The sequence below is a fragment of the Channa argus genome, chromosome 23 (assembly GCF_033026475.1).
Source record: "Channa argus isolate prfri chromosome 23, Channa argus male v1.0, whole genome shotgun sequence".
Taxonomy (NCBI): domain Eukaryota; kingdom Metazoa; phylum Chordata; class Actinopteri; order Anabantiformes; family Channidae; genus Channa; species Channa argus.
In genome coordinates this window covers 6,907,964-7,196,321 of record NC_090219.1, presented here as the reverse complement: position 1 = coordinate 7,196,321, position 288,358 = coordinate 6,907,964, and the positions used below count along the sequence as shown (strand labels likewise).

The 288,358-nt window shown below is 38.0% G+C and overlaps 8 protein-coding genes across 21 annotated transcripts; 3 read left to right on the top strand and 5 right to left on the bottom strand.

Annotated features, from left to right (window-relative positions):
- Nucleotides 1-76,665: 76,665 nt before the first annotated feature.
- On the bottom strand, nt 76,666-82,349 carry LOC137108797 (homeobox protein engrailed-1-B-like). Its single transcript, XM_067493840.1, has 2 exons — nt 81,501-82,349; nt 76,666-78,646 (listed from the first exon to the last, which is right to left on the bottom strand). The coding sequence occupies exons 1-2, from the start codon at nt 82,033-82,035 to the stop codon at nt 78,336-78,338; spliced, it is 846 nt and encodes a 281-aa protein (XP_067349941.1). The 5' UTR covers nt 82,036-82,349; the 3' UTR covers nt 76,666-78,335.
- Nucleotides 82,350-93,098: 10,749 nt separating this feature from the next.
- Nucleotides 93,099-96,294, bottom strand: LOC137108851 (complement C1q-like protein 2). Its single transcript, XM_067493936.1, has 2 exons — nt 95,432-96,294; nt 93,099-94,549 (listed from the first exon to the last, which is right to left on the bottom strand). Exons 1-2 carry the CDS (start codon nt 96,023-96,025, stop codon nt 94,370-94,372), a joined length of 774 nt encoding a protein of 257 aa, XP_067350037.1. The 5' UTR covers nt 96,026-96,294; the 3' UTR covers nt 93,099-94,369.
- A 6,038-nt stretch (nt 96,295-102,332) lies between these two features.
- steap3 (STEAP family member 3, metalloreductase) lies at nt 102,333-108,999 on the top strand. Of its 6 annotated transcripts, none has more exons than XM_067493506.1 (7): nt 102,387-102,476; nt 103,280-103,342; nt 103,516-103,749; nt 104,096-104,362; nt 104,507-105,034; nt 105,204-105,368; nt 107,172-108,999. In XM_067493506.1, exons 3-7 carry the CDS (start codon nt 103,522-103,524, stop codon nt 107,457-107,459), a joined length of 1,476 nt encoding a protein of 491 aa, XP_067349607.1. In that variant the 5' UTR covers nt 102,387-102,476; nt 103,280-103,342; nt 103,516-103,521; the 3' UTR covers nt 107,460-108,999. The 6 variants fall into 6 exon arrangements, with proteins under 6 accessions (XP_067349606.1, XP_067349607.1, XP_067349611.1 ...); XM_067493510.1 differs by lacking the exon at nt 102,387-102,476 and adding an exon at nt 102,486-102,631; XM_067493509.1 differs by lacking the exon at nt 102,387-102,476 and adding an exon at nt 102,612-102,670.
- Nucleotides 109,000-109,233: 234 nt separating this feature from the next.
- Nucleotides 109,234-111,222, top strand: LOC137108655 (acyl-CoA-binding protein-like). The gene is made up of 4 exons (XM_067493512.1): nt 109,234-109,390; nt 109,525-109,642; nt 110,479-110,541; nt 110,718-111,222. Exons 1-4 carry the CDS (start codon nt 109,385-109,387, stop codon nt 110,789-110,791), a joined length of 261 nt encoding a protein of 86 aa, XP_067349613.1. The 5' UTR covers nt 109,234-109,384; the 3' UTR covers nt 110,792-111,222.
- A 759-nt stretch (nt 111,223-111,981) lies between these two features.
- On the bottom strand, nt 111,982-116,864 carry sctr (secretin receptor). The gene is made up of 13 exons (XM_067493513.1): nt 116,656-116,864; nt 116,478-116,577; nt 115,986-116,099; nt 115,495-115,601; nt 114,070-114,179; nt 113,820-113,952; nt 113,572-113,725; nt 113,428-113,488; nt 113,274-113,343; nt 112,956-113,047; nt 112,516-112,654; nt 112,331-112,372; nt 111,982-112,242 (listed from the first exon to the last, which is right to left on the bottom strand). The coding sequence occupies exons 1-13, from the start codon at nt 116,728-116,730 to the stop codon at nt 112,057-112,059; spliced, it is 1,383 nt and encodes a 460-aa protein (XP_067349614.1). The 5' UTR covers nt 116,731-116,864; the 3' UTR covers nt 111,982-112,056.
- Nucleotides 116,865-117,261: 397 nt separating this feature from the next.
- cfap221 (cilia and flagella associated protein 221) lies at nt 117,262-196,193 on the top strand. 5 transcript variants are annotated; one of them, XM_067493539.1, is made up of 26 exons: nt 117,262-117,370; nt 117,676-117,830; nt 118,126-118,226; nt 119,716-119,802; nt 119,892-119,987; nt 120,195-120,295; nt 120,475-120,578; nt 122,070-122,229; nt 123,846-123,975; nt 124,272-124,386; nt 124,610-124,721; nt 124,826-124,913; nt 127,997-128,086; nt 128,654-128,749; nt 129,174-129,261; nt 129,472-129,563; nt 129,974-130,054; nt 130,245-130,352; nt 130,535-130,714; nt 130,835-130,920; nt 131,084-131,162; nt 133,222-133,322; nt 137,473-137,565; nt 137,672-137,779; nt 138,566-138,683; nt 192,248-196,193. In XM_067493539.1, exons 2-25 carry the CDS (start codon nt 117,701-117,703, stop codon nt 138,633-138,635), a joined length of 2,496 nt encoding a protein of 831 aa, XP_067349640.1. In that variant the 5' UTR covers nt 117,262-117,370; nt 117,676-117,700; the 3' UTR covers nt 138,636-138,683; nt 192,248-196,193. The 5 variants fall into 5 exon arrangements, with proteins under 5 accessions (XP_067349640.1, XP_067349639.1, XP_067349638.1 ...); XM_067493538.1 differs by lacking the exon at nt 192,248-196,193 and adding an exon at nt 140,270-141,432; XM_067493537.1 differs by lacking the exon at nt 192,248-196,193 and adding an exon at nt 140,267-141,432.
- Nucleotides 169,620-255,725, bottom strand: LOC137108671 (gamma-aminobutyric acid receptor subunit gamma-3-like). Of its 4 annotated transcripts, XM_067493541.1 has the most exons (11): nt 255,469-255,725; nt 254,919-255,073; nt 227,829-227,896; nt 207,266-207,357; nt 206,695-206,826; nt 203,743-203,825; nt 197,881-198,018; nt 196,202-196,267; nt 189,248-189,400; nt 179,504-179,700; nt 169,620-176,255 (listed from the first exon to the last, which is right to left on the bottom strand). In XM_067493541.1, exons 1-11 carry the CDS (start codon nt 255,522-255,524, stop codon nt 175,974-175,976), a joined length of 1,422 nt encoding a protein of 473 aa, XP_067349642.1. In that variant the 5' UTR covers nt 255,525-255,725; the 3' UTR covers nt 169,620-175,973. The 4 variants fall into 4 exon arrangements, with proteins under 4 accessions (XP_067349642.1, XP_067349643.1, XP_067349645.1 ...); XM_067493542.1 differs by lacking the exon at nt 196,202-196,267 and having other exon boundaries at nt 255,469-255,723; XM_067493544.1 differs by lacking the exons at nt 254,919-255,073; nt 255,469-255,725 and adding an exon at nt 250,894-250,971.
- Nucleotides 255,726-259,421: 3,696 nt separating this feature from the next.
- LOC137108608 (gamma-aminobutyric acid receptor subunit alpha-5-like) lies at nt 259,422-286,523 on the bottom strand. Of its 2 annotated transcripts, XM_067493394.1 has the most exons (10): nt 286,026-286,523; nt 285,407-285,488; nt 284,511-284,635; nt 282,856-282,923; nt 281,272-281,492; nt 274,793-274,875; nt 270,233-270,376; nt 264,859-265,011; nt 264,405-264,616; nt 259,422-262,760 (listed from the first exon to the last, which is right to left on the bottom strand). In XM_067493394.1, the coding sequence occupies exons 2-10, from the start codon at nt 285,454-285,456 to the stop codon at nt 262,461-262,463; spliced, it is 1,356 nt and encodes a 451-aa protein (XP_067349495.1). In that variant the 5' UTR covers nt 285,457-285,488; nt 286,026-286,523; the 3' UTR covers nt 259,422-262,460. The 2 variants fall into 2 exon arrangements, with proteins under 2 accessions (XP_067349495.1, XP_067349497.1); XM_067493396.1 differs by lacking the exon at nt 270,233-270,376.
- Nucleotides 286,524-288,358: the final 1,835 nt, after the last annotated feature.

Here is a 288,358-nt window from a genome sequence, read left to right as displayed (position 1 = left end):
CATGTCACATTGTGCAAGATGTGATTAAATCTTGGTAGACTGAACTAGAATCAGCTGTAAAACAGCTTCCTGTGTGAAATGGCCTTTGAAAATAGCTTGTGTATAATATCTAAACACTTCACTTTTTTGGTTGCTGCAACGTACAGTAAATGTTTGTAGATAATTGTTATCTATTGAATTGTTTGCAGGTATGTGCTGCTGCACAAGACAACAAAATAACCAAAACTGATGGTATTTCGGTGAGTCTTTCTATTTCTAAGCTTATCTTACAGTATGTGGATGGTCCTGTCACCCTCTTGAGAGCCCAGAATTGTTTGTAAATCCCGTACAAAGTTTGTCCTTTATATAACTTTTTTGTGGGGAAACTGGAACTGGAGCCAGAACAGGATCTGAAAGGCCCTTGAGCTAAAGAGGAGCCACTTTACCAGCAATTTATCACCTTGCTCTGGCCTGTCTCTCTTCTTTCTTGTTGTGTCTTCTTCTCCTGGCCCTCTCTCTCCACTACGCTGTTTTTTTTTAACTTGCTCACACTGTAGTTGTTCTCCTCTCTTCCTCTTAGCTCCTAAAAAAAACCTCCTCCCCTCCCCTCCTGTCCAGACCCCGGACCCCACCTCTCCACCATCATCTCTTGGTCTCTGCCTAATCCTGGAGGAGAAAGCTTCGGTTGTGTTATGGCGTATGAGTATCTGACCTCAGCATCGCCTCTAATCCGGCTTAGTTCACTTAATGATGCCACTTGTGGTGCCACGAACGCCACCGAGAAGTCTATAAAAGCCTTCCATTAAAATGCAAATCCGACCTGGCGGAGAGAAGCTGAGTGACACAAAAGTGGGAGAATTTGACCACAGACCCCTTCTTTTACGTTGCTCAGCTATGCTGCCAGTGCAGTAAATGCTCCCTCCAATAATAACTGATTCTGTGATTAGAACCACTGCTGCATGTTGGCAATGAAATAGGCTCTCGTACTCAGAACAAAACGAGAAAGAGAGGGAAAACTCAACCTATTCCATTTCAGAGTAGACTCATGCTTTTTTCTGTTGTTGTCAGGAAATGAATAAATGGTTATCAATGTTCGGAGGGGAGATCTCCCATCTCTCAGCCAGGTTTTCCAAGCTGATACCATTTTCTCCGTACAATGCAGGAAATGAAATTTCTCTGCACGCTGTATCACCTCGCGTCCGCCGCCCCTCTCATCTGCTCTACCTTTTTTATCAGGATATCCTTTAGTGGGAGAGGGAGTAAGAGAGTAAGGAGCCTCTTCTCCGTCTCCAAACGGAGAAGTTGTCTGGAGCAATAACATACCGTACACATCAGGGCTGATACACACAGCAATAGAGTAGTCTCAATTTACAGAATTATTTGGTGGAAGATAGATTTATTTTTTTTTCTGGGGTTTTTATTTTTTTCTAAGGAGGGATTATACCATATCGTGTCCTTCACACTATGTGTGTGTGGGGATTTGTATTACCTGTGTTGTGGGGACATATGTTTACATAGTCATTGCGGAGAGACAAGTTCACATAATGTAAATTTATAAATTGTTAAGGCTAAGATTAGCGTAACGCTTAAGGTTAAGTAAGTAATGGTCATGGTTAAGGTTTGGTTAAGTCTCCATTAGTTTAATGTAACTCAACATAAATTCCCCTAAAGTAATGAAAGCATGTCTGATGATGAATTAGTAAACTATTTGTGTACTTTAAACCCGGTGTCTTTTAAGACTATTAAGACGAACACTAGATTTAATGGGAACTGGAAAAAAGGTGCTTTAGGAGTACAAATTATGATATTCATTATTGCAAAAGAGAAGAATAAGTCAAGGTTAGATCTTGGACCCTTTGTCCCAAAGCAAAGGCATTTTATTTCCTATTATATAAAGCAGAGAAAAGCATCAATCATTATGATTTTTTTTTTAAAACTACAAGCACTAGCAGCTAATGGGTACCTCTGGGGTCTATATTTTTTCATATAAAAATATGCATAATGCCAGTAATTGAGTAGTCAGTCGAGACAAAATGAATTGCTAACTGTTTAGATAATGGATTAGCAGTTCTTGACCTATTGTTTTAAGGAAACTATTAGTGCTACTAATTGTGTTTTAATTTAACTTTTTGATTGTTATTTTAGAAAACTTAAAACAAATGTTTCACAAATGAATAGATTTTGCTTGGAGATTAGGATTATAGCCATTAGGCTTATATTCTCATACCATACATGACATGTTTTTTTGGCATACAAGTGTAAGTTCAGTTGTTTTTCAGTTCTGTGCTGACTAGAATGGGAGAAAATCCAAACTGAAATGTAATTGTACTTTAGAGTTCCTAAGAACAAAAATGGAGAAAAATCTAAGGAAACACAGACTAATCCAATATGAAACAAGTGGGAAAATGTGCTATTGGTAGTAGTAGTTTAACATACATTTTGTGGTTTTATTGTAAGTTAATACAGAGTAATTTTACTCCTTGATCATTTTTGGCCAAAAAGCCCAAAAAAACATTTTTATCAGCCCAGATTGTGCTTCTTATTCCAAACAGCAACTTGGAATGAAAATCTTCAGACACACAAACATTGTTTTTGGCAAAACTGGCTGATGAGACAGTGTTGCTGGCTCTGCAGTGAAAACAAGCCTATTGAGAGTCAGGAGAGTGAATTTTGGGTCGCTTCACTGCCCTGTCGCTTGCCAATGAGTAGCCTGATTCCCCGCTTTGAGGAATGTGCTGATGGTCAAAGCACACAAGCACAAATCCATTAATACTGTAGAACCTCCTGTAAAAGAGTATCATACTGCTGTGTGTGTCTGCCTGTGTTTGAAAAATCGCACCTTTGCCATATAATGCCATAAAAAGTTAGAATCAAATTAAAATAAAGACTCCTTTACAGTTTTAGCTGAAAAGCTGAAATTGTCCTTGGCCTTCAGCTACTTGTATAACATTTACAAAAAGACAGAATATACAGTTCAAAGGTCAGATATTTAATAAAAGTGCTACCACCTCTGCTTCAAATGGGAACAGTGTGATGTGAGTGTAAAGCAAGGTCTGGTTTTTGAGTCACAAAGTAGAACCTTGGTAGCAATTGAATACAAACTTTTCACACTATAATAGGAAATGTATTACAAATATCACAAAAAAATACATTTGGTTGCTTAAAACATTACTAGTGTTAGAGTTGTTAACCATGGCTTGTCAATTGTTTCAGTTATAGAATTATCAAGTTCATGAAAAAGATATGTTTGCATTAAAGCATCAAATGTTCGCAATTGTAATTAACATGTATATACAATTTTATCTGGGTGACATTTAAATAATTTTTTTTATGCAGAATGGAGCTGTAGCAACAGTACACAAATACACGCGTCTTATTGTTGTTAATTTTGATGGTGTTTACTGAATTTTATGACTATCCTATTTCAAAAAAATTGCAGATGTGTTTGTACAATCAAGATGTTTCCAGCGACTTTTCTTCATGATGCTCTACGTTGAGACACAGTGTGGTATGTAGAGTGTGAAACAATATTTTGAATTCAAATTAGTCAAATGAACTGTTCCAAACTACTGAAAATGTCCCATCTGTGCTCATTTGGCCTTTAAGTGCCCAGAGGGAATTCAGTGAATTAACAAATGGCATTTACTCAAAGTGGCACTGTAACAAAATCTTAAACGGTCACCTAAATGACAATGTAGCGAAATATTAAAGGGTTTTAAAAAGTATATCTTGATTACATGTATGTCGAATTCAATTTGTGAACAGACAAAACATACAGATCTTTTACCTTGAATGTCTTGAATTTAAATCCACTTCAAATGTTATTTATCTACAATGACTTTAAGTAAAAAAAACAGTGTACATGTACCATGTGCCTCGTTTGAACAGCAGTGTTAAATTAGTTGTGGGAAGTGGAGGGTGTAAAGTGGGAAGGGCAAGATGAGAGAGAGAGAGAGAAAGAGAGAGAGAGATGTGGGTAGCATCTGCCTCTGGTCATGGTTCATTCACTTTCGCTATGGCTTCTCAGCTCTTTGAAAATTCAAGATGGTAAAAGAAAGAGAGAAGGAAAGAGGTGGTGGGGTGGTGGGCTAGTAAAGAGGGCATAGTCTAACATACCTTAATTTTCATCATATCCTCAGTGAGTCAGTCGCTCATTTCCCTTTTTATCCACCCTTATCAATAGCGAAGAAAATAAAAGACAGGAGGTACAGCTAACTCAGGACAGCACAACCCAAGAGAGTAGTGTTGTCTTTGCTTTCCATTTGACCTGACATAGCTTGTTTTCCTAGAATACATGTAGTGTAAAAATGGGGACAATGGTTAGAGCAATTCTGAGGGTTAGCACTGGGTGTTTTTGTGGTTGAGACAGAAGAGGAGAGGAAGCACAAAAATCATACAGGGTTATTTCTTCTATTTCTCTCAAGCTTAACAAAATAATTCTAAATTTTAAAGGTTCCTATATCAGTTCTTTTCATTCAAAAGTGTACTTATTAAAGATGTTCATGCCTCCTTGTTAGAGACAACCCTTGCCAGATGAGAAAGCAGAAGTGTTGGGATGAATGCTACAAAATTCAGTTGCAATCAAAAGAGACTCCATCATGGCTTGTCTGAGGCTTCCCTCTGCTTCTGGGATAAGCCTAGGGGTGGGGAATTGATTTGTGTGTACAGGCTGACAAAAGCAGTGTATTTGCATGTTAAAGAAGACTTTTTGGGGAAAGAAAAAGATGTGAGGTCATAGTTTCAGTGTTTTAACGGCCCTTGGTGCAACACTGATAAGGCAGCCGAAGCCAGAGTGTTAGACAGGGGAAGATGTATCTGCTTGTGATATAGCGTCACACGCTGCTCCGTCCTGCCCTGGCCCCACCCTAACCCACACTTACCCATCCCTCACCAGTCTCAAATCTATACCGTCAGGGAGCATACTGTCACAAACGCACCTCCATATCAATCACATGTTGACCCCAGGGTGCCAGTGTTCAAAATCACAGTGCAAGTGACAATTCAAAAGTTCAATTATGAAATGACGTTTGTCCGATGTTCTGGATACTTTACATTTTGCATTTAGTCATTTGGCACATGCCTTTTTCCAAAGCGACTTAAAGTACAAGTAAGGAAGACTTAAATGCTTTTATACTTTTTAAGGAAGCGTTAGGTATTTGAAAGTGAGGTGTTTGTCAACACCTCTTATGTTGCCAGGTATGGCTGGGTGATTTAGCCAAAAATATTACTGATCAATATATTATAATTAATGAGGAAGGAATCCCATTAAACATGTTTGTTACACTTCAGGGAAGCCACAAAATATGTATTGTTGGCTTTGACTAATCAGCGATGTCCCAATCAAGCCATGATCAGTCTTTATTTTAATATAAAGGCTCTAATTCAACTATTATATTTAACTAATATCCATTAAATTTGAAAACAATGAAATAACAGCCGTATGTTTCTCTTTTGTGACACACCTTATTTTTTAAGAGATGCAGTCCTATTGCAAATGGTCAGTGGAGTAATAATCTGCTCACATTAACTTATTTCTCCTATCCAACAGCTTGTGTGAGTTTTCCTTGTTTTGATCCCACATGTCAGCAGTTACTGTGGTCTAACTGGATAATTGATAAAAGTCCAGTTGCAACATTTATCGATCGAAAACTAATTGTTATTGATGGAATTTCTATTGAGGTAATTATCGAGATTGTTTTTATTGCTCAGCCCTATTGTAAGGTGTTGGTTTGTTTTTAGTTGTGGTGGTAATACACTGTAACACAATGGCAAAATGAGTTCATAGGTAGAATGAGCAAGTGATAATTTCACTGTCACAGATTAGGAATGTATCAAAAAGTTTGCCATTTATTACACACATTTAGTATCATTTATAGTATTGTAGATCTTAGGTTTTTAGCATGTATTTTACGTGTAAGTACATGTGCAATTCTTGACCTCCATTGAACCAGATAGACACACATAAATCAACTCATGAATGCTTCACAAACTAATACCATTTAGGATTATGTTCCAGGACTTTCTGTACAAAAGAACAATGGCTGACATTTTCTTACTTTTGACTTTTTGGCCAAGATGTCTTGAAGCTTGTCTTTTCTTCTCTCTCTGTTGGCTACACTCTTTCATTTGTGAGTCCTTTGTCCTCTTGCACGTCGCCGTTTTGTCCCATTAACTCAGAAGTGTCAAGGCATGCCCATTGCTAGCTGTGCCCAAGCCTAAGCATGGCAAAGCAGGACAGATGGTTGCTAGGGAGGTTGCCAGGGTGGATCAGTGAGCCTGGGTGTCTGTTTTCACTATCTCAAAGCCACGCTTCACCGTCGGACAATGGCATCGCCAGCCCACACCAGGGTTGAGTTGTGGCACCAAGCCGCGACCCAATAATGCCAGTGCCGCTGAGGGTTGCGACCTGGAAACGGGGGCCGACTGTGATAACAGCTTGGCCGAGTGGCAGGGAGGACACCTTGTCAGTGTCGCCACGTCGTAACGCGTGAATGTCACTGTCCTGCTTGCCTCCCTGCACCTCTCTTTTTCTCCAATCAGCACCCCCCCTCATTTCTTCTTTGCAAGTATGTGCCTCCATCTTGAGGAAAAACAACATGCCCCATAACATATGAAACCCAGAACCAGGAGAAAAATGTTTGTTGATCTACTGTGTCATCTATTCTCTGCTCAGCTTTGAAGCCACACCTTGGCATTCACTTTGATGACCCTTTTATGGTTTTATGGCACACTGTGTTTTTTTGTGCATCTTCATCGAGAATGGTATATCTTGTGTGTAGCCATAGTACAGACACCAGTTAATTATAACATTAGTGACCAGTGTTTAGGGGCTTGTGGCATGTCTCTGAAATCTGAACTAACTCGAAATGCTGACTGGTCTTACAAGAAAATGATCACTTTCTTGTGTCAGTGGATCAGTATAAGAAGTCTTGCTTGGGTTTAGAGAGTCACTAAACCAGAATTTCATATACACTACTTAATTGTGTCATGTGTGAAGAACACACTTGGATGTGTATGTCTAGTCTTAAATTGTCACTTTAAAATTACAACTTTCTGTAGAAACTGTGAAGTACGTGTAAATTTGAACTTGGCTTAATCTTAACAGGACAGATTATACTCAGCAGGTGAGTCTATGGGTAACAGGGACAGGCTGCTGTCATTGGAACACCGCCTTACCAGCAATAACTCTAATGGAGCACTTTCAGAGCTCCTGGGAAGGGAAATCAAATGATGTCAAGCATGTCATAATCTAGATCTGGCTCCATGTAAGCTACTACAATTTTAAGAAAGAGAGGAGAATTGCGAATTGGTGGATGGAGGGGTTGTCTGGGGTGCAGAGCTCATGTCATGGCTTCTCTAATCTGACATTTGTGATGTCTCATGTACCATTATGACTTTAGGGCTCATTCATATTTCTTTTTTATGAGTTTAATTTAAAATCGAAATGAGAATTTTAGAGCTACTTGCCCTCGCAAACCAAATTACGGCCAACATTTACTTCAATTACACATCAAAATACAAAGGAAGTACTTATGTTCGGCTTTAAATTGCTGGCAGCCCTTGTTGCAAAAGCTAAGCAGATAAATTGAACACCAAAAAGATATCTTCAATCACACAAAACTTCGTGTAAACAAAACCAGCAGTGGGTGACAGTGTTTCAACAAGATGCTTTGTTCTTCAATTACGGACCTCAAGCCTTTAAAATTGTTATCGCTGACTACCCGTTGCAATCCATGTCTGATGTCTTGCTCTCATAATCAGCTCCCTCAGGTCTTTCTCTAATGGATTTTAAAGCCACAATGTTGTATTTTTGAAGTTATAACCACAACATTTTGCTCGACTCAGGATAAATTGCCTTGTGGTTATGAGGTCTCGCTTGGTTTAGGTCATATAAATTGATGAATCGATGAATTGGAGGATTAGAGGAGTGTTTTTCTGATGGTGTTTTACAGTAAGAGATCACTTTGTCTCTTGTCCAGGAGTGAAATCGAACTCAACAGTAGTTTAAATGAAAAATAAGATGGTTTCATTTTTAATACTGTAGGTGTGTGAGCAAAACATTTTAAAAAAACCTGATATACTATTCAAAAAACCAAAAAAACAAAAATGTTTCCACAATTAATTTGAAGATTGTAGTGCGAGATTTAGCTTATGCTTATGTGAATTATTAGCTTTTAAGTCAGAGCAGAAATCGGATAAACCCTGCTAGAAAGTGACAGTCAAGAACCTGTCGATGAACAGCCATCCACACATTGGCACCCTCTCATACTTAAGAGGAGCAGGAAGAGCTGCCTATTGAAGCCACACAGGGGGCCGTCTGACCCTCACTCTGATAGGGCTACAAACCTCCAACCTGTGTGTGATCGCTCCTCTGACTCGAATCTTTCAGCCATTGACTGATGACGTTCCCCACCAGTGCTAGGCAACATTACAGCACAAAGGGCCATTCCGGGTGAAACAAAGACACTCTAATTGTGCCTGTGAGCAAGGCTTGGTTGGTCAGCTGGTGGTTGGTGGATCCCTTGGGTCCGGCTGTCCTGTAGATTGGCTGAGGCCTGAGCTCCTGCACCGTGAGCGAACTGGGAAAGTAGAGGCTTTGTGTCTTCTTTTAGATCAATTCTCAGCCAATAACATGATGGATATTTTTCAAGAAATCTATTTACAAAAGAGTTTTTTTATATATCTTTTTTTAAATCTTTTGTGAAACTCAACATGCACACTAGTGGTGTAATAGCTAACTAATGTCCCTTAGATGGTGCAAATCCAGCAAAGATGTATTTAATACTGATTAAGATGCTCATACCCGATTATACACTAATAAGTATGGTAAAATAAATACATTTTTTAAAATTATTGTCAAATTTGCTGTAAAACAGTGTAGTATCTTAGTATTTTGCACATTTGTAAAAACAATCCCATTTATCAATTTATCAGTAAGTATTGACTTGGGGTCCCAGTTAATCCGTTAAAGTGCCCTGCGTACTCTAGTTATGGCAGTAATAAAAGTGTTTTAAAGTCGGCATTTATGTATCAAATTGACAAAACAGGCATGTATAGCTACACATTGCAACAAAAAACAGACAATCATGGCAAATCAAAGCAGTGCAGCAACAGCAATCTTGCTGTGCTCCATGACTGACTATAAAATATACAGCAGCTAAATGTGGAGCTCTAAATAGTGAGTCATGCCCAAATCTTCTGGGACACCGGGAGCGTCCTGACTGTGATGGATGGTGGATGCTGGTGGTCTGTTGTTGTGGTGGCAAACAGTCAGACCATTTGGTCCTATTGTTAGTCATTGTTAAGGGGGGGGTATTGACTAACCCTGCCTCTGTGCCTGAGGTCAATGAGGTTTGATGTTGTTGTAATGGATCCTAAATGACTCTTTAAAGAGGTGAAATGAGAACATCCTAGCAATGTTTTCACATCTAATAAACTCCAATTTTATGAAGAGCATAACTTGCAAATAATAGTAATTGAAACATAATGAGATTTGATCTGCCATATAAAGAAAAGGATGTTTAAAGCTCAAGTCAACTTTGGTTATTCTTATAACAGAGTCTAACAGGATCCACACCACTGCCGTGACAACGTATCCACTTCAAAACATGTTTTCTTCAAATCCAGCTGGCTATTTGTGGCATCTCCCATGTAGCGGCATGTCACAAGGAGAGTGTTTGTTGTTCCTGTGAAAAGACAGCCTGCTCTCAGAGACATGTTTATGTGTGTGTGTGTGTGTATGAGAGAGAGAGAGAGAGAGAGAGAGAGAGAGAGAGAGAGGGGAAAGGCCGGCTGGTAGGGTGAAGCAGTGACAGACAACAGACTGTGAGGCAGTCTGCTCCCGTAGAGTGTGCACTGCTGTGCTCTGAACACACCACTAGAACGTGCTCTTCTGCAGATTATACATTACTCACCCACTTACAATCACTACGCCTATCACACACACACACACACATACATTCCCATGAATCCAGCAGACTGCGGGAAAGACATGTCTTACTCTGTCTCTGAGCATTTTGCTTAAGACTCTAAATTTTTAGGGGTGAATGGATTTAAAGAATTATAGTAACACCATACTTCTGTCGGTCCAACTGCTTACAAACCACACTGAATCATCTGCAATGACATGAGGATTGAAAAATATGTCAAACTACGATTATGCTAAATGCAGAACATTAGTGCAGGATCTGTTAATGGCACACTGATTTTTTTCTGTCAGGGTCAGAAAGATTTGTTTGAATCTGCAACTGAAAGGCAAAAGGGTTGAGTCAAGTGTCTGCGGAACAAGATGGATGGAGAGAGGGCGTTCATCTACTCCATTCTCATAAAATCAATCACTGTTTTTTTGTTCATAGTTGACCACTAACCTGACAAAATCCGGCCTGGAAAAGAACCCATAGCAATAACTCTAATGAATTTCATATCACTCTATCCAAACTCATCCATTCCCATGTTTTGGGACTTGGTTGCAGACCTGTGTTCTGTGTGTGTTTTATGCACTGTTCCTCCTCAGCAGGGTAATAAATGTAAATAACAGTCTGCACAGAAATTAGTGTGTCCATGCTAGGCTGCGCTGCCAATTGAAATTTGCTGATGAGGACAGTCGGAGCACCAACTGTTCCTCAGACAGCACCACAGAGCCACCAATCCATCCCCATTTGTTATCGGCACGCACACACACGACCAGCCTGTCGGGTTTATGGTCCAGGTCCCCCAGAGCTACAATGCAGTCTGTTTGTCTGTTGTGAGTATGAAGACCAAGTTGAAGTTTGTGGTTAGACGGCACATTTAAGTGCAGGTGTGGGTATTTGTTGAGCTTAGAGCGACGTTAAAATCTGTACATAAATGAATACATGTGAATTAAATGTGGGTGCATTTGTGTCACTCCCACTGGGTGCTGACTGGATGACAATAGACAAATTCCCAGAGGTACCATTGGCTCACTTTGAGATTTCTCTGTCCCAATGGAGTCCCCAAGGTCTCCTCCATCACTCTTAAGACAGTAATTATTTCTTTGTTTTCAATTAGCAGCCGTCATCCAGCGTGGACACATAGCCCACAGAGAATGGCTATTTCCTACAAGCCGAATTTGTCTGAGCTTCTGCCTCAAAAAGCTAATATACACACGACTGAAAGTGTTGGCACCCTACCATCTAAACGAAAAATGAGAATTTGATTGCAAAAGTGACAAACGTAAATGGCATTATTCTTTGTTTCACATCTAACAGAAAAGATGTGGCTTTTTTGAAAATAATACAACAAAATAAATATGGCAATATGGTATACTTCAAACCTCTTAATAATATGAGCAGCTTTGGTCACAGTTGTTTGTAGCCTTTATCTCGACTTTGCTTGATGGCAAAGTTCTTTTTTTTTTTTTCAGACAGTGTCGTTGGCCTAATTTAAATAGATACTAATTTAGGACAATAGTTTGCCCACACTATCACTAGAATTTGGGGTAAAGTGGTTTCACTTTGCTGCAAGTTATCAGCTTAAAGTTGACACAGAGTTGAGATACACTCCAATCCAAAAATGCCGTACAACATCTGTTATGGAAATGCCCACATGGTTCACACTCCAGCTGCAGTCCATGCAGTAGAGACCACATGGCTCACATCTGAATAAACACTTTACTACATGGACCATAATAGGGATAGTGGATTGAGTTTTTGAATTTGTCCAATTTCTGATTGGACACAGTATTTCTTTGCTGGTGTTGAGACGGAATTCCTTTTAAAACTTATTAAATAAACATCAAGTTCCTTCTAAGCATATTGTTATGCCACAACCATGTTTCACATTTACACTTTAAAGTAACTTCCAAGCAAATGTTAAGCACATGTAAGGAGTAGTTTATTAACACATTGAAAAAGTAAAGACAGACAAGCAAACTGAATGACTGCAGCCTTATGTACATCAGAAGAGCCCAGACGTACACTCCATTTCAATTCGGGCAGCTGAGTTTGTATGTGGAAGATCTCGGGCTTGAACCCCTTATAGGAAACCACTCTTTCCACTATTACTAATTTCTGTCAAGGTTGAAGCAACAATGCACTTAACCCCCTGTTGTTGCAGGAGCTGCAGCAGTGGAGTGGGGAATGTGTGTAACTGTGTGAATGATAAGGTTGTGGAGTGGAGCATGAGTCAGCCTTTCCCTGGACTAGTAAACATAAATTATGAAAAAAGCCACTAAAAACTGTGTTTAAACTAAAGGTAGGCGCTCTTAAAAAAAAAAAAGCAATCATGATCTGAAATTTGAAAGAACATTTTCAACTGAAAATTATTTGAAATCAAATCATTTAAATTAATTTTACACATATTTGCACATTATGAGTAACTTTCTCAGTTTCCAGTATAAATTATAAATTGAGTTTGTTCAGGAGTTCTGAGTTTGAGTTGTATGAAACTTTGATGCATGATGGAGCATAACTCAGATGCTGTCCCACTGTGAATAAACCAGTGTCGGTGCTCTTACGGGAAATGTTGCAGGCATTGTATTTAATTAGCTTTCCTTAGCACATCTAATAAAGAAGACAATTAGTCTTAATTAAAATTGCTGCATGCTGTCATGTGGTTTCAAAATATTAAACCAGCAGCTTTTGTGCACACATACATGGGCATAAACAAATAATTTCCAGTAATTTCACTGAGTAGTAAGCATACAAGGAGGCATGCATACCTTACACGAATAATTAATTGTTCCTTACTTAATTTTCAGTATTCCTACTCATCTACAAATGTAAAGATTGAGAATAAAGCTGAATAATTTAATATTGCAGTAAAATAAAAAAATATTGCAATATTAATTATTGCATTCATTATAAATTAATATATAGCTTTTTGGCTTATAGCTAATGTACTGGAATAGCTGAGACGAAATGTGTCAATAATTTATTTTTAATAGCAGAGTATTTATTTATTTATTTATTTTTACAGTGTGAGAGATTCAGGCTACAATAACACAATAACGGCAAAGGCCTGTGACGAATGAGAAGGGTAAATATTGTGTAAGTTTGAGAGCTGCTGAGGCGAGGCAGTAGCCTAAAGATGTGTTGAAGATCATAGGGGAATACATACACGCGCACACACACACACACACGAAATACATGAATTTGGTTTAATATGTAGTTTCTCCACATGGGAAGTGAAGCAGAACCCTTGCTGTTCTCTCACCAGAAGGCTGGGAGAATACTGTGTGTACGTGTGTGAGTGTGTGTGCATGTGTGTGTGCACACATAGAGTTGAGTCTATTATTCAGTCTCTTCATATTCCTCAAATTGCTCTAGGAGGGGAAAATACGCAAACAGCCCTGAAGCACTTGAAAGCTGCTGTTAAGAATGTTATTATTGTTATTAAACATTAGAGAAGGTTGAAGTGACATGGAAATCATTTGCACATTATAACTTTATTTGATTCAGCGTAAGTTCTTGATAACACCAAAACTCTTCCAAATCCTTTCTGGTATGAAGGAAATTGTTGCCAACTGTCAGTGGTATGTATTCTAAAATTTTCAACCTTATCATAGTTGTTACGGGTTATGTGGGTCTGTTTGGCAACCCCTTGTATGTGAAACAGAATTGGAAGCATTCATTTATTTAAATTGAGGTATTGTTACCACAGTGCATCAGTACTCTATTGAAAGTGAAAGTCCTGCATTCAAAAATTACTTAAAGTACTTAAAGAATGAAATTAACTAAACAACTAAAGCATTCTGCTAAAGAATTCTTTATTATGTCACGTGAATGAATGTGATATTGTTGGATTATAGTAACTGATGCATTCATGTCAATCTTTTTTTTAAACATCTTCTACACTGTTTTGAAACTAGTATCAGTTATTTTACTTGCTCCTGAGTGTTAATATGAAGATGATGATGATGATGATGATGATTATTATTATTATTATTATTGTACTGTGTTTTGTGTTTTTTATATTATTCTGAAATGTAGTACCTGTAGTTAAATTTAATAAAATTAATTAAATACTAAATGAATAATGATTATTATATTTAAGGACAGAACTTAAGAACATGTATTTAGTTACTGTCCTCCACTTCCTGGTGACTCCATAGTTTTAGCTAGATTGTGAAGAGTGATGACCACAATAATCAGTGTGGGACAGTAAAATTGTCACTGAATTGTCACTGTCAAAATCATTTTGACCTTGATGTTAAAAAGCAACTCAGCAGATCAGATAGTCAGACATTGACAGCCATCATGGTGTGTTTGGAGATGGCTGCCCACTTCCTCTGCTCTTATTCCACGTCCATTTCGAATAAAGTATCAAACTTCAGGTGCAGTTGAAACTTTCACCACTTCAGGAAGTGGGTGCTTTACAAAGAGCTTAATTAAACTAATTATCTATCCAGAGCTGTGTTAGATAGTCAGTGATTAAAGTTTTAGCCCTTAAGATGGGGTATTATCAACCCCTCTAATTTTCTCAGTAATACAAAATTAATTGGAAATAATATGTACGGTGCACTGGGCACATAGTGTGGCCCCCTAATCTATGGCCATTGTAAGTGGTTGAGATAAAGCTAACCTTTTCCCCTTTCATACAGGTTGAAGTTAATTAAATCTCATTTTAATTGTATTATAATATTAACAAAACGCACATTAACTCCATTAGCTCGAGTCTGAGCAGAAAAAATGCTAATAGAGGGATTGAATTTTTAAAAAAAGAAGTAGATGGGAAAAAGCAGTCATTTTCCCCCTACTTCATTTTCTGAGAAGTGAAGTGTCAGCGAATTCTGGGTGGTGAGGGCAAAATTAATTATTTCAGCTTGATAAAGCTTTTCATCTCCCTGACTCCTTGCACTGAAAAAGCCAATTAATGATGTCAAACATGCTCTCCTCTTTAGGGACAGCCTCCATTCTGATGAGTGTGTTTACTGCATCGGGACACACTGGGCAAGATGTGTGTGTGCACACCCACTACAGGACCTTCCTTCCTAATCAGGGCCCACCTGTCAGGCCCCTGCCTCATTATCTATGTACAGAGAGGCCATTTTGTCAGGGCAGTTTCTTCAACAGCCGGCAGCTTTCTGCCTGCCAGTGGAAATGTATGGCACTGTCCTCTGTGAGATAATTCACTTAATTATGGGGTAGAAGTGGCCTGAAGCAGGAATAGGTCAACACAAAATGACATGTAGCTCAGTGCAAACATCATATGCCTTCCAACTTTGTGCTGGCCCTGAGACAAGAGCACACAAATGTCTCCTATCTGAGGAAAGGTTAGCTTACTAATTAACTGAGTGGGGAAATGCTCTTACCCTGTTCTGCTCTAACTGCAAGGTTAGAGGTCAGAGCCCCCTTACAGCAATAGCAGCCGTGGAGGAGGAGGTTTTTAGAAACTTGCTCAAGCACACTAAAACATTATCATAGTTAAATACATAATTAAACCTTGAAGTTGAACTGGAGGTGACTAACATCAGAGAGGGAAAACTACAGTATTTAACACTCTTTTTAATGGGAAGTAGCAAATATAGGGGAACAAAATTCTTCTTAGAACATTTTGAGGGATGGTCCCCATAGCTAGGAACCGCTGTCTTAAACCTGTAGAATCAAAAACTGAAAAAAGGCTCCACATATTCTATCCAAGACTAACAGTGTCAGAGAATCCCCAGAGTCAGCATGTATGGGCATTAGAATATGAATATTTGTGCAAAACTCCTGGCAGTCTAATTGGTGGGCACGCTCATGCCTCCAAGTACATATGTTGTTTCTTCAGCCATGCTATCAAATGCTGCTAATGCTAACAAATTAATTTTTTTGTGTGTTAGACAGTGCAGCATGGTGTTGGAGTGGTTGGGGCTGTGGCCTCACAGCTTGGAGGTTCATGTTTCGAATCTACCTGCTTGTTCTATTCTTTCTGTGTGGAGTTCGCATGTTCTCCCCGTGCTTGTGTGGGTTTCCTCTTGGTACTCTTCCTCCCACAGTCCAAAAACATGTATGTTGGGTTGATTTGTAAATCTAACTTACCCTGAGTGTAACTGTGTATGTCTCTCTGTGTTGGCCCTAAGATAGACTGTAGACCTGTCCAGGGTGTACCCTGCCTTTTATATAATAGCAGCTGTGATAGGCTCCAGCCCCTTGAAACCCTGAACAGGACAAGTGGTTAAAGATAATAGATGTATAGTGAGATGTTTTTATCACAGTTTTTCGTATCAAACAAGAAGCAGTAGATGTAATGGACATACTGGTCTCACTGGTTGAGCATCACAATACGAAGCTGTATTGCTCTTGTTTCTGTTTATCTACATGTTAATATGTGTGTGTTTACTATGAGCCTCCATGTGTTCAGTCAGATCAGAGCTGTTTGACAAGAAATGATGTGTGTGGATACACGTGTGTGTGTGTGTGTGTGTGTTTGGACAGGGTGAGAGTGAAATATGGCCTTCGATGGAGAGATGAGGGTGCTGGCGCAGATCGCTGACAGTGCAATCAAGATGTACTTGACTGCTGTGTGAGTGTGTGTGCGTGTCTTTTTGCGGGATGTGGAAGTGTGTGTGTGTTTGTTGGCGTCAAAATATCCATTGCACCGGTATCCCCCACCGTCACTTCTTCCCTCCAACCCCCCAGACTTCATCCATTCTGAAAGATGATGATGATTTAAAGTCACATCTTGCTAATGCAACACACACGGCAACATACACAAATAGACTGAGATACACACACATTCACACACTTATGGGAACCATGTGGGACAGACTGTCTCTGACATTACAACCATCATCTCACTCACTCTCTCAACCATGTCTCCCTTGTTAAACCTTGAATATGTGGGGCTGTGTGTGTGTTTGTGAGAGGGAGTTAAGTCATTTTTTGGCTCTTCTAAGCATATTGATAAAATGAACGTCTGCTTGTTTATGGGAATGAATTCTTCTCTCTTTACATTTCTCCCACTTCGTGATATAGTCATCAATCAGCTGTTTGTAGTTTACTTACACTACACATGAGTAAGCATGTGTCTGTTTGCATTTGAGACATGTACGCTGCTTCCCTCTGAGATGGTATATCTTTTTTTTTTCTAACTAAAGTGGAACCAGGTAAAAATATCTTTTTGACATATTTAAAGGTGAGTTTGGTTGCCTTTTTTTGTCAAGCCCTAAAAGGATCTACTCTCTTTCTTGTTGATCATTTTCCACTATAGCAAAAATATTAATAACCCCTAAATTGCAGTGTCATGTCCATTAATTCAGACAATGCAGAATCAAGCTTGATGGAGATTAAAATGCATGTTTTGCTAACCAAATAATGCAGTGCTTGTAAATATTTAAAATATTTTCTGTATGGTCTATTATAAGGGTTATAACTAATGAATTTAAACATAATGATATACTTTTTATTGTGGCCATTTTTCAACAATAACCATTCACTGTATTCACATTAAATGAATACCGCCCTTTATAGGTATTTTTATTGTAAATGTCCACCATTCACACACTGGATTCATACATGAAGGATTCATAGATGGGCTATGCAGCATATAGTTATATCTTTGATTACAGCCTAAGAGTTTCATAATAATTTTCTTTACAACATATCAGAGCTGTGTGAAGTTGCTGCTGCCTTTGCAGTGCAAATAAAAAGTTGTCCTAATAGCAATGTATACTGCTACATTACTCATACACTCAGTGTTAGCTAGCCTTTGACAGATTCTGTTTTAATATGTTTGCTTGCTGACTTTAAGACTAATTACAATACATTTACCCCTACAATTCCAAAAGCTTAGCTGCTAAATGTTAACCAGTAGTTAAGCATTTACAATTGTCCCCTTGTAAGCATTTGCAATCGCAGTGGCTGTTACTTACCTAAAATTACAGTTGTCCACATCAAACCAATTAATACAAATTTTTCTTGGCATGTGAACAACCAACGTACAGCTCATACACCATTGTACCCCATGGTTTCATCTGTATTTATTGAGCAATATAATGTTTTTTATGAAGACATTTCTGAGCATCACAGTGCAGAATGGCTAGTGACATTTGGAAGTACACCTTTCTGGCTGTGTGTGTGTGTGTGTGTGTGTGTATGTATGTGTATATGTGTGTGTGTGTGTGTGTGTGTGTGTGTGTGTCATCAGTCAACATCATGCTGATTCCTACAGTTACCCCAATAAATGTCTGCCTGCATGCTAAAATTTCCACTTTAACAAGTCATTTAATTTAAGCAACTACCAGAGGAATTTGATACTTGATGAGTTTGATAAGTTCTGCGACCCTCTGAATCCCTCAGCGCCAATATTTTACACATGCTGTCTTAAAGCTTTTCAACAGATGCTCCACTAAGCCTTCAAAACTAATTTGAGAATGATGAGGTTAAATATTCTACACAGTGGGATTTCATATACTGTGTGGACAATAGTATCTCTTCACTCTTTAATACATCCTGAATACGAATGCATCTAAGCTGAAAATGTTGTGGCCCAGAAATAGTTTCCTAATAGTTTGTTACACAAATTACATATTAGTGTTTGTATTTTCTCATTAGTTGTTACTTAACAAATTTGGTAACTAAATGCTCAAGTCAATGCAACACAACATGAGGAAGGACTGCACAAAAAACTAAACAGTTGTTTATCTGTGCTTTTGGACAGATTCTTCTAAAGTTTTGCTGCTGATGTTGCTTCATTCAATTAATTCTTTGAACTCTCTGTTCTGCATGTACTCACACCTTATAAAGTACCCGGCTATTCAGTCTTTTGTTACAAAAAGTCTTTGTACAAACCTGTTTGTTGCCACACACCAAATGAGAAATGCTGCCCTATAATTCCACACTGATCCTCTGGTAATAGACATTACTCTCTCCACTCTTTGTGTCTTGCTTCCTCCTGGTTTCAATTGAGTATTTGATCTTTTGGCATGAGAAGAAAATTCCACATATTGCCAGAGCAGAATTTGACAAAAATCAAATTATGTTCACTATAAGAATAGATAGTTAATATTCATTTAACATAATATTTTTTCTTCTTTGTAATCCTTGCATTGCTACTTATGTAGCATAACAATAGTATAACAATTTTAGGACATGAGCAATTTAGTAATAAACTTAATCAAGTCAGTGCTGTTTTACGTTTTCCACGATGGGTTTTCCCCTCTCTGTCTCTCATTCACTGTCCCCTTCTTCATCTTTTCATCACTTCTTTTTTTCTCCCTTCTCTTGCTGCCTCGCAAAGCCACATATCGTGAAAGTGCTCAGCGCGCCACACTGATCGCTGACGTGTTTGACATAAATTGTCAAAACTGGCCACATTGTCTTATGTCAGCCTATGATATTTTCTTTCTCTTTTTCATCTCGACCTTTTGCAGCATCTTTTTCTGTGTAATTCTGCCGTGCCAAATTCCTCCATGAATGTCCAGAGGCGTTTTCTTTTTTATTTTTTTTTTACGAATGACAGATGTAAACAGCCCTTCTGAGATGGGTGGCTCATCTCCCTTGACAGACTTCTCAGTCTTATCCTCATTTGAACCTCTGATTTGACAGTGTTTTGGGATCCACAGTTGTTTTTCAAGCTAGGGCTTTATCAGGCCGCCCACATTAATTCATTAAATTACAGAATGGACCCCCCCAAAGTGACTAAATGTAATAAAAGGATATGAGAGGAGTCAAAACCCATAGCCTAATGCATCAGTAGAATTATTTTTAATCAAAAATCTAAAATTAAGTGAACATGAAGTTGAAAATCTCCAATATAACACCAAGCCTCCAATATAACACCATTAATTTTAGATTCATGTCCTTCTAGCTACGTTGCTACTAGTGTAAAACATCTAAATACACCCGGGAAAAAAAGTAAAAAATTTGAAAACATTTGTGTCAAGACAAAGTCTTCAGATATAGCAATGAAAAAGTTAAAAAGTATCAACAAAAACCCATTAACAGCATATAGAAAACTTTTTGTTTGTTTGGGGGAGCTGAAACCTCAGCACTGTCAGAACTGCCAATTTGTGGCCAGTTTGAAATGTTGACATCTGCATTCTTTCACGTTCGCTATAACTCTCTGTACCGAGCCCAGAAAACCAGCTTTAGATTGCTTTATTTATCTCATTGCTGCATCCTAAAGAGGCTGTGAAATATGCAGGCACTTCAGAAAATATTCGGACCCCTTCACTGTGTGTTGGTGAACTTTAAACTGCTAAAAATGGCCATCGATCTATACTTACTATAGATCGATGGATTATACTATGACAACAGGTGTTTTCAGAAAAAAAACAAACCATAAAAACACCACTTTGCCTATACTGAAGGAAAGGGGGAAAATGGTAAATGGTCTGCACATATATAGCGCTTTTCTACCTATTGGCACTCAAAGCGCTTTATACTGCTTCTTATTCACCCATTCACACTAACAATTACACACCGGTGGGGGAGCTGCTATGCAGCTGGCCAACGCTCACCAGGAGCAACTAAGTTGGGGTTCAGTGTCTTGCTCAAGGACACTTTGAGATGTGACCGGAGGAGCCGGGGATTTAACTAACAACTGTGAGATTGGTGGACAATCTCACAGTCCCACACTCGCCCTGGAATAGTAGCGGAATGGGTTGTGCTTGAATGAACTGCATGTCCATTATCAGATTTATTTTTGTTTACTAAAACCAAAGCTAAAATGGAAACCAATAGTTTTAAAACATTTTTGCAAACTGAAATAAAGCTGTTTACCCACTGAAAAGGAAAAACAAAATACTGAAGCCTGTTCATATTGTGGGTTATATGGTTCAAATAATAACTCAGTGTCTTAGATTTTACAGTATATTTATTAATACACTGAAGACTATGTTAATAGAGTTTAATATTGAAATATTAGTTTTAGGATGCATAGATTTTTCTTCAATTCTAACTAAAAAGAGCTCAAAATTCAGATTGAATCCATCACTTATCAAAGTAAAAATGAGCTTGAAACTGAAAACATAACTTGATGCAAATTTGATTTTTTTTTTGGAAGGAAAGCCTAATATGAAGTATATGTGTAATTTTAATTTCAACATGGAAACAATGAAATAAAATCCAGTGTACACACATTATAAAACCATTTACTAGGCCATTTACTGTATGCTAACCACTAACATTTAACATTTTATGGAAAGAAAATCTGGTCATATTTTTATGAATCTTTCCTGCATTTCTCTGTATTAATCTTCAATTGTCCTTATAAATACCTGGATGGAAATCAGTGAGACAATACAATATCTTCATGCATGAGCAGCAAGTTTCACTAAGACATCAGGGGGATCCATTTTCATAACTTTAGAGGAAATGTCTGATTTGATTTGTGTTGGTCATGGATCGAAGTCTGTTATTGCCTTCCTTTTTATTAGAGTAAAAACTACATTGCAGCACAGTCTGTATACAGTATACATTTTATGGTCTGCAAAGGCCATAAAGCCTGATTTTGGCATTGCTCAAAAGTTCCCTTACTGCTCTCAGGTTTCCTGAAATGCTTCTTTAAAATTCCTGTCCCTCTTCCAGAGGGCCACTGTCTTCTCCCAGCTACTGTCTGGTTCCCATGAGCCATAAAACCAGATCATAACCAGGCTACAGCTTAAACAATCATTTCCGATATGACATTACCCTGTCCATTTAAGGACTTGAACTGCAAAAATTACTTCTTAGCATTTAATTAAAAACGTAGATCACCAATATTAGACAACACTTTACAGCGAATGACATTTCATTCATTTCACTTACGATGAGTTTATTACACAGACAGAAATCAGACAAGCTAGACTCGTGTTGCCAACACCGAACTAAGAGAACGTTCCTCTTGTTCATATGTCAAAGAGTCCTTGGGCAAGACTTCAAACCCCAACTTGTTCCTGGTGGTTCTAGCCAGAATCTTGTATGGCAGCTCTGTCACCGTCGGTGTGTGAATGTTTGTGTGAAGGGGTGAATAAAAAGCAACTTTGTAAAGAGCTTTGGGTGCTGGTTCGTAAAGAGTTATATAATTGCAGACAATTTACCAATCATACTGTCAAAGGTATATGCCAGTAGAATTCGCATATACTGTTGAGGCCACATAGCCTTTGGTGGGAGCTTTAAATCTCTGGTATTATCTGACAGGATTTCCTCGAAGGGAATAGTGAAGGATACATGATATGGTGCCAGTACTGTCCTCAAATGGTTCTCTTATTGTCTAATCATTGGTGAAACCTCACCATGAAATAAAATATGACTTGTTATGGACAACATGGAGTATTTTTCTTCTGTTTTTTTTCTTAAATTTTGTTCATAAATATGCAGAAAATAGCCAAGTCTACTCTTGACCATCATCTGGCACTTGCATCAAACCTCATGTAGTCATTTTTGATTAACCCACCAGAGTAAAACAGAAATGTGCCAAGCAGCCATTTGGACTACACAACACACATCTTCATTAAGGCATAAGAAAATAAAAAACAAGGATAATTAAATGTTTACAGACTAAGCTGTGTTGTGAGCTTACGTTTTGGGCCCCCAAGCAGCTGTTAACGGATGGCTTCACTTATTTTGAACTTGCTTCTTTTGGTTCTAGTTTGGGTAGCACATGTAAATAAATGCCATTAAATGTCTCTTTAACTTCTGTATATTAATATGTGTGTCTGCCTTTTGCTGAAAAATGCCTCCAGATGACATAACTTGGATCAACCTTCATTTCATATTATGTTATCTTGTTGCTCACGCTATGGAGTTTGTAATCATGGTCAACCTGCTTTTCCGAAGCGCCACCAGCTTACATTAATTCACTCCTCTGGGTGATGTCATCTGGAGGACTTTTTTAGAAATATTTTAATATAGTGAAGTCAGAGGGAAGTTTAAAAGTATTCATGTACATTTACACCCTAAACTAAAGCCACATAGAGCAAGTTGAAAATTAGTGTCGCTCTTTAAAACCACACAAACCAGTAACCCTACAAAACTGTGTTCGTATTTATATCCTAAACTTTCATAACCAAGCGTTTAGGTTACTCAACCACTATGCTGAAGTTGGCACTGTATTATAGAAATAAGTAACCAAACATTTTGACAATGGTGGTGAATATTTATTCATAATTTAATTTTTTTTAATTTAATCAGGCATTTTGAAAAATCAAAATTCTGACATAGTGATGGGGTTTACTGCTCAAGGGCACAAAAACAGGATTTATCACTTCAGACAACGAATGCTGCATGGATGTGTTTGCTAGTTCCCTGATATAATCTGTTAGTAACCAATGTTAGTGATATTGCATAGTTGTTGCATTTGATCCACAAGGTGTACAGCAGTGCAAACAGGTACCTTAAATAATATCACAACCAGATTTATGAGAAGATTTGAAGAGTACATTTGCATTCAATAAATGTCTTGTCTTTTGCTGTTAGTATGTGTGTCAGTGATTAGTTACTTTTGTGTCTGTGTCTCTTTCTAAAGTATGAGAGTGATTACAAGAAGCTGACAATCAGGTCCAGGCCTGTATCTTCAGCCTTTGTCTTCTCAGAAAAGTCTCTGTGTTTGCATCTTGCTGTGTCAACTCCAATTATTGCGACTTCCTTTTATTTGGCCTTGTAATCAGTCCACCATACACACAGACTGAGACTAATACATATGAATATACATAGACATACAGAGATGTACACTCATCCACCCACACCATTCCAGGCACTTCCAAATGAAAGAGACAGTAGTGATGCCACAGGCCACAGGCCACCCAACTCTGCAAATGAATACCCTGCAGTTGTACTAATCTGTCCATCATCTCCAACTGCAAGAAGGTCCTTGTGTGTGTGTGTGTGTGTGTGTGTGTGTGTGTGTGTGTGTGTGTGTGTGTGTGTGTGTGTGTGTGTGTGTGTGTGTGTGTGTAGAGTGTGAGTATTGCACTTATTATTTTGTTGAATGTGACAAAGTGTTTGGATAATTTTGTTTGGACAGCACCAAAGTGGTGGGTTTAGCACATGTATATTAATATGTGGCAATAGGAACATACATGTGTACAGGTTAGGTTTGCACAATATTGAAAAAAACTTACAGTGTGACATATTCTCTTTCATATATAAACATAAACATATAAAACAAACAGGAAAATTCATTGAAGGACTCGAATAGCTCAAATTGTAAAAAACTGATGTTTGTAGTTGAAACACAGCTGCTCTGCTCTGCATTGTCTTTGAACATCTCAGTGTGGAAGACCCTATGGACAACCCCAATTCCGAAAAAGGTGTTAAGATGTGAAAATGTGAATGAAAACACAATGCAATAATTTGCAAATCTTATCAACCCATATTTTATTCATATTATTTTCTTAGAACATTATGAACATGTTTTACCATTTTATGGAAAATGAATGAATTTGATGGCAGCAACACATCTTAAAAGTGTTGGAACAGTGGCAACAAATGGCTGGATAGTAATTGCCACAAATCAGAAACAAATGGAGGAGCATTTGACAACTAATTAGGTTAATTGGCAACAGGTCAGTGCAAGGAGCATTTCACAGAGCCAGAGCCTCTTGAATGTACAGATGGGCAGAGGTCTTCACCAACCTGCGACAAACTTTGTCTAAAAATTGTGGTACAATTTCAGAAAATGGAAAAATCCCACCATCTACAGTATATTATTTCATCAAAAGATTCAGAGAATCAGGAGGGAGCTCTGTGTGGAAGGAATAAGGGTCTACTGGACATCACAGCATGGGCTCAGGAACAGACAGAGATCACTGTCTGTGAACACATTTCGCTGTGCAATCCACAAATGTAAGTTAAAGCTATATCATACAAAGAAGAAGCCAGATATGAACACAATCCAGAAACACAGCCTTGTTCTCTGCTTCCAACTTATTTAAAATGGTCTGAGGCAAAATGGAAAACTCATCAGTATCTGTAATTCTTTTTGGAAACCATGTTGCCTTGTTGTCAGCGGACAGTTCAAAAGCCTGCATCTCTGATGATATGGAGGTGCATTAGTGCTTATGGTGTGGGCAGCTTACACATCTGGAAAACACATAGATGGGCCCTGCACATTTCAGAAAGACAATGCTAAACCACATACTGCATCCATCACAACAGCATGGCTTCACAGGAGAAGAGACCTGTTGCTGAACTGGCCTGCCTGCAGTCCAGACTTTTCACAAATATAAAACATTTGGCACGTCATAAAAATTAAAAAATCCGGCAACAAAGGAGCAGCTAGAATCCTACATCGGACAAGAATGGGACAACAAACATCTCCTAAAACTCCAGCAACTTTTCTCCTCACTTCCCACAGGTTTACAGACAGTTGTTAAACGAAGAGGGGATGCTACACAATGGTAAACATCACCCTCTTTCAACTTTTTTAAGATGTATTGCTGCCATCAAATTCAAAATGAGCCAATTTCCATAAAATGTTAAAATGTCTGAGTTTCAGCATCTGATATGTTTTTTATGTTGTATTGTGAATAAAATATGGGTTGATGAGATTTGCAAATAATTGCATTCTGTTTTTATTTATGTTTTACACATCATCCCCACTTTTTTGGAATTAGAATGAGTGAGACCTGGTGGCTGACCAGAGAGTTTAGGGACACACATCGAGTAAACAAAGTATTTGCTGCTAACGGTAATGTTTTAAAGACATTTTTGTTCTTTTTTTTTTTTTGGTGTAAATGGCCATGTTCAATTGACTGTTCACATAAAAAGTGTACATGTTTCAGTAACAGTGCTTCTATAGCGCATCATTGGCATAGCACACTGAACACTGGATTTTATTAAAAACATAGCTGCATTTGGAAAGATTGCCAGTGAGAAGATTAACAGTCAACCAAAATGTCAAATTCACCATTTGTTAAAGCAAAACAGTCGGCTACAAGATGCTGAAAGGGTAGACCTCATTAAATCTGATAACTGTCTACAGGTTTGTCACTACGAGCAACAATAAATATAATTGTTTGATCCAAAATTGAAATTAAAAAAATATATTAACGAAATGTTTTAAACAGAATCTCACAAGCCATTCTACCTTATGCAGTGATTGGTTAGAGATGAGTTTTTTAAGTATTTGATGTGAAATGTGTCTGTAGTGTAGTTGAAGTTATGTGACACAGCTCATACAATTTATTGAGTTCTTCTGGTATTTTTACCAGCCTAAGTGACTTTGCTACTTGACAGCACTGCTCAGTACAACTGCTGTAAACAAACTGGTCCTTGGTTATGACAACTGGCAGCTTTTATCTCATACCAGTGCTGCTGCTAGTGGTAGTGCTTCTTAAAATTAAGACCACATTTAACATAATCACCCTTCTTGTCCTGTTGCAAAAAGGATGCTACTAATTGTTCTGGCTCCCTTATGTTTGCTACATGTGTTTGTTTTCTGTTTTATTAAAGACGACTACAATGTTGGAAGTAATTTGTTTCTAGTGGCATCTTTAGCTTCATGTGCAGTCAAAGACGTGGCCGTCTTCCTGTTATTCTTCAGTATGTGGCGCTAGTTTTTCATTTACGACAAAAACAGGTGCTAAATATTGGTGTCAGTTATAGTTATTTTTTTACACTTTGCTAGTCTTTCTGAGTCACTTCATGTACTCACTTTAGCTTTCATTGTTCTGATTCTTTTCATCCCCTCTTAAATATCTGCTGTGTGTTTGCTCTAAGAGCTAAAGGCTGGATGTCGAGGCACAAAAAGAAAAGGGGGGGAAGGGGGAGCAGCAGAAACAACTCAGGAATGTCATCCAGCCAGCCAGTCAGTGAGGCCAGGGCAGGCTAACTGCAGAAAGGCCACAAGCCTTTGAAGTCCGCCTTGACAGTTGTGGACCCTGGACGCTCCCTGGCACAGTGCAGCAAAACCTGATCACGTTTCATTAGCTTGATGGGAAAATCAGACAAACAGTTCACTTGAGGTTTATTTTAGTGCTGCTATCCTCTTGTCAAAGCAGAGAGAACTTAACAAAAGTGCACAGGCCCACGTGCACAGACACACACATGCACACACACTCTCCGGAATAGCATGTAGAGTTCACTTTAGATTAAGCCACAAAGAACACATTCATCTTTTTAGCTCCGGCCAGTAGTTTGATGTGTTTCAGTCTGTTTTTTGTTTTGTTTTATTGTTCTGCACACACACACACACACACACACATATGTAGCTTGATTACATTACTTTGTATTTTGACTTAAATCAGAAACTTGTGCACTTAAATCTTGGCATGTTTTACATATATGACCTTTGCTGGCTAAATTAATTCCCTTGGTCTGTAGCTGAAGTTTATAATTCCACAAAATATTATTTAAACTGTATTTTTTTCTCCCACTGAGGAAAGATTCCTGGAAAACCTTTTATATCTAGAGGCTCGTTAAGCATTGCATTGCATCTCATGAACCATATATGAAAATACAGGCAAAGTTGCAAAATGTTTGAAAAACATACCTACATAGGTTAAAATACAGACATTAGTGTTTTATCTTCACCTTACATGAAATTCAGACTGATTTGTAATAAAATCATTTACCTTTATTGGTACGATTACAGCACATTAGTTTTGTAACTTACTAAAGTCACTTGTTAAGTCACACTTTTTTATCCATGAAATCCCCATAAAATTTTTAGTATGTAGTCATCAGTCTCACTTTCCAAATGGGAACTGTACTTTCACTTTTTATTTTTCCAGATTATTTTAAACCTTACTTCGCCTCTGCGAGCGACACATAGTCTGCAACTTAACACCTTTAAATTCACTTGTTTGGCCCTGTTATTAGTTATATCTTGGTCATATTTATCAAATTATATTTTACAAACCCTTTTATGATTTTACCATCATTCATGTATCTGGTAATGTGTTTTGTGCCTTAAGATCCCAAAATAGATCATAATTCCTGTGCTCAGGTCATGTACTGAGGTATGTCATCAGTGTCTGACTTTCACTAATGTATATCCTAACCAATCAGTATCCTAGTAAATTATGTAAAGTATTATATAGTGGTGTAGTATAGTATAGTCATAAAAATACACCTACTTATGCTTTTTGGTAGGTGGCTAATTCACATTACACATGGATGAATGAATGTACTGGCCTGATATTGATGCTGTTGTTCCAAAATCTTAGTGTAACAAAATAATGCTTAGCCTTTTTACACTAGTTTGGTTGTGCAGGATTGATTATAAAACCTCTTTACTTGCATTTTGGCACCCCGTCATTTGGTAAAAACTTAGCTGAGGAAATGCCTCTAGGGTGAGACAATAGTGTGTTCTGTGTGGCCCTGTAACTTTCACAATGATGAAATATGATTAAGACAAAAAAAATCACATTAAAGAATTACAAAGTTAATACCATTAAGGAAATTTCCTACTGAGCCAAACATTGTAATTATCTGTGTGTCTGGGTGGAAGTGCACTTCTTCATTGTTTTAGGAATTTATAATACATTTTAGGAGCTTCTGTGCTATAAGCCTGAATTATTTTTGCACTGTGCTGTAGAGACATGCTGAACGAGTGCTGTGTCACGGTGTGTTTGCGTGTGTTTGTGATAAGAAGGCAGTAAAGCTGCAGAGACAGACTCTGCTCCTGTGACTGACAGACTACAAGGCCCTATTAGATGTTATATTTAAAGTGCCTTGTCCAATCAAAGTGTCACTCACAGTGTGAGGGGAGGGTCATGATGCAATTTCTTCCATTGATTGACAGGTAACAAGCTTCTATTAGCTTTTCTGTCAGTCACAGGGCTTCTGTTTGCTGCTCTCAGGTTGTGTTTTATTTGTCTGCTGCCATGTAGTACTCCTCAAAAGTCTCACACAGCATCAAATGCATTTTTATTTCATGCTTCATGACAGAAACAGAGGAGAAAACAAAACTATGTGACTGTTTCTTTTCTGTCAAAGGGGAAATGGTGCAAAACAGCTGGTAAAGCCCACTTGAATGGCTTGCTTTAGGATGTAATGAGATGCTGAGAGTGAGGCTAATCTCTATTCTTCGGCTTAAGTCCACTGTTTAACCAGGGACATGAATATATGCTTAGTAAATGGCTTTTCCCTCTGCCCTGGAAGCAGTTTGTTCACTTCAAAGGTTAAGGGGTGGGGGGGGGGGGGGGGGGGGTGTAGTGTTGGCACTCCTCCTTCCCTACTAAATCCCTGTCTTCATGTCATTTCCTCATTTTGTCTCTTTTTTCATTTGGGCTTCTTTTTGGCGGCTTTTCTTATTTACATCAGAAGCTTTTATTTTTTTTTTTGCCTTGACTTTAGCTTTCTCCTTTTACCCCCTTCCTTTTACAACAACAAATACTAAATTTAGGAAAGTTGAAATCATGTTTTCCCACAAAACAGGTGTTTAAAATTGATTTATGCAAATTGTTTTCGCTGCCTTTCACAATTGAAAACATATTTTTGTCTCTGTATCTCCTTTTGCCTCATCGTACCTTGCATCATCTCATTTCCCCCTCCTCACTCCCTCTCTTCCAACCACCTCTGTATTTGTAGGACTTATAAAGAAAAAAGCGGTGTTGGTTACAAATCCTGGGAATCCAGGTAAAGCCTGGAGAGGCTTTAGTTGCTTTAGCCTTTAGAGAGGCTAAAGCAACAAGGAAAGGAGAAAGTTGAGGGGCATCTTTTTAATGTGAATGCAGAGGCAAGAGAAAGGCAATGCTTGGACAAAAAAGGGATAATCTGTGAAATCTGTCGAGGTCAAGGGTCAACTTCCAGCCAGCCATGTGCGTCTAGGCGTGTGGGTGTGTGTGTGTGTGTGTGTGTGTGTGTGTGTGTGTGTGTGTAAGTGAGTGTGTGTGCGTGTATGTGTTGAGATTAACTTAAAGAGGCTGTGAAGGAAATGAGTGGAAAGTAAAAGGGGGTGTTTATCCTTTTAAAACTCACTTCACAACCAACACACTTGGGAGATCCAAAAGAGAGCCTGTCTGGCTTGGCAACACAAACACACACATACACACACAATATGTATGCTAATCATGCGAATTTTAATTAAGTTTTGGCTATTTTGCAATGAAACGGAAAACACATACAGTAATTGTTCCTCCTTACATACAGCTGCGTGATATAGACATTTTCATTAAAATGTCCCACTCTGTTTGAGTGTGCTCTCTACTTTTTAGTTGAGAAATTACTACAAGGTTAAAGTGATCCTTTCTAATTGGAAATGTACATCCTGCTTTAAATTTATATTGGCTCCTTTTTAGGATTGTGATTTAATTTTAATTACTTTGTGGAATTAATATGGAGACCCACAGTGTACAAAACTGACTGAATAAGATATTGTGAAATAATCATACTATAGGATAATGTCTGGCATGGTGTCAGTATTCAGTAGTGAAAATTGTCTTAAATTGTAATGTCACTTGATATTTAAAAAAATTTTACTTTAGAGTTAGAAACAATGTTTTAACGGGTACACTGTACATATGGATATGAACATTGTATTTAAATGCAGAAACTCACAATTTTAAAATTTACATAAATAAGACATTATGAAATAAATACCTACACAAGAAAAGACTTAGGTTACATTTTAAAATCTGCCTGAGAATGTTATCATCAAAAACTCAATCTAAAATTATGTTGGAATTATGTGTCCTAATTTATACAAATTATATGATCAATATGGAGACCTGACTAAATACTGACAAAATATTAAATTTAAAACATGAAATTGTGAAATAATTGAAATGTTGTAAGGCAGATAATATAAATGTTATTTCATTCTGCTTATTCTTCCAATAAAAAATCATGTCATTTGTTTCTGTAATTCTGCAGTTTATCCTCAGCCATGTCTTGTGTTGGTTTGATCAGAAATTCCTTTTTAAGCTTGAACACTGAGAGTTTCCATAGACTAAAGGTACAGTATGCAATGTGATTTGCAAAAGTTCCTTATTGTAGCTTTAAAGTGCAAGATTAACCTTTGGCTTGGCTAACAATCCAGAAACTTCCTGATTTCAGATCTGAAGTAGAAACTGTTTCATAAATGATTAATTGTCTTTACTTCATGCTTTAACTGTGTCAAAACGACAGGTTCCACTTCAGTCTGTGAGAGGATCTCTGGCCACTGCAGGTGCGTCAGGGGTGAAGGAGTAAAGAAGGTCAAGGGTCAAATGTCAAGGGTTTAGGGGCAGTAAATGCTCCCACTGGGCCTGACACCTGTCACACATGTGAGGAAGATAAACTGACAGTCTGTATGTATGTGTGTTGGTTTGTGTGTGAAGATGGACACCAGTAGTACGTAAGTAGGAAAGGGAGTTAAAAAATAATGTAAAGCATGTTCAGAATGTGAGGGGTTTAGAATCACTTTAGACCGTGTCAAGTAAGTGCACGTGTGTGTGTGTCTGTGTTTGGAAAGAGTCACAAAGCACCTTGCATGCTGCACCTGTACCCAGAGCTCAAGTTACATCTTATAGACATTTGGGGAGAGGAAAGGAATGTGTGTATTTCTGTCACCTGTGGCCCACACACACATTTCACAGTAGAAATCAGTGGGGCCCACACATGTGAAAGGGAGCAATCTGCAACTGAGCTGTGTAATTATTAAAATGTAATTTACACCAGTCCACTGCCAGTCCACTCCAAACACACAACAGAATATACAACAGAAAACAACTAACACAGTAAGAAATGTATATAGTTTAAAATATTTAGCAAATGAGCATAGCTGCACAATACGTACAAAATGTTTTATATTAATGAAATGGGGTAGATGTATAGATGTAGGAGTCCTCAGGCAAATATTTTGTCTTCTAAATAAAAATAATGGAAATTTTTTTAAGATCAAATAGGATTAAGACAAAATGTACAAAAACAGGGTGGATGATGCATTGAGGGCTGACATACATATACAAAGTAAAAAAAAAAAATACAGAAAATAGCAGTACTGCTTTTTTGAAGTTTGTTTGTCTGCCAAATGAACAAATGTAAAGTCTTTCCAACCAGATCTTAAGATCTTTCCGACCAAGAGCTTTTCCCCACAGTTTGGTACACAACAAATTAGACTCGACAAGACATGAAATTGGTGTTTTGACTGGGGAGTTCTTAACGTCAGGCTGCTACAATATGTGTTTGTCCCTGCACTCGTTTTTGACATTAGAGCTCTGAGCCTACCCTCAGTTAGTTTGCTAACAGCTTCTATTTTCTGCTTTGTAGGTTTGTTTACTGTGTGGGGCAGTTTTTTCCAGCGCCCCACATCCAAAATGACTTGGAATTGGAGCTTTGCATGGGGGAGGATGCAGGCTCTGTTTTACAGATAGGACGGACAGATTTGATGTAGGAGAGAGGCTCTGGGTTTTTGCTTTTTCTAAAAGGAATTAAAATTATTATGATAAGATTTTTTATAGTGTTTTACTGGTGACTGTGCTAATTGTTTTTAAATGGGACACCACCTATTACTACCCAGGCTATTAAAACATTGTTATGGGTCTTCTGCGGTTCTGGATGGCTGGTGTTGTGGGATGTGGGTATTTCAGGCAGGGTGGGGTTTAACATAAGATGCTGTTATGTTGCATCGTGGGAAATGTAGTAGTCAGCTTTTTTTTAAAAATCACCATTTTAAATTTTTTTATTGCATATATTTACATATTGGGAGTGAGTTTTGCAAAATGTCCTGCATCTTAGAGCAAGGGGTGTAGCTTTGACAATTTAATCCCTTTGCACTTATTATGTTGAAAGCATTTTTGATTGATTGGTGACATCACAGAATATTTGGTTTATATTTTACCTGGCCCCTACTTGCAACAAATGCTAACTCTATCTCAGTAAAGGTACTTGGTACTGCAGGAAACTTCATTACATTTTTAAAATGTCCCCATATATTTTGGCAGCCATTCATCAGTTTATTAGTTTATCAGTTAATCAGTTAATTATCTATCAAAACAACACTGAAAGCTGTGCCTTTTCTCTAAATCATACTGTTTGTGTGTTTTGTGTGTATGTATGCATTGTCTCTCAAGTGCATGTGTGCTGCTGCATCTGTGAGTGTGTAAACTCCTGAAAAACGCCCAAAGCCTTGTAAAACAACATTAATGGTAATTAATAAATCAGTAAAATGGCAGAAAACACCTCTCTACACATCACTTAGTGTTTGGAATGATGCCATTTTCTTTCTATGTATGGTGTGTATGTGTGTGTGTGTGTATGTGTGTGTGTGTACGTGTACAAGCCATGCACTAAGTGGAATAATAAAACTGTGACCCCAGGAGGCAAAGTGATTAAATTATAATCAGCGCAGATTAATTAATCTATAATATTTATTCCTATTATGGCGAGAGGAGAGGAGGCGCGAAGCTTAGAAAAGGTTATGTGCGCACGCTCCTTGCTCTTTGTCTCTGTGAAAAGCGATGCTCGGGGGTGGGAGAGGCGACAAGGCCCCCTTGACAACGCAGGCAGAAGGTTATTGCTGATATCAAACGCCCTGCATGCAATTATCTGTCACAACAAATAATTAAGAGGGCTGATAATGAGGAAATTAACATTTCCATTGTGAAGCTGCTTTATTGTCTGCTTGGGTCACTGCAGAGGAGGCTTCGAGAGCTACTGAATGAATTATCTTTCCTGTGTGTGTGCTGTAGTCTTTAGAGAATCATAACCAGACAAGCACAGGGATGCATTAGAGAGTTTGTGTGTATTTGTGTGTGTGTGTGTGTGTCCTTATGTGTGCAGGCATTTTGTGCAGATATACTGTGCAGCACTGAGGCCTCTTGGTTAGAGAAAATTAAGAAAAACAATCAGTGTTACCAGATTTGTGTGACATAAAATATACTATTGAGAAGTCTTGAAAATGCATTCATCCCTAACGCAGCTAGTAATAATTATGTCTATAAAGGGATTTTTATTTGGCTGAACTTGCATGTCATTATGTTTTTTTCAGAAGTCTCTGATTAGTTAGTCACCATTCAATACACCTGATCCAGGTAATTATCAGTGGGTAGGGCAGAAATAGTTGGAAAACCAGAGGGATACTTGAGAACCAGGATTGAGAACCTTTGGTCTATGGAATATTATCATGGGATTTTTCAGTGTTTCCTTACATTTAGTAGACATAACCATTAGTTGAGTAATTAATAAGTAGGCAATTGATTTAACTGTCGCTAGACCGAGAAATACATTTAAAAGTGCCTTATATTTTCCTATTTTCACAATTAACAAATTATTTGTAAAATGTAAAAGAAACTTTGCCTACAAAGACATGAACTGAAAAGCATTGGATGGATAACTTTGACAATTAACCTGAATTACAGCATGAAGCCCTGTTCACCATGGCAATGATGTGTTTAGTCCAATCAGAGGATGAAGTGAGGATAGATGTGAGAGAAAGAGAGAGAGAGAGAGACTTGTCTCTGTGGGTGAGCTGGTAGTGGTTTTGTGGGGGGTGGGTGGCCAAGTTGGAGATCTCTAGGTGGGGAGTTTTCACAGGAACTTGACCCCCAGACTCACACACAAACACACACATCCACACACACCCACAGACTAAGAAGACCTAAACTTGGCCTCACATAGAACGTCAAAAATGTGTCAGTCAAAACACATCCACAACCACGGCCTTTATAGGATGTGTGTGTGTGTGTGTCTGTGTGTGTGAGAGAGAGAGAAGGAATATTTCCTGGATTTTGAACTCCCACTGATTTACACAAATAGGTTCAGGACAGTCCCCCCAGCAGGTCTAAGTGTGTGTATGTACATTTGTGTGTGTGAGAGAGTGTGTGGTGTGTGTGTGTGTGTGCGCGTCTGTATTGGCATGACAGCTCTCGCACTGCCCCCCAACCCCTGCAGCTTATATTGAGGGTCATTCTAATACCCCAACATGTTTAGGAAGAGGCAATGACACCGCATTGTTCGCCCACAATGGTGGGCAGACGAAGGGCGCTGGAGGTCAGAGGAGGGGCCACCGGACAAAAGGAAGCGCGGACGCTCACTGCTCGTCTCTTTTCACCCGCCGTGTCTAGACGGCAATGTTCCACGCAGGGCCTCGGAAGAAAAGAAAAAGACAGAGAGAGAAGGGAAAGGAAGAAAGAATGGATATGGTGGAGGAGGGGTGGGAGGTGGTTGGCCTTGTCTGGTGGTCTGAAGACGGTCTTGACAGAAGAGGAAAGGGCCGATAAAGGTCACAGCTAGCCTTATATGTGATGTGAAGGTAGGGGGTTGATTAAGGGAAATACAAAAACTGTAATAATGCTGCCTTCCAGGACTGTTGGAAATCCCCAGTTATGACTGTGAATGTTTCAGTCATCTTCAGGAGCAGCTTCCGAGCAAGCTTTCTTTTTTGGATTGTCACAAGAGACTTTTTATTTACAGCCTTAAAACTGAAAATTACAAGGACGATTTCAACGCGAATCTGCAAAGTCATTAACATAAATGTTCCACAATAAAACATTTTTATGGCACAATTCTCCAGTCTACAGTACTCTGCAATCATAAATAGGCTCAGTTTTTATTGTCTCAATTGCAGTTTTACTTATGAATATAATGACACTGTGTTGACCACAAACCAGGCATTGTGAAAGTCTAGACTTAAGTTAAAACCGACACAGAAAATAAAAGAGACAGAAGACAGGGCAGTAAGAAAGAGACAGACTTATGACATGTGACTTTGAATGTACAGACCACAGTTGTGATCAGGGTCTATGTGTACAGTAGTGTGTGTGTGTTTTAGTAGGTTCTCAATGCAAGTGGCAGCAGCATTGCATTGGTGCAGGGACCCCCCAGCCTTCACCAAATCCTTATTTTAACACTGTACTAACTTGTCCGGTCCAATAAACCTTTCACCCTGGGGGTCGTAAATCGCCAAACAACTGGTGTGGTTGGCCCTGCCACCCACTGTGACATGCCAGCAGGCGGGCGTAAAACGGGCATGTCAAATGCCATCAGAGAGGAAACTCTAGAGGCCCGCTGGCTGCTTTTCCCACTCCTTCAGAAGCAGAGATGGTGAAACGAGCATGAGGCCACAGAGGCCTCCCACTTTATCAGATTTAGCCATTTGCCTGCACTCCTGTTAAATGGCAAAGACAAATTGAAAATAATCACCATAAAAACTATTACTGGATATTCAGCAACTGTAGAAAAAGAAGAGGGCAAATGTAAATCAGTATATAGTCCAAGGTAAAATACAGCAAAATAAAGATGCCCAGATCCTAAATCCCATTTGTGCGTATGTTGATTTGGCTGAGCTTTTAGGCCGGATGCCCTTACTGACAACCCTCCCCAATTTCTATTGGGCTTGGGACCGTCACTGCACGGCTGGGGATGGGGATGGGCTGTTTGGAGGTTCAGTGTCTTGCCCAGGGACACTTCAGCATGTATTCAGGAAGAGCGGGGCGTAAACCTCAGATCCTATGGTGGGTAGGCAGCCACTCAACTAACTGAACCACTGCCGCCCCTTATGCCCAGATCCTAAATATTGTTTGAAAAACAAACAATAGTAAACTGTAACTGACTGTGATCTCATATTAAATAGCTGAATAAAAAAACATTATTATGTAAGTATAAAAAAGTTTTGACAGAGAAAATAATTATTTAGTTAAGCTTATTTCGGTTTAGGGCCTACAGTGTATAATCATTTACATTCCACACTCTAATATTCCTAAAAATATTTTTTTAAATCTAATTTTATCTGTATTAAAAATCTTTCCGTATATGTCTGTCACTGTTTAAAAAGTAACAAATTTTGGATCACCAAACTAGTGGCAGTTTCATTTGTTAACAGCTCTAATTGGATTTCAGATTTCAGAATTCAGCATATTGCTCAATAATGGTATTAAACCTCATAACACAGTTTTATTGGACAATGAAAATAAGAGTGTAAATAAAGCCCCAAAATGAAAACAGAAAAGGTTGTAAGGTTGTAAACTACAAAATGCTAAAAGGATATGAAGTGTGTTTTTCAAGTGAGTCGTTTGAGGTTTTTGCTTCTTTCAAATTTCCCACCGCAGTATTTTTTTCTATTGCTGTTCTCTTAGCAGTATCCCCTCCTCCTGTCTGTTTTTCTGCTGTCATGCCTGCTGATGAGCTGGATCTTCTCCCTCCCATTTCACCCTCTCCTCACACACACTTTCCTGCTCTCTCTCTGTCTCTCTCTCTCTCTCTCTCTCTCTCTCTCTCTCTCTCTCTCTCGCTCTCTCTGTATTAGTGTGGCCCCTCATTTCCATATGAAAGTGCAGACGGGGCCCCGGTGGTCCCGAGAGTGCACCGACAGACCGTGCGCATCCCCATTCAGCTCTCACTTCCTCTCAAACAGCTTGCTGAATCAGTCACATTTTTGCTTTGGTGCCATTATTCTATTCTATTCTATTCCATTCTATTCTATTCTATTCCATTCGATTCTATTCTATTCTACTCTATCCAGTACCATCGGATCACACGGGTCTTGATATCAGCCCAGATTTACATTAAATAAAAAATAACCACACCCCTAAACTCACCTTCAAGCATTTTCAGATTTTTCTGCATAAACACACATATATTCACCATCTATCAATAAATGGGACAGCACTTAGAGAACTGATTCACCTAATTAGCAATCAATTAGCTTGTTACCACCAGCTGTAATTACCTTTTATAGAGCCAGAGAGGAGTGCAGCTGCTGCCACTAATAAAACGTGGAGCCTCCTCCCCAGCCCTCCACACCTAACAAGCCCTGTCTCAGAGAGAGTTATGGGCCAAGGGGAGCAGCTAGTGTGTAAGTGTGTATGTGAGGAAAGTGTATGTCGCAGGCAGGGGGGCTCAGCAGAGCAAATACAGTCCCCAAGGGGCCTCTCTCTTCTCCATTTCTAACGGGCTTAAATCCTGTTTTAATGAATATAGGGTCAAGCTAAATGGGAAATCCATCATGGCAATAAAAGGAGGAGGCTTCAGCCAGGGAGGCTTTTAGATGTGAATGGGCTGACTTTTGACGGTAACGGACGTTTATGGATCTAACTTCTCCCCTTTTTTTAGTCAAAACTAGCATTGTGTTTTCTGGAAATGGTTCAGTACTCTGATCCAGACAACATCTCAATGCAATGAAATGTTATGATGATCACTAGTAATCTCCAGCCTTCTTCTTAACTCCCCTATGAGGTTGACATTCGTGGTTTTAGGTGAATTGCTTTCACAGCTATTAATTGGCTCGTCGTAACATTTTGTACACACATTCCTATACCTATCATGATAAATTGCGACACATTTGGTGACCCTCTCGTGTTGTGTTTATATCTAGTGACATTCTCATGTGTGTAAGGTGTTACAGTACATGGAACATAGAAAAGTTGCACTTAAACTGAGATGTTAAAATTGTCCCCAGTATATCTGTAAATGTCAGCATCTTTCAGAGTATGTTAGGATACTGATGTACTGTATTTGTAAACTAAATAGTGCAAAAGCTGCTATCTGATTCTCTGCAATCATTTTTTCTTATAGGTAAAAATTAAAAGGTAAAAATTTAAATTGACATGCAAAAACAATAAATACTGTTGTTGACTGACTACTTCTTACAAAATAATGTATTTTGTTTGTACAAAAGTATAACTTTATAAGACTGTTGATATGTAGGGCTGCATAGCATTTATCTCTTAAGGTGAAACCTTTTGTAAAAAGTTTTGTTTCTTTATGGACATACCTCTTCTCCTCTACTCTCCTCGTGCCCTTAAGCATCCAGGAAACCTTCCTTTAGAAATTCATCTCCTATAATCCACGATGCTTTGCTTTCTACTCCCTGAGACTATCCAAGCTTTGACTATTTATTAAAGGCAAACTCTGAATCCTTTAATCCTAAATGCAGCGTTTTATCCCCTGAAGCAGTGAGAAAATAAATCAGCAGTTTTTTTTTTCCCAGCAGCACAGGGGCTCACAAATACCTATTTGGATCTGTGGTCCCCTGTTTACTTGCAGCAGCATGTGGGCTAACAAAGGCCCCAAGTGACAACCAAGGTTAATCCTATATGTCGCCATTATGCGGGGTCAAGCTTCCACACCAATTATTTAGTGTGTCATTAATTTCCAACCTGCTAGTGTTGCGGCAAGAGCAAGCTGCCGCTGCTCAAGTCCCCCAGTACTCACACACACACACACACACGCGCGCGAACATACGTATGAAGATGGATACACACACTCACACGCACATACAGACACAGACACAATGACTCGCTACATTAGCTAAATGGCCAGATCTCTGTCTCTCTCTTTTCCTCTCTCTAATGAGACGGGTCTCTGGATCATGTAGTCTATTCATCATTCTGCTTGTTCCAATCTGGCTTTTCTTTTATCAGGGTTTGGTTGGAGGGTCGAAGTCATCACAGGCAACATAAATCACCTGTCAGCATTGGTCCCTATGCTCCCATAATGCTCTTTTAGTGGATCCAAAGCTATTATTGACAAAGGTACAATGGCCAAAGTGGATCTGACCATTCTTGTTCATAAGAGCTAGGTTAATGTCCATTATTTTGTTGTAGTTATTTACTATTTTGGTTCTTTTGTGGCAAATACTTTATTACAGAACCGCTAAATAAACATCAAACAAACTATTTAAGCAGGTTTTAGCCAAATCCCTGCTTAAAGCTTTAGAGGTCAGGTGTGCGTACAAATTTCACCACTGTAGTATGTTAGCATGTCTGTATTAATCTCTGGCTCATCCGTCAAAGTTAACTACAGTAGAGCTGCTAAGTAGGATGAGCTCCTTTTGAGCACCTCGGGTTTAAGAAGTCTCTTTCATTTTTTCCCATAGACAATGTTACATGACTCATAGTTGGAGCACTTTCATGGCTTGGATCATGTCTTCCAGCTGAAATATCAATACAAAAGATTAACATCTGTATTGGAAGGTAAGTGGTTCTTTGATATATTACTGCTAGCAACTTACAGCCCCATTTTCTTTATTTTTAAGCTCAACAGCCTGATTTTGAAATCTCATGACTGCATCAAAGATCACCTGAAGGTGAGTTTAGGGTGTTGACTGAAAAAATGAAAAATAATTCAAAATTGCTGATAAAAACAAACTTTTAATTCTATTCTTGATGTTACACCCCATCGTGGTGGTCTGTTTACTTTGTTCTTTTCACTGTGATAGCCGTGGATGAGAGAAATGAACAACTTAATTAGTCTCCCACTTTGCATTATGAGATATTGCTTAGGTTGAAATTAACTTTCTAATTCTTGCTCAATGTTGGGTGAATTTTGCAGCTATGGTGCCTTTGTTTTGTTAACAACAACAAAGCATTTTGACATTTTTTAATGTTGAAAAAGATTTAATGTCCTATCTAAATAAATAATTACTTTACGCAACAAGGAAACTTGCAACATTTGTGGAAACCAGGACAAATGAAAATGATATATGCCACCATGTGTTGGCAGTGTTCATAGTTGAAAAATATGAATACAAAACACCCTCAGTGCACTTGTGTACATGGCTTTGGTCATTCCATGGTTCAGATATAGTGGGCCCCTCAGTGTATTTCGGTCATTTCACTCATGGCATGCCATGAGAAAAAATAGCAGCATGAAGAAGCATTTAACCTCTTTCAAAATCCTGAGAAACACTTAAAAAAACAAAGTAAAAAGAAGATGCCTCTGCTATCTCTTTTCATGAGAAACTTGACTTCTCAGCCCCCACAACTGCAGCTAGTCCCTCAGGTCTGATCAGAAAAGACAGGATATGACCTCATGTGTAACTCCGTGACCCAAGGAAGTGCTACAAAAGAAAATGTGAGTTCATCTAGGGAAGACTTGCACGAAGGATGAGGTTACAGTTTGACCTCTGTTGGAATCTCTGGTTTTGTTTTACAATAAACACTGTAATGTAAATGCTGTCTGTACAACTGTGAAGGGACTTGGTGTGTTTGGCTTTTTGTGCTCCCACTTTGAAGTTCATGTGGATTCCTTAGGTGGTGCATCACAGGGTACAGGTCTATCCTTCACATGTTGGTGAAGTTGTTTTTGCCTGTTCGAACAATAAATTTGATTCTGTATATTTCTGAGAAGAATCTTTTGAAAAGCAAACAAGGAACTCATTTTCTCTCTTTTTTTTTTTACAGTTTTAGAGGCTGTGTGGGTGCGTGCGTGTGTATGTGTATTTTCTTGGACAAAAACAAATATCAAGGTTCACCTGAAACCACTTCTTGGTTGTCTTCATGCATAGTTACACTCCCATCACCCTCATGCACTGCTCACTGTTTGTCAGGTCATGTTTGACTCTGTTTACCGTGTTTGTGTGTGTGTTTGTATCGGCTTGTGCTGCTGGTGCTGACCACCTCAGACAAAGAAGAACCCACAAGGGAGGGTACTAAGGTTTGCTTGAAAATGTGAACATCTTAAGGCTGACTGAGAGAGAGAGAGAGAAATGAATGGGAGGAGGGTGAAAACATAAAAAAAAAGGGAATTGAAAAGGGAGGAAGTGTGAGACAGGCTTTACCCATCATTCTCTGGTCAGCAGCCAAGTGTACAGATCAGTGTGATGGGAGCACAGTCTGTACACCTGTTCAAACCAGCTGGCCACCAGTACCTGTCTCAGTGGCAGCCTCACCCTCAGACACACCCACACACTGGCCAAGGAGGGGGGTAGTCATGGATGAAAGAGTTTAGTTTTTGAGTGAGTGCAGGCAAGAATCGAATAATATATGGGTACATCTGTGAGTGTATTGGGGTATTTTTATCGAACTTAATTATTATTATTAACAGTGAGCTCATGTGAGTGGTAGTTGTTGAGTTGAATTTTCAAATGACATAGTACCAGGAGTACCTCTATAGATATATCTCAGCATTAGCTGTTTTATTGCAATGTAACCACTGAGTTTTAACACTGAAATACATGCATGAGGCACTGTCAGGAATGACACAAAGGTTCTAGCAGTAGTTTGTATTTTGATTAAAAAGTGGCTGCTTTTCCTAGAAAGACACAAACAAGTGGTCAAAAAAGGAGAAAGCTGCAAGAAGTGGAACTTGAACAGGAATGTCTCCAGGTCTGGGAAAGGACGAATCAAAAGAGGAAAGGAAAAAGAAATATTTCTTCTCAGTAGATTTTATATAGAAAAAGCAAATGCAGGAATAAGGGAGGGGGAAAAAAGAAGGAAATATCCACATGAATGAATAAACAAATGACCCCTGGGCCCTTCTCTCTTCTGGGCACCACAGATGTGTGTGTGCACCGGGTGATAAACGCCAAACCAATAGAAGCAATACGACAGCAGCCATAATAAAAGGCCTAAATAGCATTTGGCTGGTGTAATTACTGCTGGCTGGTCTGCTCTTTGTGTTGGCGGACACCAGGGTCCTGTTGAGAAATTATCCCTCAATGGGTGCTGACGAAATGAGGTGGGAGAGGTGCAGTGAGGTCAGAGACGAAGCATGTACGCAGCTGACTGGTGCTCCAAAAGCTAACACTTAATGGCACGCTGTGTGTGTGTGTGTGTGCATGTGTGCATGTGCGTTGGCTGGTGTGTGTGTGCCATCCTTTTCGTTAAAGCTGCAAGACCAGCTTCTCTGTATTTCTAACCAGGCTGTTGAAGATGGCACTTGGCTGCCCCCTTATTAAATTCCTCACAGGGATAATAATGTTCTCGACATGGAAGATCACATTCAGCAGACCTGACACGCTGACACCAGCCGCCAACGCCTGCAAATGTAAATTTCAGCAGATTAGACATCTGTAAGCAGCTTTTGTGTGTGTGTGTGTGTGTCTGTCTGTGCATTGGTGAGTAGTTGTGAGTGGGTGTTAGAGATTGGTAGAGGGGTCGAGACAGAGGAAGAGGGTGTTTATATGTGTGTGCCTCTGTCTCAGATCTCGTCCCCTAAAATAGACTCTAAATAAACCTCAGTACTTTCCCTCTAGCAGTGTTCTCGATCATTCACTGTACACTGGAACCAAAACCCCTCAGCTTGACGTTTTTATGGATGTTACCTATTTAGCAACCTTGTCGAATTTTAGACAGGATACTTATATATAAACTGATCCAGGTACAAGGCTAGAGAGTATTTCTACAGCTGATTTCAAATTGACTCCTGTATTAAAGTCTGTTTTGTATCTCTTAGTTTAATAAAGTGTTTGAGGCATTTACAAAGCTTTAACATTTTCTTTTTCCAAGAGCCTCGTTTTTATGGAAGATTTAAGACATCATAATCAAAACAAAAGAACGCTTTTCCTTTTTATGTATCTGTGTTTTTGGTGGAAAATTGCTTTCAAAACAACATAAAAAATAAAATTACATAAAAAAATGTTTATTTCGTTAAATAATTTTTCATCTAACATGTTTTTCATTTGAATACAAAGAAGAAATCATATGACAAAGAAATACATTTTTTAATTAGAAAGGAGCCAAAAAGTTACATTTGAAATAAATATAAACCATAAAAACGTCACATTTGAAAACAGTCGTAATGGTCATGGTCTCGTTTGTTGTATTTTCACAGTAGCTAGCAGGGCCCGGTTACAGTTAGGAAGCCCTCCACACTATGCACATTGTTTACATTCCCTGTCACCCACATGTCCCCCACATTGCAGCTTTATTATTTGCCCACGTGAAGACCTCCAAAACCCCATGCTTCTATAAGCTTGATTTTAACTGACTGGCCTAAGATTGTGGTTTAAATTAAAACTATGCTTTGATAAAGGATCCCCTCAATAAAATGGGGCCGTAATTAGCTAGATGCAACTTATACTGTGCTACAATTTACCCCACACTCACATAGCTAGCAGTTTTTGTCTTTGCTTTAGCTGCCGCTATTAATAGTTTATATGAACAACTTCGCATACTGTTCACTAATGAAATGTGAATTCTTTGAATCAAAGAATGCCTATTGAATATTGTTTCTTCTTTCAGTGTCTGATACGTCATTCTGAAATGTAAAAATGGCTCAATGACCTTTTTTTTAACTCCTTGACATTGCAAACGAATCTAGTTTTCAAAGCTCAGTGTAAACACATTCCTCTTCCCCAGATCACACCTGACATCAACCAGCTATCATATTACGTCGAAATGTGTTTTAGAGGATTAGGCCGAGCTGGTGACAGTATTGATCAGTGATGCATGATATCTTATTTCCTCTCTTGCTCACTGTCTACAGTATGTACTGTATGTCTTTCACGAGAAAGTCTGTCAGGGCTGCTTGTATTATCTTTTACCAGTTTTCTTTGTCTAATGTCTTAGTGTACACAGGCATATGTGCAGTTGTTCTACTGGAAGCACAGATCTGAAACCGTGCCTCATGCTTCTATGGCTTCAAAATGGCATTTTAAGCACATTTTATTTTTAGATTGGGCTCAGATACAGGAACGTGTTTTGAGGTGAATATTGTGCACTTTCCTGTGATTTACAAGTGATTTTCCTGCAGTGTAACCTTGCCACCTCGTACTCCAAGCTGGGTTAAACAAACAACAATTCTGCTTCTAATTGCTGAGTTATTTTCACTTAACAAGCCTGAAAAATTTTGTGTCTGTCAGTGCTGTTGATTGTGTATACAGGAAATCATAGCACATGTGCAGAAATGGGTACTTTGGGTGTGTTTCTGCTTGCACAAGTGTGTGCCTGCTGTGTGTTTAGCTACAGTATGTGCACGTGTCAGCATCACCGCTCCATCTCCCACGGCGTCTCCTAGAAGCTGACAACTGGATAATAGCTTTTTACTTTTCCAGAGCAGGGCTCCGGAGAGAAATAATATGATTATAAATCATTATTCAAATAGAAAGGTAAGGCACGGCGCTCAGGATAGTAAGAGAGCATGATAATAGCATCATTACCTTTTTTATTTATAATTCAGTATCTTTTTTTTTTTTTTGCAAACGTGGCAACTCAACCTAATGCGGGACTAGAGGGGATTTCTGCCTGTCCTATGAGGAGGTGTACATGAATCAAATCATTGTGGTGGGCAGCAGGGAGGGCAAGATGAAGTGATGTTAGAGAGGGAACATTTGTTATAGGGGTGGGTATTTGAAGGGATTTAGCTTCTTACTACAAAAAAAAAATCTTTTACATGTGAAGTTTTGGTTTTGGTGTTCAAGTAAAACCATCCCATCAGATACAGATGAAGTGCATTGCATAAAAGCATACACATTAGATGTAGTGTTGAGGAACTTGCTAGTGGCCAGGCAGGATAAAAAGTATGCATTCAACCCTAACCCTAGTGGTGATACATCCCTTCCCAAGTCAACACAGTCGCAGTGAAAATAAATCAGACATGTTTTTGTCATACAGCATCTTGTTCAGTACTAAACAAAAAATGGACTGTAACCAACACACATCAGACTAACATTGTAAATATTTACATAAAATATAAAAATAGAATTAAAATCAAAGTAGCTTATGGGAAACAAGCAAAGAGAGCAAAAATAGCATGATGAATTATAATAACAAAATACCAAATTGTAAATGTATAATTCTCTGCAACATGTTGTCATTGTTAAGTTTAAAATATTAAACTGTGATACTCTCAGCATGTTTAGGAAAGGCTTTAAAAAAAGTTACAGACTGCTGTAAACACAAATGGTAGTTGCAAAATATGTTTACATATTTTTTAGAGAAACTCAGCAGGATAATTGTCAGTACAGGATTGTTGTTGTTGATAAATGTCAGGATATTGTCACATTTGAGGGTTTATATTTATTATTTCAATTTAAATGCCTTTAAAAACTGTATAATTATCATCTATTTTGCTTTTATTAATGCTTTTTATTCTTTAGCATGTATAAAGGTTTTGAATTGCATTGCTTGTGTTGTTGAAGTCTTAATCTGATTTGGATGCTCAAAAAACTTTTAAGCATCATTTAAAGCTCCAATTCCTGACTACTCACAGGTCTAGATCTGGTAAGAAGAGGAGCACTACTGCGCCGCAAGGTGGCTGACCTAATGTCCTGGTTATGATAGCCTTGAGAAGTGGGACTATTACAATTGGACTGTCACCTCAGATGTCTCCTGGTGCTGTGTGATTTTTAACCATCGCTCTGGTCAACAGTGCGTCCCGTCACACAGCTGACGTATCAAATGGCCTCACTATTATACACCGTAGCAACATACAAATATCCCCTCTGTCTATCCCCAACTTCTGCACTCTTGAAAAATTATTAAATGTAAATATCCACTTTCCATAACAATAACACTTATTTATCGCCCTCCAAAACCACAACCATCTTTCATTTTGGAAATGCATGACTTCCTGAAATCACTTTGCACAACATCTACAAATGTTGTGGACATGGTCTCTTGTTGCCTTGCGGCGGATTTCAGACAGGTCCCCACACACAACAGAGGACACACACTGGTCCTGGTAATTACTGTCTCCACCTCAGTTACAGACCGCGTTCATGACATGTTCATGACATGACACTTTCTAATGCTAGATCAGACTACTGTCTTGGCCCACCCAGGACAAAAATCAAAACAATGGGAACAGGGCATTGGAGGCCGCTGCTCCCCGTTTGTGATACACCCTGTCAGTCCACCTTAGGGCTCCACAGATGGTGGATGCTTTTAAGAAAGAACTGAAAACCTTCCTTTATAGGAAGCATATTTCAGCTAGATTGTTTTTAGATCATACTATTGTATTATACTATAGTATTGCTGTCACTGTAGATATTTTGTAGCAATTTGAGGTTTGCTTCAAATGTAAAGTGCATTACAATTAAAATGTATTATTACTATTATATTTGCTGCCTTGTACCTCACTTGTAAGTCGCTTTGGATAAAAGCGTCTGCTAAATGACTAAATGTAAATGTAAATGTACTATTAAGTCTAGCTGGTACAGGATTGTAGCTATTGCGCTAGCTGCTAACATGCTAGACTGAGCTAACAATTAAAAGTTTTAAGGGAGAAGGGGAAAATAGTTTTAGGATAAAGATAAGATTTCTGTAAACTCGTTAGGTCAATGGTTAAGTGGACAACAAACATACAGGTTATTCAAGTAATATTGATTTCAGTCTCATAACTTTCTCCTCTTTTGTGGAACAGTTTATTCTTACAAAAGAGGTTTAATCAAACTGCATGGGGCAACACTAATAGGCTCGAATAGTTTCCTCCCTGTCCCCCTTATGCACTCTCAATTCCGTCTTGTCAGCACTATCAGGACAGTTTGATATGGCTCAGCTCAGATTTTGTAAACAACGTTTCTTCCAGATCCAACTGTTTTTGTTTGTCTTGTAAAACAGTTGTGTTGGGAAGACAGAAAGTTCCTTGGCAAGAAGTTTTTTGAAAAAAGAACACTTTCAAATGCCTGGTAAAATGTCTTTTGTTCTTGGAGAGCAAATCCCTTTGGTTCCTCCTAGATTCATCTGTAGTTGCTTAAACTTGGCTGACCTCAACAGCTGATTTGTGTATAATGAAATCAGACTTTGATTCAACTTTGAGTCCTCAACCATGTCAGAGTCAGTTTTTGTTCCGACTGTAGTTTAAGGGATTTATCTGATGCTCTTTCCCCAGCATCATTTTGGCAGGGGGACCATTCTGGGACTTAACTAACTGCTTTGTTATTCTGCTGCTGTTCAGGTATGAGCTCCTGATGAGCAGGCAGCATATCAGATGTCACTAAAATTCAGATGATTTAGCAGCCGATTAGTCACCAAGCTGGGGCTGCGTGTGGAGTATGATAGGGAGAGAGAATAGAGCAAATCCATCTTTGTCAAAGCAGAAAGATGCTGCAGCAGTTCCCTGGCTGACAATTCAAAACGATGTAAATCTGGAAAAATGTGAAGTGACTGAAACAATGTCATCTACACTGTAAGATAAGGTTGCCATTGAGCATTCCAAGGGTAAAGAGATTCAGACTTAAGAGCTGATGGAGGATCAGTTTTTCCTTTGAGGTTATGTCAGGTTATGTCTGTCTGAAGATAAAAATCAATGCCTTGATGTTTGCTCCAACAAACTGTTTCTGTTTTATCCAGCCATGTAATGTGGCTTACTGTGTAGCATGCTTGTCAGTGGTTGCACATACCGAAGAGGTGTGTCTCTACATCCTTGTGTGTATGGTTGTATGTGTGTAGGGTTTTTCATGGGGCCTCACTGAGTAGGAATCTCACCATTTGTCCTCCAGCTGATTTCTGTAAATGCAGCAAAGGGGCCCAACCTAGTAACTTTATTTTTGGCCTCCCAGCACTAAGGCTTAACAGATGTCACTTTCACCTCCTCTGCATCTAACTGCAGAGCAACAAAGGTTAAGAAAATCTTTTAAAAAAACGATTTCAAAAAGTATGGGTATGCAACAATTTATACCAACAGAAAATTAGGGTGACTTAGTAAGTGGTAGTAAGTGGACGTCACGGTGGAGGGTGATCGTGTGATGTATCAGACAGAAATTCATGTCTTGCCATAAATCTGCAATTTATATAAGCCTTTCTTTTTACTGTTACTATATTTTTTTCTTCCAGCTTAACAACGTCCAATAATGACATTTCCTTCTGGCAACATGGCCGTTATAGTCCATCCATGCAGGTCATCTGTGTGTTCATATTAGTTTAACCAGAAAAATGAAGAAAAAGCAAAGCTAGAAAAAACAAGCACCATTGGTGCCAAACACATACTGACAGATGATCAAAGTCGATCTGTAGCAGACTGCTCTAACTAGTAGTAATGGTGTTTGCTGCTTATCAGTTCAGCCGGTTCCAACTATTATCAGCATCCTCTAGTAAAAATGCTGTTACCTATAGCAATTATTTGTGAGTTGCCCTTAAGCAAGGCCCCTAACCTCTAATTAGCTAAGCTGAGCTCCTCTGTGGAGAACAAAAGCAGAGGCTTTTAATCAATGTAAAAATTGAGAATCGTTGACAAAAGAATATGCAGATTCAGCAAAAATACGCAATCTGAGCTAAAAGTACTTTTCTGTGTTTTCTCAGGTTGACGAGGTAGCTTAAGAATTCAAATTGAACCTGGGCCATTGCAACAAAATCCTTTTAAAAAATTGTGAAAACTGTCAGAGCGGCAGGGTTCTGCTGAAAGATGATAAAGCAGTGTGGGGTGGGAGATTTGACCTTGTAGCCCAGAGGAAGGAGGGGACCATCATTAGTGTGGCACCAGGAAGGTTTTACACTTGACCTGACAGCCCTCAGTGTTCAGATAAGAGTGAAGGATGAGCTTCAGATCCTCCTTGCTTCCTCCTTTTCTTTCCTCATCCTCCAAATAATTCTTTTTTGGTTAATTCAGTCAAAAGCCAACAGAATTTGTTTTAAATAAAAAGTAACATGCTCAAATCTTTACTAGGCTCTAATGGTTCTCTCCCGTAGCAACGCTTCTTCATCCCGTTCTCCTCGTCCTCCCTCCCTATCCCCGGCTACAGCACAGAGACTTGTTAAAGACTGATGTCTGCCCTAGTTTAACTAATTAATCTTTCTTGGCTGTAGAGCTTTTCCTGAAACCCAGCAGAATCCATCAGGCTACTGAGTGATCACACCTTGGTTTTTGTGGTGGTGATACATCACTTTACATCAGGTGACTAGAAAACAATACAGAGATCTGTTGGGGCTCCAGCAGTGCTGGTCTTCTCCCCACATCAGGAAGCCAATATCAGCCATTGTTTGTTGGCAGTATAGAAAGCGGTCTACATATTAGGGTGTGGAGGTCACAGTGGTGTGTATATGTAGCACTTTCTAACAATGACACTAGAGTGAGCATCTTTTCACAGTTTAATTTATTGCCTTACTTTTTATTATCTTTGACCACAATCTTTTCTTAACCATGAAGTGTTTTAGTTTCCTAACACTAACCATACCAATAATACATTTGATATTGTAGAAAGTGAGAAATATGCAAACACTGTAATTTTATTTACTTGTCTTGAGTTAGGGTTGGACCATATGTGAGGGTTGTAATGAACACTAAGCTTTTCTGTAATACCTAAGCTCTTGGTACACCAGTATGGTCTAATACAAGAGCCCATATTACTGGAGCCAACAGTACTTAGCCAGCCATAAATCTAGCTTGGTCAGGTCCCCCCAGAGAGATTCATCCTCTGACAACTAAGGAAAAAACTAAATTAAAGGTAATAATGTATGTCCAGCATTTAAATAACAGCAAATAAATCAATGTGGTTCACAGATTAGATCTTTTGATTTGTCTTGTGATGAACTAAAGGATACACATCTGTCTCCAGAGGAACCATAAGAAAAACAACAAAAGCTCATCAAAAGCTACTTTTACATAGGGATTATTTATATTGTGCATCAAAAGTGAATCCAGGACCAATAAAGCCTCCTTCCAAGGAATTGGCAGCTCATTGTTGCATGTTATGACGTGTGCTGCATGGCTGGACTTTTTTAAAAGCGATCTACTTGATTATTTCTAAATGTTTTAGTGTCTCTGGCAGTAGAAAACGAATTCCTTCTATGGACAAGTTGTGACACTCTACTGCACAGGAAATAACAAGGGTATTTATGGGAAATGTGGTCTCACTGGTGACAAATAACTAGTACTAACAAAATCTCCCACATAGATCATCTAGACGATGATATCATGTGTTTTTCACAAAACCAAAATGTTACAGGTATTTTGACAATGATTTACTGATCTTAATAATTACTATACATTGCTGGTTTCAAATCTGACCTTTTGAACATGCAGCATTTTTATCAGACAGTAACAAATTATGTTTTGTTAATCATAAAGCCAGAATAAATGGTATTGTTTCAACGTCTGAGCCAGGTACGATTGTCTGTCTGCTGGACGGCAAAGCACGGGCTCTTATGTCAAAGCTTCATTAAGTCCTGGTCCATGCTGATTGTTACCAGCTGTATATCAAGATTCTGTGTGTGTGTGTGTGTGTGCGTGTGCGTGTGTACATGTATATTTATTGGTTCATAGTGGAGGTTGGCTAGTGAAGGACAGTAAGTTATACCTTGCACTGATCTAATACATGTCCTGGCAAGGAGAAAGACAAGATTTTCTTGATATACACTGGAAATACAATGCCAAATTATAATTGTTAATATTTTTCTTTGACATGATATAATGTAAGTGAGGGAGCAGTGGCACAGTGGGGACCTAGACATTGCCAGATATATTACGGTTTCACACCACAAGCCATTAAGTCACTAATATGAACATAAAAGAACTGGTGTATAATAAATGGTAGGTGTTTGATAAAGTGAAATTCTTTAGAAGCTATGTAAATGGATAATATTAGTGTTCATGTGAAAACAGAAATACAAATAGTACAGAACTGAGGGATGGAATGTGCAGTTAATGCAAGCTGCCATGTCACAGTTTGGCTTTAATAACATAGGCAGCTAATAATGCACTTATTTATATAGAACCTATTTAAATCAGTTATTTATTTCAGCTTTGCAGGAAGCAACAATTAAACAAACTTTGTAAGTCTGCTTTCCTGTGGCAGGTAACATTATGGTTGGCCATATGAATTTATCTTCTGTTAAGAGCCTTTGGGGCTTGGAATCTGTGAATTTTTTTATTATTTATGCCAGTTAAATGACAGTTGTAATAGTCAAGTCCAGGGGAAATAAAAACATGGAAGTTGCATTGATTTTATTGTGAAACTAAATAAAGCAGGTGTTCGAATAAGCATGACAACCCAGATTTATGACAGAATGCTATGGTCGGCCAGAAGATTGCGAAATCAGTGAGTGCAGATAATTTGAAATAATTAGACTTCTTTTTTGCCAGATTTTAAATTAAATTAATGTCAAATTTTATGTCTAACAACCTGTTCAAATGCAAAGCTTTATTAATGTATACATTTTAAGTGTAACATGCACGTGCGTGTAAATCATGTGATCAAGTGGGTGGATTCAAAATTAGAACAGACTCCTCCTACATATTGGTTCCTTGGCTCACTCCAGAGTTTACAAAGGCAGAACGTATGAAACAAACAAAACCAGTTTGAACTGCAACTTTCTATATAGCCACATTCTTTTCCAACAACTGTCTTTTAAAAATCATTTTTAAGTAAACTTTTAGACTTTTCCTTAATCCTTACTACGATTTTTAGTAAAGGTCCTCATTCTTTAAACATTTTATCTTGTGTGGAATAAAAAAAAACTAGCTTGATGAATTGATAGGCCCTGGCTGATCAGTTGCAGAGCTCACTTCCACGTTTATTTGCACCTCATTCCCTGTGGGTCTCCTGCTCTCTCACGGTGTATTGAACCTGACCCTCACTTGACTTCCAAAGCCAATAAACAGCTATCACATGCTGATCAAGGAGAAGTGAAACTGTTACTTTTGGCTCCCTGTTCTCTGCTTTGATGTGAAATCATAGCAGGACCTTGGCTGATAGACTAAATATATACAGACATCTGCACCTCACTTCATTCGTGTTTGATGTGCTTTGCAAACATGTTATTTTTTTACTTTTTACCCGGCAACTGTGCAGAGAGTCACAGTGGGCTAATGAAAATCGGCTGTCGCCCAGTGATTGATTGCACGAACAGCCAATTGGAACCCTGCTACCCCCAAAATTGATTTCATGTAAACCAACAGTGGCACTGCTGCTTCTTCATTTCATTAAATGTGCCAGGACTTCAATCCTTTTTATCCATGACTTGTATTGAATTAAAGAGAGCCAGACGGGATAGCTATAGAGCCAAAATCCATATGTGCAACAGTGCAAATAATTCCACGTTTCATCAAGCTGAGAATAGAAGCATAAGAATGTGGTTGAAAAGGCAGAAAAATAAAGCATGTGCCTGATGAATTAGTCAAGTATATATCATGGAAAATGACTTCTTTACAAAGCGGGGGTCATGTACCTGAGCAGGATTTAAGAAGCTTCTATGAGTTATCATGCTATCATTCCACACTGTCAGTGCCTTATTATTTGGAGGATCGGGGATGCATGTATCATATTTCACTCCTTCTTTCGGGAACCTTCCACTGAAGCCCTGCTGGGCCTACTCATAACTGGGAGAGTTTTGGACTTCATAAGTTTTCCCAGAGAAAAGCCACAAGACTGATTTAGCTGTAATCTTATCCTATGTCTTTATAGAAGCCAGATCTGGGGCATTGTTAGCTGTGCACTGAGAGCCAGAGATATAAGAGGAGCTGTGGAAATGACTGAGTCGACTTCTAAGTTATAGGACTACAGCTGAAGAGATGAGCGATTGTGTGCTGTATGCAATGGTCTTAAAATGTTAAATATGACAGTTAAAGGACCCATGGATATTATTGCTAAAATATCAAAATTTTAACTTATTCTTGTTTCAGAGTAGACATCCATGTAATTATAATGATTACTGCCATAAGGGTTTAAAACATCAGTGCAGTTTTTTGTACTAATGTATTCCTCACTAAAGAAACTTTTAATAGGCCATTTAAAAGAGACTTTATTTTATCTCAGTATTTATAACGAGTGTTGACTTTCAGTGCTTTTGCAGATAGTACTGATTGTATGAAGTGAGGTGAGTATGAAGTTCCCAGCAGCACTTCATACTTATTGTATCTGCTGTCTTGGAAGCAAATGTCATAGCCAAATAAAATCACGGAGTCTGAAAGAGGATCTATTTCTTCAGAGAGATACTTTTTACTGCAGATGAAGAGAAACTTGTCTCTCCAGAATTTTGCCATAATAATATCCTACTGGAAAAAGCAGTTGGTTTATGGGAAATGTGGTCTTGGTTTCAACCCAAATGCACATTGTACCTTTTTTCAAAAATGAGAAAAATGAAAAAGAGGCTGAGGAATTGTCAGCTGGTATCATGACCTAGTATAATTTAATATAAAGAGAATGATATTGAAGTAAAAAGAGAACCATATGGAGACTTTGAGAGGGGAAAAGAGCAAGCAAGACTGCTGTATGGAGGGAAAGAGGTTAGGTAGTTGATGCAGTCAGGAGTGAAGGTGTGTGCTGAAAGCTGGTGGGGGGCCAGGCGGCATGCTTGTTTATACCGCTGATGAGAGATAATTTCACATTCTCCCTGCTCTGTTGCGGGCGTCACCTAATAGTCACTCATACCATCGTATGAAATATTGGGGCCATGATCACCGCGATACTCTAATGACATATCAGTCTCCAGCAGTAGGAAGGCTACTTGTATACCTTGCGGCTGGATGGGTCAATTTAGATCATGGCGAGTGTATAAATTAATCAGGGAGCTGGGGGAGAGAGTTTCAATTAAGGAAACCTGGATTGAATTGTGCTCGTCTTTTCAGTTAAGTGGATTTTCATGAACTTGTATGTACCTTTACTGTGTCAAGAGAATGTATTTATATCTAATCTTTTATTATTAGTCTTTAAATGAGTAAAAAATGACTTAAACCCCTTTTTTGAGCTTGTCTTTAAGAAATAATTTCTCCATTCCTGCACATGGTACACCGGATTCTTTAATTTTTAGGAATGCATGCATCTGAACACAATAAATCGAGCATCTTAAGCTTAAACTCATGCATGCTGTTTTGTACCAGTGCATGAGGAGCAGTGCACAGACTTATCCCAACTGCAGATGTCAGAGCAGGCTTTCTGGTTATCTGATCTGACACATAACATGGCAGATCTATTTGAGCAATATATGGCAGGAGGCAGGAAATGAAAATGATTTTACTTTCTTCTTTTTCATTTAAATAGTATTGGTTTGCTCAATGATGCGTGTTTCACATATGTGAAACGGCAAGATTTTTGCTTTTGGTAAACGAGACTTTTTAAGATGTGATAAACCCAGCCAGATGTTTGCATGTATGTTCATAGGTCATCATATACATGGCTAAATGTGGCCTTGGACTAGCTTTTAAAAACAGGCGTGCTGTACTCTAAGCTCTGGGTGACATGTCAACAGAGCGTTGTGTCAGCAGACTGTGGTTAAGTCTGAAAGCTCAAGTGAGAAAAACTATTTAGTTCATGGCTTTTGAATTTTAGTTGGTTTGTGACGGCATGTAAACTTGGCAGGCATCGGGTTACACTGTGTATAGGGTTGTTTCACCGGAACAAAGTAAATGAAGAAATCAGGGAGGGACTCAGAGTCTTAGGAGAGAAACTTCAGACTCTATTGACCACAGCATGGTTGCTGTGACTAATAATTAACTCAGATGATTTGATGAGGATTTCCTGACTGGATGTATGGATTTATACTTGCCTTTTCAGGTTTACTTTCCTTAAAACTAAAGTGTAGATTTTTTGTTTTTGTTTTTTTTAACCAAAAGAAGCACAATTTACAACTGTTATTTGTCAAGAATAATTTGTTATTAGGCTTATGATATTAGGCTTACCATCTCTGATTCAACCCATTATAGCGTTTCTTGAAGTAGCGCCCCTGTTAAAAACATGATATATTTAATGCGGCTTTCTAACTTATTTTTGCATTAATGTAAATTTAAAATGGATAATTGCCACCAGTTCTAATATTTCCATCCCATAAAATGGCTGTTATCAGCTTGTCACTAGGATGGAGTATAGATGTAGGTTAGTAGGGCTGTAATCCCCCCCTTCTTGAGACGCCTAGCTATCATCATGTACTGAGTCTTTGTTGTTATGGTTGCAGTAATATATGTGTTGTGTTCCACTGTCCCTGGGAGAAAGATTTGGGATCTGGGACAATTTGGGGACAGTAAAAAATAATTACTTCACAGTGCATGCAGTTAGTTGGTTAACTAGAGTACGAAAATATAAATATTTGTGTTCACAAATCACGGGATGTAAATTCTTCAAGACCCCACTGAGATTAGCCAAAAAGAAAAAAAAACTTGTGGAACAGCTTCTTCTCTCTGTGTCTGGGCGAGGGTGGAGCTCAGCCAAGTGTCCCTGTCTGCAGCAGATAGGGAGCAGACAGCTCAGGCATAAAAGCGCTCGGTAACTTAATGATCTACAAGAGGAAATGATCAAAACAGTCATTAGATGACCAGAAACCTGCAGAAAAGAGATCATTTCAGCTGTGCCCACAGTTCTCCATCCATGGTCAAAAATGTTTCGTAACATGCAGTCACCAGTTAATTAATCAATCTTAATATTAGATTCTACTCCAGCTGGTATAACAATCTGCAGATGTAGATGCAGAAACAGGGTAACGTTGGAAGTGGTTTATTTCTCATAAAGCAAAGCACAAAGTCAGCTTTTAACTGCTGTGCTCTAACAGAGCCAAATAGACCAAAGATTAAGAAATAATTGTGTCTATGAAGTAATCTAGAAATCTACTGATTATATGAATATGAATTTTAAAAAAGTCAAACTGTTATTATAGGGTTAAATATGGTTTGCAGCACTTTTCTCAGTTTGGTTTTGTTGTGGCTTTTTGCTACAGCTGTGTTGTCACATTGGTGAAGTAGTTTTTGTCTTTTTTGTGTGTTTTGTGTATGTCAATCAGAAGATTTGAATTATGCTCTGCACCGCATACTTTGTCATATTTGTTAGTTTAAAGTGAAGATGATTGAATAAAATATTGAAATATAAATCATTGATGAATTAAAATTTTTAGTTTGAGTTAATAAATTATTATAATTATTGAAAAATAAAAAAGAGCTTAATTGGTAACTACTTTATAAATTAATTGATTAATCAAAAAATATTAATAGGTTAATTTTAAAAAATCATCTATAGATTAATCAAAAAAATCATCGATAAATGAATCGAAAAAATAATCGATAGGACCAGCCCTAGTCTTGTTACCTCAGTGATATGGATATGCCAAACATCTCCACTCTTTACACCTTCACTGACCTTTGTGCATGAACTAAACAGTGTTTTACTTCAGCAAGTAAAACACTGTCTCCATCAAAGCTGCTGCATTAGCCAACTGCCAGCAACTGTGTGATGGTGGTGTTGCATTCAGGGACAGTATGAAGTGTAGGCCAGCTGTGTTTTGGAAGCTTTTGTAGCCAAGTATCCAAGTACTGCGGGTGGACATTACTTTTTTGTTTTTATTGCACTGCTTCGCCTAATATTAATCGTGGTAAGGGTTGTGGGGGGTGGGGCTTATCCCAACTGCCGTTGGGCGAGAGATGGGGTACACCCTGGACAGATCGCCAGTCTATGTCAGGGCCAACAGAGGAAGACATACACAGTTTGCGCTCAAACTGTCTTGAGATCAGGGAAATAAAAAAATGTATTTAAAATTGTGAATTGTCCAGAACATTGGAAAAAAATAAATTTAATTTTCTGGCTATATCCCTTAGCCCCATGTTGGAGGGATGTCAATTGAGCAATTAAAAACAGTCCTCTAGAGCCACAGAAGTCATTTATCCGGCACAATTGTTTTCACAGGCTGAGTATTCCTAATGACACATAAACCCATTCTGACATGTAAAATTGGTGGAACCCTCCTTTAATTTAATTTTCCACTCAATTACAAGGAAAAAATAAATAGCCTGTTCAAAGCTGTAAACACAGACCACTACATACTGTAGATGTAATCAGGCCATCTCAGTAGAACTGGTTTACAGACCATTCTTACATGGTTTTATTTCAACCATTTTTCCCAAAGCAGAAAATGCCAACAGCCGAAGTCAACCGCAGTACACACACACAGTTCATTTCCTTTTTTGTATGTGAAAGGGTGTTTTAACATGGTTGGCTGCGTCTCCTTCTGGAAAAACCTCATTGTAAAGTTTGTCCTGCCTTCTCTGTTGATTACTCTTGACCAGCAAAATGTGGATTGAACCACATGTTCCTGATCACAGATTTGAGTGCATTGACAGCAATTTGATGAAGATGCAAACAAAGTGTCTAACTGAAGATCTAAGGGACACTGGGACTGGGCGAGGCCATCCCACGAGTTTGGCTTGGCTCTGCTGAGGAGCATAGACTAAAGGAGACATCGCTCAGCACTGAGAGCACAGTTACACAACTTGATGAGAAGTCAGCGAAGACAAACAGAGAGCGCGGAGGGGGGGAGGGAGAAAAATAAGAGGTAAATAGAGAGGCAGAGCTGATGAAGTGAGGGATGTGAGAGCTGGTTAGTCGCTGTAGACGTGAACTCTGGCTGAACCCCCTCACTCTGGCGGTCTCCGCTGCAGCCTCGATGGGATGAGGCATTCGGGTACAACTCAGAGAGTCTGACATCAAACCGACAGCAAGACATGATATCTTATTTTCCTGAGCTGTGCTGACACAAATTCAGCTCTCCACTTATTATTTTCTCATGCCTGTACAGAGAGAAGTTGCTCTCGAAACAAAAACTCACAGGCAGTCAGCTCCCAGATGTTCGTGCAGTTCCTTCACTTGTAATTCAAATAATTTGCAGATTCTTTTCTTGACAGAGGATAAAGACGTTCCCCTTGTCAGAAGTCTTAGTTTTTGATTGAAAGAAATCCTTGACCTTCGAGTGCCTTTAAATTGAGCTGAAGAAACACGATTGCATGTGCATGCAATTGTATCTGTCAATCTCTGGATGAATATAAGACATGTGGACAAGCCTTCACCATATAGATGATTCAGTGTGTTTGTGTGTGTGTGTGTGTGTGTGTGCTTGTGTGTGTGTTTGTCCATGTGCACAAGTGAGAAGGTGAGAGAAAAGTGTTGTAGTTTCACATTATTGCTGTCAAGGTCCACAGATAAAATTCGTGTTCAAAATATACATCACACTGTAATGGCTGAGAGGGGAAGATTGCTTTTATCAGACAGTCGCACATATTGGTGGAGGAATTTTTATTTTATTTATTTTTTGTTTCATGCTAATTTGAAATCAGGCGTAGCCCTGATCCTGTGCCAATGTGTCTGCAGCTGTGCTCCGTACCTCGCTGACAGGAGCTTCAACAATTAAAGCTGAACAAATAAATGGCTATCACATCACACATGGAGTTGAAATTGGCCCACTTCAAGCATATCAATCAGAGCAGATGTGTGTTTAGATAATAGAAAGACTACAGAGCACGTTTCTATCTAAGTGCTAAAGGGCTGGATTCACACAGACGTTTGCCCGGCCTTAAAACAACGTAGTGGTCTGCATTGGTGCGAGTGAGTTCTTTATGTACTGTCAAGACATAAAAAATGATCCAGGATGTCCAGTTTAAAGTATTTGGTATAGGATTTGTGATTAATATTTATTAAATTTCTAACATAGTGGTTGATAGGATTTTACAACTTCAGTTATCTTAGGTTGTGATAAGCTCAAGTACAGTACCGGTTCCTGTGGAGTTTTAACAAATTTAAATACTGCATCAATAAATGATGATTACCTTCAGTATTTGTAATGCTTTACTGTCATTCAGCTCAGTTTTTGAAAGCTTGCACCTTTTAATGTTTTGGTTCACTCCCACAGTCTCACTATTGTGACGTTGCTCAGCACTGAACAGCAGATAGACACACGTACTCTGGCAATTATATGGCGAATACCTCATTTTTTGGCAAATGAAACTAAGCTACATGTGTAGTGAATATTTAACTTAAAGCAGTCAGTCAGGCATAGAAATGTCTATTTAGAAGCTTACAGCTTATTGTATAGGTTTAATACTGCATAATCCGTAACATCTCTGGCTGTAGAATCACCCAGATACATTCCCATTTGATTATTTAACCTGTTATTTGGGATTTAATTTTACTATATTAACATACACTGATCAGGAAACACATTATGACCACCTGTGCAATTCAATCCAGTCCAATGCAGTGGCTCTGCCTTGAATTCTACTTTTACAAGGTTAACATTTCTTTTGGTCAACTCATATATTTTAATAAGGGTGGCCAAAACATTAGAACCACCTCTTCCTGTAATGCACTCCAGTATGACTCCACTACCCACTTTGCAGGTGGCAATAATGTTATGTGTATTTGGTGTGTACATACAATATGAAGCCTGCATTTGAAAGAAGCTACTGAATGAAGTGTAGAGCATATTTTGATAGTAGATTATGACCAAATGTTTCTACATTGAACATTACACCAAAGAAATATTAATTATTGTGAAGTCTCTTGGGCTTGGAAGGGCTCTCGTGCTGTAGCTTCAGTCATTATCGTGTTATAGCCCAACTACTTACCTTTGGCTGTTCTATGGCTCTCCATTGTGGCCACTTCGCCATCCAGCTAACACACAATATAGAAACAGTTTAGTCTTTAGCAGCAGCATCTTCAAGTACTTTACTTTACAGCCACAACTGCACATTCCAAATGGAGTCTCGGCTGGGTAAGAATGCACGTGGTACTGGCCAAAAAATGAGACAAATTAGCATAAGTGCCATGTTCGATCCATCAGAGGGGGACTCAAATGGCTCCTGGTCCTCATCCCATCCTACTTTTGGCCTTGTTTGCAGAGGAAGTCATGAACTTGGGGAGAGGGAGTAGGGAAAGGCAGCCTGTTTAAGTTGATTTTTGCTCTCAAAGTAATTTGGAACAGATTTTTTGGAATCAGTGAAAGGGCTTTGCTGTAATTCCCTTTCATGCTCATCTTCTATCTCTGAAGTCACCACGGGGCCTAAACAGCAGCATAAGGATGCCAGATGGATTAGAGGGTTTCTCTCTTTCTCTCCCTCCCTTCATCTCTTTTAATCGCAACATGTTTTGTGTACAGGGATCCAGAAGGCAGATGACAGAAGACCAAATCACACTGGCTCTTTCTCACTGTCACTCTTTTCTTTCCTCACAGTAACTTACTCTGACATGTTTGTTTTTTTTTCTCCTCGAACTTGCTAACTGATTTCCTCTTTTATATACTGACCTACTTGAGCAAATGGTGGGAAAAGTTGGCAAATATGTCTATTGCTATTTTAAGTGTCAATGAAGATTTTACTTTTTGTCCAATTTCTGAACCAACGATGTCTCATGCTTTTATGGTAGAATCCATGGTTGATTTCTAATGGTAGAGCTCTTCTAAACTCCTCTATGTGGTTTTGCTGCGCAGTTAAAATCAAATCATGTTTTCAGCTTTAACTTTTAAATAATGAATGACATGCATGCAACAGCAGGAGTCAACACTATATGATTCAGACATAACAAAATGCATAAGTTTATTCATCTTTACCCTCAAATCCCATCACAGACAATGGATGCCAAGCATCAGCTGCTTCATTGTTGCATTGCATTTGTGCTGTTTGAATAAAGCGTAATATTAGCACAATATTGTTGATACTGGCTTACTGCTTTAAGTAATAAGTAAGTAGTAAGGTGTTTTAAATTTTCTGTATGTGATGCCCTTTTTTCCTAACTTTGTTTTAGAGAAACCTGAAGATCTCGAAAGGGGTGGTAGCTGCAGAGAAATGCTCCATTGAAATGTTTATTTAAGCTCATAGTTATGGTACTTGTTTCAGAAAGGAGCGGTTTATTACTGATGAGCTGTGTGGTGCTTCACATTGCTCCACAGAGTGAAACCCAGTCGCCCCTGAATGACAGCTGAAGGTGACATGTTAAGTGCTATCATGGAAAAAGTGGAGTGCCCCGGGTCGGACTCATCTGTTTGACTTGTTACGAGGATCCTCATAAATATCTCTCACCAGCTCATCAGCTGCATTGCACACACTGTTTTCCAACCCAAGGCTTGAACTGTGGGCTGCCGGAGATGAGCTGTGATGGATGCAGTGTGGCACGGTCACTCTCAGCACTGAGGACCACACTGATAACACAAGAGACTGATTGTGTGTTTGTGTGTGCAGAGCCAACACAATTCTAGCTTAAGTGGCCAAAAAAGTTATGTTCCACTCTAGTTTTACCATCAGACCTGCAATAGCACATGATCAACTTTTAAGATTCAATTCAATTCAACTTTATTTATATTGCCCCAATTCACAACAAAGTCATCTCAAGGCACTTTACAGAATAAAGTCAAGACTTTTCCTTTCCATTAAAAAAAAAAAAAAAACTCCCTTTAACGGAAGAAACCTCCATGTCTACAGAACCAGGCTCAGTGTGGGCGGCCATCTGCCTTGACCGGTTAGGGTGAGTGGAAAGTGAAGAGAGAAAAGAAAAGCGAAACAAAAGCAACAATAAAACATCGGGCAGGTTGGTAGGACCAGTAGCTGCACACTGGAAACACCTTCAGAAAGGGACAGAGAGAGGGAGACAGAGAAGGAAAAAGAAAACTACGAGAGAAAGAAGATACAAAGTTAATGTCATACAGTGGTGACAATTGTGGTGTGAAAGGAGAGAAAAGAGGGACAAGAGGAGGAAAGGAGCTCAGTGCATTGGGGGGTGGTCCCCCATTGTCTAAGCCTATAGCAACATAACTATAACTAAGTATAAGCTTTATCAGAGAGGAAGGTTTTAAGCCTAGACTTAAAAGTAGAGAGGGTGTCTGCTTCCCGAATCTGAACTGGGAGCTGGTTCCAGAGGAGAGTAGCTTGATAGCTTAAGGCTCTGCCTCCCATTCTACCTTCGGAAATTCTGGGAACCACAAGTAGGCCTGCATTCTGAGATCGAAGTGGTCTATTGGATGATATGGTGCTATGATGTCTTCTATGTATGATGGAGCCTGACCATTCTGCTTCTACATATAAAGCAGGGTTTTAAATGCTATTCTTGTTACGATGAACTTGTTAGCAAGCAGTGTTTTCTGATGAGAAGATTAAGATTAGCTTTATATTTACTGGATTAATTTAATGTCCAGTAAATATAAAGCTAAGACAAAATTACCATTGCATTGGAAACAGCTAGCCTGGCTCATCTGAACTAGCAGCACCTCTAAAGCTCACTGTTTAAATGTTAAGTCTGGCTATGTTGGCATTTTTTTAATCTTTGTGCTAAGCTAAGATAACTGCACAGATCGTAAAGTGGCAGTGATAAAGGTTAAATGATTTCAGCACATTGCAAAACATGAACTTTTAAAATGACTTCAGCAGTAACATAATGGACTGGGAGGTTCCCAGTTTGAATAAGTGCTTGGGATTTTAGTGTGGGGCAATTGAATGAGACATGTTTGACCCTCCCAGTTAATATGCCAAGTTTTTGAGCAAGAGATCCACCCAGAAAAAGTCCTAAGTTGCTCAGTGCCGTGCAGGTTTTTAATATGTTTTAAGTTGACTTTCGTGTTTAAATGCAGGTTAAAAAGTCAGAATGTGACAAGCACTACATGCTTGTGCCAGAGTGTATTTGCTGCTGAGGCATCTCTTGGGACAAATGTACAATCCTAGAGTTGCTTGCCATCTCTCGTATCATGCTCCTTGTAAAAGAATTATTTCCTCTATCAGGCCAATGAAATTACAGCTGTTGTTAGGCAGAGAGGTCATGCAGTAAAAAAGAGAGGATTTCATGTCTCGCCTTGTGTTGAAACAGATCAGGGTCAAACGGTGCAGCATCGAAAAAGAGCTGATTAGGTCTAGAATGTAGCTTATGTGCATTATGGCAATAATAAGTGCTTTTGACAGGCAGGTGGTGGCAATGCAGACAACTTTGCTGCAAGGATGTGAATGAAATGCTTTTTATACATGCACATTAAAAAAAAGAGTAAAAAAGTGCAGTTTCTTTAAAGCACAAGACAAAATGGTGTTGTGTTTTGTTTTGCCAAGGCCTCCTTCGCAAATTTGGAGATGGTTTGTTTCGTCCACCACCACCTCTCACCTCCCCGGCAGCTTAGCCTCACCAGGTGGTTTGACTTTGCAGCCACTTTTCCACTTGAGGACTTAATGCAGACACACAAGCCCATCTGAAACCAATTATGTCCAAGCTCAGCCATCTAGGCCATAAACATAACACTAGCTTAATCAGCTGATACAGAAGGCCTCCAACAGACAGGAAGCCATTGAGAGTATTAATGTTGCTGCTAGATGTAGGACCTGATTTAATCCTAACTGAACCTTCTGTGAGTTTGTAAAAATAGCAAACTCCCTTAATATTGGACAGTAGTTTGATCCTTTGCTTGTTTATACTCAAGTATCCAATTGCCCAGTCTGCCTTTCTGACTGACTATTGGATGCTACTAACCTGGCTGGTGCTGTAACATCACTAACTGTCAAGCACGCAAGTCCGATATTGACTTGAACTCCATCACTATGGGCTGCTCATCTTCTGATGAGTGAATGATTAAGGTCAGATGGTCTGCAGGTCTTAAGGTGTCACGCCCACAAACACAGGCTGGTTTAGCCTCTGTCTGACCTGGTCTTGGGATGAAAGAACTTGGCCATCATCACAGGAAAGAACAAAAATGTGGCTGAGTCTTAGGGTTCGGTTTTCAAGAATAATGTGAACTTTTTGTCATTGCTTTGTGCTGACATTTATCATAGACGACTGGATAGTTATGATGTGAAAAATTTCTAAAAGACCGTGGGATTTCATTTAGGGTGTAGGGTGGTTGAGTAAAATAGTCTGGTCTGCGTTTTGGGAACTCCAATCTGCTCTGAGGGTCCTTAAAGGTCTGTGAGGTCACTGAAGGCTGAGCCGGGCTGAACAGAAAGACATCTGTCCAGGCCTGCAAGGATTTCACGCTTCTGGCCATCCAGATGATTTAGGCCCTTCAGGACTACCTGCTGGGAGAGGCTCCCAGCGGGTTAACCTGACACAGATGGATCCCTACGCCAGCACCGAACACACACCTAGAAATGCACACAAACACACGTGCATCCACACGTGTGAGGGTAGAGACAGATGCAAGTGTGGACATATAGGAGCACAACCACACTTACATACAGAACTGTCATGCACAAGCACACATGTACAAAACTGGATTTCACACTCATATATTGTAGACACAGAAGGATAACACAGCTGCTTATTTTCCACTGACACGCACATTGATGTATGTCATGACACACAGACATTACTGAGCTGCCACAAGTAGATGGGGAGAAGATTATAAGAGAAGCAGTTAACTGCAGTATGCACTTAACTTCTTAATTTCTTTCTTAATGATCAAATCTGGACAGTTCAGCTTGATTACAGTCTTTAAATAGATTCTGAATACAAGCAGATAGCTGGCAAACATATCTAATTTGTTTACTATACAGGTAGAGTAGCTTATTTCAGTTATAATTCTATGCTAAGCTAAACTAATCAGCTGGTGGTGCAAGCACAATATTCACTGTATAGATATGAGTATCAGGCTTGTCATCCATCTTTTGGCAAGAAAGCAAAAGCACATATTTCCCAGTTTGTCAAAATAATTGTGTCAAGTGTGAGACTAATGTGAAATGAATCTTAAGAAAAATCAAATTTTAACAAGATTTATTCTTACCATCTCATCTTGACAAAAATAAATTATTCTCCTTCACGGACTAACTTTGAGTGCTAACAGCAGATTAAAAATGGTTTAAGAAAATCAAACAACAAACAAGGGCCAAGCTCAAAAACACTGGACCCCACATTTCCCATAATGCATCTTGTTGACATCTTTACCTAGACTTAGGCCCTGCCTGGTAAATAGAGAGAACTTTGTATTAAATCCCCACTCTGTACCATAAAATGTCCACTGTATAGATTTGTACTTTTTGCGCAGAGATAATGTGATGATGACACACTCTCAGCCACAGAGAACATTGTACATGCTAAAAATAGTTTAGCAACTGAAATGTTAACATTATCAAAAATTGTTATTATCCAGTTATAACTTTTCAGAACACATGTCACCTGTTATTGACACATTTAACTATATTGTATATTGCATCACAGGCTAAAAGTATAGGTTTGTCTTCTTTTTTAATCAACAGCCATTTTAATGATATGTTATAATGTATGGAAATTTACTCAGAGAACTTTTAAATGACTTTATGTTTGGATAAATTGAAAGCCGTACTTCTTTTGTTTTATTATCTAAGCATATTTTTTTGTCCCATTTATCTTTCCTTTTTCTGTAAAACTGGTTATAAACTTCTGTCCGTGGAAAAATGCACTAATCCACACTTTTTCAGACAGGCACTCCATTCCTCCTACACTATTAAAAAGAACTGATTTCATAATTTATGAAAGTATTAAATCCTCTCTTTCTTAACATCCATATTTTGTTGTTTCTACAGTATGTGTGATATTACTTCCACATCAATAAGTGTTATAAGTTGCAACATTCTTAATCATTAATCCTTTTTATTCTTTTTTAGGCCAATTAAAATGTTTTTTAAAAAGGACAGTTTGACCTCTGACCTTTTGGAAAACTGCTGCTGTCATCGGAACCAACACTTATTTATGAAACTCTTTTTATGAGTTTTACATTACGTACTTAATTCATTACTTATTAATAGGGTTTACTAACTATTGTAATTTCTGATAGCTCGTTAAAAGATTTGAAACAATACACATAAATGCAGACTTGACAGCTTATAATAAACTGAGTCTGTAAGACTTATTAATGGTTTAACTTTCATTGACTAAATGACAAGAGATACTTTTCTCTTTGAGCCAAATTTGAGCCATGAAAGTTGTTAGTGTATTAAATTTAAAGCCTTAGCATAATTTTTTAACTTAATGATAACACCTATAAATACTTTATAAGTGATGTATAGGTAATTGATTGTTGCAACTGTTACTTGGAACTCTAACAGCACTCAAGCTAAATGTCTAAAAATGTAAATTCACAATTGACAAAAGCTCACAGCAAATCTCTCAGTACCACAGATGCATACCCCCCCATTGTACCCCTGCTTTATTCATCTGTTTAATCCCATTTGGAGTCTGTCGGGCCTGCTTTGGTTTCTTTGTGAAGTAACTGAGCCAAATAAACAGTTGAAGCGAGCTGCTGTGTTCGTTTCCTCAGGGAGCCCCCTGCTTCACCATCAGGGGCCTGATTCTACACACATTAGTGGTTAATTATTATCAGCCTAAAGCCATAATAACCGCATCGACCTGTGGCTATATGTGTAGCTCTAATATTACCTAATAGAAAAGCGATCAGTCAGCTTCTTCCATTGAGCAGTTTAGGGAGTTTGCATAGATAACAATCTACTGATTAATGAGAAAACATGCAAATCATTTTTTTTTATTTGTTTATGTGAAAGGCCTCAAGTATTTTTGTTTTTTATTTTTGCATTATTTTTATATTATATTTCAGAACTGCATAATGGTTTGATTTTATTTAAGTGAAAATCTGATCATACCTAAAAAATATCACTGCATGCATGAGAATTTTTTTTTCCTGCTTCCTTACTATTCATCGTAATCCCCTAATGTTACACAACATTTTAAGCACCAGTGCTGCCCTATATTCCTCTTTAAGCTGATATGTTACTCGGCTGAGTCAGAAGTCAGTGAAACTCCAAAGAGGACAAAATGTGGCTTGACTTAACACTATAATGAAAAACTGTGGCTTTTCACATCTGTCTTCACATAAAGATTTGACCAAGAAAAAAATCTACTCTGAAAAGGAAAACAAATGCAAAATATGACTTCAAATGTAGCCTTGCATGCTATTGTTCTTTAGTCATTTGGGGAAAAAGGACATGGTTTTCAGGACATAAGTTAAGACATTTGGCCGACTGGCTGTGAACGTGACTTGTCTGCTGTTCACATGTCAGTGATCAATTACTGCTGATCCATCAACACCTATGGAAAACTAGAATTTTAACTACAAGTCAAACTACAATAAAAGCATGTTAAAGCACTTTCTGAATACAGAAAAATGAATGGCTACTGCTGACACTATTATTTTATGGTTGTACCCATTATAAGACTAGTCCACTAGGATGTTAATTTTACTTACGTAAAGAATATGCATACTTCTTCCACCAATAAACTTGAATGCACTTGACTTGGATGCACTGGAAATACCCACACAAATGTTTACCGGTATCATATGTCTCAGTTTAGCTGACTATGTTCAGTTTTTTTCCCTTTTGACATACACAGAGAGCATAACCAGAATGCTATTCTTACATACTGTACGGCCTGATAGAGCAGTATCACGCTGTTCTGAGGTCTGTATTTGTGAATTCCTGTGGACAGATGGGAAAAATACACACACGTACACACGTATACAACCCCTGAATCCTGTCCACTAACCAAAAATGGCTGGCAGTTTTTGAAACGTTGACATGTAAACTTCGGTCTTTGGTGGTTCTTTACCACACACTTGTCATAACGCTGGGGTGAAGTTTCTCTGCTGGCACTGCACTTAGCCATTAAAAAGCCTTTGAGTGTTGTTTTCATTCCTTACAGAGACCACTGGCTAATGCTAACAGCAGCCAGCTTCTGACTTAGCCACTGGCGACAATGAGCTATTTAACAATCCGTTCCTAATATAAACTATGATAATAGCTTTTTTTGTGACATTCAGTGAGACTTTTATAAGCTATAAAAACTACAAAGAAGCTATTCCTTATTGATCTCTTTGTCTGGACCAAAAAGCAAACTCTTTCACTGTTTAAAAATGTACTTTTCCCTCTACCAGCCTGTCATTTTTGTCCTGTTTCTAGCACATTATAGCCCTGCAGGAGGTCGTACACACACTGACACAAATCTGATCCCCAACCAGCTGGTGGAGACGGCTCATCTTCTGTCGACAAACATCTGCTGTTCATCTCCACAGTTTGACGGGAAATGCAGGACTTCAGCTCCCTTCTGCTCCTCTCTTTTCTTCCTTTTTTCCATTCCACGGTTTTTCTCTGATGTTTGTTTTTTGTCTCGCGGCCATCTGTTCTCGATGATTTCTTGAATATTGAGTTTAATGCACAGAAGCAGGCAGAGGTGAAAAGAAAACAAATTCGGGTGACATTCAAAGAATAGCTGCATTTTCTTTGTAATTTGTGCTGAGTGGCAAGATTATCTTTTTGTTTTGTTTTGTGTTGTTTTTTCAAATACTATAAGTCGAGGAGAGTTAAATTTGTATTGTGTCTGTCAACTCTTGGACATTGTCTGTGTTATGAACATGTCTTCCACGTTGCATTTTTCACCTTTCACCTCTTAGATTTGTCACAGCCAACATGCAGGTGTTCAGCCTCACACCTGTTAGCAAGTGGTAAAAAAGCAGAGAACTCCAAGCTGCAAAACAGTACAAAATTATTTTTGATAAATTTGGTCAAACCACAGCAGAATGTTCATTTTGATCATCTTGTCATTGTGAATGTAGAAATAATTTATTACCACCACAGCAGAAGCACAATCATTTGGCTTAGTTATTTGAGCAGAGGTTGTAATTTTAGTTCACATTACATTACAACATTGTGACCCTTTTAGAAAAGATGATAAATCAACAACCACTAGAATACAATTGTGTAAACTGTTCTATTCTCGCAGATTGGAACTTAATGAAGGACATGTCATGTTAATGTCATACGGTTTATAATCCAAAACCAGACTTTTCTGCTTGGTTTAGAGCTTAATTTTGCAGACAGCCCTCAACTGTGACACAATGACACACACATGTTGATACCTTGTGTTTTTACTTGGCATTTCAGGTACAAAAACACCTGCACTTCCTCCTGGTGTCACAGCGATTACCAATTCAATGCTGTATCCCACATTTATGAAATCATAACTGGACAAGCCCTTGTTGCAAAGACAATGAACACGCTTCAAAGTACATGACAGAGAAACAGAATAAAACACATGAGCACTGTGACATTGACGTCAAACACATGCACACACACATACACACATCCAGATGGACAGAAAGACAAAGAGTTATGCTTTAGATGGTATGTCACAGACCACACATTGTGCCGGCTGTGTCTTAAAACAGTTATTCACGGTCTCGCATTCTGCTGCCCAGATCCAGAAATGAGCTGCTCTAGTAACCTGAACTTCTGGCCTCCGTGTGTGTGTGTGTGCATGTGTGTGTATGTGTGTGCGAGTGTTTGCGTGCATATGTTAAAGTGGGTACATGTGCATTTACAAATGTCTGCATTTATTAAAGATATAGGGATGTTAATGATTGGATGTCAAATGCACTTGAAAGCATTGTGCTTACTGTGCTTGAACTTACCCAATTGTGCACCGATTAATTGCCTGTAACTAAAGCAAATTGGAGTCATCATCGCAGAGCAACCGTACTTGCTGAATATGGGAAGCTTTACTGTCTTTTGTCCAGCGAGGATTCATAAATAACTTAGACTTCCTCCTCTGGACACCTGCCAGTGGCTCTTCCCTATAAACTGCACAAGCACCAAGGCTTTTTTCCGAGCAGTCGACTGCAGAATGGACTGCTGGCTCTTGACCCCTTAAAGAGTTCAAAACCATATTTGAGCTTATATTTCTGTAAGGAGGATCCAAAGCGATTGACCACCCTCTTTCCCTCTCCATTAGTGTGTGCGTGAATGTGAATACCTGTAAGACAAGGCCTGTTAAACCAAAACTCTTTATTTTCAATGTCAAAATATATTCTAAATAAACTATATGTTTAAATTTAATATTTTCATTCCATGTATCGAAACGTTATGGTGGAGGATGATGAGGTCAAATTTGAATTCTTCTCTCTTTTTGCATATTGAGATAAACTATCCTGCAGCTATTGTAGATATTCTGCCACTTTTCAGATGAGGATAGATACTGGGACTATACTGACTGTAATATGTCACAACTTGGTATAGATTATGGCACTTTTCCTCTTTTACAACAATCCTACTCAGAGTTGACTATGAACTAATTGGTGATTCAACACTGAGCTTGTAGTAGGAACCATCATGCTGTTAAGTTTGTATTCTCTTTAAGGCCTAGCCTTAAGGAGACTGCAAACTTAATTATGCAGACTTAACGCTTCCTTGTCACTTGTTATTTTCTCAAACTCTTTCTTAGCTGCTTTTTAGGAAAGGTGGTAATTTCGGTTCTTATTAACATTTAGGTTCTTTTAAGTTTGAGTGCATATACTATAAATTGCTATGGACAAACTCATCCCAGAGAATGTAGTTACAGACAAAGTTTGTTGGGCAACTGAATCAACAGGAAGTAGTTGATGTTAATCAGAAGTTATCATTCTTAGGTTAGGGAAAACCCCTGGTCAATGCTTTTTTGGGGGGAATAACTGTTTAAAAAATGAACCATCTTGTTTGCAGTATATGATCTGAAACAACCAGTTGCCTCTCAAAACATCTGCCAAATTTACATAATGTTAAGAGCTTTCTACTAAGAAAATGCCAGGAAGTTGTTTGGAAAGAAGAAGCTGCTGCTGTTATCCTGTCCGATTTATCTCTTATCAATTTTAATAAAGTTAACAAAAGTTATTAAATAAAGCAATAGTTTCAACTTTTTAAGTTAATTTAACAGTTAATGACACAAGTTAAAGCGTGATAAGGATCTCTTGGCAAAATCAAAGTTTATTTTTAGGAGTACTTGCCTGCTGCCATTCAAAATAGTGCTAATATACCATGCGTGAAACACACACAGTCAAATACACCATGTAAGCACGTGAACCAACTTCATAGCCTATGCAAACACACATGCACACGAAAGTGCCGCACCGCATTTATCATACCACTTGAACAGTGATAGGTTTTCTCCCCCACTTTTGACAGGGAGAGGTCTTCCCATACACCGGGTGGTCACAGAGGGCCTCATGCACAGATGACATCAGCGCCCAGCCTGGAGGAGGCCGTGACAGCCATATGTAAATTGAATATGACTAATCGCTTCCCTGCATCACCTCTCGCCATCGCTGGGCTGCCGCGATGAAAGACGGAAGAGAGGGAGATTTCCACAAGTGCGTCCGCTTTTGAAGTGTGAGAAGAAGGTGAAAGGGTAACCAGACAGACAGACAACACGTAAGTCAGCCATTGTTTTTTTCTTTAAATTGTATAGAAAATAAACCCCCAAATGATAAAAACACACTATAAAAGCTAAGAGGTCTGCTGTCATTCAGCACAACCATCCCATGCTAGAGGGGATGGTTGTGGTGTCTGTGTTCTCATCACTTAACAACTGAGTTGACCAACATGACAGTCTCCCCAAAAAATATTGGGCGTGGAATTCACAGCAGAGCCCTTGTCTGAAGTGTAAGGGCTCTCAGTGGGGCAGCAGTCAAGGGAAAGTCGAATTGATATTCTCATCGATGACTTCTTCTCACAGCTTTGGTTTCAGCAAGGGAACATATAGGGAGAGTGTGAGAGGAGTGGGAAGATAAAGTGAAGCCACATGTGGAAGGCATGAACAAGAGGCAGAGGTGCATGTGACCACCCAGACAACAAGGGAATCCCAGGTGTCCATGCCTTTGTTCTCATTGCGTTTGTGTGTGCACATGCCTTTATGAAAGACTCACCATGAGCCTAAGAGTATAAAATGTGCAGCCCACATAGCACTGTGGTGTGGTTTTATCATATGATCCTTGGACAGCGTTCAGTTTCACAATATAGAGTCCACATATGAAAAAAAGACATGGCAGTAGGTGTTGAAGTTTCTCTGTGTATAAGAAACTTTGGATTGCATTTTTTAAAATATATTTTTTTAATTGAATAAAGCACAGTTCCAATGAAAACATTTCAGTTTCTGAGATCCTTTGTATTTCTGCACGTCCATGTTTTTCAACCAATGTTTTCACAGTCATTAATGTGCTGCATGATGTAGCAGATTAAAAACTCTTTGAATTGATGTGTTGTCTGCCACATAGCTGTGGCTGGAGAGGCACTGTCATTTCCTGACGCTTGCTTTTTAATTACAGAGGAATAACTGTCCCTAAGTTCGCCGCCTTCTCAGTACCACGCTATATATTGGAAAATTACATCCTTACGTTCTGGATCATCCTAAAAAAAAATGCAGACTTGGTTGAGGAAGATTTAGTTCACATGAACCAGAAAACAAAATTCTATTCAACATTTGATTTTTAACATTTGATTTATGTCGTTCCAGTGCAATTTTACCCCAAAAACATACACTAAAACACATACTTCATACAAGACTCCCATAGAAAAATCACACATTTTAGAAAAGGGGGTTTGTGTGATTGGAGCTTGTTTTTAATTGCACAAAGACGTTCCCTCTCACTTTAGGTCCGAACAGGGCAGTTTGCATTCTGTACAGTGTGTTAGTGATGCTCTCCCTCACTGTCTCCACACACAGCCCCTCTCAAATCACCCCCTGACGTGCAGGGTAAACAAGTGGCACTGTGTATATCCTCCATGTAATCTGGATTTAGCTCGGTGAGATCACGGCTGTTGGAATTGAGAGCCCCCTGGTCGCTTAGTTGCATTGTGGGAGGTTTCTTCTCAATACTACCTTTGTCTGATTGTGTGTATTTGTGTTTGTGTGTGTGTGTGTGTGTGTGTGTTTGTGTGTATGTGTGCGTGAGTTTGAGTCCAGTTGAAAGGCCACAGTAAGTCCTGAGGAAAGTTCCTTATGGTGAGACCTGATTTTGGTATTTGTATTCCTGAAATTAAAACAATCTGGCTTTAAAGCTTTGAAAATTATAATTAGTTTCTTTGTGAGCTGATTGGTGTGATTGGTCTAGCACACAAGGCCACACAAAAACTGTGCGTTATTTTCTGTGCAAGAAAGAGTTCCCCCCTTAAAAGTTCAAATCCAAAACAAATAGAAGGCAAGGACCAATGCTTCTTCTTCATCCCCAAGTTTGAACTGTAATTTATGCTTTTTCACCCAAGTACTTAATGAACTTAGCCTTCTTATAAATCCAGCCTATTCACATTTTTTGTTTTTATTTAAAATGTTGGCACTTGTCTCTTTATGATATTACGAAATTTTTAGAAATGAAACATATAACTTTTGTTGTAATTTATGAGCTAAAAGCTGCCTGTACACTAGATGCAGTCTTAAAATCATAAGCCATGTTAAAATGTATGGAATGATAAATTATATTTATATTTATGCACTGATAACAGTAAATTACTTACATTTCAGCACAAAAACCAAAGCAGATATACACTATATTTCATGTCCTTTGAGCTAGAACTGAGGAAGATTATCCAAAAGAAGATTTTCTAGAATCTTCTCCAAAGAAGCATTTATGTACATTATATCAAAAATATTATTGTTTAAAATTATTATTTTAAATGCTCTTAATAAACAGAATTTAAACATGCGCCATGATTATAGACTTTTTTTATTGAATATTTAATCAAAACTGCAGCTTATACTTTTCTTTTTTGGTCTTTAATGCAACTCAAATAAAATAACAATTGCTATAGCTGCTTGCAGTTTATGTGCATTGATTTTGAATACAGTTAAAATCAAAGGACTATATGATGTTGGGCATCTACAATAATTCATTTAAAAAAAACAGAAGAAGGGCCCCTCTCTTTGTCTGGCTTCCCTCCTGTGGAGGCGGCAGCTGGGAAGAAATTACTTTACACTCCTCTACTTAGCACCAGCACAGTCACAGAGTTGTGATCTAAGAAGCTCTTTTAAAGCTGTGTGTGTGTATGTGTGTGTGTATACCCAGATTCTCTTTTACTGCCTTCTTGCACATTCTTGTATGTCTCCGCATGGGTGCATTTCATTGTGTGCTTCTTCATCTTTTTAGCTATAATTGTTTATCCTTTAAAAGCTTTTCTACTTCTGTGTTAACATGTATTTTCCAGCAGTATGTATCACACTAAATAAACAACACTCTGAGCACTTAATTTTCATGGCCTGATGAGGTCACCCCCCTTTGTTTGAATGACAGGTGGTTAGCCTGCATGTTTCTGAAGGGAACCCAAATTTGTGTAATGGGTGCTCCTATATACAGTGTCTTATAATGTTAAAGCTGTAAAAAAAGGAAAATCAATTGTAGATGGTATTCATTGACATGCGTGTATTTTATAAAAACTTGTTTAACTGGAAATGATTAGCATAGATGGATATATAAAACTGTATTTTACATAATTTATAATGCAATTATGAGGGAAAGTAGAAATGTGACCATTTAAAATATACTATGTGCTTTAAAATTGGATCTAGTAACAATACAGTTTGGATGTTTAGGAGTGTCACAACACAGAATGATCCCTATAATTATAATTTTATGATTGTTATTAGTGCCTTAAAATCATTGTTATAATATTTTTCAAGATGGACTAATGTTTGTTGGTTTATCTAAAAGTGTAAAATGAAAATGCTCAAGTGAATTACAAGTACCTTAGAGTTATACTTCAGTACAGCAGTGCACACAAAACACAATGTCAGTGCAGTGCATGAAGTCCAAAAGGTCGTCATGCATTGACAACTTTCTGAGCCAATGCAAATAGGCTGCGTTTTTGGTAGAAAGCATGAGAGAGTGGGTACAGTGTGTGTGTGTGTGTGTGTACGCGTGTGTGATAGAGAGAAAGAGAGAGATGGGTCTCAGCACGTCAACACTCTTTGATCTTGTTTGCTGCTGCTGCCTTACTGTTGGCTGATCAGTGTAACTTTCCTTATAATAAAAATCTTATTTAATTCCACGTATCTATGGGGGGTTTGCTGTGGTGCATGGTTCACCAGTGCACTTTGTGCAGCAGTTGGATATTATATAACATTATTGTTCTTGGTTGAGACTAATGCTCCATTTTGTTCATGTGTGCTACCTGCTCTGAATCCAACTCTCCCCACTTTCTACAGCAGAGATTTCCAGTGTGTATTCTCCTTTTATTACTTTCATTTGCATATAAATTAAATCCATATTGTGCCTGCGAGGCACACTATGCTAACTATGCAAACGATCCCTGGCTTTTCTTTGTTTTACAGATAACCCTCGGCTTCCTCAATGACAAGGTGGGAGGGGGAGAGAGAAATCCTCTCGCTGTTTCATAATTGTATGAATTTTAAATACACTGTCATAAGACCCTCTTCCGCATTCACAGCAGGGAAGGAAACTATCATTATAATAATAGAGCTACAGGGTTGGCTGACCGTGAAGAGCCAGGGAACCTCTTCACCTCTTTTCACACATGCAGGCCAGATGGCCAAAGAGTCTAGATTTAGAAGGACATTAGGACCTTGTGTGTTTTCCTAAACACATCAACAACTGTCATTTAATTCCTAATGATACAAAGTGTTATTAGAGTATTTCAAAGTGTGCAAACTCACTTTTTAGGTATTGGTAACATAAACAGCGTTTAAGCATAAACAAATGAACAAATTAGATCCACCAACAATTTTTGAAAATGTTTGGATTAAATTCAGTTGGGTCCAGTTATTTATGGACCCAACTGAGCAAATATTTTGCTCTGGTTGTAGCCTGCAGGTTTTCATCAGCATTGTGTCATGTCGGTCTGGACATACAAGAATCCATTCATGACTCTTCAATATTTAAAATAATAATAATAATAGGACAATTTTTTTTAAAAACTTTGTCTACATACTTTTTAATTTGGAGCCTTTCATTTACACTCAATTAATTACAATTTACTGTTGCACTTAAGAGGCAAAGTCTGCTGCTGGATGCATATGTGAGGTGTGAGTTGTCTTCACAAACAGACCACAGAAATAAATAAATGATGGCAGAGTTTAAGGATGCGATGTTAATTAAAATCGGAAACCTGCGGGATAACCTGCCTATTGACTACCACAGAGTCCCTGCTCTTCATTGTTGAAATCAGTTATTAACACACAATGTGCAGGGCGCTTATTAAATCTCTGAACACAAACGCAGCAGCAGCACGTGAAATAATTAAAAAGTCTGAAACTCGGAGGCCGTGAACTCCTCCGCCACAGACCTCTGCAGGCTTGTTAGCTCTTAATTAAATAATCCGATTCGAGATCAGTTGCATATAAGCCACGTAGCAAACAGAAAGAAAATAAATCACGACATGTCAGCGTTGGTTGTTTGGAGCACAGTCGTGCGTGTCGAGTGTTTGCCCGAGGTGGATCACACAACAGGCTGCCACTTCTAAGAGTCGTTCACTTTTACATGGAATAAATGATAGAATCAAGATGAGAAGCTGGTCGTCTATGGATTTATGAGTTAGAAAGTATAATCTGGATTATATTGTGTTTGGAAATAAATCGGCAACGATATTAGACGTCTAGAAAATAAATCCTGACCTCACGGGCCCATTTTTGATGCAAAATTTAAGCACTTTTTAAACACAATGACTTCTCATGAAAAGTGTTTTGTTGTTGTTTCTATGTCTCTATATTTTAAATGACCTATAAGAATGACACGGAGCGTTTTTGGCTGACATGGAAACATGGAAATATAAGGGCAAACACAAGCTGCGGAGAAATAAAGACAATAAAAGATAAAATAATAAAAAGATGCTAAAGAAGCCTAACATGTGCGTCACTAATGTGAACATGCTGTTGATGATATTTTCATAAATACCAACAGTCATCCAGAGCCCACTTTCAGGGAATTAACATAAATATGAGACGTAAAAAAAAAAATATGTACGATTCCTGTTTGACCGCATCCCCGGAGATTAAAGTGGTTGGTAAAGAAGGCATTGTTTCACACCAATAAAAACTTTGACTCACCAGTAAAATTAAAGTTATAGTAGTGTTTGTATCTGGGCCTTCCCCCTCCAACAATCCCTTCAAAAGCAGCCTGAAAACACTTGTGCTATGTGATTAAAAACAAGTTTCCCATAATCAGAAAAAGACACCTATTTATGCAAAACCCCTTAGGTTTAAACGTCTGCTCTCGTTGACCTTGGAGCGCGCGCGTACACTCTCACACCCACACACATGCACACACAAACACACGCCAAGTCACACAGTTCACAGCCAGGCTCTATCAAACCTGAACCTGAGGTCACATCAGGCCACTCAGGCCAGATCAAACCCATGTCTGGTTATTTTATTCAATCACTTGCCCCTAGACGCTCCGGCATGTGGTCGGGAGAGGGGGGGCGCGAACCCTAAGGTCGGTAGGGACAACTGAGCCACTGCCGCAGTTCTGGTCCCAAGGCCGTTGGAAATTGGGGATTCTTGGGTCAGGAAGGGCATCCGGCGTAAAAACTCTGCCAAATCAACATGCGGACAAATGATTCGCTGTGGCGACACTGAACTCACAGGACAAACCGAAAGGACAAAAAAAAAATAAATAAATAAAACAACAGACTAGCAAGAAAGTGTAGCAGGGACGCGGAGTCTTGTAAATGCCCAGAATACATTAATAAGTGAAATGTTATCCATTATGGAGAAACTTGCAGTGTCGGATTCTAGTGAAAGATGAGCTGCGAAACAGGAAACTGTGGGAGACGTTTGAAGTCTGCGTGTGTCTGTCTGTCTCTGTCCCACCGTTTCTCTCACTGTTGAAACACTAGTAAAAATGTAAAGGATTCAAAGGTATAAGTCCATGATCAGATTTACGGAATGCTCCTTTAACGTGAATGCATTTTATGTCGTCAGCCTAAATTTTAATCAACGTTTTTATATTCATATAGGCACTTTATAGGGATGTCTTAGTATATTAACAATTAAACTATGCTCTTCATGCTGTCGATTTAACAGCTTTCTTTTTTGTTTTGTGTATGAAATCTGTATAACACATTAGATTGAACACATTAAGAATTTCTAAATATTGAATATTATCTGGGGAAACGAATGAAAGAATTATTTAGTCCATCTACCGTTCTCCTTTTCTTTTATTTCAGACTACATGTGAACATATGAAAATCTTTGGCTTGTCTGAGTTTGCGGACTGATGTGTTGAAGGAAAATATGGCGCAAAGATAGAGAACAGGAGACCACAGAGAGCCTACAGAGCCAATAAGACATCCTTAAAAAAAAACAACCAGGACAGAAAAGATGAGATGATGCTGAAATGAAATGTACTGTATACAACATAACTGTGTGGCTATATAAACTTTAATAACGATCGTCCATTTATATAATTATGTCCATATACTGTTACCATAAACAGAAATCTGTGGTTTTAAATAACGTTGCCCCCACTTCCAGTTCACTTTTCAATATGTCCCAAAGCCAGAGAGTCAGGTAGCGGCCTCTTATTCACTCTCGTCCTGCACGGTGGTCGTTGAATGGTTGTAAAGTCCTTGAGCCATGAGCTGCATGGCCAGGCCGTTCTTGTAGCCGGTGGCCTTTTTTATCTTGGCCCTCTTATTCTGGAACCAGATTTTAATTTGAGACTCGTTCAGGTTGAGTTCCTGGGCCAGAGACTGTCTCCGCTGCTCCGTTATGTACCGATTGGCCTGGAACTCGGTTTTGAGTCTCTGCAGCTGCTCGGCCGTGAACGCTGTCCTGGGCCGCTTGTCCTCCTTGCTGCTCTTCTTCTTTTTCAGTTTCCGTGTCCTTGGGCCTGGCGTGGAAACAACAATGGAAATAAAAATATTTATTCTACGGCTGGACCACAAACACAGTGTTACACAGTCGGTGCACAAAGTTATTTTAATAAGGAACCAGGCTGAATATTATGATCAAATAAGTCTCCAAACTGTCCTGACATTAATATATCAGTGAGCTTTATTTTACCTTTTAAACATGGCTAATTTCATTATTACATGCTACTGTTTTCTGTTTGAAGCTTCACTATGATGACGCCAAAATAAAACCCTGTGAAGGAAAGTCATACATTGTTAATTGGCCCTCGTCCCAAACTATTTCATATTCTTTAAAACGCAGTACCCAAATTGGACTCCTGTTTGGCTATTAAGACACAGTTGTGGTTTATTGTGTAACAATAATGGGTGAATTGCTGTCACTTTACAGTGTCTTTTACCAATTTAAAACGGTGATAAATAAAAGCATTTTCCCTCCGCCACTCAGTACAGTGGTCGTTGTGTCAAAGCCTTACATTAACGCATGATTATTAATTCATGCTCAGCTAATATGAACTATTATTCAATCTGATCTGTGACTTTCTTGAATGTGGAAAATGTGGAACAGCCAATCAGAGGTGGGAAAAAACTAGGCAGAGCCTTTTCATGCAGTATCCAACTGTAGCAGCACTGGAGATTTTCCCAAGTAAGCATAACGACCGCCCCAGCTTACAAGCTTAAAACAATAGATTAGTATATTGAGAAATGGTCGAGAAGACATTGTTAGGAAAAAACAGACACATCAAAGAAAAAAATTGCGGAGCAGTTAAAAAGTGTCCATGATCTCGAGTCCTCCGAGGCGCTCGTTGCCCCATCTTTGTGTTCTCTTGTTGTCATGCAGGTTTGGAGGTTTTGGAGTCTGGTACATTAGATCCAGTCAAGCTTGTTAAGGCACCAAAACAAGCACCAACCCACTGCCACGGCTCAAATTAAATAAGTTGCTTTTGACAGAAGTCCCAGTGTAGATTTCACAGGTTCACAACGTCACAATTTTCTCTCAAAGGACATTTTCTACACGCCGCTATACAATTAAAGGGATCTATCCGGGATTGGGAATTCTTTATCCTATGAACCTGGCTGCAGCGCAGTGTTGTAGGGACGAATTTGCTCTAAATGCGCACAGCAAAACAAGCTCAAGGGGCAAAAATGTAAAACTTCACACTATGAATGTAGAATATGCGTTAGAGCGCAAACTAAGTATACTGCGTGTGGGCTTATAATGGTCGATTTTTGCTTTGCACAGTAAATGCATTTTGCAGCCAAGCCTGAACCACACAAGATGACTGTTAATCCAGTCACCGGCACAAAGAGGAAGAAAGCTTGCTAGACCTGAATGGAATGCCAGTTGTGTTGCAACGGAGGCCAAGAGAAAGGAAGCATTAAACAAAATATGAAATAAAAAGTAACGATTGAGCCTTAGGTGTTAACATTTGATCACTTTAACACATTATCATGATCATAAAAGCAGAAACACTATTAAAGGTATCATCGCCTCGCTATCAAGGTGTGGACTGCTGTAATAAACACAACACGGATGCAACGAAATAAGTTCGTTTTTAAACCACATAAATCCGTGTTTTTCGTCATTATTCTGTTAACTGTTTATAAACAAGCATACATATATTATCACCCTAAACGTAGACCTCCAAATGTATTGTCTTTTTATTACTATAATTATTATTGTTCAGAACTAAGTAACGTCCTCTCCCAGCTGCAAATAAGTAGCATGTGCATCCCGGTGTCCCAAACACTGACAGCATGCTGAGAATCAGCTGACAAAGTCATCAGGTTAAAAGTCAGCAGTATTTGGACTAAATGCAAAAGGACCAAAAAAAGTAGCGTGTTGGTTTTTTCCTTTAATATTCACACACATACACACACATACACCATACACGCGCGCGCGCAAAAGCGCAGATTCAGACCCTGCACAACTTATTTGTTTGTTTGTTTTTAAAAGCGCCAAACGTCAGAACAGTGAGCTGCAACCCAAACCCAGCGGTGGTCTTCTGGCGGCTTAGCGATGGTATTTAACCCATAAATCATCAGCTTTTACTATATTTTTGTAAACCTATCCTGACGCACAGAACCGAGGCCCAACGATCTTGTATTGTTCTCACTCAGCGAATATAAACCTAAGCTACTTTTGCACAAGACACCAACAAAGCCTGCTCTTAGGCCCCACACGAAAAAAAGTGATGCAAACTGACTTGCAGTGAAAATTATAACGATTTTTGAGCTGACATTTTACAGGCCAGCGTAACAAATAATGAGTTACTAAGTAATTTCTCCTGGCATTAATAAAGTTGAATTTTGAATATCCTATAGTGCACTTTTATGTTTATATCTTTGGACAGCTTTGTTGTGTGTGTGATTAGCGTGTGTGTGTGTGTGTGTGTGTGTGGGGGGGGGGGGTTGTGAGTAAGAGAGAGGAATAAGCAATACAAATTCCCCATTTGGTTCATATTGATGACATATATGCTTCCCTTGTATTTAAAATTGAATCCCTGTTTACCATTACCATTTGGTAATGGCTCTTTCATATATTTTTTCATATATCTTTCATATATTTTTTAATATTGTTAAAACAAATTTTATTGGGTGAGTTAAATCAATTTTGGAGCATCCTTATAGAAGTATGTAATATTAAATGTGCCAACCTTAAACCATAACTCATATGAGTAACTTTGGGACTAACATGGATTTCTGGAGCAGATATGTTAGAGACAACATGGGCGTTTACATAATGTTATGGAGAAAAACAGGAGTCAACCCAACAAAGTTCCCCAGCATACGAGCACCCCAGGCGGCATAATTCGGGGACTATTAGCGCCTTACCAGATGAGGGCCGGTCCGAGTACCGTGTACAGTAAACCCAAGCGGGCCACAACAGCGGCTGGCTTTCTTTCGTTGTGGGCGGGGAGCCTCCATTGCTGCCACTCATAACCATAATTGACGAAGGGCTGTCTGCGTATCTGCCAGTCCCGTTGCTCGCCGGCTCGCTTTGTTTCGACGAGTTCTGCTTGGATGAAGGCGAAGAAGACGTGGACGACGACGGGGAGGGCGACGACGAGGTGCTGTCGTTGCTGCAGTTGGAGTCCAGGCAGAGGCTGCCGGCGTGCGGCGGCCTCGCTCCCAGCGGGTTGACGTTTTCTCTGCCCGGCGTCTGGCTCCGTTCGCGGTAGTTCGGCTCCTTCCTGCAGCCGAAGTCCGGCCGCAGGATGTTGTCAATGAAAAAGTTCGTGGTTCTGTGGGCCTGCTGGGCGGCCTGGTGGGGTAAAATCATTGCAGGGGATGGGAGGTTCGGCGACAGGGACATGCTCTCCTCCTCGGTAGAGTCCCGGCCGCTGTTGGGCTCCTTTTGCTCTTCCATAGCTGGTGGCGGTGACAAATCTCGGACTCTCCAAGCCAAACTCCACTTGTTGCTAGCTCTCCCGCCCCGTTCCGTATCCAATTTAGATGGACATGAAAAAATAAGCCGCTTCGCTAGTGTGAACACCTGTGCTTTTTTTTATAACATCACCTACAGTGGCGACATGTCTCCTAATAGCCTTCCGAGACCTGGCATAGCCAACAGCTCCCCGTTACAGCCAGTGTCCCTGTCTGTCCTCCGCGCTGCATAATATCTGTGTAGTCGCTCGTCCTAAACTCTCCAAATACCGTTTTCTCCCCCCGTGTGTGTGTGTGTGTGTGTTTTTTTTCCCCCAGTCTCTTACACCCAGCCGGAAGCACGTGTGCGCGTACACACGTGCTGCGAGCCAATCCGGTGCGGAGATCGCGCCTGTCACACCTTCAGACGTCCAATCGGAGAGCACGACGAGCACGCGCCTTCGTAGCCTAATTTTGGAGAGGCACGTGCATACATACGTACACAGCAAAACAAAAACAACAGCGGGAGAGTTGCTGTTAGAAATGTTACACAGGACGACAGAAAGTCGGCTTTTTATCGACTTTTTATCTTTGAATACACTTTTCTGAAGAACATGTTAGTTTTTATCGACAACTGGACACAGGCTACGACAAAGAAAGATTTATTTAGGTGTAAAAAGGCATATTTAACTTATGCGGTGTTATAAAAAAATAAATTTTAATTTTACCTTGGACAGCTGTAGATTTAGTGCATAATGTAGTCCAAAGCATGTTTTGAATATTCTTTAATATTTTTGAATGGCTATCACATGCAGGACGATTAATTAGTTCGAACATTGCAAACGTCTGTTTTATACAAAGGAGATTAACCACTTGCACTTATAACCCGTTTTATTATTGGATCAACATTTCTATAAAAAGTCTCATTAATTTCAGAGTCGTTTCCCCTTTGTTTCCTTATTATTGTCATTTTCTTACCTTTTTTTGTAGCTCCTGTGTGATTTAGGCCATGTTTATAATTTAACCACAGCTGTTGTACCAGAGAAATGCACGTCATATCCATTAAAACATGAAAACTAGACTCTCTTAAAAAAAAAGAAATTATGTTTATAGAAAGAAAACGAGGTTCGGAGAGCTGATATGAGTCCCCAGAATTAAAAAATGAATTTGTAACATCTCCAGGATAAGGTTACATTTGCTCACAGGCTCTAATTGGCTATTTGAAATAATATTAATGATCATAATAGCAACAGCATAAAAGTGAGGACTTGTTGATGTGTAACACCGCCGCAGTGAAATCTTTATCCCACAGGCCGGACTGGGAAGCCATGGCTACTTAATTAAATTCCAATTAGGACAGTATCATGTGCTGTTTAGCCGCAGCGCCATTGTGGGTAAATGAGCACTCAGTCTGCTCTTATCTGGCGCCGCAAAGAGAGGCTCCTTGAGAGGGGCTGCAAAAGATAATTTATAGCTTTTAATTAGTCTTCATTCCGCCCGATCAGCCTGGTGTTCATCACGGGGAGCGGGCTGAATAAAACCCGAGTCAAAAGCGCTGTCACTGGTCCCTGGCAGGGCCCTTAATCAAAGTGAAGCAGGGGCCGCGCTACAAGCCGCGTAATTTCCAAGGTGCTGATAAAGCTTGTTGAATAATAGCGGAGGCCCTCGGAGACACCATTTACAGAAATGACTTTATTGACGGCTTAACGTTGGTAATTCATTTTACCTTTCATGAATTGGGAGCCGGATTTGTCGCCGTAATAGGATGATAAATGCACTGACGGATCGCAGCCCCGCTTTTATTGAGTAGCCTATATACTGGAGGTGCACACACACACACACACACACACACACACACACCTACGCAGACACAGTCATGATGAGCTTCTTGCTGAAAAGCTGATCTTCTGTCTGAAGTAAAGCAATAACACCGTGTGTGGAGAATGCACCTGCACTGCTTCAGTGGTACAGAAAAACACAATCATGTTTCCACGTTTTTAGGCAACATCCTAGTTTCGTCCTGTGTGAGGGATTAAATGAAAAAATATAGCCTGACGCCAGGGAAAGGAAAACAAGCTGCATTTGTCGTCTTTTAATGTCTTCATATTTTGTTGTTCTTGTGTTTAAATCAGAGTATCCAGTCCAAATAACAGGCCCACATGAATTTCCTTTTAAAGCCTGAGTAAAGCATGCAAACATTTTGCGTTCAATTTTGGCTTGAAACGAATTTAGCTGTACCTTCATTGTTTTTCCTGTTTAGGATAGTAGTGTTTCATTTAAAAAAAAAAAAATCTTCGTTAACTATTGCTGTATAAAAAAATAAAAACACTTTAGGGATTTAGTTCCCTGGTGGGTAGAAATGAAAACCGAAGAGACATAGGGACAAAAAGGGGATTGCATGAGCTTTATTGAAAAAAATATGACTGCGAAATAAATATAAGAAATACGGTAAAAACACTATAATACCCAATTTTATGTTACCCAAAATAGATTTATATTAAAAATATTTGGGCATTGAGAACAACGTTGTAATTACCCATCACAACCTGTATAGAAAATATATCAGTGTTTGGTCTTTAAAAATGAGAAAAACGTGTTTTTTTTTTTTTACACTGCATAATTTCCTACACACCAATTACAATATTATTACCTTCTGGAACTTAGTTTATAGCCTTTAGTGTAGTTCATTTTCACTCTAACACACAAATACTTTACACTGTGTTGTAGAGAGAAAAGCAGTTCATGATGTATATTTTTTGTTTCAGGTGATGGGATCTGTGTCAGATTGACAGTGTTTGAGATCTTAAACACACTCAGTGATACTCAGAGGACATTTGTGCAGCTTAAGATGAAACTCTTTTTGAAGCTCATGCAGCAAGCTTGTGGTGTCACCCAGTGGTGGAAGATGGAAAATTAAACAGTCCAGCTTGGTTTCTACCTTTGTTAATGTTCATTTGTGTTAAACGTGGGTCTCATGAGACGTTGTATGTTGTTGGGTGAGCATTCAATAAAACATACATTGTTAATAGTAATACTGTCCTTTTATAGGAGGTTGTGCAGGTTTTGTACAGGTGTTTTAGAGCTTAACTGACAGAAACGTAACACACAGAAACTAGTCATCACTTGTTTAAAGGTTTTTACAAAATGGGCGACACTTAAACTAAATCAGGTGCTAAGTGCAGATAAATTGTATCCATATGAGGTTTTTGGCATGAAATGGCGTGGGGAAACCCCAAACTCACGTCCACATCTTGAATCCTGCAATTTTATTGTAACTTTAAAACGTTGGTGACATCTAGTGGCCCAGAAAGGTAAGTGCTGCGAGTATTTTTCACCTGCGTTTAACCCCAGACCCTTCATATGGCAAGCAGCAGGACTTCCTAAAAGGAAACAATTCCCTGCATATAAGAAAAGCACTTTTCAATAAAGGGGAGGCCTAATAACTAAATGTAGGCCTTATGCTTAAATGTTAATTTAACGTACCTGCACTGTTCTAGAGTGTTTCAATTCATCTTTCACTTCTACTGCAAAGGCAAATATTCCACTTTTAGTATCACATCATATTAAAATATATTAAGTACCTTTGTTTTGGAGCAAGCTGCCGCATTGCTAATCTCGTATTACTACTTTATCCGAATTCTTCTTTTAAAAGTAGGTTAGTGAAGAACAAAAAGTTTTTTCCACTGCACAGAGAGCTGAAAGTACATTTTTGGGAAATTCAGAAATAACTTCACATTTTAATTTTTTTACTGATTATCCAGACAGCCTCTTTTTAAATATTGTTAAAAAATATTTATGTCTATGTCTGTAGTTCCCATACTTTCAGCTCTTTTCAGTAAATTGAATAGATGCATCCTGGCACCACTCTGCATGTCCACTAGGGGTCAGAGTAAGACTTCACTAGCAAACAAGAGTTACAACAGTGAAAAGGAGCGTCAGTGATTAGTCGTGCGCAAAGAAGATCGATAGTCTTTGTCGAAAAGCCAACAAGGTCACTAAAACCAAAGGCGTTTATCATTTTAAACGGTTGAAAAATAACTTTATAACGTTGACATTTTAAAATCTAAAGTCAAATATTTCAGCTTTTTTAAGACATCTAAACTGCATTAGTCTTACCAAAAGCAGCCTGAAAACTTATGATTTATAATCTTATCATTCAAGATCTAGTTTCAATATCATTATCTCTGAACAAAATGGCACATGAATCAGTTTTGCACTCAGTTTTCTTTTTTATATTTGTGCCACAAGTGCCAAATTTAAGTGATTGTGATGTGAGACAGTTGATAAAGAGGTCTTACAAACAGCGTTGAATTTACAATTTCATTACCATCACTTTCAGCCATACAAGCCCCTTCAAATATTGAAATGCTAGTAATGTACCAAGGACATGTTTGCATACTGAACAACGATTATCATTCCCTGAGTTCCCCTCATCTCTCGCTTTCTCTGTCTGCCTCTCCAAGGTCCAGGCTCTCCCCAGTAATAATACATGAAGGGCTCCTCTCCCTCATCCATTAATCAGGAGGGAGGCTGAGGTAAAGGAGGGTTGATCTTTGCCCCTCACACACATACACGCACTCACCTATCATTAATAATTGAAGGGATATTAATGCAGATAAATAATTAAGCTTTAGGGGATCTCTTTAGATTCCTAATGAGAAGTGGGAGACAGATTGCTCCTCAGTCTTATTACGTCTTGCTGAGAAGTTTCTGAAAGCTTAAGGTGATGATAAATGGGCCCCATCAGGTAATTGGCAAATTAAATCGATGCAGACACTTTGCTGGGCATGGCTTGACAAAATTACCCATCTACATGGCTGCACAATGTTCTTCTAAGGTAGAAAGGTCTTTTCTGATTTCTTTTTATCTCTGCACATTGAATTATTTTGGCTCTAAGTATTGGTCGACTGCTTTGTTTAAAACCAAAATACCTTTACAACCGATAGATGGATTTAGATTGCATTTTGTACAGACGTATATGGTCATGGATGAATCCCACTGACTTGGTGATCCTGACTTTTGACCCACTAGGAGGTTGGCATTGTTTGAGTTGAACTGTCATTTGTATGGTTTGCCATTGTAATCCCCCTGGATAAATAATGATAATTCTGGTGGTACTATAACTTTTCCTCTTAACTTTCAGAAGAAGCGTTAAGGGTTCATTTATATTATTACATTTAAACAGTCAAAGGGTAAAGTTTGTCCATCCTAAGTTTGTTAAGATTTTTAATATTTTACCAGCTACTCTAGAGATCATTACAGCGTAATTATAAATGACTGTAGACTATTAGGCTCTTGGGATGGCAATGCCTGCTTCTTGGATTGTTGAATTTGTGGCTGGCCCACCACTTTAGTCCGTAGAGAACTATCTCCATAAGTCTTGGGTGGATTTTCATGAAACAAACATTTGTGTTCCACAAAAGATGAGTTTAATTAATTTAAATAATTTAATTAATATTATCTGCTGAACATCAGTATCTGAGCATTGTCGTGTGAGCATATTAGCATTTAGCACACATGTACTAGCATGACCGTAGACTTTTTTCTTTACTTCTCTGGTACAATTAGGGTCCTGTAAATGTAGTGGTCCTCATTAATTCGGTATTACTGTTATGTAAACCTGTGTGTTAAAAAGCATCATCATTTTCTTTTCACTTTTTAAACAGCTGTGTGTATGTGTGTGTGTGTGTGTGTGTGTGTGTGTGTGTGTGTCTTCATCAGCCATGCTGCCTGGGGCCACTCTAACCTTTCAGTCAACTCTCTGAGGATAGTCTCTCTCATCTGGCATCCTCAGCCTGTCACCATCATCAGCCAGAGCTCAGATGAAAGATATAGTCCTCATCGGCTTTGTTACAATAAAAGCCTCCTGCTCTGATGACTTTTTCCTTAACCTTTACTCCCCTATTCAGACATGACGTATTTCTTGAGGTGTGATTCCAAAACCCTCCTAAGAGACTAGTTCATAAATTAATGATATCTCAGAGAAGTCATTATCAGATTTGAAAGCAGACAGATGCAGAAATTGTACACAGTTTGAGTAAGGGAAGTGATAATATAGGACAAATATAGAAAAAGTTAAGGGATCACCAAAGGAATATGGACATTTGTATTTTGTCAGTAATAAAAAAACACTGGAGGATCTGAATTGTATATGAGATAAATGGTGGACCCATTTTACAAGGTCTAAAACTCCCGTCTGTCATGTTAAGCTGACGGAGAAGGCAGGACATAAATAAAGACAACATAAATGTTCAAAAGAATGAGGGAAGTAGGGGATTATGGTTGAAAAGATAAAAAAAGTCGTGCTTGCGTGTCTGAAAGATTGATCTGCGGAGTCTCCTTTAGCCTCTCATTATAGCCCAGCCCAGAGTCTTAAAACAGGATGTATTTGTTACAGTTCTCACATTTTCCTGTCTGCAAATCATCTTTGTACATGCATGCATGCATGTGAGTTCCTGTATTTAGGTCTATGATCCAGTGCACACAACCCAACTAGTTTAATAACTTCACCCAGGTGGAAGAGTAAGTGCCTCTAAAGACATTAAATATTAGATTAGATTAGAACTTGAAGTTAATTTAGTATTACATGTGAAGTTGTGGTGTAAGTCTGATTTCGGCATGTAGGGGGTGGAAGAGTTAGACATTGTGGCTAATATGCTCATTTGCATTGGGAGCGATACCACCTGTCTTTCTCTATGATATGAATGAAGTTAGAACCAGGGGTGAGCAGTTTAGCTTAGCATAATGACTGAAAACATTTTACACACCTGTTTTTATATGGATCATTATGGAGAACAAACAAAACCAGTTTATATTTACATTTAAAGCATAAAGTTTCTGTGTGCAAATTGAGGTACAGTAGCACTAACATGAGAATGGGCCTTTTTTGCTCTGTCCTCCCTCTTCCTCCTCTGTAATGCAGCTCTGCACAGTGCTCTGCACGGCCCTTCAGGTAGGTTACTAAAGAGAGATTGTTTCTCTTTTCTGATTGGTCAGTAGGGTGAGCCTCACTCAAAATGATTTTAGAAGAATACCTCTGCACCACTGCTAGTGCTGTTCAGTGAGTCTGTTTCATGGGAGGCTTCCACTGCACATCTCCATATTAAGAAAAGTGTTGGGTCATATTTCCCCTCTAAAAATATGTAAAAAATGATGGCAACTACCTTTGAGTTTGAAAATATTGAATAATCATTCAGTGATTGACCATTGATTGATTTGATTGTTTAAAGTGTCCAAATCCTTGAAATATCAGCTTTAAATAAATAAAATTCACCTTTTACCAATGAGGTATGTCTCTTTTCAATATTTATAGTGCTTACTAAGCCGTGGCACTGTAGATATCAGCATCTAATCTCTGGAAATTAGTGCAAGTGCTGCAGGACACTGTTAGAAAAAAAGATATACAAGAGGCTTATGTACACTAATCCAGTCCCAAGAATGGATAAACATACATGCTTGACTTAACAATGTCATGAAGACGTAAGATGTGTTCATGAACCTGGGTGCTCATTGTCCCTGGAAAAACACCCATTGGCCAAATAAGCTTATTTGCCTGTATTCTCTTATTTACCTTCACGAAGAAACAAAACGCTCACTTTCTCTTTTGTATTCTCTTGTTGTTTTTGGTTTCCGTCTCTTTCTCCTTGTTTGCCCGATTAAAGTGCAGAGGAGATGTAATTTTCAAAGCGCAGACTGACAGATGAAGTGAGTCAGCATTTGGCTGAATCATTACCCAACATATGAATTGTAATACTGAGGCTTCACATTCCTCTGAAGCAAACGGTCTCAGTCTCCGCTTCTGTCCTCGCTGTGCAGTGTTTAGGTTCACTTTGAGATAGAAAACAGACCATGGTATCTGAACCTGCCAAAATGAGACAGACAAGAAATAATTCAGTAGTCTCCTTTATGTAAACATAAGCTAAGCTCACAATTGATGGCTGAAATAAAATATAAAACAATTTGCCCTTCTACCCCCAAAAAGACAAAACTTACATTTTGTGTCAATTAAATCTCAGTCTCCCTAAAACATATTTCATTTTTAATCAGCAGTTTAAATATTACACTACTCACAATATCCCATTTTTCTTTTCTAACAAATTTCATACAGCCTCTAAAATCTTGTTCTATGAACAAATGATCAAATAAAGTTTAATCTACAAGGCAGTCATTGTTCCACTGCACTGGGTTACATCTCTAATGCACCAGTCTCCAGTTAAACCTCCTTTCTGTAGTTTTCCTGTGACCGTACTCTTTTTCCCAGCTGTGTGGATTGCAAGCATGCGAGGTTGAATGAGACTTGTTCAGCAAAAGAGGATGATGGGCTGTTTTTCTATGCGTGTATTAACTTAAAGTGAGAAATCTCAGCTTTCCCCCTTCTCTGTGGGTCCCTTTAGATGTCCCTCTTTATATTTTGATTATGCCACTCATGCATTTGCATTTTGGGCATGAACACGGATCAATCATCCAAGAGAGAAAAGTGGTGGAGTGAAAGAATGAGGAGAGGTTTTAAAAATGTCCTGATGATTGCCGGCTTGTGCAGAAAGCTTGTCGGCTGCAATTTTTCATGTCGATTTGGCAATCAGACACTCGCCAGAATCAGCTGAGGCTGTGTTTTGCTGCCAGAGACACATGTTTGGGCAGCGGGCTACTATGGTTTTTCGCTCTATCGCCAGAAGAAACTCACAGGATTTAATTAAAAACGATCATTGTTTATGAAGGTGCGATTACAACAGGTAGAACACACATACACATACACACACACACACACACACACACACACACAGACACACACAAAAAAAACCTGGCAGACCCGAGCAGTCAGAGGGCCTGGCGACACATGCTATCATTACTCCAAAACGATGCCTGTTGCTCAGCTGCCTGTCAAGCTAAATTCCCCTGAACATAAAGTGTGTGTGTGTACGTGTGTGAGTGAGTGGGTGTGTGAGGCCTTGTCCCACTTATCTCATCCATCAGAGAATTTCACTACTCCGTCTGTCAGTCAGCAATCCCTCACTGTCACCCACACTAGGGGGGTGGAGCAGCCTGATCATCTATCGTGCGTGTGTGTTCTCCTCTAGCAGCCGGTGACACGTACTGCTGTTGATGTCTCAGTTGTCAGCAGCTCCACTTTTCATCCTAAATGTATCTGCAGTGGGAGCTGAAAGCCCTCACAAGGCCATCATGCTTTGGTGTTTAAACAGTTTCAAATGCCACTTTTACAGTTACATCAAAAGTCCAGTTCACATATCTAAGTCGCTGAACAATACTCTCATGCAATAACTGACTTATGCCTGGTTATAGTGTAGAAGTACTTAAATGATCGCTAAAGAATTTCAGATAATAGTTATTTTCAATGTTATAATTTTAACGTTAGTCATATTTTTGAAGTTATTTCTAATGAATTTAGCATATGAACGTTTGACGTGGGATATCTTGCATCACATCTTACAGGATACGGGGAAGCTGAGTCTCAGGAGGTAAAGCTCAGCTGCTGCATTCCACTTGTCTAAGTGGTCTTTAGTGAGACCCTGAACCCTTTAGATGCTCCTACGGTTTGTGTGCATCCCTTACCTGTTAGTTGCTTTAGATAAAAGCATCTGCCAAGTGAATAAATGTTATGGTGAGATGACAGAGATGCCTATCCCTCTGTAGTTACACATAATGACCACCCCTGTGTGCTACCCTCTGTGTTTTTACGTTTAGGTGAACAATGAGTTTTCAGCATTTTAAATGATTCATGTAATAAATATACATATGTTGTTTTAACTGACCCTTAATTTCCCTGAGTTGGTGAATGAAAGATTAGGCTCAGGACCAGGACCATGGTTTCCCTTGGTGGCTGGGCGGGACCACACCTGTTGGGGTGTGATTCGAGCCCACGGCCTTCTGCATCCCAACCCAATGCTCTACCACTGATCGACCAGGTTCCCCTTAGCCTGACCTACAGCCACAATAAATTTTTTTTTTACATTTTCATAAACTCCACGTTTAAAAAAACTTTTTAAGTAATAGGAATTTTCATAACTAGCTTATTTGTCATGCAAATCTAAATGTCTACTTGTGGATGAAAGAATCCAGGGCCTGCTGCGTCAGATGAAGTCTTACATCTTGTAATATATGTTTATTAAAATTATCAAACATTATGCTGTGCTGTGTTCACATATGATGAGCTAATATATAAACAGTCCAATTTTGGTCATAAAACTGCCACAGCCAACTGTCGACCCCCAATGTTTTGTTTTTTGAGCAGCACAACAACACAGTCCCTTCTAAGGAGAACGGAGTCCATTTGTAGACTGCAGGAAAATAAGCCAACACCTTAATAGAGATTTATCTAGCTAATATTTGCTTTCTGTGATTTCCATTTAAATTGACAGGGGTAATGTGTAAACAGCTGTTTTGTGTGTGTTCCTGAGGGTGTGGGATTAAAAAAAAAATCAAACACACATGAAACAGCTATCATCTTAATAAAGGCTCATAGCGATGTTTGAGTCTTGTACGGCACTTGCAAATCTCAGTACAAGTTAATCAGAAGTGAAACACGGATCCTGGCAAATACCAGCTTTTGTCAGAATATAGATCCTGCTTGAACATTAAAAGTGATTATGTTAAAATATGTATAAGTAAATACATGAGGACTTTACTGTATTGTCTGGATTGTATAGCCACTAAGCCAATCTGCTGGCTTTCAAAATAAAACCGTTTTCTTTAGCTTGGTTTGCAGTACAAAATAGACCCCTGACTAAACATTGAAAACTAGACTGGAGTCCAGGCTCAATGATTAAAAATGACGGCAAGCTACAGTGTCACAAAGGACATTTAGGGAGTCATCAGTGACCTGTATCATACCCTGTAGAGAGTTAGGCGTATGTATTACAATTTAGACACACAACTGCTTTCAGGCAGGTGTGTATATACAGACAAATCGGAAACTGATCGAGAAAGTGTCTGAAAAGAAAAATGCACTGTTGCCAGTTAAATTGAATTGTTCATGCTTAAACCATATTAGCGCCCACCTCTCTCTTTCTCTCATGTTGAGCTGTATGTATGACATTTTTACACAATACAAACTTTTTATCAAACACTTTTATTGACATATATGAGACCAAATATACAACAAATTTAGCATCAATCCAAAACACCCATTTGCATCTTTCATCTGAAACACTGAATACAACTGAAAACTACATTGGTGCTTGCTACAGTGATTAAAGTACAAGGGTAGATGTTTTAGAATTTGGCGCTTTCTATTGATGTCATTATTTCAGTTGATCTCATCATGTGTAACTGGGTCCAACTGTGTTGATGCATAAATTATGCATTTTTGCGTAAATAAACATAATAGAAGTTGGCTTTGAAAATAAATAATATGTAGGCAGAAACTTTAGTTACTGTTACTTTAGTTACTGTCTGTTACTTTCTAGTCACAACAGTATATGGCACAACTAGATTAATCAAGTATTTGGTTCTTAAGGTTTGATGATGGAGGGAGTATTATAGCTAACTATCATGCTAATCAGCTGTGAACATGCTCATGCAAGTCAGCCTGAAAAGCTCCTTCCTATTTTGTCTGTACAATGCTGTTTACTCCCTTGTGTTTTGTTTCTGGTTTTATACACGATTACTTAAAAGGTGTTCTTGTATTATAAGCTCCTTTCTCGCCGTTGTCTTAACGCCATTCATCTTGGCAGTTTATACTCCTGCAGGAGAGGGCTAAATAGAACTAAGGTGCGTTCAAACTATTATTGTTACCATTGTTGTGTACTGTATGTGTACTGACATCCACATTGCACCAAGCAGAGCAGGTGTGAGCAAAAAGTTCAGATTTGTTGAACTTTGCCCTTTGTTTTGACCTTTGTGAGATGTTGTGAAATATCAACATGCAAATGCATGCATTAGCATTGTAGCTAAAGCTGTGTTGCTTAGTACGGTGTCCCCAGGAGCTTCAGAGTGGGTAATACCGTCCTGACTAATGTGGAACACGCAGCACACAACCCTTGGTTTATTGCTGTAGTGCTTCATAAAACCTCTAACCCTAAATATAGCGAATAGGCCATATGCGGGGGCAATTCTTAAATAGTGATATGTTGTTGGGTAATAGGATAATGAGCATTGGTATGCTCTAAATTACCTTGAATATTAACTTCTTGACATTACTGATGACAGCAACCCCCAGCTGAACGTAAACAAAATACAAACAAGAAGATGTTTCACTAAAATCAACACAGTTACAGATAAACTTGTGCACTGTGGCCGTATGTTCAAAGGAATAAAAACATTGTTTACCACATATTTTAAAACCGTTTTCAGTGAGGATAACTGTCCATTGACCTGACCGATTAGTCAGGGTATAAGATGAAGCCTGAAAACGTGCTGTACTTGTTGTTGTTTCCTCCATGAGCTTTGCCCCCATCCAGTTTGACGTAGACCTCGTCTCCAGAGTCCAGGTGCAGCACAGCACTGTTGCTGGCATAATCGTAATTCTGGTCTGCATCCTGAGCTATTGCGCTAGCTCGAACCTAAAGAAATGGAGACGAGAGGACAGTAATAGGACCTGAGTAGAAAAGTTCATGTATACCTGAGAAGCAAAATGAAAAAGCAGCAGTCCAGAGACAAAAATGGCAACTCCCAAGTGGGAATTTAAGGCAAATCTTGTGAAAATTAATGTAAAATTCCACAGCTATAATAAAATATGAAATAAAATTACACCTATCCCCTTGAATTGAAGGCTCTTTTAGCTTCTGTACTGAACACCGATAATATGAAGATTAGGGCCACTGTCCTCCACCATTCTCAGGGTTGTTGGTTTGATCAAAAAGTGCCCTTGAGCAAGACACTGAACCCCAAGTTAGTTGCTTCCAGTGAGTGCAGAACAGCACATTAATGTGATTGTGAGGGAGTGAATGAGGAGTGCAAAGTGCTTTCAGTACCAATAAGATAGAAAAGCGCTTTCATCATTTAAACGCATTGCATTTACAGTGTCTCAGCTCGTCCTCCTCCTCGTCCAGCTGGAACTGCTCATGTCTGTGAACTGCTCATCCAAGCTATATTTACGCTTGAGCGCCACTGCTTAACAAAGCACGCAAACAGGATTGGATATGACCAGAGTGATAGCTCCCGGTACTTGGGTTAATTAAAGACACTGTTTGTAAGAATATGCAGCTATGTAACTTATTTTAAGGAGGGTAAACAAGACATGCCGTAGGCCATAATGTGCGCTTTCTATGCGTAAAATGGGTATTTTCGGTGCATATATTGGCTGCTCTGAAATTGCATGAAATGACCGAACCTTTTGTTAAGTGTGAATTAAGTGTGTTACGTTGCTGGTATGTCCACTAATGGTTTACATCTCTACGGTGCTTTGGAAATGGATTATGGTTTTTATTCATTTCCACTATTACCTGCCCATTTTTGCACAGGTCGGCCCACATGCTGGTCCCGTCTCCTCCACGCATCAGCACATGGTAGGTGAAGAAATAGATCCCGGACACATGGCAGGTGAACTTCCCGGTGTTCGGATCGTACTGGTTCCCCAAGTTTGTAATCACGTCGTCAAACTTTAACACTTCATATCCCTCGTGTGGATTTTTAAGGCCGACGTAAAAAGCGATCTTGAAAGTGCTGACCGTAGAGTTAACACCATCCGCTTCTCCGGTGTCAGCCCCAGCTGCTCCGGTTAACGCAGGGAAAGCGAATTTACCGTCGCCCCGCTCCCCCGGTGGCCCCCTCGGACCCGGTGGTCCAGGTTCTCCCGGCGGACCCCTTGGTCCCGGTTTACCTGGTCGGCCCGGCTCCCCGCGGCTCCCACGCGCCATTGGCGGCTGTGGAGCGACACTGTTCACGTTCTGGATCACCTCCATGGCGCCTCCCGGTTTGGGACTGTAAGGGTCGCAAACCATCCGACAGGTGCCCATCATCTCGTAGTAATGGGCGGAGGTCTCCGAGGAGCGAAGCAGCAGTAACGGGACAGCTACGGCCAAAGCCAGCAAAACCATCGCGACGGCGGTCACCAGAAAGACCACTGACCACTTTCTCCGCGAGGTTCGGGGGCAAATGGACGACAGATAACCCGTGGAGCCTCTGCGGAGCGGAATCGTGACGGACTAATGAAGGACTTTTAGGAGGAAAAAACAAACGACATGGAGTTAATTAAGTGAGCACCATGTGTCCATCTGTTGTAATTGGTGGCTTCAAGCCCCTGGGCAGTGAATGTGACAAGGGAGCGGGTGCGCGTCTTGGTTGGATGGATGGGAACGCACGAACAGCTGCGTCCAGCGGCGCCCAGCTGTCACTGTGAGAAAAAATAAGACCGGAAGATAGAGAGGTTAGCTTTCAAATTAAACGCCTATCACTCGTGCTAAATAGTTTGCAGCACAGGGCAGTGCGGCTGGAAGCAGACATAAGTGTTCTTAACAACCATAACTGCTCCCAAATTGGAGGCTGATGCATAAACAGATAAGGAATGACACAAAAGACGGATGTAATAATACATCATGAAAGAGTTGCTAGCAAACAGTGTTTACAATTACAGAGTATTATAAACCAGTATTAAATCAATTATAGCCGGTCTAAAAGTTACAAAGTAGTTATTGTCTGGTGGGCACAGTATCTGCACCTGCATTGGCCAGGTCAGATTTAATGTCCAGGCCTATAGGCTACATACTCAGACAGATATCACCAGGCCAGTGGGAGTGTATGAGCATGGATGTTAATTAGATCTTTTAGTTGAATGTTCCCATTTTATACTGCTTTATTCCACTGCCTTTCAGATAGAAATATGGTATTGTTTTATTCAACTACTACACATTCAGATTTGTCATGTGTGATAAAGATATGGAACATTGTTTACGCTATCCAAACATCATCTGCACCTTCCCTAAATAAAACATGAAATTACTGCAAAATTCTAAGGTATTGTTACATGATTGGAGACACTGAGCCCAAGGCACTATTGGTGTATGAGTGTGTGTGAAGCAACACTGTAAGTTTCTTTGGACTAAAGCAACTTACAAGCTTAGTATTAGACGTTAACAGCAGATGAACATCATTCTAATGCCGATCTTATAACCGGAAGTCTTTTATTTTGGTATATCAACTTAAGAAGAAGCAATGTCAATTCGGTGCGTAAAGTTTCAGTCTGCGGAACTGTTCGTCAAAATGGTTCTAAATATTTATTATGATTCAACAGACTACTCAATATTAAAACGTAGAAAGACATCTTAATCATGTAGTAGAGTAAATCCATGCATATATACATGGATATATCGACTTAAAATGCCAAAAGGTTGCATATTTATTTTCATAAATACATAGAGGCGTTTATGGAAGTGGGTGGAATGCATAACAGGCCAAACTGACCAATATATCCATTCATTACCCTAGCTAACTCTAACCCATATGACATAAGTCAGCGAAAATGTAATTTTCCACTTACCTTTTTGGGAATCATGCAAATCATTTGCATAAATGCTTGATTTTTCTTATTACTGTGGTGAATTATCAGATACATATCTACATAGCTTCACCTATCTTCATAAATTTCCCAAACCAATAAAAACTTAATATACATTTTTTTCATTATGAACATTAATGGAATCAGATTAAGTCAGATTTCACTAGTCCTTAAACTATGTTGTCAGATATTTGAATCACCCCATGAGGGTGCCCTTAAAAGTCAGAACCAAACAGTTCAAGGCAGGTTTACTGTGGTGACATCAACTGTCCAACTGCATTGGTCACTTGGTCACACACACACACACACACACACACACACACACACACACACACACACACACACACACACACACACACACACACAAGCAGACACTTGGGGAACAAGAAAAAGAAGACTGGGGAAAAGCCTATATATATATATGCAGGGAATAGAGCGACGATGTCCGATGGCTGTTGACACCTTCTGCTCTATGCTCCCCAGGCTGCAGGGACATATTTGATGTCTTGTTTCATGAGGTGGAGAGCCACAGGCCTTGAATGTAGATTCTGCAACAAATTAAAATTCCTGCATGCAAGGCAGTCTTTACTCTATTGCATACAGATTTATGCTTCTAAATGCCTCTTTACCCTTCTTTGTTTCTCTTTCCGTCGAGGCCACTAGTTCCAACTGTGTAGTTTATGAGCACATCAACTGAAAAAAGACCATTATTAATGCCTTTGAATGGTTATTTCCAAACAGTGCAAGCTTTTGAGATACAAAATAAAGACTCATTGAAAATAAAAGCAGCTATTGATTTTGTCCTAAAGCTTCAAAATTCCCCCGAAGGACCTATAATACTTGAAAACTATGAGTTGGGAGCTAAGCACCTGGAATTGGAGCACAGGTCTCACATCCACAACAGAGGCTTTAGAGCTCAAGGCGATGTGGAAAAATCTTCAGAGGCCAGAGACAAGGCTTAGCTGAAGCCCTGTGGCCACACTAAAGAAACCACCCCCTCTCCCCATACCCACCTCTCCACCAATTCCATCTTGTGCTCCAGTCAGCTTTACCTTCACGGAACATGGCTCCAGCTGGGCTGCTCATGTCTGAAGGTGAGAAAGAGCACAAGAAGTCATGGGGGCTGGGTCAAACATAAAAATTGACGTTAAAATGTGAGGATAAATTAGTCCTGGCAACAATGCTATAATCATCTCCAAATGAAACCCCTAAAATAAGTATGAGGAAAAAGTCATATAGAGCACACTCTGCTTCCTGACTCCACTACATGACTGCAGAAATGACCTTTACTCAGGATTAGTACAGTGAACTGTATCTTAAGGCTATGGTGAGCCAGGCACAGCACACTGTCCACATTATGCACTGCAGCTGCTGAGATTATCCTGCCCTGGGGCACTGCCATGCTTCTAATCATGGTGCATTTTAGTGCGCTGCTCTGTCACACACATAAACCATACGGTGAGACCAATGGATTAGTGTATCATTAGCTCCTTACACATATAAAAATACATAATCAGGGAAGAATTGATATATAAAGACTGTTTTCTGACTACTTTTGTTTAGTCTTAAACTTAATTGGAAGTACTGCTGCTGTAATATAAAAATACATTTCTAAGCTCTGCATTCAAAATATACAGAAGTGTCAACAGCAACTGACGTTTAAACTATTTATAGTCAACTGTCTTTCTACAATAGATAATTCATATTTACTTTTATTAATCATCTGTGTTTATAGTCATATTATTGCTACTACGTATTATTAATTATACTCATTATTAGTATTTAACAATATGTCCCACTGATATTTAGAATAGAAAAAACATACAATGGAAAACAGAATTGCTAAAGTAATATTACAGAACTTATGTAAATATACTTTGTTACGCTGCACCACTGAACAGCATATACAAATTGAAGTCATTGAAGTTACTGAAAATTACTTGGCAGCAGCGGCATTTCTATGCATCTTTTTTCACCTTGTACTTAAGACGGTCTCACTGGAAATGTTGAAAACGTCCAAATATCACAAAAAATAATTTATTTTTTTTGGCTAAGGTGAAAAAGGACATGTATCAATTTTTAAAAAGTGCAATGGAAACACAAATACAGAATGTAATTTAGACATCACTCAACCTTCCGCTCCAGTGGAGGGACTGGTGGTCTACATATCCCCCTGTCTTGCTAATATTTAATGCTAGGGGACAAAAAGGTTTGAAATTATTATTTCCTATTCTCTCTTACTTTTTTCTTTTCCATAAATCTTATGACTTGTATACTTTAATAAAGACTCTGGTTGCCTTATTCCAGTCACTTTTTTTTAGCTATTGTCTACTTGCAGAGCCTTTGGGGTTCTGCAGTTGCAGCACATAGAATTTGTGCTGCTTATGTATTGTCTAATTGGTGAAGAAGTTTGTGACAGGGGTCTGTGTTTTGTTTGTTTTGCAGGGGTTTCCATAAGACACAGGTTCCTTATGTAGCATGTTGAATTCTCAAGACCATTGATTACAAGTGATGACAACCATCTGCAACATAAATCTAAACACTGTGATAAACACTCAGGATGGATTACAGGTGAAGTACTCATTAAATTAATTTTGAATAAGCAAAACATTCTGTATATACTTGGTGTAAAATGTCACAGCCAATTACATTAAATCTGTGTGAGAAACGTTCACTGAGCCACAGCAAGACAGCGATGAGAACTTGCAGCATCAGCTCCTGTCTCAACATGTGACCCTAATCCCTGATGAAGGGCACTGGAGACCCCTCATCCCTTGAAAGCACAGAAGCAAATGTCTTTCTCCATGTAATTTTTGACTGTGAAGTCCTGCCACATGTTAACACAGCTGTACCAGTTCACCTCAGGCTAACCGTTTATGACTGTGCCTTAACTTCTCTGCCACAGTATTTCTCATCCAACCCATTTACACACTGTAAATGATGATTAAAAAATGCTTTACTTTAATTAACTCACAGTGATAGAACTATAGAACTTTCTGTATTGTGGACTAGTATTGATTTGTAAATAATTTGTTAAAATGCAAACAGAACTTTGTTGGTTTAACATTTTCAATCCAGGTCACCATTCTTGTTTTAGGGATAGTATAACCTGAAATCTGCCACTGTTGAATCAGAATAACTTAAACCATTTTGTCTTGTAAGATTAATGGCTGACCACACCGGGAGACACTAGTAATTGAAACCCATGAATGAGGAATCTAAAAATCCGAGATACATGTCAAGGACTGTGACCTTAAACGATGTAAACAAACATGAGGCAATGGCCAAGAGAGACTGAAAGAGAGAGGGTAGGCGAGCATGCCTGTGGTGTGTGTTTGGATATGCTTGTGTGTGGGGACACTGATGCAGCAATGCAAGCCAGAGGGATTCAACCTTTTGCAAGTGGCAAAGGCACACATGATGAAGTCGTGCTGACAGTGTGTAACCGGCGGTCAGAAATTTTTTTAACATGATTTTGCTTTTGCTGTTTATTTTTCTGATCCCAAGGCCAATACACCAGTTCAACAACAGCAGAGAAAATATACAAAAATAATGACGTATGAGAATTATTACTTATTACTTTTAATTGTATATTGTGGTTTGTTAAACCAAACATTTTGTGTTTATTATGCATTGAGCTGCAGGGGTAACTTCAAGGTCCAGTTCTGTGATGTGTGTTCTTGCAGACTCTGAGCCATGTAATCAAGTTTTTTGATATCTCTGATTATTGTTATGTTGAGACAGTTGTAAGTCTCTTTTTAAATTGCAGTAACTCTGGGAAGGACACAATGCAGAACTGAAAACATACCAACCACGTTAAAAGAAAAAATCAGTTTCAGGATATTATTACCAAGCTAAAATTGGAACTCCACATGGAGTCTTTGTCTTTTCTAATTGAAGGGAGTCTAGTTAGTAGGTGAGTCAGTATCAAAATATATCCACTTTGCTCCATCCAGACCTACCTCTCCCTGCTCTGCTATGCTCTTTTCTTCCAAGCCCTTTAGGGTTTTCGTCTTTTGCAATTCCACAATATAAGAATACCACAGAACTTACCAGGGAAGCAGAAATAATTGAAATTCTCTCATTGGGTAGAAGGGTGTGCCCCTCTCAAAACCTTTTAGAAGGAAATGCCTCAGAATTGCTGCCAAGCCGTCCAATGGGACTGGTCCACAGAAACCTTTAAAAACACTGTGCGGTACCAAGCAATCAGCCAGGGTTACCGACATTTAACTAGACTGTGGTGGCAGCAGGGGAGGCCATCACAAACACCTTTCTATATTAAAACATATTTCTACTAAAATATTTAAGAAAGTTATTATACTGTGGCTTTAATCAACACTATAAAAATGAGACCTTTACTTTATCCTTACTTTGTGAAGTGTATCACATACATGTGATAAAATCCCTCAAAAAAGTTCTTAAAGTTCTTGCAGTAGGGGCATGCCCTATGTCTTGAAATATAACTTATATACTTATCAACTTATAGATAAGAGTAAAATGGCTGCTTTAAATTGATTGAAAATTAATTCTTCTAACACAGCTAAATATTATCTTGATTCCACAAAATTCCTTGTGCAGCTTCATATCTTTGTACCCCCGCAGATTTGCCCCTGTGTTACACAAGGTTTGGTTGCTTTGCTTTGGCTCCCTGTCACTTTTAGAATAGATTTTTTTAAAAATATTCCTCATGATAAGACATGTTTCTGGTCAAGGGTCCAACGTGACTGAAGACTGAAAACGTGATCACGCCTCAGGTTGTTGCAGCTTCTTCCTCACAGACCAACTTCTCACAAAACGCTTGATTTTGTACCATTAATGTCGGTACAAGCTGTGACTGTGGCTTCGTTCTCTTAGTTTCAGCCCTAATGGCGCTAAAGCCAATCTCTCCACTATCTGCTTCACACACGTTGGGGCGTGGCCAGGGCGGGGCTTTGGCGAGGACGTCATCTTATCAGGAAGAAATCCACGAGTTTACAGAGGAGAGAGCAGCGCGAGTAAGTAACTTTACCGTTACATTTGTACAAAACTTGCAAGCATTAGCATTAACAAAGGCTAAATTATTTAATTTAACCTGTTAATCTTTAATAAAATCCACGTGTCGGTATGCCTGCACCTTCCTCAGGGCTTGGGAGAGTGACTTTAATCGAAGGTAAAGTTTCCAGGAGTGCAGTGAAGGACAACAACCAAGGTGTCTTTAAACCGTTGTTCTGCTGTCAGCAAAACATTGTTATTGGTTTAGGCAATTCTGTGTCTGATCGCTTATCGGTACGATTGAATAAATGACACAGTACTTGAAATGGGTTATAAAAGTCGCACCGATGTGGTCAATCTGATATATATGTCTTGACGCTTACTTAAACAGCACTTTTTTGAAACAACCGCTTTTACGTTAGCAATGCTGATAAGATTAACGTTAGCTTTTTTACCGTGGGATAATCTTGGGTCGGATGTATGGAAGTTAACAATGGATGAGTTCAAAAAGGGTTTTGTTAACCGTGAGTAAACTATATTTCGTGTCCTGTACCGTTTTTGAGACAGCTAAAATTAGCTATGCACCTACACTAATGTTAGAGCTGTAACTAGCAGTGTTAGCTAGTTATTACTATATTTTGGGTGCCTGACAGCCATTAGATTGCCACTCGCTGCTTAAACATCTAGGACGTGTCTGCTGTGACCCATTTAGGAAATCCTAGTTTGTTATTCTAAAAAAAGGAGGACACAAGGCAAATAGAAACCTAATGGCAGATATTAACCTAACCAAAGCATCGTTCATGTTACATATCTTTTATTACCTCAGGTCCAATGCTGGATGAAATAGCAGGTTTCTACGGTCTAGACCTACTTGTAACAATTAGTGTCCGTAAGTAAATAACAAGTAACTATCAATAATATTCTCTAGTTTATAGTCTATAGTTTCATACAAAACGCTGACTGCAGTAATAATATCAATAAGTTCTTTTTGCTTTTAATTCTCTTTCTTTTTCTCCACATCATGAACCAAAACTGTGACCTTTTTTTCTTATGATCTGTCAGTGTATTATGCCTGATGAGATGTCAAGGCCTTTAATCCAAGGCAGAGGCGAAGGAGGAAGTTCCAGACACCTTGAAGCTACCATGTCTGACCCTGCCACCCCAGTGGTTGGCATCCTGGGTACAGGCGACTTCTCCCGCTCACTGGCCAGTAGGCTTGTAGCATCTGGCTACCAGGTGGTGGTGGGGAGTCGAACCCCCAAACGCTCTGTGGCTCTGTTCCCTGAAGAGGCAGAGGTGATATACACAGTGATACAGACGCTCTTATTGACAATCAACATGTAATTGGTGTTTTTGTTTCTCTCCTCGTAGTGATAATTATATACTTACCAAGACCAAGTTGAGCAGTAATAACTGTTGTCATTACCATGAGTATATGGTTATCAGGTAATATCAGGTAAAGGTGAATATGTTATGGCATGGGAACAGTGTAAAGTACAATAACAATGCATTTGCTGTGATATTCAAAGAATTATTAACCTGTCATACAATCAATTAATTTGTAGTCATGTATCTGTATCTTATAATGTAGTGTTTACTTCTCTTGACGTAAAGCTTAGATCATTTTGGTTGTGTCTTTTAGGTGGCCTCCCAGATGGAAGCAGCCAGTCAGGCAGACCTGGTCTTTGTTGCTGTGTTCCCTGAGCACCACTCCACACTGGTAGACTTGAGGCCGGCACTAGCTGGAAAGACATTGGTGGATGTCAGCAATAGTTTGCATATTAACCAGAAAGGGCCTTCTAATGCCGAACAGCTCGCTAACCTGTTTCCAGAAAGTTCTGTAGTCAAAGGGTTTAACACTCTATCAGCCTGGACACTTCAGGTGGGCCCTCGGGATGGAAGCAGGCAGGTAGGACACATCATCAACTCCTCATGGTTTATGGATCCATTGAGATGTTTGAATAAAAAATGTAAGGGTGAAACAAGCATGTAGCAAATTAGATGTATAGTGACACTTATTCTTTCTCTTACTTATCATCTTTATTTTTCTCAGGTTTTCCTGTGCAGTGACAGTCCCACAGCTAAGAGCTCAGTGGCACAGCTCTGTCGCAGAATGGGCTTCATCCCTGTTGATATGGGCCTCCTCTCTGCTTCTCTAGAGATTGAGAATATCCCTCTCTACTTATTTCCTTCTTGGCGCATCCCCATTCTCTGCACCGTGTCGCTGTTCATCTTCTTCTACCTGTACAACGCCACCCGTGATGTCTTACAGCCCTACACCACAGTCGGGAAGAGCGTTTTCTACAAATTGCCTATAGAGACTGTCAACGTCACTCTCCCTTCTGTGGCCTTGGTGATGCTAGCGCTTGTCTATCTACCTGGTTTGTGCGCTGCCTCCCTCCAGCTGTGGTCAGGCACCAAGTACAATCGCTTCCCTAACTGGTTGGACCGGTGGCTAACTAGGAGAAAACAGTTTGGGCTGTGTTGCTTCCTGTGTGCAGTTCTACATGCTATCTATAGTCTGTGTCTTCCAATGAGAAAGTCTGCCCGATTGAAACTGCTCAGCACTGCTTTTAAACAGGTGAGAAATAGCAGAGACGTTTCTGCATATTTATTGCAGTGCTACACTTTTAGTTGATTAATTGGTTAGTTGCTCAAAAGACAATTATTGTGCATATGTAGTTAGTGCAAAAAACTGGAGCTAAATGTACCCAATGAACACAATGAAACATTCAGTGTTTTCTGTCCAGATGAAGGAGGGTAAGGAGGAACTGTGGGTTGATGAAGAAGTGTGGCGGATGGAGCTGTACGTCTCTGTGGGGATCATGGCCTTTGGGTTGCTCTCTCTGCTGGCTGTCACCTCTTTGCCCTCTGTTGCCAACACCATCAACTGGAGGGAGTTTACCTTCATTCAGGTACACACGCTCACACACATAATGCTGTCACGGCCCAAGCCTGCATTTTTCTGAAGGCCTCTGAGCTGGGTTATGCCACCTCATTTGAGTATATGTTGCCAAATGGACAGCAGAGATAAAACAGAATGATGAACAGTTAAAACAGAGACATATAAGCAGACAGGTGCCAGACTAATCTGTCCCCTATATAATATGCTCACATGTTCTTGCAGTCACACACAAACACTGTTTGTCCTTTTGCAGCTGCCCCAGATTTGGTGTTAAACTTGGACTGTGACAGAGTCATCAGGAGTTTTGTGACTCAGTACACACATACTTCCTCCTCTCCTCTCTCCCCCTCGCCTCTTTGACTTCCCCCATCATGGCTTCCATTTTACCAGGACTTGATGTCCGTCTCTGCTGCTTATTACCCTTTCATCTTTCTGTAATCCGGTGGCCGTCAGATTAGTCATGTGCCAACAGTGGCCGTGATGAGAGGCAACTTTCTGCCCAGCTCATCCAGACTGCAGGACAGCTCTGGGCAGCAAGTGTCTTCATGTGTGTTGTGTCCGTTATGTGCCTGTCGTCGTGCATGTACAGATGTGTCTGTTTGCCTGTGTCTTTTAGTCTCATTCGCGATTCATCCATTACACATTAAGGTTCTGCCTTGGACCTGAAGGCACAGCATCGTCCATTTGACCTGTGTGTGTGTGTGTGTGTGTGTGTGTGTGTGTTGTAGCTAACATTACAGGTAGGCATGAGACAACAGTAACTGTATTTATATTTCTACACATTTGGGAAATCAGTCAAGTGAACTGTTCAGTAAGATTAAGTATTGATAATATTTTACTCATGCTTCGGTTCAGTTTTTACACCGATCTAATTTGAAACATTCTTTCCTAAAGTATTCTGGTGGTGAGGAACAAAAATGTAAATCACTGATCCCCACTGAACTGCATTTAAATGTATAGCAAATTGTCTGCACCACACTTATGTAGTGCTTTTCCGCCTACCTATAGCAGCAGTAGTGGAAGTTATCGGCTTAATGCTAACAATCTTCTAGTGACTGAAAATATAAAATATAACATTTCAGTCAAGTGACAAGTTTTACTTTACACAAATGACAAAATTGTGCAGCAGATTAGTTTGAAGTCATCCCCTAATTACAGATCTTCAGAGCAAAAAAATGTTGTTTTATTTAGGATAAAGCTGGTGATTTGTTATAGATTTAGAAATGTCAACAATAGATGAACACAGGTCAACAGATTTTTCTACTTTAATTATCTCACATCTTTATTGCAGTTCTGTAGATACACTGTAGTGTTGCTCTTGCTTTTGTAAGCAATGTACATGGATTATTTGCTTTTTGTTTGTTTGTCTTTTTCAACCGAATTAGAACACATTTACGAATTGCTGCTATGCCTCTCAGTACTAGCACTGTGAGAAAAAGTCATCACTCCTGTCAAGTGGAAATAATTACAATCCTCTCAGCGTAGTTAGTGTGTGAACAAAGGACTATGAGGCTATTTTTAACCCCTGGCCTCTACTCGAGTCAACCTTGGGACGTTTTTGTAATTAGTGGGCCCTGTAGGTACATTAAATGGCAGATACAAGCATAGACTGCACTGGTTCATTTAGGTCATGAGTGATAGGTCAGTGTGCTCCCTCAGGGTGTGCAGAAGCAAACAATGAGCTAATGTAATAGGGTAGGTGGACTGTCATGAACTTTTTTTTTTCTCAATGTGGGTTCTGTATTTAAAGGATATGTTATTGGAATGCTACATGTCCAAACACAGCTTCTGACATCATGCTCTCCTCCTGCAGTCTACTTTAGGTTACTGTGCCTTATTCATGGCCACCCTGCACACAGTCCTCTTCGGCTGGAACCGGGCCTTTGATCCAGGCCAGTACCGCTACTATCTGCCTCCCACCTTCCTACTGGTCCTGATTCTTCCCCTCGTGGTTCTGCTGGGCCGCATTGCTCTCTTCTTGCCCTGTGTGGCCCTGCGGCTGAAACAGATCCGCCGTGGCTGGGAGAGGAGCAGACACATCCGCTTTATCCTGCCGGACAACGACAACCGCAATGGGCTGGAGGATGTCAGTAATGTTTGAGAGCCATGCTGTCAGATGTGTGTATGAAGATTTCGACAAATGTGTAAAAGTAGAGCACGTTCTGTGTGCACTCCTTAATATAAACACCACTCAGCAACACTAACACAGGAGATACATGATTGAAATACTCTTAGAATGTATTGAAAACACATCTCTAAGGCCTGTTGCGAGATTTAGAGATGTGTTTCTTTTCAAAACATTAGTTAGTTCCTTCTTAGAGAAATCTGACCAGTAGAGTGGTGTTCCCCAACTTTATTGCACTATACATTCAAAATCATGAGTGTTGAGTTGGTACTTGTGCCTTTACTTTAATTTATTGTTTTTGTTGTTACTCTGTTTAATGCTCCAATCAAGTATAGAAGATGAGCATTAGCTACTGGTTCAATGTATGCAAAACAGTCACTGTTACACATAATAAAACAGCTGGAAATTTTCTTACAGAAGCTGTACAACTGAATTTTGTTTGAGGTTTGTGACCTTTGATTTAGTTTTCATATTATTCATTTTTGTTAGTATGTTTTTTATCAACGTGATGTGATTGTTTTGCCTTTTTTAAAATAGACAATGCGAAGTTTGTGGCACGCCATGTTAATTTTTATTTTTGCGTGCCATGTTGTGAGAATTCCTCTACATTTCTGTAGGTGGAGTCTGTATTTTGACTTTGTGTCACAATTGTTTTGCTGTGGTAGATCAGTGCTACTGCTATAGTAGGTCAACAGAGAGGTGCTGTGAATCAAAAATTATGTGGGTTTCCTGTGATACCCCCATAGCAGGCTAAGCATATACCTCACATGATGGCACCCCCGTCCCCTAACACTTAACACAGCGTGACATAACTTCACATTCTCTATACTTTCATGAATTCAAACTATCAGTGTGCTGTCAGATTTTTTCAGACTGTAAGGGATTGTATGAAGGTTATTGGGTTTGAACACATCCTAATGTTTTACCATTTGAAAAAGTAAGCTTCTCTCTCTCCAGCCTCATTAATATTTTAGTTGAACCCCTGCATGGGAATTACAAATCACAAACAACTTCAAAACAACACACCTTTATGACACACTGTACCAAATAAAGCATTTTTTTCATATCTTTTATATCTTCATGCAGTTCCTTTCTCCAGTATTGTTCTTAAATTCCATGTCTGAAGGCTTTGGCTACTATTGTTTGACTTTTGGCCTTTTTTCAGAATGTCAGTAATTAGGATGTTGCTGTTATCTGACCTGCTGATGAGTATCTATGACTTCACATTTGACTTTAAATCTCAAAGGGCTGTTACAGAACTTTTGTTTTGTTGCAAACATGAAAAACAGTTTGCTCCTCTGTAATTTCAGCAAGTTTTATGTTCTGAGTTTTTATTTTCAGTTTCACATTTTTTGCCAAAGACTGACAGGAAAGTTGTTTTCTTAAGTGGCGTTTTCTAGATATAAATTCAAATGTGATAGCAATGTTCTGAAATTGAATTTACCCCAAACAGAGGAATGTAAAGATTGAGAATCCTTATTTGTAGAACACAGAATAAAGCAATTTTTCTAAATCATTTTTTTCCCCTATTGCATATATGTCTTTAATAGTGTCAAGTAGATTAGTTTGTAAAATTTAAGTATAAAGGTTGTAAAAAATAAATAAAATATGTTTAGCAAATGCTAAATATCAACAGTAGTGCACCCATCCATTTATTAAATATGTGTATGCTGCCATCTTGTGGAGGAGAAGCAGTTACAAAAGTCAATATTTTGATGTCAAAATTAAAGATATAATATATATATAACCAAGCTACCTTAGCTGACAGTGTTCTTTAAAGTCAGTACCTCCCAGTTTATTTTTATTAGCAACTCCCAATTCTGACAGACCACATACTGCCAGACCAGTCTGACAACTGGAATGTGAGTAGCAGCAAGGTTGTGCTTGTTTCTCATACAGTCATGGACGTAAGTATCATTCTTTTTCACTCTAAATGTTTCCTAAATGTTATATGAAAATATGTATGGTCTTATCTGTCAGGAATGTTCAGATTCAGTAATGAGGCTGTAATTTTTCAAGACATCTTTTCTCTTCTACCTAGGAATCCTTTGAAAAAGCAGCACAGGAGGTGAGGGTCCTGAAACAAAAACCAGAACACGGAGAAATATGTGCGCTATATGGTTTATATAAGCAAGCGACTATTGGTGACGTTAATATAGGTGAGTTTTAAGTTTTTTTCAAAATGAATAACTTGTTGAAACAGAGGAAGTCTTAAGTTACTCACTGCAAAGGCAGCAGGGTGAGGCTAAGACAAGTCTGACCAGTTACAGTTAGATCAGCTCATGCCAAGATTTAGACAAATCTGTTTAATCCATCATATTTCTTAATAACAGAAGGTGAGGTTTCAACTGCATGTGCACAGGACAAAACAAAAAACCCTGTTAAATGACTTAATCTGTTCTCTGGGTTTTCGTGTAGTATCCCAGTAATCAGAACTTTTGAGGGTACATTTATTCAACTATATGTAAAAATCACTTGTTTTACTTTATCATTTCTATTTAAGGATACTTTGTAATTGTAGTTTTTCTAGTACGGTTTTTTTTAATAAAATACACTTAATGCATAGATTTTAAATTGTAGAATGGAATTCTTTAAAGTTTTGACCTTGACAATTCTTTATGGTTTGATTCTATAAATACACTTATTAAATCAAACGAGTTGAATTTCCCCACTCCCAACTTGATTAAGCTGGGGGTATCAATCTACTCTGCTCCAGCCAGGCTTCTCTCCTCCTGTTCTGCTTCATGTATTAATATTTTTATGAAATTACTATAAAAAGCAATGTTTTAAAATCCCTTTTCATGCAGAGTAAGCCTATGACAGCATCTCTTTACATTAAGATAAGTTTTGGAGCATACTTCTAAAAACATTTTAAAAATTATAACTTTTATGAAAGGGATAATGTGCTACATCAGCCTAGTTGTTTATAGGACTGTGCCTCTGCAGTTTGTGTTAAAGCAAAGCCCAGTTATTGAGGATTTCTTTTCATCCACAGAGCGTCCTAGTATGTTTGACTTCATGGGAAAAGCAAAATGGGATGCGTGGCAGGCAAAGAAAGGTGAGTAAAAACTAAATCAACTAAAGAGAGCTACATAAAGTGTTATAAGGCTTCATGTAAAACACTATTCTCAGACGACGGTTATTTTGAAACAGACATTACTGATTCATGTCACATTTGTGACATGACAGTGGTGAACTGAATATTTATGTTTGCGTCTGTCTCTAAACCAACAGGTCTGTCCAAAGACGAAGCAAAGGCCAACTATGTTGATTTAGTGGAGAAGCTAAAGCCAAAATATGGAATGTAGTGTCTGTTTCTCACAAATGTTCTAGGATTCTCATTGCTACATCTCCCTTTTTCTTCTCACTAGAAATGATAAATTATAGGACACATTTAGAAACCACTTAACATACTGCTACACACTTTAGTCATTTTATTACTGTGCAAGACATAATAGGTTAAAATACTAGATAAGAGTTTTAGAGTACTTTCTTGTACATTTCAGTGCCACAGCGGAGACAGAAAAATAGAGTGAGTGAGACATATTCTCACATCAGTATTGTTTTAAGACAGACTTGAAAATTCCTAAACCTTTCCATGAAATGTATACCCTTTACATAATCCATATAAAATAATTTCAACACAGAGCAGTAAATCTATATATATATACATAATATAGTATATATCTTCTGTATACATGACTGGCTATGAAAAATAAAGACTGGGCCTCAAACTCAACTTGACAGTTCTCTTTTAGGAACCATGCCCAACCAATCCCAACTGCACCAGCCAGTAATTTGGCCACTTTAATATGCAGGAGAGTGTTTAAACAGGAATGTGTATTACCTAAACATCTAGGGTTAATATAATTTGTGCAGTGTCTTCTGTGGCTGTAGAGGAGCTTTGTCAGATCTAAAAAAAAAAAAAAAAGCAAGACTGATGATCAAAAAGAGTCTATGTTATAAATTGGGAGAAAAGGGTCTGGAACACATTTACAAGGGTCTTTTAAAAGATGCTGTTAAATTGTAGGATGTAGTCTTGTTTTTTTAATGCTAAGAGCAAAAAGTCAGAATTTCCCAGCATCTACAGCATCAATTTGAATGAGTCTGTCACTCAAGTGACCCGAAATGTATAGACGTACAACACTAAATAGCTGGAGTATATATATATATATGTATATATATATATGTATATATATATATATATATATATATATATGTATATATATATATATATATATATATATATATATATATATATATATATATATATATATATATATATATATATATATATATATATATATGTGTGTGTATATGTATGTGTGTATATATATATATATATATATATATATATATATATATATATATATATATATATATATATATATATATATACACACACACACACACACACACACACACACACACACACACAGCATATTAAATATGTGGAAACCAATAAAAACTCCTTAACATTGAAGAAATTATTGCAACAAATATTTTAAGACATCAGTAAAACGAAAGCATGCCAGCCCGCACCTTGCTAACTGAGCCCCAAGCCCAACTTAAATCACATCTCCACAGTATCCACAGGGAGTCCGCTGGTTGTCAGGTTGCCTAGAGAACAGGGCAGCAGGGACACCTGTGTGTGAGGAGACCCACTCTGGCTAATGGAGCTGTGATGCTGCCTGGGCCGACTGGGCAGTCGCTGAGTGAGCCTCCACCTCCTCCATCTCCTCTGAATCTCATGCTGCACCTTTGAGTACACACATCACACAGTAAGCTCCAGCATTTGGGTGCACATTTAACTTTGGAGCTGTAGGGTTTTACTAAGCAGCTCTTACCTCTCCATTCATGAAGCAGTAGAGGATAGCAACCACAAAACCCTTAGACATCGGAAGAGAGAAGTAAATGTATATGCATTTGTCATTATTTCGAGCTGATGTGCATATTAGTGTTCTCATACATACAACTTGTACATACAGTGGCCCACTGTCCATTAACCCATTCATGCATACACCTCATTTACCTGTGTGGAGGACAAAGCCAGCTCTGCTAAGGTCCATATCTTAAACACTGAGCTGCTGACTTCAACAGGTAAGAAGACAAACAGGATGTAATGCAGACCAAACAGAGCCACCAGAAAAAATGTAGATTTGATCAGCCTCCTGGTAAAAATGGTGAAGTTATCATCAATAATGCAAATGTTTTGTCATCTGTCACACATTTTTTGTAAAAGCACCCGATATATAAAGCTTCTCTTTATAAAGTTGCAAACAAATCTAAGTCTGGATTCTTCTTAATTCTTTAACCATCTTCCTTTTGTCTTATAATACCTACAGTACAATGTCATTTTTGTTTCTGTCATTTGTCAGAGATGCTGCCTTGACATTAACTTCTGATGTCAACTTTACATATCAGGTATCTTGTATCAAAGTGCAGCAGTAACACAGTATGAGTTATACTTACGTGTACTGGCTGAATTCATTCCTCTGTGCATATGACATTCTCAGTTTGCTTACCAGTACCCTCAAAATGCCCAGGAAGAAGATTATGTTCATCTGAAAGGATTAAGATGTGAATGCTGTTATTTTACCATTCGAGAAGCATTTAGGAAACACTACCACTTGCTGTCTTGCTGACAGAAAAGCGGTTTGATTCAGTCTTTATGCTAAAGTTATCTAACCAGCTGCAGGTGATAGCTTCATAGACACATGAGTGTTATCAATGATAATCATCTAATTATTGGCAAGGGTTATGTAAAAAATAAATAAATAAAATGTTTACAGATATAGTAAGAAGAACTGGCACTCGAAGTATCCACCAAATCCATTCACGTCTTCTGGTTTCCCAACAGCTAGGACAATAAAAAAATAATTTTAGAATCATACTGTATATTAATCTAGCAAATTGTTGATTAAAACATATTTTAGTCCCTTACCCTTCATCTTCAAAGTAATACTTGGCACATCCCCAGGAGATAATAACAGTTAATGGTAACCCTGTGTAATGCAACAAATAGATAAAACAAATTGCTACATTGAGCTGTTAATACACGCACAGTGGTTTTGAGAAGTCTTCCTACCCCAGCTCAAGATGATGTACCAGACGAGGTGTTTCCTCAGGGAGAAGAAGGAGCGGCTCACCAAGGTGAAGAGAAAGTGACCCTCCACCAGCAGCCAGCTGTAGTTTGCCAGGATGGAGTAGTTGGAAAACATCAACACGACCTTACAACCCACCTGCCACACAGGAGGAGTGCGTTAACCAGCTAGTGACTTAAACTGAAATTTTTTTAATTAAATGACCTCGCTGACTGCGTCAATCCATCCATACCGGGTAGTAGTCACAGTGGTAAAGCTCCTCATCAGTAAAAAGCAGCGCGTCTCTAATGAAGATGAAGATGGCTCTCAGGATGAAGGAGATGAACAGCTGGATGTGAATGTAGTTCCTGGTACAGTGCAGCTTCCTGAAAAAATGCTAAGGATGTTAGACCACAGGTTGATGTAGAATATGCACTAAAATGGGCCAGTGCATAATTTTAAGAGTTATATATGGTTGGAGAAAGAAGCTAAATGTTTCTTACCCAAACAGACAAAATATAATGATGGCAACTGTAAGAGAGATAAGAGAGAGAGTGTATCCGGCTGTGTACATGGTCTTCACGTAGGAGAAATACATGTGGGTATCTGATAACTGAACAAGGGAAAGAGAAATATCATTATTACAATTAAAACAGCTTAACTTGACAATACTCAATATTTGACATAACAGAATTTTTAATGGTTTTGGCAACCTTGAACCTAAGGGCTATCAAAAGTATTTTATAACTGAAATTATCTCATAACACAAGTATTTAGGATTATTAAAAGGGCAACCTTATAATTTAAAAATGTCAGTTTTTACTACTATGTCTTGATTGTTGAGGTCATGCTGGAGTGCATTACCTACAATGGGGCTCTGATGTATTGGCCCCCCTGTTGAAAATGAATGCACTTCACAACGACTCCAACCCCCACTATGACCTCAATAATAAAAACAGTTTATTATCACCTTTCTGAGAGTTTCAACTTAAAAACTGATCCAATTTAACCTTATAAAAGTAAAGTTCATGGTGGGGCTGCTGTACTGGATTGTACTAGATCGTACAGGTGTACCTAATGAAATGACTAAAAGTGTATATCACCTTTAAGGAAAAAAATTGAAAAGTCAAAATATTAGGGTGAGCTTTTGCAGTCATTTTACTAAAGACATTGTTTGACCATGTAACTTATTTTAAAACAAGGAACGCCACACTAAACATTTTGACTTATGTGGTCAGCGCCAAGCTAAAAGTTTTCCCCTGCCAAGCTAACCAAGTATATCAACTAAAATTGGCAGTGATATTTAGTTTATAACTGGTTGAGTTTACAAGAGTTATATCTGCACTTTTATACTCTTTTGTTATTGCAAAACTGGGATATTTGTGCCTAATAATTACACTATGGTGCAAAACATTGCCTCCCTTTATTCCAAATTGGCAAAAAGAGTAAAACATAAAATAACATAATATTTGATCCACATTGAGCTTTTCCCTTCATCAGAAATTGCAGTTCATTTTGAATTAATTTTGCAAAGTGGATGCACACTTTAGCACCAATTAAATGTTCATTATTATAACCTTTTTAGTACAGTAGTACTATTTGAGCACTTGTTACTTTTGCTGAAAAAAGGACCTTTGTACTAGCTGAATGCACAATATTCTTCACTTAACATATAAAACAATTCACAGATAAATAGTAAAAAGTAGCAAATCCTATATCCTCTGGATAAATTCAAAATGAACTTTAATTTCTTATGAAGGAACATTTGTACTACCTCGATGTTCAATAAAGATTATGTTAATAAAAAAAATTATTATTTTACTCTGTCATTTCAAAATAAGACGATTCAGACTTTTGAACCCAGCTCTATTCTATATATAGTACTGAATAAACTTACACATACTTTATTCATATTAGGTACAACAAACCTCTCCAAGGAAGTGGAGTGTTTCATTGAAAGGGTTGCCACATGCATCTTCATATGGGACAAGTGTCTCAGACCAGCCATTGGCAGTGCAGTTGCGATGTATTTCACCTGCATGACAGAAATAAAATTATGAATTTTTTTGTCTTAAAGTTTTTGCTTTACTGGTCAGATTCACTGTTTTATTGCACACTAAAAAGCTGAAAAACCATTATTTTCCCTATAGAGGTGCTTCATTAAACCACTGATTCATCTGATAAATTATCATGAAAGCTATCATTCTCATCTTTTAACATAAACACTCCAATGTGTTACGCAGTTTCTCTGTGTACATAAGCGTTTTATGTCTGGATAAAGACCCTGAGAGGCAGAGCAGAGGCTGTTCCCTATGAAAACAAATACGTCTCCTAGCAAATAATTTACTAGTTCTAATGGTTTTCTGTTTGGAAATGGTTGTCAGTACGCATGGGTGTGTGTGCGTACGTAGAAGATCACCTTCGGAATTGAAAAACTCTGGACATGGTTGAGAGACAGTCTCCCCGATAGAAGCAGGTGGCCAACAGTTTAGGTGATCCCACATTCCCTTACAGTGCACGGTGCCATTGTTTTCTTAATAGAGGAAACATAAATTGCATGTTTTATTTATATTTGTTTGTATTCAATACAGATAATGGAAAACACGATTAATAAATGGAAAACACTACTATCTTGATAAATCTAGATGCTTTAGTATAAAATATATTATCTAACGCAGGTTTTAATGACATTAAATTTATCTGTGCATCACGTCATATGTCCACTAGATGTCCCTAAAACATTGTGTCACATTTCACTCTGTTCCACAAAAGCTCAATTCAAAGATTTCATTCATTAGTATCATTCATCAGTAGATCAACATTTTTCTCAATGGAAAATTTCCACAATTTTTTTTTTTTTCAAATAACGACCAAAACTAAAATACACAATTTAGAAGCTATACATGCTCACCTACTGCCTTTTGTGACGGAAAAAGTAGAAGGTCGTTCATGCACTTTTCTTCCTCTTTCATGAGATTAACATGAGGATGACAAGCCGATGATAATTTAGCCTGGAAAAAAAAGTAAAAAGCAAAAGTAATTTGCACTTTTTCCAAAATATAAATCCATACATGCATCTAATTTCTCACCTGTGGCAGCAGTAACACTCCAACAAGTCCAACTTTTCCCATAGTGTTAAAAAGGTTCATTTTCCCCCTTGACATGTATCTAAGTCAAGCTGCATATCTGATTAGAATAAAAAGGAAGCATCCTAGCATGTAGCAGATATATGATGTCTGAAAATCAAACACACAGTATCGATAATTACGCACAGAATTCTTCTCGACAATCTGATAAGCGCCGTTATTAAGGTAGCCATAATTCAAACGCCCTATCGTGACTTTCAAAATAAAGTTTTTCTTTATGGACAGAATATTCCGCATCAGCGTAATAAATACTGAATGTTCAGCAACAGATTTACATTATAGTAAAAGTTAATTCATACAATCTGTATTTGTATATGTATATAGTGAAACAAACGTTACCGAACAACTCGTGCAGCTGTGTGGAAGCTGCGTGGGCTTTTAATTTGGACGTCCAATTGCGAGTTTCCGGTCTAAGCATTGGCTGGTTTGACGTCGATTAATTGAACTTGCTACCAGCCAATCGCATACGCGTATAGGATGTTTGCCCCGCCTTTGCAGAGCACTAACGTCACTATGGCAACGACAGTGTTTGATTAGTGGGGTCTTTTCCATCAACAAGAGGTGATTAAACGAGCGCTTCCTTCTTATCTTATGAAAATAGACGGAACGTTGCTGTTTTAGCTAAACAACTAAATGCAACACATTTTCTAAAAGATAAGTAAGTCCAATATTGCATTACCCAAAGCCTTATTACAAACGGAAAACTTTTAAGTAGCCATATTTCAGTCGGCGCAGGTTATTTGCCATTGTTAGCTTCCTTGCTAATGCTGCACTGTCACACGTGTAATAAATATATCTAGTCTATGACAACTATCGGTTTAGATAAGACTATAGCATCTGTTCTTCGGGTTTTCAACTTAAAATGACCATAGAATTGACCATGTTTTTTATCAACTCAATCTTCACAACAACACCCAGTAGTTTCCTGTCCGTCATCCAGCTTTCTGTCATTTCTCTCATGAGGAGCAGGAGCTGACCCCTTTCCAAGATGGAGGTGGCCCTTTCTGGCCCGCAGATGCTTTCAGACCCCATGAGGAAGGGGAAACCTCTACCTCTGAACCAGTTGGTGGAGGAGAGTGGGAGCAGAGCCAGTGTCCCAAATCATCTGCTCGAATCAAGTACATATTAAATATGACCTCTGAAACCCTTTGATATGAATTAATGTTGAGTTTTACTCCCAGCAGATATGTAATTAGCTTATAAACCTTTGTAACATTTTGTTGTGTGATTAGACATAAGACCCACTAACTTTAGTTGTATTGCATTTTTTGGAAATTGGCATCTTTTCTCTATTGTTATTATATCTTGCTGCTGTGTATGTGTGAAGCCAATTTGCAGAATTGAAAAATCTGGATTCAAATAGTTCGTTGTTATGCAAAACACTTATTCTATTTCAATATTTTTTCTTTATAGAAATTTATGCCAAACTGAAAAGCAACAGCCTAATTGAAGCAGAGCCCCCAGAGCTTCATTTCAGTGGATTTGAGCTGGGAAAAGATTACATAAAGATGCTGGTAAGAAAGATAGTGCTTATTTTGACATGATTTAAGTTTTACATTGGTTAACAGTATTTTAAATCTCATTCACAGTCTACATGAAACGGCAACTGTACTTACTTTTAATGATATGATATAATGATAAACTTCTTGTCATTTGTTTCTGGACAATAATAATTCCTGTTCGTGCAATTCAAGTATTTCAGAACAATACAAATCAGATAATAGGTACAAACCACTATACTGTAATATAAACCAAAGACAAATAGGCATTTTTCATATTTCCATTGCAAAGTGATACAAGGTGCTCTATCAAACAGAATTAGGCACTACAAATCAGAAGTAAAACCAACACTGAGCTGACTATACTGCTCACTGAAGATGGCTTTGTCTTGCCTCAAGTTGAGCTGTGAAAAAGGATGAGTGGTTATGATAGGGTCTGCACAGTGCAACTACTCTACTCCTCAGAAAATACTAGTAGGCACCCATGTCCTATACCTCACTCTCCTCCACTACTCATATAAATATACAGACAAATTAGAGTCTTACATATGTTTGACAGGTATGTTTATATATCCTGGTCTTTGGTTTTGATAAAAAAATTTAAACCTCAAGAAAGGATTACTTAATATAATTCCCTATTTTTCTTTTTTTATGTATTCTTTATAAATACAATTTTGGATGGTTAGCTTAATTTTGGATTCTATGTTGGTTAGGCAAATATAAGCATTATGCTTGAGTCTATACCTTTTTATTCATTACCATTATATAATAATTTGTTTCTTTTTTATCCCCCCTTCTTTTTTGTCTTATTTAGAATGTATACATTTATTATTATTGTAAAAATCAGTGTGTTTCTATGATTTGTGATGACTGAATAAACTACTACTACTAATTAACATTATAACACAATTTCTTCCTACAACTGCTTATCCATATTCTTAATATTTCTTTGTCGAATTAACTTTGGTACCCAGCAAATATCTCACATAATTGCAAGAGTTAAAGCAAGTCCATGAAGTTTAAAAACATTGTACAGTCCTAAGGTGTAGAGGGAATGTGACATGAAGTTTTAATCGTCTGTGGCATAGAGTAAGTATTTCTAAGCCATATATTGTATTTTAAACATTGTACGAAGTAGGAATGTTGGGTCAAGGTTGTGTGATAGTAATACTGTGTCTCCTACAATCAAAGTTCAGTCAAATGGTACAAGTGCAAGAGCAAATTTTCTCACCCAATGATGAATGTGACCTTACACATGCTACACAGATGTTTGTATTACTATAATGTTTTTTTTAAATTCAAGCAAAATATTTTAATAATTTTAAAAATTATACCCTATTATAAATGTCTCATTTGGTTTTTCATCAAAGACAAATTTGGTTTAATTGAATGGCCACTTTACCCCCTGTATGTATGATGAACCACTGCAGGAACATGGAAAGAGTTTTCTCAAGTGCACATGATTGGATACATATTTTTTTTCTCCTCTCTTCCTCTCCCTCAGAAACTAATCAACATCTCATCTGATGTTATGAATATTCATATCATCCCTACCCAAACCAAGCACTTCCAAACATCTTATTCCAAAAAGGTATTTTTCATTTTCATTAAAAGTTGTTGGCAAGTGCAATCAGTGTTGTTTTTGATGAATTAAGCTTGTTCCGTGTGTTTTTACTCAAGTATCGACTCATCCCGGGCCTCGCCTACATACTAAAGATCCGATTCTGTCCTGATGAGTGGCGTTACTTCTACGATTGCATTCGGGTTCACTGCAAGGTTGGCATCTGTCAGAACTATCTAATGTAAAATGCAGTCTCATACATTCCAGCAAATATCCAACCAAAAGGAACAGTTCCTAACAGTGGTAACTTCTCTTTAGATGACGTGTTCCCATGCATAATAGAAACCATATATCTATTTTTTACAGTCTGCATCTTTTGCCATGTTTTCTCTGTAAATCATTCACCCTACTTCCTTTATAAGGGGGAAGAAAACCTGTTAATTCCAGTTCATGCTTATCCTGTTATTGATGACCTGCACATCCCTCCTCATATCCACCTAGCAGCCATACCACTTGGACAAAGGTGTGTGTTGAGATTCACGAAGGGCTTTATTTCTTTGTGTATATATTTATTTATTTTACTTTCCATGTACCCGAGTGTCTGATATCTCTATTCTTCCTTACACAAAGCAAGCTTCCGATCATCAGTTGGCGTCAAACCATAATTATAATCTCATCCATGTTTTTCCCACCTGCCTGTAGCGTAAGCCATGTTATTCCTTTGAGATGCAGCACTCCCATTGACTTTGAGTTCCAAGTGTACGTTATTCAGTCCCATGAGGCCTTCACCATCAGTCCCTTAGCAGGTAGGTAAGGTCTTAATGAAATCTGTTGATTTAACAACAAAAATTGTGATCAACAATAGAAACTGGGTTATGTATTACATTGCACATGTTTTTTTACAGTACATTTTTTCTGACCAATCGTGGGCAGCTGATAAATCGATAAAACGTTTTTAGGTCTTAAGGATCCGTGACGTCACATGTTGAGTTTGCTTTGCATTGCACTGCTCAGACTTCGATACACAACCTGTTGAGCTGTGCCAACTTTTTTCCGCGGACCTATTAGCGTCCACACTTCTGACCCATGAAGTATTACGTAAACCATTGCCAGCGAAATGAGCTTCTCGCTGGATTTTAAGACGCGTTTGGGCTCAACTGTGCACCTGAGGCCAATCAACTGTCTAATTAGCTGGCAAGCAGGTTAATGCTCGATACCCTGACTTTTTCCTAGCTAACTTAGCTAAAGTATGCGAACAGTAATGTTGAATTTCAAACAGCGTGACAGCATTTTGGGGGGATTTTTCGGCGTGACTCCTTAACCACAACAAAAATGTCTTTTAGAAGTAAAGACAAGTCCCGAAAGTCCGTTTGGGTCTTGAGCTTAGGAGCTGCTCAACAACAGGTTAGTGAGAATTGTGACGAGGCCTTAAATATTATTAGTGACTTGGGCCATAATGACTTCTGCAACAAGAAGACTGTCTAAAAAATAAAGGTTGACACCTCTTTGAATGGGTTATTTCTGGAGGCAGCATCAAATTGTGTCACTGGCTTTGTACTTACTCCTATCTCGGCTGTAGCCTTCGGCCATGGCAGTTTCAGCCTGAACATAACCCATGTAGAGAGCAGTTTTGCTGTGTTTCCTCACAACGTTGCACTGGTATGTGTTGTGTATTAAATAAGTCACCAGAGAACTTGAAAGATGCCTCTAATTTCCACCTAGTGATACAAAGCAGTATTCATGGTCTGGGAAGGATCATAACAAATGGTGGAAAAAGCACTTAGAAACTGAATTAGAGCTGTGGTTTAAAACCCGTACAAACCTGGAATGGAGATGCAATTGAGTTTGTCATTTCGGAAGTGCGTTTTTCAACCTGTCTCTGTACAGAAAGTCGTGACTGGTGTGTTTGTCTGCAGTTACACACCAGTCAGCAGTGGTTAATAAATGTTACTTTTTTGTTGCAGTAATTATAAAGGTTTCTTCATCCCACCAGTAAGCTTTTGTTTCAATTTATATATTTGTGTGTCCAGTTTAAAAATTAAGGAGGTTTCCAACCTAAAGCTATATGTACAGTACTTTTTTTTTAACCAGTGATTCTTGCTAAAAAATGTCCACACTTCTGGGACCTTTCTCTGTAAAGACATTTACACTCTCGGAATTGCATGGTGTTCAAGTGTTGCATCTGAGCTAGTCAAGGGGGATTGGGTACTATACATTCAGCTGTTACTGCAGAAGCAGGGCAAGCCAAGCACTTTAATGCATAAGTCATCCTTGTTTTATTTTTTTGTCTGTTTTAGGTGTGATACCAGCCAATGGTGAGGTCAAGATCAAGGTGACATTCAGTCCTATCCAGTATGAGACTTGTCAGGTCACCATTCAGCTTGTCATCTCACAATTCAACACCAAACCCTACCTGTGTACCATCACTGGAAGCTCCGCCGCTCACCTAGCCATCAGGTATATAGAGCAGTTGTTTGTTTGGATAAAAGATACCCTTGAAGATTGTGTGAAATAGTGTTCAAATATTGTCACTTATTTTAATATATTAAAATATCTAGACTTAAGGTCTGTATGTTTGATTCACCATTCTATTTAAGGGTTATAGCCAGCACAGATGCCAATATCTCCCCTTAGTCAGACCACCAGAATCAGTTTTTCTTCAATGTAACTGATCTTCCTTTTTCTCTATTATTATGCTCTCTTACTATCTCACTGTGCTATCTCATTTTCTAAATGCAGGTTTTTACACACTCTGGGTCATATGAAGTAACTAGTGTGGGGGGGGGCGGGGGGATATACACATGCATCTAAATGGATTCAGGGAAAAAACCCTCAGGAAGTTCCCTTATTAGAAGTTGTTTTTCAGCCAGTATAAAACCTAATGTTTAATTCTGTTCCCATGAGAAAGAGTGTGCTATCCATCACACAGCAGTGGCTCCATCCACTGCACTGTCTTGGCGTTATCTCGGCCAAAAGTTAATAATTCATGAAAATAGCTTGGTATCTGGTGCAGTGATATCAAGACAGATATGCCTCCCAATGGATGTTGAGCATAGAAAACATTCTTCCTGTGTTTGTTGTTCTCCGCTGTGGAATCAAATAAAGGATGAGATATGTCCAATTGAAAGATTAAGAAATGTATGCGAGAGCAATGTTGTGTTGTTTTTTTCTCCACAGCTTGAACCAATGCTTGACACCTGGCTGTTGCTGAGTGTCCTCTACCTAATATATCTGACATGGACATATTAGTTTCCAATAAACAAATCGCAATCCGTGTACTCTCTGAAAGACTTTGCTTCTGTGTTTCATTTTCTATCAGTATAATCAATCTAATAAAATCTAACATAGCCCTGCAATAAACCCTTAAATAAAGCCAGTAAATCTTTGTAACGTTCAGCTATTGTTGACACAGTGTCAGAGAGGTGTTGAGGCAACTCTATCACTTGAGGCTGTATTTAGTAATGTATAGGATGCATTATTATTTTTGAAATATTTTTAATGTTTTGTTCACCTACATTTATAGAAATGGATATTGGTAGTGAATAAAAGTGAGATCTGTAGTAACCTAGCTCCTGACCTCAAGGCTTACCCTACCTGCCACACAAACACCTATCAAGTGTCTATTGTCTATACACCATATCATCACCCTAATTTTAGCATTTTGTGCACTGATTAAAAAAAAACAATATAAATCATTACAGAAGCAAACTGCTGCCCACCTAACTGTTAAGTGAATTGTTTACTGTAATTCTATTCTGTAGTTTAACTGTTGTATGTTTTGTTAAATATTTCATAACTTCACCAGTTGGACTATTTATAATTTAGCAAGTTAAACTATTTATCAATTACTTTTAGCTAACCAAGTTCTTTTATCTCTTTTTGTTTTGTTTAATTTTTTTCCTAGCCACTGTTTTTCTGTTCTTCCTAGATTTTTCCAATTGTATTGACTTGGAAAAAAAAAAAGTGTTCCAAATTTTTATTTTTTATTTTTTGGAATAGTAATGACTCAAATTTAAATTAACTGCAAGTTTTCCAACTTTTAACATTTATCTCTTCATGTCTTTGCTTGATAGTCAGCTGGAAAGAAAGTCAGGTCATGGTGACACTGTGCCTGCAGAATATAAAGGAATGTCCTCTGCTACCCAAGTGCCTTTGCAAAGTAAGACTAAGCACAGGTCAGCTAAGCAAGCTGAAAAGTCAAAGGTAAGGTATTGGTGAATTTAGTCTAGCATTTGTTTTTGTAATTACTCAATCACATTATCCATATCTATGAAATACTAGCTTGTGGGTGCTCTGTGATAGTTGGTGATTTCAATCTTTATTGGAAAATAGTTCAAGTACATTGTAAGTTAACACTTATTTTTGACCAAGTAAGCAATATTCTATATATCCCATACGTTTCTTAATCTTAATGACTTTTAATAACACTAATAACATTTCTTTTGCAGTTGTGTGTTTCGTCATACTTTCTTACTATTATAACTTTACATCTGCTCTAGATTTTGAAGGACCAGGCAGGACTGAAACCTCTGGTAGATCTCTGTACTCCTGCAGGGGTAGCAAAGATGTTAATCAAAGACACCAATAAAATCAGCTCTAAAGCCCTAAAGGAAGGTAGATACAACCCAGCGATTTTAGGCTGTAATGGAGTTTTTATTTTTTTAATACATGCATACCACCTCTTAAGACTTTGTGCTACATGTTATTTATGACCCATGTTATATCAGGGTCTATATGTCATTTCTTTTGTATATGTTGTTGCCATGAATTAAATTGCATTTACAATTGTGCATATTGCAGAGTAGGTCTTATGTTTCTTATATTCCATTGAATTCAGCCATTTCCAGTGCCTCTACACTTGGTCTGCAAAACAAGCAGATGAAGGAGGCCCTCTTCATTAAAAAGGTTCAACAAAATGTGAAGGAGGAGCAAGCCAACCAGATCAGATGGTATGTTTTACAGTATAAAATTTAAATTGTAATTCTTGTGAATTATTCGCTAGTTCAGTTTCTGTGTTCCTATGTACTAAATGTTTATATTGCCCATTATTCAGGCATGTTCATTTGGGTAAGGATCCCATGTTAGAGAAAACCAGGAGGCATATAGTAGAGGAGAGAGAGATGGCACTGCATGAATACATGGTAAGTCACAGCAGGATGTCTTGCAGAACTGTTTAATCTACAGCACCAACACGGATCCACTCAGACAAAACTAAGACAACTGCACTCTCCCAACAACTTATTATCAATCTTAGTCTTAACTTTATCTGTGGAATAATCGTGCTCTACGTTTTTGAACTAAAACTTGAGCCCTCTATTTTACAACACTTTTACATTGGCACCAATAAAGTATACCAATCCTATATATAAAAAACATTTTCATTTTGTAATGTGCCCATCGATTTCCTTGGAAACTAAGTCACACTCATCTAAAAATAAGTGTATTTTGTCTGTTTTGTTTTAACTGAGAACTGGTGTGCCACTGCTCTGTTTGACTGTGTCCACTTGTTCACAGAAAACCAATGTGGACCTTTTTTTTTTTTTTTCCATCTAACACAGCATCTATTTTTCATCTCTATGCTACAACCCTCCCTGCTATCCTAACTCAAAATGTTTGATTTAAAGTGCATACATATAGGAGTTCAGATCTGCTTTCACCACTTCTTTATATGTTCAACTGTCACCTTGGGACTGACTTATGGTCATAGTCATGGTCATTGATGTTACGTATTTACAAAGACAAATTACAAGGAACAAAAACCTGCAGGACAGATATTTAAAGACTGGAGCTGCGTATCCATTGAAAAATCTTTTGTAATGTGTGATTGATTTTGTTGAGTGCATTCAGGAAATATGCAGACTCAGTAACTCAAAGTAATAGTCAGTTTAGATATGTGAATGTCCCCAGAAAAGTTGTTTGAATACTTGAATGAACTCTCTTAGACACTTAACAGCACTCATCTTCATGTGCACACATACACTACTGTGGAACACACTCCATTTAGAGCCTTTTTGTATAACACCACACTTTAGGTATTTAGGGAAACTTTGGTCTTTTTATAATGGGAAAAGCAATTATCTTCCATAGTAATTAAGTGTTGTTTTATACAGTTAATTCTAAACTAATCACGAAAAATAATTCTAAATTGTCTATACAGAATGCTTTCTGGTCATCAAACTACCAGAGCAATCAATTACATGTGTTAAATTGTTTTTTTTAACATATGTTAGTAAACTAACCAGATAAGGAAGAGGTGGGTGAGCCCCCATCTATTAATGTCCAGTAGAGACATTCCAGTCCCAATAACGGTATCGTGTCCAATACTGAATTTGTGTATTTGTAATAAAACTATTTCAGTACGACAATAACCTTCGCAAGTAAGCAGAGGTGAAAATCTGTGTGGTTTAGAGCTGATTTAAGATGATTAATGGCAAAAATAAAACTGGGTCCAAGGTCTGCTCTGCTAAAGTTTTAAGATCCACTAACTATTAGTAACTATCAAATGACATTGGTGAGGGAGATCTAGATTAATCGCAGCTTTAGCTGAAGTTCACTTTTTTTTACAAAGTTATTTTACTTCTATATTCCTCTGTAGATGTCCTCTGTCCATGTTGTCATCCAAGTGCTTACCTCCTCGTCCTTTTTTTTTTTCTTTTTCTTTTTGTTCTTTTTAGCAAAAGTTTTTGCTAAAATTCTTTTCGCTGCCATATTTGTTTTACCACAAGAATATGCAAGCATTTCTGTTCCATACTGAACGGTTGTTGTCTCATATTCGCAACTATACATCAGAAAGTGACAAAACATATTTAATTGCTAAGAATGTAAGATTTAAAAGATAAGCTTGGTTCTTTTACAGAAGGTTATTGTAATTGGTATGAAATTACAGTACATAAAATCGCTGAACTGACACCAAATTCTCACTTAGTATTAATAAATTTTGCACTTGCAGTAAACTCTGATCAAGAGATTTGTATTTTTTTTTTTTTTTAGTTTTCTTTAGTTCAGTAATAAGTCTCTGGTCATATGGTGCTCAGCTGAGTGTAAACTGAGCGCCACCTAGAGATGTTATAGAGATTACATGCCATACTGCGACACAAATGACAAGCAGCCCTGGCAAAATTAGCAAGTTGTTGCAACATAGTGACACTTTCAATGCCTATATTTGTAGGTCCTCTTTGGATTGTTGACAAGCCCCGACATGTATAACCCTATACATAAACTCTTGTCCGCTGTTCCTGTCAATGTGAAAAGGTTCAGTTTTGAGAGCGTTTTCATCACCTTGACTGCTGATTTAGGATTTGAGAAAATCTATTTAGTGGTTCAGTCAAATTATTTTGACACCTTGGCACTGTATAATTCTTTAAGGGATTAATGGAGGTTACAGTATTAGATTCACAGAATGAAGAAATAACATTTAAGCTTATTTCTTCTAGTAAAGGGAACTTTCTTTTCAGCCAAAGGATTTCAAGTTGCATATTGAAAATAAACAATACAGTTTTGTTTACTATTTGCACTTTAATCAATATTACAATTTTTTTTAAAGGATTTATTAAAAATGAAAAGAATTGCCTTTGTCATTTGTATGCCCTTTACTATTCTTTTGTGTTCTAAGTGACTGACCACTGCCACACTATAAAACGCAGTTACTGCAGAAACAATTTAAAACGTTAACGTTCTGGTTTCTAAAAGAGAAGCTACAGAAAAATAAGAGCTGTGATAGCAGAAGTTACATGATTTGTTACTAATATAAAAAGTAATATATGACATTTAAGATACCAGGCATAGGCATTATAGACTGTGACACCCATACTAGGTGTCACAGTAAACATGTTAGCATGCTGTTCATTCATTCAGCTGAAAACACTGGGGTTTTGGGTGCACAGTCTGGTGGTGGGTGGTACAGGAAGCTTTACTGTAATGGAGCAAATCACTGTCTAAAGGGTAAACATACTATGACTAAAACTTTTTATTGACCTACTGTTCACAGCTGTATTTAAGTCAATTAAACACCTGTCCCAATCTGTAATTAAACATAAACTACACAGTCGTTCATTCATTCGCACTGTATTTATGCAGAAGTTGCGTGATGGCTGGTGTGAGGTTATCTGCCATTTTATTTAATGCACTGTCCTTTGTGTATTGGGCTTTGCTTTTGGAACTAAACCTAGTGCAAATGCATACTGTACTTACAGTATACCTACAGTATAATTCTATTTCATTTTAGGTAAAAAGGGGAGATGCAAGCAAGGAGGAACACTTTGCTGCTGGACAACCTAAGCTTTCCTCCAGACGGGTGCTTTGTGAAGCAGGACAGGTATGTTTTGAACAAATAATATTTCGCTTATTTTGCTTTGTTGATAAAATGAACTCCCCACCTGAATACAAAACTGGTTGTGCAAGTTTTTTTCATAGCTGTTGTGCTCCCATCATTGCTGGCTTACTCTCTCTAAGGCATCTTTTAGCCATTGATGTCTCAAACAGCACAGTATCTCTCCACATAGAAGTTTGAAGCTACTTCAGCTGGAAAGCCGCAGTACACACAATTTTCAATTAAGGCTTAGTAAATGTACTACATATTCTTTCTTTGTAAATGTATGGATAAGCCTCTATCAAGTCAGAGCACATCTTTATGTTACATATTCTTTGATTTGCAGAAGAGGGGTTTTAATAAAACCTGCATCTCAATGGTCTTGTTTTTAATTAATCTGCTACTTACACCCCTTTTCTACTAACATTCAATCTAACATTCTTTTTTTTCTTTCTTTTGTCATTTAAATACTCCAAGCTTAACCTCATGAATTTTCACTGTATGGTATTCAATGGAATGATGCCAAATCAGCATATGAAAAGCAACAATAAATATCTTTTTAACCTCTTCCAGGCCCCAGGGGGAGCCCCGTCCTTCCAGTTTTACTCCAGTTTTCAGTGGGAGCTAAAACAAAGAGCTCTCAGACTGTTCCAGCAGGCAGCTCGCAAGGTATAAACATGCTAGTTGTACAGAGTCACTGAGGTACATGTGTAACTGCACATATTCACGAGAAATAACTTAGATGCACATCACATGTATGCACACTTCACTCACTGTAGGGCCCTTGAGCTCAGCCATGTGTAAGTCATATGTGTGTATATATAGTACAACACAGTTAATTATTCTGGCAACTGCGCATTTGAGTAAAAGGACAGTAGTCTTACATTAGCTTTTGAAGCTACAGAACAAGCACGCCTTGTGTGGGTCCAATCAAAAAGTTGCACTAACTGTCAAGTCTATAAATTGGAATTAATGCAATATATGTCTCAGCCACCTTTACTGAGACTACAAAACATGTGTGGGTGGGCGGGTTTAGTTGGCTTTAGCCACTTACTTGGCTAAAGCACTACCACACTATGCTTCTCTCTTTCAGGTAGTGATCCAGTGTCGCATGAGCCAGAGGCTAGCCTGTTTGAAGAAACTGGCAGTTAGTATGAGGAACCTACGTTCAGCACAGAGAGGTTTTGATAATCCTATCATATAATTTCCTGATTCAAAAATGATCTCATTATCCCCCTTCACTAAATATGTTGAGTCCAAATTGCAATGAAACAACATGGTTATTTATGGTGCTGTGTTTTTTGTCATACTACCCCCTTGTCCCTTTGAAATAATAACCTTATTGCCCTTTTTTTTTTTTTTTTTTTTGTTGTTGTTGTTTTTTGCTTTAGTTGAACAAGAGATTGTACATCATATGAGGATTGTACCAGTCAAAGTCTTTCCATTTTCTTTCCCTATTTTTGCTGATGAGGATGACCCACTTGTGAGTAAATTACCTGACTGCAAACACTAAACTGTAAATAGTCCAACTGCATATTACTAGTTTTTAGTTATGTTTGAACTATACCTACCCATTAATGTTAAAGGCTGCAGGTTACATTGTTTAATAATAGTGTGATCACTTTGCAAATCACTTTATTACTGAAACCCTAAACTATTTAACTGGAAGCAGACATGCAGAATATGAACAACCACTGCAAGAGTCACTAACTGGACATGAAACAATTTTCATTATTTCCCGTAAAAGACATCTTTGATCTAACTGTGGAATCAAAGAGGAAGCTCAGTTTCCTACACTTTGATTAAATCATTCATTTCCCTGATGCCCTGCAGACAAAAGGCCTTGGTGTTCAACTGAACAAATAATGCCATTTGTCTCCTTGATATTTATAGGCTCACTGTAATTTGGTGCCAATGCCTGTGGATCTTATTGATGTGACTGTGACAACACATATTCCATTCTTCAAGCTTCAAGTATGTATTTACTGCAGCACATACTCATATAAACATCACAAAAAAAATGTAAAATCCACTTGATGATTTGCATGCAGTGTATAACTCTGCTGAGTTGACTAACGTATAAGCGTGTTATACTAAATTGTGAAATTGATTTTACATTCTAACCACCAGCAATATTACTGTTGTTAATGTTTCGATGCTTCAGGTTCCTCAGCACTATAAGCTCTCGGGTTATAAACCTTTGTCAGCCTGGGAGGCGTTTAACTCTTACATTCCTACCACTTTGGCAAGACCACTTCGAACAAGAGCTCCGGTAAGTATACATCAGTTGGACAAAAACTAACATTTAGCGAGTACGATAGAAAGATGTTAATCATAAAATGTGGTGTGTGTGTATATATAGTTTCATAGATCTTCAATACATGGTTTTGATCTCCAGAATCATTTGTTATTTGTCTGCCTTTTTGCAATTGACCTGCTTTTGGTATATTTCAGGTTGAGCTAGAGCCCATTGAGGCCAGAACACAAGATGAAGCAGTGGACCTCAAAGCAGAGGTGGACCAGCAGCATGAAGATAAAGAAGAGGGTTTGGAGGCAAGGGTGGCTGCCGGTCTTACCTTCACTGCCCCTAAAGCTCTGCTAAGACCTTTTGCTGCGAACCCACTCAGAATCTTTGTAAGACTCTTTAGTCATTCTCATTAACCCAAATGCAGGATGAATTTGATTTAGACAGTATACAGTATTTCAAATGCATTTGTTCTATGTTTATCTCGTAACTTGGTTTTTGGACTATAGAATCCAGCTCCAGGCCTGCAAGCTTACAAGCCAACCCCTAAATATTTGGAGAGTGATCTGGAGTACCACCTCTGCCCTCTGCCAAGGTAACAAGCTCTGTTATTTTTAAAATGTAAAATTATACTTTTACATACACCCATTTAAAATCTTTGTTGACTGGCTTTAGATTTACATTTACCATTCAGATACACTAGGATTGTGGTAATTTGAACTATTCCTTTTAATAATGACAGTGTGTTCTGTATGCAGGTATACAAACTCTGATGGGAGCACTAGTGCTATAAAGAGAAATATGCCATACACTCAGAAGAAGTTTCTCGACCGCAAGGTAACTTAGATTCTGAGCCCTTGCAGTCTTTTTTTTTTTTTTTTAAGTCTTTAAAGGCATTTCAATCTGTATTTTATGGAAGCCTGTTACTGCCACTGTGGGGAAAAAATCATGATTTTGTATCTCAATATTATGACTGAAGTCAAAAAATTGAGATGCTATCTCAAAATAATGACTTTTTAGCTCAAAATAATGAGATGGTATCTCATTATGACTTACTAAGTCAAAATAATGAGATACTAACTCAAAATAATTACTTAATTAGTCAAAGTAATGATACCATCAGGAATTTCTGTGCAGATCTTCCTGTCATTGGATAGTAGCTCTCAATAATGGGGTATCCATTTGAATTTCTATGGACGTCTATTAAGCTTTGTCTCACCCATTTGCTTGTGTCAAATATGAGGAAAACACAGCAAATTTCAAAAACGCTTCTTGCTCTTTTGAGTTACCAAATCCAAAGTCGGCTTTAGCCATTTTGGTCCCCTAGGTCCCCATGGTTTGGTGCCCCCCATTAAATTATAAAACATAAATAAAACCAGTTTTTGTGCAATTATGTAGAAAGTCCTGACAGCTCCCACAATATGAATACTAAAAAAGTGCTATGCTCAAACAAAACAAAATAGTACAATATAAAAACAGAATACAAAAGTTGCAGTACGGGTTTAATTCAAACTCAGTCCCAGTGACAGAAAATATTTATTCCTTTTTTTTTTCCCAACAACATAAATGGAAATGGTAATTTGGTCAGAGAATACTTTGTACTTGTATTTTGTAACAATGGGGCTTGTAAACAATGGGCCTTATAGAAGCAGAATGTGCAAATAAGACAACATAAAACTTGTGTAGCCCAGTACAATTTTATCCAAAGTCTCTGATAGCTTTCATTTAAAATTGTACACATCTGGAATTAATTGCTGCAATGGCAACTGTGGTATCATGATACCTGAAACCTCACGAAAACCACAGCTGAGGGCCTTTTTCGACCTTCTTATAATGACAATATCAATATGATAAGATGAGATGAACCTTTATTGATCCCACAGCGGGAAAATTCAGTCATTAAAGCAGCTCACAGGAATGGTATAACGTCCCAAAAGCATTTTTAAAGTATTTACAAGAAATGAAAAGCAGAATATCCAAAAGCATGTATAAACTAACAGCCAAGAGAATTTACAGTATTCAACCATGATCAGAAATATTCAGCTGAGCTTTTGAGTTGTACAGTCTTATAGCAGTGGGAATGAAAGACCTGCATTAATGCTCCGTCTTAAACTGAGGGTGTATCACTCTGCCACTGAAGGAGCTGCACAGAGTCTCTATTGTCTGATTCAGCGGTTGAGAGGTATTGTCCATCCATCTACAGGTGTTGTCAACTTGGCAAATATCCTCCTCTCACCCACCCACTCCAGAGAGTCCAGTGGGCAACCCAGGACAGAGCTGGCCCTCCTTACAAACCGATTCAGTCTCTTCCTGTCCTGGTCAATGCTGCCCGAACCCCAGAAATATGATTTGTTGTTGAGGTCTGTCAACAGGAACCCGCTACCTGAGATATGCACCAATAACTTGTCCTATTCCCATCAATCAAATAATGAGAAACAACAAATACGGAAGTTGTTCTTGTTCACAGTTCTTGTTCTGTATTTGTATATTTTTTACTTTCAAAATGGAACACAAGGGAAAGGTTGTCAGTTAGGGCTGCAAATTATTACTATTATTTATTTTTATTTTTAATTTTTTTTGTGGTCTTGCAGCAGCCCCCCCAGCAGGTGGCACCCTAGGTTACCACCTGTATGGACTGTAACGAGAGCTGAGACTAAGTCAAAATATTGAAAAACTATCTCATTGTTTTAACTTAGTAAGTCATTATTTTGAGATACAGGATCATGATTTAAATTTTTTTTTTCCCCAGCGGCAGAAACAGGCTTTTTTAGTATTTCATTATTTCTGCTAACACAAAAAGAAATATTTTGCTACTGAACTGTCTAATAAAATAGGTATCACTACCTCTTGTTAATTTGTTGGGTCTGATGCAGCTTTTTTCACTGACTATCAACAGGAAGTTATCAAAGGGGTCATGGAGTGGAAGAATTTTGATTCAGTCACATTGAACTTCCTATCAAGCCATCCTACTCTCACCAGTGACTGTGCACCGCTCAGGTAGGTAAGAACATCATCTCGTGAGTAAAAAAGTATTTGTTGAAAAGACGACAAAAGTACTCAGTGTTTGTTGGTAATGTCAGATTTATTTTTTAGAAATGATGTAATCAGACACAAAATATAAAATGTGTAAATTCTGGTAATGGTAAAATAAAAATGACATCTTTACAAAATAACAGTTTAAGGCACAGGAAACAAATTTCCAAATCTCACTTTTTCATAACATAAAGCTTTTGAAACCAATACCGACAGTAGGTAACATATGTATGTTTGAATATTGCAAACTACTTCCACTGACAAGATATGATGTATAATGTATATTCACTTGCCCTCAAGGCAGCTTTTATACATACAAAAAGTCTCACTTTACCAAAAACTGTGGGTGCGTGTCTGTGTATGTTTGCTTAAAACATGCTTTTCTTCACTCAATGAAGTGACAGCTAAGCTTCAGAAGTAGTTGGCTCAAGATTCTTGCAGTGAAGCTGTAACCGTTTAGCAGTGAACAGGATCCCTGAACGACTAAAAAGTCTCGAGCAAGCTGCAGACGCAGGAAGACCTGTGCTGACAGCTTCTTGATGTTGGGTTAACCCTCTGTTGACAGAAAAAGTATAATGCTATGAGGGTACAGGTGATTGAGCCATAAAAATACATTCATTATCAGACATTCAGTTCCGTTCGTTAAAGTGAATTTAATTAAAGTAGGATTTGTGGTGACTATTGTGGCAGCCAAATTTCTGTAACTACTTATCCATTAAAACAAATTTTAGAAACGCCTATTTTTTTTTTTAACCTTGTAGCTTATATGCTAGTTACATATGCTAACATTACTACTTTAAATAAAAAGCTACACGTACCGTGACATGTCTCTTCAGGTTAGACGTAGTTTTTCTATGCTGAAATGTGGATTCGTTTTGGCAGACACATAAAAGACCACATTATATAGCTGTTTGCATTGCGTGTAAGCAAAACATGCTTTATATAAGGCCAAGGGTGTTAATCCTCTTTAGTTTTAGCACTAGAGATACTTTTCATGTAATTGTACTCCGTCTGAGGAGTAAGTGTCGCCCAGTTTGTGTGTGGTCATGTGACTGTGTGGCCACGTCTGATTGGTGAAAGCGAGTCATGTGACCATTGTTGCTACCTCTAATTGGTGAAACGGTCATGTTAATCCTTTGGCGGCATTTCTGGCAAAAAATAGCGAGTGTAGTCCAATGTAGCGGAGTAAGAGTAAATGTGTGTCGTTACTACCCACTCTATGTACTGTTTGTAGAATACACAACTGAAGTTTGCTACCCTTTATTGTGACATAACTGTGTACCCTTAGTTGTGAAAGTTAATTTATTATTTTTGAACAAGGAAATAATGACTTGTTATTGAGATCAGATTAAAAAATAAATAAATAAATAAAATTAAAAATACGCTCAGTTCCCATGTGAAACCCCCCTATGGTGAAATTAAATGCCGGATCAGAAAATGTTTACAGTACTTGTTTACATAATGAAGAGTAGCTGTTCAATTCTGATCTCAATATCCTTCTAGCTTGCAGAGGAATTTGAACCTATTACCTCTGGTTTCGATACTACTGCTCCAGATTTGGCCATTGTCAGGACAACTGACGAGGTCCATATGCCTAAAGTGTGCATTTACTGGTCTGCCTGATGAAGACCATTTATCCAAACATTGCATGCAATAAATGGATGAAGTGTTTTGATTCCAGTGTGCACAAAATTTTTTTTAAATTCTAATTTATTTATTTATTTTTGACCTGCAAAGGTACCCATTAATCCCATTCAGCCCCATTTATGTTTGAGGGGTTCCCCAGACACATGCTCAGACAATTGGTTACATTTGTAATGCTTTAATTGCATATACATGATTCTGATATGTAATATCTACCATCGTCTCATGCTGTATTGTCAATTGGACAATATGGCACTGAATAGACGATCTCACAGCAACCTAAACAGCAAAGCTGCTATCATCCACAGCTAACAAGATCACTGTCAACCCTCAATGTCAACCCAACTGTGCTCTTTCAGTGTTGGGATGAGTCTTAAAACCAGATTGAAAATAAAAAGTAATTTTGCTTTAGAACAAAATGGCAGCTGTATAAAAACCTTTTTTTTTATTATTTTTTATTTTTTATTTTTTTCTGGACCTTGGACAGGAATGGCAATTTAGAAAACAATTAGTTTGGACTCAAGTTATTATTTATAAAACTGTGTGCCTCCAGATCCATTTTTTTCCCTTTTTAAAAACAGACCTAATGTACTAAATGTACCTCAACTGAAATGCAATACACTGTACGTGTAGAGCATAGGTCCTGTACTGGCACACTGTCTCTACCTATGCAGTGAAATAATGATTTACTCAGTTATAGTATAAATGGATGCAGAATAAATGATATTTTGATTGTATATTAGTTAACACAACATAGGCTCTCATTTTGAAGAACACAGTGTGCTTCTTCATGCATTCCATTGCAGCAAATACTACTCGAATGTGCAACACTTTACGTTCTTGCAACCTTCTTAAATAATCTAATGCAGTGTAATTTCTCTTGCATGATAGTTTCTTCTTTAAAGATGATTGAAGTACCAAATTGAAGGTTCCAGTGGTAATATAGCAATATTACTCAAAACGTTCAGAAACCATTTTAAGTCTTTATTTGAAAAGACACCCACATAATTTGAGCAAACCGGCACTACGTGATGTGAATATGTGAGCAGAATTTGCTCTGCTACAACTTTCTCTGCTCACCTTTCTGTCTACCTTCATTCTGTCCTCACTTTCACGATCTACTATTAAATAATCAGATACCCTCCATCCTCAGTTATTAATTTTACTATTACTGTCACACTGTTTGCATTTAGTGTCTGATTTATGTTGCATGGCCATTTTTTTTTTATTTAGTAAGTTGCTAATTATAATGAATCTGGCACACTACACTGCATTAGCTAATTTTGCATTCCCCAGGGGCTGGGGGCACCAACACATCATAGATTTAGACCAGCTGTTTAAACTCACTAAGGCTATGTAGTGTCTTTGTACTGAAGGGCATGCAGTCATTAATTTTATAAAAAAATGTCACGATTATGTAAAAACAGCAGGTTATGTAAAAGGGTCTATTTTTAATGATGACTTTACAGAGAGTTGTCACGTGAATTTGAAACTGTTGTATCTGTAAACAAGCATAAGTGGTTCAAAAACCACTATGCAATATACTGTGCATCTATACATGAATATTCCTCTTGCCATTTATAAATATTTCCTTTATGTAAATAAACAGTCGTCATGCCCAAAAATGTTAACTCCCTCAGATCTACTTAATCATGAATCTGTGAGTAATCACGCCATGCCAGGCTTGCCATATCACCTTTTTAAAAAGATCACGTCAAAGTTGTGTTTATAACTCATTTCCAATGTCCCAGAGTGGCAGTTATTGCAGGTTTATGGATCATACTTCTTATTAGTCAGTCAACTAACAAAGCTGACAGAACTATTTCATTAATACAGTATATGATATGTTTACAGAAAATTGTAAATTGTGTAATAAGAAACATGGATGACACATCTGACTAGCAACTATTTGCATACTGTATGATGCATCAAAACACACAAGCTGGGATTGTTTTCAATTACGCTTCACAAAAGGAAGAGTTACAAAATAATATCATTAGTTTTGTTCGTTTAGTTTCCAAAAATAGCTTAAATGAAAATCTCAATAGCAACTTTATTCTTACTGTAAAATAGTCAAGTACTATCACACAAACACATTTTAACACCATAAAAAATAAACCAACAGCTATGTATTTACAAATAGCAGCAATAACACCTTCACCTGCACAGTACCAGTGACTGCACAGTATGTGGAAATGTGTTCTTTTGCCTTTGAACGGAAATCATGTAATTGCAGAGTGATACCACAACCTTTAAAAGGGTAACATCCAAAATCCAACCTGTGACTTATCAGTTTTTTGAATGTAGTTTTACCTTAAGTGATTGACTTTCACTTGAGCACTGTGCCATTTGTAAGATTTAAAGTAACTCCAAGCAGTACTTTCATCTAAGGAAGACAGAGACGATATGATCATTATCTTGATTTAGCAATGTTTTGTAATGGTAAAAGCACTGTGTGTTTCTCCTATAGGTCTGTTGACTACAACACAGATGTACTTCCACTCACAACACCACCTCCTCTCACTGCTCTTCCTGATGATCTGGCGTCACTAATGGACAAATCGTAAGCACATCCAACACTACAAAAATTCTTGTTGGAAGCCTTTTCTATCAGATTTCAGGTGAATTCACTGCTATCATGTTCAGATAATGCATGTTTGTCTGTGCAGGTGCAAAAGCTCAGGAGTCCAGCTGACAGCAGAGATGATTAGAGCAGAGTTCTTATCTGTAGAACCTTTGATCTCCAATAGCAACTTTGCCACAGGAATGACAGCGAAGTAAGTCTCCTGGTATAGTGTGATTACTCATAGATTCATGATTAAGTAGATCTGAGGGAGTTAACATTTTTAGGCATGATGAATGTTTATTTACATAAAGGAAATATTTATAAATGGCAGATGAATATTCATGTATAGAAGCACAGTATATTGCATAGTGGTTTTTGAAGTATGCAATAAATATATTGTCTTTTGTAGTTTAGCTCTCAGGATATACTAAACATGAAGTTAATGAATGTGCAAATTATGTAGCTAGACTTCCTTCCAAGAGAAACTTCCTGGGAGCTGGAACATACTGCTGCTTTTTAACAGCTGTCATAGCAGTAAAATTAATACATTCGTGCCCAACAATACTTTGTCATTTCATGTTATTGGTAGGCTTCAGCATTGCTTAATTCAACCAGAGTCATAATGCATTTGTACAGTTAAACACACGTAAGCTCATTTTATGATGTTGATGTTCTACTAAACATTAACATTATCGTGCAACAATTAAGCACTATCTAAACCGTAATGAAACATTAGGGTGCTACATAGTTTTTACAAAATGTTCTTACATTTTTCTGGTGTTTTATTAAATTTTAAACCCCTTTTTAAAGAGACATTGATCATATTTGAACATAAGATTATTTCACGTATAAAAAATTTAAACATTTGAAAATAAGTAATTTCATTGTGTGGTGATGATTTAGAGACAGGTTTTATCGTATTATGACAAATTTGGGTTCTAATCTTTCTTTTCACTGGTGAATCAGTCTGTTCTTTCCACTGATTACTCTGTCACAGTCACCTGAGGGAGCTTCAGATGGAGGAGACCTGCAGGTCTGAGTCCAACCAGATGGGAAAGAAAGAGTAATGACTAGGTTGAAGCAACTTTGAGACGCTGACAGAACTCCATCCTGAGGTGACTGTGAACAGGCAAAACATCTCACACACTTCTCAGTACCACGCAAAAACCGGTGTTTACCCACATACTGATACATGTATAACCAAATTATAATTATACCCATTCTGTTCACCCATATGAGAGGCTACATTTTCTACCCTGCCACTTTAATAAAATAAAACCTGGTTATTTTATCGCCCACCTTTATAAGCCTCTCTCCCACCCACTCCAAATTACCAGTCAGCTCCCCTCCTGTGCTGTTATGCAGCCTGCAATTTTTTTTTTTTTATCCCTCCACCCACCCACTTCTAAGCACGGCTACAGTATATTTTAACAAGCTACATCAGTCAGCAGACAAGTACATTCAATTAAAACAGATAACTGATTTTTACACTATAGATTATGGGGGTTGTAGATAGTATAAATACTTATCATTATCACCTCTGAAATTATTACTCTTTTGTGGCAGTATCATGCTTGAGCTTTTGAACCTATCTGATTTAAATGTGTTTGCACTAAAAATTAATTTCCATGTTTAGTGCTTATATTGAGGTTGTGGCATAGCTTTTAATTGCCAGGAGTGCTAAAAGAAGTATCAAAACAATTACATCAGAGTTTGATTAGTATTCAACTTCTATTTTAACTGCATGTTGATTTGTAAGCAATCTAGGAACATCAATTGAACATTAAACATTTATAAATGTTGTTATAAGCAGAAGCCAATGTTAGAATTGAATTTTCAAGAGCTTATGAGTCTGTCACCCATAGAGGGAGCTCTGACTCTGAGTTTTCTATTTAAAGAGGCTCCACATTTGTTTGTCCTTCAGTGCATTTTTCACACAATGGCAGTGTGCTATAGAGAAACGCAGTGAAAGTACAGTAGCTATTTGAACCCCTTTCTACTGAAGTACAAGGTCACATTTTTTAGACATAGGGTTGGACCCACACAGGAAGCCTATAGCCAAGCTATTTCACTGTCAAAATATATTAAGTAGATGACAGTAGAGGGTGCTTTTAAAGGATGGTGCTCTTGCTTTCAGTGCAGCTTGAATTCCCTTGAAATACTGAAAGTCTTATGTAATTATAGTTTTGCTTCTCTATACAGGTTGAAACCTGATATATTGGATTCAGTGGAAGCAGTACTGTAGCTACATAATTAAAGTCACATCTTTGATTTACATCTAGAGTGTAATAGATGGGGAGAAACAGTGTATGCAAAACGATAGCTAAAAAGAGGAAATGTGACCGGTATAGCAGTATACTCATATTACACTTAGTTTGTGTAATGTATTATGCAGTTTTTTACTCGACTGTGAAGTTTTCACCCTGTGAATATAGACTTTATTATTTTATTGCATTCTGATTGAAAAGTGAGGTATAATGTCACTGAAAGCTGGATGGTCAGTCGCCTGGATGTTCTGAAGTGGCAACAATTAGAGCATGAGGTCATTTGTGAGACAAGATCTGTTTCCATACCCTTCACTTTACTCCTTCAGCACCTATTTTCAACTCATGAGACACACCAGCAATAAGTGGTACCAACAGATGTGATCATAACTTTTAACAATATCCTTTTTATCTGTCCCTTTCTCTCCCTTTAGCAGACTGTATCCCTGGCTCACAGTTACTACTCTTCCTTGCTTTTCACTTCACACATTCCACAGAATTACTCACTCACACATCCTTGAGTGCAAAATTTTTTTTTCAGTTTTGGTAGGTTTTACCTCAGAGTAATGGTCCTTCAGAGATACTACATTCTGCCCTGAAATCCATTTGACTGACAACCCATCAACTTCTGTCAATAGCTGAAATAAATTTGGTTCGACTCGAACGTCTTTGACATAATCTGCTTGTTTGGAAAGACTTGGAGACCTGAGGCAAGATTTGATTAATGAAAAATATATAAAGCACTGATTATCAAAAGTTTTTTATTGTAAAGCTAATTTCATACTGTTTTTTTTTAATAATTTTAATCTAAATAACAACTGATGATGATGTTGGTCAGTCAACGATATCTTATTGATTCCAGTATTGACATTAATAGTAGATAAACAGACGCCTAACAATTTATTCTGACCCCTTAATTTCCATTGGATGACTTACTCTTCTTCAGCCTTCTTACTGTGTTCAAAGCCAACAGGAAAAAATACCAGAAATTCAGCATTTGATTATATTGATTGTCTGCTCAAATCATGTAACTTTTTTCAGTTCCTGTTGTGTCTTTTGAAAGCAAGTGTTTTTACGATTGTGGGGAAAATAAGAAGCCAGAATCTAGGCATATGATGCCTCTTTTTGTCTTAAAATGTCAGTTGTCATCTTTCCAAAGCCTGAAGCCTCTTTTTCCTTTTTAAATAATGTTGTGATAATTATGAGTCACATTTAAGTGAAGTGTATGGAGTTGCTGTGGTTTTTGTCTGATGCTTTTAAGCTGAAGTAATTAAGTTTTGATTGAAAATAAAGGTATGAATGATGTTCTTTTTGTCAGCCATGATTGTGAATATGATATATATTTGAATCATGATTCTTACAAAATGTGAGCTTCTGGTTTAGAATAAATGATTCCTATGTTCTATACTTTAATTTGTTCACAATCTCTTTGCAAGCTAATGTGAGTATTCTGCCCAGTCCTCCCTACTCCTGCTTCTATACAGCTTTGTTTCGCTCTTTACAGTCTTCCCTGTTCTGCACAGTGCTTTAGGATAGAGCTGGGTTAAAGGGGAATGGAGTCAGCTAGGGATGTGTTACAACGTGTATATATGTGTAACAACTTGTGTCTAACAATAGTGTCTCAATCTCTATCAACCATGTCTATGAAATTGAAACTTAGATTCCAGAAGTTGCAGCTGGATATTTCCTATGCTTAACAACACCAGATCTTAAAAAGGAAACCAAGAGGCAGATAAATAAAAATAAATAAATAAAGGGCTAAATCGAATCTGGGGACTCCAAAGCCATTTTCTGTCTTGGCATAAATGTTCTTGACCTAGAACTCTTTCCTTCTGTTTCTGAAGGACACCAGGTAAAAAGTACTCATGTGGTGGGTCTTCAAAATTTAAGCTGTTGTAAAGAACCACAGTGATTCTCCCTAAAGCTAGAGAAGTAGTTCTGTAGCTGTTTGAAAACTCACCAATCAAGTAACAATACAATCCCATCAACTACTTCTGCCCCACATGCGTCCCATTTAAGTTTTTTTCATCAGTTTTACTGCTGTTGTTCTTCAATTAGTTTACTTCATGGTATGACACATTGGAAATATGATTCATATCAGTACCTGGAAATGCATTTCTAAAGATACAAAATTTTCTAGATTTGTCAGTTTGATTGGCAGTGAATATAAAGAGTCATGCTTTCATTTCACATTGTGAGCGGTGTGCACTGTACCATTAAATGGGCCACCGGCACAAAACGTGGACCACATAAACCCCCCTGATTTTTCTGCAGACGGAAATACAAATGTTTGTTTTTGATGGGGGCAAAAAAACAGCAAATAAAATCCTTGTTTGTCAAGGGGAATGAACAGCCCTTACCCTGTCCCGGGAATTTTTAGAGCTGGGCCAAAAAAAGTGACTGGGTCGATGAAAGTTACAAATCCTGCCGTTTCCAAAGGTACTGCCTTTATTTCAAGTTTAATGTCAAAGAAAAGATAATGTTCTTTAAGTCATCTGCATCTCCTGATTATTTTGATCTGCCAAAGGTAGACTAAGTTGTCATAATAAGAAATTGATGGATGAAGTTGTTTAAGAATTTAATTGCTGCTTGTGTGCATGTGCAATGTTACTTCTCTTTACAGCAAAGGTTTCAGTACTTATGAAAAATTGCAGGTTTGCCCAAATATCAGTTTGCAACAACAATACTTTGCTTTTTCCAATACTTGGCAAGTGACTTTAGTTCATGTTGGGGGTTGTGCAACCTTTCTGACGGTTTGTGATGAGAGCACAGAGAAAGTATCGAAATGTGCAAAAGGAAGAGAGATGCAGAAGAGGGACGAGGCACAGAATACACAACACAATTTGTCACAATTCATAATATTTGCTTTATAAAATGTTTAAATGTTTGGACATTCATACTTTTAGGCAGGCCTAAATTTTATTTTTTGTATTTTGAAAGTTTAATCATTGTACCTGCAAAGAATTCATATATAGATAGATACTAAGCTTACGTACATAGCCCCTAAAGGAAAGAATATGTGCTGCATATTTCCTTATCTTAGACATTGATTATTTTTTTATTTTTTTATTTTATCTTTTAATTGGCAAAGACAGCAATCAAACAGAACTAAGACTATAATGAAGTTGAAATAGGAATAAACACAAAATACAGCAATTATTTGATGAATAGATTTAAAATATTAAAGTTCTCATGATATGCAAAAGGGCAGCGTGGTGGTGGAGTGGTTAGGGAACACTTCTAGAAGGTTGTGGCTTTGCGTCCTGACCCGCCGTGCTCTTTCTGTGTGGGGTTTGCATGTTCTCCCCGTGCTTGTGTGGGTCTCCACCGGGTACTCCGGTTCCCTCCCACAGTCCAAAAACACGCATGTTTAAGTTAAATCTACAATTACCCGCAGGTGTGTGTGTGAATGATTGTCTATTTCTCTCTATGGCCCTGCGATAGACTGGCAATCTATCCAGAGTGTACCCTGCCTCTTGCCCAGTGGCAGCTGGGATATGCTCCAGCCCCCCCATGACCCACATTATGGATGAATAGATGATATTCAAACACTGAAAGTAGCTAAAGTGTGTATAGGCAGTGGAGGATAGGACAGCAAGAGAAGATATTTTGTTAAAATCAAAGGTTAGGTCCTGAGCCCTGAAAGGGTTTTCTATTGTCAAATGAAGAGAGCCATGAAAGCAACTGATGTGTCATTAGAGCTTTGCAAGGTTAAAGCATTTAAAGTTTAAGATGAAGACAGTAAAGTTTGAAGAGTAAGCAATGAAATAATTTGCAATGTTTACATGTTACAAATGAAATCGAATGAAATTGGTAATGGCAAGCTGAAAACAAGTGTGCTTTTTGTCCTTTTAATTTTTAAAAAATAATTTTCTCCTGTGACACAGTGTCATTGTCACGTTACAATATCCTTGATAGTTTTTTAATTAGGGTCATTGAAGTGACTTGAACTCACGCTTCTCGGAACACAACCTGCACTTCTGTCAGGGATAATCCTTTGAAAAGATAAAGGGTCAGAAAAAGAAATTCAGCTATTGGTGTGACAGAATTGCTTTCAGGGGTGGTGTATTGTAATTAGATATTCTCAATGGCCTTAACATTGGAGTTGTTTTATAAAAGCCAGCTATCAGTAACTAAAGTTGATTCCAATACTGACATGAACATATGTTTACAACAATACCCTTGAGGGTTACTAGGAATATTGCCTATAGATATCTATATCGATCGATCGATAGATATAGATGTGTGTGAGAGAGATTTCTTTATTTTATTAAATACGAGAGACATCAATATAAAAGATTCAGGATGGTGGTTACTAACTGCTTGTTTAATACTAATTATGCTGAGTACCCATGGCATGAACAGTGAAGTAAGCTTCACAGGCATCAGCCGATCTACGCAATTACTGAGCTTTAAAAGCCCATTGTTGCAATAGTATTCCCATTGAGTGTTTGTAGTACTTATTAAATTCCATTCTCATTTGATTTCCTAATATGCAGGTTAGTTCTTGGAGATTGGTGTAGATGGAAAAACAGGGTACTTGATTTTTGAGACCATCAGCTTAATGAAAGCATCCATGGTTTTATTATTTGTTCTAACAAGTGAATAAATCTTAAACTTCTAAATTGTTCTTGAAGCTGAAAACAATTCTGCTTGCCTCCAATTAGAGAATACCCTAAATCTGTTTCATTTTGTTTATCCTGCTGGTTCTTAACACTCACTGCTCATAATTATACCGTGTAGCTAAATATTACTGCCTAACAAACAACATCGAATAGGATCTGAGGAATCCATTCTTCAGTGTTCATACTAGAGGGGAATTTGCTAACTTTATGATCCATTGTTTACTTTAGTTATTGAATTGCATTTGCATGTTGCCGTTCCACATTTCATTCTGCCAGTCAGATGCGGATCGTGTTTTTTAATGTTTCTCTAGTTAAGGTGTTTTATAATGTGTGGAGTTCTTGCAAATCAGATTACAACCTTTTGGAAGCGTAATGGAATACTGCATATTTTCTAGAAGAAATGCATCTGATTGCTGCCAGATGCTGCTGCTGCTGCTAAGACTGTACATATTGACATGATTGAATAAGCCCTTAACGTATGCAGCTGAATATCAATGATTTATTTAAACGTAAAACATATCAAGATGCCCAAAGATTTTTCAAAATAATATTCAGTGTAACCATAGTGCCCTCTAGAGGCTTACAAATGTTAAGCCTAGGAAATGTTCACGTTTGTTCACATTTTTATTAACTGAACTCTGTGTGTGTGTGTGTGTGTGTGTGTGTGTGTGTGTTGATATTTTTCAAGCAACAAACAACATCCCACAGTTTGCCACAAACAGTCTTTCCGTAGCTATAATTGATACTCATTGTCATTCAAAAAAGTGAAAGTTCTGTCTAGTAATGGAACAAAACTTACAAAATAAAAGAAAACGTTATTATTAAGAAGCATACAAGTATGTGCAATACCTGCAGTACTTTAGCTAACAATTAGATTTTCTTTTTCTTTACCAATGTATCCAAATGCAGTATACAACACGTCTAGTATGAAACAAGAGCATTTAGTCTGTTTATTCATACATTATTGGTACCTTACATTTAAGGGTATAAGTAAACTTTTTCACATTTGCTGTGACCTTACATTTGCTCCATTCATTTGTTGTCTCTGGAGGATTATGCAAAAAGTTTATTTATTTAAATAGGTAATGTAAACCTTTTTTAATCAGATTTAATTGATAAAATCCACCGCCCTCATTGCTAATATGAAATTCATCATACTCCACTAAACACAGACAATACACAGAATATAAATAAAATGATATGTATTATAATGTTAATAATCCACCTTGTGTAAAATAGTTATATTGTCAAATTAATTTAATGCAACTAATTACCATACAGAATTGTCAAGGTTAAATTCTTCTCAGTGTTGAATTTCATTGCCTATCGTGAACCTTTAAAATTGTGAGGAAAAATAAACCCTCATCATCTTAGCCATTATGGTTTTGTCCCTAGCACAAAAGGATTTTATGTTTGCTGGTTTTGGTGTGATTGCCCTTTTTTGTGGCAAGAATTTAATTTTGATCAATGTTGGATTTAGTGTCAGCTATACATTGTGCATACTGCCATGATCGAAGATAACGGTGCATTTGGTCAACATCACAGTCTTCGTAAAACCAAACTGGCTATCGGTTTTGATTTAAGCAGAAACCTGCTAGAAAATCATTTTAGACTTAAACTCTCTACTGAAAAGTTTTACTCAGCTTGACCTTGAGAGATAATTTCCCTCAGTCTGACCTTGCAGTTCTGAAATTGATTTTATTTATTAATAGACTGTTCTCCTCAGAACTGACTTGCAGCAGTAATAACAAAATGTTCCAGCCATCAAAACGAAGTTAATTACAGCCCAGATTTGTTGAAAACACGTTCTGTATAATTGTTTGAGTGTCTTTATTCACAAACTGAAAGGAGTCAGAACACACAGTTTTCTTCCAGGGGAAGGTACATAATGAAAAACTGTAACATCAGTGTAGTTCTCTCAAAAACACAATTTTATTTTTTTTTATTTTTTTTTTTTTGCAGGAACTTAATAACATGGTACACTTAATACTATAAAAGTTGTAGTTAAATATTTAAGTGTTTTTGAGTCTTAAACAATCCAAAAAAGGAATCCATTGTAAAACATTAATTTATTATTTTACCCAAATCTTGCTCTGCTCTAATTGTGACAACATACTATTGGCAGGACTAGGAGGGTAGTTATACATGTCGGTCTCTCCAGGGCCTAAAATGCCTTTGTGACAACATTTGTATTTAAAAAAAAAAAGTTAGGATGCATGTTGCTACATTTTATGTTGTTTAAATTGCAAGGTCCCAGGGGATTGGTTGACTTCAATAGTTATTTATTTGTGTTAAACAGAACTAACAATCGCTTTTTACCAAGGCCTTACACCACTCATTCTGTTGATGTGTCTGGCTGTATGTTCCCTGCACATTGGGAACAGAGTTAGATTTAATACACAATGTTGTCTAATTTAAAGATACAACTCATGAGCTCCATCTCTGTGACCTCAGGCAGATGTCGCCCAGGCACAGATGAGCACAACGAGCTTACAACTTGATTTGACCCTGGCACTCAATTTCACTGTCATCTAATCTGTTAAGTCAGGTGATGATTGGGTACTCAATCTTGTGAAGACAAACACTTAATGGTACATTTTCCTGTTGGCAACTGGGTTGTCCTCATCCAATAGAAAATGTGTTCAGAGAGGTCATGTAAAGGTCAAAATAGATAACACCTGGTAATAATTAATAGTAATGCATATGTGGCTGTGAAATTTCTTTTTTATGGTGATGAATAAGTAGTAAGTTGAATAAGTACTGGCAACACTGACTACAGCCTCTGTACAGTAGCAGACAGTTATGCCATTTCCCAGTATGGAATCCTGTTCTGACTCGTTTTGATCCCACATGATGCTTCATTGCACACACTGTCTCTTCATCAAAGCTCTTCATTGATGGAACACCCACCTTTTTAAATATGTGCAATGCTGTCAGTTAAAGCATGCTTTAGAGCTGCATAGGTGGGATTTGTGCTGCTGGGCTTCATCTGTCTGTGTGGGTGTGCCTGTGTGCACACACCGGGAAGGATTAAGGCCCGGAGCACAGTTTTAATCTCAGATACAGATTATGAGTCAGATTTCTACGAAAGGCTTCACTGCTGTCAAATACAGTGTCATTTGTGCTAGATTTCTGCTGCCTCTACATGACTCCTTTTAAGTTGTGTCCAGAGGTTTCGACAAATTTGCAAACACAAGTTGTCTAAAAGTCTGTCTAGCTCATTTTCGTTTATTATATATCTCTACCTAATAACAGAAGACAAAACAGAAGATTAACGAGTAGGATGAGACATCAACTTCAATTTCTGTTTAAGCATTATTAACACATTCTTGCTAACATGCTTTTCCAGCAGCCTCAGGGAGGTGATTTTCACACTTTCTCAGCTTCACAGAAACTGCTATCAAATTGGAAGCAGAATTGGACTTAATTTCCCAAACAAATTACAAATAGCCTTTTGATACTTTTTGGTAGTTATTTTTATTAATGTTTATTAGTTTCCTGTGATAAGCTGACATGTTCATTCACCTTGCCTTTTGCCCATTTTATTGGCTATTTTGTACCACTCGTGCTTTTTTTGTGGTTTTCAACTTTCTTTATTTGATCAATCTGCAAACCCGCTGTTCTTACTTTCATTCACGACAAAGTCCCACACACAAAAAAAAAATGTTCGCTTTCTTGCCACTAAAATGTCAAGTGTCAACTGCAGTTACTAAAGCTGCAGGGAGTACTACTCCTTCCCGACATCTGGGCAGGTTTCCCCTGCCACTCGGGGGCTTGATATTAGCAATAGTCCTGTCACAAGCCTACTTTTTGAACGTTCGGGCTCCAAAGACATGGTCTATTTCATGACAGCTTATTGAGGGTTGCTGATTGGATATGGGTGAGTGCTGGCTGACCCACTGGCTGCCATTGCATTTGCAAGAAGCTTAGCTAATGGCCTGTTTGCTGTGCCAAAGCTTGAATAACATGGTTAGTGAATTCTGTAACTCCTATTTAGTGCAAGTTATTAATGCTTTAGTTTTTATCTTGGTGACATTTTGTTCTTGCGTATATCCAATATCCAACTATTGGATTGTTGGTTATAAAATTTAAAACAAAATGTATTTACTCTGCTGTTGGGCAGACAAACTCTATAAAGCTATATTGCAAAAAAGCGTTCACTGTAATACAAAGGCAATTTTCAAATCTATTAAAAATTTTAAAATGGAAAATATGACAATTATCTATTTTCATATTGTAACATGAACACCAAGATTTAGATTTTACAGTATGCAACATATGTAAGTAACCAGGTGAGAGAGAAAGTATATGTGTGTGTGTGTGTGTGTGTGTGTGTGTGTGTGTGTGTGTGTGTGTACTTACTCTTAAACAGGGGTGTACAAAAGCACATTCTGCAGACACTGCACTGATTGCAGCTGTGTACTGCTTGACTTTTTTTTAAAATTCCACCCAAATTCCTCCTACACACAAGCACAGTTTATTTTACCAATCTCTTGGTGGTTTGACTTAGAGACCAAATGCATCTTATTAGTTGAAACTAATTTATTGGAAAATCTGCAGACAAATCAAAGTAGATTTTTGCCCTCCCAGAATGTTTGATGCAACTCTCCCGATCTCAAGTGTCAGTGCTCACAGTGTTTTGCTTTAGTCTATATATGTGTACATGAGTGCACACGTCTCATTCTAATCTGTCGTTTATCATCACTGTCAGCTATGTTACTGATAAAACCTCATTGGATAACACGTGTGCGTGCACATTCAAAAGCACAAGGGATGAGCAACACATCTGCTTTGGAGAAAAAGAAGGCAGGGTATTACAGGGGCTACCCACTGCTACTACATTATGTGTGTACTGTAAACATGTCTGTGTTGATGCAGATGAATCAATCTATAAACTGAATGTAAAGTATGACAAGTATATGTTTTCTTAGTGTAACATTTATTTACAAGGGACATTTATGAAAAAAAGGTTGATTTTTCTGATTATCCTCAGTTTTTTAATACTTGGTCTGCGTGCGTGTGCATTACTTGTGAAAGACCGTTATTCATTAGGCTAATGTTACGATCTATAACATGCTGCTCACATGTAGCTTGGCCAGCAGAAGCGCCTGCTATTCATTGTCAATGAAACCTGACCTGAGCAGATCCAAAAAGCACCCAACTATGCCATAAGGAGAGAGTTGAGGAAGCTTCAGCTTTATGCAAACTTACTTTGATGCAGTATGAGAAACACTTATACATTACATAACTGTTGAAGTAAAAATTCAATATTTCATTCATGTTTTAATATTATTTAAGTATTTGAATACATTAGTGAATGTTAGTGTGATCGCAAATTGTTTGCTTTGCTCTAAGGATTGATTTGATGCCAAATATGGGATAAATTTTACATTTTGCAAAATATTGTGATAGAGTTTTAAGCTTATTGCCCACACCTACTACCAACTATGGTATCTGCCTGCACAAACACACCGTAACCTTTCTTCATTATATTTATGGCGTGGATTTTTTGACAATTACCTGATGAGAAATAATGTCAGCCTTTTTGCTCTGTCCTGTGTTCTTCATAGAGCAGATGGGGTAAGGTAAAGGGAAAGATGCATTAAGTTAAAGAATGCTTAATTTAGGTATACTGTAAACAATCAAAGACAACTTTTGTACTGTATTTACCATAAAACTTGTTTTAAATTCTGATTCACAGAAGTTGCTTTTATGTGCTTTTTGTGAAATTGGAAAAGGTTTTGACCAAACTGGCCATTGTATCCTATGGGAGTACAGGTTGCCGGGTCACTGCTGGGTGCCATTTGGTCCTTTTAAAGCTCCAAGAAAAGTTGTCCTTGGCACCTATGCAGAGCACAGTTAAGGTGGGCAACTGTGTGTGTGTGTGTGTGAGTCATTTAGTGAACACAAATGTGGAGGTCTGTAGAGAATCCAGTTCACTGACATCAGGGTGGTATCTGTTCTTAGCTGAAAACGTGCTTTGTTGGCTGAATGTGATGTGGATCAGTACCACCAAGACTGAGATGCTGGTTCTTGCTCTGCAAACTGTTATAATAGTTCAGGTGTCTTGGGGTCTCGGTCATGTGTTGGAGCAGCTACAGTAATATGAATGCTGCACTGGACTGTAGCAGGACTGTAGTAGAGTCATTTAGGATTATTTGAGTCCATGGCACAGAAGCTCCCTGTGTACCTTCCTTTGTTGGTAATCTGCACTGATGTAGGACATGTTAGTGGACTTCCCAGCTTGCCTAGGGGCACCTTACACTCTTTTGGAAAGGGCTTATTTAAATTTGTTGGGAGTCACATCAATCTGTCATCTTAACAACTTTTGAATGGATTGCTATTAGGCTGCAGACATACTTACGTTTGGATGTTTCTGTATGCAAAACGCATACACGTCTTGTGTAGCCTACGTTGATTTGGAGCATCAGTTGTGCAGGTTGTATTAAAGGTACACATATGATACAAGATGCATCCCACGTATGACTGGGCAGAATCTAACGAACTAAGCTGCAGCTTTTATCATCAAAAGTAGAGAAATATTTTGATGTAGGGAATTCAAAGGGAAGTTTAATGCATTTAAATACAAGTACTACCCAAACTAAAACCAAAAGAAGCAAGTTCAAAATCAGTGAAGACGTTCTTTAAAGGAACTGAGAATGTATGTACATATACATATTACTGATGAATAAATGGATAATTGGATACAAATGTAGATGTGTAGCTATCTAAATATAATTAATTGAAAACTGATCTGGCAGCAAAATAAGTGACTCCGTAGAACTGCAATTGACACCCTATCTCAAATTTGACAGATAAGAAACTTGGAGCTGATTACTTTACTACTTGATTATCCTTTTTTTTGTTTTTAGCTTGTACACTGCAAATTCTTTCACCCAAGAGACTGAAAGATTGGAGACTATTTTTTCCTCTCTCTTCATTGTGTGTGTGTGTGTGTGTGTGTCACATGCAGGATGCAAAATTAATTGCTGGAAATCCAGTGTTCTCAATTTTTTCAAAGTAAAAGCTACTGTCACAGAAAAATACTCTAATATATGGACAGCTAAGAAACATTACCTCCACTGTAGGTCAGTGCCTTCCACCAGCTGTAAAATATCTACTGTAGCTGTCTCTTGTTTCATTTTTTTGACACAGAAGCAGTAAAACTCCATTGCTGTTTTAAACTGTACAAAATGGTGTGTAATTACAACAACCTTGAACTGCTTGAACAGAGCACATAAACCATGCTTCAGTCACTAGCCATTGACTTGTGTTGAATATAAAAGCACAAAGTCCTAAAATTTCAATGAAGATGGTGGTATGAGCTCTTTCTTTGTGACACCAATAATGTAGACTGCTGCTCCGTAATGAGCCAAGAAACTGCATCCCTTGCTTTGTTTCTGTGGTGGCCAGAGTGAAACAGGCCCTGTGCTATTTTTGACAAGACCTGACAATACATGTCTATTCTGCTCAGGGACGAGGGCTGAAGATAACAGAGCAAGTGGAGCGGGGTCTCTGGGGTGGCACCGGGTCAGCCAACAAACTCATAGCTCGAATTGGTGTTTTCTCACGAAACACAGCGTTAACATTATTTTTATTTAGAAATTCCAGTCATGAAAAATACGTTCACCAGGTGTTAACTGTCTTTTCAACAACCCTTTTTATTGTTTAAAGGATTTAGTAGCACCTAGTCAATTATTTTCAACCTGATGGAACCTGACAGTGATCCTTTCTAGTACCGAAGGTACTTTTCTGCATTGGCTATAAAGAGAGGGTATAATATTCTTGTAACATTCTGGGAAGTGGCAAATAGGCTTTATTTTACAAGCTGGTCACATTTTGTAAAAACCTGGCATCTATAAAAAGTAATTGTTTCTTAAATGTCAACTGGGATGCTTTTTTCCTCTATTTTTTTTTTTTTTTTTCCTCTTCACTTTTTCATTTCGGACATTTTGTCACTTGTCTATCATTTGGCTTGCTTTCAGGGTTTGAGAATTCTTCCTGCAGAAAGAAGGCCCTGCATGTAAGTGATGATCGCAATCTGTCATTTCAGTGTTGTTTCCTGGTGACAGATCAGCAGCTTGAGGCAGCTGGTAGAATCTGGTGGGCGAGTAAAACGCCACAGCTGATGTTTTCATGACGCAATTCCAGCATAAAGTGGCTAAGCAAATAATCAGCAGCTCAACAGTCCGTCGTCTTTAGTTGTTATTTACTTGGTAGATGTGTTTGGGGGCATATGTGTATGACTCAGTACCACAGACAGGAAATACTATATAAATTCTGTACGGGAAGGTAAGCCTCAAGTAGAAGAATAAAGTTGACAGTCAACTTTTCTTTCTCAATAGAACTGGTAATATGAATGTAAATTTAAAACGGATGTCTACTTTTCCTTGCCTGTTTACTTGTATTCAGTGGCCGTTGTTGTGTTCATTTTATTCTATGTTTTATTTATACAAAACAGTCTGCAAATGTAAAATGCATCACTGCCAGTTAGCTACGAGATTCTTCCCAAGATAAGACTGACGATTGGTTAGTGCAAAAGCTTTTATGGCCTGAATATATACTGTATCATTATTATTTTATACAGGTATCGGGGGTACTAAAAGACACAATATTGTTTTTTGTAAAAGCGACAGTAGTGGTTAGTATTTGTGCATTAACAGTGGATCAGATGAATACGTGGTATGTCAAAGTAGTCGCTTGAAATGACAGTCCCTCAGCACTATCGGAGTTGTAGGTCTGGTCAAATTCAGCACTTTAGAATCTTTCAGCTCATTGTGTGGTTTTACAGCCTACAGCTTTAATGCTTTATGCTCACCACTCTCATTCATTTCAGCCATTTTCAATGCAGAAAAAAAACAAACACTTAAACGATGGCTGTACTGTACAATAGATAATAGACGATGTTAGTGACTAGCAGGTTCATTTAGTTGAGCAATTTGTACGTAAATAACAAGTCCTTCAGCAGCTGAGCTGACTTAGATTGGAAACTAAATTAATTGGCATTAACTTTTCCCCAAGCACCAAAGCAGCATATGATGAAAACATGGAGTGCACCCAGTCATGGCATTGCATTCCAAAGGTTTTCAAATGGCATTTTGATTTGCATGTTTCCTCCTGCCAACAAGAATGAGCAATTAAGGCATGTTGCACTCAAAGAAGACAAGCTTGGCATAAATCACACACTGCCTCAACCCTTAGAAAATAAGCAATTAACACCTGTTCTCCTACTCTCACTCACCCCTCCTGGCTTCCAATAATTATTTTCAAAGCTCTCACTACCCTATTAAATCCAAAAATACAAGCATGTGTATGTATGCGCTTATTCTGAGTTCCTCGCTTTAATGCTGGAAGGTGTCTAGCTGTTCCTCTCCCATTACTGAGCAGCAACACAGCACATTTGCTGATGCACTACACTGACAGGAATGTATATACTTGCCCTTTTTTGGGGCTGGAGTTTGAATATGAAGAATTACATTTTAGGGAGTGTATATTATACAGTCAAGGCTCTTGTCTTAAATTAGGCTTGAAATGTAACAGAAGCCAAGGTAACTTATCAGTTTGAGAGTATGATGTTCTTTCCAGCACTGGTGTTGCCCTAATGTGCCTGCCAGTGTTACTGTTTTTTTCTCTTTGTTGGGGGGAATACACATTTTGCAGTTGCTCTGAAGTTGTAAACTTAAATTTAGCTTTTTACATAACATTTAGAGTAAATTCTAAATGTCAGTAGGCTTAGAAATGCTTGGAATCAGTCGAAGTTAAAAACTTTGTTCTGCAGGAGAATTGGACTAAATGGATATAAATATGGTGGTACAGCTTGGGGACTTAAGACTGAAAGGATTTGTAGAGCTGGCCATGCTGTCCAATTTAAAATGATAAATAAATATGACCCTACCTAAAATGTTTGTTTTATTCTGCAAAACTTATAAAGCTGTTTAATGGACAGAGTGGTAAAGATCTCTCTCAGTACATTTATGGAAAAAGGCTTAAATGTTTATCCTCTGGTTTCAATCGTGTATGTATTTGCAGTACTGACAGATTTCAAGAAATTAACAGAAAGTTAAGACAGCAGACCTAAGTGTCGGAAGAAAACTGTCCTAGTCTGCCTTTTTGTTGCAATCGCTATCTTTACTTTTTCTGCGATATTTTAGGCAGACTTAGGCAGTTTGCTGGTAAATTATTGAAAGATTCTCATATTTCTTGGGAAAGACTGCCAAAGGAGAAGAGATGGTTTTGTAAATGTGGACAAGCTTGGAATTGTCCCTAAATTTGCCACTGCTGTTATTCACTGAACAGCAATTGTGATTAATGGAAACATAAATGCTGTTAATTAATACATGGATAGAGATAGCTAGACCGAGCAAGAAAGGAAATAAGAGAGGCCTTTCTATGTCTGGCCAACCGAAGGGAAAAGAATGCCAGGCCTTTCAGTGCAGACATGATTTATTTAAGCCAGTTTACATGAGGGAGCAACATCACGCAGTTTGCCACTCTTCTAATTCTTTTGTAAAAATCTGGATGGCTCCCTCTAAAACGTGGCTCAAAATAAAGATGTGCAAGCCCTACTTTTTATATCTGTCCTGTGCTGCTGCTGCTGCTGATTTAGCTCTGCTCCCCAGAAAATTAGTTGTTGCTGTTGTCATGCAAGATTTAATTAAGCTATCCTTCCAATGGGACACAATGAGAGCATAAAGCATAAAAACAGAGAATGAATAACTGTAAAAAAAAAAATAAAATATATATATATATATATATATATATATATATATATATGAAATTGTTCAAGTAAGTTGCAGACAGATTGTTGTGGATGACTCTAAGCATCCAAGAATTTATGTCTGAATTGATGATAAAAATACTATTTATGTTTAGTAGCAGATGCCAACTTCAGATTGGCAATCTTGCATCCATCTGCTGATGAAGTTTACTTCATCACATTACAACAATGGACACCAGAGTACAATTTTAGAGATTTTAGTAAAGAAAAAATGGTTGTAGAGAGCTTTTACTTAGAACTCAATGTGCACAGGGAATGCGAATGTTACGCCTAAAGGTCAGTACACTTGTTACAGAGAGTAGGACAAAGTCTGTGAAAAGAGTGTTGTGTCTTCGGTGACTCTGTGTATGCTTTTAAGCGGAAGGTTCAAAGAGAAACCTTGAGATACAAACTGGGTTCATGGAGAATGCAGGATGATGGTGTGTTAATAGACATAGTGGTAGGGATTCAAATTCAGAAAATCTTAGAATCTGCTTCAGTGTTGACCTTTTTTTTATTTTATTTTATTTTTTGAAGGTTTTCCTACAAAAGTGCAGTTCTAAAAATGGTTGGAACAGGCAGCTACCTGTTCTTGTACAAGCTGGTATTGATTTACCTAATTTGTTCTTGTGTACTGTAAGGCATGTTCATCACAAATGGTCACCAGGGATTGGACATCAGCCTACAGCGGCAGGTTTGGTCATCCGACCTACAGCGTACGTAACAGGCAGAATTAGCAATTTCTCTTCTGTCAGCCTCAATTAACCAGAACACACTGCACTGAAATGCACAGCCAAGTAAGGTGGTTTTTCTTTGTTTCTGTTACATCAGCATTTGCTTTCGTAATCTCTTTCTCCAAGTATTTAGCAAAGTAGGTAGATCACAACAGTTGGTCATAAATAATTATTAGAACACAACAATAACAGCCTGGTGTTACTGTTTGCTGAGACATACTATCTTCCAATCCAACATACCCACAAACAGCAGACACATGTAAGCACACATAACAGGCTGTCCCACTAATTGTCCTCATTTTGGTATCACTGCCACTTTGAAGTTAAGCCTGATTGCACCTTCACATAATAAATGCTCTTGTCTAAACTATTCTATTGGCTCCTGCTACTTCAGCTGTGTTTCTTTACCAACTGGCTGAAATAAAGAATTGTATAAAACTTGTAGATGATTTTAGAGGGGCTTAGTGTTTGAGCTGCTGCAAACAACATTTTTATATTAAAAATTAAATTACTATGAAATGAAATGATGAACCCAAACAGAACTATCACCTGACTTGGCATTTCCCTTTGGTTGTATGGAATTATTTAGAATCTAAAAAGTCTGTTTTTGATCTGTTTTGGTGAAATATCAGAGTGGATGTTGTACAATAATTTTGTCAGGTGGCTAGAAACCTTAACCCATGACCATGCTAACTTTGTTTTGAATCTGCAGCATTAGTATGGTAGGCTACCAAGAATGCAACAAAATGTTGCTGTCAAAATCCGTTTTAACAAGTTCAAGGTTTATTTAAAGAGAAGCATTTTAGGAGTATTTTAAATCATTTTTAATTCAGCTTTAAATTTGATTTCTTTGTTTCATTGTGAAGCACTTTGATCAATAACAATTTAACGTAAATAAGCTGCTACTACTGATTTTGCCTTAACACCTATTAAAATAAGTACAAATGAATTCTGTTGGTTTCAGTAGTCAACCAGTCCGTCTTTTAACACTAAACGACAAAGTCTCCAGACACAGTAACAGCCTATGTTTGCATGTCCCACAAGAATAGTCAAATTGAATTTAAAAAGCAATTAACACATCTTTTCATTCTGAGTGACTCAGCCGTCTGGTTATTTATCACTCATTGTTTTGTTTAAAAAAAAATTGTTTGTTTTTGCTAACTTTCTCAACCCTAGCCATATAGTCAAATATATTTACTTTTAATAATTAGCAAGTTGCTTCTTATCAAAACTGCATTTTTATCTTGTTCTACCAATTCTCAAACTTATTAAACATGTTTATTTGTGTTTACCGTTTTTCTGTTCTTTTTTATTTTGGCTACTGTGAGTGCAAATTCACAAGTATGGAAACGGAAACCTTTTTGGTGTCAGGACTACACAAATGTGCTCCTGCTGCATTAAGGCAACAATCAGGATCACTCAAGCACATTAATCTGTCAACTTTTGTGATGAAGAGCTAAGAGGGAATAACATCTTTTATCTCTTAGTGAAAAAAACAGGCTCGAAAAGGCTTTTATTGCTCACTGAGAGGCAATGTAAAACTGTTCTGAACAAAGAAAGGTAGTATTGGCACATCTTTGTGCCTTATTGTCCTGACTACATTTGAAGGATAGTTCTTTTTTTTTTTTTTCTCCCTAAGAATAATTCCCTCAAGCAAGGGAGTTGTTGTGTTTAGTTGTGGTGTCCCCAAGCCATCCACATCAGCAGACGGTCCTGTTAACTGGCAGCCCTTATCTCTCTCTTTCTGTCTCTTTTGGTCCTTCCTTCTCTCTCCTCTTCACCCGCCTCCCTGTCCATCCCCCGCTTATCTCCCTATAAGACTTTGCTTCCTCTGCGATCACCTTCACAATTTCCCTTTCTCCCTTGCTGCTCTCTTCCACCCCATTTCAGTTTGCTTGCTAATGTTTCCATCATTCTCACTTTCACTATATTGTAACAATACTATAATTGTAAAGTGCATACATCCCCCCACCCTACTGTTTAACCCTCAGAGTAACCCTCAGAAATTACCAGATGAGAAGTGATAGTTGTGGTGTTTATGATTTAGTTTCTCCATTTTCTGTCTTTGTCTAATGGAGAAGAAGGCATCTCTTCACACACACACACGAACCATATAGCCGTATTTGTCACCTAATCACTGAGCAAGTTCTGGAGTACTTGAGTCTCTCTTAGCAGACTCCCCCCACCCTCCCTCTACCAGCTGTACCTTCAGATGGAGAGGAAGGATCAGTTAGTGATATCTGCATTCATTTAAAATATCACCCATTGATAATATTTAATTTTAGGTATTTAAAAAGATAAGGAATGTAATAAATCTGTGACTTTGGTATTATGTAAATCGTCAGTTTATTAGATTCCGTAAGTGCATCTACAGCGCATCTACAACTATGTAGTAATGAGCCCAATGCCTTGTGTGAGGGTTTGTAGCAGTATTCCTCTCTTCTGTATTTGTAATTGGTTGAAAGTTAGATGTACAAATGCATCTTCTAGTTATGTCTGGGCTACTACATATCTATTTTATAAAGTTTTTTTTTATAAAGTAAACCTTGCTATTGTCATTGTCTTTGCGCTCTGCATGTCTGTGGAGAAACACAACACTGCAGTTTTTATGACGGGTGCCATTCTGTAACACTGGAAGATTAGTGGACTGTCTGCAGCCTAGTTACAAGTCAGACGGTGAAATGTCATCTCTAGTAAAATCATCAAATGATCAGAATCTCCCAGCTAAACTCATATTCCTGTTATTATATTCTTCTGTTATGTAATCTACTGTACACCATATATTTTTCCCTGTATATAGAGCAACTTTTTGTTATATTTTAATAATGCTTTTAACCAAATTATAATGTAATCTTTGGCTAGCTAGGAAATGACAAAATAACTTGTAAGTTAAAATCTTAGAGAGATACAGGGATTTTCTTCTACTACTTACTTTAGGAACAGAGGCTTAAATAATCTAAATTGGCTGGATTTTGAGGTTCATCTCGAGTGAAAAAAGCTGTAGCCATTCACAAATGTATTTACATGTTCTTAGGTCATAAACACACAAGGGAGGAAAAACTTAGCTCAATTACCAGATTTAAACATTTTTCTTTTAGGGTTTTGGAACAGATGCTATCTCAGTTTTCTTTTTCTTTTACCGGAGCCCCCAGCAAAGCACAAATGGCTTGATTTGGTTTTGTACATATGTGACTCACATTTAAGAGAGATCTGTGCATGCATTGCAGTAGTCATATTTAATATTGATCATTACAAAGGAGGAGATGACCTCAGCAGGGTTCACACCTGAGCTGCAGACATGTCAGTTTACATTCAGATTTGTACATAAACACAAAAATCAGATCAGACTGAAAAATCAAAATTTCACTTTATACAACCCCAGTGCCTGAGTCAAGTAGGTTTGTTCAGTTAGTATCCATGAGCAGTGTAGACAGTCTGAAGTATGAGCACCATACTATAGTAGTAGTAGTAAAAGACATCAAAACTCAAACAGCCACATTTCTGTTTTCATCGGGCTAAACACCATAAATGATCATTAGTTGGAGACGACAGCATGTCAAAGTCCAGGTTTAATTAATAATTAAAAACAAATTTAGGAAGACTGAACAATCAGCCCTAGTGGTTACATGTGCATTTGATCAGTGCATGATCGTAGTGGGTCGAAGAATAACGTGTGTCAACACTCTTCAAAGCAAGATGTAAAAATGAATCTGCTAGTTATGTCCTGTTGTTATAGTCCTTGAAAGGATGTGAACGTCTGTCAAGGACTCCTTAGGTGAAAATGTAATTGGGATTCTGTCAGACCTTTAAACCTCTGTAACAAACACACATGACATTACGAAGACCTTCAGACCAGAATGACATTAGCATAGCATACACTGTTAGCGCTGTCAAAGCAATGAGGCAGTGATTGGAAATATAGATCATATGAATTATGAAAAGGCGAGTGTGATTGAAAGAAGAGAGCCGGTTTGTTTGTAAAAGGTTCAGTCAGGTCACTAGTCTCTGTGCTTACTATAATATTAGCACAAGCCACCATATATTATTTAGGTCATACCAGACCACGTAACATTGTGGCAGCAGCACATTTAAATCAGTCCTTTTATCCTATTAACTATTGCTCTTTGCGAGTTAACATAGAGGAATGAGTTGTAGCCCTGTGGGGTTAGGGGCAAACAATCTTGAAAAAGTAAATCTATTGCATGAAACTATTGTACTTGTTGCAGAACTACAGTATATTGGTTTCTCAGTGAATCTTTGCACTTTATTATCACTGCAGGACAGTTTCATTAGACAGTGTTGTGTAAAGTTGTTTATTATGTACATATTATGTCTTAGATTGTCTGTTAGTTGTTTTCACTACTTTGTCCTTTTTTAATTGCGTATGTGCCTTTTCTGCAAATCAGTTATTATCCCTCTGGGATAATAAACTTAATCAAACAACAAACATCAAAAACAAACATTGCCTCACTTAAAGTTAATATTTAATTTGAACATATGAATCATCTTATTTTTAAATAACCTCTAGCACTTTCACAAATTAATTAAACTTGTTTTGATATTTAAATTTTGCTTCTAATGCCTAAAGTCAGCAAAAGAAACACATTCATTATTTTTCATATAGCTCATGGAGCTCTATCTAAAGTACAGTAGCACTGTAGCAAGCGCGTTAGCTAAGATGACTACACCTCTTATAATCCTAGCAGAAAGCCTTGACCTTTACCATATGTTGTCTGTTTCATCTCCCATCTTGTCTTGTATAATCAGGAATGCAACAAGTATTAACATATTAAACATTCAAACAAGCAATATCTCCTTCAAGGAATCATAAAATCAGTTTTGAATATAAATTGGATAGTACAGAGTCCTGTTTAATGTTTTATTTTTTATAATTTATTCTTTTACATTCATCACTGCACTTTCTCATAGCTCTCTGTAAAGTACAGCACAGCCAATTTCAGCTGGTTGCTCTGTTTTCGTACACGTCCCCTCTCAATATTCATGTCTCATTCAATTTTAATTACACTCCCAAGGATTTGTATTAGACTCTGTCCTTCAGAGCAACTATAACCTGATTGTTTTAAGTAACATTTTCAGAGATTGCACTGAGGACTGGATCAGAAATTGCAACGCAATCCCTAAACCACCCTTTGTCATGTAATTACAATGATTTAAAGGCAAAAAATTAGAACACACTCTTGCACACAACAAGGTGTGTTTCAGCTTATTACCCACACACTACCCCTACACACAATTCTTAGATACAGTACATATTTACATTATCATATTCTCCATGCAATCTTCCAGCACATTCCTCACAGGGGTGTCCATTTTATGCGAAGCTTACAAATCAATTCACGATTGATGTGTGGTCTGGCAGTGCAGGAAGTAAAGCCTTTGATTGATCGATTGCTTACGAAAGAGAAAACAGCAGGCTGTTGATGAAGTGTGTCAACAACAATGAATTTTGTTGTCATAAAATACAATGGATGGCCCTGCACCTATAGATAGTGTCTGACCGTCTCTTATTTTTAAGTTTAGACCTACTGTAAGACACCAGTTCTGTGAGGAAAGCAACTAGAAACCGCATGCTGTTTTTTGCTCCATAATTTCCCAGCCTGTGACAGCCGTATTAACATGTAATAATAGGGTCATTAGTCGCAGCTGATGACAGTGGTCAACCTTGATGCATGGCTTGGACAATGCAAAACCCACTTTCCCCTCTTTCTGTCTCTCTCTCTCTGTCTCTCTCTCTCTCTCACTCACACACACACACACACACACACCTATATACACACACACACACACACACACACACACACACACACACACACACACACACACACACACACACACGCAGCTTGCATTTCTCTTCATGTTACAATCAATATATTGAATCAGAATGTGCCAGATCCAAGCAAAGGCAAACCACTTTACAGCCCCCACCCCCCCAAACACACACGCACACTTTCCCCATGATTTGTAATTTGGGCATGATCACAAATCTGAGCTAAACAACTCTTCAGTCAAGAAGGATGTTTCTTACGAGGCAGGTGCGCACTTGGCCAACAGCAGACTTTGTGACACATGGGCCTCCACCCAAACGCTTATTTGCATGACTGAGTCACATGAAGGGAAGTCATCTGTTGATAAGAGCACTCTTGTGTTCCTACTTTCCTCCATCATTTTTTCCCCTTGATCACATAGAAATTGTCAAAACATTTTTCTTCATTTTAACAATTCTGCCTTTGCAAATGCTCCACAGAAAATATTTATTTTTTTCAGTAAACAAATTCTACAGATAAGATTCTAAAAGATAAAAAAAAAAAAAAAAAAATCCACACATGCACGTGGTTTTCTGGCTAGGCAGTGCTTCTGCAAATAACCCGAGGCAGTGGATGCAGTTATTCTATTCCTCCTGCATTATTTAAGTAATGGGTTATTTAAAATATTTTGTGCTTGGCATGTACAGGCTACATTGACAAAGCTGTTACAAATAACCTTTTTTATTTTGGACCTATTTAAAAATACTTTTGAAGTACTCTCGCTATTTCCTGAAGCATTCATTGTATAGTTTACTCTGAATCATTTTATCAAATTGAACACACAATAATAAAACTAATTTTAGCTGTAGTACAGTGAAATAAATTGCTAGGCTTGTAGTGGATATGATTAGTCTCCAGGAAATGAATGTAAGTCACTGTAATCCCTTAAAGTTAGACACACCAGACAGTAAGGAGCTAGGGAATGCATTATGTCAGCGAAGGTTTTCACTTTGATGGCCGTGTGTGTGTGTGTGTGTGTGTGTGTGTGTGTGCATTTTGGGCTGGGTGCAGTACTTCCTGATCCAATCTCTGAATGATTGTTGATATGGCTGTAATTGAATACGTTTTATTTTTGTACACTAAAAATACTCTTCCTTTGGCCTCAGTGCACCATTTCCTGAGTCACACATTGGTCTTTTTAAACTTTTTTTTTTTGTTTTGTTTTTTTCCAAGTATTCTATTACCCTTCCTTTTGCTTGATGCTTTGGTTTGCAAACATTATTCTTTTTTTATTTTAGTTTTATACAGTTTCTTAAATTAGATACTAACAGGTTTGTGGTCCCAATAATGTAATAAAATCTTTAGGTAAATACTCATACTACTGATCTTATTTAGGGCAGACTACTAAAGAACATACACTTTTCATACTGTTTCTTCATTTTGTAAACTGCTTGAGACATAGGTCGCAGTTGTTCTGTACATCCGTACAAGTGGCTTGAGAAAAGTGAGGTATGCAGGCAGTATAGTTTGGTGTACTGATTGAAATAAAAATCTAAGTAAACAAATCTTTAGGATACATTTAACATGTTCTTCAGATAAAAGCTAGTTAGACATGACTGTCACCAGCTAGTTTACATTAACACATAGACACATCACGCAATGTAAAAATAATTATGCGCTTTCATGATTGGATATTTATTTCCACTACTAAAGTCTGGGGGATGTGACGTGTCAATTGTGGCAAGATTTCACTAAAGGTGCAATTCACACTCACACACACTCACCTGCTTTTTCAACTCCCCTAAGCACTGACAAAATAAACAGCAACACAGAAGCATAGTTCCCTAGGAAATTACATGCAACTAACAAGATTTCACCTCAAAGTCTGCCATCTGGAGTTACACATCTTGAGTTGACAACTATGATTATTGGCTGAAAGAGCTGTAGAAAGGCACATGCACGAAAAACATTTACACAGCTTTTTTTTTTTTTTACCTTTTCATGAATGCGCATTTGTGTGTTTGCAGCTACCCAAGTGACAAGTCAGTTTTGATATAGGCAATAATGGCTTTTTAATTTAATTTTCTTTTGAGGATAACCACCTGCTGCTGTGTACAGGATATGCGCACACACATGGACACATGCTAGTGGCTAATGTGGATCTCACATTGATATTTTGATTTAGCAGCTTTAACATTCAGAAGCAAGCAAGGGCAGAAACAGTGGAAAGAGGAGAATGAAGAAGAAAGCTGAATACCCATGTGATTAGGTTATAAATACTCTCAATGGGGTCTCTGCCTCATAAAGATTATCTGTAGCACACAGAACACAGAGGCAAACAGTGTATGTTTGTCGCATTGGAGGGGTGGTTTGAGTGCTTGTCAGTGTGTATGATGGAGATATAGAGAGACAGAGAGGGAGAGTAAGGCAAAGCATGCATTGAGGAAAAAAAATACATCCGGAGTGTCTTCAGCTTGCAGGGATGAAGCCTGAATATTTTATTTGATTCGAGTGAGCTCAAAAGGAAAGATGCAAAAAAAAAGAAGAAAAAAAAAGGGAAGGGGGCTACGGCTTCTAAACAAGTCGGTGTGTCTAAAGGTTCTCCACTTCATATGATTGCACACTTATATGTGGGTTTTGTGGCGTCATGTCAATTAGGCAATCATGTACCTGGTTTTAAGAGAACACTCCAATCAATACTGAGGGCATTTCACTCAAAGTCTTGTGTCTAACTTGTAGTTTGCTAAGACAGACACAGCACAACATGCCAACAGGTCCATTTGACAAATCTTCTAATGGGGATTTAATATTATCTTGATATCAGACTAGTTTTTTACCACAATAAAACTTTCTGCAAATTTCAAAACAATTCATTTTCATTGATCTTTTAGTTCAAGCAGTGGTTAGCAATGATTGGCTGCACCCACAAAGGTCAGCACAGCTTGTGTTAAAACTTGTGCGGACTTTCTTTGTAACCCCTCTGTGCTTGGCACAAAATCTAACCTAACTTAGGCTGCAAATATTAGCATGTCTAAATTAGCTTGGTAATGACAATATCATTCATCATCAGATAATATGGAAAGTATTCAACTTTAGTAAGTTTAACTGTCAGTTAATCTTTAGTCAAATTAATCAGTCTACACTTGGTAAGCAACGATGAAAAAGTGTAAAAACTAAAAAGCTAACGTCTTCTTTCCTGTGGCACTATAAACTGTAGTAACGTCATGCTTGCCTTAATTATAACTTGTCCACCTGGGGAAACATAAGTTGAATGTACATCAGGAGGGGTCTACATTTTTTACAGGTTAAAATTTTACAGGCAAAAGAAAGGTGTGTGCATAATGTTAAAACCAGAAAAACGTATCATCCAAGCTCGCGCTACAGTTACTCAAAATTTTGTCCTCATGTGTAAAGCCCTTATGTTAAAGTGAGAGTTATTGCAAATGCGTTATTGTCTATGTCAACAACTATTAGCAACAACAATTTATAACTCTAAAGATGAAAGACATGAAATGAGTTTCACCTTTGAAAAGTGGTAAATCCTGGCAGTGTAACCTTCATATGTGCTTAGTAAGGATTAGAGACCATATAGCCGAAAGTAGTTGAATTTAGTCTAATCCAACCTGTGATCATATTCAAAACCCGGAATATTTTTTCTTAATTGCTGAAAATGTGATTGCTATAAGATTGAAACCATGCAACCTATTGTTTGCACAAATTCTAATTCTTCAAGTCAAAATGGGAGCAGTCAGTCCCCGTTCTTCTGAACGTTGCACCTCTGCTTTTGTCTTGTCGTGTCTCCTTTGGCATCTGGCCTCATCCTCTTCTGACTCCAGAGAGAGCTCTTTGCTAGGTAGCAGCTGACAGAAGACTGTTGTTTCTTCTGCCTCAGGTTTATTTTTTGCAGTTTGCTGTTTCAAATGCAAATTCAAAGGCAAGAAATAACACAGTGTGGATTGTCATTCCACCTGACTAAATACACTGAATTTCTAAAGGCCTTAGTCTGTCGTACTTTCACATACACAGGATGACATGTAACCGAGCGAGGGTGTAAAGACTGGCATTTTTATCTCCTCACAGTGATTATAGTCCACTGCACTAGCTATTATGTTATTTTTCAAAATATGTTGTTGATTCAGATAAAATAACAATTTTGTGCTTTAAATCTTTTATTTTAGTGCCATAAAAAACATAAAATGCTGAACAAAGCTGAGCAGAGTTATGTAAACTAGGGCACGTCTTTTTTACTAATCCAGTGAACTTACACTACGTAAATTAACAGCACTTTCAGCGGTCATTACATGGTGACGCAGTAACAAATGTCAGACAAATGACAGACACACACAGCACAATACAGCAATTAGGGTTTTGGAATTTTTTTGGAATTGTTTTATTAATCATTTTACAGTTGGTGCAAAAAATCTTGGGCAATGTACTCTCAACTTTTTATAAAATTTTAGTGTCTTTCAGCCCATTATTTGTTCATATGCTGCCAAATATCGGTTTTGTTCAGGCTTATCACGACCTGCAACTTTTATTAGCTGAAGTATCCAATTCCAGCACCACAAAGCAAGTTTGCTAGCATAGCAAATGATGCTATGCAAATGATGACTAAATGTAAATGTAAACTAAACAGAGTTTTTTTTGCGAAAAATACATGTTTTCATAATGACAGCAGTAGTTTTGATAAAATGATTTCCCCTCGGAAAGATGAAAATATGTCTCTACAAAACAGCTATTTTGGTCAGATTTCCCCAGAGTTCCCATTTGTTACTTTAGGCACTCAGACAGAAACAGGATGCAGCTTTAATGAAGTCATCAGTTGTGGCCATTGTGAGATGAGGCCCAGCATTCCACCATCTCTCTTCTCCTCTGAGTTGTAAACATTTATGCATATTGCTGAAAGTCAGACAAACCTAGCAAGCCACCAGATTTCCCTCGGGTTTCCATTAATGAAAACCCTAAGATGAGTGCCAAATGTTTTGCGGGTTCTAAGTTGTCAGAGATGTTTTTGCATTTGCCTTTATTCCATTATGCAACTGTAATAAAACTGACAAACTCACTTTTCATTTTAAAACTCCTTGAAATGTCAGATTGCTTCATTTAGACAGGCAGAATTTGTTGATTCCTGAATCACAAAACTCGTATTACACTGCCAATGAACAGCTACAGGTTAACTGCCTCAATTGATGCACGTAAAAGTGACTTAAAGTGGTGTCTCTATTAACAATCAAGTATTCGCCACTCAGTTCAAACTTGTCTAAGTGTTTGAAGCAACTTTGTGTATGTCACCCTCAGGCTGTCGCCAGGAAACCACCCAGGTTTGATTCTTTCATTTAGCACCAGACAGTGTACCTGATGACAAAAAGTAGGCCAGGTGCCTGTGCCCATACAGACATTTACTTTAATAATGATAATTTTCCCGATGCTGTCTTTAGTCTGAAAGCTACTCAACCATCTGGTGTTTCATCGAGACATTTACATTCAGCAATTTGAGAAATGTCAGTAAAACATGCAGTAACGCTGGTTGCCATAAGAGTGCAACAGCAACCACTCATGCAGCAAACTATGTAGGCACACAGCAATTCATGGCATTAATTACTGATATACTCTAGAGGCATATATTAAAGAGCAGATATTTTTAAGCATTTAAGATGCTAAAATGGTAAAATTTGAAAAACCATATTTTGCTCAGGTTGGCTATACACTCTAAAGCAGCTTCCCAGAAGCTTTAATGTAGTGATCCAGTAAACAACCACTCCAGAGGAATGTAGCAACATATGTCCAAGACAACTAATGAACAATTAAAGCTGTAGATTAACACTTTTTTAACACAAAATGTTTAAATTCAAATACATTACGTTCATTTCATTAAAGCGAATGTGAAACTATACTGTAGTCTACAAAAAGGGACAATGGGCCTGTGAGATGCCATTTTTGTTTTAGTTTTGTAAACTGTAGAATAAGGCTTCTAAAACCCTCAATTTCCCACATGAAATAACAAGGCCGCATCCTCAGTTCTAGCTGCTAACCTCTACGATTTATCCAAAATATTGCTTCAGTGTACAAAATGTCTAGTTTCATATATCTACTTCCTTACTGGAAGCTAATGGTAAGATGAATAGCACCCTCATGTCAGCAAAAAAATGGAGATTTGGGCCCAGCTCTGGCTTTTTTTAAATGAAAATTATAAAATGATACCTTTCAATTTCACAGATGTAAGTAATTTACCAGCCTGACAAAACTAACTGCTCATTTTATATATAGGTCAAAAAGCATGATGGTGGTATAAGGGTAATGTAGGACACAGCATACTTACACATATATATAAATACTAATATTTGTGTAAATCTAAACTATTTCAAATTGCATTTCCAAAAACTTTTTACTGATAGTTAATGTAAGTTAACAACTAACTCAGATTTTTTCTTATGTGCAGACAACAAACAGACCCCAGTTACAAAATATATATCCCTTACACTTCTTATAGTGGAAGTTTTCTTGCGCATCTTTACAAGCCGAGATGGTTAAAGGGCTTTAATTTGAGAAATAACTAGTTTCAAAGTTGTGGTTATGAAGACACAACTTGGTAATGAATTTATAAATACCTGGTGCAGACTGATCCAGAGTCTCTGCTGGTTGCCTTGAAACTCATGGTGCTGAAGTAAATAAATCTAGCTGTAAATGTGAGATGTTGCTTTCGTTTCTATGTGAGCTCACTAAAGTTAGTTCCTGTCATGTAAGTTGAAATTAGTTTTTTCAAAATTGTTCGTCCTTTCAGGCTTGGCAAAGCTTCGACTAGTTCCGGCTATATACTTGCTGTAATGTACGGTACTGAGCTTAAGAAAGTTAAGAAAAAATGTCAAACTGCTCCTTTAGATATAGAAGACGTTTATAAGGATGCGAAACCCAATAATATAAAGAAATTTACATTTGCAAATGGTATTACAATTAGTTCAGTTTGGTAGTCTTTGAAATACAGGTTACAGTATGTTCTTTTGCAATATGAGTCTTATTTCAGTACTGCTGAGCAGGTCTCATTGTAGCCTGGAGTACAGCCTTTTCCTTGTAGCAGCTGATTAATGAATATGTTGAATTCATTTAATACAGTCACGGATCAAGACTCAATCACACTCCACTGTTGCATGACTGTAATGACTTAAGTCTTCTAGGTATTGACAAAGTAGGTTGCTAACACTGATTTATCATTCATTTTTCTTTCATCATAAATCATCTAGATCTTTAAACGCACAGATTTAGAATATTTATCAAAATGGAAATGAACAGACGGATCACAAGTTTTGCTCCTCAAAAATAAGCTAATGGCATCATATTAACATTCACAAAAGCAGTTTTATTTCCTCCTGAAGTAAAATCAGTTTGAGCAAGAATGGAAATGAATAATGACTCCGGCCCATGAGTAAGGATCCTTTCATGCCATCATGAATTTGGGCAGCCAGCAGAGATGTGACGTGACAAGCAACAGACCTATCTCACCCAAATCTCAATTACGAACATTTTACCTGTTCTACATATGTATATTTAACCAAATTTGAGGCAGGAATCCACTGAAGAAAGCAGCATGTATTTTAAAAGTTTATACAAGTGCAATAGTTAGGTTTTTAAAAAAGGTAAAGTAAAATATTTGCAGTTTGTGTACAGTAATACATTACGTAACAGCAGTTTACATGCACAAAAACAGTTTCCTACTTCCTGCCTTTGTTTACATACTCTCCTCTTCATTGAATTAAATTAATGGCTCCTAATTGGATACATATAACAGCATCTGATTGGCTTTGAGGAATCTTGTATGTGTCTCCTCTTAATTCTAATAGCAAATACGTAGCAGCAAAATGTTCAGTCATGTAATACAGTATTTTATGTAGAACAAAAAAAAATCGTTAAGGCAATTATCGAAGTTTAGAGTTTATATTAATAAACAAATAAAAAAAATTAAATATGTGCAAAGATGTTGTTTGCAGTAAAAATCTAAACAAAATGGTCTCCCAGTTCGCTTTACTTTCAGACTTACTCTTAGCTTGTCATTACCAGATACAGTAGGTAACTTTTTTTAGTAAAAAGAAATCTTATAATTTACCGTAACAGAAAATAGACACATCTAGCAAGTAGCTTTAAACATTTACCAACTAAAGAGTGAGAAATTTACCAGTGAGGTTGGAAACTGAACAGAGCAAAAAGAATGAGAGAAAAATATGTAAACTGCAAACAAATTGAAGATAGGATCTGTATTGTTTTTGTTTAAATTGCAGCTAAGCTGCAAACATGTTAAATGACATAACAGCAGCCCAAGTACTTTGGCTCTCGTGTTTTCAGCACAATTGGCTGATTAGCTAGAGTTACATGAACATTATAAAGGTTTCACAAAGATCACAAAGGATGTATTCACTTTTGAAATATTGATTAGATTTTTTTTCCAAATTATCATGTCCCACTATTTACCTGTTATTTGGGCTATGGTGGCAAATGCTATTAAATGCTCATGATCTAGAAAATATCCAGTTCTGTTCTTAAAACTGCTAAACTTATGCTTATTGTTATTACTTGTGCTTATTTGAATATACAGGACATACAGTCAGCTTTTTACACTGCCGTACATCCACAGATGTGACCCTGCTTGAAGAAGCATTACCACACCTGAAAGCCCTCTTTTATTAAAGTGACTTTCACCCTTCATTCAAAACTGGCATTGAAATGCCACAAAACACACGAAAATAATCCCTAAAGCATGTTTGCTTTCAACTAGACAATTCAGCTGGTTAACCAGACAAGAAAATGTGAATTTCTATTATTTATTTTTTTTCCCATCTATTTGGCATTATGTGAGGGGGCGGCTGTAACTCAGCTGGTAAAGGCAGTGGTCCACGGACCACAGGGTCAGTGGCTCGATCCACAGCCCTGGCCTAGTGTCTCTGGGCAAGACCCTAAACCCCCAATGTATAACTGTGCCAAATCAACATGCGGACAAAAAATTTGGCATTGTTGTGTGAATAGAAATTGATGTAATATAAAGTTCCATCCAGGCTGTGATTGTAAGTTATGTAGTTTATTTTTTGCACCTTTTTAAAAGCTAGAAGTGTCTTTTTTTCCCAGCGTTGAAGACAAACTGCTACCCAAGTATACTAATGGTCTGTTCTTGTTGAGCCATACATGTATTCATGCATTGTATGAGGACATACTGTATGAATGTATTCAGACAAACAGAAATGCACTGAATCCCTCCAGCAGACTCTCACAAGGGGTGTCCATTCTTCTCTCAAGCAAAGCTGTCACTTTACTGGCAAGTTCATGATTTATACACACTCACAATTTCCTACTGCTAAAGTGTTTTTCTCTCCATTTTCACTATGGTAGCGTGCCATCCTACTTTTGCCTCGTGTAGGTGGAGGGAGCGTCCACGTTTGGCAGTAGCAGAGCTCCTCACTGTAACGTGCAGCCTTTGACTCCACTTATTTGTCTGTCTCTCACTTGTACTCTATTCATGCCGCTATCTTCAAACTAGGTCAACAAACTCAGGGTAAAGCAATGATGTGCTCATGCATCTGTCAGTGAATATTAGTCGTATTATTGTTATTAGGCAGGCAGACTGCCTAAGGACAAATGTAACTCATTCTGTTGTATAAGAGGAGCTTAATTTGTCAAGTTGCCCATCAAAACATTAGATTAGAAGTCTGGTGTTTGTGAATTCAAAAGTTTACATTATTACAAGGTTACAGATTATGCCACCAAGGGAATGAATCAAGTAAAACACTCAGATCACGGGAATACTTTATTCTGCAGTGTCCAATAATTGTTATGATAAATGCACAATAACAGAATAACACTTAATTGTGTGTGATGCTGCAAGGAAAAACTTCCATTAGAAGAACAATTTCTAATATTTGTGACTAATTAGGACTGAACAAGGATTTATTTATTTATTTATTGTTACTCTTCTATTCGCTTCCTTTTTCTTTAGTAGATTATGTGGACTGAAGTGAGCATTTTACAGCAGTGGGTTGTACGCTGCATGGATTTACAAATCTGTAATTTTGGCAGAACAATATGTTCAAATGTGTTAGAGTTCTTAACAGCGGCTAATCACTGGTCTTTGTAGGTCTATGTTTTGTGGTGATTTCATAACTCGCTTACAGGTTGTACAGGATATCATGAAGGGTCTAAAATGTATGTTGAAAAAATTGTAAATACCGTTAAGGTATCTTAACTTAGGAGAACCTATCCAAAGTGGTTTAGGACAAACTTTAAATTGACCAATCAACAGTCTTGAAAAAGTGTAAATAAGCTGTGAATGGGGTGAAATGACTGTTACCACTGTTCATCTGCCTTTGCTTTTGCATTTAAGCTACAATTGAACTATTATGGCTATGTAATAGTATTTTTTTTCCGAGTTTAGTAGCAAGAGTTCTAACTAAGGCTAAATAACAATGCTTTTGGAATTGGCAGATTTAGATACATTGATGTCATAATGGCAACTTTGTTGTACCTAATAATGGATAACTAAACCTTGAGTTGATGTAAATTAAATGTTAACCATAATTTATTTTTGTAAATAGTTACATCATGTCACTTATGCAAACTAGCTTGTGATATCTAGTGACTCGGAGTTACTTTTTCCACGTGCTTTATCTACCTTCTTGTGTAAAATAATATTTCATATACATTCAATTATACAGTGCAAAACCCTAAATTATGGAATTTGTGTAGTGTGGTGTTTTCTCGCCGTGGGTTAGTGCCACTCAGGTAGCAACAATCAAAAGAAGACTTTACAGTAGCATTTGGCCAAAATGTTATTTATTTATAAGCCATGTACCACATACTAGAAAAAAGATACCTATTTTCACTCTAGATCCTGTTTTCATAAAATATTTCCCCTTAGAGTCCTGAACCAAGATCAGAGCATGTAGTTTTTTTTGTACAGCTCCAAAGACATCACCAATGATCAAAAACAAATTGGTTTGCTGGGTACATGATTTTGTGACACCTTGCTGTGAATGATGCACAGCTTTTTTTTTTTTTAGATAAACTATAATGGGGGTGATGAGGTCCACACAAGAGGCTCTTGAGGGAGTTTATATTTACCAGTGGTGATCCTGGGTCAGTACTCTAAATTCCAAAGATGTTTTATAAATACAGGTCCCACATAGCTGAAACACACAGGTGGTTTTCAATAAGATGTAGAAAATTGGGTTTTTGTTTTATTGAAGTATATCAACGGACTAAGACACTTATAAAGTGTAGTAGAAATATTAGAGGTGAGGAGAGTTTACTGCAGTGTGGACCAAGCTCTGTTCAGTTCAGTCGGTTCACAGATAGACAGATCTAATGTCAAAATGCTAATTACATTTCCCTGTTCATCTGAGCTAATGTATCAAATCAGCAGAGTAAGTAATGGCCCACAGGGTAACGGCCCTTCTGCTGTTTCTCTAACATTACCCGGGGCAATTTGATTTGTAATTACAAACCTCTGGCCAGGACACACACGTGTCTAGAGTCCTTATGAATATGTAGGACCCCTAAATAGAAACTTGTTTAGCTTGAACTGACTGAACTTGAACCAGATTGGCTTCGGCCTCGCTAACATACATTCCATATAACTGTATGAAAATATAAACATTAATTAGATACATCTTACATAAAAGCTTCTCTCTGAACGTACAAATACTGGGGATAAAGTTTGTTGGGGACAAAAGGTGGGAAAAGGGTTAATTGCGCTAAAAAGCCAAATGACTGCAAAAAACACCATAGACCAGTAAACAAAACTAAAATGTCCGTCCATTGCTGTGTTGTTTGAACGGCTGTTCTTGTGCCTTCATGTATGGCATAAATATTACAAATCTGGGGAGGGGATGTGTGAATCAGTCATCAACAATTTGTAGTACTTTACTTGACTCAGTAATATCTCAGAAATAACAAGGTAATAAGTGTATATCAGTAATCACAACTTAATCTAGATAGTTTTTCAGTGTTAACAATGTAAGTTCATTTTGATTAAAAAATGTAAATAGGTAGAAACTGATTGTTTGCATTTTACAGCTTTGTGTTTACCACAACCAATTATTATTGGTTATTACCTGTTACAATACTACCCCGGTATTACTATATTACTACTCTATAAAGTGCTACCAAAATAAGTAGTGGATATTCTCATGTCTGTACAAAAAATTAGGCTACAGTCAACAATTTAACGTTGAACAGAGCCAGGCTAGCAGTTTATTTTTTTTGCTCATTTTAAGTTAGCAAGTCCACCTACCTAATAGCTCATCTAAAGCTCATGGAAAAATTTAAATCCACAAATAAAACTACATTTAGTCATTTATAAACACATTTCTTCTTTTTTTTCTTGACCAGAACCAGTAACTTATTGCTTACCAACTGATTTCTGCCAAGAAACCCTTTAAAACACACCAGATAATTGTTTTTAAACTTGGCTTTAAATTAACTGTAAAATGTTATCTTATGAGCTTTAGAGATGGTGGTAGGTGGAATTTTTTGCCTTTGGGTAGAACTAGACTAACGGGTTTCCCATACAGTATACAACTCAGCAAAGTTAGACCACTGTTGCATCAATCTCAGCAAATACTCAGCTAGAAATATATTCTAACATAAAAGCCAGTACTTAGAAAATATCGAAGTTTCAAATAGCCAAGGACCAGCACATTAACACTGTGGGTGATATTTCTTGTATTGTAGCTCACGTAGTAAATTCTGAATAATGTACATTTCCACTGGACTAATTATTACAACAGTCATGCCCTCAGTTTCTCTTGACAGAATTGAGATAATTTCAGTTACTTTCTGAATTAATTTCTGTGACATGGGCCTCCATTGTTGTCCAACAACAATTAAAAACACGTCAGCCAGAATTGTTTACTTCAGAACACTGGTTACATGACTCGTACGTAGAGGTAGGTCAACAATTCCAAAAAGATGACTTGGATCTATTGGTTTTTACCGAGCAAAAACTTGACATGGCAAAAGTAAACCTTTTTTTCCCCCCAACACCCTATTTAAAGCAGAATTGGCTATTACAAATGTTTAATTTCTGGTTGTCATTTTATTAGAATGGGGATGCAAATGTTTGCACTAAAATCTTCATTATTTTACAACCCCCCCAGTTTCAAAAAACTTGGGAACATGTGTATAAAATTAGCTATAAGACTGACAGGAACGTGACATGAGGCAAATTAATATTTGTGTTGGTGTCTGTTGATAAAGTATGAAGTTATCATATTTGCATCAACAAACCTCTTTCACCCCGATAAAAATAAATTGCAAGATATTTATATGTGAATATTCTGAAAGATGTGTGGTTTCATTTATGCCAGCCGATAATCAGTCAGGAAAAAAGACCAACCTAAAATGCCAGACATGGCTTTTTCTCATGGACTTGAGTACAGTGCACTCAATTTATAAAACTCAAGGTAAACAGGAAGTTTTAAGTTTGCATTAATAAGAAATAAAGGCTCTGGTCGTTATTCTGCTCTAAACCACATCACCTGATTGTAAAGCATAACAAACAAGAGCTCATTGACTTGAACAAGATTCTACCAGACAATCATTGCCCCGATACTAACTCATATTTAACAATTAACAACAGATGTATGCGAGAGCCAGTTGACTTTTTAATTGTAATAAGTTTAAGAAGAAAGAAAACACTGTTATTAAAAAGAACTAATTCTAGGGTACAACTAAAACTAATGTGCTTCAAAATGAATGGCGAGTGTTGGTTTTAAACGTTTCCAGTGGTGATAACTGTGTTTCGAGTTTGTTTCACAAGGAATAAACAGCTCAGCATGCGGTGACGTGATGGATGAGGTAATAAACATAATGGAGGGAACTCCCGCTGCCGCTCTCGGCAGCACCCTTTCTAAAGAAGGCACTATGGGTGCTGCGCCATCTCAACGACCAAAATTCAACAATGCAACCCCACCCCCCAAACATCTTTGAAGTCCCAGCTGACTGTCGTTTAGTTTCATACACGGGATGCAACCATTCATGTTAATGGTGGCTTGTTCTAGTGCGAAGTGTTTTATAGTCCTTGGAGCATCACTGCTCATCACATCGGGGCCTCTATACTGTGCACGAAGGCACATGTGTATTTGTTTGAGTTGTATCACTCCCAGAGGCAGCACATCTTTCACAATTCCCAGAGTCGATCCAGCTCATTCCTTCCTCCATGCTTACTTTCACAAGCCACGTTTTGCTGTGGCTGTTTGAGTAGGGGGCAAGGGTTGCTGGACTAACTAAAGGTAGAGGTAGCTGACCCAATAGACTATGTTGAAGAGCAAGAAGGAAGTGGGGAAGAAAACCCGGGAATAAGAATCCAGCTCTCTGATGTTGATGTTGATCCGTCCTTTCTTCCAGCCGCCTTCTTTACACTCCTCGAAGCAGCAGAAAAAACTTTTGCAGTCCTTCCCATCCAGGCACTCATACAGGCAGTTGTCGTCATAGTCATGCCAGAAGAGGGAATTGCCAATGGGCATCATGGACCGAGGGGCACGACCCATGTTGAATGACGAGTACGTCTGTATCGAATGAGAGAAAGTCAGCATTATGTCAGAGTATATTACTGAAAATGATGAACTTATAAACTATAACTTGGCAAGTGATCCATATTGATCCATATGTTGTACTGAATATCAGCACAGCTTTGATGCGTTCGTAGAGATCACAGCATTGTGTTAGCACGAGCTTGAGTGTTGGATTACTAAATCGTGTTGTCACTTTATTAATTTGTGCTCTTGATTTATTGCCTATTGTTTGTTTTGTTTTTTTGCATTAGCCAGCCACTTCCCACCCCCACTTGTAGCTCGATTTATTAGACAAAAAGAGTAGCCACAAAGTTTAACTGCTACTTCAGGTCACAATCTTGGAACATCAGGCTTCGTGAGTTTGGTCCATAATCACGATTTGTATGGTTTTATTTGGCAGAGCTGAGAACAAACCCAAATTAAAAACCTTTGTATGTTGAGATCATTACAGCTAAACCCCATTAGCCATCTTATTAGCATATCCAAATTAAGAAGCACCAACTTCATTATAATTATTAATTATTCAATGTGGCCACAAGATTGGTCAGGATCTAAGGGTGGGCTAAATTACACTGTACATTTCGGTCATAGGATAACAAAGGGATCCCAAGCTTACTCAGTTAATTCTTGTGATTTAAAGATTAATTTGAACCTGAAGCTTCATTAGGATTCTCATTACATTCACCAGATTAAAAAAAAAACATTTGGAGACCTTATCTTGTAATTATGATGTCATGCGGTCTCATCTTACTGTCTCATAGGATTCTAAATAATTATGAGACCAAGATGTCATACTTCTGAGGTAATTTCTAATAGAATAATTGTGCAAGAATGGCAATGCATCAGAACTTGTCTAAAAATTATTGGCAGGTATTTTGGTCTTGAGTTTTCAATTCAGTGACCTTTAATACTTCCAATAGTCCACAGCAAAACATAACTGAATCTCATTCAGTCTACTTGGATATGTATACATTTTGGAAAGCTAAGGTACAGTGTAACTCTGTGGGCTGTTTGATCTAAGGAACAAATTGTTACCCTTCATAACTTGCTTGAGATTTATTCAAGTTCTTAAGATATAAACAGTAAATCAGTGAGTCATCTGTTCATCCAGTGGTGCAAAGGAAAAATGAACTGTTAGTAGCTAATTCTGCATACTTAATGTTGCACAACATACATATGGACAAAAAAGGCACAATGTGAAGCCTATAGAGCAACTTGTCTGTATCCATGGCAACATGACACAGTTTCTGTTCACGGGAGAAGGCTTTTTACACCTAATATTTATTAATTTCTCATAATTGGGCTGCAGGATCTATTGAAATGTTACAGTAGTTATCAATTCATTGGACTTATCAATTGAGAGGACATTTAGGCACTGTGATCAGATTGTCTCTCATATTTTCTCTGTGCTATCTGGCTCAGCCTAGCAGAAACCGTTCTCCGTTCATTTGTAGACACTCCTTTGATTCCTTCTGCTCTGTGATAGTTAGAGAAGTGAAAGGAGCTCTAAATACAGGGAGTTCTGTAATTTGGCTGAAGTCTGCATGTCAGCTAAAAATCACACAAATTGTCATTTAGATTTCAGTAACATTAATGGACCAATCTCGAGATTGAATGTGAACAAAGGCCTGACATTCAGATGTTGTACTGCACGCATCCTAAAGTATCAGTTGACCTTTGCTGCTACTGTATATTTTCATTAAACAGTAGCTTTGTTGGAACTGCAAGATTGGTAGAGGCAGCTTGAAAGCAGCTGTCTGGTGCAAAAAAACGGGCAATAAAGAGCATAAATCAAGAAATCTAGGGGGATGAAATCCCCAGTAATCTGTGTGCACAATTTAGTAATTGCAATTTGCTTTTCACCTTTATGGCACCTCATGGGCTGTAGAAATTTATTAGGTAGTTTCAACAAGTAACAACAACGGTTGTCAGCCAGAAATAGTAGGTTTGGTTTTGTCGTAAATATACATATGCATAGTGCAAGAGTTGAATATGATATGTTCATGCCAGCAGCAGGGGCATTACATTCTTGACCTTGAATCTTGCAGTTCAGTGGAGAAATTGTGGCTATAAGTATTCTTCTGTGTTATTGGGCATTAGAGCAAAACAACAGGTATTTGAAGAGTAAGGTATTTTTAAAGGTATTACGTCCAGGTGTGTATTGATGTTTGAGATAAATGCACCACGCTAAAAACGCTTTTTATTTTTAACATGACCACAGTAATTTCTTGGGTTTTTAAAGTTCAAATTCATATATGGTAAGAAAGTGTTTGACAAGTGTAATGTATTTTACAAGGAAATATTGCAAAGAGTACTAACAAACAAAGATGCAGATATATGCATCCAAAAGAAAACCTTTTTTTAAAATTGCGTGGGAAAACCTAATTAAGGAAAAAAATATTCACATGTTTTCAGTCCTCTATTCTTTGCTTAAAGGAAGGGAGGGAGGCAGTAAAGAGAGTCAAATGCATCTTGTGGAGTAAGAGAATTGACCGAGTGGGTGGCACAAAGGGGACACATGGACGGGGAGGAGGGAAATATGAGGCTTCCCCACAGACTGACGAGGCTAAAATACAGCAGGGAGCCAGAAATGCAGAGGAGGGGACTGAATGTAACACAACTTAATTGTTTAGTCTGAGCTGACAGTCTTTTTAGCCCTGAGACACATTCAGCAGTACTCTTCTACAATGTGAAGAAATAATGAAGAGAAAGGGAAACTGGAGAGGGGGAAATGACAGCAGCGGTGGCTGAATCAGTCTTAGTAGCATGTGCACTGCCGCCATTAAAGTGTTTGCAGCAGGTACAGCCTCGAACGCCCACACAAAGCATTAGATTCTCACCCAGGAGCACTTGCTAGAAAAGAAATATGTTCATACAGACACACGTCAGACACCAGGATTCCCTGGGGATCTGATACACACGAGTGTCAGACCAGAGCCAGCTTTTATTGTTGTATTTTCACTGAAAATCTAGAATTGTGGTCATTAAGTTTCTTTGCAGTTGTTTTAAATGTGTAGTTCAATTGTTATGTGGTCATTTTCTGTCTTTCTAGTCATTTTACTTGTAGCAAGAAATGTCTATTCTGAAGCTTGTTGAGTAAGCTGTACATATTGATCCATAATCAAACAGCAAGATACTGATCAAAGCTGCATGTTTATTAGGCTGTTTTTTGCATCTGTGCTCAATTAAAACCTTGGTTGTTGCAGAGTTGGATATTGACATAAAGGCAAACATGGACTTACCACTCTGTGCGTCTTGGCCGGAGGTCTGCGTATACTGTAGGAGTAGTAGTTCAGCATGGCATACTCGATCATGGCAGCAAAAACGAACAGGAAGCAGACTGTCACAAACAGGTCCATGGCCGTCACATAGGACACTCTGGGTAGTGAGTTTCTGGCCACTGTGCTCAGGGTGGTCATGGTCAGCACTGTAGTGATGCCTAGGAAGGTAGTGCATATATGAGGAAGGAAAGAGCCATACTTTGCAAAGAGAATTATGCATCTGCCAGATGAGTTGCAGGTCAGTACTGGGGTGATCCATGCAGAATTCTGTCATTACACATGCACCGAGGTTTATTAATCTCTGGTCAGAAGCATAGGTTGCATTTGGGTAGACCTCCCCATTTTTTCTTCAGTACTGTCTGATATTAGACACCCACAGTAGTCTGTTGTTTTGACTGCAATGCAGCAGTATTGCTAATGATCAAAAAGTTCCATTTTCTTTTTCATCTTTTTACTTGCAACATAAAATGAAGCATCAGAAATCGATTTGGAAAATAAAAATGTTTAATATACAAAAGAGCCACAACAAGATTATCAGGTAAATCCTAACACCTGATGACTGAAAACATGACTTGTCTCTGAAGTAGTTCTAGCATAGCAGCCATATTTTATCAAGCACACAGTACTCTGGCTCTGTATCTTCTATAGTAACGAGTTCAATACAATTTGATAACCTAAACACAGTAGAAATTTTTCTCCTTTTTTTTAAAAAAAACAGTTTTATCACTAAAACTTTAGCTGAAATGACTATAAATACCCTTTGCTATTGGAAGTTGGATAGATTGCTAACTTATTTCCTCATAAAACTGAATAGTGGGAAACTTTCCTTATTAAGGCCTTCTGTCAATATAGCAAGGCAAATTGAAAGCTAGGCATAATCCAATTAAAAATCAACATTATGCTGACCGTAATGCCCCGGCCGGGAGAGATAAGGCTCTTATCAGTCCCATTGACTGTAGCTCAATCTCTACTATGAAAAATCACATTATACTGAATTTATTTTCTAGCCTGGTTAAAGTTATCAGTCACTGATACACTGAGGGTACAGGATTCAACTAGTCACTAGAAGAGGTAACTGACCTTTTCTAAAGTAGTTGTAAAGGTGGTTAATTGCCTTACACACTGGTAAATATTATAATTGAGTATAACTTAATTGTGTAATCAGTGCTATTGTTCTAAAAATTATTCCCCATTGTGTCTTGTAGCAGAATATTGTTTGTGACAATAGATAAATTCTCTTAAAAATGAACTTAGCGATATTAATGCCCAACGGGGGCATCGCAAGCCACCACAGCGATAAATACACACACACCACATTTTTGTATGTGCTCCTTCTCTCATCCTCCTTTTTCCCCTTCATGTTGCGTCTCACCCTTCCTCTCCCTCTGTCTCTTTCATGGCAGTGTGTGCCACTGTTTTTGCCTGTGGTTTCCATAGAGACGACTTGCTCCCATCTATTTCAAGCTACCTCCCAGCGCTTGTCTAGACTCTTTTTTTCCCCTTGCTCATTAGATTTAAGTGCCAAAGTAGGAAAATGAACAACTCTGTGTTTACTAACTTAAATCTAGCTATCTGCTCAAATCCCAGTGTACAGTAAAAAGCAAGTGCGTTGAAGCCGCTTCTTTTTTGTTTTATTTTTTTTTAATGACAAGCTATCCACTGGCTGCTCACAGTTTGGGCTGCTATTTCAAATCAAGGTCACCAGGTTTTTTTTTTTTTGGTTTTTTGTTTTTGGCACAGTTTAATTCATTTTGGGAATTGTCAATATGGTGCCATGGCAACCAGGCGATCTCAACACCACAAGTCTCAGATCTACAGACAGAAAACAAGGGCCGTCAAAGATAAGTGAGAAATGTTCCAGCGCATATGTCTGTAAAAAGCAAATATGCAAGAGACCTCCTCACTGGGCAAAACAATCTTCACGCTGTGATCCCAGCTACTAGGAAAAAAAACACGCTTTTTCTACACTTAAAAAATGGGATTTGGAACACTGGGCATAAAACAGTGCAGACTATGCTTACTGGTGATGGGTTGTTGCCACAGTATGTTAACAAATATAAGATGCCGACCTCTGTTGTGTGTCCAGAGGTAAATCAGGTGGAACAGACCACATCTTGTGTTCACAGACTATAAATAGTACTGAGTACCAGGTCACAGAACTGCATGGATTTTATTATGACTGCAGACTTTATTCTGTGTGTTTTTTTTCTCTCTCATAGTTGCTATTGAACAAATCATCTGGTGTTAGGTTTATAAAGAGTGTTTTGTTTTTTGTGATTCATCATCCCTCCCCAAAGAATTCAGGTGAACAGAGACTGTTGTATACAGTATTTAGTATGGGGGTGTGTGCTCTTTCTATATATCTAAAGCTGAAACAGGTCATTTGTTATGCTAATAAAGTTAAACCTAAGCTACTTTGATTGACATGATGCAGAGAAGTAAGGTTGATATACTGTGTGTCCAGGAGACCAGGTGGAAAAGTAGCAAAGCTTAGGAGCAGGGTTCAGGTTGTTCTACTATGGTTCAGATAGGAAGAGAAATGGAGTAGGAGTTATCCTGAAAGAGGAGTTTGCGAGGAATTTTCTAGAGGTGAAAAAAGTATCAGACAGGATGAGGAGTCTGAATCTGGAAATTGAAGGGGTGATGTTCAATGTTGTGAGTTGTTATGCCCCACAGGTAGGATGTGAGTTAGAGGAAGTGATGTGAAGCATCCCTGAGGTGAGAGAGTGGTGATTGGTGCAGATTTCAATGGACATGTAGGTGAAGGGAACAGAGGTGATGAGACTGTTATGGGCAGGTTTGGTCTTCAGGACAGGAACACAGAAGGACAGATGGTGGTAGACTATGGAAATGGCTGTAGTGAACACTTTCTTCCAGAAGAGGCAGGAACATAGAGTGACGTACTAGAGCGGAGGTAGAAGCACTCAGTGCTCTACTCAGTGCGTCAACGTCTTTTGCCGACGTTGTAATCTGAAAGAGATCAGTGACTGCAAAGTTTTGGTAGGGGAGAGTGTAGCCAGAAAACACAGGATGGTGGTGAGGAAGATGACGAAGTGGTGGAAGTTGAAAAAGGAAAAATGTTGTTAGAATGTTCTTAGCTAAGAAGAAGTGGGACAATGTGAGGACTGAAGAGAGTAGACAGGAGTACAGGGAGATGCAGCGTAAGGTGAAGGTAGAGGTGACAAAGGCCAAACAAACAGCATGTTAGGTTGGACACTAAAGAGGGAGAGGTGGATTTTTACAGGTTGGCCAGACAAAGAGATAGAGATGAAAAGGATGTGCAGCAGGTTAGTGTGATTAAAATAAGGATGGAAATGTATTGACAGGTGCCAGGAGTGTGATGGGAACTGGTGAGGAGCAGGAAGTAGCAAAGATTAGTAAGAGTGAAGTGAGGAGGGTGTTGAAGAGGATGAAGAGTGGAAAGGCAGTTGGTTCTGATGACATACCTGTGGAGGTATGGAAGGGTCTAGGAGAGGTGGCAGTAGAGTTTCTGACTAGTTTGTTTAACAAGATCTTGGAGAGTGAGAGGATGCCAGAGGACTGGAGGAAAAGTGTACTGGTACCAATTTTTAAGAACAAGGGAGATGTGCAGAGCTGTGGCAACTACAGAGGAATAAAGCTGATGAGTCACACAATGAAGTTGTGGGAAAGAGTAGTGGAAGCTCGGCTAAGGGCAGAGGTGAACATTTGTGAGCAGCAATATGGTTTCATGTCTAGAAAGAGAAAAACAGATGCTGATGGAGAAGTACAGAGGGAGTTGCATTGTGTCTTCGTAGATTTAGAAAAAGCGTATGACAGGGTGCCGAGAGAGGAGCTGTGGTATTGTATGAGGATGTCTGGAGTGGCAGAGAAGTATGTTAGAGTGGTGCAGGACATGTATGAGAGCTGTAAGACAGTGGTGAGGTGTGTTGTAGGTGTGACACAGGAGTTCAAGGTGGGTCTGCATCAAGGATCGGCTCTGAGCCCCTTCTTGTTTGCTCTGGTGATGGACAGGCTGACGGATGAGGATAGACAGGAATCTCCATGACTATGATGTTTGCAGATGACAATGTGATATGTAGTGAGAGCAGGGAGCAGGTGGAGGAAAATCTAGAGAAGTGGAGGTCTGCTCTGGAAAACAGAGGAATGAAGCTTAGCTGCAGCAAGACATGTGTGGCACTGAAGAAAAGAAAGGGGGCAGAGCTGGAGGTAGCAGAGCTTAAGATGTTGAGGTTCTCTTTGGGAGTGACAAGGATGGACAGGATCAGGAATGAGGACATCAGAGGGACAGCTCATGTGTTTCAGAGATAAAGTCAGAAAGGCCAGATTGAGGTGGTTTGGACATGTTCAGAGGAGAAACTGTGAATATATCTGTAGAAGGATGCTGAAGTTGGCGCTGCCAGGCAGGAGGTCCAGTGGAAGACCAAAGAGGAGATTTATGGATGTAGTGAGAGAGGACATGAAGCTAGTGTGGGTGAGAGAAGAGGATGGAGAGGACACTGTTAGATGGAGGCACATGATTTGATGTGGTGACTGATGATAGGGAACAGGCAAAAGGAAATGAAGAAGAAACCTAAGTTACTTTGATAATCATACATTTACAGCTTTTTTGAAAATGCCAAAAATTATGTTCTTTGTAGGCGTTTAAGTATTTTGTTCAAGTGATACCATAAATATTTACTTTGTGAATTTCAGTTATTTATAAAAAATATACAGTGCCTGAAAGGGTTAAACTCGATAAACTGCTCTCGATCTATTGCTCTTTTTTACAGTTTTATAGGTTAACTGCTTCTTCGGCACACAGGGCAACTCTGAATGTCAGGTTATTATGCACTTTGGTCAACAGACAATGGCGAGAGCAGAGATCTCGCAACATGTGAATTTAGTTTTCAGAGGTGCACACATATACTTCATCCAAATTACAATACACCAATCTAAAAATGGAATAGGGAAAAATAAAAAGTCAGACATGGCAGTGTGTGTGGAAACAGCAGTTAACCAGCTGCACTATATGTTCATTGAATAGAAACTCTTTATTTTAGCTAAAATCAAAAGAAATGAATTGACCACTTATGCAATTTAATGTAATCCAATATGGGGGCTCTGCCATGAATTCTGGTTATAACTGAAACTGTGGGAAAAGTGATAATTCTAATAGGTAGCTATCTCCAGAACATTAGAACCACCACTTCTTATAATGAACACCAGTAAGACTCCACTACTCACTTTTCAGTAAGGCAATAAACAAAACTTATTTCTTAAACTTACTAATACATTTTTATAGAAAGATTTCAACACTTGGCAGTCTTGCAGAGAAGCACTTTTTGACCCAGGCTTCTGACCAATCATAAGATCAATTTATCCTTCAACAGTTTAGGAGGATTCTTTATTTATTTTAATTTTACAAAGACCACTACCTTATGTGTCACGTTAAGCGTAGCGGAATGTTAACAGTGATCCAAAACAGTATCACAGCAAGGAGGAGAGCAGAGAGGTGATTGTTCCTCATCTAGGGCTAGAAAGTAAAATTAGATAACGCAGCTCTAAATACAGTCTAAAGATTCCAATTGAGACTGAACGAGTGGAATAAAAGCGTGAGTTATTTGCCAAAGTAAGTAGCATCTCTGTTTTGAGGTGCAGAGCACTCCTGCCCATTTTTCATTACATCAAAGTAGAATGCAGCTTACATCGGAGCTGACAAACTCCTGCCAGAGCCTTGTTTGTTTATGGTAATTATGCTGATGTTTCCAAATTAATGCACTAGTGATTGAGGTTAAAATGCTACATATGGCATCTTCAATCTAATGTTATTAAAGGTATTCTACAAACACACACACACACACACACACAAAGTAAAGACCTTGACTTAAAGCCACCTCTCCCATGCATGTAATCAGTCAGATGGCCCTACATCAGTCCCCTCTGACCAAGGAGACACTTGGGACAAAACAGCCGGCAGCAAGTCTACTCTTTTTAATTTATTTACTCAGCCGTTTATTATCTGACCGTCGGCTGGTTATTTACAGACCTCGATGTGAGACAACTTTAATGGGCGGGAATTCTTAGATACAGATGCTTTTCAAGTCCTTGTTGCTGTGGAAACATCTTAACACATTCTCAACTTGTGAACTACTGCTATTACACTCTACGAGGCACCTCAGACCAAACCATTTTGTCCCTGTGTCAAACGGGACACCCCGATTTAGATTTCCCCCATCTCTTCACAGCACAGTTTGAGGGACTGATGTCTCCGCACTACCTTCTATATTTAACTCGCTGCCTTCTTGGCAAAGTTCCCACGAGGCACATTGTCAGCTCTAACGCCCGAGCTGACATATCACTGTCGTCAATGCTTTGTGTGAATGACGGCTCTCGCAGGGAGCTGTTCCCCCCCAACACACCCATGTTGTTAGTGCTGCGAGCCAGGGCCAATATTTGAGATGAATAAATACTAAGCAAACAGCATCTAGTTTGACTTTTGTGGGTCTTTCTATAGTTGAAAATAAAAGCTTTTCAATCAGTTTAAAGCCTTTTAGTGATGGACTTGTTCTTAGAGGCAAAGCATGTTTGCTTAGTGCTATATAGAGTAAAACTGACATTCTGAAACCTTAGTCAGACTTATAGATTCCGATGTTTTGCTGTTGAGGCTAATGTACTGTACAATAAGAAAGACATTAGTCTTAAGCAGAGATGAGGAGTGGGCTACATTCACACCCCCCATATTTTGGTCTTGAGCTCACTTTGGAGACATCAAATGCTTTCTACAACTTTTTGTCTCAGCACTATTCATCAACACCTGTGAATGGAATTTGACATTAACAATGGTTGTTAACTTTGAAAACTACCGTCACAGCAGCAATGCTTTTAGCAACAACACATGCTCCCGTACATCTCCATCTTAAGTGGAGATGGCAAAACGCTTATACTGTACGTGGATCTCATAACCCTGACACATGAGACCAAAATACTTTGCAATGGAGAAAACTGGCTATTAGCTGAACTTCCTTGGCACTATGTGATTCTGTATTATCCTAGATAACTATATAACACAATGATGGATTCTACCACCCAGTTCAATTAATGGTGGAGCCACAATTCCCTCACTCAGCAATTCCCAGGATCTGTCTAAGGATCAGAGTTGTAAAGATTGAGGTCCAACGGCAATCAACCTGTGCTCAGCCCTCTTAATGCAATTCCATTGGCTATTATCCAAACGTCCTGCTGCTGAAGAACTAACCAGCAAGAGACGGCTCTTTCAAAATAAAACCCAGAAGAAGTCAGCTTGTCAGAGCACACAGGTTGGGGGCCTATGCCTGCGTTATCTTGGACTTTATCCTGATTCAACTCCCCTTCTTTGGCATTTCTCCTTGCTGCTATACGCCCTTCGCTGTGCTTTACACTCTTGTTTTGCCCCCCTTTGGTCCTCCACAACTTTCAGAAAGGCAAACTGGGCCATAAAAGCTATAGTTCTTAATGGTAAATGGTCTGCACTTGTATAGAGCTTCTCATTCCTCCTTTTGCACACTCTCACAAATCAGTTCAGGGGATCAGTTTCTTACTCCAAGACACTTTGACATGACTGGAGGAGTCGGGGATCAAACCAACAACTGCGGGTTTGGCGGATGACTGCTCTACCTTTGTGTGCCACAGATGCTTCAGCGATAGCTCAATTTTTCTTTCATTTTCCTACAGCACGGTCAAATTAACAGGACATCGAAGCAGACCAATATGTATATTCAGCTTTAGGTAAAACCCAGGAAAGCAGAAGTATGTAAACACAGCATTTCTTCACACACTGAAACATTTTTGTTCTCTCTTGATTTCAGCTGTCATTGCGTCAACTTTCATCCACCTAACACCAAGCCGAGCCGATATCCACCTCTATGATCGGCTTTCATTAGGAAAGCCTCCATTTACCCCAGCACGTGCTGGAGTAATAACTTTACCTTATTACTGAATTTGATACGTGAGATTTATTGTCTGGCTATCAGCGAACCTTCCTCTTTAGGCTTAATAACAAACAGAGACAGACCGAACTGCAATAATTTTGTTCTTCCACCTTTTTTATTACTACAGAGGTTTTCCAGATGATCTGTCATCACACAGGTCTATCGGTGGAGCGGTTAAGGGGAGAAGAGACAAAATTACAGTCCTTCAGAAACACGTGGGGGTAAAAATTGCTGGAGGTCTGAGAAGTCGTCAAAGGATATGTTTCTGTGTCAAAACAGAAAATTTGGGTAACTGAGGTTAATTAGTCTAACCCTCTTCAACATGTATTACCAGAGTATCAGAACAACGCACTGAACTGCTCCAGTGAAGCTAACAGCATGACTGAGATATCACGGACTCTCTGCTCCGTGCAAGAGCTGCTAATTCAAGTGCAGTAGTAATTTTACAGTTAAGACAGCACTCCTACTGACCTACCATGACGATTCTCTTCAGAGAGAGGGAGTCACTGTATAGATTTTATCTGAATGCAGTTTTATAGCAGTGTCTTTCAAGCCATAACTTGATCCTTTTTTTTTTTTTTTTAATGTGGGGCTAAAATGGGACCCTTTAGCCCTAGTAATTTGTGTTACAGGTACATACCTTCTAGACATCTACATGGTACAGATTTTAAGCCTTGCCCACACGGAAAGTACAGGTACCAATGTACAAACACCTGCAATTTCTTCACAAGGCTAACTGCATGAACAAGGTTAGAAAATGACTAGTGACCACCACAGCTGTCTTTATCCTGGGTTGTTTCTAATGCAAAAACAAACAAGGAGCCAACTCCACAACAACAGCAACACTGAATGAACTGAACTGAATCAGCAGCCAAATAAGGCCAACATTGTTACTGGCAACTAATCCATTAATTAGAAGCAAAACATTTCTCAAAAATAGTTTAGAAGAAATGAGGCAAAGTACGTCTGACTTGAACACAACAAAACACCTCATGCTGATAAAGTGTAAAAACATCAATGAGGAAAATAGAGGGAAAAAAAACCCTTCCTTAGTATGTGTACACACACGTGGAATTTAACAACATAAAGGAAACAATTGGCACCTTGCAAAACTGCAGCGGAAGGAAGAAATAATACACAATTGTCAGCTGGTGCTAAACAGTAATTAAATAAGGTTAACTCTACAGAAGAAGGGTGCAGTTATAACCAACAACAATGACCGACACATTTTCAAGATGGCTTAACACACGGCCAAACCTACCACAGAACATATTTGTATGTGAAAGCACAGACGGCAGCACAACAGCATTTTGTTGATTTCTCATCTTTTCTCACTCCATAACAAGTGATGAGCAAGTATTACAGTAATGTGTTTGCTTTTGTCTGTAATGACTACACGAATAAATGAAAGAGTTCTAATGTTGCACTTAATCAAAAAAAAAAAAAAAAAAGTGTATTGCTTTTGCAATCAAGCTACTTCTCAGACTGAACAGGACTCATCAAAACCAATTTCTGATTCAATTTCCTCTCGTTAGACTCACAGGTGCTGCAGAAGTTTTAACTTGTCCAGCCAAATTATTCTCTTTACATCAATTAAGTCAAATGTTTGACAGATAATTGGACATCAACAGGCAAGAAAGGAGTTATGTTATTTTTTTCTGTGGCTGTAAGCCCCATAAAAGATATAGCAATAAATTACTGCTTCCAATAAAGAGCAAGTGTAAAATCTCTTTGAACATGACTGCTCCCTAAATAGCAACGCGGGTGCACACAGTACCTAGGGCCGTCCTCGCAGGCGTTGCATCGCTCTTAATCCAGAAGGAGACCCAGGACAGGATCACAGTCAGAATACAGGGAATGTAGGTCTGTATGGTGAAGTAGCCCATCCTTCTGCTGAGGTCAAAGTACACTGTCATCAACACGTAGTCACCTATTGAGAGACAGGAAATGGAATAAAGATAGGGGACAAGAAATGGGACCTTGAATTACCTTATCAAGTTAAAATCACATGTTATTTGTGAATACACCTGTATGAGGCATGCTTTCAATTCAGCTTTCAGAAAATTTCATTAGCCTAAACAAACACTACAAATAAAAGCCAATTTATTCTTAAATCCCATAATACAGACCAGAACTTGCCTAAGAGCCATCGGGTTTTAACTTGTCCCTGTGATCTAACTAATTAATTGACGTTGTAAATTGCATAGAGATACTGCTCATGTTTTAATGTGGCCAATTTAGCAAAAATAAATAATGACATGCTCAAAGATGTACTCAAGTTGTAGCCAACATTTACAGGAACCATTTTACTCCATGGCAGGACAATAGTCCCAAAGCTCCCAATTTAAACAAACTGCAGTTCAGAGCTATAAATCCAAGTATAGCAAGATGTTTTAATATTTTTTCTTCAGAGTTCTAGTTAGGTAGTGAAGCTCCAAGTGCGCCACCAACATTACAGTACATCCCTAGAAGTGACACACTTTTGTAGTTACTGATATAAAGATGGGTGTGTTATGAGTACACATACAAAGCAAAGTCAAAATATAATTGAGGGAGGTAAACCACCACAAGTTCTCTCTCACACACACACACACATTTTGTAAACCAAATGAAAAACCTAACTGCACTGCAGAGAATTTGTTCTTTAAAAGTTACTTAGCTATACAGTTAAAGATCCAAATTTAACTGTGAGTTTGGGAGCAGACACTACATACTTTTGCACGTTATCAGTAAAGATGTGATAGTCATAAGATCAGTTAGTTGATTTTACTATGTAATTTTGGGAGTAACAAAACCTTTGCAAAACAGTCAGACGACCCCCACGGCACCACACAAAAAGGGGCCATTTCTGTTACATTTAAATATATCACAGTGATATCAGTGACTAAAGCTTTGTCAAAATCAGAAAACTTAAATCTTCCAACTGTTTCAGCCCTGCAAAGAGCTTGTATTGGTCATACAAGACAGACCATTCTTTCTTAGATAGTTTGGAATTGCATGAAGTAAGAAACTGGAATAAAAAGGAAGACAGAGAAAAAGTCAAGGATAGAAGGAGACAGAAAAGAGGAAATTGTTTAAAAAAGTAAGATCAATAAGATTAACAAAAGGACAGAGAGTGAGAGAAAAACCTAATGGAGCTTATAAAATAGAGGGAAAAGCTTTCTCTAACTTGGGCAGGTCTACAATGGCACTGTCATAGGGGAAGAAAAACGAGCAGAGTGACAGAATTCATTTAGCAGGTCTGAGTACACTTGGGTTGTTGTTGTTATCATCAGCATAGATCGACAGCAGAAAAGAGATATTAGAATACAACATTGGTGTACAAAAGGCATCATCGAAACATGTGCATCACATGATTGTTACTTTGAATACTACTGAAGACTCGCTTTGGTAACCTGTTGTCAAACACCCACATTTATGAAAAGGGTGTCTGAATAAGATGTGTAGAAAAAGACCTTCCATCTCAACTTTGTCATGATACAGAAATTAAATAACAATTATAGGCTCCGTTTTGGTGACGCTGGCCCTGAGGACCATTGTCCTCAAGCGGGTGCCACCAGCTGGACCAAAGAGGACGGAATTTATTTCTTACTCAATAAAATATGAAGTCTTTTTCAATTAAAAATGTTTTCCCACTGGCTTCTGAAGTCTCAAATGACACTTGATGCTGAGAGGAGGAGAGGTGTTCAATGAAATCTAGGGGAACATTCAAATAAATTCACTAAAAATGTTAGATTTTTCCTGTAAGACTGAAGAGTGATTATTCCGCTGTCCAGTTATTTAGGACTAAAGTATGATCTGAGCATGAGGGGAGTAGGGTTGTTGATATAGCAACCCTACTCCACAATAAATGACTAAATTAACAAGCACTACAGTCTTGCAAGTATGTCCATTTGCAGTACTAGGTGCAGTCTCAACTGAATCAATGCTTTAGATGTCATAGTGTAATTTAAAGCTTAGGTAGAGGTACATGTAGGTGTTGTCAGTGGTAGGCTCAGTAATCTAGGCTGAGGCTCAGTAATCACTGAGCATTGACACCTTAGACCTGAGCAAAGCACAACCAAATGACCCTGGTGTCAGGTCTGGACAAATAGGGGCCTATAGAAGAGAGCGGTTTGGCTGGATCATCAGCCCTTGCATTCAGCCCTAATTGCATGAAGACCTGCAACTCCACCACAGCAACTGGACCCAGCACCTGCCCATACGACACTAGTTCTCCCTCTCTGGCCGTTACCTCTTTGTCTTCCCATGGTTTGTCATTAACCCTAATCCACTCTCTGGGAAAACTCTTCAGAGGGACACATGCTCACTGTGGGATCATTAAGGTCCCTCAGTTTGTGACACGGTCTGACTGTCTCCTCTTTTCATATCATACTTACCATAGCTGCTAGAGGTCAACTCACTTTGACAGTTATGAAACAAATTACCAAAAGACACTACAAAACATATTTAGCCCAACAACATGGACTTCATATTAGATACAGACAGAAAAAGATAATCAGGACATCCAACTGAACATGACAGGCTGTCTGGAATGTGGAGAACTCAAAGACCCTGCTCCACAAATGAGAAAGACCAATAATGTTTCAATCAAACAGGGATATTAATGAGCTTGTATACTATTGTATACTGGATAAGAAATTCAGAAAAAAGCTTTGTTCCCCAAGTAGAGTTTCTCATTTACACCTCATGACAACATCATACAGGTCCAGAAGTGTAGTTGAAGCTGAACAAAGTTTAAAAGAATTACATATCAACTGTTATTTTTGATTTACAGGTAACACTCCAGGGCACCAGTGGACACCACAATGTCCAGATGCAGCTCTGGCTCCAACAAGTACTGACCTGCAGCTCCACAGAATAAGTAGAGTCACCAACAGGTTCAGCTAATGGTTAGTTGTAGGATAAAGGGGGTTTCAAAGACATTCAGCAGGTGAACAACATGTGCACAGAGCTGTTCTTTGTTAAAAAAAAAAAAGAAACGCATTAAAAAACATCTATTTCTTCAGGCTGAAGTTGAAAAGAGTCTTTAATCTGCTTATCCCTTCTAGCCACAACAAATCGATACTGACATCCTCTGTAAAACAGTGCAGGACACTACACAAAATTGTGTTTTCACAAATTCCTGCACTATTTCCTGGACACTTCATGGTTTGGCCTCTTTTAGTAAAATTTCCTAAACAATCACAGCTTCAAATTGACTAATTAGAAAGAATTGTGACTGTTACAGTAATTTTTTGGAGAAATGAGATAAAGCTGTATTGTGCTTGAATCAAAGAGTCACTTACACTCCCCTTTCAAAACTATTAGACCAGTGAGACAAAGTCCTTGGTTTTTGCTGTAGACATGTGTTTGAAAAAATGACTACAAGACAGGCGATCAGCATTTCAGCTTCTACTTCCAGGCATTTACATCTGATGCACAATTTAGAAAATATGTCCTTTTGTTTGAACCCACCCATTTTTCATGTGAGCAAAGGTGTTGGAACATGTGGTTTACAGGTATGTCCTATGACATTTATTATTCAAATAATAATTAGCCCCAAATGTTGGCACGCCATTTCAGATTTAAGTTTGGCCTGTTCAGCAATTACAGATGGAGAAGCATAAAACTACTGCGTGATTCATGCTCAAGTCCAGTCGGACTTTACACTGAATGTCAACCCCCCCGGGATGATATAAACTTAGACCTGCCCTGTTATAGAGTGTGGGATTATTATTATTATTATTATTATAAGTCCATCTGAAGTCAGACAACATTTAACTAACAAAGCGTTTCGAAATATTCTAAAGTTACTTTCCCCGCAGATTCTTTTAAATTCTGCTGCGTCTCCTCTCTCCTTCACTTCCGGTCTGTGCTGACTCTGCTGTGATAACCCCCCCAAACACACCATTCTGTCCATACACAGGTAAAACCTGTGCGCCAGGTGTTCAAAATAAGTCAGAGGTGGAGGAGAAATCAGACTGCTCCCTTTGGCATGTACCGCAGATTTCCAGTAACAACGTTTAAGTGCATGTAAAGCGCAGTCTGAAAGAACCACTGTTACGCAAACATCAGATCAGTTTTCAGGACAATGATCCACTTCTATCACAGCTGGACAAGTGCAGAACGGTGCACATTTCCTTTTCTTTATAATAGCGGAAACAGCATGTCAGACTTTAATTAAACTTCATGCTTTTTACAACGCCCATTCCAAAAAAGTTAGGGAGATGTGTAAAATGTAAATAAACACAGAATGCAATGATTTGCAAATCTCATCAACCCATTTATTCACAACAGAACATCATAACATATCAGATGTTGAAACTGAGAAATTTCATGGAAAATATTGAAAATATTTTATATATGTTGGCAGCAACACATCTCAAAAAAGTTGGAAGAGGGTGATGTTTACCACTGTGTTGCATTAAATTGTTCCACAATTTTTAGACAGTTTGCCACAGATTGGTGAACCTTAGCCCATCTTTACATTTGAGAGGCTCTGCCTCTCTCCAATGCTCCTTTTATACCAACTCATTTTACTGACCTAATTAGTTGTCAAATGCTCCTCAATTTATTTTTTAATTTGCAAGTTTTGTGGCCTTTTGATGCCCCTATTCCAACTTTTATGAATAAGCTATTATTTTCCATGAAATGGTAATATATCAGTTTTAACATCGGATATGTTAATGTATGTTTATCTGCAGAAAATAGATTTGCAAACCATTGGATTCTGTGTTTTTTTTTTTTTACTTTTTACACACCGTCCCAACTTTTTTGAATTGGGGTTGTAAAAGCAGAGATAAATAAAAATAAAACTGCTTCCTTTGTGATTTAACTGACAAAATTTTTTATGAATCATGATTTCTTTTTCTAAATCAAGACAGCCGGGGAGGGGAATGGGCTGTTAAGGGTTCAGTGTCTTGTCCAGAGACACTTCGACATATAGCCGGGACCGGGGATCGAACCACTAACCCTGTGGTTTGTGGACAACGATAACTGTGGAAATTGTTATTTTGGCACAAAACGGGTTTTGACTGTATAGTATAATAAGAAAAGACAAGGTTATTGAGACAATTTCCAACCATTAACTGAAAAGCTCAGTTAAAGGAAATTCACATATTATGTTGCAAAATAATAATAATAATAATAATAATGCTCGGATCAACTCATCATCAACTCAACATTCTTTGAGTAGGAGAAACTTTTTCCTGAGATTTGGTATCGATAAGAAAAACACCTACATATCCACATTCATGGTTTGTCAACATGAAAGAAGTTTACAAGACGCTGGGTATTCTTATTCGTAGCTTGTTTACTGAATCACGGAACAGTAATTTTTAGTCGGGCGAGGAACCACATGTTGAATGGCGATATAGCTCTCACAATTCAGTTATTTTCCCAGATCTTTCAGCCCTGTTTGCCACATTGCTACCATCACCTAGTGTCTATTATTTAAAAGCCCAATTTTAGTAAAATCCCACACTGATCTCCTGGCTACTGAGCCATTCCACTGGAACAGCATGAAGGAGCCTTGCTTGAGGCCACCGCAGTGTTGGTCATAAAAGAGGAGAAAATGCTGCTTTTTCCACTTTAACCACCTGGGATTATACTGACCTAAAGGTGAATGAAAATAGAGTGTGTAAAAACAGAATGTTAAAATACCGTTTGGCTGTACGCACTCCTCCTGTTCATAATGGCAAACATTATGAATAGGAGGAGTATTCTGATAAAATACAGTGTTTCCTCTCCAAACATAGGTTCTCATATTTACTTAATTACTACGAGGCTTTAGCAATCTGGGGTAACAATATCAAGTAGCTATCTTCCAAAGCTACAATACTTTTGGTGCAGATTTCCCCATCTTCCCTGTTTATGTGCCATAAAAGAAGTATTTCTCAGCAAAGAAATAGCAGTGGATGTTGTTCCCCGTTTCTTATGTTACAAATCACATTAGAAAGATATATTTTATTGGCCGGTCCAAATGTTAAGAAATGATACCAAGATGTCGGCAGTCGGAAGGCAGCCTGCTACAGCAGCTCTGTAGATTTTCTTTGTTGTGGTTAAATTTTAAACTTTTTTTTTTTTTTGGTTATTTTCTTAGCTAGTGCTGTTTCATTTTATTTTATTTTCATTTTTTGATCGTTTTAAGATGAATGGAGTTGTTACTGGGAGGACTTCTCCAGGCAAAACATCGGAGCCGGAGGGGTATTGTTTACTTTCGACCTTGCTCTCGTCTCCAAACATGTCAGGACAAGACACGACATTCTGGCAGAGTTACTATGAAGGACATGACCGGGGATGCGAGCTGGCAGATGGACAGAGACTTATAAACCGGCTCTACCTTCTGATACCATTGGGAACGTTTGCTCTAAGAACAACAAGATGGAAGATCTTAAAACGCTTGTCAGGAGCCAGAAAGGATACCGGGAGAGCAGCCTCATGTGTTTTACAGGGGCATGGCTGAAGGACTGTATTCTGGTGAGCAATACCAGCATTATTGGCTTTCTGACAATACGAGCAGCAGGGATGTCGAAGCAAGATAACAGATGGTGTAACCTTCGGCATGCTACAATCAAGGAGAGTATCTACATTGAGAACACACTCTTAGCAGTCAATTTAAGGGCATATTACGTGCCACAGGTGTTCTTTGTGGCTGTCACTATTATAGTGTACATCCTGCCCTCTGCACACACTGAAACTGCTATCGCGAGACTACAAACAAGGTATCCAGATTCATTCATCCTCCTACCTGGAGATTTCAAGCATGTCTCCCCCTCCAGCACACTGTCCACCTTCAAACAGTTTGTGGACTGCCCTACAAGAGGAGATAAGACCATGAATCTTCTGTATGCTAATTTGAGAGACACATACAAATCCACAGCAATGCCTCCCCATTGGTGGATCAGACCACAATCTTGTTCAGCATTTTTCCATCTACACTCCGGTTGTTAAAAGAATCCCGGCCACCACCACATTTCTAAAATGCTGGAACCGGGAAGCAAAACAGTCCCTGCAGGACTGCCTGGACCTCACAGACTGGAATGTTTTCTGTGAGTCATGTGGGTGCTCAGACACCATTTCTGATGACATCAACCCAGAAATTGATGTAATTGTACAGAGTAAAAGGATCTTTTGCTTTCCCAACAACAGACTAGGGTTTACTAGCAGTCTGAAAGGTCAGTTAAACCGAAAAAAAAAAAAAAAAAAAAAAGGCCTACAAGGTCGGAGCAAAAACACTGCATAAAGAACTGAAGGTGAAGTAATCTTCACAAGCAGGGGAAACAACCCTACAGACAGAAACTGGAATACCAGCTGCAGCAGGATTGTGCGAAGCAGGTCTGGTCAGTCACGAAAAAGATCGCGGGTCTGGACTGAAAAGGTGGGCCACTGCCCGATGGAGACCAGGGCCAGGCTGACTGCTTGAATGCCTTTTTCAACAGATTAAACAGCTCCTCCTCTTCCAGTCAGCTGCCTGTGGTGCTTAAGCCCCCTTCCAACAGATCAGTCTATTCTTTTCACCTCGCTCCCTTGACACTGACCCCACCAGCTCAGTCTCCTCATGGCACCCCTCCTGTGTTCAGAACCCTCTTACCTGTCCCAGAGTGTGTTTCTGGAAGGATTTAATAAGGTCTTTACTTTAAAAGTGAACTGAAGCGACTCAACTGTGTCACATACTGGGATGTCAACAAAATGAAGCTGTAAACGTAATTTCCATTGAGCCCCTTAATAATTTGATGCCGCTCCCTGTTATCTCTCTCCTAATCATGCAGAGTATTCCTGTGCTTTGAATATTCATGAACGGAGGTTCGGCTCTTGGAAAGCTGAATTGGGTCACGTTATGCAGATCTGCAGTATGTCTCTCCAAAGACAAAAGACCGTATGGCATGGGCTGGAGAAAATATATGCTACTCATAAACGAGGTTAAGAGGGGTTAATCTTCTCGCCCAGTCTCCCTTATTCCTGGTGCTTCCATTATATTTATTTTTAAGTATATTTTTATTTAAGTTATTGTTTAAGTTTTTATTGTCCGTTTTTAACTGCAAGGGGCACGTGAAACGCTGATAAGGAGCCATTCCGTCGCATGTTACCTGTTGGAGTAACAACATTTCTACAGCTGCCACAGCTTCCTAAAGGATAAACCTAATTTAACAGAACTCGACGCCTAAGGACTGCGCTGAAAGCACGAGAAGCGAGAAAAAGGACTGAATCATTTTTTAATCTTTTAATCTTGGTGATTAATGTCTGTGGAACAATTTATTTGACATTACATCTGAGGGGAATACTTATGAGCTCTGAACTTGTAGTTGTAACATTACATTTATGGGCATGGTGCCAGTGTTAACCTGTGTTTTTTTGGGCATGTTTTTTTTTTATTTTTTTGGTGACTCAGTTGGCAGTTTTCTTGACCTGTTCTCCAGGTTCCCTCACCTGCTGTTGTTGCAAGCACATCCGTGGTGTTTCTGAGCCCCATGAAATCAAACTGGTAAAGCCTCCAGTATTTCTGGTCTGAAGTCTCCACTGACTTTCGCCTCCACTTGTACACAATCTCGTCTTGGGGGTAGCCATCTAAAAACCGCAAAAACGAAAGGTTGGGTTTGTGAAAGAAAAGCAAGGATAAAAGTGGAAAGCAAGAAATGCAGGACAGATTAATGCTCTATGCATGATTTATACATTATTATACTGTACATTAAGTTTTTAAAAGCAGTTCAGCTCAACTCAGCAATTACTGTTAAGTGTTAACTTTAAGATTTAAATGTACATTAATGTTTTTAAACGTCCCTCTGACTTTCCTATAGTAAAAGTAAAATATGGTAATTAGACTTTTGTTTTTGAATGTTTAATGCTGGTTTGCATGTTTGAGTTGAGGAAAACAGTTCAAAATGATCTCTGCTTCCTCTCTGTGTTCAGCGGAAAATCCACATGGCATCACCTGGAGGAGTGTCATCATTAGGAGTACAGATGATGTCATTTGTAGGAGCTCTGGAAAAGCAGGTTGACAAGTACAAAATCTATAGTATGAAGAACAAAATGACATAATCTTAACTAAAGGTTCCACCAAGTGATGTTATTTGGAGGAATTTTTCAGCTAGAAGTAGAGAAATATTTTAATGTAGGGAAGTTGGACATTTAATGGCATTCGTATACACGTACTACTTAAACTATAACCAAAATAAGCAAGTTCAATATCAGTGAAGGTGTCCTTTAAACTACTACTACTTCATATAATAAACATTAGTGCAAGATGTTTCCTTTACTATAGACAAGTGTAGCAATGGTGAATTTAAACAGTTATTTTGCAATATTAAACTTTTATGCGACCCCATTATGATACTAAGATTGCATTCCACTTAAATAGAAACTTGCCAGCTAGGCTATGTGCGCCTTTAGAGTAACATCTGGAAGGAGACATCTTGCTTTTGAGTTTGTATTTAAATGAGAGAGAGAGAAAACTAGAATGATAGGTTAACTCTCTAACTGGAAGGTAGCTGGTACAGCCTGCAAATTATTTGCACTGATTCCTGCATTTCTTTTCATGTTTTTTCAGAAAAAGCTGAGTTGGTTTCAGATTCCACACTACAACGATGAGATAAATTGCCTGTCTGAACATAGAGTTTCTTTGGTCAAGAATTTGGCAGAGTGAGGGAAGAGAACACCGCCGACAGTAAGCACATTTTTTCTCCACCTAGTGCAGAGGATACAGGAATTTTATTTATTTATTTTTTTTACACATCCGCATCGGTTTAAACTAAGCATTCTGGATAATTTCCCTTCACACTGAAACTTAAAAGTTTAAGACAAGTCAGTTTTTCGATTAGCAACAAAGTTCTCAGAGGGAAAACTTCTGATTGTCAAATCGTGGACCCCTATTGAGGGGTTTCAAATAATGTAGTGACCCTGCGGCAGTCGTGATGGAGGTCCTCAGTTCTTCTGGGAAGGAGTGAATGGAATCTGCTGATTACATCTTTAAATGTATGACTTTACTTTTGAACGGCACTGAGATGGTGTTTGTTCTGCATGTTTTAGTAAAGCCAATTGGACAGAGCCATTTTGTGTTTAAATAATAGGTAGTAAGGCTGCAAAATTTGGTCAAATATTGCAAATATTTGAGGACAACATTGCAATTGCTATCTAAAAAGTACTACTTGCTTGAATATCAAAGAAAATGCAATTTTGATCATTTTGAACTCTTTTTTTTCAACTCAAACATGCAAACCAGCGTTAAATGTTCAAAAACGAAAGGCTCATTACCGTATTTGACCATTTACCCTTTCAAATATCAAAACCTTTTACATGTAGATTGTTGTACAGACTAAAGGTTCATTAACAGAATGAATCTAAACACGCTACTAAACTGTGTTTTGAGAAGAATTAAGAAAACAACAAAAAACATAATCGAGTTACATTTAACTCAACATTACCAAATAAAACTTCCTAGTGGAAGCGGAGCAGTAGTGTCATAATCTGAACGCAAAATCTCAACTCATAATGTAAGTGCAAACTATGGTCTGCCGGACCGTGTAGACATTACGTTTACCAGTAGCAAGTTGTCTACTTCCATGGCTTTAAACCTCATGATGTGTTAGACTTTAACAAAGTGCAGGTACAGGCCCACACAGCTGCTGTAAAATGTAGTTCTTTGTTACTATACAGCATGAACAAAGTCAAATTATTGAAATTAACTTGGAGTTTGTAAGATTACAGGTTTTAAAAATTATTTCATAATTGAGACCTCCATTTCATCCTGTAGTCAGCTGCTTGACAAAAAGTAAAGAAAAATGTCTCAAATGTCACACGTCTTGCAGTTTCTTTCGCTCAGCCAATTACCTACCGATCCCTTGATTCTTGCCAGCACTTTGTGATGCTCACAGCTTCCAATTGCTTGTATAAAATGGTACGTTTAATAAAAATGTAAATGTACTGCAAATACGGCCACTGCAAGAGTGTTCCTTTAATACCGATTGCGGCTGTGTTGCTGATTTGAACAATGCACAAGTACAAAGTGCTTGCAATCACGGTTAGGAATAAGTCTTCTTTTAGAAATATTCAGAATAAATAAAGATTAGCGAGGCCGCTGAGTCGTTCATCATGTCTGGGATGTTCTCTCTCAACAAATTACATTGATTTTACCCGTAATGGGTGGACGTGTAATTTGCTGCAAGATGAGGTCCTTAAATGTTCTACTCCATCGTAATATTTTCACAACCTTGAGTAGTAAGAGGTAGACATCTGTAGATGCCACAGGGTACAGGAACGAATTATGTGTTTGGAGATTGGTGAACAGTGAGGGCCAATTTCAGATGTGATCTTCGTGGACAATAATAATGAAAGAGCCAAGTCTGGTCTGCTTCCCTGCTACACTGCAGCGGCTCTCCATCTCACAAACCATCTGCCGCTAAATGTGTAGGCAGGCAACGTGTTTATGCAAAACAGATGGAAACGACCTGTGTGAAACATTTGCCGCTCAATCATTTAGTGTGCTTTCCTTCAGCTTCTATTGACATTGTGCGTTATGTTATAATATGAAGATTGATGGAAACTTTGGAGCTTCGAAAGGATGAATAGCATATTCGAAAGTCTGGGGTGCAGCTTTCCATTTTCCTGAACAGCTGACTAAAATATGTTCACTTTGAAAATTGCAACTTCTATTCTTTGTCATAAATAACAGTAGGCCTCAGAAATTTGAATTATCTGCAATTATGGTAATTAAAACTGAAATTGTGTGAACAAATCAAGCTCATCTCTTCAGTAAAAACGTGGGACTGTTCATAACTTGAAATAAAAGCATCCATTACAAAAGGAGAGTGTGCTGTTAACTTGTGGTCTTTAGTTGGGGAAACTAATTTTAACAGCTTTCACTAAATCCTGTTATAACACCATTAAACAAACTTGGTTTAAGTTTAAATGGCTTATTTTGTTAACTTAAAAATTTGAGTTGACCAAATACAGTGATTGCTAACTAATCAAATTATAGTTACAAATTACAACATTTTTCACATATTTTTTAGATGGCCATATGCTCCAACATTAAAAATGTTAAGAAGTGCAAAGCCTCCAGCGACACTTGTTTAACAGTGCACACAACAGTGCAAAATAAAGAATTGATTTCTGGTTGATTATTTTTGTAACATTCTTATTTACTGTAATTTGATAACTATGATAACGTCCAGAGCTTGGTGGCGCATAACCAGTGAAGTAAACTTGTTTTGGAGCGGAAATATAGAGAGCTGGCCGAACAGAGAGGACTGATTCACTCCCTTTTAGCTATGCCTGCATAAGTTGCACGCTGCGTGTTTAACTTGTTCAGAAACGGTTGGCTAGCATTTAACCGAGGTAATCCCTCTGACCTGATGAGAAGCAAAAACATGGACAGCTGAAGGTCTTCCTTTCTGATCAAAACAATGGGGAACATTGGGCACATCACAGAGTAATGACTGCATAGATTATGGTAATGCTGGCACTAGAGCAAAAGATGTTCAAACGGAAAAATGCTTTTCACAATTATTTATACTTAAAGGAATTGCTTTTGCAAATTATTTTTAAAAGCGTTATGTCACACAGACCTGAATCAACAGAGTAAATAACAAAAAATGCCAGGTCGAGTACACGTAAAGCCTAAACTCAAAAAATTAAGTTAAAGCACCTAATTCAAAATTTGAATGAAATTTGTCGCCTTGAAATTTTGAGTTTTTAAGTAGTGCTGCCAAGTGATAAATATAAATTATTACATGCTCTGATTAATTTAGCAAAAAGGGATGAATGCAATTAATTTAAAGTATTAAAAACATAATTAAGCTGAAATGATTTTTGGCAGATAAGTGCATATAACTGAATATTGGACAAGCTTTAAAGTTTTATTTCAGAATCAGAACTTTTTTCCTCACTTTCCATATGCAATAATGGCTATAACAATCAGCATAAACGTTATTTTGACAGCCCTAGTTGGGTGCATATGTCGACATCTGGGGCATTGTCTTTAAAAAAAACAAACTCAAATGTACTGTACAAAATAAAACATTCTTAAAATGATTTAGAATAGATAATATGAACCTATTTGCTTTAATTCAGTAATATGGAGCTTTTGTACATTTATACAAAAGAAGGTCCTTACTGGTAAATGAACAATACCACTTTTACTGAGAGGCCAAATCGAAAATAAACACAGTGAAATGTACCCTACTTATGTTTAGGGGCACTGACGGCTTTAGAAACGAGGCTTTAATTAAGTGATGCTGAACAGCTAGCTTCTCATTCACTGCAGCCAGAGACAGAAAAGATGTCCATCAACATGGTCGTTGACTAAGACTGGGGGGGGAAAAAAAAGGGTCACTACTGCGAGTTCTTTCTCTAAGAGCATACGTATAATTGGAGCCCGTTTATAGCCCGTGTCTATGCGATACTGTAACGATCACTCTCCTCAAGCTGTGATTAGTGGATGATTATCCGAACTCAAGTCTTGGAGGGGGTCTAATAAAGGCCATTGACAAATCCTGCCATCTGTAGTCGCATCAGGTCATGATTATAACCAAAATTAAACTGTTATGTCGCAGCAGCAGATGTCTGGCCGAATGGAATGACCTGGCCAAAAGTGATATGATTTTGGTGCTTTTTAGATGGTGGGTAAGTTAATAAGGTGTCAGTTAATGCCACAATAAAAGCTTGGATGACTCTAAATTTATTAAAACTATTTGTAATGTGGTGTGCCATTTTTGTTCAATTCTGTTTGGAAACTAATGATCCTCAGAAGTAACATTTTGGGAAATTGATCACTTTATTCAATTTTTGCTTTGAATTAAAATGATAATTTTAAAAAATGAAATGAGTGAAGCTATCTTTTATTCGATTTTTTTTCTTTTCTTTTGATCTTCTTGTAATGCATTGATATTCATCATTTGTAAGTGAACCTTTGTCTCCGTTTTGCCTTTGACACAATAAAATATCTTCCAAACACTTTAAGCCTGGAAGAATCTCAATACAAACTTGATAATCAGTGACATTTTCACAGTTGACATAGAAAGAGCCTTACTGTGTTCATATGTACTTGCTAAAAGGTGTAACCACCAATATAGTTCTTGTGTGGGCTGTTAAAATATCTGTGTACCATAATAATTCAAAGAGTTTGTACACTTGACTGCTGTGATTTCTTGTAACTGCCTTTACATGTACTACAGTCAATATTTGTCTCTGCTATTTAGATTTCTATTTTGTCTTTGGCTCTACCATTGGTTTAGAAGGCATTACATTTATTTATATGCATATTTGTGTGTGTGTGTGTGATTTGACAACACTCACAGCTGGAGAAGACTAGAGGACAGGAGTGTTCATCCATTGGGAAATTGTGGAGTTGCAGCTGGCATTCTGCGTTGATGGTCATCCTAGAGAGGCAGAGAAAATGCACAAGTTTTGAAAAGCTCGAGACATTCGAGGTTGCAAAACACCTTGGATTTTTCATTTGATATTGTGTTAATGAACGGTTTTCATCATTGTTTATATCACGCAGTGGACTTTTTGCACAACGGCATGTAACGCATTGACTTTAAACCAGATGGTGCGAGATCATGCTTGGCTGCCTTGTTGATGTGGGAAATCGCTCAAAATGGCAGAGCTGTTTAATTATTGGTGCTAGACGTTTTTTTCGTGACGAGAGCATCAACTTATAGGTCAGAGCACAAAGCCACATAAGCTTCTGAAAACAGTGGTACTTAGATGTGATCATTGAGATAGTCAATGCTTCAGAAGTTTCAGAGAAGTAAGTTATTTTACATTCAAAATATAAACCTATACTTGACCCTGGTTTATAGTCTCTGCACGTTTCTGCAATATATTATCCTAAAACTAATTTTCTACTGGATGTGATAATGGCTGTAAAAACGAGACCGTCATAAAAAGGGGTTGTTGTGTTTTTGTATAATTTCTCATTAATTGACTTTGTGCGCAAAAATGGAGCCTCAATCAATGCAGAAAGAGCTGCTTCACTTGTCTTGTTTGTACCGCAAATGATATACAGTTGTAATTTGCATATGCAGTACACACTTGCTTTCATCCTATTCAATAGCCAGGATGTCCAAATTTAGGGTGAGTAAGTGGCTGAGGTGAAGAGCACAAACTGCAACAAACTCGGCAGACTAACAAGAGAGATAGAGGTATCAGTTTAGGGAAATACGCCCCCAAATGTATGCCTCTTTAAAACTTAATGTCCTTCTAATGAACGATAATCTTCAGATTCATCAAATGTAGCCCACACAAATTAGCAGACAAGAATTTAGCTGTTAAAACCTAAAAATTTTAGGGGGAAGTAAGGAAGAGTACTTTCTTGAGGATTTTTTCCCTATGTGACTTTAGAAATTGCATTTTTCTTTTATGAGGCGTAGTGGTCTTCTAAATTGGATGCTGATCAGTTGTAACAAAAAATTAATAAAAAAAAAACTGCAGGCAAAATTGACGTGGTCTAATACTACAGATGCAAATTCAACACCTGTTATATAGTTTAAAGTGTTATATTTTAAAGTATAGCTATTGTATACCATTTAATTTCTGATTAGATTTGTCATAATATGTTTATTGCTTGATTCAAGTGCAATGTGTACAACATTTTAACAATAAGAGAGAAGCTTAATAAATCTGCATTTTATCCACTTTAAAAAGTGAAAACCTATCATCACCTTAAAAAAAAGTTGTAAACATCTGCCTGCTGCTGCTAACAAAGTCAAAGCTGAGTTTCCAGGTCTGAAAACCAAAATAGTGCGCTGAACTGACTTGGTTTGATTCCCTAAGCGGTTGTCTTTAAACTGACGTCTTTCATTCAATACACATAATCATTAGGTTGGTTGTTATTGTGAAGACATTGATCGGTGCAGCTTCAAGTGTGGTTTTCTGAGCAGATCATTTGTGTTCTGAACCACTGGAAGCCTGGTGCTATAAAGTAATTCTAAAGCTTAATTCAGAAGCTCATAATTAGTGTTATATTCCCTAACACCCCTCAAATTATTCATATAATTTTAAGGTAAGTTTTTGGTAATTTTGGTAACAATTAAAGCCATTTCAAGTAAATCCTCTCTCTTTTTTCCATGCATTTATAAATTGAAACTAGCTTTTTGGAGCCACCGATTTCTGCATATTACTGCTATATAACTACTGTATTGCTGCATAAACTTGTTCAGGGGAACCTTTGGCATGTAAGTACTTTTTAATCTCACTTTTTCCATGATTCCAGGATATCTGAACTATCCTGTTGCAGCCTGAGCTGTTTACCTGTCCCTCTGGTTGCTTTCGGCCAAAGTGTAGTTTGAAATTCCAGAATCGCAGGGTTAAAATGGATCCACAAGACAGAAAAAGCTCATGACAGAGTTTGACTGTTCATAAATCCAGATGTCAAACAAAAAAATAAAAAATAAAGGTTATGGTGACATACGGCCATGCACACGTCATTTCTCTACCTCTGATGCACTGTCAGAAGGAAAAGTTTTTATACTTCTATGCTACAGGTAAAGTAAGCTGTTTTTTATTTTTTGCAAAAGCAAAGCTATTACAATTTCAATAAAGTAAAAACTGTATAAAATTGATTGTTTTAATATACCAATATATGCTGAGCCATAACTTTAATAGAGTTTAGGTTTCAAATAGGTAACTGGTATTTCAGTCAACCTAGGTTAAGGTCATTGTTATAGGAATTAAATTTTTGAGAAAAACACAAAAGCAACATTGGTCTCTTCTCTGAATGTAAATGAAGGCTCCATTTAAACTGATTTGCTTCTTGCGTCTTGCACAGACTGAACAGCTGCTAGATAACAAAGATAAGTGTAAATGCATGTGATTGAGATGCATTCAAACCAAATGATGAAAAGCTGGAAATGTACTTGTCTCTCCAAGATCCACATTTAATCTTTATTACTGCTGAAGTGCAGCTTTGTTAGCTAGCAGTGCACGAAAGTCTGTGCCCTCAAACAATAGTAGCACAAGTTGCACTGAAATTAGACTGGCAGGGAGACAAACTGGCATCTGAGTGAAATTCATCCAGCGCTTCGTACATCTACCCACCCACCAGGGGCCCTGTCCATGTTCTTATCATATATAATGAATGTTTGTATTAGGGAATACAGGTGTAGTCACCAGTTGGCACCGACTGTCAAAAACTGGCAGTTTCAATTTCCTACTTTAAAAGACTGTTTAGTTTTAGATTCTGCTGCCTGTCGGGGATTCTGTCGTACTGTACAGCTTGCTTTCATGTGTTCTGCAGGTTTTTACCTCAGGGTGTAGAGTATTTTTCCATTGTTCCAGATCCGGAGCAGCTGATTGGGTGTTGTGATCCAGTGAGAGTCGGCGGTCTTGGAATTCCTAAAGATGGTGTCAGGCAGCCAGATCAAGCCAACCATATTGCTGGTTGAATAAGAGACAGACAAAGAGAGAGGGAGGTGCAGAAGGTGAGAGATTACTGCTGTTGAATTACTTCAGATTTCTCTGAAATGCATGAAACGGCTCCACTTCCAAATAAGGGGATAATAAAATACCCAGGCGACACGGGGAAAACAAGGCACATCAATCAATTTGTTCCATTAATTATAGGCCTCTTCCTGAGAGACAGAAGAATATTGTTCTCAAATGAGAGAGGTACAGAATGAAAATACTGAAATACGGTCGCTTTAGTGAAAAGAAGCTACTTACACCATCTTGGAGTTACACATCATTTAAAACACATAATGACATAATCTTCTAGTTAACTATCAATTGATGATTATCTAATAAATTTGGTCATGTGCCACAGTGCTGATATCTTCAATTTCAGATTCCATAATATATCAGTAGGTTTGCAGCATACCTGTTGAGGGTGAGAATCTTCATGCTGCTGCTGTTATACCGCAGACGGGTGTCCACCCATGTCTGGGCGAAGATTATATCGATCTGGTACTCCTGGGGAGAGAAAAGCAGAGTCGATACACTGATATGGCAACCTCTTTTAGACTAGTTTAGAGATAGAAAAGAGATGTGCTGGATGAAGTCTGTGTGCTAAGCAGTGTTACTATAGTCCTTCTTTGGGAGCTGGGAATGTGTTTGTTTGAACATAAATGTGTCCACATCAAAGAAAAGACTAAAGCAGTGCAGTGCCCACTGAAAAAACACTAAAATACACTTGGTGCAATTTAATTTCCATATCAAAAGCACAATCTCACAAATAGTTTACTTCAGCACATTTTTTCATCTCAGCAATGACCCTTCTTGTAATTGTGTAAAGTTGATGACGTTGAATCATAATGTGTAACAGCTATAATAACATGCAGTCTCAGTACAGAACCACTGTGTCTAATGGTGAAAACTCTTTTTCTTCAACACTTTGTGAATGGAATAGAGTAATAAATATACACTTTCATCAAGAAATATCTGGACATTTTTCAATCTTGTAGAGAAGTCGTCAAACTGATCAAACTAAATTGACCAAAGTGGGTCAATTTCTCACACATCTAAATATTGCCCAAAAATAACCTGCCAGAATATAGCTGACCGTGTCACTCAATGATATTCACTATTTTTGAGGTTGTAACTTATAGCATTCAGCTGATATGTGGATACATGTAGCTTTTGCTGATCCAGATTCATTTTTAACATTATGATTTTGGATACATTTGGTGTATCCCTGACTAGTTATACTAAGAAAATAAGGGCGCAAGTGAGATTGTGTAGTCTCAGACGTAGAGACAACATTGGCAGGGACAGTTTCATTTTTATTCTTTTGTCACATTTGTCTTCAAGAAATGTTTGATGATCCAACAAAAGATACAACCCAGAGATTGATTTCCTGTGGCTTTCTACACTGTGTATACATGTTTAAAATAGAGTATGTGAAATACAACTAAATAATTCATCTCAAACATCACACTCAGTGTCACTGACTTTGAGACTTTTCTGACCTTTTCCAAAAACAGACAGACGAGTCCCGACCTTCCCAATTTGTCTGTTGCCAGAACCTCGGCTTGCATGACCTTTGGAGGATAATGATGTGGTGTGCGACACTGACAGTAAATCGCCCATAATTCAGACAGAAACAGCAAAACCACAACATATGCCTGCCACAGATGAACTCTCACGGCAGTTCCCAAATGGGATTTTCTACTTTCACTGGGTCCTTTAGGGGACTTTGGGTACCTACAAGACAAGGCGCTAAAGCAGGTCTATTATTCATAGACATTATGCAAAACAATGAGGCAGAGTAGTCAGAGTTATCTGACTCAAATTAACTACAGAGGGTTGCATTATTCCCTTGGGGATCTGTTTCAAAGTCAGAAAATGAAGGCGCTAAGGGAGTCCATTTCTCACAGCTATTGACAGCAGGAAAAATAAATAAATAAATAAAAGCAGCAAGGACATGCAGTTGAGATAATCGATGGTGACTGCTGTTGTGTATTCACTGCTGGGAAAATCCAACGTAAAAAGTCGGACTGGAAGTGGGAAGTTAATTTATTAGGGTGTAGAAGTATGCAGAAAGTTTTACACAACTATGAAGCCCTCACATGATCAAAAACCTGTCTTGTTGGATTAAAATCTTTAATGCTACAGTTCTGCAATTTTCTTTAAACAGAAAACCCTATTTTTTTTACAGTACGTTTGGATTATCAAATAAAAATCATTGCGTGTATGATTTTTTTAAGCAAAGTATACATATTACAAAATACATTTTGACAAGAGGTGGATAAAATCCATTTTTATTTTCTGTCTTTGAGATTATAAGCACCACTTAGAATCTGATAATATAAAATCCATTATAAAAGTCAAAGGATGTTGACAGCAAAGCTTCTCTGAAATTAGTTTATATTAAACAACATCAGTACAAGCAGCTTCCTTCTTATCAAGCCTCATCATTTTTGCAGAGAGCTGACTCACACTACATCAATTACAAATGCCGCTTATCCATATCCATGTACCAAAACACGTTTTTAAAGTGGGAAGATATACTATCTTTATTACTCTCTGTTTAGTGACAGCGTGACTGATGCTTTACACTTGCTGAGCCGCAAATGTTTTTCCCTGACAATTTCCGACAACAAACAATATTAAAGTGACTAGACACATTTTTCAAATCAGTAATCAAAATGAGTCATCCACTGTTTACTGCTGATTATCAGCAGTGGCACATCTAACCCCCGGTCACAGTATGGCCATCACACTGGCCACCCCAAGCAGCACAATATTTTTGGTTGGACATTATTGTTTCAGACAGAAATGTTTTTTCACTGCCACAGTTTTACTGGGGACACTTTTAAACTGGGCACTCAACTGGTTGTAGAACTCGTGCCCCACCCACTCTGCTTTCAACATTCCCTCTGCTGTACTCTGAGGGGAGATCAGAAACAGCATGTGGCTAAGTTCTCCATTATTGGAATAAATCCCAAGACACTTTTGGATAAATAAAACTGTCAAAGTTTTGAATAAAGTTTTGAATTTTGCTTTTAATGTGAAGGTGCAACAACAGAAAATGTTTCGTTATCGTAGCAGCTTTGCTACCAGAATGTCCGCATTCTTAAACAGAATTTTCATTACTGCAGATTAGAAACTTTTAGATTAGATTCAACAACTGGACCAGAGTCTGTGTCCTGTGTGAGTCTGTCAGCAGTCGGATGTAACTTTTGTTAGTGTAATACAGTTATCAATAAATTAAAAAAAGGCAAATACTGGTCTCTGAGCTAGACACCTTAATTTTTTTTTTTTAAATCGACTTCGACATGATACAGCGCCACCAACCCTCCTTAACTCGTCTGTTCTGAACAATAATCAACGAGTGTTGGCATTCTTTAGCCCTGACTTTTGATTTTGAATTAAGAGAAAAGCTGCTCAAGGGTAAATAAGTTGTACAGCTTTTCAATTAATGTTTTTATTATGTTAATACTGTGCTAAAAAACACTAGACTTGAACACCGTTATATTACTGTGTGCTTTGCAGTAACAAGATTCTCAAACGTAAGCACTGATCACTAATGTGTTTCTTCAGGCAAAACCAAGAACTGATGCCTCATAGTAGATAAAAATATGTATAAGTGAAATATTCATATCTCCCAGGCTTTGGACAATTGTAAGCTGAACTGAATTTTTAATCACTTAAGAAGAAAAAAACAACATGAAAATAACTGGTTATTTGTCCACTTTTATGCTTCTTCTGATAATATTTCTTAATCAAGAACAATACTTGAATATGCAGTTTTATTTTCCAAGCCCCACACTCCTCTACACTTAAACACTTTCACCCAAAATGCTTTGTTACTTTGTTCTACAGGCAGCCTCCGATGCACTTTGTGTGACTGGCATAAATAAAGGTAAACGCCACCATTCAACCACTGTTTAGGGCTGATGATGAACTGATGTCACGTGTGAACAGATTGACGCACTAACTTTGGATAAGAGTGGCATTTACAGATTGCTCTGTGTGTGTGTGTGTGTGTGTGTGGGTGTGGGGGGGGGGGGGGGGCTTTTGTCTTGTTCACACCTTAGGACAACTCTTTGAAATCAAAAAGTTAATCATTTGCAAACCTGGCTTTTTTTGTTGTCTGTGAGGAAAGAAGAAACACAAAATGGAAAATTATGCCAACTGTGTTGGTTTCAGTGTTTGTATTGGTAGCAGTCATAGCAACAGTAACAGACACAACAGTTGCATCCATTTATCTGCAGCTGGAATAGTAGAAGCACTGACTGATTATTTTGAAGCAGATGGTACTTCAGAAGTCTTACCATTATGAGGAAACCTTTAAGTACCGGTCAGGTTAAAAAAACATATTGTTCACATATTGTTAATATTTATGGTTTAGTCACCGGTAAGTTTAGATTAAGGTCTGAAAAAGATTGTGTGGTCTGGTACATGGGCGCTGTTGGGCAACAGGCCCACTAGGCAATTGCCTACGGCAACTCCAGCTGGTGAAGAAGATGTGGAAGAAATATGGAAGAAAGGAGAGTTGGCTCTCGGCCGTTATTGGGCCGTTGGCGAGTGTTTGTCAACGCAGTTGTTGAGGACCATCATGCACCGTCAGCAATAGTTGAACCACGGTTGGCAGCTTAAGACATATTGAGACATATTGCTCCCATTGGCTGTTGGGCTTCAACAATCAGTGCACGAGAAGAAACTGTAGCACTTACGACACCAGAACACTTTCTAAGTAATTATCAAACACACCCTTGATTGGTGGCCATAAACAGTCTGTCGTGAGTAAATCTGGTGTTTAAAAAATGAGCTAACACAGAACAAGTGTAACAAGTGGGGTGATACTGGTGGTGGTTTGCCCCGTCTGAGTGCACTCGAGTTTCAACAGGTGTCACCCTTTTGAAAAGGTCACATTTGACAGTTATGTAAGAGTAAAAATCATTTTTCATTTTATTACTGGTGTTGCCAGGACACAGAGGTTCCTCGTCCCCATCGGAGAATGTAATTAAGGACAGTGAATGCCATTTCATTTTTCTGAATTAAGTCATGAAGCTGTCTTAATGCTGTCTTGGTTGGAAGAGCTGAAGAACAGTGACCTTCTGCACTGCAATCAGATAACCTTTTCTTATGAATTTTCAGCTTCATTCTGCCACCACCTAAATGAATCACATACGTGAAGGTCAAGCCTAGAAAAACTAGAAAAACACAAAACGCCATAGAGACACGCTTTCTCATGCATAGCCTTACACTGAAACTACATTAAAAGGAACTTTAAAGTGATGTTGGAAACAGCACAATTCTCCACTGTACAAGAGTACAAGGTATTCTCAGCCTAAGTAGTTATGTTCCTCAGAATCTGTCTGCTCAGGCTGTTGTAGTATCCTTTACTGTCAAAACTAAACTAAAGTGGACAGCCACTGTTTATACTAGATGGAGATAGCTGGAAATACATTAGCACAGATAGATAGATAGACAGACAGACAGGGTATTTCTAAGGTGATATTAAATTCCTATACATTTATCAAAAAAGCAACAGACAAAAATTGCAAAGCCCCAAGGGCATCGTGTCAGTGTGCATTATCGTCACACAAATATTGTACAAGGAGATCACATTTTAAAGCTCCTTGTCGCTGTTTCCTAAGCTGATTTATGCTCTCAGTGATTTTGAAATTGTTACAGTATGTAAGATTGTGAGACAGACTGATTAAGAAACCTTCTGCACTTCCTTTAGGCTTTTCAGAGCCAGCCCTACTTAGAGTGAGCTTTCTCACTTTCAATGTACTCTACTCTTTAGTGAGTATGTGGGAGAACAAGCCATCAGTGTCAGCGTGAGTCAACCCCCTTCTGTGACCAATAGAATTTGCACAAGCATGAAGAGATTGAGGTCTAGCGATGTGCGGGTATTCCTACAAAAAAAAAAAAAAAAAGAAAGAAATCGGACATGGCGCTGACGCTGTAGTTACTTTGCAGTAGTTATGAGTTATTCGTACAAAACACCTGACCTGCTTCTGACAGTGCACTGAGGATATTCCAAACCCAGCCTATTTTCAACCCAAATTCTTTTGTTTAAAGTATTTTCTAAAAATAAGTTTGTGAAAAGTGCTCTCTGTTTCCCTCTGACACGTTTGTGCCTGCTTCAGGCGTTTTTTTTTTTTCGAATGTGAAATTGTACATTCATGATCTGTACATGTACATGTACATACAAAAGATTTATAAAACAAAACTGGCCATGCATGCATCTTTGTGAATTTGACAAAAAGACCATACATGTATAGTTCTGCCTTTAAAGGTGTAGTTTAGAAGCAGGTTTAGTTGTGAGCTACTGACACCAAATTCTCATGGTTCTGTATCTCAGTTATGAAGAAAAAAAAAAAAAGAGGAAAAAATTATATTCACCATAATAAACGTAGATTTTTTTTTTTTTTTATTTAAACGGCCTAGTTTTTGGTTAACCTTTGCCCACTGTGGTTTTCTTCTGTTGTAGCTCATCTGCCTCAAGGTTTGATGTGCAAAGCATTCTGAGATGGTTTCCTCCTCACTGAAAAGTGGTTGCTAAAAGTGGTTTTTGAGTTACTGTAGCCTTTCTAGCAGCATGATGGAGCCTGGCCATTCTCTTTTGACCTCTCTCAGCAACAAGACATTTCTGTTTGCAGAACTGCCTTTTACTGGATGTTTCTTGGTTTTTGCCTCAGGAGATCAGATGTGTCAGAAATAGTCAAACCCGCCCATCTGGCATCTACAAGTTACTGAGGTTACCGATATTACCCCCCTCAATCTGGTGTTTGATGTGAACATTAACTGAGGCTCCTGACCCATATCTGAATGATTTTATGCAATGCTCTGCCACCACCGTGCACAAGAGAACTCATTTTCAAGCATCTGAAGTGCATATAGGCTCTTTCCTCCTGTTGTCCACCACGCCGCCAGCCCTGCAATAATGGCTGCTCTCCTCTCAGAATCCAGTTTCTAAGTAAAACTCTCTGTCAGGTAAATGTGAGGGATGTACCTGAGGATTGTGTTTGTGAACAGCCAGCAAAATGAGGCCCTGTTTAAATTTTCTACCATAAGGACATAAGACTAAGGTTCCCAGTGTGAGACATAAAATTAAAGCTATATTTAAAAAAAAAATAAAGAACCTGGACTCCAGTTTCTCTCCAAAGCAGTGCAACAATTCATCCAAATTTAAATGTATGCATTTATTACAGTTGGGGTTTTTTTTGTAATTATTGAAAGCGCAAAAAAAAAAAAAATACGAACAACTAGGAAAAACAAAATTAAACTAAAACAAAGGTTAACTAAAGCAATGCTAAAAGTTGGTAACCATGCTAGTGGCTTTGTGAGATCATACTTGGGCCCAGCAGTGCTTTGAACTAAATGCTATGAGCAGCATGCTAACAAGCTCAAACGTTAATGTTTTTTTGCCATTGCCCAAAAATAAATTTAAAAAGTGCTGGTTGGCTTCTTGGTTGATATATACTAAATGAATCATGTTTAAATGCTTTGTGACTCACAGGTAAGTTGTTTTGGTTAAAAGTGTATGTAAACTGACAGTTTTTTCCTTTCCTTTATGACATTTTCTTTAGCAAATTTACACTTCAGCTTGTTAGTGAACTAACATATACAAATTATCACTAAACACAGCTGAAGTTTTTTGACTTTTTTAAACCAACGGTCAGGTAGATGAAGGAGCTATAAAAATATTAGAAGTCATCCTGAGTGAGATGTGCCAAGTCCATACCAATCAGTCCAATTGTTATTGACCTTCTTCACCTCATGGTTAATGGGGAATTGCCAAAGTCATTAGGATTCATCCTCTGTATATTTTAAATGTCTGTACCAAATAACATGGCAATGCAAAAGTTACAGTTTAACAGTGGCAATATATGGAGCCACTGCACTACCATGCACTACAATTAATAAATAAATAATGACTTTTTTTAGAAGAATTCTGAGAGAGATCATGCCAAATTTTTTAGCTTCTTTTCCTTTTGCCTGTTCCCTTTAATCCCTCGCCACAGCGAATCATGTGCCTCCATCTAACCCTGTCCTCTGCATCGTCTTCTCTCACACCAACTAACTTCATTTTTCTCTCCCTACATCCAGAAATCTCCTCTTTGGTCTTCCTCAAGACCTCCTGCCTGGCAACTCAAACCTCAGCATCCTGTTACCAATATATTCAAACAACATTGCTGGTCTCACCACCGTCTTGAACACATTTCCTTTCATTCTTGGTGATACTCTTATCACACAACACACCTGACACTTTTCTCCACCCGCTCCAACCTGCTTGCACTCCCCTATTCACCTCTTCTCCACACTCCCCATTGCTCTGAACCGTTGACCCTAAGTACTTAAACTCCTGCACCTTCTTCACCTCTGCTCCCTGTAACCTCACCATTTCCCCAGGGTCCCTCTCATTCACACACATGTATTCTGTCTTGCTGCAGTTAAGCTTCATTCCTCTGTTTTCCACAGCAGACCTCAATCTCTCTAGATTTCCCTCCACCTGCTCCCTGTTCTCACTACATATCACAATGTCATCTGCAAACATCATAGTCTATGGAGATTCCAGTCTAACCTCATCTGTCAGCGTGTCCATCACCAGAGCAAACAAGAAGGGGGTCAGAGCCGATCCTTGATGCAGACCCACCTCCACCTTGAACTCCTGCGTCACACCTACAACACACCTCACCACTGTCTTACACCTCTCATACATGTCCTGCACCACTCTAACATACTTCTCTGCCACTCCAGACGTCCTCATACAATACCACAGCTCCTCTCTCGGCACCCTGTCATACGCTTTCTCCAAATCTACAAAGACACAATGCAACTCCCTATGACCTTCTCTGTACTTCTCCATTAGCATCCTCAAAGCAAACACTAAATCTGTTGTTCTCTTTCTAGACATGAAACCATATTGCTGCTCACTAATGCTCATCTCTGCCCTTAGCCCAGCTTCCAGTACTTTTTCCCACAACTTCATTGTGTGGCTCATCAGCCATTCTTCTATAGTTGCCACAGCTCTACACATTTCCCTTGATCTTAAAAATCTCCACCAGTACACTTCTCCAGTCCTCGGGCATCATCTCACTTGATAAACAAACTAGTCAAAAATGCTACTGCCAACTCTCTTAGACACTTCCATACCTCCACTGGTATATCATCAGGACCAACTGCCTTTCCACTCCTTATCCTCTTCAACATCCTCCTCACTTCACTCTTACTAATCTTTGCTACTTCCTGCTCCACACCAGTCACTTCTTCTACTCTACCTTGTAGCATTGCTAAAAAAAGAATTAAATAAAATAACTACACAAAACCTAAACAACTTTGCTCCTGTTGTCCCAATTCTCTGCACTGCCACAAAAGATACAGTCAAAGAAATTACAGTGCTGATTGTTCACTTACCATTTAGAGAAGAGTGTAAACAAAATGAAAATGTGCCACGAAACAGCACTTGATCACAGTTAATTAAAGCACGGATGCGCTCTATTGCTGTGACCTGCTTTGTGTTTTGGGTCAGTAATGACATCTTGAAATATGCATGCTGACTAACAGATGCGGGATCTGTGTGCCAAGAAGACTGAGGGCTGTGCAAGGCTGATGGTGTGCCAATAAGAATAATAATCTGTCTTCTATATCTCAATGTCCCTTCCCTTTGTCTTTCTTTGTCTTTTAATTATGGAATGATAAATGAGTTCATTGTCAGTGTCCTAATCAAGATTCAAGTGTCTGCTAATTTGGTTAGCTAATTTTGGTCTTTGCAGTCAATGACCTTCATCTCTAACCTAGATGTATAAGGATTTGTGAAAACAAATGAAGTTTTTGCATTTCTCAGTCAAGCATCCACCAACAGCACAAAATAAAATTAGAAAAAATAAGGATCTCTGTTAGTGAAAGTGATCAAAGTTGAGGAAAAAGAAGCTGAAAACCTGTCTGGAATCGCTTACATAAATCTTATATTTCAGCGGGTTTAAAAGTCAAAACATAAGACACAAAGGATAGCACTTGCATAACTATACACACACACACAGGGCATTCATGAACAAACTGCTACTTCATCTCAGACAGAATTTTTTTCATTAAAAAAATCAAAAATAAACAAAAAACACATTCACATAGCCCACACATAGGCACACATATACAGAAACACACAGCTGCTTTGAAATATTACATCTGTCAAACAGGGACATTTTCTCTTGGCTTAGGATGACATCTATTCAAAGATTATTCCTGTAAACACATTTATCTGGACTAATGTAGATGGCTGTCTATATTGGATGTATCAATCCCTTTGTGCTCACAAGAGATGGAATTGAATTGACACGTTAGAGGATAGACAAAAAATTCATAGATGTAGCCAATTTAAGAAGTTAAAGTCGTCACACGAAGAGATTATTTTACGAGATATAATTGCCAATTGACAATGAAACCTAAAACTGACAGCCAGAAGAGGCCAAAACCAAACTGAATTGATTGTATTGAAGTATCTTATTACTTCTTGCCACAGATATTATTGTCCAAAATCTATAAAACACACATTATTAAGAAACATTGTTGCGATGGGTGACATCTTCCATCATGAGGAAGACTGTGGATTATTTTCTCTCCCACTTAAACCATTATGTTGTTAACTCCTCAGTAGCATCATTAGTTATTATCCGCAGCTCAAAACATTCCCATGCACTCTTCATTCCTGTTTGACTAACACTGTATAAAAACTACTGTGTTTGGCAACTTCCGAACGTTAAATTTGTGGCATATTTTAAAGCATCATTTAAATCAATTAGTCATTTAGCAGACGCTTTTATCCAAAGCAATTTTGTTTTGTTTTTTTGTCGCCGTCAGATTTCTTATTAGCATTATTCTTTAAAAATATTTTTAGCCAAAGTTAATGCCTAAAACTTAGTACCTTAATGTTTAGTAAGTCTATGTCTTTGCTAGATAAAGGAAAAGATGATGAGACATCTGATCATTTGCATTTGAGCAATCTGTGTGTCAGCACTCACTCCATCATACAAAAATAGTTTTGACATTAACACACACCAATTTTCACTGACATTAGCTATGAAAAGCTCCCACTGTGGAGCCCAGCTGTAGAGCCCAGCTGCTGAGCAGTGCTGCAACACCAGCAGCCTGTAGTGGACAAATACAGAACTGTTAAAAAAAAAAAAATAAAGGAAAAAAAATAGCTAAATCTGAGATGCTAAAGTATCCATAAAAGAAAACAGAAGATGTCTATTTGATGCCTTGATGATATTGGTTGGTGAAAATATCCATTAAATTTTACACAACTAAATAATGGAACCGCAAGGGGACACAAGCCAGTCTCTTGTGCCAGTCCCAAGTCTGGATAAATCCAGAGGGTCGTGTCAGGAAGAACATCCGACGTAAAACACATGCCAAATAAAAAATGTGAATCATGACTTTCACACCGAAAGTGACTTCCACCAGTGCTGTTGACCTACAGGGTACCGGTGGAAATTGGACTACTGTTGGTCAAAGAAGGAGAGGAGGAAGGTGTGTTCGTAGGCAGAGAGAAAAAGAGGAAAGCTAAAAATGTAGGACTGACAGTAGGGACTATGACAGGGAAGGCTAGAGAGTTGGTTGACATGATGCAGATAAGGAAGGTGGCTATACGGTGTCCAGGAGACCATTTGGAAAGGTGGCAAGGCTAGAAGCTTAGGAGTGTGGTCTAAGTTGTTTTGCCACGGGTAAGTTAGGAAGAAAAATGGAGTAGGAGTTATCCTGAAAGGGGAGTTTGTGAGAAATGTTCTAGAGGTGAAAAGAGTATCAGACAGGTTGATGAGTCTGAAGCTGGAAATTGAAGGTGTGATTTTCAATGTTGTTCGTGGTTTCGCCCCACAGGTAGGATGTGAATTAGAAGAGCATGAGAAATTCTGGAGTGAGTTAGATGAAGTGATGCAGAGCATCCAATAGGTGAGAAAGTGGTGATTGGAATAGATTTCAATGATCATATAGGTGAAGAGAATGTGATGGACAGGTTTGGTCTACCGAACAGAAATGCAGAAGGACAGATGGTGGTAGACTTTGCAAAGAGGATGGAAATGGCTGTAGTGAACACTTTCTTCCAGAAGAGGCAGGAACATAGGGTGACATAAGAGCGAAGGTAGAAGCACTCAGGTAAACTACATCTTATGCCGACGTTTTAATCTGAAAGAGATCAGGGACTGTAAAGTATTGTTAAGCGGAAGTGTAGCCAGACAACACAGGATGGTGGTGTGTAAAATGACTCTGGTGGTAAGGAAGATGAAGAAGACAAAGGCAGAGCAGAGGACGAAATGGTGGAAGTTGAAAAAGGAAGAATGTTGTGTAGTTTTCAGGGATAAGCTGAGACTCTGGGTGGTTTGGAGGTGCTTCCAGATGACTGGACCACTACAGCTAATGCGATCGGGGAGACAGGTAGGAGGGTACTTGATGTGTCATCGGGAAAGAGGAAACTGGAGAAGGAGACTTGGTGATGGAACGAGGAAGTTCAGGAGTGTATACAGAGAAAGAGGTTAGCTAAGAAGAAATGGGACACAGAGGACTGAAGACAGTAGACAGAAGTACAGGGAGATGCAGCGTAAGGTGAAGGTAGAAGTGGCAAAAGCCAAACAAAGAGCATATGAGGACTTGTATGTTAGGTTGGACACAAAAGAGGGAGAGGTGGATTTGTACAGGTTGGCCAGACAAAGAGAGATGAAAAGGATGTGCAGCAGGTTAGTGTGATAGAAAATAAGGATGGAAATGTATTGACAGGTGGCAGGAGTGTGATGGGAAGATGGAAGGAGAACTTTGAAGAGTTGATGAATGAGGAAAATGAAAGGGAACGGAGAGTAGAAGAGGTGACTGGTGAGAAGCAGGAAGTAGCAAAGATTAGTAAGAGTGAAGTGAGGAGGATGTTGAAGAGGATGAAGAGTGGAAAGGCAGTTGGTTCTGATGACATACCTGTGGAGGTATGGAAGGGTCTAGGAGAGGTGGCAGTAGAGTTTCTGACTAGTTTGTTTTACAAGATCTTGGAGAGTGAGAGGATACCTGAGGACTGGAGGAGAAGTGTACTGGTGCCAATTGCCAACAGAGGAATAAAGCTAATGAGCCACACAATGAAGTTGTGGGAAAGAGTAGTAGAAGATCGGCTAAGGGCAGAGATGAACATTTGTGAGCAGCAATATGGTTTCATCCCTAGAAAGACAACAACAGATGTAGTGTTTGCTTTGAGGATGCTAATGGAGAAATACAGAGAAGGTCATAGGGAGTTGCATTGTGTCTTCGTAGATTTGGAGAAAGCGTATGACAGGGTGCCGAGAGAGGAGCTGTGGTATTGTATGAGGACGTCTGGAGTGGCAGAGAAGTATGTTAGAGTGGTGCAGGACATGTATGAGAGCTGTAAGACAGTGGTGAGGTGTGCTGTAGGTGTGACAGAGGAGTTCAAGGTGGAGGTGGGTCTGCATCAAGGATCAGCTCTGAGCCCCTTCTTGTTTGCTCTGGTGATGGACACGCTGACAGATGAGGTTATACAAAATCTCCATGGACTATGATGTTTGCGATATGTAGTGAGAACAGGGAGCAGGTGGAAGAAAATCTAGAGAGATTGAGGTCTGCTGTGGAAAACAGAGGAATGAAGCTTAACTGCAGCAAGACAGAATACATGTGTGTGAATGAGAGGGACCCAGGGGAAATGGTGAGGTTACAGGGAGCAGAGGTGAAGAAGGTGCAGGACTTTACGTACCTGGGGTCACTGGTTTAGAGCAACGGAGAGTATGGAAAAAAGGTGAAGAGGTGAGTGCAAGCAGGTTGGAGCGGGTGCAGAAAAGTGTCAGGTGTGTTGTGTGATAAAAGAGTATCAGCAAAAAAGAAAGGAAAGGTCTTCACGACGGTGGTGAGACCAGCAATGTTGTTCGATTTAGAAACAGTGGCACTGAAAAAAAGACAAAAGGCAGAGCTGGAGGTAGCAGAGCTTAAGATGTTGAGTTTCTCTTTGGGAGTGACAAGGATGGACAGGATCAGGAATGAGGACATCAGAGGGACAACTCAGGTTAGATGTTTCAGAGATAAAGTCAGAGGGGCCAGATTGAGGTGGTTCAGACATGTTCAGAGGAGAAACTGAATATATCGGTAGAAGGATGCTGAAGTTGGAGCTGCCAGGCAGGAGGTCTAGAGGAAGACCAAAGAGGACATTTATGGATGTAGTGAGAGAGGACATGAAGCTAGTTGGTGTGAGAGAAGAGGGTGCAGAAGACAGGGTTAGAGGGAGACAGATGATTCGCTGTGGTGACCCCTGAAAGGAAACAGTCGAAAAGAAAGGAAAAAAGAAGATTTAAAAAAGCTAAATATTATGACAAAGATAATATAAACAATATATCCTTAATCTAATCTAATGCAAAACTTGGAACACTTGGGTTTGGTTGCTTTTCAGCAGGAGCTTTTCTGTGTGTGAGTGTTTTGGATATTACATTAAATAAGGCCTCTGGAAAAATGATTGAAATAAATTATTTATTGCATTACATGTATCATACTGCTGAGTCTGTTGTTCCTCATTATCAATAATATAGTCCCAGAGCTCATCCCCAAAGGTTTACAACTAAAACAGGGCTGGACATTAATGCTTGCACAGGGCATGTGAACTCTACGTTCCAGCAAGTGAAACACATCAAGCAGTTGCCCACTTGGGAAAGTAAAAAAAATAAATTATGCTCTGCAGCATTTCCCAAACATACAATTATTCATTCATTTATTTATATATCATCCTGCCACAGTATCAGCATTGGCATCCAAATATTGATTTTCTATTTAAATTCTGAGATGCTAAAGTATTTTTATCACATTGTAGCCACATGTTCGATGTGTTCACAATCTCTTATTTCAGGTGAACCAGAGGCCAGCTTATTTTATGCCATCCTACACCTGTTTACAAACTCCAAGAAAACCTCATGCAAAATGAATTTGACAAACACAGAGATTCTTCATTCTTTAAAACTTCTCCCCTTTAAGACCAAACTCTCTTACTGTTGAAAGAGGCTGTTTGAACTCTGAAGTCACAATATCACAGTGTAGGCTATTTTTAATCTAGATGTAATTAAAGGGTGAAATAACATTAATGCCTGTATGTATCTTAATATACTTTATTCAAAACCACCTTTACTCTTGCTGATGTTAATGTTTTAAATATTTACTACAATTAGCTTATGAAAAATAAGGTGTAGAGTGTGACTTCATTTTACTTACCCTGTATGTTGTGGGCTGTAATCTAAAGTTATGATTCTAAACTAAAACCTCCTAGTCACAGATCTAACACTTGATACTTTTTTGAACCTGAAATTAGTGGACGACCCTTTCTTCCACCGAGCAACAGTTTTCCCAACTTTAAGTTATTCTGAAATCATAATTTTGAAAAGTAGAGAGCAGTATGTAATAAAATATAATTCTCCCAAGCCCTGTTTATTTCATTAATATTTTAATAGACATACATTTTCTTTTTTGGACAAACTTGCCCAGGGGCTAGTGGTTGAAAAGAAAAATATCATGCTCTGTAAAAGTGCCAAAAATCTAAAAGACAGATTATTAAAGGCAGCGGCTCCAACAAAACCTGGAACTGCTGCCATACTTTTCTTTTATTTTGTGTCTTTTAACTGACAGTCTGCACTAATCAGTGTCATTATTACCACCTGTATTTGGTCACACGGCAGGGTTAGATGTGATGTGGTGTATTCACACAGAAGAGAGTATTCATGCTGAAATGTCTGTCTCTGTGCTCAGCCATGTAAAAAAATTATTCTGAGGCAGTATAAAAGACAGTATTTTTTTTTTGTTTTTTTAACCTCTGAGAATCATTATACCTTAATTTGCTGACAGGAGAACAGCTCTAAATAAATTACCCATGTGGGATCTACATAGTAACATAATGACCAATCAAAACTTCAGTATCTATATAAATAACTACAGTATGTTTTCTGTGAATATTACAAAAGCTGAGTTGTGACAACTGTCACAGCCACAAATAGCAGTCCAACACTTCCACATAGTTGAAAATTATCTGGCTTGACACTTTAGTCAGATGTGTGTAGTGAGGAGCCTTCAGTGATTTTTACCAGACTCTTGACTTCTGCTATAATGCACAGAAAACACAAGAGAACCACTAGGACTATAGCTACCATTTTAGCATTTTAAAAGTTGAGTGAAAAATTTACTGAAGCTGTGATGAGGTGCAATAGAAACAGAAATGAATCAGTGAATTAATAAGTCAATAATTAGGGCTAATCATGACTTACATAAAGCATATGACTTCAACTTCTGCTCCACTGAAACGTACACTCCGCTGGAAATGTAAAGAAAAATTGGCCTCACAAAAATATCAGGAGGCTGTAATCTTTTCTTCAATCATGTTTTCTACATCATTTGATGTGGCGCTCTTGATTACATTACATTGCTCCATCTTCCTCTACAATGGCACCTCATTGGAAATTTTTTTTCCACCAACTCCTGATTTGTCCAGCTTTATGACAGCAGTGCATGGAAAAATCCATTCATTAGCATTTTAATTTGTCAAGATTCCTGGAACATCTGTTAACATTTAAGGTAAGATTTAATAGAAACTTGACTGTCATGTTCTCAGCAGTTTCTGGAAATGTGTGAACTTTGAGAAGACTGCATTCCACAATTACAAATTATGAGAGCTGAAATGAATCTTTAAAAAAAAAAAAAAAAAAAATGTAAAAATTCTATGTGAATTTGCTTCTTGAGTGTGTGAATTTGCTTCTTGCCTCAAGCTTTTCATCCTAATCTGAGCCTATCATTGACAGTTAGTTGGAAAAAAGCAAGACATTTGAAGATGTCACCTTGAGGGGCTATGTAATTGTTTTATTGTTTTCTGAGATTTTAGACAAAACAATTAAACATCACCGATCTCATGACTGAGAAACACATTCCTTTCTATGTCAAATCACAATTTTCTCAAGGCACTGACTTTAACTCATTTCTATTTAATTTCTCAGGTGGGTTTGGTGACATTATAGGAAAATCATTGGTTCTCCTTAGTCTGATGTAATCAGTCTTTTCATGAAAAGAGCAGATGGTCCTAATCATTTATATGTTTGGTTGATACATACCGTCATGCTCAGGAGCAGAGCCGTAAATTCAAGATGCCACCCACTCTCTGGCTCGATCACAGACTACAATAACATAGTGTTGTTGTGAAAGCACGTCCATCTTTGTCAGTTAATTCACAAGCTGTGTTATCTGACTCTCTCAGCACCAGCTATAAAAGCCCAGCATTCTTGCTTGACTTCAATGCCACTAATGCTGTTTAATCACTCAACCATTCATCACAGTATGTTCTAAATTACTATCAGCTCCATTTGACATTGCATCATCCCAGCCAGTGCCCATTACCATCAGAGCAAATGAGGAAAGATAATGTGTTTTGTTCAAAGGCAGATGAGAAGCTTCCTGGAGTTTGGTCGCTGACTATGTAATAGCACTGGAGAAAGCCAGTGTGTGTGTGATCAATATGGATAATGAATCTAATATACACCCTGACGATTTGACCTGGTTTTTCATGTGGAAGTCACACACACACATAATAAAGAGGGAGTGAACATGCTAAATGGAGGTCTCAGGACACATGATGGCTTGGACTGAAGTGGGATGAAAAGTGCAGTGTATTGTAAATGTGAAGCTTTGGAAAAAGATGAGAAAATAACCAGGCCAAGCAATACCAGGCCACGCTAAAGAAATCGGTTGCTTTCCCTCTGACAAGACAGAGGCGGACAGTGAAAGAGATAAGAGTTGTGACTTTACACTAATTCCAGTCCAGTCAACCCTAGAGGTGGCCAGGGAATTCACAATCCACTGACCGGCATCCATTGGCCCTGACAGAGTGAAGCCAATCACTGCTTACACAGAAGAGAATAACTGGAATGTCACAGCGGGATACAGTTTTCCACTGAGACAAAGTTTAGGTTACCAAAGCGAGCAGAGCCCAGTCGTGCCCCGGGGCCATGACAACACCAATATCACATTGTTATTTCGAAGATGATGAAAAAGATGTTTCTCTCTGGTGTAGAAAGTTTCACCTTTGAATTCAAGTTTCTCAGTTGCTTTAATTTGTATTAAAAGCATTTTATTGTTTTTTTTTAAACTGTGGTGTCCCTTTATTAGTAACTTCAGCAAGCACCCATGTAATAAAAAGAATAGTGTGGGCAGGAAGTCATCATGGTACAATAAACCCCTTCAGTGTTATCAAAAGTAATCTCTTTAAATGCCAAATCACCCTGCAGGGGCTTCAGTGTTAATGGCCAGTTTGCTGTACATTATTTTTTTACAGTATAAATTACAACATACAGAAGTTTATATAATAAAACCAACAAAGTTCCATTAAAAAGATTTATAATTTAATAGCTCAGCTTTCTTTGTCAGGACTGTTTGTTGTCTTTTGGAAGATATTTACCATGTCCCTTTAGTAGTTAAAACAAATTGCATTTATTGTTATTGTTGCATAGAAATTCCCTCAATAATGATTATTAACTGACATGTAATTTCTGATCAATAGATCTGCATCTCAGTTAACTCTTTTGCACAATAATCCCATTAATCCTTAGTAATCTGGTTAAGCAGTGTTGGGCCAAAACAAGGAAAACGCACACTGTTAGAAGGGCAACAACAAGATAAGTGAGTCAGATGACCTTACAGAATAAACAAGTTGTGGAAAAGAAGCCAAGTCAGAAACCTATTGGTGTTGCAGCTGGTCTCCTTCACAGTCAGGCTTTACAGTGCAGCTTTTCTTTGGCACAGCAAGTTAAAATTAGAGTCTCTGAATGTGAAAAATAATTTGGGCATACCATACCGGCAAGTGAACGAATACAGACAGTGATGATAGGGAAAAAAAAGCTCAACTCTCCTGACACCATTTCTTTAGCAGATGTCACAGTACTAAATCTAACTACAGTAGCAGCTTCACATTTTAGCCAGCACTGACCACTCCATTTACTCGTTAAATGGCAACAGTCACCAAAAGCAATCATGTTATTTGCAATCATTGATAAAAATCTCAGTAAAAACTTCTTGGTTAAGTTAAATTGCCTCTGTGTCCGGTGCCATAGCTAAAATTGTTTTGTGCAAGAACATGATCCACTCTGGGTTTTATCATAGCAAATCCAGCAGAATGATATACAGTCACCTTAATAGATATCATAATACTTTACTGTCTCCCAGCCCAACTTAAGATATATTATTGAATGTATTGCAAAATTACTTTTCGTGTCATTAAGTGAGCTATGGTGAGGTTTATAGCAAGAACCGAATAGCTCAGTATAAGAATGCACAAAGTACTGTATACATCCCTGCAATTCCTATAATAGTGCATTTGAACTTGCATAGTAGATTTACATTTTAAAATCTGGCTGCTGTCACTTTAAATGAAAATGTTTCAAGGGTGATGTACAGATTTCAATCTGCTGAGTCACTCACATTTGCTGAAGACAGGCTGTAAACTGCTTAAACTTTGTCACATTTTGCAAGTCAAAGTATGAGTCCTGTTAACAAAATTAAAAACTGTGAGCGGCAGAAGGCTTCACCAAACACAGTGATATAATTTATTTGAAGATACTCAATAAAATGAAGGCAGGGTGGCAATTTTAAAACAGCCCTCATTATTGATCATTACATTTCTGTACCTCTGTTATAATCGGGTCTTATGGGCCTTTCAGAAGGCAGTCTCGCTCTGCTTCTGGCCAAATACTAGAAGAACCACATGTCCTTTCACTATGAGAGTTGCATTTCCTGAAAGAACACAAAACACCTACGTTTTATTGTATAATTTGTTGAAGAAACACGAAAGTTGACTGAAGAAAAAAGTTGATAGAAGTTGAAGCTAGAAGTTACACTGCGTGCGATGTCACCCACTCTAGCTGGGCCAACATTCTACAATACACACTAATGGAGAAGTTGAAAATTCACCCAAAAGTACCTTAAAAGCTAAATGGAAAAGCACATGCAATTAATAAGCTAAAAGTTTTTAAAGTTTGAAGTAAAGTGTTTCTAGCTGAAAGTAAGCTGAAGTACTTAAGTGCCAAATAAAGTACTGAACACAGAAAATCAGAATAATAATAAAGAATTAGAATATCATATACTAGATGGATAATATGACTTGCTTTTAGTTGAAATATTTTAAACTGCGAGCAAACAGCTGCAACATCTGGAGATCTGGTAAGTTAGGAGATTAAGCTCTTTCATTATTATGTCTAGCTCAGTTAATATTTCCAAAGCAATACATTTAGGATGTCTTTAGAATTTTCAAGCAGAAAAATAAACAACATACGTAAGCACACTGAAAGCATTTAAACAGGCCGTTTGCATTGTAAATAATAAAAGGCTCCATCAATTTGGTTTTCCACACTTCACTCAAGGCCTAATAACAAACTGCTAATGCTTTCAGTTGTCGGAAAAGGAGTTATTTTCTCAATATTGCTCATCTTTCAGTTTTACATTCTAATATCTTTAAGAGAATCCGATCAGGCCTCCTTTAACAAAATATGAATTGAGTTATGTTCCAGGCTTTTTCCAAAAACACATTTTCCTTTAAATTTATCTGTCCTGGGAATTTTGATGCTGGAGCAAAAGTTCCAGTTAATAAATAAAGAATAAATGAAAACAGTAACAGAGGTCAGAGCAGAGGTCCTCTACTCTCCAAATAGATGCACGCTGCTGTCTAACATAATAGCAGGGAGCTTTCATAGCTGAATTTCTATGGGTTTTCTGTGTTTTTCAAACTCATTTATTTGCTTAATCTGAGTTGACCCACAGGGCATGGAAAAAAAAAAAAGTGTTCACAACAACCTCTCAGCTCTGTGTGCCCCGATTACAGCTACAGTAGACCAAAGAAACTCTAAATACAACATAAGAAATAGTAGCACTCCTGTATGATGATGCTTATGTTACACAATGGACAAATGTGTGTCAGACTGTGGGAGAGAACTCACCATATCGATGGACGACACAGGTCCAATACTGTTGACATATATGCCCACATCGATGACTGTTGGTTTCACTGCAAGAGCCAGAAGAAACACTGGTGAGTGAGGGAAGCTGCACAAATTGTAGGTACACATGAGATTTAAACATCCAATCCATCTGTTTTGACATTTGTACTGCAGTAATGTATGACTGAACCTGTCCCATGCTCACGGCCAAAATTTCAAATCAATAAAGAAGTTAAGAGCAATGGTTATTATTCACAGTATCACCATTACAAGAAAAATATATCCACCAAAAGACGAAAGATTTCTACTTTTGATATCAGAAAGACTACTATGCTTCCTGGACTTGTTACAGTGTTACCATGGCAATTAATAGCATTTCCAGGCAGTATGTAGGATCTTGCCTAATTTAGCTTGGCAACGTTTTAATTTTTATTGTAAGAAGCAAAAATCTGAGTATCAACAATGTGGAAGTGTACCAGACCTAAATGTGTTGTTTAAGATTTTGTTTAGGTTTAGTTTAATGTCTATAAAACTGAACAATTTTAATTATTGTTTTCACCCACATCAAATATTTCATAATAAATATCTATACTAGGGCTTTCAAGCATTATTCTGTCATACACAAATAGCTTCCTCCCTTTTGAATACAACTGCAAAGTCTGTCAGACAGTGGTGTAAGCAGATTGCATATTGAGCTGTTTTAGCAGCAACACACATTATGAAGTTAGGAACAGAACCCGTGTGAGAGCTCTTGTACATCAACCCCTGTGGAACGGTGTAAAAGTTGGTTTGTGTCATTTCCCAGGATTGTGACCAGTGGATGTGTCCAGAATCTGTGGCCAGGCAGAGACAGTCTAGTTGGGCAAAGTGACAGTAGCGAGACGACATTTACTCTCGCTTTGTGTGTCAAGGGTTAAAAGTTCTGCCAAGTGATGCGTTGTCAGAAATCTTTGAGGAAGAGAAGAGAAGAGTCTTTTAGCAAATGTCAAAAACAACTTTACTCAAGGGTGTTGCACTGTGTTGTATTCACACAAAATCATTTACAGTACCACAGATTCAGAGCACTAAATATTTCAGGACAAAGTCTTCTTTTGGTTCTTTATCACTACTGTACAATTAAATAATGAAGATTTTTATAGTCTACTGTCTTGCCTTATTAGACATTAGCCTCAATATAGCACAGACTGCAAAAAACTTCAAAGCCCACAAAATGATGATCAGGCTTAAAAAAAAACAAAAACAAAAAAACACAAAATATGTCTTCTGAGAACAAAGGTTGAAAAAAAAATATGTAAAAAAAAAAAAAAAAAGATGATGGTCACTGAAGTTGCAAGGCGGAAAAGAAGTATAAACTAAAGCTATTAATGTTACTGCTTGAATGTCAGACATTAATTTATAGCAGCACTATCAATTAACAGCACTAAACAGTTGTCACATATCATGAATATGTGACTGCAAATTACTTCAATTTTTAAAGTTCTTTATGCTTAACTGACATGGAGGTTTTTCAATGTTGCCGAATTATCAGCATCATCCACTCTTGTAATTTGTTTTCCCTCTGATGTTGATCTGAGTAATGTTTGCCTGTGTGCGTGTGTGCATTATGTCCTCAGGAACCTGCTGCGCTGGACCACTGATGCAAACAGTTTTGGTTGGTGAAGGCCTGCTGGGAGGCACTGATTCAATTCCAACAGCATGTTCTGCTCCACCAACTGGACAATGCGGGGCAACAATGCAGTTGCACTTTTAAAAAGAGTTAGTTTTTCTGTCATCTGTATTTAAGCTTGCTTTAGCATACAGATGTGTTCGCACTGCAATAGCTCAACTACTTGATGTATTTCTTTAAAATTATAATAGATATTAATTCTTTCGGAAACACCATAGCATTGAAATATTGTTTTTTACTGAACTGTCTGAACTGATTGACACTAAATGCTTTATATTATCCTCCTTATTATTTGTAATGACGTTCCCATTTGCCTTAGCTTTACATTTTGCTTAGTGCTAATAAGTAAATGATAGATGCTAACATAGTGAACTCAGTACAAATGGCATTCAAACATTGAGAGCATGCATCTAGCTCATACCAAGGCAGTACCTTAAGCTACATGGAGATGCTGGCACTCAGGTAGTTTTCTTAAAGCTACATAGTATAACAGCTTCCTGGCCATTTTCACTTCTCAGGGGGATTGCGTCGACAGCCAGGCACCTACTTCAACTTGCAAACTTCTGCACGCCTTGCAGTCACTGGCTTCCAAAGTACAAATTATTCTTAGCAGGGAAATGTGATCCTACACCACCCCTACATCTGCAAGACAAGTATTTTTGCTGATTTCTGCATTTAATCTTTTTCAGGTCACTGCAGGGTTTTCTGTTGGTTTTCCTAATGGTTACTGGGTAGCATATTGTAGCCTTATTTTCCGCACTTCGTAGAACTATTACTTGGCATCATGCCCAAGGTTCAAGGTCAGAATCAAATCTTGATTATCAACTTTAGGAAATCTATCAATGAAAGCAGGCGGGACAATACAAAATACCTGCTCATCACAACACCAGTCAGAAGGAGATTCATACATTTGATTAATACAAACTAGTCCAAGTAATCTCTCTCTCACATAATCGAAAGACATGTAGTCTTGCGATTATGTGAGAGAAACACCTGGAGGTAAGTTAGGTGAAAGCAGAGGTTGCTGTGCCTCCCACGAAACACATAAGCAGTGTAATTTGAAAACTGAAAGACCACAGAAGGGAAAGCTTTAGGTAGGAAGCTGATCGGCTACAGCTAAGTACATCTGCAGCGTTTGGAAACTCGAACAGCCTAAAGGGAAATATGCTTAATTTACACAACAGTGGCTAATCAGGTAGACAATGACAGTCAAAATCTGTATAAGATGTGCGTTACATACCCATTAGTAGAGTTCTTTAAAACTTCAATACAGATGGAACATGACCTGGCATGTGTCAAAATACAGCAGATTTGTATGCTGTGATGCATATGTAATAACAACGCTGCTATTAAAGAGAATATTTAGGACATATTTTTTCTGCCGTCTACATTGTACTTAAAATGTAAGTTGTTTTGGTCTTTAGTCAGAGTTCCTTTTTAACCTGACTCAGAACTAAACAATCTTATATATCCATTAACCCAATTTTCCACTTTAATAGAGAGCCCATGATCCACAGAGACCTATATGAATTCTTCATACTCCTCCTCATCTTGCTTTTCAGAAAAACATGACAGGCCCCATCTGTACTACCAGATTACCCCATGGACCTTGATTAAGAAGAAGCAGCTTTTATGTCTGCTTGGCCTGGCAGGCATGACAAATGCATTACGCATTGTCAGACCCAGCAACTAAACACTGACATGCGTCCATGCAGATGCACATATCCCAGCTGACCATTTACCTCCCATATGTTCAATGCCCAAGAAGAACTACAGTGGGAGTGCTTGCAGGCCTCGGTGGGCTAGGAGACACTGTCCTGAGGGTTAGCTCACATCTTCAGTCTCAACTTCAAAATAAATGGGTTGTAAAATAATTAATTACATTGTGTTTACTAAAACTCATCTACAGCACTTTAGGCCTGTGAGTCATTTCTTACAATAACAATAGCATTTTCAATATCCTATAAACGTCTTTGTCCTACATTTCACACTTACCACAAAATGCATTTAAATTGTTAACAAAGAAAGCGAGACAATGTTGAAAACTAAAGTATCCAGTGGTGCTCTGGCTGGGTGACATACCAGGAGGCAGAGCCCAGCTCTATCCCATTTGAACGCCTGCATGTATTCTAAAAAAGTTACATTTTGATTTTTCTAGTGCTACCAATATTATCACAGTAACTAGATCATTCAGATCTCTTCAAGTTACAGTTTTGGATGAAATAGTTTGCACACATCAAAATCTATCGGCCCATACAGATACAGCTTTTATCATCAATAGCATGTGTAAAGCCTAGCAGCCCAAAAAGCGCTACTGCTATGATGAAAGTCCAGTGGTGAGCAAAGTCATTTTAGTTACATGAGAAAAAACAATGCAACTTTTATGTGTACTTGTAAAAGTTTTAACTAGAGTTGGGCAATAAGCTTGAACACAGCATTCTTCCACATAGTCTTATGGACAATTCATAATTTCTCTACATGTTCTTGTCTTCATAAACTCAAAACAAAAAGAGATTTAAAAATTGTTTTGTTAAAACTATACTCAATTCCGCAATAACTAGGGCCATATGTGCATTATGAAAAAAAGAAAAATATCACCTTCAAAGCTGTTATTTTAGATATAGTAAACAAGTATAACACTACAACATACAGTGCTACAGTAACAGCGGTAATTGTATACTAGGCTATGAAAGCTCACAAAACAAGAGTGACCTTCAATACATTGTAATGTTCATTTACTGCAAGTGCTGGCTTTTAAGTGACAGCAGATGAAGCACAAACCTCAATTTAGTGTTTTAGCATTTAGCATTTTGTACATCACTTAAAAACAAAAAACCATATGAATGATTGATTCACTATATACTGCCCAAACCTAATTTAATACTGCAGCCAAAAGGTTAAGTTCGCCTACCACAGAGGCTGGATGCAGAAGGCAAGCAATGACATGGCTCTGTCCAAAGTTGGGCACAGCAACTTTGCAGAGTGGCTGGAAAGCTCACTGTAACTAGACTCCAAGAAGCCAGTGTGTCAGGACTGAGACCGTAGTCATTTCCCCATTTTGTTTTTATGTCAAGATAAGCAAGAAGGCAAATAGCAATGTCCCCAAACATCAAACTATTGCTTTAAGCAATTACCATTCCTTCAAAATTATGTGGAAACAAGGGTTTGTTTTCTAAGGCTGCAGACAGGAAACAATATAATTACTGCAAAGCAGTACAACTCCTAAGAACATGGACTAGACCCTTATACAACTTTCTACTAGTGAGCATTGCCAACTGTGTCTGATGTGCTTGGATGCAACTCTGTATTGAGACCTGGTGGGCATTTGAGCATACCTGACTTTAGTAAATGTACCTTTACCTCATTATAATGAACACCTTTAATTAGACACAAAACAGCTACTGTAGGCCTGTTGCCATCAGTTAATGTTATAATCACATTTGTCAAAACAGAACTCATGAACATGAGCTGCAGGAAGAACAAGAGGAAGAATTGTGTTTGCCCTCTGGTGTTGGCCCCTTAGTAGTAACGACAAGTAGGCCACCTTTTTTTTTGACTCCTCCCAAAACTCACTTTTTGCATACAGATTTATTGCAGTGCAGGTTTGGTAGTGAGTTGACTAATGTTGGTTTGTTTTTCTCACAAGTCTTTTAAAGGAAGTATTTATTTTTCAAGCAACGCTGGTTGCTTAAACAGAAAATCACAGTAAGGATAAAGTTCCAATAACTGACCTTAATTTTTTTATATTGACATTTAAGTTAAAAAGTCTTGAAACAATAAGCCAATTTATTTCTTCTAGCAGTAATCAAACATATACCATGTAGCACTCTGCACCAAAGCTGAGCACTCATAAAGAGCTAGACTCATTTTGTAGCAGAGAAGCAACTAATCTTTATGTATGTGACTGCACCAGCTCCACTTAGGAAGAACACTCTCTCTCTACTGTCCATTCCAGCACTAGTCAGGCTGCATGGTGCTGCTCGACACATTGGCAGAACTACAAATTTCCCAGGTGTTCTCACGCAAACTATTGATGAACAAAAAATGTCAAAACTGTTAGGAGTACCAGACTACACAAACAGAACTAAATGACTTGTTTGGTTTAAATAATAAGGCCTCAAAACCAAATTTTAATAAAACTGATCCACTCAATTTGTTAAGACAATAGAATTATTTACTTACCATTTGAGCAAAATGCCAGGGCACACTTGAGCTCACACCATTGTTCTCCCACACTGGTTGAAAATAAGAGATACAAAGGTAGAAAAAAAAAAAAAAACAACAACAGGTGGGTAGCTACAATGTTTTTTTAATCAATTCATTCTTTCCGCCTGTTATTTGTTATAATTCCTACTTCAAGTAAAGTATTAACAGTGTCTGGGTTTTCAGCCATCTGGTAAAAATATTTGTTAACATTAAGTTTTGGTGAAGTTGAGATTGATCACATTTCGGAGAGCTTTTGTTATCAATTCTCCTCATATCTTGGCAAAATTGAGTCAGTTTCAAATCACTAGTAAGCTCATTAGTGACATTTAATTGTTGTAATGTAGAAGAGTGTGTTTTAATTAAAAAAAAACACTATTTACTGCTCATTAACATTATACACGGCATATACTGTAGTGACAGTTTGAAAAAAAATTCTTACTTAAGAAAAAAGATGAGGCAGCTTCTTTAAACTATGGCAAGGTTTGGTCTTTCAAAGGGGAGAGGTTTAAAGAGCAATGTGTTTATGAGTTAACACCACAAATAATTTGCCGCATTCATAGTATAAATTTAACTGGCAGTTCATATCTGTAAAAAAATGTTGAAGTAATCAAGGTTGTCAACTGGGGTATAAAATGAGAAAATAAAATGACCTAGTCTCTGGTTTACCTGATATGAGAGATTATGGTCACTTTAAGATGGAATACAATGCACACAGCTCTACTGTAAAATACATTTTCACCAATTTAAATAGTTACATAAATAGACAATCAATGTGTGGCCCTCAATATTGATGACAAATAAATCATTGTTTGGCAACACTGCAGACCATCATTTTTACTTTTCACTTGCCCAACGGGGAAACTCCATGCTTGCATTTCACTTGCGCAAACAGAGTTTACGTGGCCCAGGCAAGCAGACAAGGTTATTGTTTAGCCCTGTAAGTATATTTGTATAGTATTTTCACTCTTGTCACAATGCACAGAAGCTAGGTTTTTTAGAAATCATCCAGATTGGCTCATTCTCTGTACTAAATTGTCTCATTAACAATTCAATACCAAATCATGAGATAAAATATAATCTGTGGAACTTTAGTCAAGCTTTGCACATCACATCAACACTGGTGACTAAGGATGAGAAATTGTATTGAGGACAAACCTTGCAGAATGTCTGAGTACTGAACCTATAATCTATGCTCCTAAGTGATTTTAGCTTATATCCTCTTTGTTTATTATGTTTAGTTATAACTAAATTCACAATATAACCATGGAAACAATAACCTAGATTACCATATCCAAAGAATATAAAAAACTGAATACAAATAGCAACGATCCTATGTATTTATTGTGGTTCATCCAAGTGGGATTTATCTCAAACAATGAGGCTCTCTCTGCCTCCAAAAAATGTATAAATACTAACTTAAAACAGCATTCTGCATGTGGCCAACAGCAGCCATCTGGTTCTTACAAGCAGGATGACACAGAGTCAAAAAAAACTGTCAGCAATTACTATTTGATCCACATCTGCACATTTCAGTAAGTCCTCACATCTCACAAGGACAAGCTGTAGTGAGCCATCTGCACTGCTGAAAGGGACCTCAACTGAAATCACCTGACTAGAGGGAAACAGTTGTCCATCCAGTGCAAGTGATGTCTACTGGTGAACTGTCAATCACACACCAAAAAAAAAAAAATAGCATTTGAAAGAGTTTCCTCTGGCAGACAAAGTCTTGGAGAGGAAACAGAGCAGTATTTCTGAACAAACATGGCATGTGCTCCATTGTTTGCTTAAACCTGTACAATGAGGTAGTGAGTTTAGCATTACACTTTTTAATTCATATTCATTTTTCTAACACAAGTGCACTTACACCACTTGACAAATCATTGAGAAAATATAATCAAAATTTCAAATAATTTGAAACTAACAACCAACTTTAAAATTTCCGACAGAGATTTTTGTCCATCTCTGCACCACAGTCACCCCTGGCGGTAGAGCTGTCGTCCACCACACCCTCAGTTGTTAGTTTGAGCCTCAGCGCCTCCAGTTACATGTTAAAGTGTCCTCGAGCAAGACAATGAACCCCAACTTGGTTGCTCCCGGTAAGTGTTGGGGGAGCTGCTATGCAGCTGGCCATCAAAATGCGAGTGCGAGAATGTGTGAGAGATTGTAATTGTGAGTGTGAATGGGTGAATGCAGACCATTTACTTTTCTGCGTGTAAACAGAAAACCTACTACAAGGCACCAGAACTTTCTAGGAAATTTTAAAAATGAGACTGAAGTTTGAATTTATAATGAGACAGCTAAAAATAGTCTTTGATAATATGCTTATTTGCTTTCTTGTTAAGAATTTGTAGGTGAAGACTGATACCACTCTCATGTCTATATGCTTTTTGCTAAACCGACCGCTGATAAGCTTGGCATAAAGCCTGGAATCAGCTAACGTACCCAAGTCTGAAAGTAAAGTCTGCTAAAAAATCTAAAGCTGCATTTATTGACTCTTTCTTGGCTTTAAGCAGTTTGCTAGTAAAGCAGTGGAGACCACAGCAAAAGTCCCACAAATATAATGGTCCAGCCCACATGCTGCTTGTAAAGGGATATGCAATATCCAGCAAACAGCAGCTGGATTGGGCTGCCAGCTGTGTTGAAGCAAGGAATTGCTGACACACATTTGTTGAGCACATCTTCTCTATATAAACAAAAATCATTCAAATTGAAGAGCGCAGTTTCCCCAGGTGACCCTCCAGAGTGTAATTTATTAGACCAAGGCAGCAAATATGTTAGAGAAAAACTCCTAGTTCATTTCATTGAACAAAGATAAAAGATGACTTCAGTTGTTCTGAGGATTTGGTAGAAACTCATATTCTTTTTATCAATGCTTAATAAAAGTCATCTAAGTCTCAGTGAAAAGACTTTCTCATCAGACAGATATTGACTGGCTGAGTAGGTGTGCATACAGTGCTTGTGTATGTGTAGTTTGTATATGTAGGTGTGTGGAGATGAGCGAGCACATACTGTACCGGATTGTATTCAGCTCAGAGTCAAATATAATAGATCTGGGAAGGGAAGGTGTTTCTCTTCCCTCAGAGGTTTAATGAGAACCAGGCACAGGGAAAGGTCTCACCGCTTATGAATCGCCACTGGGCAATCACACAACTAACACCACGCAATCACTCAACAAAAACGGGAGAGGGAAGGTAATGCTTGCTACACACAAACACACATATGCATGCATGCAGCAAGGAGGGCATTTTATTATGACCCAGTTCAATTTACAGTATAACATTTTCTGCCTACAACCATTGGTAAAAGCATAACGTTATCCATTTATTGCATTAATTAGTGAACTGCAGATGAAGCTGCTATGCAGACGTTGAACTAAATTCAAACACAAAATGTTGGTGCAAATAACTGTTTTGGCTTGGCTCAGGCCAGTCTCTTGGTACTGGGTTATGAATAGCAACGGAATACATTTATAATAATGATACTAGGGCTTGGACGTCTGGTATGACAGGTGGGGTGGGTGGACAGAATATCAGGTGCCTTAGTGTCACACACCCTCACTGTGTTGTTAAACTAACATAAGATTGGTAGAAAAGTGCTTGGTGACCAGCATCACAACTTTTCCAGAGGCAACTTGTCAGTTTAAGACAAGAAAAAAATAAAAATCTGACACACATAAAGAAGAAAATCTGGAAGTTTCATAAGAATGTGTGTCCATTAGGTAAATAATCAATTGTGGATCATTTTACTCCCTTACAGCAATCATAACAATGGCAATAGCCTGACACCAAACAACCTAATGTGAGGGGTGAGATTTTAGAAGTCTCATACTGGCAATTCCTGTTTTATTTTTTTAGACTGTATAAGGTTAACTCTAGTATGTAAGATTTAAAATGTGTAAAACAAAAAAATGAAGTAAAATACAATACTCATTAGCTATATTTCCATCCAAAAAGATCACAAATTTGAACAGAATTCTATATAAATAAGCAAAAATACAAATGAATCTGTGTGGTTAGGAGACAGGTTGTTGAGATAAAGATTGTAGATCCCAGAACCATGCAGAAGAAAAGGGCACAACGCAATGCTGTACTTAAAATGTGCCAGTCAAACCTCAAATGTGTTTAAAAGTACTTTGATTTTTTATATTATAAAGAAGAAAACTTTGCATCGCACAGGTCTGATCATTTTTAGTTTGTTTCCATTACATTTATTTTGTTTTATCACATCATCCAAGATTTCAAACTATTTTATTTGAATTATGGACAGTTCCAATATTATTTTTAAATACAAATTTAACATCATGGTTATCCAGTTAAACTCTTGGGACGCTGATGTATTAATCCAGACCTTCCAAATGGTCAGATTTTATTGTGGCATTAAAAACCCGAAAAATAATTATGACAGTATTGTTTTTGTTTGATTTCTTTAAATTGTTTTTATAGGCATTTTATATCCTCCTTTAACACTCATGCTGTTTTAGATGTTATGCTTTGCTAGCAATATTATTCCTTTGATTGCAATATAAGTGAGTTGGCTATGTGCAATCAGAAATGGGTGTAAATGACTTCAGTCAATGCACTTCATCTGTTTACTTTTTGTTTTAGTAGGCATTTTAAGTCTTCCATAAAAATCTAGTACCTTAAGAGAGAAATAATATTAGAGAAGCTTGACAAAACAAACTAGATGCTTTAGTAAAACAGTCCCTCTCATTTGTTTTCCAGTGCAACTCCACTAAATTATTAGGCTTAACTGGAAAGACAAACTGCACGGGTCCTACCCATCTCCTCTGTCCTTTATACATTTTGAAAGACTATCCAACCACCCAAAAACCCTGCCCAGGCACGGCGCTTTGGCTAGAGTGGAGCCGACATGGGAGACACAGATGGAAATCGATTAAATGGTTAGAGCTCACAGGGATGGGAAATGTGTCAGCCATGATCCAGCTCTAGCCTGGTCTTATTACCACCTAATGCATTTCACTTTGGTTTCAGCCCCCCTAGTTTAAAGCTCTACATGATTGCTGAGCCATTCCTTTATGGTTTCTCATTAACTCAGGAATGCTGAAGGAATGAAAGCTATAAGAGATTTCAGAGCTCCACAACCTTCACAACCTCTCTTTGGAGACAAATTAAACATTTTAGGAAAAACTAAACTTATAGTCAAGGTCTGAAGTTTTCAGCCACGGAAGTGTGTTAAACACACACACACACACAAAAAGCAGATGTACAGAACTTTGAAAAACCATCTTCATTAATTCACCAATGCACCCAGTCAATTGCTTCAAATTATGACATAATCTTATGTCTAAGCCATTATCAGAGCAACGTGATGTCTTACATGCAATTTACAATGTTGGCAGATGACAATACATAACATAACATGAAAAAAGTAGTCACAATTTCACTTGCAGTTTCTTTAGAAATTAAGTTCAATCATTGGCTGAGGAAGTAAGTGTCTTATGACATCTATTCAAAATCCAGGTCCACTTTTTAACCCAAGAAATCATTCTCCTCTTATTAGGCTTGGTCTTGTTTTTAGAAAGGTAGTCTTAAGTCTTTTGTAAACAAGTCAGAGTGTAAAAAAGAAAGAAAAATTAAGAACACACAGCAGATGAGACATTTTAGATCATAAAGCTTATAAAAAGTTACCCCATCTGCCAGCCTGTGTGTATGCAAGTGTATCCATTCACATCTGCTATGTCCTTGTGGATGTGTGTGTTTGTGTTGCTCCTGATCCTCCTTCCCGCAGGTGATTGTCTGCCTAAGATGTGAGAAAAAGCATTTGCCAGGATTCTAAACTCCTCTTCATCTTATGAAATGTCACTGGACTTGAAATATTGAAGAGCCTTGTGTGAGAATTGTCCTTTGAGCTGGTGAGATGTCACCGCTGTGCCAAATGTCAGCTCTGTGAGGATCAAGGACTAGAGCCCTGGTGGGGCAGAGTCAGCCTCAAAGCCAGCAAAGATTTGAGCCAGAGGTATAAGGAGCAACTACTTGACTACAGAGGAAATGGTGTAATTGTGGGTGTTGTTTTTACCAGAGAGTTCAATTTAGCCCTACTTGGTGACATAACTGTCTGGAAGTAGGAAGTAATTAATTAACATGTACTAAAGTGCAGTGTAGTTAACATTTTACATTATAAAATGTTAGTGTTTAAGTAATTTATCTTCCTGTAGTTTAGGTCATATGCTTTTGTCTGGTATAGATATACCACACAAAAAAAGATTATGTGCAGTTTTAAGCCTCCCTATAGGCTTTCAAGGGGATTCTATTTATTGCACTTTTCACCTATCACAGCTGTTTGAAGCTGCCAAGGTGCACATGTGCATGCTGCAGCTGGAGAGCAGACACACACTCTTCTATACTGAGTGGAACATGTGCGCACATGGTCCACACATGCATACTGGAAAATAGGAGGGCGACCTATTTTCTACTGCATGCACAGTTGCACATATCTAGGAAATCTATGCCACTCACATGGGGCCTTGATGCTGATGTTAAGGAGGTATAATGTTGCTAAACATTTGTTAGCTTGCTAATATTTGATATTAAGATAATTTGCTAATATTCAGCTGAGGCTGTGTAATTTTTGACCAAAAGTGTCTCCCAAATCATGTTTGAGTGGTACCCTCCACCTCTGGTACCCATAAATATTTGCAATCGTTGATGACAATCCGTTTAATAGTTGTTGATATTTTAGATGGAGATTTAGATAACATAAAAGAAGAAATATCTACCTGAACTCAGGCCTTGAGATCGTTTGAATGTTGTTTTTTTTGTTTTCTTTTATACAGCAACTCTAGACTAAGCAGTGGTTGATCAAAGCTCAAAGCTGATCAAAGTGTACAACTGCAAGTAACTGCTAAATACTGTCAAAATGCTTCAGTTGCTGTTTTCATACTTTTAACTTATGTTTACAATCATGCAGCTGCACATACACCTTCAAATCTTCAAAGCAACACCACAACAGTATCTCATTATTAACCAAAGGGTTATAGCATGATGGTTAATTTAACCTGTAAATTAGAGTTGGGTCTAATCAGTGGGATTTTAAACAATGTCATCCACTTCAAATTATTATTTTTTTTAAAAACCTCCATATGTTGTCTTGATGATTCCTATGCCTTGTTAGTAAACCGAGCCAATTTATTAACTGTGTCTAACAATTTGAAAGTTAACATTTAGCAAAGATGACTATACAGTTTTTCAGAAAGAGACTTAGGTTTATCAATCCATATTTTTTTTTTTTATTAACAGCTTTAATGCTCCTCATTGGAGTACATAGAAGAAACCCACGCAGGAGAACAAGGACTTACAACATTCTTCTCGGAGGCGAGTCTGCCAACAACTGCAGCACTGTGCTACCCACCTTGGCTTTAGGCAACATTTAAATAATATTGTTTAGGTTGCTGATTATTTCATTTTTAGAAATTCAAATGCAGACTAGAAAACTGAAAGAATGAAGACAGTCTGAGAGAGACCTAGCTTCTAGATTTTAACTGTAATAGTCTTGTGATTTGTTTTTTTTTTTTAAATCAAAAAATTAGCTGAATGCAGTTCTGTTCATTACTGAAGAGCAACTCAACTTAAAACACATCTGATTTATCACTTTTCAGGCAGGCATACAGCTTTAAATTCAAAGATCAATGACAATCTGAGGAACATCAACTGATGAGAGTAACTTGAGGATATGAGCAAAATATGTCTCTCAAGTGTCTTTCGCACACAAATGTGGTTGTTCATACTTTCAAGCCACACAGACAATATTGTTTACTACCAAGACATAAACCGGGATGTCAAAATGGTCCAAACCTTGGAGAAACAATTTAATTAATTCTGAGCTAAATTAAAAGTTTAAAGGGCTCTGACCATGTTCCCTTCAAATTTATTGCACAATTGACTTTGAATCAGGGAAATTTTGCAAAAGACAATTCTCATTTCTGCAATATTTCTCTTAGTAATTTTACTTTAGTAACAATAACAATTACAACAGTAACAATTAATATTTTTTTAATCAATATTAACCCATAATGCAGAAGACAAGGACATGTTGAACTGTCACCAAATGTACCGTGATTTACATATTTTTCTTAAGTAGTATCTGTTTACTTTACTAAATGCAGTCACACTTATCATTATCTTGTATTGTTGTTGTAGCTTCTTAACATATAATTTAGAGGGTTATGATTTTTTTATATTAAAGGTAAGTGAAAACCATCTGTGGTAAGTCAGAGTGATCTGTTTTTGGCTATGAGAGAGACACAAAGTCTCAACTTTCTTAGTAAATAATGCTAAGATTCTTCAAACCATTGCTTTTATGCTTCAATAAAACAAAGCAGGCATCTAAATCTTTTATCAAACATGGGAAAAGGGCTGGTGATGTATACTGTACAATAATACAAATAGAATTCACTAAGACCAAGTGTTACAGAACCTACATTTCACCCTCTGCTCATGTGCTTTGCCTCAGTGATTGAATCTGACATCTGAATTGGATCTTTGATATTTTAATAGAGAATGCAAACTGGGTCAAACTTTTCACTTGGATTTCAAAACCTAAAGTGTAAACATACACATAAATTATGTAGCAACTTACAGTAATTGACAATGAGTAAGGGGAGGAAGACAGGGTCATTAAAGAATGACGATACAATGGAATGGATAGAGGAGGGGAATGAGTGAAAAGATGAAGGAAGAGAGAATGGAAACAGCTGCAAACCAATGATGTCTGAGCAGCTCTGCTTTCTATTTCTTACAAACACCTGGCTTTTATCTGAATCAAAGTCCTTTTCTTCTTTGACACACGAGCAGCAAACTCAGTCCATGTGTAAAAGTGTAAATAAATTAGTGAACACATCAGATAGAGGGGGATAAAAGTATAGCACAGCTACATTAAAAAAATAAATAAATAAATAAGAGAAGTGTCTGCTTGTTGGTTAAAAATGCACATGTGGTGCTTTCCTTTTTACTGCCACCCACAGCTTAACTGTAAAAGCCCAACGTATTCTTTGAGGTATAATAGTATGTATGATTGCAGCAATGTGGTCAGTCAGTGTAGATCAATAGCTTGTTAGCTAGCGACAATTAATGCCTTGTGTGAGTCACTGACCACACACAAGCCTCATCTGGATTACTAACCTGGCTCTGAAGAACTGTCTGCTTGTATTTATACACACACATAAACTGAAACATGCACCTAATACACCATGATAGTAATGGGTTGGACCCCTTTTTGCCTTCAGAACTGCCTTATCCCATAGCATTAATTTGACAAGTTGCTGAAAATATTCTTTAGAGTTTTTTTGGTCCATATTGGCATGATAGTATCCCGCAGTTTTTTTTGGTGTGTGTTTTTTTTTGCAGAACTTGTAGTTATTGCTGCTTATATTAATTTTCCAGTTCTTGTGTTTATAATTAAAAAACAAACAAACAAACTATTGCTTTTAAAACTAGTGTGACAAAGATATTTTTTCCCTGGAAGACCAACTATAGTCTCTGGCAAATATATCTGAGTAGTAGCAGTTGCAGTAGCATTTTGTACACTCAACCCATTAAAGCAATTAAGATTTAATTGCTTTAATTTAAATGACTCAAAAATGAAAGTAATTAACCACACAAACATAATACACATGTTTTTAGACTCAGTATAGCTTCTATATTCTGAGCAGTATAATCTCATATCTACTGTGGGAAAAAAATACAAAATCAATAACGATAGTAAAGAAATTATAGGAAAAAGGTGCATTTTTCTTATAACGTGCTTGTCGTTCATTACAATTTTAAACATTCAGTATCAAAGTATTCCACATTATGTTAATGAGTAAATAAAAACCATTAATTAACCACAGTTAATTGTACCACCTGTTAAAATGTAGCAAATGGACTAGAACAATATGGTTTAAGTTGCAGCACAAAATGCAACTCAAATCAAAACTCAATCCACCAACCCTGTCTCCTAAGAATTACGTTCCAATATAACTAAATAGTTGGGTTTTTGTAACGTAAATATTAGGTTCAAATGCAATGTATTGTTTTCATTAAGGGAAAGGGAGCTACCAGGAGGTGGTTGGGGAGGGTGTAAGCCATATAATGCACAGGACTTTTAAGCCAATGACCCGAAGAAAACTGCTGACTTTAGGGTTAGAGTAATGGATGTGTTTAAAAGCGATAAGACATGATTTGTGTAAAACAATAGATGTTCGGTTTTCTTCTTTTACACCAGCCCTGGATCTTCCACTGACCCTAACCAGTTCCTGTACCTCCCTAATCACAACCATAAAATGCTTTAATAATCCCGTAGTCAACCAAACTGGACATTGTACTGCAGGAAAGTAACAGAAAACGAAATCAGATATTTTGGGAGACAAAAATACATTGTCTGGTAACATTTAATTGATGCATTCAGTATCAACGTATTTACTACTCACCATTTACATTACATGACAACATAGTCATTACATTCATAAGAAACGTAATGTGGTCTAAATAACATTTTCCAGGAAAACAATCACGTTTGCAATTTAGTTATATTGGAATGTAATTTTAAGGAGATATGGATCAATCCACATGGTACTAAACTGCACTAATAACAGGCAGATAGACAGATTCAATAAATGCTGTGAGCTTTTACAAACTTAAAAATCATTCAGGCAAACATGAGTCAGGCAGGGAAGGTAAAAGGGCGCAAACCAAATACATGCAAGGGTCAGAAGCAGGCAAGTAATTCAAACCAGGCAACCAGCCCAAAGGGGAAAGGAAAGTCCAGGTAGATATCACCTTATAGGGAAAACAGGTAATAGAATGACAAAAGTAGAGGCGTTTGCAAGAGAGGAGAGCTATGATAAAACTGTGTTGTTCAGGTGTGTAGGTAATAGCTGGTCACTGATGTTTTTACAATGGAGGTGTGTTGTCCTCCTTGAGGGGAGCTCAGATTTAGCTTTAATTGAACTCTTTGAATCATCCTGGCTTCCAAACTTTACATTTGCGTGGATGCAGAGTGCCCAAAATATACAAAGCCCTACACACCTGCTCAAATGTTGTCCTTGATTCACTGCTGAACACATGCAAACTCTGAGACACACACAAACAGACACAGACATGCATCTTTGCACAGTACACGATGATCGCACAGATCACAAACAGGGATCACACTCGGAATACAAAAAGAAAGTGACACAATAGGGACATGAAACCACCTCATCTTCATCTAACACTAACTGTTTCTCATCATTTGAGGTGAGGCTCAACACTTGTTCAGCTCACAGGATATGTGGGTCACTTTTTTCGCAAGTGGACCAGTCACCCAGTTTATATAAAGATTAGGCTCATCGCTGAATTGAAAAGACAGGAAGAAAACAAACATGGAGGCTAAGATAATAACCCTGTTATGCTGTAACTTGGATTTCTACTGCTACTTTCTCAGCTCCACCTCACTGCTGTAAAGAAAGTTCTCACTTTTTGCCTGCTTTTAAAAGTGTTGTAAATAACATAAATCCCTAACAGGAGACAAATTTTAAAAGGTGTGAGAATGATGTCTGAGAATGAATAAACAGACAACTGATAACGCTAAATGCTAAGAGGGGAAGCATGGGTTGCAATAAAGCTGTGAGATCTGTGCAAACGATATGAAATCTACTTGTTTAGCTTGAAGTTTTAAGAACTTACTAGTGCAGAATTTAAAACAATTATATACTGACCACCATGAGCTTTTTAAGCAGTTTCCAATTCGATTTACATGAATAAATGAGCCAAAATACAAAGAGGTGCTAAAAGTGTCAAGATAAAAGTTATGTTGAGAAAAACTTAAAGTATCCAAATCCTTTCAAACAGCTGCAAGTGGTCAAAACAGTATATTTGCAGACGACACCCAAACTGTGAGAAGGTGCAGAGGAACAAAGAACGTCATGCCCACTGAAGCCAGCGAAAAAACTGTTTAAGTTTTACCCATATCTAAACCTATATAACCATATCTATAAAATTGAATACAGCAGGAATTTTCACATTTGCTAATTAGCAACAAATAAAAAAATAAAGATGAACTGGATGAGAATATTATCAGTCTTGCAGATATCTGGTCATAAACCAACATAATAGGAGAACTGAAATCGTGTTAAGATGGTTTTTATGACCAATATCACGAGTCACTACGATTTATTCTCTGGGAACCACAAATGTCACTAACATGTTTTATGGCAATAGTTATTTAAAATTATCAATACGTGCAAAAGTAGAGAAGCCAACAACCTCTCGACTAGAAAGGACTGACAATGCCACCTTCAGAGCCAAGCTGCCACCATGAACAACAATTCTAGTAGGATTGCTGCCTCACTGTATATTGAGAAATATTTTTTTAATAATTAATTCCATTTTTAAAAATAATTTTACATAAAAAAGGTGCAACTCAAGACAGGAGAATACTGAATCTATAACTAGTGGTACAATCATTGACCAGCCTCCTCTATCTTGGCTTTGAGCTCTACAAAGGTGCTACAAAAGTCTACTGTCACCCAGATTCTTAGAACAACTTGGCAGCAGTAGAGAGATATTGCTTTCTAAGGGTTTATGAAGCTTTCTAACTGATCAGAGAAGGCCAACACCTGTGGTGGGACCTCATAGCTGTCAATCAACACACACACACACACACACACACACACACACACACACACTAGTCTTTCCCTCATACCGTGATTTCAGACATTAATACGGCTGCCTCACAAGCTAGCAATCTTCCAACCCCACAGTAGACAAAATAGAAGACAAAAAGGGAGGGAAAAAAAAGATTCAGCAATTTCAGCAATTGATTGACTGGTACCTTTTGAGGCTCTTATTTATTACAACTCCACGAGAAAAAGGGAGAGCGAGGGCTGGGCAACGTGAACTGATTTCAAGTTTTATGCAACAACTGTACTAGCCTGAATACAAAAAGTTGCATATAGATTTGAAGTAGTGGTTTTTGCTAAACAACCACTAAAACATAATACATTCAGCTTAAGATTAAGCTGTAAATAAATGGCCAATTAAAAACTCAGATGATAAAAGCAGCAGTTTTTAGTCCACAATTACCTGTATATAACACGATACACTACAGAGGACCTCATATGTTTTATATATAAAAGAGGCAAAAAGAAGAACATTGCTCAATATTTTGTGGGGTTGCATGTAAACTGATGACTCTGATTTAGAGAAACCCAGGAGTATCTTAAATATGAGCCACACTGTTCTGAATATAGTATCTAAATGACTTTGTGAGAGTACTTGCTGTGTGTTTCTTCGAGAGTCACTACAGCACATCTCAGCTGAACAGAGGTTTTTTTTCCCACAATGACTTAAATGTCCCAGATCTGTCTTTGACTCAGCGTCTTCACCGAGTGTGTTCGTTTATGCAGGGTATTTTATGTTTTCTCCTCACACAAACACTGCCAGTTCATGGATGACACGGCGTTTGCCAACGGAATTTCACCAAATTTTCATCCTAATTATAGACTCAGAGCTGGAGGAAGATTCCCCATCCAAAATGTAAATCACCAGACTGAACTAAGTTGCTGACGGGGGGAAAAGTTGACAGCTCGGTCATTTTAAAGAACCTACAAACACAAATAAAGCCTGTTAATTGATACGGAGCTAATTGATCCCACTAGAGTCTTTGTACAAAGTCAACTGAAAGTTCAGCTCAGGCTTCTAAAACTTTCTACTGAAACGGTTATAAATCAAAATCTTTTACACTTGGTGGTGGCAAATGCAAGGTACAGAGTGTAGTCTCAGTTTGAATCTTAATAAACCTTAAAATAACTTCAAACACAAAAATCTTGCAGCTAATATTAAACTAAACACAGTCAAAATACAGTGGAAGGTTGTTCTGGTGGTTTATTGTCAAAGTAACGACAAGGCACGGCACAGGTTTAATGCAGAGCAGAATATACTGGATGGCTAAAATATGAGGAGGAATTATATTGTTTTATTTATAAATCAAATCATTGCTGACATCATCGTGCAAACATTGTCAATACTACACAACTTGTATTTGACCAGAAGGAGTAAATGAGCCAATCAGAAGCCCATTTTACCCTGGTCCTTCAAGGCAGAATTACTGCACTAATTTGTGGCCTTGCCTTCATGTATAAAAAGGTGATTTCACCAGATGAGAAACAGCACTCACAATATGATACAGACTCAAGCACAGTTATGTTGCTTTGTGTACTACCTAATAAATACTGAGGTCATATTCAGTTAGTTTATCTGAACAAGAATATCTTTTAGCAATCAAATGTTTTGCTAGATTGGAGTAGAAATAATAAAACTCTACAATGTACAAATGGACAAGAGCAGTCAAAGACAATGGTCAGCTAACATCAAGTGTTATGTTTAAACAGCATTTTGCCTAGACATTTTTGAGGCACAGTGGCAAAAGAATGATGAGGTTTTGCACGCACACACACCAAAAATTTTGTTTTTTTAATTTCTCTAGCAGCACTTTTGGTTGTTAAATTCTATGGAAAGGTCAAGTAAAGCACGCTGAGCATTAATAAGATGTATTTATTGCATGCAAATAATTTCTCTGGTATGTCTCAGTGTGGGCCTGCACAGACAACAAAATATGGCTTTGAATCAAGATTATATCAGTTATGAAAGCCAGTGTATAACTTTGCTTTCTTGATAGTTATTGCTTTCCTTTCCCCTCAAAAAACTAAAATAATAAATATAATATTAACACATTTCTATTTAAACTTTGTTTTAAACTTATGAGGCCAACAAATTGGAGCTTACCATGGGCAGTCTGGCATATCAGATTCAAGCTTAAACATCCCATCAATCACTTTTGCTTATGTGTGGACTTGGTTTAACAGCACAAAATCATATTGTCAGATCTAATATCACTGCACTGTATTGTAATCATTACATGCATCCAGTTTCAAGCGTACATTTGTCTGACCGTGGTCACATACTACCCCTCCAGAGCAAAGAGGCCAATATGGAGCAGACAGAAGAAATTTGAACTTCAGTTGTCTTCATACAAAGTTCTTTCTGCAGTGTTGTGTAGAGATACATCCATGTTTTTGTGTTTTAGAAATTAAGCGCTGTGTAACAGAAAAGAAAAAGAACATTTGATTTGTCTGATTTATGGATTTGTTCTCACTGATGCCGCTCACTCTCTTCATTCACTTACTGGGTCACTCTACTGCAGCTGGAGAGGAGGGGCAATTAAATGCTGTGTTTCAAGGCAGAAACAGACATATACAGCCTTTACTCAGTAAACAAAGTCTATCTCCAGGGAATGGCGGGTTCTCATTCTTTATGCAAAAAAGGGAGTAAATGTAATACGGTCAGGGAAATTTGGGCACAACATCAACAAAAACGTCTCTTGGATCCCTTAATTCCTACCCGTGTGATTTTATAATGAACTGGATTGACCATGAACGTAACACTTAATGTAAAAATACATTTTGTCGTGATGTGCACATGGGTGGGGGGGGGGGGGCTATTTATTCACATGGAGTACCGACGTAAGGCAAGTGCTGTTAAACCAACAAATTTTACTCCAACCTGCTACCTCTTTCACTTCACAGAACCATTTTTGTTTTTTGTATTGGATCATTTATTGTAAATCAGGGATTTCTTTTTTTATGTAAGCTTACCAACAATTTCATCCACATCTAAATACCACATTGGACATCACATTATTAACTGTCTCTATTACTGGGATGCTGGCAGCTGTGTTCACGGAGAAGCATTTTGCTGGCATTTCAAAGTTGAGTATAAGTCACAAAAACAGCTTTAAGAAGAGTCAACATAATGACAAAATGCCTCAATGCCTCAATCTTTGTCTAAAAAAAAAAAAAAAGGCTGAAGTGTGACAGATTGAGTTGTGAAAGCACAGGTTTTCAGCAGGCCTTCTCCAAACAAATGCAAATTGCCCAAGAGAGGATGTGCATCACACCTGACTGGAATGGATTTTATTTTTATGCATGTGTGAAAGCAATTTTAGCAGAAGTAATGCACACCGTCATTCATATTTGCGTTCTGTGAATTTGCCTGAGCAAGCTAATATGTATTCAGTTATAATTTCAATTTAAATAATAGTTTTCATTTTACTTTTGATTGGATTTCAGAACTGCTGAATTGACTTTATACAGTCCCACAGACAGACAGAGCAGAGGTCATCAGAGCACTCCACCACACCTCTCAGCAGCCCCAGGATGAAATCCTCCACGAACTGTCAGCCTCAGGGCAGCCCCATGGATGCCACAGCTACAGTTCAGCTTCATTTCAGAGGTCAGATATTGCTGACTGCCAACAACTCACCGTAACACCCAAAACTGTGTGCCACGAAATTAGTTTAGATATTAGAGTTGAATTAAGGGGCTTGAGATTGGGATGCACAAGGCCGTGGATTCGAATCCCACCCAGCCTCCAAGGGCCACCTTGGCGAAATATTAAAAATTTATATAAACTTATTTACTAATGGAACTGAAAAGTAGTAAAGCAAATAAACACTATAAGAAACCAATTTAAAAGTTGACAATGAGATATTCGGCAAATTGTAAGAAAATAATGACAGTGTCATGTATAGCGAATACTTTTTTTATTTCGTATGTTTTTGTTTTGTTTATATGTTGGTATCTTTTCATTTATTTTTCTAAATCTGGCACTTTGCACCGGTTTCCCGAGTGTACGCCAGTAATACTGTACAATCCTTTTAGTGCTACTAGCTTGGTTTATAACCATCATCATATATATTTTACTGTAAAATAACGTCATAGTAATCGTCATATAATGTACAGTTATCTAATAAAACCACCCCAAGACCATAAAAAGTTCATGTAAAAAATATCTCAGTGTATTGAACAACTCAAACAGCGTCACACACACACGAATGTTCACTTACGTCTCTGTTTCAATGCAATCGGACTTTGCATCCAATATCAGGTTCAACAACCAGGCGACTAGTCCACACATCCATGCTTCGCACAAGAATAGCTGTAGCCGGTGTTTCTAATCAATCAATCAACGCTAACAGAAGTTAGAAAAGCGGTTAGCATCGTGTCGGTCGCTAACGTTAGCTTAACGGCTTTCTTCACCACAGAATTTACAGAGACAACTTTACAGAATTCCTTCTAACATACAATCAAGCAACAAACCACATACATTATTAATGACCTTAGGAAAGTTGCAAAAATACTGTTTTCTATGTGTTTACCTTACTACAGGCGGATTTCCGTTACGTCAACTTCTCCCGTATCTCCCTGCCTCTGTTTCTCTTCCTCACGTACAGCCAATCACAATAACCACAGTATCCATGACCGACCAATGATTAGCCAATAAAATTAAGACACAGGTTAAAGGTGCAATCTGAGTTGGGTTTTTTGTTTTGTTTTGTTTAACCCCGATTATAATTGCTAGTAGATTGTGTTATGTTCATTTATTTTTTTATTTATTAGAGTAAAAACAATACAAAGAAATACAAATGGTACATGGCGGGGATAAAACTTAAACCTTCATTGTAAAGCACCAGACTTCTTCCTTTGGCTTCCTACCTGTAGCAATAAAGTTGTTTTGAACAATTTGCGCGTAGATCTATTGTTGTAATAACAAACAAAATATGAGAGTCCTCACTAAGTCAGTTGCTATTACAAAGGCTGGAGATCATCTGTTTTCTATCCAGACTGTTAATTTGGGGATTACTTTTGGCTATTATCGAAATCTAAAATTAATAACCTCTCTATGTTTTAGAGAGGTTATCTTTTAACTGAAAAAAATTAAAAATTTGATGCATTGTTGCATTGCCATTTAATTTAGTTTAATTTTTTAAGGTTTAATTTTGTTCTGTTTCATTACCTTAACACAATGTCGTCATCTTAAGTTAGATGACGACATTGTGTTAAGGTAATTATTATTATTATTATTATTATAATTATAAAGGTATTAGAAATGTCATTGTTTTAATCCTAAATGTAAAAAGGCACTTAGTGAGTGTTAAAAACCGATTCAAACTGTGTTTTTTGTTTTCCCAAATTCCTTCTTTGTGGTTCAATTGTCTACCTTTCATAACAAATGATTAATAATAATAATAAATTAAGTGAATTTTGTCATTCCCAAAATTATTAATCAATTTATTATATTTTACAAAATGACATATCTTATTTATTGATGTATCGTAGAAGAGGTTGTGTTGAGGTATATAAATAATGTATGTTTCATTTAAAAAAGTCAAAAACAGCAAAAAGCCAAATGATGATACAAAATAATCTATAGTAAGGTCCTTCCTAAATAGGAATAATAGATTAAAAAGTATTTTACATGGTTAAAGTGATTTTCCTTAAAAAAAGCAGACCAAAAATGTAGCATTACAAGTGGTAGACACAGTAGCCATCAAAACATGCTGTCTATGTTACCCACAATGCAAATGGTCCTGTGCTGGTAGCAGCTAATATATTCATGAGCCATTAGCCTCGAGCAGAAATGAAGGGCAGGCTGTATGGTAAGAAAGTTTGGTAACTTGCAAGCATTTCTCCAGACACTGCCTTGGGTGACATCACTTGAAGCAACTTATCAGACTTCACACAGTTCCATCTGGAGCGCAAAGAAAAAAGCTTTATACAATTTTTTTTCACACATGGAGTCATACTCCCCATCACTTGTATAATGACCTCAATATGTAAAATCGGCTCGGTTCCCAATTCCAGTAAAGAACATATATAATGTACAGAACTTGTCTGGAGAACTCTTACTACTTCAGCATGTATTGATGTAAGTATGTGTTTAGGTAGAGAGAGGAGAACAATGTCCCATCATTTTACTGCAGAAAACAAAACATACAGCAGTTCTCAATAGAATACCATATGTGAGATAACCAACTGTTCCTCTGATTTTATAAACATATTGTTGATTGGGAATGCAAAATCTAAACCCAAGAAGAAGTAATACTGGAAAAATGTTAGCAAAAAACTAATTAATATAGCAACCACAGTATTCCAAAGTCTGACAGTGTGGAACCACCTTAAATATAATTGAGATACCTGTGCTGTTCCTGTAGATAACACCCAGGGTAAATATAAAAAAATCACATTGGAAATTCTTTGTGGTCTTAAAAACATTGGTAGTTCAACATGAAAGACTTCATGAGGTGTGCATTATAATGTTTCTATAGAGTCACTCTATGTTTACATTATGGGCAATTAGCACTATTAAAGCATGTCAAATTCCTGCAGATATTAGCTGTTTTTATTTGTAATGTACCAATGGATGGACACCTATCAATAGATTACTCACAAGTAGTAACGAAAATGTCAAATTTGTTGTGATCAGACAAGTTATGATGTTACTGCCTACATACATGACTTTTAGGTAGACTGTTGATGCTGGACATAGAGAATGATGATATTTTAACAAAGTGTTGCCACTGAATTACATACAGAGTAGGTGAATTACATCCTTTTTTAAATTTTTCTGTGACTTGACTACCACAAGGGCCGGAAATTGAAGTTTCGTTATTTACATTAAGAATACTACTGTTTTTAGAGTGAATAATTACATCTCAATTTTCCCATTAAGATGGAAATGCAGAAGTTAGAGATAAACGTTCACAAGAGCCAGGTTCTGTGTTTATAAATTCTCTTGGATATAGACCTGAAATATACTGTATATTGTACCACTACCATCATGTCAAGTAATCAGTTCACTGGTAGCCCCACCTTAACCTTTATGTTCCAAGAACTCAGAAACAGACTAGCTCTTCAAATGGCACCTGTAGCAATAAATGGGGCTAAACACTTATTACAGGGAACTCTTCCAGTCAGCAGCCCACCAGTGACAACACTCTGGGGATCAAGCCAGTAACCATTTGATTCACAGCCAGCCTCATTAGTTTGGAATAAAATATTGCATAGATTTAAATAATAATGAGGAAAATAAGAAGAAGTTGTATGTTTTTCTTACAGTTATGCCTTTCTATTAAGTACAGATGGCCCAACGCAATGATCTCGAAACCCTGATCAATAAAAAACATTAAATGTTAGTGTCTTTTTAATGGTTTTCTCAACCTTCTGGTATGGAGGTGCATTAATGCCTGTGGAGTGGGCAGTGTACACACCTGGAAAGGCTCCATCAATGCTGAAAAAGTACATAGAGGTTTAGAGCAACATATGCTCCTATCCAGACAACATCTCTTTCAGGGAAGGCCCTGCACATTTCAGCAAGACAATGCTAAACCACATACTGCATCCATCACAACAGCATGGCTTCACAGGAGAAGAGACCAGTTGCTGAACTGGCCTGTCTGCAATAAAAAAACATTTGGTGCATCCTAAAACAAAAAATCCAGCAACAAAGGCTCAGGAATGTTGAGCAGCTAGAATCCTGCATCAGACAAGAATGGGACAACAAACATCTCCTACAACTGCAGCAACTGGTCTCCTCACTTCCCACAGGTTTACAGAAAGTTGTTAAAAGAAGAGGGGATGCTACACAATGGTAAACATCACCTTCTTTTAACCAACTAACTTAAAATAGAAATATTGTACTTTCCTTTTGATAATAGTTCATTTTCAGATAAAGATACAAAAAAATAAATGATTCCATTAGATATGACAGATGGTAACAAACTGTACTACCTGATTAATAGCTCTACCTCGACCAACTACAGCAGTAAAAAGTTTTTACACTTGATTTTTTCGCTAAACATATTTCTGTCATATTTGATACTGTAGGGTCATTTGCTGCATTTGAGTACTTTTATTTTCAGCAATACTTTTCTTAAGTAACTTTTTTCATTCAGTCTTTCACTTGTAAATTAATATTTGTACAGTGTGGTATTTGTGGTTTAATGTAGGTGACAGTACCAACATATGACTCGCAAAACTAGTACAGATTATGCTAAAACTAGAACAATTAATAATCACCTAATTACTCCATTAGGTGATTGGTCCTGCTCCTGTTTGATAGTACAGGTATTTCATAAACTGAGAGAAAGGAACCCCACAAACAAAATTTCAGTTTCTTTTATGGTTTGAATTTAAGTGACACAAAAAGCCTTGTTAGTCTAACCTGTCTCATATGTATCAATTATATTAAAACACCTTTATGTTATATTTTATGACTATATTAATTAGTAATAAGTAGAAAGATGTAGAGCAAAATGAATAATGAAAAACTGAAAACTCCTGAAAACTCAAGTTTTCACGCTATTACACAAGCTTTAAACTTTACAACATGATCCAATCCTACCTCCAATGTCTGGCCGAAGAGTCTTGTCATATTCCTTAAGCAGATTGTTCAGTATAAGTGTAGCATCCTCCTGGTACGACCTGGGAACCAGCATTTGATTGACAGTGGTGTCGTGCTGATCTTCATCGTCATTGCCATATTCCAGTAGATCAGAACTGGGGGGTTGTGTTGGGGAAAGAGGGTGGGGTTAAGAGAAAGGAGGGGGGTCCTTTATCATGTTACAGTGGTTCTCCATTTAATAACCATCATTGTCATGAAAACTTTGTCGCAGCACTAAAACATGGTATGCTATCACGTATGCAGCTTGTATTGTGAAACAGTGAAACCCACTGTGAATGATTGTCAGACCCCAGACTCTGGATCTGGGCACAGCAGTAAATGGTTGCTGTGTGTGTTTGTGTGAATGTGCGGGGAAAGCCCTCAGAAAAAAATCATGCATTATCAACTACACTCATTGACATAAAATGCGTAATTGCCATTATATCCTTAACTTTGGAAGCTTCAACGAAAGACCGTCCAGCTGTTGATCAAGCAAAAAGATCAGACTCACCGAACACCTTGAGCGAGCAGAAGTACAAGGAGGATGGCCACAAACTTGATTATCATTTTCCTATACACGGATCACTTCTGATCACATAAACTGGTGGATGGAGACCCCGGCGTGTGCTGCTGCCGCTGCTGCGAAAAGGTGTCAGTACAGTAGGTGTGTATAACCATCAATCCGTGCTCCCAACTTCCTCATCCGCCCACACACTTTCTTCTGCGTGTCATCTGCGGCCACACAACAGCGGTCTCCCCTCGATCCTCCAAGCTCCTCGCACGGGGGAGAGGGGGGAGGAGGGGGAGGAGGAGGAGGGGGGGGGGGGGGGTCCTCCGGGATGCACGAGGAGATCAATTAGTGCGATCGGTCCAGCGAAAGGGAATTCGAATCGAACGGGATCCAGCAGTGCCCTCCTCCCTCTCTGTGTGGGCAACGAAGTGGCTGGGTGAAGGTGTCTGCTGCTGGTGGCGGCAAACCTTAGGAGATCAGCATCTTGTGTGACTCATATACCGTGCACAGGCTACAGTACATGCGATACAGGGATCATATTTGCATTACATTATCTGAATGGAAAACAAACACAAACACAATCTTATTGTATTTGCAGGCTACGTCATGAGAAATATTTATTTATTAAAATCACATTTGCTGCATTTTTAAACACCTGTATTTTATTTTCCTTTCTTCTAAATATTTTTATACGTAAATGGTGCTTGTGCTTTTCTTATAAGTGAAACCTCCCTTAGCTCATCCAAGCGTTCAGATTTAATAGTTCGTTCACATGTTTACAGTATGCTGCGCCATGCAGATAATAAAAAACATCAAATATGATCATACAGTCATAAAAACAGTAGGATATGGGTTTTACTGAATCAACTTGATTTTTGTTTATACTGATGTTTGCTGTTTGCTTGATGATGATCGCCACTGGAAGTCATATTCAGACTTTACACACCCGTTTACGTACCACAGAGTCACAGAAAACTCTCCCCCGCACTCAAAATAAGTCATTTCTGGATAGGCTCACAACTTAGTAGGGCAGCCCAGTGTTCAGCCTACAAAACTGTGGGGCTGAGAATCCATACAGCGACTCACTCTGTTCGACTGCAGGGCCTTCACTGCCCCCTGGTGGCGGGATTTGCTACACATAAATAAACAATGATAGTTACTGCAGAGCAGCAACAGGCGGATTAACCGGCGCTGACCCCCATAAATTTCTGGTTATTAACACTGATGCTTAACTGAAATCCTCCTTGCGGCTGTAATTATTTTAATTATACCGTTAATTATATACCCAGGGTTGGAACATAGTATGGTGTAAATGTAAAACTGCAAATACTCCATAACAGAATCAGAAGCAGAAGCAGAAAGTGAAGCTCTAAAGTAGTCAGCCTACAAAAGAATGTCTTCGGTGACAAACTATTATAAATTAACTCATTGTTTTTTTTAGTCACGAGTGTGAACAGCAGTTCACTGTAGTAGCTCCTACTTCTAGTAACATTGCAAACATATTAGTTCACACGATCCCAAACTACAGTAGGGGTTGAACTACTCCAAAGCACCACAAGATAATCTTAGGGTTGTTACATGACTAATGGGAAAGGAAAGAAGTAAAACAAAATCCGAACTCAAACGTATATTGAGTAGCAGCAAATGATTTTGTTATATGTAATAAGATCATAAATCTCAATAATCCAAACCTGAATGACATATAAAATAAGCTACTTTGGTAGCACAGAGTCAAATTAGATTTTTAAAGCATTACTTTTCTTAATTATTTTTAACAATTAGCCACTGTATTCCTGAATTCTAAATAAAGCAACACTACTCTATGTTTAATGATTATTTCGGAATACCAGCTTTATTATTTTTTTTATTTAATCATTTTAAGCATAAATAAATAGATACATAAAATAATTAAATAATGCATCCTTAAGCACAGCTAGAGCTACCATGGCTTTGCTGTATTTTTGCAAAATTTAAGCAAAACTATCAGTTTAATGTTTCTTCCATTTAATCATGTAATCGACAGCTATTTATAGATGTTCAAAAATAAGAGAAACTTCATGCATGTGTAACCTCTGTCTACATCTGTCTGGGAATAGGCAACTGTTGTTATCACAGTCCTGTAAGTCTCCATACTGTAAGCTGAGTGCCGTATGTGTTTTACATCTCGTGGTTGAGAGATCAAAGTTCAAAACTTCAGGCTGCTTCCTCCACGCATGACCTAGCTTTCAGATAATCAATCCTAAATTTGTCCCTAACACACACCAACCACAGCTGTCCAGACACTACACAGAGAAAAACAAGCATTTGTCATCGGCTGGGACAGTCAAGGCTTAAATTGGAGCCTAGTGCTTCGCTGTAAGGGGCCCCTGTGAATGGGTGAAAGCAACTTAAGCAGAACTAAATCCCTTTTCTAACAGATGTATGGCAGATGAGTCTGTCACAGTGCCTGGAGAAGGAAGGGAGGGGCAGACAATCGTTTCTTGCTTGGCAAGAGAAGAAGGGGTGTTTAAATGGATGGATGGTTGGACGGATGAACAGATGGATGGATGGGAGCACTTATTTATTGGTTGACAAGAAAGGTGTAAGTGTGAAAAGTCAAGGTTTACCCCAATAGAGATCATTTGACCTGCACCAAAATTATGGCTGTTGAACTGAAATATTTCAGTAGTCAACACGCTTACTCTATGGGTTTATTCAAGGCATTCTAGCATGGAAACGTTATTTGTTTGTCTGTAGCTGTTTGCTTGTGGTCCACAATGGTGAGAAATTAAACTTAAACGTAAGGATGAGATTCATTATCAGAATTATGACACTAGTTTATTGAAGCTAACAGAGAAACACTGCTTTGTTAAAATAGCCCAGCAAAACATACTGTGGTCTCACGTCTCTGTGATTAGATGTTGGTTGGTTGGTAGTTTATGGTTACCTAGTTATGTAAATTTTATACATAACTGATGTAAAAGGCAAAACTTTAGTTAGGTCAGTGGGCCAAAGAATTCCTCCTAGGATGAGTCTTTAGTGAGGATATAGGTGCATACATTATTTGCACAATATTGCATTTCAATTGCTTTTTTCATCGGTTTAGGGACAATCATCTGCACGTCAACAACAATCAAGGATTAGCATGTGTTCAGACTTACTGTGTTAGCATGCTAACATTTAGTAATTAGCACTGAATTAACATTTTGGACATAACATACTTGCGGTTGCGGTGTTTGATATTCCTTGTGTGTTCTAGTCTTTCTAACATTGTCATATCCACTTTCCTGCTGAAGCACAAAAGTAGCTTTGGAGTTGTTTTGCCATATATATGGTATTTTACTAATTAAAAATGAGGCTAGAAGAAAAATCAATGGGTCATCCAATTATTATATTTGTTCCCAAAAAGAGAATGAATGACTGCAAAAAATATAATAGCCATCCATGTCTTAGTTGGTGAGACATTTCAGTCTGAATCAAAGTGGTGGACAGCCTGAATGGACACTCACACTGAGGTTGAATATACTTACACAGTTTCATTTCCTTTGTTAATTGAAAATAAGGTGCGGCAGGTCAGCTCCAATAGACCAAACCAACGACTGACTATTTCAAGGACTCAATGACTGCAGGCACAAACAGAAACAAAAGGTTAAGGAAAATCTGTATAAGCAACAAAAATGTGGAGGTGGTGGAAGAACAGATACAAAGGTTTAAAGTTGTTTCAAGCTATGCCAAGGTATGTTCATCTGAAGTTGGTTGCTGTGGCAACCCTAGAAAGACACAGGTTGCTTTTCAACTGCATTTCACTGAACTTCCTATGACACTACTGCTGTGCTTTAACTGGCACTGTACATGCAGTAGTCTTTGTTGCTCTGACAGACACAGAGTAGCTGCAGGGCTCTATGGCAATAAAATCACAATAAAATACTCAGAAAGGATTTAAAACTCATATATCTCAAAAAATACAAAAGGTCCCAATTTCACAAAGCAAAGTCTACAGTAGCAGCTGATGTTCTTTATTTACAAGGTTTTCACCAAGCCATTTAGCGCCAAAAAAGTTATGTGGGACAAAATTCCCAGCAGCAGATGACAGAGTGAACTATAAGCTTTAAAGTCCATTTTTAGTCCATGAGTAATGAAGCAGTTACTCTGAGGCAACTCTCTTAGTGGGGGCATGGGTCCATTTTGTTCCTGAGTACATCTCACGACAGTCCTTGAGCCCACAATAGTGGGCTTGAGCCATAATGCCATAACATGTGCTCACTTCTTCCAGTTTAATTAAGTCAATGTAGAAATAAATACATGAAAATCAGATCCAGCTCAAACATTAAAAGCTAAGTTTGATCAGATGTACAGTCAGCACTTCTACAAGCAACAAGAGGAAAAGAATCTTACATAGGTTCACAAAAACATCAAGGAAAGAGAATAACACATACTCTTAATAAATGTAAAGTCAGTTATAGACTTTGGCATTTTTCTCTTCTAAGGGCTTAAAATGCAAACATGAGACACTCAGCATTGTGTTTTTTGTGTAAGGTTGAAAATAATAGGTCTATTTACATGGTTCTGATATGAGACATTTAATTCCCCAAACCTTTGTAGCTATAAGGCATCCTCATACCAGCATTTCAAATGGTGATAATTTGAAGCAAATTAAAAGTGGCTTTGCCATTATCAGTCTGAGCAAACTTTTTTGCATTCAGATACGGTGAACTTTGCCCTATGTATTTGTCTGTTGACACTGCTTTGAAGGAACAAAAAGTCAGAGAGTCAAAATGGAGGAAGCTAGCCTAATTTATCAGCTGCACCATCCATTTTGAGGTGCTCTCCTTAGTTGGAAAAAACCCTGCTACACAAAAGAGAAATGGTTAAGAAAACATTTTAAATAAAATTAATTACTGTGTATAAACTCACCCATTAGTGACTTAAGCACTTGCAAGGTTAGAACAGCCTTTCTTTCTTCATCTTTAATAAAACTGTTCATTGAACGAACTCTTGTACAATCCCTAGAATAAAATGCAAGGAGGACAGCACCTACCTGTAGCTCTAGCAACTTTTAAAACCAAATATTTTGTGTAGACATGACAATAAATGTTACCGTTTCACTTCCAGATGTTTGCAGTATGTTTGCTTCAGTCATAATTGTGCCTTTAAATTAGTCTAATAGACAGCTTAAAAAAATTAAGCCTGACTATTCTACTTTAAAATAATTTGCCACACTACCTGCAAGATAATTCAGCTCTGAGTCATCTCTCAGTCATTCATGTTATTCCCTGACAGCTGCTGACCAGTGGCACCAGATGACAAAAACCTGCAAAACATTTGTGGCTTGTTGACATGTTGTTGAGTAATGAAAACAAAAACTTTTTCTAGACCACAATAACTTATACAATACATATATGGTCACTTTCACGTGGAAACTGTTATAAACCTGATTTATGAGTTGGCAGAAATGACGGAGTCCTGCTGCACTAAGAATCTGCAGTATCGCAAACTGCGGTCAGATTTGATGACATTGCAAGTTTCTTGCATTATTTTGCATTCTTAGTATTTCCTCTGTATAATGTCCATATAGCTATGATAAGGCAAACATATGCTACTGAAGTGAACGGAGATTAGGGGTTTCACATGGTTCTTGGTTCAAAAATTCTCCATCCTTAAAACTGTGAAGACTAAGACAGCTTTGTGCAACTGCTGTATTTAGTCTGATCAGTAGAACAACACCATTGGTAAGTTAATCTTTTTAAAATGGATTCTGGAGCTAATGTTTTGCTAAAGGACACATTGGCAACGTGGATTTATACCTGAAGTGCTCCTTGAACCCCAGTCATTTCACTGAATGACAGTCCCAGCCTCCCTCTGCTGATTTGTATGTGACACAGTCAAGCACTGGCCTCTCAACTGTGAATATTAGTTTGCTACCTGACTGACCTAGACTCAAAATTTAGTTAACATACATATATCCAGTGCTACATTTTTTCTCAACGCACCATCCTCAGCTAAGTAGGCCAAAGACAACTTTCTAATTCCTATAGGCATCCTGCCCTAAATGATGACTTTTTAAATTTTTTTATGAATGAATAAGTATATTTTTATTTAGAAATTTGGAAACCCCTGCAACCACAATTTTCTAAATACTTGTAATATTCTAAGTTCTTTGCCACATTCAGGATAAAGGTGTTATTTTGTCATTGTTCATTGACACTGAAGACCAATGGTTTTGGGAAACCAGGCCTGCAGCAGTAGGCTTTAAATCTTCAAGTAAAGATGTTCATAGAGACACACAAGCAGTAGGAGAAAGAACAGCAGGTTTTTAAAAAAGAGCCAGAAAACTACATTATTAATGCACTTAATGCAGCATTAATTTCAAGAGTTGCTTCTTCCACACAGTGTGGGATTAGGTTCATTTTTAAAATACATTGTTCAACTTCAAATGTGTGTTATCCTGTATATTCATTTTTTATTTAATTTTTTTGTTATAGCATAAGCTCGGTGCATTTTAGCCTCCAGAATAGGAATTTGGGGTGTTTAACTTTAGGCAAAATTGCCTGAGATAGTTTGATTTTACAGCACTTCCACGCATAGTAGTGGTGAAGTACTTTCAGCTATGATTGACATACATCGTTGTCATTCAAGACAAAAAAAGAGTCCATGCTTTCCTTTAAAGGAGAGCCTCATGCAAACTGTAGCAGGATATATGGGACAGAAGCAAAGCACTCACTCTTGTCAATATAGTCTAAAAAGCAGTTCCTGTGTGATCAAGCAGTTTTTTTTAGGCCATGAAAAACTGGAAAGGGATTTTGTTGCAGGCTTGCACCCATTCAAAGTGCTTGAATTAGATAATTGAGTATAGTTTGTTTTTATTCTTCAAGCGCAGATCTTTGTTTTGAATTATTTTTGTCTAAGTCAGAGACAATATCCCCTTTCCTTTAGTTGTCCTACTCTCCAATTAGTCAAAAACGTCCGCCCTTACACAAACTCTAGGTCTCTGGACAAAAAAAGGAAAAGAGAGATTACGTCGAGATGACAGCACCTTTCACCACTGGTTCTCTGTTAAGGTATGTGGCCCAGTAGACAAGGTTGAAGGTTCCAAAAAGGACAGGAAACACTATCCGTGACATCTTGTCAATCTTGCTGACGCTATTGTAGGTCTTCTTGGGGTCCACCATTTTGGTCTCAGAGGCCCGTAGCTGCACCGATGTTGTGTTGGAGATGGTGGAGATAGACACGTCCTTGGTGAGGTTGGGGGTGTAGTTGACACCTGCTGAGCAAACATTGTTCGGCTTTTTCGACAGCATCATGGGATCTCGTTTCTACAGTGGGACAGATTTTACAGATACATTAAGCACCAAATTAGTTTTAAGTCCTCTACAGATGCCATTAGTTTGCTATTAACAGTGTTTTGGCCTTTAGATTAACGGTGTGTTACATTCTGCCTGGAATGAACAATTGTTTTGGTAAAATGTGGACTGCACAGTAATTGGATTTCATTGAATCAACAGCATGATTCCTACTGATGGTCTGGCAGTTTAATTAATGATCACAATATGCAGGTATATGTTTCAGATGCATGAAAATATTTAGGAGCTTCTCTGAAAATATTAAAGCTACCAACATGTCAAACTAATCAGTGTTAGCATGTAATACAATTTATGTGGTCTGAAATAAAAAATAAACTGTTTTCACTGTACTTCACATATCGTAAACTGACTTGAACTTATTTAGTACTTGGAGAAAATCACTTAAATGCTCAACATGTGCACTAAAGAAGCCCCTTAAAAAACAGAAAAATACATTTTGGTAAATGAAAGTTAGATAAAACTGTTGAGACCACGCCATTATATGGATGTTAACTACAGTCGCAAGAAAAAGTAATGGTGCTTTTTGATCTTTCAAGTCCTTATTGAACACCCCCATTAAACGAACAAAATAATGGACAGGGGTCAAAATATTAATTTGGCCTTTGTTATCACTAAATTTCAACAGGCATCGGATGTTAGCAAACTTAGCATTCTATCAATGAAACGAGAATGTGGTTTAGAACTAAGAACAAATTCTAAACCAACTCAAAATCAAAATTGGGAAAATGTCTTGTGAACCCATTAAACTAAGGTAAAATGGTTTTAGAAGTACATACAGCACTATATACATTATGGCGAAAACAGAGAACAGCAAACAGAAGCAAGAACAAAACATTATCCCAAAAGTGAAGTACGGTGGAAACAACATAAAGGTTTTGGGCAGCCTCTGTTTATGTTTTACCAACTTTCAGGTTTGTAGTAGGTGGTTTGATAGGTACGGCATCAGGCTGGGATGCAGAAGTCTGTACTGGCTGTGGCTGGACACTAATTCCCCAAATGGGTTAAATGCTGAGGATAAATTTCATTATAACAAGTAAAATGTACTAAATTATGACAATAAAGATTCTTTTTGTGACTTTGGTAAAGATCAGGTCACATTTCAAAACGGCAGAAATGCAGGGAATTGCAAACATTAATATTGTTTTTTGTCACAACTGTATGTACCATAAGATTGGAAACACACCTTTGCTCTGTCCAAAGTTTAAAAAAAATACTTTAGTGATGCTTTAGCAGTGCTCGTAGACATAGTTTGTTATGTATGGACAAAGGCAGGTTAGCTGTATCCAACTTTTCAACAGGAGACAGTCTCCATGCTAAGCCACCAAAACTGTCTTCAAGCTAGAGGTGCTGCTAGTGGTGTTTTTTCTGACCATTTGATAGAGACTGGTTACTTGTTTCTCTCTGCAGCTAGTGTTTGTGTTGAGTAAACTGTCTGCTAACTCTTCGGGTGATGCTGTTTGTCTTCAGTTTAGACCAGTGTTTTGTCTGTATTCATACTGTGGCTCACAAAACGGTCATCAAGTAATTTATCAGCTATAAATTTAGTGATAAACATTACTGCCCCAACATTAAATACATAATGCTCACTAATTCTACCTTGGGGTGTTGTGCTTCCATAGCCTTCTTGCCATCCCAGGCCCAGCTCCTCTTGGTGAAGTAGTTCACAGTGGCGAACTCGATGAGGGCAGAAAAGACGAACGCGTAGCAGACAGCAATGAACCAGTCCATGGCTGTGGCATAAGCCACTTTAGGGAGTGAGTTCCGGGCGCTGATGCTGAGTGTGGTCATGGTCAGCACAGTGGTTACCCCTGAGTGCAAACAAAGGTGGTGACAAGTTTAAATTGAGTTTTTACAAGCTAGCTGGAAATGAATAACAGCCTTCCCTCACTTTACAAAAGTGAGCGCTTTAATAAGTCTTAACTGCCCACCAAAACAGTGCTGCTGCTCAGTAAATTACTGTTATTATTCTCCCCGGTGTGAATGTGCATGACAGGAATATTACCCAGATAAATAAAAAGGAAAAAAAAAGTAAACAAGCAGCTTCACTCACCAAAGACAGTCCTTGCAGGAACTGATTCTCTATTTAGCCAAAAGGACACCTGAGACAGGATTACTGTCATAAAACAAGGCATATATGTCTGGATGACAAAATATCCAATCTTCCTCTTCAGGTAGAAGTGGGCCATCATCACCGTATACTGGCCTAAGGAAAGACAAGAATATAAAATAGATAAATTGTTAAATAAGTAAAATAAACAAGTCAAGTGGTTAAATGTCTCCTAATGATGGAATGATATGCTTAAACAGAGCCACAGTAAGGTGAATATGTTTTGTGCATAGAAGAATTATTAATGTGTGATTTGACCTCCCTGTAGTACCAGTGAATATGTTGGCCTAAGCACCATGAATCTAACATTTCAATGAATTACTGGATAAAATAGACATAAAACTGGTCATAAACACACAACTCTTACTTCTACCCCAGCTGATGTGCTTCTCTACCTTCTTGCCATTTTAGTAATGAAATAATCAGAGGTGTTAAAAATGGTAAGTGGTGGAGGTAGAACAGTTTAAAGGGTAAAGAGAAGCTAATATTCAATTCAGCATAACATCACATTCATTATTAAACTGATAAATGAGCACAAAGGAGCCTTAATTATAGCAGGAACATGGCAATAGATAATTATGTGTATTAAACACATAATTGTGTTTAAGTGTGGGATTCAACAATGTTAATTGGCAAGGTAAAACCTGTAGTGAAGGGGAGATAGAAGGAGAATGCACACAATATTAAGTTAAACAACCAAAGATAGCATTGAGGCTTTAAAATACATTCTTGCCAGCAGCAGTTTGCGACTGCAGTCTCTGGTATACTATGAAAAATCCAGTGACTATATTCAACATACTGATGCACATGTACACAAGCAGCTCTCTCTCTTTCACTGTCTGCCTCTCTCTTTCTATCTCTCTCACACTCACACACACGCACACACAGTAATACACAAGGCTTTCTCCGGGCAAAATCGGCTTTTTGAACCTCCCTAATCCCTGGTTACAATCTGCATCCTGCCATCAGTGCGTAAGGGAGGGAGTGAAGGGGGAGAGTGGGGGGTTGTTGGTTGTTGAGGCAAGGCTTCCTGTCCTGGGATCCTTACAGAGCTCTAAGCCCTGCCCACTCCACCCTGCCAATCCAGGCACTGAAACACACGCCTAAGCATACTCAAACACACATAAAGAATTAATTCTACTTGCTGACAGGCAGCGCACATAGACACACCTCAACAAACGCTCTCAGCCACAGAGGGGGACGCTGTTGTTAATCACTGGTGGGATGGAGGGGGGATAATGGTGTGGACATTTTCTATCTTTTGCTTTTTGTGTATGTTTGGTTTTTTTTTGTTCATTTGTCAGCTGTTTGTGGAATAATGATCGAACATTCTTTGATGGGACTGGTGAACATGTGATGGGAAGAAGAAGCCAGTCACGCACTGTGGTCATCAAATGACAACAGCCTGAAAGTGAGGTAATTTCTTTCAGTTGGCAGGTGCTCCCGGCTAAGACTGCTATATACAACACATATCAATAACACCACAAAGGTGATGCCTCTATCAGGAGATTCCCAACACCAGTAGTTCTTACTGAGATCCCATCACTTGGGACCTCTGATGCCCTCATGACTCCAGGCCATTTGGCACACAACTACCCTGTCAACTTCTACTGCTGTCGGAAACATCGAGACAGGTGCTGCTGACCTGGGACATCCCAGGGTCGCCTCTGCTCTTGATGCATGGATCCAGACAAGACTGGAAGCGAAGGAATGAGGAGGAACATGTTCTTCTGGAGGATCGTACTGTATTTTTCCCAAGGATTCGTATTACGCAATGTCCAAGGGGAACTTCCATTCATGTCAGGGAATAATGCTGCCATGCTGGTGAACTGGTGAGTGAAAAAAGATCCATTTGTGACTTTTAAAGTCTGTCTTGCCTGATGCAGGGTTACATAAAAATAATATTCAAAAACATACGCTTCTTGACAAATCCTACTAATTCCTACAAACTGCAAATAGAGCTGTTGCTATAGAATATCTTAGCCACTTTTAGTGTTGCAGAGTTATTTTAGAAAAGATATTGCTGTCGAAGGTAGAAGTAGTCCTCAAAGGTGACAAGTCTTTCAAAGAAAATATAGATGTCCTAATTAAAGAGACACAACTGCACAGTCATCTAAAGTTTTTAACTATATGGCGTTTTAGGGTTTTAAGATTCTAAACTAATTATGAATCCAATTGTGATTTGTGGATGCAAGGATGTCAGCTGGTTTTGTTGAGGCCATGCAGCTAGAGCTAATTTTTACTGCTAAGAGTCAAAGCTCCACAATGGCTTGACAATCATTAATTGCTGTTTTGAATTTCAGGTTTACAAGTGATTCATTACTCTGTCTAGACCCAATAAACACCACGCAATTGTCAGGCTTCTTTTAATCAAGCAAGGAAATAACTTAACTCTGACAGCTCACTTCTCTTTTGCCTTTTATCAGAATAAAGACAAATCTACCAACCACTGCAAATTGACTGGTTTTTGTTAGATGTATTCTATTTAATATAGAACACATTTTACTTGTAGTGTAATAGTCATATTGCAGGAATGTGCAACTATAAGAAATGTGATATGATGTTGCTAAAGTTTGAAAAAAAGATAGCTTCCGGTTTTGATTACACATAGTAGGTGCAAAAAGGAAGGCAGGATCCGTTTTTACATCTGTGAATATCTGGGACTCTAAGATCAAAATGCATACCACTCTTCTGGCACATCTGAAAGTGTCATATTTAGTTTGTAAGTTATTAGCAGGAAAGTCAAAGATATACAAAAAGCAAATTAACCAGACAGACTCAATGTGATCCCTAACTTCAAACTCCTCAGCAGTCTCTACCACTGATGTGGAGGGTTTCCAGACAGATGAATGAGTGATTATTTACTGCCTCTATTCCTGAAACTTAATGGAATTCGCATCATATTTTGCATTTCAGTATAATAGTCAGGACACCAGGTAGCAGGAACAAAGTACAAAGTAAATTTAAATGGTTAACTGACTAATGAATACATACAAAATTACTCTGGAAGCACGACCTTGAAGTACCCAGGAGAGATCAAGTCAGATCTTCGCCTCTTCATCCTTATGAGAAGGATGTTCATTTTATTTATAGAATGTCTATGGAAGCCAGAAATGATAGAACAATGAAAATGTGCTATACTTTGGCAGGACAATTTGTACCAGTTTGTACCTGGCCTTTCTTTATTAGCATATTAGCACAAGGTCCCTGGTTTGAATCTACCTAACTGGTCTCCTTCCACAGTCCTAACACATGCATGTTAGGTTAACTGTTGACTCGAAATTGCCTGTAGCCTTGAATCTGAGAGTGAATGGTTGACTGTCTGTGTATGACTCATAGCAGTTCATGAGAAAGCAAATGCAATCAACACATTTATCGAAGCTTAAGGACACAAATGCATTTTGGTGAGCAACACTGAACTCCAGAAAGCAGCTTTAAATTCCAGTATAAATTGTTATACATTGTTAGAGTTTGTACCCTAAGGAACCCTTTTGCTTTGTCCCTGTGTCATTTTTGAATATGTAAATTTAGCATATAAATGGGGAAGATATATTCAGTGTTCCTGGTTAGTGGCCCTGTTGATGATTTTATTCAGAGTTAACACAGCCTGCAGCAATCAACAGTTAAAAGAAAGCATTATGTCAGTACCAGCAAGTCTTTTAGACTTTCAGTCAGTCTTTTATGTAATGCTCAAATAACTAGCAAACTGGTTGATGAACCGACAATAAAGCTAGACAACCAGCTTTCCAACCCACCAGCTATGCATGAACCCTTTATTCCTTTGCTTTAAACGGCAAAAAAGGTACAAGAATCACAAAAACTAAAATTAAATTAAAAAAAAAAACAGGGGAAATCCACACTTTTACTAATGATTATACTAGAAACGGGAGGAAAGTGTATTACAGTTCTCTTTTACATAAGGGTATTAAGCAGATGTCGTTCAACGCCCCCACCCCACTACCCCCCATGTGTCAGAGCAAGGCCATCCTAACATTTGTTAACATTTTTGTAAGGATCTTTGAGTTTAAAGTCACACCACTTCCACTATCATAAACATTAGAATTAAATTAATTAAACCTCATTTAAAGTTTTATATTATACTAGCTCTGAATGCAACCCATAGCCCTGAATTAAGAAAGTCACCATCCAAAAGTCCTCAATTTGGAGGTGCTGTGCGATCATTTTGAGGATAGCTGTACCGTGAAGATAAATGTACAAGAGCCCATACCAGAAACATTCAGGGATATTCAACCAACCAATCCCTGACTGATCTGTGATGTCATGTTCTTATGCAAAAGCTGATGGTTGGTTGGATGGGGGGATTAACCCTCAGTATCAGGTCTCTCTCTAGCCATGTGTGTGTGTGTGTTGGGGGGGTGGCACACACACACGGCCTCATGAAGGGATAAGTGTTGTTTGACAGGGCTGTCCGGGCCTCTAGACAGCTGGTTGTGTGAGGGATAGGCTACTCTCTTCCACTAGCCACAACTCATTGACTCTGATCTGCTGATAATGTTTCCCACATTTGCAGTCTGCCTCGCATGCCCATCTCATCATAATATAAATATAATAATATAAAATCAAACCGTTATAAAACAGCAGCAGCTAGGTATATGCATTTGTTAATTAACAAGAATGTGTTGTGACTCTGTTTTTGCCTTCTGAAGCTTCTGAAGGTGTGATGAGTGAGGTGACTGGTGGATTACACACTGAAAGTGATCTGATGACATCAGCGAGGTCCATCAAACAATCAGTGTGAACGTGTTCTAACATGCAACATGATCCCAATTCTTTAGAATGAGTTTTGGCAGAGGTTGCACCAAGTTCTTACGTAACATGTAAATATTTGGGATATAGGATTTTTTATGCACCGCACAAATGTCTTACTCATTTTGAGATTACTATTTAATATATATATACTCAGTAACCAAGGGAATGTAATTTTAATTGTCTGTTCATACTGTATATCACCTCTTTACACTGAAAACAAAAATATTAAATCTGATCTGATCTGACACGATCAAAATATCATTTTATACTGTAATTACATAAACTGCAGAGATTTTAATTTTTTTCTAGTTACAAAAATATATTGTATGGTAATAATTAAACCTCTGTTATTGCTGCTACAAAAAACAGTATCTTACTTTTTCTCTTACACTTACTAATTGTAGTACTGTTGCTACTCCAATACTGTTATTAAAGTTATCAACCACACTACTTCCTCTTCTTCTTTGCACTTACGAGTTACATTTCTGGATTTCGGTGTTTCTCTTTTTTGTACATCCATAGACATATTCTAAAAAAACACACAGACCTCTGCTTGTATGTATGTCCTCAGTGCCAGCAGTTTGCCCAATAAGATGGTACTGGTTGAGTCTGGAACCATCCTCGGCCACCACCACAGACTTAGCAGCTCCTTGTGTCCAAGTGTAGACCACCTCTGACACTGGATAGGCATCTAAGAAAGCAAAAGAAATGGCTTAAAACTACCTTTGCAATTTTTTTTATTTTATGTTTATGTTAATATATAAAAATCCCTAATGGGAAAAAAGTTCCAAAACCGTTTGGCTTTAATAACAATATATTATACACTAAATTTCAACCATGTCATCTCTCACATTTTGTGTAGTTGTCCATGGGCTTCTGTATGTATTTATGGGCCAATGCAGTCTCATTCTAGAACTTTGATTAGACTGCAGGCTTATAACTAAAGCTGTTTCTTGCATGCATTTTATATTTTTTGTGAATGTGTGTGTGTGTATTTGAGTGTATATTTGTTTAAAAGACATTTTGGGGTAAGAGGTGAGCTTCCATGTTAACAGGAACTAGATCCAGTCAGATAAACCATATGTGTTGCATCACATTAAAAATACCAACTCTGAAGCCACTCACGCTATTTAATTTATTCATATTGAATCAACAAAAACAACATAACAGGGTTTTTAAATCTGCTTTCTTGTGAGGGCTGAAATAAAAAGAGCTATAGCATATGTAGTAGTAGCTACATCCTTACTACTGCTATAACAGGCACTGCTTTTAGCTTTGCTGACTGTCATAAACACTAATTAAACCCATGGCCTGGACTTGTGTAACAAGGTTGCCACTGTTTATTTCTGGCCAACAGATAACATCTTAACTTGAGTATTTCCATTCTGGATGCTCACTTGGCATTAGGACCGTGGTTTACAATGAAACTTGGGCACTGTCAGGATAAAGGCCAGGACCTTAATTGGAGGGTAGTTAGATTGGAATTAGAGATTATTGGTGAATTTCATTATGCAGAGGAAAAGCTACAGTAAAGCCTTTGGCAGGCAAGGCATTACATTTGTGCCAACTTTTCAACAGTTCACACATAATGCTTTGCTGCTCCTGCGTTGTGTGCACAAGTCAGCCAAACTCATCACTTACTCACTATCGAGTAGCTTTATGTACTGGCTGAGACTCTCACAGCACAAAATGTTTTCCTGAAACACAAATCCTAATACATAAAAAAACAAGTTGCCATTTTGGTGTATTCCAGACATGACCACATGAGCATTGTCTGACCAGAATCTCTGTGACTGTACAGTTTGCTTAAGCATATGTATATGTAAGTACCTTATTAAAACTATATATATATATATATATATATATATATATATATATATATATATATATATATATATATAGATAGATAGATAGATAGATAGATAGATAGATAGATAGATAGATATATCTATATATAGATATCTATAGATATATCTATATATAGATATCTATAGATATATCTATATATAGATATCTATATATATCTATATCTATATATATCTATATCTATATATATATAGATATAGATATGCTCCCTAACCTACATAAATGTGGAGGAGTGCTATACAATCCTCCTCAGCCTTGCCAATATGTAGATATTCCCTTATAAAGGTATTTGAGTGAGATAAAGAGATTCTTACTTTAAACACTGGCTTTTTGTGTGGAGCTAATGTTTGCTTAATTGGCTAGCTACCTGCAGCTGATCAAGACAGACACAAGTTGGCTTGAAATTAGTCTTCTGGCAGATATGAAGGACCTATTGTTTAAAAAATGAATGGGTTTGTTAAGTAACTCTTCCACTGAAAGTTATGTAAGAAAAGCATAATCACAGGTGATTTTAAGTTTTTAACCAATGACTAATACTGTCATGTTCTGCTGAGGAAAAAATGGAAAAAGCTGATTTTACCTGCAGGTGGGAAACAAATTTGTGTACAAGAATTTAGGCCATTCTATAGAACAACTTAAATCATCTCTGTGAACCTCTAAATCTTGTGCTGATCTTGTTAAAGAATCAATGTCCTTGTCCTCAACTGATGTTCAAGTCTGGTGAATGGGGTCAGAAAAGTAATTTGACATTCATAGAGTATCTAGAATAGAACACAAATAAATTCTCCAAGAAGGACACTAATCATAACAAAATTCACTACATGTGTTCAGCAGGATCATTGTGGATTATGAGAAAGCTGACTGAAAGATGAGTCATTAGATTTTGTCATTTTCAAAAGGTGCAGATAATGGTGTGAGGTGCACAGGTTTTATGCACCTCACACCATTATCTGCATGTGCTGGGGAACAAGCAGTTTCTAAACACCCACCATGCCATAAACGCCAGCTTTAAATATTTTAAATGGCTTGTCTATTTTAGTCACAAAGCTGTCGTTTATGGCAATCACATGGTAATTTTTGAGAAAGTAAGTTTCTTTAGCAGCAGTACTGTTTGTATGATTTGGTTTCAACCTGTGGCATTTTACTAATGCACATTTCCTGACTGTGATTGTTTATCAGTGTTTTACAGCAACAAGTCTTGTTCTCACCATTGAACATTTGCAAATTTACATTCAGTTCAACTTCTTTCTAATGTTTCTAATGCATAGACAAGCCTGCTAAAATAAGACAGTATTGCACTTGTAGTAACCATTTGGTTTGTTTTTATGTGAAGCATTGCCACACATGAATGGGCTCAACATTAACGGAATACAACAGAGAATTAATCTAACTCCTCAGTGTAGCTAAAATTGAGAACTGTATGGCTTAAGGCCAGTAACTAAATTTGGAACTGTAGCCCAGAATAGTGGATTAGTCGCCCTTTACTTAGGCCAAGTTCAGTGCATGCCCTCGTGCTTTGTTTGCACAATAAATCACTAGTGTGTTGCCAATAGGTGGTTGCAAGGAGCTACGGACAACAGGTACACCTGGGGTTATGCTCATTCTGTGCAGAAATATGAAAATGAATTAAACAATTACTCTTTACTAAAAAAAGTTAAAAATATTTGGTCAATACAGTTCAGATCACAAATGCCATGTGTTTACCATATACAATAATTATACCTCTGCAAACAAAATAAAAACATTAAGCCACATAAAGTTCAGTTACCTGTTGTTAAGCTACCTTTTTAATCACTCATTTCAATGTTTTCCATTAAAAAATACTTTAAATCATTTTTAAATTACAATTTGTATTTCAATTAAAAGTTATATACTTGACAAACTATTAATAAAAGAATAAACAAGTACATTTCTATCAAAAGAGGCTAGCAAATTGTTAATAGACAAAAACAAAACATAAAATATAGTGTGGATGTACAGAGAGTAGTATTTGCTGTTTTGAGTATTCTCTACATTCCATGGCAAAAGGCATAAACCTTTTATTCTTCTTACACGGTTTGATCACCAGTCGGAAAACATTACATGCTTTTTTCTCAACTTCATTGCTTCTGTAGTGCCTAGAGCAATAGTGAATTATAAAATCATGACATTCTGAAAAAGGAGGAAAGGCTAGAGAGGGGGATTAATTTTGCCAGTTTTTCATTACACTGAATGCTGTGTACTTTCATCCCCAAGGCCACTGATGACAATAGCAAACATTGGCTACAGTGAAAATACTGTTTAGTGTTGTCACAGATTACTGAACAAAAGCAAATTCATGTTGCTATGCAGGTGTTACCAGTCTATCATACTGTAGTAATGCAAGTCAGGGTCCAGTGTTAGGAAAGGCTACATAATTCAGGATGTAGTCAGTTCAGACAAAGAGGTCACTATTAGTGTAAGAGCTTCAGGAAGGAAAGATGAAATAAAAGATGAAAGACTGAAATAAAAGATGAATAAAGGGAAAGGTTCTTCTACATTATGTCACATTGTGAAAATCCAGTGTTGCCAACAACACATTATTCCTATTATATACTTACACTTCTCACCTGCGGGGTATTGCACTGGGCGATTAAGTTAGAGTTTACCATGGGATGGCCCGGCAGCTCCTAACACATTAATTGGATTGCAGTCCTATGTGTGTACATAGGTAGTGTGGGTGGACTGTGTCTCACATAAATATAGAGATAACGGACTGATCCTTTTAGCCCAAGAGGCTCCTAGTGTGTGGCATGTGGCCAGATAGTTATTTAAATAAACTAAAGGCCACTTGAGTTTCTATAGCATACATATCCTCACTGGTAGGACACACAGTCATCCAGTTAAAAAGGCACTGGTGAAAACCTTTCTGATTATTGACCTAATTAAGTGTTGGAGAACATGCAGTAATCATATCTAATTTATGCTTTTCACTAAACAGTTGCAACGACACATAATATTCACACATACTGTAGTTATATAGCCCTGTCCTAAATGTGAGCTTGGAAGTCACACATTTATTTTAAGAGAAGCACACTCAGCAGTCCAGATGATGACATCTGTAAAAGCAATGCATTTATTAACCACTACTACTCAAAATAATCTCCTGTTGTTCTCTAAATTTAGATTAAACTTCTGTTTCTTCTGAAAATTACCAATGTACAATATATTATTATATTAGAAGCAACAAAATAACTGGAAAAATAGACATGATTTCACTCACAGCTACCAAACTTAAGAGGGCAGGCATGTGCGTCCATGGGGAAATCCTCCAGCTGCATGGGACATTCAGCTGATATGGTCAATCTGTGACAAAACATGGAATACAGTATCTATTACCTATGTAACACAGCCTTGCTTTACCAGATAATAATCATCACATCACAGCGTTTCAAATTTGTATAACAGTAAAAAACCTTTAAACATTAAACTTAAGATGTTTATTTAGAGCACTGTATACCTACAGGCAGCTAAAATTGCTAGATAGCTGAAGTTATAGGATACTAAAAACAAATAAAAAAATCAAAGACACAAGAGACATAGGGGGCATATTTAAAATATATTGTACGTTAGGTTATCGACGGTTTTAAGATAGATTTCAATCAGTAGGTGAGATTATGTTGATTGTGTTTTTGAAAAGACATCAAGTATGGCTTGATGGTAAATTAATTTACTAATGCTTTTTAGATCAGTTAAAATATTAGTATTAATATAACATTAATAAAAGACAATGCTTTGGTTGTCACAAAGTGGAAAATCCACCTCTACTCTGAGTTTTTTAATTTAAGTATAAGACATAGCAAATTATTTATGAACCATTGATACAGCCATAAGCTTATAAACCCCTTAAAATGGTGCTTTATTAGAGAGTGGACCTTGATGTTTTTCTCTATCAAAACAAAAAACAGTGGAATAAATTCATACATATCACTTGCCAGTTCAGCATGTTAATCTCGCTGCAACACAGATATTGAAGTCGCAATACTACCACCTGGTGGTGACAGCATTTCTGTGTTGTTTGTGTAACCATCAAAGTAAGTGCATTTCCTAATAACCCTTGGTTCAAGCTTATTCATCATTACCACAAACCTCTATCTTCCAATTAACTGCATCTGAGTTGTCAAGAGCTTAAGGGGAATCCCATGGACTTTACTTCCCACAATCCTCCACATATCAGCTTTCTACATGAACTTTAACCACAGACTCACCAGTTATTTTATCACATTGAGAGTACAGTAACCAGGACTGATGATGTAATCTTATCAATATCTTTACACAGACTCATTATTCATATACGGGGCCATAACTTTTTTCACATTTAATGTTTCAATTTTCTGTTCATTCATTCAACAAACATAGTATAAATCTTAGTAAATTTAGCTGTCTTAATGTTCTCCACTTAGTTTCCTAAAAGGAATGCACAATTAAGTAGATCAGGCATATGAATCAAGCAAACACACATCATAATTATATATTTTTTTGTCATCTGCCCTAGATTGTATCAAGTGCCTCTGGGTATTCTTGCTCATGGCATAATGACAAGTAATCCAATGATATAATAATGTGGAATCAACTTGATGATCTGAAACCAGTGCATTGTTTTCTTGGTGCTCCGAAACCTCTTGCATATAGTGTATACCTACTGGAGGAGGTTTCCCAATTATATCATTAAGGTGAATGAAGCATAACAAAGTGGGATAAGAGGCCACCTCCCTACAGAGATGACTGTTTTGGAGCTCAGCTTGCTTTCCACACCAGTGCAGGATTATCCAATTACTGTGTCGAAAACAGATGAACAGATGAAGATGATTTTGTATGGAGGAGAGGAAAGAGTGTCTTTGGGATAAATAAATGAGAACATGGCTGTTGGCTATTATACCATGATCTAATTATTCATTTGGCCTCCATTATGAAGGATGCTGGTAAAGATAGCTACTTTTAATTTGACTGTACTCTCATTTAGACCAGAAACCAGTCCCTTTAATAGAAAAATCTATGTATCCCATTGCAGAGTTAAAGTACTTGGATACAATAACATTAAAATTGGGTCCATGATTCTGTGTATAGGCAAGATAATCTAAGTGAAAAGCAGCAAATAACTTGAATATCTTCCAAGAAAGAGCCTGTCACACCTTTGGGAAATCTAAAGTTTCCAATACACTTGACCTTGCAGAAAAGTTGAGACAAAACCGAAATGGTTGAGTTTGGAGTAGAGGAGCTTTGTGCTGAAGAACCACTGATCCACTATGTCACACCATCAGTTGTTTTACACTTAACAAGGACATTATTTGAACTGGTATTATATACAGTGGGTCTGGTTGGATGTGAGGTTATGTAATGTATCCAAGGTGTAAAATACGAAAAATAAAAAGAAATGTTAGACGTAAGGGTAAATCAAAATCTGTTATGAGACTGTACATGGTTTATTCAGTGTTTACTACAACCCCAATTCCAAAAAAGTTGGGAAGATGTGTAAAATGTAAATAAAAACAGAATGCAATGATTTGGAAATCTCATCAACAAATATTTTTTTCACAATAGAAGATAAACAACATATCAAATGTTGAAACAGAGACATTTTAAATTTCATGGAAAACTATTTGCTCACTTTGAATTTGATGGCAGCAACACCTCTCAAAAAAGTTGATGAACAGGGGGATGTTTACCAATATGTAGCATCCACTCTTCTTTTAACAACTGTCGGTAAACATCTCGGAAGTGAGGAGGCCAGTTTTAGCTGGAGTTTTAGGAAAGGAATGTTGTCCAATTCTTGTCCGATGGAAGATTCTAGCTGCTCAACAGTCCTGGTCTTTTTCTACTGAATTTCTGTTTTATGATGTGTCAAATGTTTCTATTGGTGAAAGATCTGGACTGCAAGCAGGACAGTTCAGCAACTGGACTCTTCTCCTGCAAAGTCATGCACTTGTGATGGATGCAGTATGGGGTTTAGCATTGTCTTGCTGAAATGTGCAAGACCTTCACTGAAAGAGACATTGTCTGGATGGGAGCACATGTTGCTCTAAAACCTCTATGTACTTTTTCAGCATTGATGGAGCTTTTCCAGATGTGTAAGCTGCCCACACTATATGCCCTAATGCACCTCCATACCATCAGAGATGCAGGCTTTTGAACTGTACGGTGATAACAAGCTTTATGGTCCGTCTTCTCTTTAGTCCACAGGACAAGGCGTCCATGGGTTCCACAAATAATTTCAAATTTTGATTCATCTGACCATAGAGAAGTTTTCTATTTTGCCTAAGACCATTTTACATGAGCTTTGGCTCAGAGAACAGGGTGGTGTTTTCTGGATTGTGTTCACATGTGGCTTCTTCTTTGTATGATAAAGCTTGAACTTAGATTTGTGGATTCCACAGCGAACCATGTTGACAGACAGAGATTTCTGGAAGTGTTCCTGAGACCATGCAGTAATGTCCAGTAGAGAATCATGCCTGTTTTTAAATGCAGTGCCACCTGAGGGCCCAAAGATCATACAGTCAGTTTTGATTTTCGGCCTTGTCCCTTGCTCACAGAGATTCCTTCTGATTCTCCAAATCTCTTGATGATATTATGTACTTTAGATGGTGGGATCTTCAAAGTCTTTGCAATTTTAAGTTGAGGAACATTTATCTGAAATCGTTCCACAATTGTTTGGTGCAGTTTGTCGCAGATTGTTGAACCTCTGCCAGCCTATATATTTGAGACTGCCTCTCTGAAACGCTCATTTTATACCCAGTCATGTTACTGACCTGTTGCCAATTATCCTAATTAGTTATCAAATGTTGAATAGAATATAATAAAAGTTTTTTGCAAGTCAACATTTTTCTATTATGAGTTGATGAGGTCGGCAGTTAGTTACATTTTATTGTTAATGTTACTGTCTACACCAAGAGCAAAACATTACTCATGCAAATGTATTCACTACTTTTTAAACTTTTCAAGACTTGCAGATACCCTGTTATACTTTCCAGTATGGTGCCATCTCAGGCCACTAGTCTAAAGGTAATACTATGAACATGAATGATAATGCTACTCAAGTGTAATTAATGATAATGAGTAATGCACTCACTCCAGATTCAGACCAGCTGATAAAGCTGTATAAGCAACCTATCTAATATTGGGCTTTAATCAGAAAACATGAAATCTATATGCAGAGACTGCCTAGTGCATTTGAATTAGCCATAGAGACAAATGCATATTTGCTCTATAAAACAAACTACTCTTCCTATTCACAGTAATGACTTTCAAATGACGCTGAAATCTGCAATCCCATTTAGTTAGTAGAGAGAAAAGGCACTTTACTGCCACTCACAAATTATGTACAAATGGGTGTGATAGTAGATGTACTGTAATTTACACTGAAATATTTCTTAAACCAGTATGTCTGTTTACTGATGTGTACTGTATGAATGTGTTGAATGTTTTTTATGTATTATATATTGCACGCTGCACAGTTTATGGGCACTGGAAGAAAAATGTTTTTGCATCCCATTTGTATTGCGTATGTGTAAAGCCTCTGTTTTATTTGTGAAGTACAAGTGGTGGAATGTCAGAAGTGATTATACTCATGTGCTAAAAAAAAACAAATTTCAGGTAACTATTTATGCCTTTTACAGTGCAGGACAATTTGTAGTTTTAGTGACTTTTTAAAGAGCCATACCCCCTCCAACCCCATGCTAATATCATTGTGTATTATAATATAAATAGATACAAAAAAATTGAATCAGTCACGTACATATTTCTTTACATAACAATAAAATGTTAAGTATATAGAATAACTATTACAAAGCAAAAATGAGTATGAGAAACAGAAGTTGGATATTAGATGTAACATGCAGGTACCCAGATGTGTATGTGTGTGTCAGGGTGTTTGCTCCCTGTGGTTAAGCTGTTAATGACAAGGACAGTACTGTAACAATCAGACAATCAAAAGCAACCTACTGCTTCATGTCTACTGTGGCAGGGAAGCGGATGCTATTTTTAGATTACGGAAACATAACCTCTCTTTTTCAAACACACACACATATATACATACACACATATGCCTGCAGAGTGTGTTCAGTGACAATAAAGACTAAGATCTGGATGTGCATACATATCAGGATGGCTGCATTTGGTTAATCTGCCCTCCATCCATCATTAATTACCCTGTTGGCAACACTGGTATCAGATCGAGTGCTATCATCTGTAATAGTCACTCGTAAGCCTTGCAGCTACAGTAACACACGAGGATAAGCATAGAATTATTCTAATTCTCTGGTCCGAGGTTACAGTGATTCCTGGTGCTTCTACTCACATTCAAAGAAATGTAATTTTTAATTCTTATTTATTCTGCCCTTGAATGATAATTTTACCGGTGATGTAGCTTGTAGTGATCACCATCTAGAGTTCATTGCCTATTTCTGTCTCCCTCATTTTTAAAATTTGCTGCTACATTACTGCCAAAAGTATAGTTTTCAATGAGGCCGCTTTTTATTATGGATGATGTCCCTTTGCTGCTTTTCACAAAATGAAATATAATAATATTAATCTGAAGAAATGGCAACAATTTAAAGAAATGAAAAAATGGATTTCACTGCTTGAATTGCTCTTAATCTAAAATTGATTTTTATTCTAGAGCAAAACAAATGTTTATGACTGTCCACTAGATGTCAATATTCTCCCACTGTTTGATTCACAATTTGAAGGTTTCTCCCACTATTTTTGAGTGAGTTCAAAGTGGGTTTTTTTGTATTATGTTAACCCTTTTAACTTTACTTTGCAAACTATTTGCAGGGGAAATAAATAGGAAGTGTGTTCAGATAACTTAAAGGGCAACTTCACCAATTTTCAACTGGCTTGCTATGGCTTTAGTTTAGGGTGGGGTTTTTTTTTTTGTCCTTTCGAGTTCAGGGTCACCACATTTTTCTGCATGCTGATTTGGAACAGTTTTTACGCCAGATACCCTTCCTGACTTAATCCTCCCCAATTTCTACCAAGCTTGGGACCAGCACTGTACAGCTGGGGATGTGGATGAGCTGTTGGGGGTTCAGTGTCTTGCCCAGGGACGCTTTGACATGTGGTCGGAAAAAGCAGGGCAAGAACTTCCGACCCCAAGGTTAGTAGGCGGACACTTTACCTGAGACTGAGACACTGCCGCCGCCAGCTTTAATTTAGGAAGTAAATATACATAAATGCTTTTAGACTTACTCCTGACTTCCCTATATTAAAATAAGTCTCTGCTTCTAGCTGAAAAAGACCTCCAGATGACAATAATAAGAATAACATCTGGAGTAGCTCTGGAAAAGCAGGTAGACCGTGATTACAACCCTCATAATGTGAGCAACAAGATGATATAATCTGAACTAAAGGTTCCTCCAAGTGATTTCATCTGGAGGCATTTTAAGCTAGAAGTACAGAGATATTCTAATGTAGGGAAGTCAAAGGGAACTTTAATGGCATTCATTTACATGTACTACTCAAACTTGAACAAAAAGAACCAAGTTCAATATCAGTGAAGGCTTCCTTTAAGAATGAAGAACTCAATATTGGCAAAGAAATGTCGAGCCTAAATGTACTTTACTACAACTACCTATATGATGTGGTGGTTTTTAATATAGGTTCCTTGGAAGCCAACCATACCACCAAGGTTCATTATTCAGTGTAAAAGAATCAGCCTGTGTTTATGTCCCCCATAGAATAAACACCATCTGTGTTATAACATACCTCATAGTGTAAAGCAAAGTGCCGTCATCCTTCAGCCTCAGCAACTTGTTGGGTGTGGTCATGTTATGTGCAATAGACTTCTTGCCATTAAGGAAGAAGGTATCAGGAGTCCAGATGTTGCTGGCCAGCAGGTTATTTAATGGCAACATTTCCATGGGCCCTTTGAAGCACAGACGCTCATCCTTCCAGCTTTGGCGGAAGAAGACATCTATAGTGTATTCCTGAGACAAAAAGCAAAAGACAGACTTAAACTTTCCACATTTAGTGCAAGGAAGTAGTAAAAGACAACTCCTTTGGACCCAGAAACTACCGTATGTCAGTTATCTTAAATCTGATCTCATGTTCACCAATCCCTCTGCTCTGTGATCAAGTTCATACCAAAAGATGCTGAAGCAAATTATCTTCCTCTGGCTAGTATGTTAATTTCATTGTAAGAGTTGCTGAAACATTAGAATATCACTTCGGCCTACAGCCTTCATCAGCCAGGTGAAGCTCTTTCATCTTCAGCATCAGGGTCTCTGATGAGAGGTACAGGCTAAAACAATCTTCATGTGTTGTTCCTTTCAGTTTGCTTTCCCACCTCCATGCACTTTAACAGCATTTGGGGTTGTTTTATGGTCTTCATTTACGCACAAAAAGAACATAAACTTATACACACTCTCAGTTTATTTTTCTTTGAGTATCATTTTCACATTTAAACTCATAAGATTTGTTTTTTTTAAACGTCTTCTCTAATAATGACAATGTTTGGCATTTTTTGTTAAATTTTAAGAGAGTTCTGATAAAAAGAGACTGTAAAAGATTAGCTAATTTAACTTGATTGCCAATAAGCTGAAAGTGCTCAAACAATGTGCTTACTGTTACAGCAGCTCCCCTTTTATGTCTTCATAAATCCACTAAGATTTTATGGCTATGGTGATAAAACACTGCAATGAAGAAATCCATCATAAATTTGCTCATGTGTGAAATATCAACTCGCTTCAAACTGGAAAAAACAAATGAACAGGAAACAAACACAATCCTCCATCACACAGAATAATGAGACTGTTAGCACACTAACATATAAACTTATATGGACTGCAGGTCCATTTAACACTTTAGCCACATTTCAATAATGAATCATGCTTCTATGTCAATACCTTCTTAAGTAATTTATAGGAGAGCGACAAGTTTGATCACTCTTGTGTCAAAGTGAGCCAAAAATAAGGCAGGGTGTGATGGAAGTTATAATAAAAGAGGAGATATAATTCATTTTTCTATCCAGGTGGAACCATATACTTCATAAGAGAATGTATTAATAAAAAGATTAGTCATTTGGAACAATGTGGAACGCTCCCGCCACATTGCATTAAATCTAAAAGTTTAAGTCACCCATGTTAATTTAATTTACAGTTATCCAAAAAGACAGCCCTAAAAGACACAACTAGGACATGCTCCCAAAGTATGGATTGCAGAGTTACAGTATGTGTTGATATGAAAATACTGACACTAGCCTAGATGGGCTTTGGAGATGCGTATGTGTGTTTGTCCATCTTAACCAATATGTTCCCATTTATCTATGGTGCTTGCTGCAGATGAACTTACCATCTCTGTGTCAGACACCGGGCCAAAGCTCGTGACAAAAATATTCGTTTTGATCTCTGTGACGTTCTCTGTTGAGAGAGCACAGTGGAGAATGGATGAGTTAAGGGGAGGTCAAACATAGGCAATATTTTGGACCAATATATGAATATTGAGTGTTGTAACGTGTAAATACTACCCACCCACAAGTTCCTGACACACCGACATAAAATGAACCATGACCAAGAATATTTTGTGTTTTAACAGCTGAAACACCTGTTTTTCTCACGAATTCACTAACTACTTTCTTGACGAATAAATGAATCATTTGTTTACAAAATGTCATAAAATACTACCAAATGTTTCCAACAATTTCCCATGACCCAAGGTGACATCTTCAATGTCCTGCTGCTATATATAAAGCTAGAGTTCTATGGCTATATTAATAGTTGCAGAATTGTTTTCCTTCAATAAATAACTTGTCTTGTATGCCTTCCATAAGTACTACATTCTGAATAATATATTGGTAAAAATCAAAATGAAAAAGTTATTAATCATATTTTAATCAATAAAACCAGTGTTCAGCATCAACACTACCATTTAAATCCCACATCGTGACTTCAGCTGAATAAACCTGTGCTCTCTCAGTATTTCGTGCAACTCCATTAATTTCGATCATGATGCATGCTATCATGCAGATGATGTGAAAAGGTAGCACCTTGTTTCTGTCATTTGTAACAACAAAGCCAGCAAAATCTCCTTTATGCATATAAATTTGGTATGGGAGAGCTGGGATTGGTCGTGCTGTGAAGAGCAGCTTGTTGAATCCTGAATGAAGGCCTGAATGTTTTTCTGGTATGTATTTATAGGCTCTCTTGTCAAGGGTAGCAACCGTTACCAGGATGTGAGAGCAGGCTATTGCCATGACACATCAGGCATTCAGCATTAAAAAGACTGGTTTCGAACTATCATGGAAGAATTACTGTATGTATATGGAGAACAAAGTAAAACGAGGGTACTGTATGTCATGAGAATGAAATTAAGTAGATGATTGGAAATCAGCGGAATAAATGCCACACAATTAGAGGGAGAGAAGGAGTCAGGGATGGGAAAAATGCAGAAAGAAAAGCTTTAATTTCAATAGCCCCTTAGGAAAAAAAATCTCCATCTTTGAAGGCAGTTTGTCAGCTCTCAAGGTTGTCTACTGTTGCCAGGGTGAGTAGTGTGAATAAAACACAACAGCACACTAAATTCAGGCTGTATTGGCTGAATTGGCTTGATTAATTCACTTTCACTCCTCCATGATGATGTACAAGAAAGGAGTGAATATATTTGTGATCCTTCAGGGGAAACACAGAATCTGACAATGACTAGTGTGCGAGTTCAACTTAGCTGATAAGGTAGCAAATTCCACATCTGTTTGCACCGTTTCTACCTTTTTATCTGCCAGTTTCCAAGCATTTCCCTATGAATCGGTGCATGAAATCACAGCGTGGGGAAGGCCCTCTCATAATAGAGCTCAGGTTAGTGGGTTAGGCTAACCTGCTGGGAGGCTCTAATGTGACATTATAAAAGTGGACTGCAACACTACAGTCTCGTTTTGAAAAAAGAAGGCTCTGAATGTTGCATTTGCAATGCTTAAGTGAGATATTAAAGAATGTAATTTGTCCCCAGCAAACCTCCAAGCCCTGGCCGGAGCCTGTTGTCATAACCATCTAGGAGCCCATCCAGGATCCTGGTGAAAACTGTGCTGTTGTCGTTGCCGCTCGTCTCCTTCTGAGTCTCTGAGGAGGATAGGCAAAGACTAGGAGAGGAGGAAGTAAAAATGACCAACAATTTGGTATTAGTTTAACTTCAGGACGTCAAACATGACATGGTTATTGTGATTAATTAGCTTGCCACATCAAGGACAGGCTTGTTGTGATTAATTATTGAACATAAGTGCTCCTTACAACTACCAGTAGAGATAATTAAGACTTGACATATGATCCAAATATAAACAAATGAGTTCCCCTTTTAAATATGGCAAGAAGCAATGCATTATAGCTTGGCAATGAGTACATTCTTTGTGCCCAGAGAATAAGGGAAATTACACCCTATTCTTTCTTAACAGAGAACACTGTGTTCGTGCACCAGAATTAACAAAGAAAGAGACACACACAAAGGTTACAAGTTGGATTTGAACACATAATCTATAAGCTGTTTGCCTACTCAAATGAGAGTGCACTCTTCCTACTGACAGCATTGCCAAAGATCGTTTTTGCTTTTCTTAAGTGTAGGACAGCCACTTAAGCAGTGCTGTAGCAGAGTGCAGCTCAGATATGCGATCAATCAAAGAGAGGCGAGCAGAGCTGGCAGGATTCTCTAGATTATATATATAAAAAAAAAGAATATACAAAAATTTCATTTACTAAATTGCAAAGACAAGTAGAAAGGTGTGACATTACAGCTGGCTGTAAATGAAAGTGATGTAGTTTAAGTAGCTTTATTTTTAAGAATACATATGACATTATAAACTACTACATGTCAAAATACTGGCAGCAGTTGTTTCATATGTGGTAAATCATTTGTTTACCTATTTTGGCATCCACACAGGAGCAGGAGGGACAGGGCGAGTTTTACCATGACTAAAAGTCTGCTCACTTTGTTGTTTAGAGCTGTAACACCAATCCACACACATAAAAAAAAAGAAAAAAGAGAAGAAATATACATCACAAAATACCAAAGCCACTGCAATAAAGACATGTCGTTATACCTATGGTCCAAAAGTGTAGGGACCCCAGCTCACACAAAGAAACTCTGCATACTGAGGCAGACCGTTACAGAAATCACTAAATTAAGCAGCGGGACAATATCTGCTCAATGAGGCTGCAATCTGCAACTCTATACCATCCACAACATTTACCTCTTAATCCCCACAAACGTTACAAGCGCTGAGATTTCATATAAAAAGACGTACAAACAGAGAAATTATGGTCTGCAGCATGATCCCCTTTGAGTAAAGCTTCTACTGCGTTTGAATCCAGCGCATTACGATTCATGTAGGCCAGCCCCCTTCCCCTTTCTTCTTCTTCACCATCACCTTATTTTTACTATCCCCATCAACAAAAATATTAAATTAAATCTCATTTGTAGTATTATTTGCCACGATGTGTCTAATGATTAAAAAAAATGGATGGAAAAAGGGAAGCTACCTGAATGCAGATTAATCTCCAACAAGGTTTACTGTTTGTTTATTTCCCCTCCTCAAACAGCGACTGGAAGCTGGGGGTCTCCGTCTGCGATGTTGAAGCTGGACAATCACGGGTTCAATCACCTAATCCGCGATCTTGTTGGTTTTCTCCCCTCCTTCATCTGTTTGGCTTCTCCACCATGGGCTCTACTCTATGTCTCTCTCTCTCTCTCTCTCTCTCCCTGTCTCTCTCTCTTTCAATCAGCGGACCCCATTAAGCAGTGTTATAGTAGTGTGTCTGGTCTTCTCCTCCTATATGCTACCCCTCCTTCCCTATTCAGCGCCTGCTGCACCGCATCTCCTGCGTCGCCTCCAGAGGTGTTGTTGCAGCAGCAGCAGCATCACACTGGCTGCCGGCTCGATTTTGTCCGCCAGCCTCGGTGGAGACTGCATTCACTCCACTTTTTTTCCCATATCTTTTGCTATACCGCCTACTGCCGGTGCAAGAGAACAAAGTCCCTGCAACACAAGACTAATAATTTTATAATACGAGCTCAGCATTAGAGGGTTAGGAGGGGATGGACTGGCAGTGTTTACAAAAACGTGCAGGGTGTTAAAAGTCCATCACCGATTTCAGCAGCAACAAGGACGCTTTATCTCCAAGTGAGACAGTTATTGAGGTAGAGCAGTGATAAACCTGTATGTCATACCTGTGTTGAATTAATTACAAATTCAAGTTTTTAGTTTTTATTTTTTGGCACCAGCGCACTCCTAGACTTAGGTTAGCTTGTAAGGTAGCTAAGCTTCGATACACCTCGATTTTTCAATAAAACTTCTCCTGCATTTTAAACATGTAGTTTTCTATCACGCATTTCTTTCTTTCGACTGTTAACAGGTTTAACTGGTTAATGTGGTACTAGTAACGGTACTAGTGCCTAGTAATAATGTTAACCATTTATCTGATAACCAACATTTAGCTAATGCTAGCTGTTTCAACTGTTTAACGTAGATATAGTACGTTGCTTTTAGCTAAAGCTACTTTAGCGAGGCTAAGGCCACGTAGCATTTTAACTTTTAACCTTTCAACTTTGTTTCGCGGCTGTTAATTAAGCAGCTTTTAGCTACATCAACAGTTTATTTGCTAGCTCGCTAGCAAGTTGTCATGCACTGTTTTATTTACCCGTGCTAACCTTGTCAAGCGGGGCTCCCTGGGGTCCATGTGGCCCTGGCTGGGAACAACTGGCTGTGTTAAGCCTACAGCAACAACATATGACACCGAAAGATTGACCCAAAACAAATCACATATGAGATACTACAAGCAGCTGTTGGATTTTTAAGGGGTCACTTCTTGTTGAAAACTGGCTGATCTGATGTTTTTATGTGTGTATGTATGTGGAGATGTGGGGGGGGCGCATGTGATGACAAACACTGAGAGGCTGTTTACTATGTCTCAATGTCCTGAGTGAAATAATACAAAATCAGCAAGAAACATCTAATCTTGCATTTACTCTGTATAGCTTTCTCATTTAAGCCCCGTCTACTGTAGGCACCTTAAGCAACAACTGTCCACCTTAAACGTGTCTCTCTCAATAAAGTCTCCAACCATCTTAACATCCTGACGTTTGCCATAAGAGGGTAGCCGAGTTCCACTTTTCGTAGACGGTAATTATTGTCTGATAGTTAACATTCCTGTAGTTGCTTTAATCCGTCTGGAGATGCAATCTGTGGACGGGAGCTGCAGCCAGGAACTGCAGGGAAACCCCATCAGTCAGTGCCCTCTGGAGCCTGTTTTCAGCACCACGCCCGGTGCTGACAGCTCCTGCACAGTGTGTGTGTGTGAGTGTGGTAGAGGGAAAAGGATACAGAGGTGTGTGAATGTGGGTGGGGAAAAGGGGTCTCCCACAGCAAATCGAGTGCCTTCAATCTTTGCCCTGCAGCATTTCTCTGTTTTAGATTGCTGCTTTATTGCAGGCTGCAAAACCCGGTGGAATAAAACACTGCACAGACCTCAGAGATCAATTACCCCCCGCAACAAATCAGGGAGGGTCAAATGACAAAAATACACATTTTAGAGCTAATGAACCGAAACTTAAAATCCTCAAAACATAAAACTCACATTGTATCAATAAACATTTTCCCCTATAATAGATTTATGTTTGTTATGTTAATATATTTTATAGATTGAGAGCGGAAGTGTTTCTATTGGGTAAAAACATGATTTTTACTATTAATGATGTCCTTGTCCTTTTCTTACAGGAATGCTGTAGATGGGAACAAGAAGTTGTTCGCAATATATGACACCAGGTGGGAAACGTCAAAACACACACACACACACACACACACACACACACATTA

What these genes read in the sequence shown, in the direction of transcription:
- LOC137108797 (XM_067493840.1), bottom strand. Translation starts at nt 82,035, where the DNA reads ATGGAAGAGCAAAAGGAGCCCAACAGCGGCCGGGACTCTACCGAGGAG. An exon ending in CTCGGACCGGCCCTCATCTG is followed by an intron (nt 78,647 to 81,500) that starts GTAAGGCGCTAA and finishes TTTCCACGCCAG; the next exon opens with GCCCAAGGACACGGAAACTG.
- LOC137108851 (XM_067493936.1), bottom strand. Translation starts at nt 96,025, where the DNA reads ATGGTTTTGCTGGCTTTGGCCGTAGCTGTCCCGTTACTGCTGCTTCGC. An exon ending in ACCTGTGCAAAAATGGGCAG is followed by an intron (nt 94,550 to 95,431) that starts GTAATAGTGGAA and finishes CCATTTCTTTAG; the next exon opens with GTTCGAGCTAGCGCAATAGC.
- steap3 (XM_067493505.1), top strand. Translation starts at nt 102,348, where the DNA reads ATGGCGCTAAAGCCAATCTCTCCACTATCTGCTTCACACACGTTGGGG. An exon ending in CAGAGGAGAGAGCAGCGCGA is followed by an intron (nt 102,477 to 103,515) that starts GTAAGTAACTTT and finishes ATGATCTGTCAG; the next exon opens with TGTATTATGCCTGATGAGAT. An exon ending in TCAGCACTGCTTTTAAACAG is followed by an intron (nt 105,035 to 105,203) that starts GTGAGAAATAGC and finishes TTTTCTGTCCAG; the next exon opens with ATGAAGGAGGGTAAGGAGGA.
- LOC137108655 (XM_067493512.1), top strand. An exon ending in TATTGGTGACGTTAATATAG is followed by an intron (nt 109,643 to 110,478) that starts GTGAGTTTTAAG and finishes TTTCATCCACAG; the next exon opens with AGCGTCCTAGTATGTTTGAC. An exon ending in TGCGTGGCAGGCAAAGAAAG is followed by an intron (nt 110,542 to 110,717) that starts GTGAGTAAAAAC and finishes CTAAACCAACAG; the next exon opens with GTCTGTCCAAAGACGAAGCA.
- sctr (XM_067493513.1), bottom strand. Translation starts at nt 116,730, where the DNA reads ATGTCAAGGGGGAAAATGAACCTTTTTAACACTATGGGAAAAGTTGGA. An exon ending in ACCACTGTGACTACTACCCG is followed by an intron (nt 113,726 to 113,819) that starts GTATGGATGGAT and finishes CCTGTGTGGCAG; the next exon opens with GTGGGTTGTAAGGTCGTGTT. An exon ending in ACTGCTTCATGAATGGAGAG is followed by an intron (nt 112,243 to 112,330) that starts GTAAGAGCTGCT and finishes GTGTACTCAAAG; the next exon opens with GTGCAGCATGAGATTCAGAG.
- cfap221 (XM_067493539.1), top strand. Translation starts at nt 117,701, where the DNA reads ATGGAGGTGGCCCTTTCTGGCCCGCAGATGCTTTCAGACCCCATGAGG. An exon ending in GCATTCGGGTTCACTGCAAG is followed by an intron (nt 119,988 to 120,194) that starts GTTGGCATCTGT and finishes TTCCTTTATAAG; the next exon opens with GGGGAAGAAAACCTGTTAAT. An exon ending in CACTTCGAACAAGAGCTCCG is followed by an intron (nt 130,353 to 130,534) that starts GTAAGTATACAT and finishes GGTATATTTCAG; the next exon opens with GTTGAGCTAGAGCCCATTGA.
- LOC137108671 (XM_067493541.1), bottom strand. Translation starts at nt 255,524, where the DNA reads ATGATAATCAAGTTTGTGGCCATCCTCCTTGTACTTCTGCTCGCTCAA. An exon ending in GACATGCTTGAAATCTCCAG is followed by an intron (nt 189,401 to 196,201) that starts GTAGGAGGATGA and finishes GTCTCTCAATAG; the next exon opens with GTGACTACGTGTTGATGACA. An exon ending in CGGCCAAGACGCACAGAGTG is followed by an intron (nt 176,256 to 179,503) that starts GTAAGTCCATGT and finishes CATTCGATACAG; the next exon opens with ACGTACTCGTCATTCAACAT.
- LOC137108608 (XM_067493394.1), bottom strand. Translation starts at nt 285,456, where the DNA reads ATGGTAAAACTCGCCCTGTCCCTCCTGCTCCTGTGTGGATGCCAAAAT. An exon ending in GCTCCGGCCAGGGCTTGGAG is followed by an intron (nt 282,924 to 284,510) that starts GTTTGCTGGGGA and finishes CTCTCTCAACAG; the next exon opens with AGAACGTCACAGAGATCAAA. An exon ending in ACTTTGCTTTACACTATGAG is followed by an intron (nt 274,876 to 281,271) that starts GTATGTTATAAC and finishes GTTTTGTCACAG; the next exon opens with ATTGACCATATCAGCTGAAT.